Source organism: Dromiciops gliroides, chromosome 4 (genome assembly GCF_019393635.1).
Source record: "Dromiciops gliroides isolate mDroGli1 chromosome 4, mDroGli1.pri, whole genome shotgun sequence".
NCBI classification, from domain to species: Eukaryota; Metazoa; Chordata; class Mammalia; order Microbiotheria; family Microbiotheriidae; genus Dromiciops; species Dromiciops gliroides.
The window spans coordinates 139,914,476-140,202,833 of NC_057864.1; the positions used below are offsets into that span (position 1 = coordinate 139,914,476).

Here is a 288,358-nt window from a genome sequence, read left to right on the forward strand (position 1 = left end):
GGAGAAGAATCTATTGTACTTCAGCTTAAGTTAAAAAGGCAGGGGTATGGAGGCAGCTAGGTGGGAGGCAGCTAGGTGACAGAGTGGATATAGCACCAGCCCTGGATTCAGGAGGACCTGAGTTCAAATCCAGTCTCAGACCCTTGACACTTACTAGCTGTGTGACCCTGGGCAAGTCACTTAACCCCAAATGCCTCACAAAAAAAAAAGGCAGGGGCAACAAACCTGATTTCAGAATAAAGCAAAAGCAAAAATATACCTAATTAAAAGAGATAAGGAGGGAAACTGCATTTTGCTCAAAGGAACCATAGACATTGAAGTCATATCAATGCTAATCAAATGCCATAGCATTGAAATTTTTAAAGGAAAAATAAAATGAATTACAAAAGGAAATAGAGAGAAAATCTATAGTAAGGGACTTCGACTTTCCCATCTCAAGATTGATAAATCTAACAATAAAAGAAAGAATAAAAAAGTCAAGACTAAAAATGGAATCTCAGAAAAGTTAGATATGATAGACCTCTAGAAAAAATAGAATGGAAAATCAAAGAATTATACCTTCTCAGCTGCACATGGCACCTTCACAAAACTGAAACTATATTAAGGTATAAAAGACAACCAAATGCAAAAAAGCAGAAATATTAAATAAGTTCTTTTTACATACATAAGGGCCCATAGAAACATAGATTAAAAGTTAATTGGAAGGGGGCAGCTAGGTGGCACAGTGGATAAAGCACCGGCCCTGGATTCAGAGGACCTGAATTCAAATCTGGCCACTTGATACTTACTAGCTGTGTGACCTTGGGCAAGTCACTTAACCCTCATTGCCCTGCAAAAAAAAAGGAAAAAAAAATAATTGGAAACTAATCCTCATGAATGAATGAGTCAAAGAAAAAAAATCATAGAAATAATCAATTAAATCTATTAAAGAGAATAACAATATGACAATATTCCAAACTTTGTGGTATGTAGCCAAATCAGTACTTAAGAGAAACTTTATACTTCTTATAATGTATAAAAATAAAAGAGAAAGCAGACCAGTGAATTTGGTATGCAATTAAAAAAACATAGAAAAAGCAAAAAATCAAAAAAAAAAAATTCCAATTAAGCACCAAAATGGAAATTCTGATCTGTATCTTTTTGGGATATGTGGTATATGTTGTGGTATATGATTGTGATGGAATACTACTATGCTCTAAGAAATGAAGAAGAGGATGATTTCAAAGAAATGTTGGGAAATTTGTATGAACTCAAGCAAAGTGAAGTAAGCAGAACTAGGAGAACATTGTACATAGTAAAAGCAAAATTGAAAAGAAATAATCTGTGAAAAATTTAACTACCCTGATGAAGACAGTGATATGGCATTTCCAAAGGACCCATCATAAAAAAATGCTATCCATTTCCCTAGAGAAAAAGCTGGTAAACTCAGAATGAACACTGAAGCATTTTCCCTTTCTTTTTGTTTTTTTGTTGGGTTTTTTGTTTTTACTTGAAACATGGCTAACATGGAAATACATTTTATATGATGTTACATGTATCATCAAAATCAAAGTTCTTGAGTTTTCACTGAGTGTGGCAGGGTGGAATGAAGGGAGAGAATTTGGAACTTACATTTAAAAAAATATTGTTAAATTTTTTTCATATAAATTGGGAAATATTTAATGGAATACTTAAAATAGTTTTAAAAGAGATAGATACATTATTGAAAAAATGATGTGTCTGGATCATATAACAAAAGTCAGCAATTATATACTATATCACTAGTATCAGACATCATAGCAAAAGGCTTAGAGGAAGGTTCTAGCATATTGATTAGACTCTCTGTGTAAGATTTATAGGTGGAAATGACAAAAAAATCTCAAAAGATGAGATAATGTGGATGTGTTATGACCTTTATCACTGTAATGAGTATTTCTATCAATGAGATGACAGTTCTATTCAGCTATTTAAGTCATGAAATTGTACCAGTACTCACCATAATAATAATCTAAATTTCTAGGGTTCTAATATTATAAAAAATTCCCTCAAAACAGTTCTATTAGGTAAATAATGTTAAGTATTTTACAGATGATAAGTAATCTCAGAAGTTTTCAGTGACTTTCCCAGGTTGATTTAGAAGTAGAGGAGGTTACATTTGAATCTACTTCTCTGGTAACTCCATTTTCAGGGCTCCTTCTCCTACACCATGTTGCTTCTTTTCTGAAAAGTTTTTATAGTGTTGTATCTGGGAATAGGGTTTTATACTCCTTTAAAAAGTCATTTTGAAAAAAGTCTTTTCATTTTTAATATGATGCTCTCTATAACACTCTTTCATAGTTTAGTCTGCGATGGTCTATAGATTTCTGTTTCTTTTTCCTGAGTGCATTTGAAATACAACTGGATAAATAGTTGTATTTCAGTGGTGGTGGTAACAACAACAACAGTAATAACAGCTACGATTCATGTAATTCTGTAAGTTTTGATTATATATGCTTTATATATACCATTTGATTTGATCTTCATAAAAGGCCAGTGTGATAGGCACTATTCATCCTCATTTTATAGTTGAGGAACTGAATCTGACAGAAATTATGTGATTTCCTCAGTGTCAGATAGATAGGTAGATTTCCAATGTTTGTTAGAGTCCAACATTCTATTCACTATGCCACCTAGAAGTTTCTGTGAGGGAGGTGTACAACTGGATAGATAAAGTAACATATTGAGGTCGACATGGTCTTTGGAAAGGAAAGTGCTTCACTGAGTGTTGAAAGAGAGGATTTCTCTGTTTGGAGTCTTCCCTCAACAACACCACTCCCTCCACTCATGCCCTGCTTGTTTTAATCATACAATGTAAATCTGAATGACTTTCAAAATGATGTGATTCATCTTAGTTTCACTTAACTTGAAGAAAAATTATTGGGGGCAGCTAGGTGGTGCAGTGGATAAAGCACCAGCCCTGGATTCAGGAGGACGGAAGTTCAAATCCAGCCTTAGACACTTGACACTAGCTGTGTGACCCTGAGAAAGTCACTTAACCCTCATTGCCCTTCAAAAAAGTAAAAGAAAAAAAAAGAAAAATTACTAGCTGGTCTTCAATAAGCATATGTTAATTGAATTACTTTTTTTGGGGGGGGGGCAATGAGGGCAAAGTGACAGGGTCAAACAGCTAGTGTCAAGTGTCTGAGGTTGCTCCTGAACACAGGGCCAGTGCTTTATCCACTGCTCCACCTAGCTGCCCCTAAAAGAGGCAGTTTTTAAAGATGAGATGCCAACAAATATTCAGAGAGAAGTACAAAGTTATGTATTATGCATCATGAAATGCATTATTATTTTAATAAATAAGATCTGTCACAGATCTGCAAACCTCATGATTTAGAGGCCCAGATATTGAAAGAATGCTCTAATTAGCAATAATTATTATAATAGTTTCAATGTTACTGTGGCATAGTTTTGGTTTTTTTTAATATTTTTTTTTTACCAGAAATCATAGTGCTAATCAATGATGTCTATTCCTTGATTGGGAAAATTTTACACAGGAAACAAATGATGATTTTTATTCAGCTTGGTGGTGAGATTTATTATAAACACACCAAATACTTCTCAATTAATGCATAGAAGAAACACACATAGTCCTTGAATAAAGATTCACTCCTTTTCTTTTCCCAAGGGCCTACAAATGCCATATAAACGTTTCTACTTAGTGAATTGTTTATCTTCTAGAATGGAGAGGACTTAAAGACTATACCTTTAATATCTATCTTATTCAAGATTCATGTTTCACCTTTATTAGTATTTTATATCATAGTGTCATTTAGTAGCTAATTATTCATCCAGTAGAAATAATGTGATCTTTGGATATATGTTGGAGGAAGCCCTGAAAGAGGTGTGGGAATAGCTATTATATTTATTTGAATATAATTACAGCAAAATGTAGAAAGATATCTAAATGTAGGCTTAGTACACATCTTATCTTACTGAAATAAGGTGAAACAATCTAACAATACAAAAAGATTCCAGCAAAGTTGATATTCACCGCAATGTCTAAAATCCTGGTATTTGACAATATCATATGACCTATCCTTAGTTTCTATGAAGAAAAATAGAATATAATAGCAGTAGATGGTTACATTTAATAGTGCACTGTCTTGTAATTGAGTCAGTAAATATGTATTAAGTGCCTACTGTTTGCCAGGCACAATGCTAAAAGTTAGAATCCAAAGGAAGGCAAAAGGGTCCTTGGCCTTGAGGAGCTCATGGTCTAAGGAGGGAAACAACATGCAAAGAACTATATACAGTGAAAGAAGACATAGGATCAATGTGAAATCATCAAGAAATGGAGGCATTATAAGTAAAGGTAGGGACAGAGGAAGAGAGTCCTGAAATGCTCCCTATAGAAGGTGTAATTTTAGCTGAGGCTTTTAGGAATGCAAGAAGCAGAGATGAGGATGGAGAACATTTCAAGCATGGGAAACAGACCAAGAAAATGCTTGGTGTTGGGAGGTGGTTTTTCTTGTAAGAAAAGCAAAGGAGATCAGTGTCACTGAATCAGAGAGTATGAGATTGAGTAAATTGTAAGACTGGAAATAAAGTTTATGAAGAGCTTTGAATGGCAAACAAATATTTTGCTATTTTCACATTATCCCATTTGATAATATAGACATATACATACCAACAATGCATAGTATAAATCACATATTAGAAATCATCAAGGATGTTTATCTCGAAGAGAAAGGAGGTCTTTCATGTAGGAAGACTAGAAGACAACAGATCAACAGTCTCTGTGCCAAATTGATAAAAGTAAGAGAGTAAAAGAATGAAAAAAGGGCCTTTCAGCACATTGGATTTCTTTTTCTAAAAAAGTTTTTTATTACTGTATTTTACTTATTCATCACCTAGATTTCCCCAGTATCTTCTGCCTCTCTCCCCCTGGGAGAACCAACCCTCATCTCAAAGAACTTGAAAAGAGAAAAAATGAAGTATATTGATCACCATATTAAAAAAATATATGACATATAAAATACTGCATTCCAATAACTGCAAAGGAGAAGGGGGAGGTATCTGGATATATCTTCTTTGGGAAAAAAACTTGTTCTTAATATTTTTATAACATTTGCTTTTAGATATTTTGTGGCTATTTTTTTTAAATTTGCATTGCTAAAATCATTGTGTATATTTTTTCCTGGGTTAGGATCAGTTCATGAATTTTTTTCTATGTTTCTCTATATTCATCATGTTTGTTTGGTATAGCGTATATAACATTTCATTTTGTTCCTATAGAACATTTTGTTTAGCCATTCCTAAATCGATGGCCATCTGTTTTGCTTCCAGTTCTCAACAAGTGCTGCTATAGATATTTTTATGCATAGAGTGCCTTTCTAGGGACCTATAGGCTTAGAAATGGAATCTCTGGGTAAAACAAAATGGATATGGTAGTCACTTTATTTGTAGAATTTCAAATTGGTATTTTGAATAAATCCCCTAAGGAAGATTTCTTAGTATACAAAAATCAAACAGGATAAGAGTGTCTGGAAAGATTTCCATCTGCATTAGTGGAGGGATTACTTCCACTACCATCATCATAGAGCTGCCTAGGTAACATTTTATCTTGAATTTTCCTGGACCTATAACCATAATAAATAGATTATTTTACTTAATTCCTCAGTGAAAAAAAGACATAGGCTTTTACTATGCCATCTTACTCTGTTCCTACTTATGACCTGACTACCCTTCCATCATCCTTTTTTTCTTTTAATTTCATTTTATTTTGAGTGAGGCAATTGGGGTTAAGTGACTTGCCCAGGGTCACACAGCTAGTAAGTGTTAAGTGTCTGAGGCCGCATTTGAACTCAGGTACTCCTGATTCCAGGGCCAGTGCTCTATCCACTGTGCCACCTAGCTGCCCCTCCACCATCATTCTTAATTTTTTGACATCTGTTCCAAAATGTTTAGGGCATAGAGCAGAAAGTCTTCATATTCAGACTTCTTTATTTATGGTATATACATTTATACTGTATATTGTATATATTTAGCCTATTTTACTTCTACTTTTTCAGTATATACTATATATTATGTATATTTAGCTTACTTTATAGTATATCAATATATACAGTATAAGTAGTATGTCATGTTTAGTATCTTTTTATACTAACTCCTTTGATAGTGATGATCTTTTGAAACATGAAGGCTTGATCTAACTTGTTTTGCCTTAAACAAAGAAAAGAAAAAGGAATTTGCTCAAATATAGAAGTTAACTTGGAAAAAAACAAAACAAAAACAGAGAAACAAGGTAAAATTGCCTGATCAGGAAGAGTTGGCCTGGATCCAAGAATATACCTTTGTACTTTTAGAACTTAAGTTTGTGTAGTTGATCTTACCTTAAGGGCTATCTTACCTTATTAATCTTGTGAGCATTTCACACCAAGAACAGGTATAGAAATAAAATAAAATTCCTTGGGGTCAAAATATAGAGAAAACTGGCAGGATATCAGTAGGACTAGAGCTACCTTCCCTTGGCCCATATAAGACCACAAAAATGTCGATCTTGTTCTACCAGAAATCCATGCCAAACTGAGGCTAGTGCACTTTAACCATTGCAAAGACAACAGAAGATTGTGGTTATTAAAATAGGACTATACTAACCTATGCAAATAATAATATAATGAAGATAAGCAACACAAATGGGGAAACATTAATACCTATTTGAGGTTTTTGAGACACATTAAAAATAATTTATGTCTTTGAGTGTCTTGATGATAGGAAAAAGTAGGGTTATGCCATAGAGAATATGAAATTCTGAATTTCTGGGAGACTTTGAAATTGTGAAATATTTTAAACACTGAGCCTGCTTTCCCTAGCTGCTAGCTGGGGCCATATGGAACAATAAAGTATTTAAATCAGATCTGAGTTTACTATATTATTCCCAGTTCTGATTGTGGAGAAAGATTGACTCAGGGGACCATTAGCAATGGAATGGCACTTGATGTGCAGTTGCTATAATTTAATTAACCTACATCTTGATATCTTCTCCATGACACATTTTTTTAATAAAAGAATTTTATTATATTCCAGTTACATATATAGATAGTTTTCAACATTTGTCTATATAAGATTACAAATTTCAAATTTTTCTCCCTCCTTCCCCTCCCTATTCCCATCCCCTAGAAAGCAGGTAATCTGATATAGGTTATATATATAAAATAACATTAAACATATTTCTGCATTAGTCAAGCTATAAGAGAAGAATCAGAGAAAAAAGGCAAAACCTCAAAAAGAGAAAAAAAAGCACCAAAAACAAAAGAAATAGTATGGTGCAATCAGCATACATATTCCACAGTTCTTTTTTTTCTGGATTTGGAGAGCCTTTTCCATCATGAGTCCTTTGGAACTTTCTTGTACCATTGGTTTGGTGAGAAGAGTCTAGTCTATCACAGCTAATCAACACATAATGTTTATGATATTGTGTATAATGTTCTTCTGGTTCTGCTCATCTCACACATCATCAGTTCATGCAAGTCCTTCCAGTTTTCCTGAACTCCTCCTGTTCATCATTTCTTACAGCACAATAAAATTCCATTACATTCATATACCACAATTTGTTCAGCCATTCCCCAACTGATGGGCAACCCCTCAATTTCCATTTCCTTGCCACCACAAAAAAAGCAGCTATAAATATTTTTGTACATGTGGGTCCTTTTCCCTTTTTTATGATCTCTTTGAAAAAAAAGATCAAAAAGTTGTATTGCTGGGTCAAAGGGTATGCACAGCTTTATATCCCATTGGGCATAATTCCAAATTGCTCTCCAGAATGGTTGGATCAGTTCACAGCTCCACCAACAATGCTTTAGTGTTCCAATTTTTCCACAGCTTCTCCAACATTTATTATTTTCCTTTTTTTGTCATATTAGACAATCTGATAGGTGTCAGATGGTACCTGAGAGTTGTTTTAATTTGGATCTCTCTAATCAATAGTGATTTAGAGCATTTTCTCATATGGGAATACATAGTTTTGATTTCTTCAACAGAAAATTGCCTGTTTATATCCTTTGACCATTTCTCAATTGGGGAAGGATTTGAATTCTTAGAAATTTGATTTAGTTCCCTATATATTTTAGAAATGAGGCCTTTATCAGAAGTACTTGCCATAAAAATTGTTTCCCAGCTTTCTTCCTCCATTCAAATTTTGGATGCATTGCTTCTGTTTGTACAAAAACTTTTTTACTTTAATGTAATCAAAATCATCCATTTTGCATTTCATAATATTCTCTATCTCTTGTTTGGTCATAAACTGTTCTCCTTCCCAAAGATATGAAAGGTAGACTATTCCTTCCCCTCCTAATTCACCTAGGGTATCACCTCTTATGTCTAAATTATGTACCCATTTTGACCTTATCTTTCGTATAAGGTGTAAGATGTTGCTCTATGCCTAATTTTTGCCACACTATCTTCCAGTTTTCCCAGCAGTTTTTGTCAAATACTGAATTCCTATCCCAGAAGCTGGAATCTTTGGGTTTATCAAACAGTACATTACTAATGTCATTTACTACTGTTTCTCCTGTGCCTAGCCTATTCCAGTGATCCTCCACTCTATTTCTTAGCAAGTACCAGATAGTTTTGATGACTGCTGCTTTATAGTAGAGCTTCAGATTTAGTACAGCTAGCCCACCTTCCTCTGCATTTTTTCATTATTTCCCTTGATATTCTTGACTTTTTGTTTTTCCAGATGAATGTTGTTATTATTTTTTCTATCTCTATAAATTAATTTTCTGGTAGCCTGATTGGTATGGCACTGAATAAGTACATTAATTTAGGTAGAATTGTCATTTATATTATATTACCTTGGCCTGTCCATGAGCAATTGATATCTTTCCAATTATTTAGTTCTGATTTGATTTGTGTGAAAAGTGTTTTGTAATTGTTTTCATAGAGTTCCTGAGTTTGTCTTCCCAAGTATTTTATATTATCTACCGTTACTTTAAATGGAATTTCTCTTTCTATCTCTTGCTGCTGGACTTTGTTGGTCATGTATAGAAATGCTAATGATTTATGTGGATTTATTTTATATCCTGCTACTTTGCTAAAGTTGTTAATTGTTTCAAGTAATTTTTTAGTTTATTCTCTAGGATTCTCTACATATACCATCATATCATCTGCAAAGAGTGATAGCTTTGTTTCCTCCTTGCCTATACTCATTCTTTAATTCCTTTTTCTTCACTGATTGCTAAAGCTAACATGTCTAGTACCATATTAAATAATAGAAGTGATAATGGAATCCCTGTTTCAACCTGATCTTATTGGGAAGGCCTCTAACTTATTTACAATATATATAATGCTTGCTGATGGTTTTAGGTAGATACTGCTTAATATTTTAAGGAAAGCTCCACCTATTCCTATGCTCTCTAGTGTTTTTATTAGGAATGGGTGCTGTATTTTGCAAAAGCTTTCTCTGCATCTATTCAGATAACCATGTGATTTTGGTTAGTTTTCTTATTGACGTGGTTGATTATATTAAGTTTTCCTAATGTTGAATCAGCCCTGCATTCCTGGTATAAATCCCACCTGGTCTTAGTGTATTATCCTGGTGATCACTTGCTGTAATCCCCTTGCTAATATCTTATTTAAGATTTTTGCATCAATATTCATTAGGGAAATTCATCTGTAATATTCTTTCTCTGTTTTTTCTCTTCCTGGTTTTGGTATCACCACCATATTTGTGTCATAAAATGAATTTGGTAGAACTCCTTCACCTATTTTCCCAAATAATTTGTATAATATTGAAATTAATTGTTCTTTAAATGTTTGGTAGAATTCACCTATAAACCCATCTGGCCCTGGGGATTTTTTCTTAGGGAGTTCATTAATGGCTTTTTCAATTTATTTTTCTAATATGGGCTTATTTAAGGATTTTATTTCCTCTTCAGTTAAGCTAGGCAGTTTGTATTTTTATAAATATTTATCCATTTCATTTAGATTGTCAAATTTATTGGCATACAGTTGGGCAAAAGAGTTCCTACTTATTTCTTTAATTTCCATTTAATTGGTGATAGAATCAACTTTCATTTTTGATACAGGCAATTTGGTTTTCTTCTTTCTTTTTTCTAATCAAATTAACCAGTAGTTTGTCTATTTTATTGCTTTGTTTATAAAACCAGCTCTTAGCTTTATTGATTAATTCTATAGTTTTCTTGCTTTCAATTTTATTAATTTCTCTTTATTTTTCAGGATTTCTAACTTAGTATTTAATTGGGGATTTCTAATTTATTCTTTTTCTAGCTTTTTAAGTTGGATGCCCAATTCCCTCTTTTAACCAATCTACTGAAAGTAGGGATGAAACAATGTTCATCCCTCCCTTCTTTCCCTCTATTGTAATAGGGTTTTTGCACCTCTTCATATGATGTGATTCACCCCATTCCACTTCGCCTTTCCTCTTCTCCCCCAAAACTTCCTTTTTAACCCCTTAATTTTCTTTATATCATCACATCAAAGACAATGTATATTTATACCCTCTGTGTATAGTCCTGTCTGCCCAAATACATATACTATTCTCGAGAGTTATAAGTACTATGTTCCTCTTTGAGGATGTAATCAGTTTAATGTTATTGAGTAAATTTTTCCCCCATTTACCTTTTTTTAAACTTCTCTTGAGTCTTATATATTAAGATCAAATTTTCTATTCCGTTCTGGTCCTTTCATCAGGAAACCTTGAAAGTCCCCAATGTCATTGAATGTTCATCTTTTCCCCTGAAAGAGAATGCCCAGTTTTGCTGGGCAATAGATTCTTGGCTGCAATCCAAGCTCCTTTGCCTTCCAGAATATCATATTCCAAGCCTTGCGATCCTTTAATGTTGAAGCTGCCAGGTCCTAAGGAATCCTGACTGTGGCTCCATGATACTTAAGTTGCTTCTTTCTGGCTATGTGGAGTATTTTCTCCTTCACCTGATAATTCTGGAATTTGGCTACAATATTCCATGGAGTTTTCCTTTTGGGGTCTCTTTCAGGATTTGATCGGTGGATTCTTTCAATGATGATTTTATCCTCTGATTTGATGATATCAGGGCAGTTCTCCTTAATAATTTCCTGGAATATGGTGTCTAGACTCTCTTTCTGATCATGGCTTTCAGGCAGTCCAATGATTCTCAAATTGTCTCTCCTAGATCTGTTTTCCAGATCAGTTGTCTTTCCAATGAGGTATTTCACATTTTCTTCTATTTTTTCATTCTTTTCATTCTGCTTGACTGATTCCCAGTGTCTCATGGATTCATTACCTTCCAACTCTCCAATTTTAATTTTAAAGCATTGTTTTCTTCAGTGAGATTATGCACTTTTTTTTTCCATTTGGCCAAATAAATTTTTTAAGGAATCATTTTCTTCAGTCAATTTTTTTGCTTCCTTTTCCAAGCTGCTGATTCTTTTTTCATAATTTTCTTGTGTTGCTTTCATTTCTTTCCCCAATTTCTTTCAATTGACTTTTAAAATCCTTTTTGAGCTCTTCCAAGGAGGCTTTTTGTTCTTGAGACCAATTCATCTTCCTTCTTGAGGCTTCACATGTAGGCAGTTTGGGAGTATTGTCCTCATCTGAGTTTGTGTTTGCCTCTTGCATGCATATTGATACAGAAGCTCTCAATGGTGAGAGCTCTTTTTTGTTTCTTACTCATACTGCAGCTTTTTTTTTTTAAGTTGAGGTCTACTCTGGGGGCACCAGGATCCCTGTTTCAAGCTTCTTGTGCTGGGGTATAGGGGCTGTGTCACTGGCTTTCTACACTCAGGCCTCTATGGCTTGTGGTTTTCTCACTACCCTGGGCTTCCTGGCCATGCACTGGTATAAGGAGGCCTGGTTGTGCCTGTCCTGTGGGTGGCCCTCCAGCTGGCAACCTGCCCTCTCTCCTGGTACAGGTGGGTTTCACCACTGTCCTGCTGCGCCACCAGGTTGTTGATCCAGGATTCAAGGACCTCAGTTGCTTGGCTGTGGCCCACCACTTCCTGCTGACTTGCCCCAACCCCCTCCGCACTGCATTGCTTTGCACTGCACCTCCCTTTTGCCCCAGTGAGACCTGCCTTTCTTCAAGTCTTCTAACTTATCTCTGGTTGGAAGACTGTGTCTCTCTGTCTCTTTACAGGTTCTGTAGTTTCAGAATCTGTGCAGAGGCTTGATTGAATGTTCTTTTTGAGGGATCAGAAGGAGACCTCAAACAACTTGCTGGCTTCTCTCTGCCATCTTGGCTCTGCCCCCTCCATGACACATTCTTAAAACAATATCAGAAGGAAGAAAAAGTCAATGAAAGATGAACTAACCATATTCAATCAATATTAAAAATACCAAAGGTAAGGGCAGCTAGGTGGCACAGTGGATAAAGTACCGGCCCTGGATTCAGGAGGATCTGAGTTCAAATCTGGCCTTAGACACTTGACACTTACTAGCTATGTGACCTTGGACAAGTCACTTAACCCTCATTGCCCTGAAAAAAAAACCTAAGTTTTTTGTTGTTGTTGTTGTTGTTTGTTATTTTTAAAGAACAATTTAGCAAAAAAATGAAAATATACAGTACCAGAACTGATTTAATTCATTCTTCTCTATGCTTTAAGTTCTTCCGTTTCCTGAATCTGTTAATGTTCACCACTGAACCCTGGAAATTACCTTTTAATGCTGATTGTTGCCATTTGTATCCCAACAATAAGATCATTTACTTATCTTGCAAATACTTGAGCCTCTCTTTAGTTGTTTGTGGCCTACTGGTATATAGCACAATTTAGATGGTACCAATATTGTCTCTCTTCTATGCTACATGTTCTGCCAAGTGTATTTTTGAATAATAAACTATTTCTTGTCTGATAATATGTGCATTTTCATGGAAATCAATGAATGGAACTGGCAGCATGGGGAGCTCTCCAGTTAAAGGAGAATTGAGTGAGGCTGGAAGATTGGGAACAATATACAAATTTTAAAATTCTGCTTATACCAATGAGACCTTAAAATATAAATAAATGAACTTACTTTCTTTACCTGGTTTGTCTCTTTGTCTATTACCTAGGATTTCATGTCTTTATTATTTGAAAAACAAATTTTACTTTCTTCTATGCTATCTCTTGGACATTGTAGATTTATAGCTGCCATGCTTTCTCTGAATTTGATTTTGCTTCCTTCCTCTGTCCCTTTTTTTCTTATTTATTGGTTTGACCTTTTGGTCTCAATCTTGACTTGAGGCCCCATCTTCTTTACAATCCTATAGGTAGGACTTCCCCATTGGTTTCTTTCTCACTCTCTAAGAAGACAAAGAGTTGGTACAATAGAGCTCCACATTGCCCAAATAAAGAACAGTAAAGAATAGTAAATATTCCATATATTTACCACATTGACCTCTTGTGTAGTTCTTTATTTTCCATCTGATAGTAATAGTATTTTATACTTTTATAACACTTTAATGTTTTCATTGCATTTGATTTTATTATATATAATTTGATCCTCAGAAAAAACCTGTAAATCTATATAATTACTTCAATTTTACAACAGCTAGGTGGCACATTGCATGTAGCACTGGGCCTAGAGTCAGGAAGACCTGAGATCAAATCCAGCCTCACACACCAGCTTGTGCATATCACTTAACCTCTATTTGCTCCAGCTTCCTCAATTATATAAAGGGTAAAATAGCAGCACTTGCCTTTCTCGGTTATTATGAGGTACAAATGAAATATTTGTAAAGCCCCTAGCACCACTCTTGGAACATAGCAGATGCTGTATAGAAATACTTATTCTCTTGCCCTCCTCTTTTTACTTAACAAATGAGAAAACTGAGGCACTTAAGAAGTTAAGTGTCTCACTCATGGTCCTTCAGTAAGTACATGAGGTGAGGTTTGAATCCAAGTCTTACTGAATTTCAAACCTAGCACTATACCCTTATTTTTACTCAGTAAACAAGTATATATTAAGGGCTTAATTTGTGGCAGGTACAATGCTAGGTGCTAGGGATGAAAAGTAAGTCAAAGTTGGTCATGAGGGGGCAACTAGGTGGCACAGTGGATAAAGCATGGCCCTGGATTCAGGAGTACCTGAGTTCAAATCCGGCCTCAGACACTTGATACTTACTAGCTGTGTGACCCTGGGCAAGTCACTTAACTCTCATTGCCCTGCAAAAAACAAACAAACAAACAAACGAAGTTGGTCATGGACCTTGAGGAGCATACATTTTTATGGGTTAATATGCAAATAAGTGAATGCAAAATATGTTTATACTCACACATAAACACATATGTGTATATATAAAGAGACATATAAAATGCGCATCTATATGGATATATGCATCTGTATAGAAATATGTATTTCATATGGAGTCGACAGAAAGTAATCTGGGAGGGCAAGACAATAGAGGGAAAAGGAAAAGATTTTTAATAAAAGATGGGATTTGAGCTGAGTATTGAAGGAATTCAGGAAAACCAAGAGGCTGAGGTCAGGAGACAGACTAATTCAGCCATGGGGAAGTCTCTACAAAGACAGAGTTGGGGATGAAGTACTGTGTATGATGAACATCAAATAGACTGAGGTAGAGGGACTGAAAATATATACAGGAGAATAATGTATAAAAAGACTGAAAAGGTAAGAAGGGAGAAGGTTATACAGATTTTTCAATGCGAACAGTTTAAATTTAATCCTAGAACTAATTGGGAGCCACTAGACTTCATGGGGGGAAGATGTATGGTGTGTTGTGGTGACATGGTGAGAGCTTTGCTTTAATAAAATCACATTGGCATATAAGCACATAATGGATTGGAACAGGGGCAGTCATGAGGCAAGGAGGGTAGTTAAGAAACTATAGCAATAGCCACATGAGACATCATGAGGACCTGAAGTAGTGTTATGGTCATGTGAGTAGAGAGAAGGGGACATAAACAAGAAATATTGGGAATATAATAATGACAAGATTTTACATTAGTGCTTTTCATTTGCAAGATGTGGCACACTAGTATTTTAGAATAAGTACCCAAAAGCTTCTGCCTTTTATTCTTCTTTATAGATCAATAGATCAAAATATAGATCAACTTAAAATGCAAAAAATAGAAAAGCCATCATATAGTGAAAAAACATACGTTAAGCACCTACTCTGTGTCAGACATTGAACTATGTGCAATCCTCAGGTATACAAAGACAAATATGAAGAGTATTTTCAAAGGCCTAATTCTATTGGGGAGAGGAAACATGTCAGTACGGTAGAGTGGAAGGAGTGATGTTTTTGGAATCAGAAGACATGAATTAGAAACATGGCTCAGCCACATACAAACGCTGTGACCCTGGGCAAGTTCATTAATCTCCCTGGAACCTTGTTACTCATATTGTCATTGGCGCTTCCCACAGAGTGTTGCTTTGGCCGGGATTCATCCCATCTGCCTGCAGCCTTTGCCTTTACTCCTGAATTAACCCCAGATCTAGGTCATCTGCCTGTGTAGCCACATGATATCTGTGTCTTCCCAGAGTACCCTGCTTCAACCCAGGAGCCAGGCCTCTAGATTCTGCCTTCACCCCACAGTTTTTTTTTTCTAGTGTTCCTGTAGTAGTTGCTTCCTTCCTTCTTGCCTAGGCCTCAGATTAATTGGCATCACCATTAGACAAAAGGTTCATCATGGAGAGAGGGCCTGCAGCAGTCTAATCATCTTTCTACCTCAGTGGGCTATAATCTGCCTAAATTTAGTCTTAAGTGACTAACATAATCCCACTTTGTCATACCCTCCCCAATCCCAGTAATTTAATTTACTGTCCTTACCAACTGCCTGCTCCCTCATTCCCATTCCCCTTGGCATCCCATTCCAGATCTACCCCTGATCTCTCTGGAATGCCAGCTCTATAATAAACTTCCTATCTTAAGCCTTTTCCTTTCTTCTTTAATCTTCTGCCACTCACTGAGACTTATTTTCTCCTGAAGACACAGTTTCTTTTGCCATCCTTTTGACTATTTGACTCTTATTCCCTCCTCTCATTCATTGGTTATAATGGGGGAATCAGAATACTCTTTGCTCCTCATTATCACTTCCAAAATTGTCATCACTGAATAGCCTCCCTGCCTTTAGGGTCTATTCAATCTATTTATTGTGGATCATGTGGCTACCACAATCCAAAAAGCCGTTGGTCTACAACTCTCTCCTTATTAGTGAAGATAAATCTGCTGCATTAATGGCAGTGTAGGGGTGGGGCAGAGCTAGTGAAAGAGAAAGGAAGAGGGAGGAGGAGAGGGAGGAGAGAGAGGGAGGGGGAGAGAGAGAGAGATTGAGAGGAGGCGGAGAGAAAGGGGAAGGGAGAAGAGAGTTAGGGAGAGAGGAGAAGAGGGAGGAAGGATGGAAACGGGAAAGATAGATGAGGGAGAAAAAGAAGAAGAGAAAAAAGGATGGGAGGGAGAGAATAGCCTTTTCATCTTTGGACCTGCTGCAAGTTGCTTGAGTCTGTAGTTGCTGCAGGTACTTTATGCTTCTGGCTCCCAGCTTCAAGAAAGAGATTATAGATGTCAATGTTATTTTTCATTGCTTAAGGAAAAGACTCTGGGAAGAAGCTTTTATGAGAGGAGCTGGCAGTTTCCATCATATTCCTATCCCTAGCTTGATACTGTAACCCGTCCCCTGACCTCCAGTCTCTATTCTCCAACAGCCAACAGTAGAATAGATATTTTAAATTCAACATGTCCAAAACTGAACTCTATTTCTTTTTTCCCAAACCTTCCCTTCTTCTAAACTTTATTTCTGTTGAGGGTATCACCATTCTCCCAGTCACCCAGATTCATAACTCAGGCATAATTTTTGATTCTCCAATGTCTTATACCCTGTATTTATTTTGTTGACATATCCTGTCAATTTTACTTTCATCTCTCATGTAAGCACCCCTCTCACTACTGACATTACCATCACCATAGTCCAGGTCCTCACCTGCCCATACCTGGATTATTGCAAACACCTTTTCATTGATCTTCCTATCTCAGATTTCTCCATTACTTGAGTCTACCTTAATATCATCTTCTTAAATTTCAGAGCTTGCCTAGTCAGCCTCCTCCCACCTGGATAAACACTGGTGACTGTTTCATCCACGATCAAATATGAAAGCCTCTGTTTGGCTTTTAAAGCTCTTTATAACCTGGTCCCTTCCTACCTTTCAAGTCTTCTTGGACTTAACTCTCTTCTACATAATCTAGGATCTAGTAATACTTTTATCTTTTCTGATCTTCATACATCTTCAAACTCAGTGCTTTAATTTACTGTCCAACATTCCTAGAATGTTCTCTCCTCATCCTTACTTCCTGCTTCTTTAGCTTCTTTCAAGTCTCAGTGCAACATCCTACCTTCTGCAAAAAGCCTTTCTGGATACTTTTTTTGTACTAGTGTCTTCCCTCCGACACTGCATCCAATTGACCCTTTTTATACCTAGTACATACAGAGATGTTTGAATATTGTTACAACCCATTTGAATGTAGGGGGATGAGATACATTTTGCTTTTTCTTGTATCCTCAGCACTTAGCACAGTGTAAAGAACATAGCAAGCACTTAATAAAAAGTTCTTGATTTGATCTGTAAAATGAAAGGGTTGAACTAGATAGTCTTTAAAATGCTTTCTCATTCTAAATAAGTTATCTTTGATACATACATCTATATATGCATATGTAAGTATAGTGTCCCAAAAGGCTTAATATAGTATTTAAGTTTTAATAGGTGAAATTGTATTTTAATACATTCATACACACAATGAAAAATGAATGTATTGTAATCATTATTTGAATTACAAACAACTGAAATCTGGAAAGACCTTGTATTTAAAGTGGTCCTAATGATTCTAAGAGACAGGAGTGAGAAAAGTGTATTCCATTAATTGGAAATAGCCTGTACAAATGGGCAGAGACAAGAGATGGAATAATTTGTGTGAAGAACAGCACACATCCTAGTTTGCTACATATTGTGTGTGAGGGGAATTAATATATCATAAGGCTACAAAGCTCGCATTTATATAGTTAAAATTTGTATAGATAGAAAATAGCTTTAAAATATTATCTGATTTTCTCCTCACAACAACTCTGAGATCTTGATCTTATCTAATTTTACAGATGAAAGAACTGAGGTAAACAATAATTAAGTGACTTGTTCAGTGACACATAGCTAGTGTCTGAAGCAGGATTTGAACTTGGGTCTTCCTGACTCCAGGTCTGGTACTCTTCTCTACTGTTCCACAACTGCAAAGTAGATTGGAGCTGTATTGTAAAGTATTTCACATACCAAACAGAAGAATATTTGTATAATTCTAGGGACATTAAGGAGTTACTTCAGTTTCTCAAGTATGAGAGTGATATTGTCAGACATACTTTAGGACTGTCAATTTGGTAGCAGAATGGACTACAAAGTATAGACACAAGACAAATTAAAGTACTTTTCATTTAAGGATATTTTAGTCAAAAACAAAAATGAGTAAGAAAATGTCTTATTTTTTTATTCTTTACACATTGGCTTTCATTCAGAATTAAAGGTATTATTTTTTCCTCTCAAAGACTTTATGATATTGATTATAGTACTTTAAATGGAGTAGAAAGTTCTATTTTGTTCTCACAACATCTTGAAAATCATACTTTTCACACACAGTGCTTAGAAGATATTAAGCAGGGCGGCTAGGTGGCGCAGTGGATAAAGCACCGGCCCTGGATTCAGAAGTACCTGAGTTCAAATCTGACCTCAGACACTTGACACTTACTAGCTGTGTGACCCTGGGCAAGTCACTTAACCCCCATTGCCCCGCGCAAAAAAAAAAAAAAGATATTAAGCAACATAAAAATGCACATAGCATCCAATTGTTGCCATGTTACACATGGTAAGAGATTTTAGTATTATATTGTCAGTCATCAAGATTTATTAACAGCCTGTTATATGCCAGGAATTGGAGATATGAAGAAAACATTCCCTCCCTTCAAGAAATTTCAACTAAAAATAAATTATATGCAAAATAATATCAATTCTATGGCTTTAGTAGATGAGAGAAACAAGAAAGACTTCATCTATGAGGTGAAATTTGAATTTTGCATTGATTGAAGATGTATATCCTATGAGATCTTTGGTAGACAGGACCACATTGCTGGCAAAAAAGATAAAACATTATGTACAAGGAAAGGCTGACATCCTGGAAAGGTGGTTTGGAGTCAGACTTGAAGGACATTAAATGCAAAACAGAAACATTTATATTTTACCTTATAAGCAATAGGGAACTCTGGGACTTATGAAACAAGGGGAAAAATTTACCTATATACTAAATAAGGTACTGATGGCCAAATTTAAGCTTTAGAAATTTATATTTGCAACTTTGTGAAAAATAGATTGGAAAGTGTAGATACTGAGAGGAGAGAGTTCAAGTATAAGGGAATTGTAATACTCCAGGTAGGAGATGATGAGGGATGGTTACTGTGTTGGTAGTGAGATGTAGGGGTAAAATAAATAAGACATGCTAAATTATTAGGTCAGTGAGTCAATGGATAGTGAATAGCTGAAGATAACTGAGCTAGAAAACCTGAATGCCTTGACGTATATAATATCTTTTACAGAAGGATTGGGAAGTTAGGAAGAGGAGTGAGTCAAAAGATGGCGTTGGGGAGGGAGATTATGAGTTCTGTCTTGGACAAATTGAGCTTTTGGTAAATCTATTCATAATGACCCAACAGGCAGTAGTATTTGGTAATGTCTTAGGAGAATGAATAGAGTTCAATAAAGAGATCTCAAGCCATTTTAATACAGCTGAAAATTAAACTAGTGAGAGCTGATGGAATTGCTAAGTAGGGTATAGACTCCTTAGAAAAAAGAGAAGAAAGGTTTTCACAGGGCCTTGAGGCATACTCCTAATCAGACACAAAGATGATCCAGTAAAGGAGACTGAGAAGGTTTGGCCAGACAATAAGAGAGAATAACCAAGATGTCACTGTTATAAAAATCCAGAAAGCAACATATCAAGTAGGACGGGACTGGTCAACAGTGTAAAATGCTTCAGATTTGAGGGAGAAAAGGACAATGGAAGATCCTTAGTAAATTTGGAGAGAGCTGTTTAAGTTGAGTCAAGAGGTCAGATTAGAAATCACAAAGATAAAATACTTTTATTTATTAAAAAAAAGAAATCACAAAGATCCAGGAAAAGAAATTTAATATATCAACCTAAATAGCATTTTTTATACGTTGCCATTAATTATTGGAAGTGTCTGTTAACATTTTGACAAATTATATATTACAATTTTTGTTTGCACCTGCAGATGTTCAATTGATTTAACACTTCAGGTGAGTATGTCAAAAAGGAAGTGAAGCATCCCTATTTTTATTTTTAAAGCATAGACTTTGAATTGGAAGAGAGACCTAAATGATGAATTTTGAAATCAAGTGAAATGAGGTATAACTGTTTAGGCAATGACCCAGGATTCTGCATTTTATTTAAGTCAGCATATGGCATACCAATGAAGAACTGATGGATAGAGACAAGTCTGAGAAAAGTTGAACATCTCTTTGTGAACTACATGTTGCAGCTGTGAATGTCAAATTATTTTTCAACAAGTTTAGACACATAGACTTTGCCTTCCTAACAATTTTGTTTAGGACTATCCATATGTAGGCCAGTCAACTAGTCAGTCTCTGTTCTTTCATACTTTATAGTCTATCATAGAAAAGCACTTGGTATGAAAATGGGGCATTTTTTCTTAGTACTATGGTAGTGGGATAAAATGGATTTTAAGGGACAGGGAAGACTTTTGATCAATGGGAAAAGAGAAAGCTTCAGAAAATTATAACCAACAGATTACAGAACCATCAAATGATTCATATTCTTGATGACTTTGATTGCCTTAGCTGTAAGGGAACTAAATGCCATACGATTTTCTCACCTTACTATTCCCTTATATGTTACAGGGTTGTTGAAATACAACAAATGGGGCAATATAAAGAAAATTGAGGGATTAGGAAAAACCTTAGATATGAAAAAATTGAAACTTAGCAATGTGACCTCTTTACCTAAAATCAAGAGTCAAACATCTATCTATACCAATTATGAGTTTGGTTAAAAAAAAAGAAACCTTAAAAAAAATATCAATCAGTTGCCATAATTAGGAAATCAGAACAACCTAGAATCCATGTCAGAGCAAACATTTAGTATCCTTGTCAATAGCAGAGAGAAAAATGAAAATGGGCAATACAAGTTAGCAAATCAGTTTATGTGCAAAACATTAAGGAAAAGGATTGTAGAAGAATACCTAAAATATCCAGTAAACATAGAAGCAGTACATATAAGAAAGAGAAACAATAGAGCTTAAAAGGAGATTATTATAATCTTAGATTTGAAACTAAAGTCATGCCTAAGAAAATGTAAGACTGAAAATTGTAGGAAGGAAATAAACAGAAGAAAAATGAATGTGTGTGTGTGTGTATTCAAAGACATTTTACTGGAAACTTTGTTCTCCCATTGATAATAGTTGTCACTATACTTGGACTATGACATCAGTCTTCTATATGCTTATACAAGAATACTTATGTGGAAAGCAGCTAAATTAGTCTAAGTGTATGTACATTGTGAATTAATAAAAAAAAGAAATTTAAAGAAAGTTTGCTGAATATACTGATTAAACAAAGCATATCAAAAGATTTTAAGGCTAAAAATGAAAGAACAATAAACATGAAAGCACAAGATCTGTAAATCTATAAAAACTTTTATAATAATCTAGCCTCCATATTTGCTCTACTCTACCCTCCTTTCCCAACAATTTTTTACCTTTTCCCTTATCTTTCCATATATGAAAAGGCAAAAGAAAAGTGGCAGGATGCCCAGCATGTTGATGAATATTCTATAGGAAGATGGCAGAGTGAAACCAGGAAGCTAACTGAAGTCTCCCAAATTTCCCTCAGAAATAACATTAAATTAAGCCTCTCAACTGATTCTGGAGCTGCAAAAGCTGCAAACAACAAGAACAACAAAAGCAACAGAGCAAATGAATATTCCAACTTAAGATAACCTAAGATCTTCAGGACAAGTTTGTTTCACCTGGGTAAAAAGGGGAGCACATATCAGCAAAGAGGGGTGTCTGGGCAAGCTAGCAAAAGGCTCTTAGTCACCGCATAGATCTGTAGATGAGGACACATGGTCTTAGCTCAGCAAGCTAGTGGCACAGCAGGCCAGTTCTGATGCCTCCAGCCCCAATGCAGAAGGCAATTTGCCAGCTGGGGTATCGGCTACCATGCAGATCCAACTAGGCTGGCCACTCCAGTGTAGTGAGCAAGCAGCAAGCTGCAACCTGCAAGCTGCTGATGCCTCAGAGCAGAAAGCTGGTGACCTGGCCCCTACAACCCAGCAAAAGAAGCTTGGGACAGTGAACACTGTATACCAGGAGCAGAATTCAACCTTAAGAGGCATAAAAGAGGCTAAATGAATTAAAAAAAAAAAAAAGAAAAAAACCCTTCAGATTAAGGAATTGTCAAAGAGGAAAAAAAATTTAAAAATGTGTTCCCATCTGTTTTCAGATACTATCAGTTCTTTCTCTGTAGATAGGTTGCAATTTTCATAAGTCCTTCAGGGTTATATTGGATCATTGCCTTGCTGAAAATAACCACATGCTTCCCAGCAGATAATCTTACACTATGGCTGTTATTTTGTATACAGTACATTTCACTCTGTTTCAGTTCATGTAGGTCTTTCCAGGTTTTTCTGATAGTATCCTGTTCATCATAACCTGTATATAGTACCTTAAGCCTGACAGAGAATGTTCTTCATAATAGCCCAGCAAAGTAGGTACCATATGTTTTGCCATTATAATCAATCATCATAACTATTTCCCTCCATCCTATTCCCTTCCCATGATATTTATTTATTTTCTATCTTCTTTATGCCTATTCCTCCTCAAAAGTGTTTTACTTCTGACTTTCCTCTTCCCCACTCTGCATTCCCTTTTTCACCATTCCTTCCTTATCATCTTGCCCTCCTACTTTCCTGTAGGGTTAAATAGATTACTCCTCCCTATTGGGTATGAATTTTATTCCCTCCATGAATTCCCTCCACTCTGATGAAATTAAGGTTTTTGAGCTAATTCTGTGTTCTAAATTTTTCTTCTTCCCTCCCTCCTCAACCTATGAGATCAAGCAATTCAATATGTCATACTTGTGCAGTAATGGAGAACATCTTCATCTTCCTCAAAAGTTTTTTGCTTTTTACTGCTCTCTCCCCCAATCTGCCCTTCCCTCCTTCCCTTCTCCCCCCCCCCCCCTGGCTCTGATCTCCCTCCCCTCCCTCAGGGCGAAAATATATTACTATACCTACTTGAGTATGTATGTTAAGGTTCACTCACTCCCCAACTCCTTCTCCCTCTTCTCCTCCCTTCCATAAGCCTTGCAGATTTTTTTGACTATTTTCTCTCACAACCTAGCCAATATGGGAATATTTCCCATGACTACTCATGTATAATTTATTTTGAATTGCTTGAGTTCTTGTGGGTGGTGGTGGGGGGAATGAAGGGAGGAAGAGAAGTTGGAACAGAAAGTTTTAAAAACTTGATGTTAAAATTTGTTTTTACATATATTTTGGAAAATAAAATTCTATTTAAATAAATAAAAAAATAACCACCTTCTGGGAAGGAGGGATAGAATTTGAAACTCAAAAAAATTAAAAAAGAAAAAAAGAAACGAAAAAGAATCCCGACCATTGACAACTGCTATGGTGACAGAGAGGATCAAATCATAAACTCAGAGGAAGACAACAATGATAAAATGCCTATATGTGAAGCCATAAAGGAGAAGAACTGGGCTTGAGAACAGAAAACCTTTTTGGAAGAGTTCAAAAAGGATTTAGTAAACCAAATAAGAGAGGTAGAAGAAAAATTGGGAAAAGAAGTAAGAGTTATGGAAGAGACAGATAATAGCTTGGAAAAAGGAGGACAGAAACTGACTGAGGAAAACAACTCATTAAAAAATGCAATTTGGCCAAATGGAAAAGGAGGTGCAAAAACTGAATGGGGAAAATAATTCTTTAAGAATCAGAATTAGGCAGATGGAAGCTAATGACTCAATGAGACAATAAGAAGAAGTAAAGCAGAATCAAAATAATATAAAAGTAGAAGAAAATGAAAAATACCTCTTCAGAAAAACAACAGACCTGGAAAATAGATCCAGGAGGGACAACCTATGTTTAATTGGACTACCTGAGAACCATGAACAAAAAAGGACTCTATACAGCATACTTCATGGCATTATCATAGAGAACTGCCCCAATGTCTTACAACCAGAGGAAAAAGTAGTCTTTGAAAGAATTCACCAATCACCTCCTAAAAGAGAGCCCAAAAGGAAAACTCCAAAGAATATTGTAGTTAAATTCCAAAATCACCAAGTAAAGAAAAAAATAATGCAAGGAGCCATAAAGAAACAATTTAAATATCAAGGAGCAACTATCAGAATTACACAGGACCTGACAGCTTCAACATTAAAGGATAAGAGTACTTGAAATATGATATTTCAGAGGGCAAAGGAACTGGGATTACAACCAAGAATGTACTACCCAGCAAAATTAATCAAAACCTTTCAGAGGAAAGGATGGGCAATTCAATAAAATAGGGTACTTTACAACGTTCCTAATAAAAAGCCCAGAACCAAACAGAAAATGCAATTTCATGAATACAAGACCCAAGATATGCATGAAAAGCTAAAAAGGGGGGAAAAACATGTTACTCAATAAGGTTAAAATGTGTGTATCCCTACATGGGAGGAAGATATTTGTAAGTCTTGAGAACTGTATCTTTATTAAGGCAGATAGGAAGAATACACACAGACAGAAGATGTGAGTATAATTGGATTCTAATGTGATGGTATTACAAAAGAACCCATACAAAACAAACAAACAACAACAACAAAAAAAAAAACAGCTTAAGGGGTAACAAAAAGGATTATACTGTGAGAAATAGGAAAGGGAAAGCGCATACACACACACACAGAGGAAGAAGCACAAAAGAGGGAAAGAAGAGAGGGGTGAACATTGTTTTGACCTTACTCTCATCTGCTTTGGCTCAGAGGGAATAATATACACACTCAATTGGATACAAAATTTTATCTTACCCTATAGGGAAGTAAAAGGGGAAATGGGAAAGGGTAGGGTGCTGATAGAAGGAAGGTTAAAACTAGGAATTGAAAGGGGAAAGCACAAAAGGAGGTGGGGCTGATAGAAGGGAGCAGAGACTTAGGGGGCCAGAAACAAAACACTAGTGAGAAGGGACAGGGGACAAGGAAAGAGAAAAATACAAACAAGGGAAAAATAAGATGAGTAATCATATTTGTTAATGTGAATGTGATGAACTCTGCTATAAAATGGAAGCAGAGAGCAGAATGGATTAAAAAAACAGAATCATTCAATATGTTGTTTACAAGAAACATAAGCATAGAGATACACACAGAGTAAAGGTAAAAGGTTAGAGCAAAATATATTACATTTCAGCTGAAGTAAAAAAAGCAGGGGTAGCAATCCTTATCTCAAATAAAGCAAAAGATATCATAGACAATGAAGTAATATCAATACTAAACATGTATGCAACATGTGGTACAACATCCATAATCTTAGAGAAGTTAAGTGAGTTACAGGAAGAAATAGATAGCAAAACTATTAGTGGGGGACTCAACTTCCCCTCTCATAATTAGATCAATCTAAGCACAAAATTAATTAGAAAGAAATTAAGGAGGTGAATAGAATTTTAGAAAAAATAAATATGATAGACTCCTGGAGAAAACTGAATGACAGAAAAGATTACACATTTTTCTCAACAGTACATGGCATGGACACAAAAACTGACTGTTATTAGGACATAAAAATCTCACAGTCAAATGCCGAAAGGATGAAGTAGTAAATGTATCCTTTTCAGATCATGATGCAAAAAAAAAAAAATGTGTAATAAAAAGCCAATGAAAAATAGACCAAAATTAATTGGAAACTAAATAATCACATACTAAAGAATGAGTGGGTCAAACAACAAACATTAGAGACAATCAACAACTTCATTCAAGAGAATGACTATAATCAGACAACATACCAAAACTCACAGAATACAGCCAAAGGAGTTATTAGGGAAATTTATATCCCTAAATGCCTACATGAATAAAATAAAGAGGAAATCAATGAATTGAACATACAAATAAAAAAGGTAGAAAAAGAACAAATTAAAAATCCCCAATTAAACACCAAATTAGAAATTCTGAAATTTAAAGGAGACATTAGAAGATGGCAGAGGAAAGGCAGTGAGCTCCTGAACTTATGACATGATTGCTCAAAAAAACATCCAAATAATGCCATAGGAAAATGCCCAGAGGAGCAAAACCCACAGAAGAATTTGCTGAAATCATCTTCTAACCAAGAATGGCTTGGAAGGTCAGAAGGAGGGAGCTGCTGAGCTGATATAGGAGTTGAGCCCAACCCCACAGTCACCCTGACACAGATCCAGTCATAGGAAGGCCTCACCAGAAAAACAGACCCCCAGAACCTCTGAATCAGCTGAAGCACCAGTGTTGTCTGGAACTAAACTCACAGTCTGCTGAGAGGGCTGAGCCCTGGGCAGGGGGGAGACTACAGGGGTCTATGCTGGTGCTAAGGCAGAACTTGGATTTTACACCCCTGCTGAGAACCAGGAGGTAGGCTTGAGTAGCAGTGGCCCAGGTGGGGGAGGGGAACAGGCTCTTCTGAGCTAACAACCACAACACACAAAGCTGGTTGATCAGCAAGTCGGTCTGGGGTCATCTAAGGAACAGGCTGGGTGAGTGAAGAACCTGATTCTCTTTAAATCATACCACCTGAGACTTCTTAAGCTTGGGATACTGCAGATGGAAACAGTACCCCACTTTAAGGAGCTAAAAGTCTAGTAAAAAGAAAGACAAGATGAGCCAACAGAGAAAGGTGAGGACCATAGAAAGTTTCTTCAGTAACAAGGAAGACCAATGGGCACCCTCAGAGGAAGATGTCAACATCAGGGCCCCTATATCTAAAGCTTCCAAGAAAAATACAAATTGGTCTCAGGCCATAGAGGTGCGCAAAAAGGACTTTGAAGATAAGGTTAGAGAGGTAGAGGAAAAAATAGAAAGAGAAATGAGGGTGATGCAAGAAAGACATGAGAAAAAAGTCAACAGCTTGAAAAGTCAAATTGGCCAAATGGAAAAGGAGGTACAAAAACTCTCTGATGAAAATAATTGCCCAAGAATTAGGAGTGAACAAATAGAAGCCGGTGACTTTAAGAGAAACCAAGACACAATAAAGCAAATCCAAATGAATAAAAAAAATAGAGGGCAATGTGAAATATCTTATGGGAAAAACTGCTGACCTGGAAAATAGGTCCAGGAGAGATAATTTGAAAATTATTGGTCTACTTGAAAACCATGATCAAGGAAAGAGTTTAGACACCAACTTCCAAGATATTCTTAGGGAAAATTTCCCTGAAATTCTGGAAGAAGATAAAATAGAAATTGAAAGAATCCACTGATCACTTCCAGAAAGAGATCCCAAAAGGAAAACTCCTCGGAATATTATAGCCAAATTCCAGAGTTCTCAGGTCAAGGAGAAAATATAGCAAGCTGCCAAAAAGAAAGAATTCAAGTACTGTGGAGCCCCAGTCAGGATAGCACAAGATCTAGCAGCTTCTACATTAAAGGACCAGAGGGCAGGGAATATGATATTCCAAAGGGCAAAGGAAATGGGATTACAACCAAGCATCACCTACCCAGCAAAACTCATTTTTATCTTTCAGCAGAAAAAATGAGAATTTAATGAAAAAGAAGACTTTCAGATATCTGTGATGAGAAGATCTGAACTGAATGGCAAATTTGACTTTCAAATACAAGAACCTAGAAAACCATAAAAAATTGGAGCTGGGGGACATACCTGGGGTCGTACAGTGGGCGACTGTCTTGTGTCTGAAGCTTGGTTTTAGCTGGGATCTCCCTGGGTCCAGGGGTGATGATTTGTCCACTGTGTCACTTAGCTACGTGATGACATCTTTAGGGTTAAATTGAAGGGTGAAGGGAATTCACTGGGGGGGAGGGAAGGGCAGAAGTGAAATCCTACATGAAAGTAACAGGAAAAGGCTTATGGAGTTGGGGAAGAGATGAGAGAGGAGCAGGGCAGTAAATGAATTTTACACTCATCAGAAAAGGCTCAAAGACCATAAACTCATCAGAGCTGCCTCAAGGAGGGACTAACACACACACACACACACACACACACACACACACACACACAACTGGGTGGAGTAATTTATTTAATCTGGGCAGTAAATGAGCCTAACACTCATCAGAATTGGCTCAAAGACCTCAATCTCATTAGAACTGGCTCAAGGAGGGAATAATGTACACACTCAATTCATTGGAGTAATCTCTCTAACCCTGCAGGAAAATAGGAGGGGAAGGGGATAAAGAGAGAGGGGCAAAAGAAGGAAGGGCAGAGTGGGAGAGGGGACAGACAGAAGCAAATCCCTTTTGAAGAGTGATAGGATGAAAGAAAATGGATAATAGGATAAATATCATGGGGAAGGGAATAGGATGGAAGGGAAACAGTTAACAATAGTAATCATGAAAAAGAGAAATGGGGGAAGAATTGTACTAAAAATAGATATAGTAACTCTTGGTAGAGGCTAAGAATTGAAAATCAAGGGAATACCCATCAATTGAGGAATGATGGAAAAAGCTGTGATATATGATTGTAGTGGAATGGTCTTGTGCTATAAGAAATGACAAACAGGATGATCCCTGAAAAACCTGGAAAGACTAATGAACATCAATGTATAGTGAAGTGAGCAGAGCTGGGAGGACATTGTGGGTAGTGACAGCAGTATTGTTCAATGAGCAATTGTGAATGACTTAACTATTCTCAGCAGTGCAATGATCCAAGACAATCCCAAGGAACTAATGAGGAAGATTACTATGCACCCCTATTGAAAGAACTGATAAAAAGGACATTGAGGATTGTACATATATAACTTGATTGTGATCTTGTGGAGGGGGGAGGAAAGGGAGGGAGGGAGGGAGAAAAATTTGCAACTCTAAATCTTATGAAAATGAATGTTGAAAACTACCCTTATATGTAACTAGAAAACAAAAATATTTGTTGCAAAATGGAAAAAAGGAGACATTAATAAAGTTGAAAGTAAGAAAACTATAGAATTAATTAATAAAAGAGTGAGTTCTATTACACAAACAACAAAATTGATAAACCTTTGGTTAATTTGATTTAAAAAAAGAAGAAAACCAAATTACCTGTATCAAAAATGAAAAGGGTGAACTCACCATCAATGAAGAGGAAATTGAAGCAGTAAATAGGAGCTATTTTGCCCAATAAAATTGACAATCTAAATGAAATGGATTAATATCTACAAAAATATTAACTGAAATAAACCCATTTTAGAAAAAGAAATTGAACAAACCATCAATGAACTCCCTACTACCAAACATTTAAAAGCGATTAATTCCAATACTGTAAAAACTATTTGGAAAGAACAGGTGGAGGAATCCTACCAAATTCCTTCTGTGAGAGAAACATGGTGCTGATACCCAAATCAGGAAGAACTAAAACAGAGAAAGAAAATCATAGACCAATTTCACTAATGAATATTGATCCAAAAATATTAAATAAAATATTTGCAATGAAATTATAGCAATTTGTCACCAGGATAAAACACTTACCAGGTAGGATTTATACCAGGTGTGTTGTTTAAAAATCTAAGTGTGGGTTCTAATCTGCTCCACCCCACCCCCCCAGTTTTAGGGGGGGGGAACTGGCTAAAATCACTGATAAATTCACCAAGAGTTTAGGCTTTTAAGGGTTTATTAAAAGATATAAGATATTAAAGAGAAAGAAAGATTAAGAACAGATGTCTTATATCATGGAAATCCTAGCCTTCCTAACCTCTCACTTGAAGGTCTCTCACTAAGCCACTATCTTGAATCCAAAGAGGAAGTCAACCCTCAGCCAGTATCTGCTTCCTACTTCTTGTTCTCCTCCCAGAAATGGGAGGCTCCTCAAGTTGATTGGGTGGTAGCTTTGATAGACAGTACCCACAAGCAAACATCACTTCCTGATGCCAAGGAACGTTACCATATGGCTTGCCCTTAGATGCCTTCTCCTACTGTAATTCTCCAGCAGGTGTTGTCACTCCAATCATTACACAGGAATGCAGGGCTGGTTCAATATTAGGAAAACTATCAACATAATCAAACTCATCAATAGCAAAACCAACCAAAATCATATAATTATCTCAATATATGCAGAGAAAGCTTTTGACAAAATACAGCACCCATTTCTATTAAAAACACTAGAGAGCATAGGAATAAATGAAGCTTTCCTTAAGATGATAGTGTCTATCTTAAACCATCAGCAAGTATTATAAGTAAAGGGGATAAGTTAGAGGCATTTCCAATAAGATCAGGGGTGAAACAAGGATGTCCATTATCACCACTATTATTCAGTATTGTACTAGAAATGTTAGCTTTAGCAATAAGAGAAGAAAAAAGAAATTAAAGGAATTAGAATTGGCAAGGAAGAAACAAATCTTTCACTTTTTGCAGATGATATGATGGTATACTTAAAGAATCCTAGAGAGTAAACTAAAAAACCACTTGAAACAATTAACAACTTCAGAAAAGTGGCATGATATAAAATAAGCCCACATAAATCATCAGCATTTCTACATATGACCAATAAAGTCCAGCAGCAAGAGATAGAAAGAGAAATTCTATTTAAAATAAATGTAAATAATATAAAATACTTGAGAATTGACCTGCTGAGGCAAACCCAGGAACTATATGAACACAATCTCAAAACACTTTTCACACAAATAAAATCACATCCAAACAAATGTAAAAATATAAATTATTCACAGGAAAGTCATGTTAATAAAATAAAAATGATAATTCTACCTAAATTAATTAACTTATTCAGTGACATACCAATCAAACTACCAAAAATTATTGCATTGAACTAGAAAAATTAATAACAAAATTCATATTGAATAATCAAAGTTCAAGAATATCAAGGGAAATAATGAAAAAATGCAAAGGAAGGTAGCTTAGCTGTACCAGATCTAAAATTATATTATAAAACAGCAATCATCAAAAGCATTTGGTACTGGCTAAGAAATGGAGAGGTGGATCAGTGGAATAGGTTGGGCAGACAAAACACAACAGTAAATGAATATAGCAATATCCCTTTTGATAAACCCAGACTCTAGCCTCCATGAGAACTCACTATTTGACAAAACCTGCTGGGAAAACTGGAAAATAGTATGGCAGAAACTAGGCATAGACCAACATCTTATATCATATACTAAAGGAAAGTCAAAATGAGTACACTATCTAGATATAAAGGGTGATACCATGGGCAAATTAGAAAATGAAAGAATAGTTTACTTGTCAGATCTATGGAGAGGGCAACAATTTATGACCAAATATTAGATCGAGAACATTATGAAATGCAGAGTGGATCAGTTTGAATACACTAAATTTAAAAGTTTCTACACAAAAAAGTTTCTACACAATGCAAGATTGGAAAGAAAGCAGAAAGCTGGGTAACAATTTTACAGTTTTTTGTTTTTTTTTTATAAAGGTCCCATATCTAAAATGTTGTGTAATTTAAAATTCTAAATGTGGGTTCTAATCTGTCCCCCCAGTTTTGGGGGAAACTGACTAAAATCACTGATAAAATGAGTTTAGATTTTTAAGGGTTTATTGAAATATAGAAAGAGAAAGATTGAGAACAGAATTCTTACAACCTCCCAATCTTATCTTTCCTCAGCTCCTCTCTGTCTTTCCCTGCCATCACCACCAAGTCAGGAACCAAAAAGACAGCGCTCTTCGCACAGGCTCCCCTTTCCTCCTTCCTGTCCCCTCCCAGAATGGGGAGGTTCTTCAAGCTGGTTGGTTGATTGGGCCAGAAGTTCAAAGCTTTTTTTTAAGATTCTGAGAACCGTGCTTTCTTAAGTACTCTCAAGTACCAGCCAGATGTGCTTAGAATCTAGTCAACTACTAATCCAGTCAAATCAGCAGTAATCCCCTCAGGTGGGCTCCTGAGTATCTGCCAAATCTCATCTATCACATTCCATTATCTTGACAATGTATAGCAGAAACTAGGCATAGGCCATCATCTTATATCATACACTTTGTGAATTTAAACCCAGCCTCAAACACCTACTGACTGTATGTGACCGTGGGCAAGTAATTTAAATCTGTTTGCCTCAGTTTCCTCGTCTGTAAAATGAGATGGAGAAGGACATTCAAACCACCACAGTATCTTTGCAAAGAAAACCCCAAATGGGATCACAAAGAGTCAGACACTACTGGAAAATTATTGAACAACAGTAGTAGTTATAAAGTTGGAAATTGAGGCATAAGTAATATGGTACAGGGTATATTACTTCCTGATACTTTTTAAGTACTTCAAGAGATAGAGCAACTCTTTTAATCCACTAGGGAACCATTTACTGTTGAATTAGAATATTATTTGAAAGTGGTGGTTGGGCAATGCCATCAATATTTTCTAGTCCTTGGGATAACAAAATTATGCATTCTGCTTCTCCAATCCTAGTGATTCAGAAATCCCAAATACTTAGGGGAAAATCACATTTCCTTACTAATTCTATCCATATACTTATCCCCATCCATTTTAAGACTTGTTCCCTGTCCCTCGCCTTTTCTACCTTCCTCTTCATTGTGCCTTTTGGAACCATTGATCTATCATTAAAACAATCATAGATTATATCTTTTCATACTTTTCCCATTTTTTATTCTAATTCCATGTATCTTCCTTTCTGTAGCTGACTCTAAATTCCTGGCTAGAAGAATTATTGGTGTACTCTTGATTTTTTTTAATTACCACTTCCAAATTCTCTCTTTGCTAACACTACTCAACATATTCTCTTCCTTTGAGATTGACTCAGTCCAGAACATTATTTTTTCTAATCTATCAACCTACCTCCTTTCTCCAAGAGTTTGGTCCCTGGCTCATTGCCTTCCTCCTTAACCCAGCCTCTGGATTCCTATTTCATACCTTAAATATCTCATGTTGACTTTACCTCAAATATCCTTAATTTTCATGTCTTACAACTTCACTCAATTTTAGTCACCCACAAGGATGACCATACCTTAGATTGTCCGCCTCTCTGACTATGTGGCATAGTGGTAAGGGAGGAAGGCTTATAATTAATTATGAAAACTAGATTCAAATACTGCCTTTGTCAGTTACCAAATGTTGTGTAACCACAGGTAAAATATTTATCTTTTCTAAGCCTCAGTTTCCTCCTCTGTAAACTAAGGCTAATAATAATGATAGTCCCTACTAGTTTTTAGGTTCAATGCACATAGAACAATCCAAGAATATTTAAAATCTTATGTAAATGTAATTTACTATCCCTGCTATCTGCTGTGATTCATCCCTCATATCCAATCAGTTACCTAGCTTTGTGTTTCTGATTTCATAGTATTTCTCATCTCAGTTACATTCTTTCCACATGTACTTCTATCACTCTTGTTCAGACCCTAATTACTTCTAATCTAGACTATTAAAATAAGTTCCTAAATAGTAGCCCTGTCTCAAGTCTCTCTCCTAAGCAATCTATCATTCATAGTCACCTAGATAAATTACCTAAGGCATGAATCTGGCTCCCATTGCCCTGCTTAAAAACCTTTAGTTGCTCCCTATTTCATTATAGAGAAAATGGAAATTCTTCAGCCTGGTATTTAAGAATTTTACTATCTGCTAACTTTTTAGTCTTTTTTTCATATGCCCATAGGCCATTCCCCTATGGCTCTGTAAGGAACAAGTATTCATTATGTCCTTATTATATGCCAGGTACTGTACTAAGTGCTTTATGATCCTGGAATATATTTTACCTCTGTCTCTCAGAATCTTTGTCTCCCATTAAGTCTTCCCTACAGAAAATTACCTTGCAGCATAGTATATAAATTTACATTATACACATGAGTATACATATGCATGCACATGCACACATATACTTACATATAAATATACACATATCTCTTTCCCTTAATACCCCTCCACAACTCCTCCCAGGAAAATGAAAACTCTTTTCTGGGACATTTGTTTATTTTGTCTTGGTCTTTGCTTTGTCAGTCTCTATCACAATGCTGTTTACTTTGTTCATAATAGTTTTAAATTGAATTCTGTGATAATGAAACTGAGATGCAGGGAGGTCAATTTCTTTTCTCAAGGTTACACAGAGAAGTGGCTAAAAGTAACCTTCCAATTCTCAAATTTCATTGTTACTGAGATTGATCAGTTATGTCCTTCAGGTAAACTGCATAAATAATCAAATCTTGCAATTCAGTTCAATTTTTAAAATGAGTATGAAGTTCCCACTATGTACAACTTTCTATATTAGATGTGAGAGATGCAAACATTGATATTTCACAAGCTATGAAAGAAACATACAATGAAATTGGGGGATGGAAGGCAAAACATGTAGAAAATCTCTAACAACTATAATACAAATGAGAGAGTGATTATTAGAAAGCAAAATCCCTAGTAAAATGCTATGAGAAATCTGAAAATGGAAAAAATATCTTCTTCAGTTCAGAGGAATGAAGAGGAGATGGCAACTGAGCTGAGCCTTGATAGAAGAGAAATATTTCAACAGGTGGTGATATAGATGTAGTCTATCCCAGGCACAAAGAATACTGTGAGGAAAGGCATGACAATAGGAAATGGAAAAACAAGTGCAGATGATGCTATCAGATTATAGTTAAATTTGAATACCAAGGTCAAAAATTTTACTTCAGTTTTATTTTATTTAATAGACAATGTGGAATAGCTAAAGGGTCTTGTGCAAGAGAAATAAGGTAAGCAGAAAAGAGTATTGGTAATATTACTCAGTTAGGTATGTGAAAGTTTATTGAAAAAGAATGGATTGAAATAGAAATACTACCCCCAAGCAAGAAGCTGTGACAGTAGCCTAAGGCAGAAAGGAATGAGGATCTGAACTTGGATATTTGTAAAGGAAATGGAAAGAAGAGGATAGATACCAAAAAAAAAATATATGCTGAGCTAGACTCAAGAAAGATTGGTATCTGATGGGATATGTGGAATGATAAGGGAAAACAAAGATTACTTTGAGATTCTGTGGATGGGAGGATGGTGATGTCATTAATTAAAATAGAGGGGCAGGATTTTAGAAGGGCAAGGAAGGAGTTAAGGGATTTAATTTTACACACTTTACCCTTTCTCATAAAATGTGTATGGGAAGAAAATTATCTGTAGAGTTTTAGACATTTATAGGAATTCTTGGCTGGACAACTCTCCCCATGATTAGGTTAAAACAATCCATTATCTATAGCCAAAGGCTGTTAATATAGAGTAGGTGTTTATTTTATTTTATTCAATTAAAAAACATTATACTGAAAACTTATCCATAGGCTTCACCAGGATGAAGGTTAAGTATCACTGATATAGGATGCTCTTAGATGCTACCAGAGCTATTTAAGTCTCCCTAGTCCTGAAAGCCAGATAGAAGAAAGTTGGGTATTACTGAAGAAATGCTTTTAATAAATGAAAGACAAGCTCCAGAAACTTGCCAGACTTGGCTAAGTTACAGCTAAGTTGAGTGGAATATATTCATTATTATTTGAAATGTCAATATTCTTGGACCTTTTGGTTCTGAATATTATATTCACAAGTTTTTTTCTCAAATATAGTACATTCCTAGTTATAGAGAAACAAGACAGGGTTTTAAATTATACAGAATGATTTCATATTGAATCAAATTCTATGTATCTATCCTGTATTTCCTAGACAGCTTTTTAAGCTGTTTTAACTATTTCTGGCTTCTATTTGATAAGTGAACAAGGCACTAACCAGTTAGTTACTGTGAAATGAAGAAGACCTTCAAGGCTCCTAAATCTATTTAGAAAATTTTTCTTCTAAGAGTCTTTTTTTTTCTATTCAAGTAGGCATCACTAAAATGGTTCTTTCCATTTTTACCACACTCACCAGGAAAGTATATGCCATCCCTCTTAATCAGAAATAATTCAGAAATCTGAATCTTGCTGGATATGCTGCTTATTACAGGCAGTTAATAACAACATGAGGTCCAATTTCAACATATTTACTAAACTCATTTAGGTGAGTCATCTGGATACAGAGTATAGGTAAAGATAATGGCATGATGACTTCTTGCATTGTCTAAGAAGTGTTATAGTCTGCCTTTGGAGAATATGACTCTGGATAAAACAAGTTCTTCATTCTGGATATAGCTATGTGTTTGGATTGTTTAGACAACCTGAGCAGCTAGGTGAACAATGGAGAGAGTGGTGGACCTGGAGTCCAGAAGACTGGAGTTTAAATTCAGCCTCAGATACCAGCCATGTGACCCTGGGAAAGTCATTTAATCTGGCTGCCTCTGTTTCCTATCTATAAAATGATTATGATGATGGCACCTATCTCACAGGAATATTGTGAGGATCAACTGAGATAATTATTTAAGTACTTAGCATTGTGCCCAAAACATAATAAATACAACAGAAATATTAGCTATTAATATTATGTGTTTTTTAAAATGTGAAACTTTTAAACTACTATCAGAAAGTCTTTATGTAACATGAAAAAAATTTATTTAATCTAGAGGAGAATAATTCAGTCATCTAGGTGAACCACATAGAGGGAGTTAGGTGGTGCAATGGAGAGAATGCTGGAGCTGTAGTTGGGCTCATGTTCAAATCCAGCCACATATACTTACTAGCAACTACGAATCTTTGGGCAAGTCATTAAAATTCTACTTTTCTATTTCTCCAACTATAAAATGAAGATAATAGTAGCATTTACCTATCATGTTTGTAGTGGGAATAAATTAAGATCATGTTTGTAAAGTGCTTTGTGGACCTTAAAGTGTTATATAAATTTTAGCTTTATTGTTGTTGTTATTACTGTTATAGTTATTGTATATAATCACTTCTCCCAGATTTTAGGAATAGGAGTTAAAAAGTGATTCTCCCAAAGTTACTCAACTTAAATGGATTCATAATATCATGATCTCCCAGATGTGGTTATGCCTCCCAACAATGCAGGTCGGAATCTATCCAGGCCTGTCCACTCCTATATAACTTTGTTTTTCTTGTCCTACAAAAATTTACCTCAGGAGGTCCATCCTACATGTTGGGGTTCTTCTTTGCTTTCTCTTAATACTGTAAAGATAACAAAGGATCTGTTGTTCACTTGTATTCTTGGTGCATGACTAACCCCATCTTCTTTTCTCTCATGTGTCATGTGAAGAATGAAGAAAAAAGTTACCCAGATCTGCAATAATGGCAAAACAAACAAAAAATAAGAAAAACCTCTGTTTTAATTCAATTAAATAAGAGTTTTTTCAAAATATTTTAAAATATGTTTTCATGTGTAAGACCTTTGAGGTAAAATTTATATCTTAAGAAAGCAAATAATCTAATTAAAATGGTTTAATACCGTTATTTAATGTTATCAAAGAATATGAACAATTATAAAAAGCAAATCATTAGCATATGAAAAATGTTTCAAACCACAAACTATCTACATAGATAATCAGTGACTCCCCTAATAAAATATATTTTCCAACTAGTCTTCTCAATTTGTCTTATGGATCCCTTTAAATGGATTTAAGTTTACAGCTCCATGCTTTTGTCAAAAATTTTCCTGCACTATGAATTCCTTGCTATCCATACATACATTTGATTTCAAATGTAACTGAGTAAACTCATGGGTCAAACCACTGGAATTTTGTCATGGAAAAATGTAATTTTGTTATTTGTTTATGACTATCTGACTAATTTTTTAGCCTCAGAAAGTCATGGAACTTTTGTTTCATTATCACTAAAAATATAATGATCAAAATAATTTATCTCTTTACTTTAGTGAAGAATATAAAAAGTATACTTCGAACCTCACCCCCCCCAATAAAAATGACCCCTTGCATAATTAGACTATACATAAGTATAGATCCCCTTCCTCATTTTTTCCATATTTAACTATGAACAGTGGTTCCCTCTGCAAAAACAAAACAAAAATGAACCCCAAAATTGAAAGAGCAACAAAAATAAAAACAATAAATATTTATTTATTAAAATGTCATATTCTATTCAGTATCCTGTTGAATGAATATCTATAGGTTTAACAATATGCCTTCTCCATTATATGCTTCCTTGATTCAGTTATTAACTGAAATAGGATGCAGGGTTTTGGTTTGCCTTGGAAATCATTATGTTTAAACAGCTCTGAGTCTGGCTTTTTGCATGTCACTGTGCATAAAATACTTCATTATTTTGAGGCTAGTTGTTCAGGTAGCTAGCTGCTTTTTTTCCTCCCAGTGCTTAACTATCTCTTCATCATTTTACTCATAGATAGCAATTCCCACAAAGGATGGGCAAGATTTTGAGATCTTGAAGAAGGGGGAAAGGAAGGAAGGAAGGAAGGATGGAAGGAACAAAGGGAGGGAGAGGTGGAGGGAAGGAGGGAAGGAGTTGAGCTCTATTTTGGAAGATGGGATGAACAGTAAGATTTTCAAAGTCTACTGATAATCTCTAATGCTGATTTTAGCTATTAAGTTTTAGTTATGTTTCACAAATAAAATAAATGGATGATCATTGATACTAATATAATTGCCTCTATTCCTCACCTGCCTAGACAAGTCTTCTATCTCTCATGTGAGGAAAGTGGGAATATCTATTAGCGCTAAGGTGAAAATGAGAGGAAGCTGGGTGGTGCAGTGGACAGAGTACCAGAAGACTCATCTTTCTGAATTTTAAATCTGGTCTGATACACTTATTACCTGTGTGACCCTGGGCAAGTCACTTAACACTGTTTGCCTCAGTTTCGTCGTATATACAATGAGGTAGAAAAAGAAATGTCAAACCACTCCAGCATCATTGACAAGAATCTCCAAATGAGGTCACAAAGAGTCAGATATATCTGAACAACAAACAAAACTATGTAGAGTTGGCACAAGGTTTAGATAAATACTGTCACTTTCAGAAATACATCCTTTTTCTTTTATTCTTAACTGTAGGAAAATGTTACAGCCCTTTCCTGCACCTTCATTTATAACTTCGGAATGATATTTCCCCTCTTTTCCTTGGGAAGTCAGAAGCAATGAAATGCTTCTGCTCTCACTACAGCACATAGGACCCAGTGAAAATATCAATCGATGTCATAACTCCTGCTGTCAGAGCTCTTAGAGTCTGCAGTCAAGAGGAAGTCTGTGAGACTGTTGACATATCTTACTATAGTCTTCATGAAACTGTCTGTAGCCCATAGGGGCATCTGGAGCAGCCCCCAACACCCAAGGAAATCGCATTAAGCTGTCTGTGCCCTTCTCAGGAGATGGTGGCAGTCTGCCATAGCATCTGTGCTCAGTTTCCACTGAGTCACTCGGATCCTCCTCAACTCACCCACACTTCTCTGAATCTTATACTCTGCTTCAAAATAGGCATTAGACTTAGTAGCAGACCCTGAGTGAAATAAATAGGAATCTGCAAACTAAAAATAATAGATAATATGGTATGGTAATTGTCAGCCTACTTGATCTTCTCGGTCTCTTCTCCACTGTAATCCCCCCTCCCATTACCATCTGTTCTAGGCCAAACTTGATGTTTCCTGCTGGGCTTATCTTTCACCCTAAAATAATACCATGCCACCTCTCAAGGAAGTTTTTGGTTCCTTTGATGCTGCTCTTTCCTCATGCTTGGGACCCTAGTTTATCCTAAGCTTCCTACTTGACCCCTTTGCTGATGCATGCTTATCCCATATGCAGTTGCTAGTTGCTGCTGTTGCCACAGTCTCCTGATAAGTGTGTTGCTTCATCACAGGGAATAGGGATGTTTACGTAGGGGAGGTGTCTGAAGCAGTCCAGAGGCCACATGAAAATCAACAAAGAAAAAGGAAATATTGAAAAGTAAAATTCCTTCATTTCTTGATAGGCAGGTCTAGAAGCCAGCAATAAGAGAAACACCTGCAGCTATTCTCACTGTCATACATAGTAATTTGTCACTCTTCACTCTCTTGGCCCACATTTAATTTTGTTGTTGTGCTGGATTCTAAGAAGGAAAATTCATGTTTTCAAATTACCTTCTTCACACACTTAAGAATTTCATTATTGATAAGATGGAATTTTAATAATCTTTTCAAGTAAACATGATCCACTGTGTTTGCTGGTTCCATGCTGGGTGTTCATGCTAGGACAAAGCCACAGTTCTTCCACAAATTGTTCAGTGTTTTTTATTTTATGCTAAGCACTGGGATAGTCATAGAGACAATGACTTAAGATGCTTGAAAGAGCAGAATGGTTTAGTGAAAAGAACCCCACGTTTTGATTCATGAATTGGAAATTTGGAGCTAGAAGAGCCTTCAGAGATTAGCTGATCCAAACTCTTAATTTATGATAGGATCCTGAAGACCATGGAAGCTGTAGGGTTTGTCCAAGGACACATCTATAACTGAGATTGGAATATAGTTCCTCTGACTCTAAATCTAATATTCTTTCCATCATCTTTTGCTGCCTAGGAGGCCTGGATTAGAATTATAGCTCTTCTACTTGCTATCTATGTGGCCTTGGATAAATCATTTTCTTTTCAAGTGACCTGAGTCTTCTTATCTGTAAAATGAGGATATTCTTTCAACTCTAAATCCTATTTCTCTACTGTCTGTGTTAATATGAATGTATGTTGGGCAGCTAGATGACGCAGTGGATAGAGCACCGGCCCTGGAATCAGGAGTACCTGAGTTCAAATCCAGTCTCAGACACTTAACACTTACTAGCTGTGTGACCCTGGGCAAGTCACTTAACCCCAATTGCCTCACTAAAAAAAAAAATATGAATGTATGTGACTAATGCAGAAATATGTTTAATGTTATTATACATATATAACCTATATCAGATTACCTACTGTCTTGGGGAGGGAGGGAGAAGGAAAGGGAGGGAGAAAAATTTGAATTTGGAAATCTTATAAAAACAGATGTTGAAAACTATCCCTACATGTAACTGGAAAATAATAAAATACTTTTATTTAAAAAATATATGAATGTATGGTTACCTGGATTTGATGGAGGTGCCTTATTATCCAAAAGTATTTTTATGAAACCCTGGGTTAATAAGAGCAAAATGTCCTTCAAATGAACTCCAGACTGAACCCAGATAGCTAGCAGATAAAAGACCCTACCTGGTAACTTCTTTTCCCTAAGAATAGCAAGTCCCTATCTTATGGAGAAATCTGGTCATCCTCATCCTTGCCAAACCCTTTTTTGGAATCCTATAATCTTATCATGATGTTTCTGTATTTTCTTTATACTTGTTATAACTTAAATTGTTAAACTGCTTCTGCTTTGGGTTGATTTGTATAATGCCAATGAATTTATTCTGTAACCTGTGGACCAAAATACCTTACATACCCTCAGAAAGAGGGAGTCCCTGAGCCCTTTGGGAAGGGTCTCCACATGATCATGATTCTTTCTTCTTGGGACAAAAAAAATGTTTTTATGTTTTTCCTATCCATTCTTTGATCTGGTTTCTGTGAGGTACCTACTTCTGGTAGGAGAGGCAAAAATAACCTTCTCTGATCTAGGTGAATAAATTGTAGGTGATATCATTGATGTCTCTGACCTGTTCATTATCTTGTAGGAGGATGGGTACGAAAACTATATTTAATTTTCAACACTGACAATTGATCAAATAAGCATCTTTTCATTCTTGCCTGGCCTCACTTCCATGGTGCTTATACTTCTGCCACTTAAATTTCCCCCCTTTTTATCTATCCCTCTTTATAATCTGAATTAAAGGTAAAGGTTGGGGACTATGCTGGAAATATTTGTCTCAGTAAAGACTTGAAACAAATAAGAATATGCAATACTTTAAGTTATATGTAATAGCTTCATTATTTCTTATGAAATTCCCTATTTTCTTGGTTTTTTGTCTGGAAATATTTATTTTTGTTAATGATTTCTGGTTCATTTTGAACAATGAAAATAATTAGAAATAAAGTCTACTAGCTGTTTAAAATTAAGTGAACATATAGAAAAACCCCCTCTTGCTAATATGTGAGTTATATATATATATATATATATTTTTTTTTAATTGTACCTGGCAAGGAAGTTAGGCAAATGTGAAAATTTCATAAATTCATTGCACTGGTAAAGTCTGATTTCCTTGGTTTTGTATGTGTAATTTAACCCCCTTCTTCCCAGAAGGAAATGATACCACAGACTTAACTATGAGTCATAAATTTTTACTTTGAGAACTGAAAAAGATCTTAGAAATTATCTACTTTAATATTTTAATTTTATAGTGATCAACTAATCAATAAGCTTTTAATAAAGGTTTACTATGTGCCAGAGACTATATTATATACTGTGCATAAGTACAAAAAATGAAACAACTACTATTCATAAGGATCTTATCTTCTAATGGGAGAGAAAACTGGTGTACAGTATATACAATGTACATAAAGTGGAAAAATGAAAATACATAATAATAGTTAAATACAAGGTAGATTGAGAGAAAGTACACTGGCAATTGAGGGAAAAGGAAAGATTTAATTTAAAGGATGGGGTTTGAACTGCTAGACAGTTTGGTAGAAACTGGAGTCAGGAGAACCCAAGTTCAAATCTGGTCTCAGATATTTATTATTATTTTATCATTATTAATAATCCATATTGTTTATTTAAATTATATTAATAATGTCAATAACAAAATTGTGATAAGTCATATAATTGAATTATAATATTTATTGTTATTATTATGAATTCTGTCTCATTTCCTCATGGGTAAAATGAGCTGCATAAGGAAATGTCAAGTCACTTAGTACCTTTGCCAAGAATTCCCCAAATAGTGTTACAAAGTTGGACACAGCTAAAATGACTGAAGAACAAAACAACAAGCTAGAGCTGCTAAGCTTTAAAGTGCTAATATGTGACTTATCAGTTGACTTAGAAATTGTACAGATGATATGTATCAAAATGATACTTCCTCTAAGTTTTCTATGATGGACAAAGGCTCATTTATTGCTCCTGCAACATTCCAATCTGAGGCACATAGAATATTTAAATATTAAGTATTTTAGCTTTTAATTAATGTGTTTGTCTTCTCTTCCTTTTTCAATGCTGCCTTATGAGGTAGAGGTGACCATTTTTTTTTCTTTGTTTTTAATTTTTTTTTCAGCAACAAGCATTTATTTTCCAGTTACATGTAAGGGTAGTTTTCAACATTCATTTTCATAAGATTTAGAATTCCAAATTTTTCTCCCTCCCTCCCTTTCCTCCCCCCTCCGCAAGATCACAATCAAGTTATATATGTACAATCCTCAAGTGTTCTTTTTATCAGTTCTTTCAATAGGGGTGCATAGTAATCTTCCTCATTAGTTCCTTGGGATTGTCTTGGATCATTGCACTGCTGAGAGTAGTTAAGTCATTCACAATTGCTCATTGAACAATACTGCTGTCACTACCCACAATGTCCTCCCAGCTCTGCTCACTTCACTATACATTGATGTTCATTAGTCTTTCCAGGTTTTTCAGGGATCATCCTGTTTGTCATTTCTTATAGCACAAGACCATTCCACTACAATCATATATCACAGCTTTTTCCATCATTCCTCAATTGATGGGTATTCCCTTGATTTTCAATTCTTAGCCTCTGCCAAGAGTTACTATATCTATTTTTAGTACAATTCTTCCCCCATTTCTCTTTTTCATGATTACTATTGTTAACTGTTTCCCTTCCATCCTATTCCCTTCCCCATGATATTTATCCTATTATCCATTTTCTTTCATCCTATCACTCTTCAAAAGGGATTTGCTTCTGTCTGTCCCCTCTCCCACTCTGCCCTTCCTTCTTTTGCCCCTCTCTCTTTATCCCCTTCCCCTCCTATTTTCCTGCAGGGTTAGAGAGATTACTCCAATGAATTGAGTGTGTACATTATTCCCTCCTTGAGCCAGTTCTAATGAGATTGAGGTCTTTGAGCCAATTCTGATGAGTGTTAGGCTCATTTACTGCCCAGATTAAATAAATTACTCCACCCAGTTGTGTGTGTGTGTGTGTGTGTGTGTGTGTGTGTGTGTGTGTTAGTCCCTCCTTGAGGCAGCTCTGATGAGTTTATGGTCTTTGAGCCTTTTCTGATGAGTGTAAAATTCATTTACTGCCCTGCTCCTCTCTCATCTCTTCCCCAACTCCATAAGCCTTTTCCTGTTACTTTCATGTAGGATTTCACTTCTGCCCTTCCCTCCCCCCCAGTGAATTCCCTTCACCCTTCAATTTAACCCTAAAGATGTCATCACGTAGCTAAGTGACACAGTGGACAAATCATCACCCCTGGACCCAGGGAGATCCCAGCTAAAACCAAGCTTCAGACACAAGACAGTCGCCCACTGTACGACCCCAGGTATGTCCCCCAGCTCCAATTTTTTATGGTTTTCTAGGTTCTTGTATTTGAAAGTCAAATTTGCCATTCAGTTCAGATCTTCTCATCACAGATATCTGAAAGTCTTCTTTTTCATTAAATTCTCATTTTTTCTGCTGAAAGATAAAAATGAGTTTTGCTGGGTAGGTGATGCTTGGTTGTAATCCCATTTCCTTTGCCCTTTGGAATATCATATTCCCTGCCCTCTGGTCCTTTAATGTAGAAGCTGCTAGATCTTGTGCTATCCTGACTGGGGCTCCACAGTACTTGAATTCTTTCTTTTTGGCAGCTTGCTATATTTTCTCCTTGACCTGAGAACTCTGGAATTTGGCTATAATATTCCGAGGAGTTTTCCTTTTGGGATCTCTTTCTGGAAGTGATCAGTGGATTCTTTCAATTTCTATTTTATCTTCTTCCAGAATTTCAGGGAAATTTTCCCTAAGAATATCTTGGAAGTTGGTGTCTAAACTCTTTCCTTGATCATGGTTTTCAAGTAGACCAATAATTTTCAAATTATCTCTCCTGGACCTATTTTCCAGGTCAGCAGTTTTTCCCATAAGATATTTCACATTGCCCTCTATTTTTTTTATTCATTTGGATTTGCTTTATTGTGTCTTGGTTTCTCTTAAAGTCACCGGCTTCTATTTGTTCACTCCTAATTCTTGGGCAATTATTTTCATCAGAGAGTTTTTGTACCTCCTTTTCCATTTGGCCAATTTGACTTTTCAAGCTGTTGACTTTTTTCTCATGTCTTTCTTGCATCACCCTCATTTCTCTTTCTATTTTTTCCTCTACCTCTCTAACCTTATCTTCAAAGTCCTTTTTGCGCACCTCTATGGCCTGAGACCAATTTGTATTTTTCTTGGAAGCTTTAGATATAGGGGCCCTGATGTTGACATCTTCCTCTGAGGGTGCCCATTGGTCTTCCTTGTTACTGAAGAAACTTTCTATGGTCCTCACCTTTCTCTGTTGGCTCATCTTGTCTTTCTTTTTACTAGACTTTTAGCTCCTTAAAGTGGGGTACTGTTTCCATCTGCAGTATCCCAAGCTTAAGAAGTCTCAGGTGGTATGATTTAAAGAGAATCAGGTTCTTCACTCACCCAGCCTGTTCCCTGGTCCTTAGATGACCCCAGACCGACTTGCTGATCAACCAGCTTTGTGTGTTGTGGTTGTTAGCTCAGAAGAGCCTGTTCCCCTCCCCCACCTGGGCCACTGCTACTCAAGCCTACCTCCTGGTTCTCAGCAGGGGTGTAAAATCCAAGTTCTGCCTTAGCACCAGCATAGACCCCTGTAGTCTCCCCCCTGCCCAGGGCTCAGCCCTCTCAGCAGACTGTGAGCTTAGTTCCAGACAACACTGGTGCTTCAGCTGATTCAGAGGTTCTGGGGGTCTGTTTTTCTGGTGAGGCCTTCCTATGACTGGATCTGTGTCAGGGTGACTGTGGGGTTGGGCTGGACTCCTCTATCAGCACAGCAGCTCCCTCCTTCTGACCTTCCAAGCAGTTCTTGGTTAGAAGATAATTTCAACACATTCTTCTGTGAGTTTTGCTCTGGAGGTGACCATTACTGGTCAAAGGCAATGTAATTTAAACATTAGCTTTGATATTCAGTCAACAAGCATTTACATAACACTTAGCATAGTGTCTGAAATTTAGCAGGCACTTAGCAAATGTTTCTTGACTAACTGATTCTTTCTAGATGCCAAGCAATGTTTTGAGGGCCTGGGATAAAAAGCAAAAGCCAAAGTACTTCTGTAGGATCTTCCAAGGACAGCAAAGTTTCAGTAGTACTTCATTGTTTTGAGATCAATATAGCAATAACCAAGGAAATAAAAATGTTGCATTGGTAACTAAGTTAGTAACAGCATTTCCAAGACTGCTCTTGAGTTGTTTTCAGGCAGGCCTGAAATGTAGTTGTATCAGTAAGCATCAGTAGAGATCATCTTGAAGCTTCAGGCTTTGTAGAAAGGGCACTGGACTAATTCTTAGGAAGCCAGGATTCTAGTCCTGACCATCTTTCGTTAGTCACGTCATTTTGGCCAATTCGTTTAAATCTGTTATGTCTCGGTTTACTTTTTTTTCTTTAAAATCTAGCTCAAGCACAACTTTCCTTACTTGATTTTTCCAGTTTCTAGGGTATTTATCTCTAAATTATCTCATAGTTAACTATTTTTAAAATATTTGTATCCATCCACTTTATATACATGCTATATATTTTTAACTATGCACTAATTGTCTTCTCCATTAGAGAATTTGAAATTCTTGACTCGAAATCCAATGGTCTATCTACTTTACTACCTAACTATGCAGATGGCACAATGTAACTGCTAAAGTTATACCAGTGATTGGCGTTTTTATGGAAATTCTCATATGCATGTCAATATGATTATTCAGCCCTCTAGAAGCCATTATTTATTTATTTTTCTCAAAAGGTGTGGATGGCTAGGGGAAGCCACAGAGATGGTAGTAAGAAGTGAGACAAGAAGGTCACACATAAACAAACCAACCCCTCCCCACCGAATAATCCTTAATCAAAACAAGAGTATAGGCATAAGGAACCTGAAATGCTTCCATAGATTTAGAACATTAGCACACGGTTTGGTAATTAATATTAAAAAATAAAAATCCTCAGAAAAGCTTAAATAATAACACTTATAATCTACCTTGAGCAAGACAGACTGCAATACAGTTTAGAAAAAACTGATAATGTTCAAGCATAGGGGATAAAAAGAGACAAGACTGAAGCTTCAATTATAGAGGAAAATTCACTTTTGTAGACTAGTCCATTACTTGACAGTCAAATGAGTGAGGCATTACTGAATTATTACTTTGGATTCATCAATAGGAAATGTCAGGCTTCTGGTCCACTAATCTGTTCCTTCTTTGAAGTGAACATTTCATTTAGGTAAAAGCATGTTAGGTGTTATTCTTTTTCTTTTTCCTTAATGTGATTTTACGGTAAAATGAAATTGTTGGACATTAATAATGGCTTTTATATATTTTATGTTTGTTTCCAAAGCACTTTCACATCTGTTATCTCACTTTACCTTTCATACATCTCTGGGAAATAGGTAGGGGCAGTTACCAGTTCTCCTATTTCATATAATTTTGCACTAAGTGTTTAACAAATGTTACTGCCTCTGTGGCAGACAGATGAGGAAATTAAACGATGGAGAAAGTCAAGTGAGGTAACTAAGTTTACATAATAAGTGGCAGATCCTAGGGTTTGTTTCTACTAATGTGACTCTTCCACCAGATCACATTTTCCCAAACAATGCCCTTTTGTACCAAGATGAACATGAGAATATGAAGTATTTCTAATTCCCTTCACTCCTCTGTCTTGTTTTCTCTGGTTTTATTCAAGCTTCTGCTCATATATGACCTACTAAAAGGGACCTTTATCACTTTTCCAAGCTGCCAATGCCTACTCAAATTAACTTCTATATACTCTGTTTATATCTATGTATGTACTTAGTTGACTAATGGCTCTCACTTGTTTTGTTTTGTTTTATTTTAATAGAGCTCTATTATAATGTTGGTCTCATACTCTGATACTGCTTGTATTATATAGATGATTGAGCCAAAAGAGTGTGCTAGTATTTGGCATTTTCTGGCCAGTATGAGCCAACTGGGGAAATTTCATGATTAATCCTAGTGAAAGTTACTGTGCCTCTCTCATGGAGGACCCCATTACAAATAATTGCTACTAAATGTGAACCTTGCCACTTATGGTTATGCTAATGAAGAAAGGTGGCCAGCTTAGTTGGGGAGGTGGAGCAGAATGGCATAACATAAGACTTTTATTACAATCATACAAAATCACAGTGTTATTGGGTCCTCTGGACCCTTTTCCTAATCTAGTTATGTTCTGCCTCTGTTCTGACCTTCAAGGAAAGGAAAGTAAGGGACTAATTGAGTATGAAGTCTAGAGTCCTTTCCTGGAGGTCCTGTTTAGGTTTGTGTGAGTTTTTGTGCCTTCTCAGGGTTTGGGCAACAGTGTTACTGTGTTTGACAATTTTCTGCTCAAAAATTTGAAGAGCAGAATACTGTTCTGGGGGCAGAGCCAAGATGGCAGAGAGAAGGTAGGAACTTGCCTGAGCTTTCCTATATTTTCCTCAAAAACAACATTAAATCAAGCCTCTAAACAGATTTTGGAACTACAGAACCTACAAGAAGAGAGACACAACCCTGCTACTTGAGATAGTTTAGAAGACTTCAGGAAAGGTCTGTCTCACCTAGGTGAAAGGGGAGGGTGGCTCAGCACTACTTGTCTCATCTCAGCTGGCAGCTCACCTCAGCAAAGCTTGGTTCAGTGGGCCGCTCAACACTACTGCAACTTGACACAGCTGAGAGCATTAAGAAGCTTGCAACAGTGAACCCTGTGCCCCAGGAGCAGACTTCAACTTTATAAGTTTTAAAATAGCCTACAACATGAGCAAGAAACAAAAAAGTACTCTTACCATTGACAACTTCTATGGTGAAAGGGAAGACCAAAACTCAAACTCAGATGAGTTGGTCAAATGCCTACAAGTGAAGATTCAAGTGGGAAGACCAAAAAGCCTTCTTTGAAGAGCTCAAAAAGGCTTTTAAAAACCAAATGAGAAAAGTAGAAGAAAACTGAAAAAGAAACGAGAGAAATGAGAGGTATACTGCAAAAAGAAGCACAAAAATTGACTGAGGAAAACAATTCCTTAAAAAATGCAATTGGCCAAATGAGAGAAATAATTGGCCAAAAGGAAAAAGAAGTGCAAAAGCTTACTGTAGAAAATAAGGCCTTAAAAATGAAAATTGAACATATGGAAGCTGATAACTCCATGAGACACAAAGGATCTGCCAAGCAGAATCAAAAGACTGAAAAAAATAGAAGAAAATATGAAATACCTCATTGGAAAAACAACTGACCCGGAAAAGAGATCCAGGAGAGAGAATCTGAGAATTCTTGGACTACCTGAAAGCCATGATCAAGAAAACAGTCTAGACACCATATTCCAGGAAATTATCAAGGAGAATTGCCCTGAAAGTATAGAATCAGAGGATAACATCATCATTGAAAGAATCAACTGATCCCCTCCTGAAAGAGACCCCAAAATGAACCCTTCAAGGAATATTGTAGCCAAACTCCAGACTTATCAGGTGAAGGAGAAAATACTCCAAGAAGGCAGAAACATGGAGCCACAGTCAGGATTGCACAAGACCTGGCAGCTTCAACATTAAAGGATTTCAGGTTTTGGAATATGATATTCAGGAGGTCAAAGGAGCTTGGATTACAACCCATGATCAATTACCCAGCAAAACTGATCATTCTCTTTCAGAGGAAAAGATGGACATTCGAGGAACTAGGGGACTTCCAAGGCTTCCTGAGAAAAAGATCAGAACAGAACAGAATATTTGATCTCCAAATACAAGATTCTAGAGAAATATAAAGAGGTAAACAAGGCAGGGAAAAAGGTTGTTCAATGATGTTAAACTGCTTGAGTGCATATGAGGGAGGATAATACTTTTAACTCTTGAGATCTGTATCTCTGTAAAGGTATTGTTATTAAATCAACTTTGATGTGATGATATAAAGAAACTTAAGGGGCAGAAAAAAAGACGACTAGGGGGAGGAGAGGAAGGGGGAGGTGGAATGGGGTTAATTACATCATGTGAAGAGGCAAAAAAGAACACATTACAATAGAGGGAAAGAAGGGAGGGGTGGGCATTGTTGCAACCTTAGTCTCATCAGATTTGGTTCAGGGAGGGAATAAAATACACTCCCACTTGCATAAGGAAACTTAGCTTACTCTCTAAGGAAACAAAGGGGGAAGGGGGAAAGGGTGGTATTGATAGAAAGGAGGGCACAAGTGGGGGGAAAAGGCACAAGAAAAAGACAGGCAGCTGATAAAAGGGAGGGCAGATTGAGGGAGGCAGTGGTCAGAAGCAAAACACTGGTCAAGTGGAATAGAGTGAAAGAAGTGAAAAAAGAGTACAAACAAAGGGGAAAAGAAGATGGAGAGAAATAAACAGTTAATAATTTTAACTGTAAATGTGAATGGGATGAACTCTCCCATAAAACAGAAGCAAATAGCAGAGTGGATTAAAAATCTGCATCCTACAACGTGTTGTTTACAAGAAAAACATTTGAAACAGAGTAGGTAAAAGGTTGGAGCAAAATATATTATGCTTCAGCTGACATAAAAAAAGCAGGGGTAGCAATTCTTCCCTCAGACAAAGCAAAAGCAAAAATAAAGGAGATAAGGAAGTAAACTACATCTTGCTAAAAGGTACTATAGATAATGAAGTAATATCAGTACTAAACATTTATGCACTAAGTGGGATAGCATCCAAATTCTTAGGGGAGAAGTTAAATAAGTTACAAGAGGAAATAGACAGCAAAACTATACTAGTGGGGGATCTGAATCTTCCCCATTCAGAATTAGATAAATCTAACTGGAAAATAAATAAGAAAGAAGGTAAAGAGGTGAATAGAATATTAGAAAAGTGAGATAGACATCTGGAGAAAACTGAATGGGAATAGAAAGGAATATACCTTTTTCTCAGCAGTACATGGCACATATTCAAAAATTGACCATGTATTAGGGCACAAAAACCTAAAAAGGCAGAAATAGTAAATTCATCCTTCTCAGATCATGATGCAATAAAAATTACATGTTATAAAGAGCCATGGAAAGGTAGACTGAAAATTAATTGGAAACTGAAGAGCAGAATACTAGAGAATATTAATGATAATTCCCATAATTAGTGTGCCTAGTGGAGATTACTTTTGTTCTTATTTAGTCAATTAGTTGTTTCTGATTCTTCATGACCCCATTTAGGATTTTCTTAGCCATTTCCTTCTCCAGTTCATTTTGTAGATGAGGAAAATTAGGCAAACAGGTTTCCATAACTTGTCCTGGATCACACACCTAGTAAGAATCTGAGGCTGTATTCCAACTCTCATCCTCCTAACTCCAGGGCTAGCACTCTATCCACTGTGCCACCTTGGTGCCCAGAAATTAATAACATGAAGTATTAATTTAATCATAACCATGCAAAAAGCTAGTCTTGCCCTTTTTAGTGGCCAAAATTCTTTTGAATTTTCCCATATGAGTCTATTTTTCTCTTCCCTGGAAACTTGGACTTCTCTTGGGGACGTCTAGTGTATAGGATTACATAACTACAGGTGGTACAGGTGTCAGTGATCATCCTATATAATATAATAGATGAGGAAACAAAAACAGAAAAGCTAAGTGACTTTCTTATGGTCACACATGTAGTATCACAGGTAGAGTTTGAAACTACATGCTCAAACTTAAGAATCAGCTTTTCCCTCTACCACAATCCCTCCCAAATTTTTTGTGTATGGCTGGGAGGATCTAGAAATAATTTCAGAAGAGTTTCATCTTCCAAAAGTCAGCTTTGATGAAGATTAGAAGTAGTCTAAAAATCCTACAAGTTTGTGTTAATTATATCCTTCTGAGTTAACACTTTCATCCATGGGCAAAGACCAAACAGGTCACATAACTTATTCAACACAAGCCAGGTAACAACAAATACATTTCCATATAACAAATATTGTGGTCTTTGTAAGAAAATGTGTATGTAACAAATGCCTTAAGACATTTTTTTCCTTAAGTAAGTCTAACTGCATTCCATAATTTCAACAGAATGCAACCTCTATGAAAGCAAGGAATATCTCTGTCTCTCTCTCTGTCCCTTATCCCCAGTTCCTAAGACATACGACAAATTAATAATAAATGCTTAATTAATCCTAATTAATAATAAATACTTAATAAATGTTTGTTGATTGGTTACAGGGTAGCTTAAGAGTTGCCCCAGTATATAGAATATCATCAAAATATTACTGAAAGGTATCATATGTAATATATAGATAATCTGTAAATGATGTATGAATAGATAAGGACAAAAGTAGCACATGGTGCAAAGATCTGTTTAGGATGTAAATTGCACTAGTAGATCAGATATTTATAGCCCCTGATCTATAGAAGTATCTCTGACTTTTGTATGATGTCTTTGAGCCTTTACCTTATTCTATTCTTTCATTGTCACCTAGTTCCAGTTTTTCTAAGCCCAGAAAACAAAAGGGTAGAAATGGGTGCATTACCAAAAAAAAAAAAAAGTTTAGAAGGCAGGTAATCCAAGTTCAAATCCTGTAATCCTGTGTCACTTGCTAGGAGTATGATTCTAGGTACGTCATTTTACCACTTTTGGTATAAACTTTTTCTTGTATAAAATGAAGGGGAGGGAAAAGATGTCTTCTGAGATACTACAGAACACTAAATCTATGATCCATAGATCACACATAGATTTTCTTTGTTTTTTATTCCTTGTCCTTATTAGTTTTTACTTGCCGTACAAAAAGATGTATTATTTATTTATTTGTCTGAACAAAGCACCATGGTGAATGGAGTAGATATCTCTGGGGGTGTCAACAACCAAGGCCTAGGGATGAGGTCTATTTTTTTCTTTGCAGGGCAATAAAGGCTAATTGACTTTCCTGGAGCCAAATAGCTAGTAGGTGTCAGCTGTCTGAGGCCAGATTTGAACTCAGGTCCTTCTGAATCCAAGTCCAGTGCTTTATCTACTGGACACCTAGTTTGCCCCCAGGAGGTTTATTCTAACTAACAATGCCTTCTAGTGACATCAACCCTGAACTGCTAGGCACACCAAACATCAAAAATGATAGACGATTTTAAAAGTTACTTTTTTTTCAAATATGGTAGTTTTCTAGTTCTCAATATTGGCTCACCATGGTTTAGGGGAAATAGTGTATGCTTTCAAATATACTGATTTGAAAATTAAATGTTTTAATAGAACAAACTGGAAAAGTAGCTAGAAATACTATTGTCATATTGGAAATCAGTTCTTTCTTCCTTCTCTCTATCCTTCCCTCCCTCCCTTGTTCTTTCCTTCCTTCCTTCCTTCTTTCCTTCCTTCCTCCTCCCGCCCTCCTTTTTCCCTTTCTTCCTTTCCTTTTTTCCCATCTTCTCTCCCTTGCTACTTTTCCCCTTCCACCTTCAAACATTTATTTATTTATTTGTTTTTTTGTTTATTCATTCATTCATTTTTTGGTGGGGCAATGAGGGTTAAGTGACTTGCCCAGGGTCACACAGATAGTAAGTGTCAAGTGTCTGAGGCCAGATTTGAATTCAGGTCCTCTTGAATCCAGGGCTGGTGCTTTATTCACTGTGCCATCTAGCTGCCCCCACCTTCAAACATTTATTAAGCACTTATGGGGAAAAGTGTGCTTTTCCCTGGAAAAAGTACATAATTTAGATAAATTATGATTACCAAAGAGCTTATTGTATATGAAACACCACAAGTTTAGAGAAATATAGTATATAACATTGACACTAATATTATTATATAATAAGTTGTCAAATATTTTGCTACATATTTATCATTGTCATCATTGTTGTTTGTTGTTGTTGTAATAGTTAAAACATGATTTAACTTATGGGTGAAATCTCATAGTGAAGTCTTCTACCTGCTTTCAAATATTTATAATTTAATGTGATTCTTTTCATGTGGTTTTGTTCCAAGTGGCAGTATACTTTATACTCCACCTTATCTGTTTATATGTGTCTAGCAACACCAGAAAGAATGATGGAAGGTACAAAAATAAAATAACTAGGTTGAAGACATTCTAATTACCATGTTGATGTTGCTGCAGAGGAATGAATATGTAACTGGCCATTTAGGTTTCTCTTATTTGTTCAGCATGTGGGAGTTGCTGAATTCTATTGTGTTCACATCTGTTCATAAACCAACTATGGTAGACGTGATTAAGCATTCTAGAATGCTGTTGTTTCTATTCAGTTTTATTAATTGTTTCCTAGTTTCCAATGGAATAATTGCCATTCGTTCTCAAATGTTCTTCTTTTACATATAGGCTACTTTTAGCTCAGACATGACATACTCACAATTTATGTCACTTAGTTTTATTTATTGCTATTGCTGCTGTTTTTCTGACAATAAGTTACCATGTCTGTAGGTATGATAGCCAAACTATTATTTTATTCATGAGTGGCATTGCAACAAATATTTGCTGAACATGGATTTTGTTGATATTTACCACATATGGGTGAATTGTTCATAACATGCAGTTCATCAAAAGACTTTAGCCCCTTCTTTCAGTTCAAGATTCAATCCATGCTAACTAGATAGAATTTATGTATATATGTATATGCTTCTATATGTCCACATGCATAATAATATAGTATGTACATATTTAGACATTATACATTCTTATAAATTTATATGCTTTTACACATGTGTATATATAATATATGCATCAATGTGAGAATGTAGGATTTTTTTTCCTTATTGTTTTGAGTCTGGAATGAGATATAATAAGATAAAGTATATCTTAGGTTTTCAATCCTCTTACCTTATCACCCTCCTCAACATGAAACTTTATGATTAGCTCTGGACATAATCATATTATTGGTTAAAATGAATTGAATCTAACTTAATGATGCATTTTACAGGGCTTTTACTATGATGGTCTGCAAAGTCTTCAATGTCACTCTTTGCTGAAGATTCTAACCTTGCCTAATTAAAACAATATTTTTGTCCCAAGTGATAATGGTTTATCAGTTATCAGGAACATCTGAATCAAAGTCATGCCAATAAGAATATATTGAATACCCATGTATATATGTACCAGGCATTGTGTTAAGTGCTGGGCATACAAAGAAAATTCAAAACAAAACAAACCGAAAACCAATCTCTGCTCTCAGAATGCTCACAGTTCAATGGGAGAGACAAAAAACAAAAATTTACATGAGATAAACTGGAGGTAATATTTGAGGGAATCCACTAAGATTAAGAAAAATCAGGAAAGATTTCTTGCAAAAGTTAGGACTTTTGCTGAGATTCATTATCATGTCATGAGTGGTAAACCACAAATGGATCCATTTGCCCAGCATAATTTCTACAGACTGCTTATTTCCTTACTGGTTATCAAATTGTCTTTTGTGCATAAATAACAGTTTTCATTAGATTCAATGCTTTAATAAACCTGATTTTGGAGTCCTGCTGCTGGTTATCCCAAAGGATTATTTCTCTTTCTGTCTTTGAACTGCTAGTTGGGTTTCTTGTTTATCAGCAGATTAGGAGCACATTTATGTGTAAGCTTTAAATGAATTGGAGCCATTAAAATTTGTCTCCATAGCAACAATCCCTATGCCTATTTAGAATACTGAAGAGCCAGTTCATCACTGGAATGTGCACCTGTAATGTACAAGATGATGTTTTTTACACATCACATGCATTCCTGAGAACTTATATCAAGTAAGATGGTGTTTAGCAAACAATATTTTACTACTGATTTCAATCATCATTACAGATAGCAATTCTCTTGAATCTTTTTTTATTTCTAAGTTTCTATTCTGTACTTTGGACAATAACTATTGTATGTATTATACATACATACATTCATGTATGCACACACACATACTATGTGACTTCTGCAAAAAAAACCCTGCAATAATTAAACTTAGGGACAATCAATATATATTATCTCTCTGTTAGTAATTAAAAATTTGCATTAAAATTTAACAGTTAATTTCCATTTCATTGGAAATCTTCATTCCATTTGATACAAGTTTTTTTTTTTTTAAGTCATATCATCAAGTTATTGCCATGGCTATTAAGGAAAGCTTAATAAAAGTAATAACCACAAAGAGATGATTTAAACAAACAACAACAAGGGGGCATCTAGATGGCACAGTGGTTAAAGCGCTGGCCCTGGATTCAGGAGTACCTGAGTTCAAATCCAGCCTCAGACACTTAACACTTACTAGCTGTGTGACCCTGGGCAAGTCACTTAACCCCCATTGCCCCGCAAAAAAAACAACAACAACAACAACAACAACAACAACAAAAATAAGCAATGCTGGCTATAGCAATACTGTGAGGCAGTAGGGTACAGTGGGAAATGTCCCAGAGGAACCAGATATGAATATTTCCTCTACATTTAGTAATTCTGTGACCTCAGGTAAATCATTTAATTTTTCTGATGTTCTGTAAAATAAAGGACTAGACGACTTCTAAGGTCCCTTCCAGGTAAGTATTCTAGTGATCCAAATACCTACATGTTATGAATATGACAAAATTTCATTGATCATTGTTATTATGACAGTGAGATATAGTGGACCTAGCACTGGACTTGGCCTCAGGAAAACTTGGCTTTGAGTCATAGATTTGTGACTTATAAGTAGTGGTGTGAAGGAAGTCCCTTAACCTACATGTATTTCACGTTTATCTAAAAATAGGATAATTATAATTGCATTACCTACTTCTGGGGATTTTTGTAAGGAATTACTTAGTCAAGGAAGGCAAAGGTAAAGAGAGTGTGTAAAAAAATTATTAACTATATCTAATCTGAAAAAAATATATATAACTGGCCTTATATGAAAAATTATAACTTTAGAACAGTTATAATTGGGCCTTAATTCCCTTCATGGTCACCATTCAAATGAAAGAATATTTTTAACTGACTAGCTGGGCCCTAATCTAACTGGGAGCCTAATCTGGGGACTTTTGACTGGCTGGCTATCTGACTACTATTAATTTCCTAAGGCAGTCTGTCAGGGTCTTTTTAAAATTTCCCAAATTGATTAGCAAACAATTAAGAAGCCTCTTAATTAAAAAATCAAAGCAGAGTTTATTTATAAAAATCAATGTAAAAGATAAGGGTAAAGTAATGCAAATTATACAACCTGTCTGCTTTTAATATAGTAAAGGCCATTACCCCTGCCTCTTGCCTGAAGGTATGCTGCTTGGAATAGTTCACCTCCAGTCCTCTCCAACTTTTTTCACTCCAGCTCCCCTGCTTTGCTTTCACTGCTCAGCTCCTTTCTTCTAACTCCAAGCCCTTTGCTTCACTATTTAACTTCTCTCTCACTACCGTAGTGATGAACCTCTAAGCACTTACTCCATCCCATTCCTTCCTCTGTCTGTCTGCCCCTCTAAGTGTCTCTTCTCTCACAGACCTTCTTCTCCTTGCGTTCTCTTAGTCCTCCAGCCTCCTCTTTCTATCTGTTCTCTTTCTGTCTGTCTTCTCTCTGTCCGTCTTCTTTCTGTACATCCTTTTTCCTTGCTCTTAGCTTTTTCTCTGTACCCCCTTACTGTCTAACTCCCCTGTATATATCTTCCTTCTCTCCCCTCAAACTTTGGGCTCCCTGTACCCCCCCACACATGCCAAGCTAATCCACCAGCCACACTAGGGCTGCAGCCAGGGGGGCTTGAGGGTCTTTTGCGTACCACACCAAAGAAAAAAGGAGCCTGTGCCCCCTGCTGTGCACCCAGGGCCTGGCAGGACAAACCTGGGATCTCCAGGGTGGCTCCCCTCAGGGCAGAGGAAGCTGGGGCTTTTTCCCCAGCTGTCCAACCTGGTGTCTGCTAAGGCCCACAGGGCTTTTCAGCTCAGGTGAAGCAGAGGGGAATGGAGCACTAGCCCCTCTTACACAGAAAAAAACCCTGAGGGCCTAAGGCTTTTTAATCTCAGCCCAAAGGCAGGGTCACCAACTCACAATATTTTCCCACAAGAGGAAGCACAATGGATATAGATGCAGGTTTGGAGTTAGAAAGACCTGGGTTCAATTTTCTCCTCTGACACATCCTGACTCTGATCCTGGGAAAGCTGCTTAATTCATCATTGCTTCAGGGAATTCTCTAAGGATAGAGGTTCTTAAGTAGGATCGTATCTAAACTGGTGAAGGGAATTTCCTCACTGGGAGTTCTTTATGCTAATGAATTCATAAGTCTAGTCCACAATATGTAAATGCAGGTATTTATTACTTTCCTAAAAACAGAATCATAGCTTAAGGCAAATAATGATATAGCATAAAGAGAACTGGACTTGGAGTCAGAACATGGGCTCAAACCTCAATTCAAGACTTTACTATCTGTGTGATTTTGAAAAAAATCTTTTAATTCATCTGAGTATTAATTTCTCTTTCTAGGAGATAAGTTTTTTTCTAGTGCTGAATCTATGATCCCCTAAACCTAAACACCTATGCAGAATTTAATCTTCAAGAAAATTTTGCTAAGTACACATGAGGCAGGTGCCCATTAAACAACCATTTACAGGTTTTAATTTACTCCAAAGAAAGCATTTGAAGTTGACTTTGGGGACTCTTTCGTTGCTTCTACAGATTATTTGAAGTTTTCCTTTAGTTAAAGCAAGGACCTAGAAAATACATTTGTTCCACATCCAGATATGCAAATTAAGTCCCTCCAATTAGCTTCATAAAAGCAAATAGTCTGAGTAGGTACAAAGGGTTGATCACTGTCATAGGAAGCTTTGTCATAAACTTCATAATCAGCAACCATACAGTTGTTGAATCCTTATAATGTACAGGCCTTGAGGCCAAGAGATGTTTTACTTTTACCCTTCTGTGGATAGCACCTACCTAGGACAGTTCCTAATACATAAGTACTTAATAAATGTCTATTGATTGATTACTTTGTATAGATTACAAAGCTGGGAATGATACTAATATTATCATATATTGATTTAATTTGGCATGTATTTTTAAAAATAAAGTCAAGTCTGGTTTAAACTAGTTTTTAAGAATCAACAAATGAAAAAACTAGATCCTGAAATTCTCAAAATTTAGGCTAATTGTAATGTCCTGGGGAAAGGTAGATTATTCTAAATCAGTGGTGTCAAATTCAAATAAAAATGGACTACTAAACCATACTTATGGATCACAGCTGCTGCAAATTGACTTGCAAAAGCAGGTTTTGACATTATGTATGTTTTATTTTATTTATTTTGTTCAATATTTCCCAATTACACTTTAATCTGGCTAGATTTGCAGGTGGGAGTGTTGCCAAGTGTAATGAGCTCTGTGGGCTCAGTGTTCAGCAAATGTATTCTAAATATTAATGATATCAACTAAAGCAAATACAGAAACTCCTACCTTTTTTTCTTTTTCTTTTTTGTTTGTTTGGTTGGTTTTGGGTTTTTTGTTTTTGTTTTTGTTTTTTTTGGTGAGGCAGTTGGGGTTAAGTGACTTTCCCAGGGTTGCAAAGCTAGTAAGTGTCAAGTGTCTGAGGCTGGATTTGAACTCAGGTCCTCCTGAATCCAGGGCCAGTGCTTATCCACTGTAGCACCTAGCTGCCTCCCTAACTTTTTTTCCTAAAGGGATTATTTGACTGGAATTCATTTCCTTTGTTAATTTATCTCTTTAAAGGTTAATTGGTTGATTGTTTTGTGGACCTATTGGAATGTATATAACAAAGGACTGAGAATGAGGAAATTCTAATATAATTTTTAGAATAAATGCATCTTTAAATAGAGAAAATGTTTGCAGCCTATATGATATATTATAATGAAGAATGCCAATCAATTTAACTTTCATACATGCACGCACACGCGCGCGCACACACACACACACATATATATAGTGTGATAAAATAATGGAATTTGGCAGATGCCCAGGGGTCCCACCTGGTTGATCTAGTATTGTTTGAGAAACCCACTAAGTACCTACTTGAGATGATTAAATATAGGCCACACCTGGCCTGCCCTGAGTGACGTATACTACTGACATCACCAGGGGGACCAATTCCAGCCTTGCAACTTGAAGGACCTCCCTTTTGGGGCAGGGAGAGAAAAGGTAGAAAAGAAAATGCTGAGCTGGCTTTCTTACTGGTGAGCTTTCGAGAACAGACTGGAGAGGGGCTGCACAGCTGACTCCTATAGATACTATGGACCCCAGGTAGTGAGTTAATAGAAATGAAGCCAGCTCTTCCAATTAGCGATCTGGAAGCAAGTTTGGGGATTGTGTCAGTCTTTGCTAGAGCCAGGGAGTTTATCCATTTTTCTCTTCCCCTATTTCCTTGTCCTTGCTTTATTAATTTTACCTTTGTTATATATATTTATTCCCATTAACAAAATCTGATTTGTTTGTGGAAAAGAGGCTGTTAATCTCCTTTCTTATAAGCCTGGGAGAAATAACTAAAAAAGGCAGTTTGGAAAACAGGAAACTTTGGACCTAGAGGTCTCTCATTATTTTCTGAACCCGAATATTATGCCGAGCCACCAAATTAACTCTCCCCATATTAAATTTGGCCCTTACAATAGTGTTCAATATATATGTGTGTGTGTGTGTGTGTATAAAGAGGATTATGGGAAGGGGGTTAAAAAAAGTTATCCTTTCTGGATCAACCAAGTTTGTTCAAGCTTTTTACTAAAGAAAAGAACTAAAATGTTTTAATACGCCCTTGAAGTATGTTAATAAGATCCTGAGCAATGTATAATAATCCACTGAAGTATGGCCAATGGCATTATCATGAAAACCTGGTAACTCCTCCTTTGACACCTTAAGAAAACTATGGCATTTCAGATGGCAAATCTAGTGATGTCATATGCACCTTGGTGTATGAGCAGAGGGGAACAATTTCAAAGACAGCTACAGACTAGGTCAGAGCTTCACTGAAAAATGGTTGTGGAATCAGAGGGGAAAAGTTGAAGCAAGGGGAAATCCAGTATCACAAAACCGACTAGGAAATACAGAAGTGAGACCCACCGAGGCATAAACAGCAACCATGAGTTTGAGCTGTGAAAGATGATCCAGGTACAATACGATTCTTATTTACAGTAATGGGTTTCTAAAGAGTGTTCTGTTTTTCAGTGGGAGATTATTGCCTTTCATGTGTTGGTGGGATTGAGGTGTGAATGAGAATCCTGAGAATGATTCTGCTGCCTAATTTTATTTTATGACTCCATGCTAATCCTAATTGCATGGTTCCTCTCTAATTTTTAGAGAACTTTTTGGAAGGGGATTGTCATATTTATTATGATTATTACCTAAACACATCACATTGAGCCTGAGGAAAAAATGTGAAGACTATGCAATAAATGAGTACTTGAGAAAATATTAATTTTCTATGAGATATATTAATTTTCTTTCTTGGTGAGGCAATTGGGATTAAGTGACTTGCCTAGGGTCACACAGCTAGTAATTGTTAAGTGTCTGAGGCCAGATTTGAACTCAGGTCCTCCTGAATCCAGGGCTGGTGCTCTATCTACTGTGCCACCTAGTTGCTCCAGTGATATATTAATTTTTATTACATACACGACCCACATTCTGAATCATACTTAATAGAACAGATTAACACAGAGGTTATATTCTAGTTTGAATATATCAAACAAAGCTTTAAAAGTTGGAATGTTATAAAGTTCAACTACTTATTGTAATATTTTCTATTTTTCAATGTCATCTTTATTTTGCCTAAGGTGATACCAGTTTTATATTCTTAAAACAAAATAGAATGGCTTAAAATCTAGATCATCAGACCTCTCAAATACGGAAATGCTATGGGCAAAGAAATAAACCTCTTCATCTTAGCAAACACATAAGGAGATGGGGCAGCTAGGTGGCGCAGTGGATAAAGCACTGGCCCTGGATTCCGGAGTACCCGAGTTCAAATCCAGTCTTAGACACTTGACACTTACTAGTTGTGTGACCCTGGGAAAGTCACTTAACTCCCATCGCCACGCAAAAAACAAACAAATAAAGACTTAAACAAATATAAACTTTAGTGACCTTTTTGAGTAAATGTTGAGAGATTTACCACAATTTCCAATTGTCTTCAAGAAAGTCTTCAAGCTATTACTATCATTACAGTATTAGTTTCTAAAATGTGCCCCTTTTTCTAAAGATTCTCAGATACTAAAAAGAGAAAATATTAGTAAATAAACTGACAAAAAGAAAATGAGTATATGCCATGCGGATAACCCATGAGCTGGTAATTAAGTGCTAATTGCACTAAATAACTTAACCTTCATGCTTTATTACCAAGGACATCAAAAATTTGTATTACTTCCTAAAATGTAACCTTTGTCTGTGATGTATGGAAGGATTTGGAATTTTTTTTTCATTTTAAGTAAGATAATTTGAAACAACCAGAACCAGATTTTCTGTCCAGTAAAATAACACATGTTAAATGGCTTTTCTTTTAATGGCAAAACTGTTGAGTGGGAAAGCTAAAGACTTGTGAGTTTGACATTGACTCTGGGAAAATTTTATAGTGAATTAATAATGAGTCATGAACAATTGTAAAGGGGAAGTAGGAATGATTAAAAACTGGAATAGATTTAAAATCAATCTTGCCACACAAAGTTCATTTCCTTCTTAGGGTTACTAAATGAATAGTCCGAGGCCATATTATAGTTATACTATATCTTGATTTCAATAAAGTTCCAATGGCTCTGATAAAAAAAAAAATTACTCACAGTGTAATTATGGGTAAGAGGATGTGATATTAGCTAGATATTAGCACACTTGGGAAATGTCCTTCCTGACAGAAAAACTGAAATCTAGAGTATTTATCAAGCATAAATAGTATCTATTCTTATATGCCACTGTGCTCTGTAGTTAACTGTTATGTTGTTTTCCATTTTAAAATATTTTTTTAAAATCAGTGATTCATATAAAAGTATAATAAGCTTTTAAATCCAAAATTATTGATTACTTATATTTATATTAAAACACAAATTATCTGTTTATATCATGTTCATGTCTATCTTATACCTATCAGTTTGACAAAGATGATAAAAGAAAGAAATGAGAAACATTGGAGGGGATACTGGACCAAAAAAAAATACCTCTGCATTGTTTATGGAGATATTAATTGTTATAAGTCTTTCTGGAAAGCAATTTGGAACTATGCCCAGAATGTTGCACCAAACTGTTCAAATGTTTTTACCTAGCTTCTAGGCCTATACCCTAATGAAATAAAAAAAAAGGGCGGAAAGGATCTATAAATACAAAAAATATTTAACAAAGTTCTTTTTGTGGTAGCCCAAAATTGGAAACTAAAGTGGCATTCTTTTGGAAATGACTAAAGAAATCATGGGAAATGAATGTAACAGGATAGTGTTTGATATAAGAAATTATAATTAATTTCAGAGAAATGTGGGAAGAACTCCATGAACTGGTGCAGAGCAAAGTGAGATATACTCAAAGAACAATTTATAAATATCTTAACATTATAGAAAAAAGTAACTGAAGGCATTTAGAACCCTGATTAATACAATCATAAAGCCAGGGTCAAAAGCAATAAAAAATGAAGAATGACATTCAGTTCCCAACAGAGAAGTGATGAAAAAATGCAAAAATAAAGGTTCATTTTTAGGCATGGCAAACCAGTCATTTGTTTTCTTGCTCTTTGCAAATATATACTGAGGATTTTATTTTTAAATTTCTAAATGGTGCTTATTTTTAGAATTTTTAATTTAAAAAAATTTCCCCCAATTATATGTAAAAACAATTTTTAACATCCATTTTTAAAACTTTGAGTTCCAAATTCTCTTCCTTTCTCCTTCCCCTCTCCCCCTATAAGATTCAATATAAGTTATACATGTGTAGTCATGTAAAACATGTTCCCTCTTTGAGTCAGTTCTGATGAGAGTAAGGTTCACCCACTCTCCTGTATCTCCCCCATCTTTCCCTCCGCTGTATAAACTTTTTCTTGCTCCTTTTATGTGAGATAATATACCCCATTCCACCTGCCCCTTCCTCTTTCTCCCAGTGCATTGCTCTCTTGCCCCATATTTTTTTTAGATATCATACCTTCATATTCAACTCACAGCTGTGCCCTGTCTAAATATACTCCATCCAATTGTCAAAATAATGAGAAAGTTTATATGAGTTACAAGTACCATCTTCCCATATAGGAATGTAAACAGTTTAATCTTTTAATATCCCTTTTGATTTCATTTTCCTGTTTGCCTTGCTATGCTTCTCTTGAGTCTTGTATTTGAAAGTCAAATTTTCTATTCAGTTCAGGTCTTTTCATCAAGGATGCCTGCAAGTCTTCTTTTTCATTGAATGCCTATTTTTTCCCCAGATGGATTATACTAAGTTTTTCTGGGTAGGTCATTCTTGGTTGTAATCGCAGTTCCTTTGCCCTCCTAAATATCATATTCCAAGCCCTCTGATCCTTTATGTAGAAGCTGCTAGATCTTGTGTTATCCTGACTGTGATTCCAGAGTTCTTGAATTGTTTCTTGCTGGCTACTTGAAATATTTTCTCCTTGACTTGAGAGCTCTGGGGTTTGGCTATAATATTCATGAGGGTTTTGGGGCAGCTAGGTGGCTCAGTGGATAGAGCACCGGCCCTGGATTCAGGAGTACCTGAATTCAAATCCGGCCTCAGACACTTAACACTTACTAGCTGTGTGACCTTGGGCAAGTCACTTAACCCCAATTGCCTCACTAAAAAAAATATATATATATATACATGAGGGTTTTCATTTTGGGGTCTCTTTCAGGAGATGATTAGTGGATTTTTTCAATGTCTATTTTATCCGTTGTTTCTAGATTATCAGGGCAGTTTCCCCTGATGATTTCTTTAAAGATGATGCCTAGGCTCTGTTTTTTTTAATTATTATTATTTTTAATCATGGCTTTCAGGTAATCTAATAATTTTCATATTATCTCTCCTGGATCTATTTTGCAGGTCAGTTGTTTTTCCAGTGAGTTTGCATTCCATTTTTTCATTCTTTCGGTTTTGCTTTATTTATGGATTTCTCATAAAGTCATTAGCTTTCATTTGCTCAAGCCTAATTTCTAAAGAATTATTTTTTGTTAGTGAACTTTTTTTTTAACCTCCTTTTCCATTTTGCCAATTCAGCTTTTTGAGGCATTCTTTTCACCTTTGGCTTTTTATACCTCTTTTGCCATTTGGCCTAGTCCATTTTTTAAGGTGTTATTTTCTTCAGTATTTTTTTTTTGTTTCTCCTTTACCAATCTGACTTTTCCCCCATGATTTTCTTGTATCACTCTCATTCCTCTTCATATTTTTTCCTCTGCTTCTCTTACTTTATTTTCAAAGTCCTTTGTTGAGCCCTTCAATGGTCCGAGAACAATTAATATTTTTTGTGGAAGCTTTGGATATAGGACCTTTGACTTTGTCATCTTCTGTGGGTGAATTTTGATCTTCCTTGTCACCATGTATGTTTCCATGTTCAGAATTTTTTTCTGTATGCTCTTTGTGAAAGTGGAGTACTGCTTCTAGAGTTGAAGGTGAACTGTCCTAACCTTCAGCAGACTTGTGCAGCTGTTCTTAGAGATATTTCTAGGGATTTGTAAGTTTTCAATTCTTCCAAGGTGGTGTGATTTAAGGAAATGTATGTTTACTACTCTCCTGACCTGTGCTCTGGTCTGCAAGCAAACACAAGATTGCTTTTTCTGCCCTGGAACTGTGAGAAGGGTTCCTGTTCCACTATGGGCACAGGCTCTGCTGTGTTAGTGTTCCTCCCCAGTCTGGGATCACCACCCAAAATTGTGACCCAGATATGAGTATGGGCAAAACAACAGAGTCCTGTCTCAATGCAAGCAAAAAGACCCCTGTAAACTCCTTCTGGCCAATTGTTTGACCCCTTTCCCTCTGTGGGATGAGTTTCAAAAGCAGTTGCTGATGCTGCTGCTGATTCAGTAGCTCAAAAAGCCTATTCCTGGTCTGCTGAGGCTGTGTCTAAGCTGTTGTGGCCTGCACTGGACTGAGCTCCACTATTACTCTGGTGCAAGAGACTTTTCCTGCAGACCTTCTAAGTTGTCTTTGGCTGGAAACTTATTTCATTTTGTCCTTTTTTGGGTTCTGCTGCTCTAGGAATTGTTTGATTGTATTATTTGTAGTTATTTAGAAGGGTCTTTGGGACAGCTCAGGGGAGCCATTGCCTTTCCTCTGCCATCTTGGCTCCACCTAGACATGCTTTTTTTTAAAATCATAAAAGTATTTTATTATTTTCAAGTTACATGTAAAGATAGTTTTCAACATTTGTTTTCATAAGATTTTTAATTCCAAATTTTTCTCCCTCCATTCCCTCCCCCTTTCCCAAGACAGAAAACAATCTGATGTAGGTTATATATGTGAAATCACATTAAACATATTTCTGCATTAGTCATGTTATGAAAGAAGAATCAGAACACAAGGAAAAAAAACATCAAAAAAGAAAAAAAACACAACCAAAAAGTCGAAAAAGTATGATTCAATCTGCATTCAGAATCCACAGTTTTCTTTTTTGTTTTTGTTTTTCCTGGATGTGGAGAACATTTTCCATCATGAGTAGGCATGCTTTTAAAATACAATTAGTGGGATTGTTTATTTCTAAATATCCTTCTCCTATCCTTTTCAGGAAATAAACGCGCTTTGAAATGTTAAATGAAAAAGAAAGGGAAAAGAAAAAATAATTTTGCAAAACTAACCAACACATCATTTAAGTCTGACTTATGCAAATATGCTCATTCATAGTGGCTTTACAAAAAAGGGAGGAAAGGACATTTTCTCCTTTCATCTTCATGGCCAAACAAATTGAGTTTAATTTGTTGTTATCATTGTCATTTCTATTTCTATTGTATTCATTTGCTATCTTGTTTTCCAATTATTGTATATTTAAATTTGCATAATTTCATTTGACTATTCCCATGCTTCTATGGATTCTTTATATTGTTTTCTATAGCACAATAATATTCTATCACATTCATGTCCTACAACTTGTTTAGGAATTCTCTAATCAATGCACATCAACATTATTTCCAGTCCTATGCTATTAAAAAGCACTACTATAAATAGAGTATTGTGCATTGAAATGGGATTCCTGGGTCAAAGGATATGAACCAAAATAGTAACTTTCTTAACATTCATTTATTTGCTTTCCAGAATGATTCTAACTCAAAGTTCACTCAACTGTGTATTAGTGGTTTTTTTCTTTCCCAAATTTTTCCAACATGGCCTAGTCACATTTCTGTTGTTTTTACCAATTTTTGTGAGCATGAACTGAAGCCTTAGGCTAGTATAGATTTACTTTTCACTTATATTTAATGATTTGGGCAACTTTCATATTGTTGTTTATAGTTCTTTTGAAAAAGAACTGGGGGCAGCTAGGTGGCGCAGTGGATAGAGCACCAGCCCTGGATTCAGGAGGACCTGAGTTCAAATTTGGCCTCAGACACTTAACACTTAGAAGCTGTGTGACCCTGGACAAGTCACTTAACCTCAATTGCCTCACCAAAAAAAAAAAAAAGAAAAGAAAGAAAGAAAAAGAACTAGTTCTCCATTGGAGAACATCTCTTGGTTTAATATATTTCTGTAACTTCCCTATGTAACTTGGATATTAGGTTCTAATTAGAAATATTTTATGTAAAGATTTTTCCCAATTGATAAGTGCCATCACTACGTTGTTATAATTACATTTTAAAATTATACTAGGTGGAGGCATGAATAATATGATGAATTATATAATCCTAATTAAAAAAAACTGGTCACCTAGAATAATGGTTAAAATCAAACAGGGAATTTACTATGTCTAAGAGCAAAATCCTACATTTTTCATAAAGCTACTGACTACACAAGTAAAATATGAGGAATACTTAAACAGAGACCCATCTTTGTAAAAAACAAAACAAAACAAAACAAAAAACAAACAGAAAACCCTGGGAATTTTGGGACCCTGTATGCTCAGTATGAGTAGACAGCATTCTGTGGCTACCAAAAAAGCTAATGTAATTGTAGACTGAGTTGATGACATCACAGTATGACAATTAAGTGACAATTCCAGGGTTTCTCTTCACTACTCAGATTATACTTTGAATGTAGGAAACTATTCTGAATACTGCATTTTAAGAACATTTACTGAGAAATGTCAATGTCCATAGGACTGGTTGTGAGGGATTTAAATGGATAAATCAAAGAAATGAAAGATGTATTGTCTAGTGAAGATTTTAGGGTGATATGATTGATGGCTGTCCTCAGCTATTTGAAGGGGTGTCACATAGAAAAATAATATAGTTTATTTTTTCATAGATTTAATGGATAGATGCAAGGTGAGAGTTATGGGGTTACAGATTTTGCAAAAGTAAGAAATTGTTTTAGGAAGTTATCAAAAATTTTATAACTAAACCTATAATTTATTTTATTTTTATCTAAACCTATCCCTTCTCCCAACTTCTTTATGCTGCTGATGACCTTATCCTTTGAGTCCCTGATACTTAGTCAACTGTGACTCTTCAATATTTAATTCATATTGAATGAGAATGTAAATTCTAATGATTTTCCAAGTAATTTTTCTCTACTCATACTGGCAATATGGTCGTTCAAAAATGTATCATTTCTCATTCACTGAAAATATTATACTTGCCTATTTACAGCATTCTAGTCTCTCCTTTCTTTAATTTATGCTGGCACAATCACTTTCATATTTATAAAGATCTGACCATGTCACTTCCCTATTGAAAACTCATCATGTTCTCTACTATTGCCCCGGAAAAAAAGATAATGTTAGCCTTACATTTGAAAGCTCTCATATTGTAAATATATTATATGAAGAGTTGATCAGGAAAACCCTAGTTAATCGAATCACCTAATCTGATTGATAAAAAGTAGTGGTCTTAGGTTTTGAGGGGGGCCTACTTGTATTTGAAAGGTCCAGGAAATGTTGATGATATGTTCCCAGTAGGAGGAAAGGACTGTACTGGAGGAATGAGTTATTTGGACACATATTTCTCATTAACAGGGACTGCATGTAAAATTTATTGTTGATATATGGACTTCAGGGAGAGTAGACCTTAGATTTTGAATTTTTTTTTTACCTCAGTAAAATAGAAATGTTACATTTTAAAATACTGTTTTTATGAAGTGTGCACCACTGGTATAGAGGAAAGAGCACCAGACTTGGGAGTCCAGAGATCTGGGTTCAAATCCTGCCTATGACACTGTCAGAATGAAGGAATCCCTTGACCTCTCAGTGCTCCAGTTTCTTCAATAACAAAAGTAATAGAGATAAAAATAATAGCAGCTAGCACGTGCAATGTGCTTTAAGGCTTCCAAAGCCCTCTACATGGGTTATCTCCTTTGATCCTCACAACCACCCCGAGGGAGGGGCTGTTATTTTGTTTGTTTGGTTTGGTTTTTGGTGGGGCAATGAGGGTTAAGTGACTTGCCCTGGGTCATGCAGCTAGTAAGTGTCAAGTGTGAGGCCGGATTTGAACTCAGGTCCTCCTGAATCCAGGGCGGGTGCTTTATCCACTGCCACCCAGCAATGGAGGGGCTATTATTAACCCCATTTTACAGAAAAGAAAGACAGAGGCAGGCAGCAGTGAAATGAATTGTCCATGGCCCCAAACTGGTGTCTGAGAAGCCACATTTGAACTCCGGTCTTCCTGACTCCAGCATCTGAGCATGATGGCCATCACCTCCTTTCCAGGACTCCTACTCACACAGGCAAACCCCTGGGCCAGTGAAATCCCAGGTGTGGACCACCCTATCCTCTCCCCTCCTTTTCCTCCTCGCCCCCCCCCCCAGCTACCCATTCCACGCAGGGGCTCAGCTCTATTGCTCCAAGACACAAAAGCCACGCCCGACTCATATGAGGATTGAGCTGCCTGGTTAAGTCAGGGCCAAGTCGGCTTTGAAGATATCAGCCCCACCCCAGGTGGTTCCTTCGAAACCATTGAGTCCCACAATCTTCCTTTTTTAGAAAAGAAAACTGAGGCCTAGAGGGAGAAGGGGCTTGCCTAAGGCCAGGGTTCAAGCGCAAGTTCCAATGCTCCAGAGCCAGCCCGTTCCACCAGTGGCATGGTACGGTGTCCTTGAGCCAGCAAAGGAAGAAACAAAGATGGCGGGGCACAGAGTCATAAACCTTTTATTATATGCAGGTTGGGGAATTTCCGCTAAGGCCAAGGGCAGTAGCTCGTGAGGCGCTCTTCTGCATCCCGCTCTCCCAAGGGCAGAGGCCCCGCAAGGATGCCCAGTACGCCCCTGCGTCTAAACTCATTCTTCCTCCATAGTCGGAAAAGGGGTGGGGGGAAAGTGCCCGTCTCCACCAAGTCTTTCTTCTGTCCCAGAAGGCCCCACGCCCCTCCTTTGCCCCCCCCCCCCCCGCCCCCATCCCAGAAAGCTGAGCATGTGGTGCCCTCCACGAGCATTAGCAGGTGCAGAAGGAGCAGGAGACGAGGGAGCTTCCAGGAAGACCAACCCCTCCTGTGGCTGTAAATGCAAAGGTATTACCTCCTGTGCTCTCTTTTCATTTAAAAGTTACTATTTATAAACAAAGGGAGGGGGTTCTGAAGAACTACAAGGTTTCAAAGTTTCCTTTCTAACTACACAAGTGTCCTGGGTCGGTCAGACCTTGAGAAGGCCCTCCGGGGCTGCCTCCTGGCCACCCTGTACTCCAGTACTCCAGGCTGTACTTGACATTTCTTTAGAGTAAAACCTCTAATTATACCACTCCAATAAATGTCTTTTCTATAAGTTATTAAGTGTCAAACTATGATCCTTTCGGGGTAGTTTGAAACCTCTACTGTAATCAGATTCTTTGACTTTATATATAAACAACTTGGTAGGAGCTCAGGTGCTGATATTTTAGGAATGTGGGCTCCCCAGTACCTTCTACTTCAGGCATTCCCTGGGGTGAAAGCATGGACTATCTTGGGACTATGGCTTGTGCTCTCAGGGAAATTCACTGAGAAGACCTCCATTTTGAATCTCTTGGCTTTGCAGGAATCTACTGGAAAACAAAGTAGTTTCTTTTCTTTTTTTTAGTTCAGGATATAATTAGACTGTGTTATTTTCAGTATTAGACCACTTGCTTCCTAGTAACTTCTGCTTGAGTGAATATTTAAATATTCATATCCACTGTACTGCTGTATGGAAGGTCTATGAAGCAATCTGAATCTTTAGAATACAAGTCCCTAGAGAGGCATTTAAAATCACAAAAAGGACTACTGTCTGAAAGAGTTCCAGTCTTTCCGGGGAGAAATGCTTATTAAACACATGTAAAATAAAATAAAAATTAATATGAGAGAGTTTACGAATATAACTTCAGTCGAAGTTAAAGAACTCAGAAAAAGACTCATGTAGAAGAGGCAGTGCTTGAGTTGAGTATTAAATGAAGTCAAGTATTTTTCTTTTGTTTTGTTTTTAATAATGAACATTTTTATTTATACTTTTAGGTTCCAATTTTTAGCCCTCTTTCCCTTCCTTCCCTCCCCCCTCCCTGAGGCAGCAAAAAAATCAGATATAGGTTATATACATGTATGATTATGTAAGACGTTATCATATTTGTCATTTTGTACAAGAAAACTTGATTAAAAGAAAAAAAATGAAAGAAAGTGAAAAAGCATGCTTCAATCTGTTCCATCAATATCAGTTCTTTCTTTGGAGGTGGATAGTATTTTTCCTCAATAGTCCTTTGGGATTCTCTTGGATCATTGTATTGTTGAGAATAGTCAAGTCATTCACAGTTTTTCATCAAACAGTATTGCTGTCTCTGTGTACAATATTCTCTTGCTTCTGCTCACTTCACAATACATCATCTCATACATGTCTTTCCAGGCTTTTCTGAAGTCATCCTGCTTGTAATTTCTTATAGCACAATAATATTCCATCACTATCATATACCACAGTTTGTTTAGCCATTCTCCAATTGATGGGCATTCCTTTGATTTCCAGTTCTTAGCCACCACAAAAAGAGTTGCTATAAATATTTTTGTACAAATGGGTCTTTTCCTCTTTTTGGGGATGTCTTTGAGATATAAACCTAGTAGTGGTATTGCTGGATCAGTTCCAAATTGCTTTCCAGAATGGTTGGATATTTTCACAACTCCACCAACAGTGAATTAGCTTACTAGCTTTCCTGCATCCTCTCCAACATTTGATATTTTCCTTTTTTGTTATATTTGCCACTCTGATAGGTGTGAGGTAATACCTCAGAGTTGTTTTAATTTTCATTACTCTGATCAATAATGAATAGGAACTTTTTTCGTATGATTATAGATAGCTTTGATTTCTTTGTCTGAAAACTGCCTTTTCATATCCTTTGACCATTTATCAATTGACCAATGGAAGTCAGGTATTTTTAAGGTGAGTAGCTGGAGTTAATTGCAGGCATGGGTGACAATCATAGAGTTCAATAAGAGGAGTAGAGTTCATTATTGCAAGTTATGAATCCTGTGAAATGGTCACACTATTTCAATTTTTAATATTCAAAGTTATATACATGATTTTTAAAAAATAAGCTTAACACCTGTTTATTAACATAATCTAATTGCAAAGAATAAGAAAATGTGTTTATGGTTCAAATTTATTATAAAGTAGTAGAATATGCTAACATCATAATCTCAGCACTTTAAGGTTTGCAAAGAATTTTATTCATTTTATCTACATAACAACCCTCAGAACAAGATTCTATTTTTTCTCTATTATCTATATTATTACAGTTTAATAAATCGAGGCAAGTAGAGGTTAACTGACTTGCCTAGAGTCACACAGCTATAAGCATCTGATTATGAATTTGAACTCAGGTCTTCCTACTTTAAGTCCACTATTCTAGCCACTATGCTACTTAGCTGCCTCATTTTACTGAATATTGTAACTACAGATAAGACTACATTGATGATGGAATGAATACTTTGTTATTGTGTATCTTTAACTCTTTTTACACGTGATGATAGGTGCAGATAGATTTATCCACATTTTGGCAAATTTGCAAACTCACATTCTTACACAATGAACCAAGTATATGTAGTTGAATGACCTGGAGCACAATCTAAAATTAGCAGTGCTTTAAATGAGATATTATTAGCCAGATCTAGGCTAGAATAACTTGAAAATTAGTCTTTGGCAATAACTTTAGTCATCTGTGATTTCTTTGACTGAAGACTAGAAAAAATAAATGGTTGTAGCCTCTTACATCTTGAGAATTTTGAGGTCAATGTACAAGCATAGGTTTTAATTGTAATTTTCCTTTTGTATAGCTTCTCAGTAAAAGTATTAGGTGATCCTTAAATACTTGAAATCCAGTTTGAGATTTGTCTTAGAAATGTAAGTTCTGAAAGGCATCTTTTTCTAGGATAGGCCATTGCATTCAGATTTAACACCTGTTCATCAGTGTATCTACCTTTAACTATTATCTTCAAAACATCAGGAAATTTAGCTGCTGTATTCTCATCTACATTGGCTAGCCTTGCAGTCGCTTTAACATTTTGCTATTGAACTTGATTTTTAGAGGTTTCCAACAGACTAGTGGTTGCACTCACTTTTGTTTTTTTTTTCCCACTACCCAATTCAGTTCCATTATCTTGCATTGCCTTAAATAAACTTAAAGCTATTGTTGCTCTGCTAGAATGGTGTTTTTTTAAGCTATCTTTATTTAATACAGGTAAAAGACTCTCCTTTTCTATCATTATAACTCTTCTATTCTTTGCAGTTGTTTGAAAACCATAAAAAACACAAATTTGTTTTATTTTGTATGTTTCATAACATTCTGTACTATAAATTCAGGCATTCCAACATCTTCTTATTTAGAATTACTCTAACCAAATTCATGCCATTAAATTACATAATTTTTTGTTCAAATATAATAACAAGCCTCTTCTTTTTTTGTATTAGTAATGTTTGTTTCTGAAGTAATTTTCCTTTTTTTTTCTACTTGATGGGTCTTTAAAAAAATAATGTAACTCTTAGAATTATGGTACACAGTAGCCTATCACATTCACATTGAATGATAGAAAGGCAGACTGGTGCTAAATGGGGCAGGTTGAAATCTTTGTGTAGCTTACATACATTACATTAATCAAATTTTGGTTCCCATTTAATGAGACCTAGTGTCTCTTTATAATTCACATTAATTTAAATTTTATATTATTTTAACTCTTATTAATTGATTTGTATAATGCATAATAATGCTGAAAAGGTAGATTTAGGCCAGTTTGTAAAAATTTTGAGACCCAAAGGGTTATATTAGATCCTATAGGCAATTGGAAGTCACAGGAATTTCAACAGAGGGCATGATTAGAACTACTTTCAAGGAAAATCCTGTTGGCAGCTTTTCATGTGCTGAATTGTAGTGAGAAGAGACTTTAGTTAGAGATAGCTATTGGATAATTCACATAAGAAGTGTTGAGCACCTGCACTCAGTTGCATGTGTAGGGAGAAGGGGTATAGATTCAAGAGATGCTGTGGATGCAGAAATGTAAGATTTTGTAGTTGAGTAGATATGTCCAGTCAATGAATCTGAGGAAATGAGGAAAATGCCAAAGTTGAGAATCTGGGAGTCTAGAAGGATTGTATTACCATTGATAGAAATATAGAGATTTGAAATATGTGTTAATTGTGTGGTGAGGTCAAGTAGTTCTAATTTGAACATGTTAAGTTTGAGATACCTATGGGATATCCAGTTTGAAAGTTCCAAAAATCATATTGAAATACATATGCATGTATACAAACAGACATATATATTCTCAAATTCACTCCTGAGTTATAGATAGATATGTATATTTTTTATTGATATGGGTATCATCAACATAAAGATAGTAGTTAAACTCATGGAAGCTTATGAATATACCAAGCAAAAAACTGGGAGAAAAGAAAAGTGGGCACAGGACAGAAGGTATGCCTACAGTTAGGGATTATGGTATAGATAGTGAGCCTGCAAAGGAGACTAAGTAATTGTCAACCAGAGAGGATGAAATTCAGATGAGAGCAGCATCACAAAACCCTGGAGGAAAAGTATTATCTTGAAAGAAAGGGCAGTCAAGATTGTCAAATGCTATGGAAAGGTTTAAAGGATAAGAACTGAGAAAAGACCATCAGACATGGCATTTTAGAGATCACTGGTAGCTTTGGAAAGTTCTTGTAAAGGTCAGTGATGATGCTGAAAGTAAGATTTTGGAGGGTTAAGAAATGAACAAGTGGAGAAAATGTAGAGACAACTTTTACGAGGACTTTATCTTAAAAAAAGTGGGAGAGATAGAGTGATAGCTTCAGAATGATAGGGTATAGTGATGGATTTTAAGGCTGGGAGAGAGGTATGTTTGTAATCATTCAAGGAAGAAACCAATAGAGAGGGAAACAGAAAACTATGGAGAGAGGATGATTCCCGTAGACAGTCAGCTGAAAAATGCTAGAGGGGATGGGATCAAAGTCTCATGTGGACAGGGAGTTGTCTTCATATGTGAGCATATGAAATGGTAGCAAAGGAGGAGAAAATTTGTAATTATATAAAAGTTTGGAGTTTATTTTTGTTTTATTTTGTTATTTGTTATTTGTTTTTTGAGATGAAGAATAGGGAAATAGAGGGTGCTCATGATTAATAATCTATTTTAAGACAAGGTTCTAAGCTCTGGGTAAGTCACTTAACCTTTTATGCATCAAACAACACCCTAGTACTACTGACTAAGTTATAGATGGATTGTGCTATATTTATGGAGGGTATTCCCATTTTAGGAAGTCCCTAAGTTGATGAAATCACAAGATGTTTATGTATTTGTGTTTACCTTATTAAGTACTACAAAGAAATGGCCTTAATGTTGATAGTCATAATAGCAGCATTTTCAAAAAAAATAAATTACATAGAAAAACAACAAGAACAAGATTCTCAGGTAAGAGGGTGGAGAAAGGTAGAAAGATTTAAGAAGAGAAAATAGGATTTAGAAAGATCTCAAGTAGTAGGATAGAGATTTCATTAAATTAGGGAAGAATTAAAAAAAAACAACACACCACCTGCCTTCATATAGTTAGTCAGGCCCAGTTAGGTTAGTTTTATGACATCAGCTCTATTCAGAAGCATGTCCATAGGAGGAGAGGAAGCATGGTGGGAAAAAATCCAAGGTTGGAATTTGTCAAAGCATAACCAACAATAAGATGAGAGCCAAACATGCTAGATCAGAAGACAATGTAGAATTGAAATGCTTAAAATATAGATTTAAGGCCAGAAAGGAGGAATGCAAAATGATAGAAAGAGCAAAGGCCTAACAAAGTGGAAAGGATACAAGGATTGAAGGCTTTTTGTTTGTTTGTTTGTGTTTGCTGGGTAATGAGAGTTAAGTGATTTGCCCAGAGTCACACAGCTAGTAAGTGTCAATTTTCTGAGGCCAGATTTGAACTCAGATCCTCCTGAACCCAGGACCAGTGCTTTATCCACTGAACCACCTACTTGCCCCAGGATTGAAGGTTTTGATGAAGACAGACAATAGTGTTAGGAGGAGTAAGGTATAGGGAAAGATAGTAGATTATGAAAAGATAGTGAAATACAGAGATCCTTTATCTTTAAATAATGTGATCTAGGGTATAACTATTATTATGTGTGGCCTACTTATGCCCACCACATATCCTTTTCTGGTTTTCCTTAACATTAGTTCCCTTCAGGCACTCAGTGTTATCCAGGTTGGACTTGTAGATATACTCTGAGGTTAATTTGCCATCTCACAAGCCTGTACTTCTTTTTCAGTGGTTCTCTATGCATAAAATGCTCTATTTCATCAGCTCTATTCTTCCAATAAGGCCTAGTTTAGGTATAATACTTCTCTGTGGCTTTCGGGATTCTCACTCCACTACCTCCACCAGATGAAAATATTACTTTTCCTTCCTGAAATTTTCATGGAACTCTTCTTTCTACCTTACTCCTTTACCTGCATACATGCGGTAAGCACTTTGAAGACAGATTTATGGGATAATATGTGTGGATCTGGAAGAGATTTTTAGAAGCCATCTATTCCAATCTCTCATCTTAAAATTGAATAAACCAAGTCACAGAGAGGTATAGTGACTTTCCCTATGTCCACACAGGCACTGTCAAAACTGGAATTTCCTCGGACTCTAAATATGTTTTTCCCCCAATACATTATTTTTAAAAAATTTGCATATACCTAACAACTAGCACAATGCCTTCCTGGAGCCAGAAGTGGCATGATGAATGTTTTGTCCAATCTAAATTTGAATTAAAATTATCTAAATGCAACAAGCTACTTTGAGAGAAAGAATGTTCCTTATCTCTAGAAGTATTCAAATAGTGTACAACTGACCACTTATCTGGGAATCTGTAGGAGGACTTTATAGGACCCCCCAGGGCCCTAACATTTCTTACATTCTATAACAATGTGTATGGATTTATTCAAATACAAAGTATCCCAAAAGATAATTGTCAGAATACTCTTGTATTTTGTTAGGATGAAGTTTAGTTCTGATTTATAGGATCACTCCAGCCTTCCTTATTAACCTGTCACTGGGGGGGTTACAAGAGTGGAAAAGTCATTCCTGATTTAATTATATCTATGATGCTTTGTAGCCTAATAGTGACAGTAGCCAGCATGTCGACTAGCATAGATATTATCTGTATATTAATGCTAATTACATTTGACTTTGCCTTTCTTTGGTGATGGCAGAGGAGATGCAATACAGGACAGATTTCTTTGCAGAATATAGAGTGTAAATTGAGTGTACTCTCAACTTTTATACCTTGCTATGCAGCCTCATTAAATTGGTTTTAGTGTGTCGTAAGCACAAGAAAAAAAAGAATAGAAGCAAGGGAGATTTTAACATAAATTTGGAGGGAAAAGGGAGATTCCTAAAAGTACATGAGGGCAGCTAGGTGGCATATTAAAGCCCTGGTCCTGGAGTCAGGAGGACCTAAGTTCAAAATTGGCCTTAGATACTTACTAGCTCTTTGACTGGGCAAGTCAGTTAGCCCCAGTTTCCCCTTAAAAACAAAACAAAACAAAAGAAACACATGAATTTTTTTTTTTTTAGTGTTGGTATTTTTTTTTAATTTTTTTTTTTTAGTGAGGCAATTGGGGTTAAGTGACTTGCCCAGGGTCACACAGCTAGTAAGTGTTAAGTGTCTGAGGCCAGATTTGAACCCAGGTACTCCTGACTCCAGGGCTGGTGCTCTATCCACTGTGCCACCTAGCTGCCCCTAGTGTTGGTATTTTGAGAAAAAAAATTAAAAACAGGTATAGAGGATTTGAGCAGGAGAGGTCTAGGCAGTACTCAGAAGATCAGATCATGAGGTCTTTGCTCTGAATTTAGAAATATCCCAATTAACAATATATTGAGATAATCCTTTAGATCACTGGGGGAGTAACAGGCCCGGGGAACTGTTGACTCACTGACACTGCTGTTTGATTGAGGACAGTATGGATCTAAGGTTCACTGTTGGATTTGACCTGTAATAGGAGCTGACAAATATATTCTAAAGGCTATGTTACCCACATTACAGCTGCACTCTCATCTATGTGTTGTCTCCTCTAATTAAAATGTAAACTTCTTGGGAATAGAATTGCTACACATGTATGTTCGCATTTCCAATATTTAGATCAGTACATTGCATATTAAACTTTCAGCTTGGCCCAACACACAAGATCCTACAAGAGCAACCACAATCAAAGGGTCATAAAGTCACACTGGGAAATCCTCCCAGCAGCACTAAGCCCCAAAAGGTACATTGTACTTCCAGAAAAAGATAGCACCAGGCTATTTTGCTAACCCTCTTTGCAAAACACTTAGCCCTCCCACAGAAGTATAATGAGCCAACCTATAGCAAACACCACCCTAGAGATTTTGGCTCTCTCTGCCTTTCACTACTGTGTGTAGGCAGTGTCAGTGATTTTTTGCAATTCTGTGAGTGGGAGAAATGTAATTCGGTCCTCAAGGTTATGGTCCACAGCTGCTGCTTTTTGTCTCCATAGCCTAGCTGCCCTGAATTCCTTAATGTGGAAAAAAAAAAAACATTCTGAGATAGCCTTCTACAAAATAATTTTTACCTTCCTGTTTTGATTTTGGGTGTTTTAGGAAGACCCATGGCCAAAAGGTATCATCCCTTTGGTCTAGTATCTAGTAACTGATACCTCCAATGCCATTCTTGGAGCCCAGGTAAGTATGGACAATTGGAGAAATTCATTTCAACAATTACATACTGAGTCATCTTGATGCACTAATTAAAGTATACTTTTAAGTGGGAAGGTGGAAAATTCAAGAAAATTAAATATATTGGAGAACTCTGGTATTTCTTTTAAGGAATAAAAGCAGTGTCTTCTAGGCACTTGTGACTTATGAAGTTAGAAAAATAATTTGAAGGCAGAGTGACAGTTAATAAATTGACTGTGGGTTGGAGGGCAAATTACTTAGGCCTGTAAAGATTGAAAATGGGATCTGTGAAATTAAGCAAGACACAAATGGACAGAATTTTAGGGGGCACGAATTAAGTGGGAAAAGGACAAGCATTTAGAAAAGTAGGACAGTGGTACTCATTCTGTCATTCCTATTTCTGGGAAAGGGCATTTTGTAGCCTTAGCATTTGATTTTGCCAGAATGAAGGGGAACAAATATTTCCTACTATCCTCACAAAATAATAATGGTTATTTTGTCCAAATAGTTATTAAATATTGTCATAGAGATAGCACATTTTGCTAGATAAAATAGCTGGCTTCAGAGTCAAGTAGGAAATGGGATTAAATCTCACATGGACTACATATTGACTGTGTGACCATGGATGAATTACTTCTCAGTGCCTTGGAAGTACGTTAATCTTAGAAGTGAAGTTGTTTGTCTCCAATGGTAGAGAATATTATTTTCCAGTAGTTCTGTCCACTGATGAAATCACAAGTATTGTGGGAAAAAAGTTACTTCTATAACCTCAATGGATGCTACTGTAGAGGGTGGAGTTGGTTGCTGGTCAGTATTTCATTTTTTCTACTGTTTCCTTTTCCCCTGGAAAGGGGCAGAGCTGAAATATAGAGGCAGACCTAATATATCTTCTCCTTGCTTTCCTCTTCTCAAGAGATATAATCAGCCAGAACCTGTTATAAAAATTAGTTTGCTTTTAGCCTGTGGGCAGTATAATGACCCTCAGGCTCATGTCATCACTTTCATTGCTATTTTCTGAAGTTTATATCAGAGAAGTTGTTAATAAAATTATAATAGCTGAAGTCCCTTTGTAGGAAAATTCCTATCAGTTGGATAGATGCTTAACTCTACATACCAATTCAAATTTCATGTATTTCCAGGTAATATGTATTTTTCTGCACCCTCACCCCTGTTTACTCAGCATGGTCTAACTTTATAACAAAAAAAATTCATCACTGATCCCAGGTTTTTATATATATAAATCAAAATTGGGATACAACAAATGCTTAGGTAAAAGAAAGGAGAATACTATGTTATGAAAGTCATGGGGAGGACTTGGACAAGGTTTAGACCTTTTGAACCTTGTCTCAGTCATTAAAAATGCACTTATAAATGGCAGCTTCAGTCTACAAGATGCCTACAGGAACCCGAGATCACACCTCAGTCTCTTCCTTCTCTATCATAGCTCAGCTGTCATCATCTTCTCTTTTCTCATGCACTGCTTCTTTGCTGCTTTTTCCAGTTCATCTTCTTAAGTCCTAGGTAGGGCAAATGATAACTGTCTTCTCCAGTATGTAGTCCTGATTCTTCTTCTCAATGTGTTGTCTTGTAGAGAATATATGTATTTCCCCCACTAAACTCCTAGGTATTTCTCAAGTCCACATTCTAGTCCAAATAGCTCCATAGTGTAATTTACTCTCAGATGAGGGAATGCTTGTCTGACTGAAAAAAAAAAATCAGAATGCCAATTGGCTGTGAAAGCCCAATTACATTTATATAATTTGATACTTACTTTACAAATACAATATTTCATTGGTATCTACAGTCTCTTCACCAACATATATTGTAAGGCCTCAACACTTTAAGAAACAAATGGTCATTATGAGTTCTTGTAACTCCAAAAATTTCATCGCTTCTTTGTATCTTTCTGTTAAATCTTCCTCTGCTTTCAAGACCCAAAACATGTGCCCCATGAATTCTGAAACTTGAATTCATACCTCCCCTAACCCTCAGTAAAAATAAGTTTTTCTTCATCAGGAGTTATTTTGTCTGCTTATCTGCTTCTTTGCTCTTATAGTCTTTTATCATAATTATTTTGTGCATATTATATATCACCCCATCTCATTACACTTTAAGCTCTTTTAAAACAAGGACTATATAAATTTCTTAATTGGGGAAATCAAAGGCATAATTATAGGTAAAAATGAGATGAAAATTATCCTTACCTGCTTATGATATGATGGTATACTTAGAATACTAGGGAACTAGCAATACTAGGAAATCAGCAAAGATACTAATTAAGGCAATGAATAGGTACAGCAAAGTTGCAGGCTACTAAACAACCCCCCCCACACACCAAAATCAAAAGCATTTATATATAATAATTAAAACACACATAACCAAATAACAGGGAAAATCCATTCCAAGTACATACAATATATATAAAATATCTAGGGATTGACCTACTGAAACACAGAAAATCTTGAAAATATGCAATTACAAAGTGTTCTTTATAGAAATAAAATAAAAATAAATAAAATAAAAATTGCAACACTACCAAAATTAATTTAGCCTTTTAATGTTTTAAAAATCAATTTACCAAAGATATATTTTCTGGAATTTGATAAACTATTAAAATTCATTTGGAAAAACAAGATTTAGTATTTTAAGAGAAATTATGACATGAAATAGGGATTAAGGGGGAATTCCAAGCATCAAACTGAGTTACAGAGTATAAGTCCTCAAAGCCATGCAGTATTGGTTTAAAAATAGAGAGCAAGGGGCAGCTAGGTGGCACAATGGATAGAGCATCAGCCCTGGAGTCAGGAGGACCTGAGTTCAGATCTGGCCTCAGACACTTAACACTTACTAGCTGTGTGACCCTGGGCAAGTCACTTAACCCTCATTGCCCAACCAAAAAAAAAAAATAGCGAGAAAAAATACTTCAGGGGATATGGAAAAGAGACACACTAAAACACTACTGTTTGTGAAATTATGAACTGTTTTAACCATTCTGGAGAACAATTTAGAACTATATTAAAAGGGCTATAAAACTGTGCATACATTTCAACCCAACAATACTTATCCTAGCTCTGTATCCCAAAGAGATTAAAGGAAAAGGAGGGGGTAAAAGAGCTGTCTGTACAAAAATATTTATAGCAGCTCTTTTTGTGGTAGCAAAGAATCGGAAATTGAGGGGGCACCAATCAAATGGGGAATGACTGAACAAGTTGTGGTATGTAAATATTATTGTGCTAAAGGAAATAACAAGGGAGATGGTTTCAGAAAAACATGGGAAGACAAAAGAATTGATTAAAAAGTGAAGTGAGCACAACCAGGATAACATTGTATGGAGTAAATATATATAGCAACAGTGATCAACAATGAAAGATTATTTACTAAAGTCAGTACAATGATCTAAAACAGTTTCAAAGGACTCATAATGAAAAATGCTCTCCACCAAAAAGGAGACAGAGAAAATAGGAAGGGAGGGAGGGAGGGAGGGAGGGAGGGAGGGAGAGAGAGAGAGAGAGAGAGAGAGAGAGAGAGAGAGAGAGAGAGAGAGAGAGAGCTGATGAACTCTGAGTGCAAATTGAAGCATAATTTTTCCATTTTATTTTTCATTGTTTTTTTGCACCATAGCTAAATGGAAATATGTTTTTCATGATTTCATAAATGTAATTAATATAATTTTGCTTGCCTTCTCAATGTGTAGAGGGTGGAACTGGAAAAAGGGAAAGAATTTGGATCTCAATTTTAAAAAGTTGATGCAAAAAATGAATGAATAGGGGCAGCTAGGTGGCACAGTGGATAAAGCACTGGCCCTTGATTCAGGAGGACCTGCGTTCAATTCCGGCCTCAGACATTTGACACACTAGCTGTGTGACCCTGGGCAAGTCACTTAACCCCTATTACTCTGCTAAAATAAAATAAAATAAAATGAAATGAATAAATAAATAGCAAGTATTTTTAAAAGCACAAAAACAGAGAGAGAGATTAATGGAACAGATTAGACAAAAGACAATCAAAACAATGGAAATGACTAGCCCAGGGTTTGATAAAGTAGAAAACATAAATTACCTAGGGGAAAAATTAATTCTTTATAAAAACTTATGGGGAAAAAAAGCAGCATAACAGAAATTAGGCTTATACCGGCATCTTACATGGTATTTAACAATACATTCTGTGGTAAAATATGAAAGTTTTTAACAGTCGGTTAGGATAAGTGAAAGACGCCAGTTTTTCAAGGACCACCCTTTTGGGGAGGAGATGAACAGTCTGCCTGCTGCGCATGTCAGACTGCCTGCCGGGTACAGTCCGCCTGCTGCGCATGTCAGACTGCCTGCCAGGTACAGTGCGCCTGCTGCGCATGTCAGACTGCCTGCCGGGTTTTTTTTGACTTCCGGGGTGGAGAGAACGGGAGTAGCCTTTTTTTTGCCGGCTTGGCGGGACTCCGGGCGGCGCGGCACAGACGGTCTGACTCACTCCAAAGGTGGCCTAAATCGGTTTGGTGAGTTTTTATAAGGAATATAGACAGCCTAGATTTAAGACGATTTGTACTGTATTTCTGTTTTCCTATCCTTCTAATCAACAACACCTTATATACAATAAAGGCTCTATCTAGAAAACCAGAAGCTTCTTCCATTTACTAGTCTGGGAGATGAATTAAGGGAAGGGTTAAGTAGGGGAGATTTATGATCTAATATCCAATTTTAAATCTCACAGTTTGGCGACCCCGAAGGGACCTTAAGGACCCTCCCACCCTCCCTAGTTTGGCCATAAGCCGGCTAATTCGGTGGATTTTCCAAATACCCCCCCCACCCCCCCCCCCCCCCCCCGCGGACTTTCCCTTTGTCTAATCTCCCTTAAAGACTTTAAGCCTCTAAAAGTCTTGCTTTAAACAGAAAAGCCAGCCCAGTTTAAAGGGCAAGATGCTCGAATATTCTACCATCCCTTTGATTTTTCTCATCGGAATGTATTGGGACAGCATAACATCCCGACTTAGAGGAATAGTTTATTCAATGGTCCTTCATAACATTATTGGTTTTTTCCTCATTCAGGCAGCAAAAAGTTTTTTGTATAATAGTATACGTGAGAATCTTTGGGAAAATACGTTTAATATAAGTAGAAATTTTATGCCTGCAATTGAAATACCTTTTAATACCACATCCATAGTTCATACGACTAAGGATTTTATTTTTTTTTGTTGTTTTTTTTTTGTTTTTGTTATTATCATTGTTTTTGTTATTATCATTGTTATGATGTGGGGGAAACTCTCACATATGGAGAGAGACCTCAAAATGGCTGTTTCTACTAGAGATGATCCAAGTTCAGAATCAGATCAGCAGAAACTACTCCCTCTACAGGAAGCTATAGAACATAGTAAGAAGGGAGTGCCAATTCAAGTCAGAAAATATAGCCCCTTTAGACCAAGTGACTTGAGCGCATGGAAATCAATCATCCCTAGTTTTGAGAAAAATCCAAACACTGTAATTTCACAGTTAAGGACTATATTTAATGCATATCAACCCAGTTGGGCTGATGTTACTTGCCTTTTGGAAACTTTACTGTCCCCAACTGAGATTACAGATATTATCTCAGCAGGAAATGCCCTTGTTGCGAAAGGTAAGGCCGATGTGGAATGGCCTCTAAAGGATCCAGAGTGGAATTATAATGATGATAGGGATTTCCAAAGATTAAAAGATGCTAGAGAAACACTTCTGAAGGGAATGGAATCTTGCTCTAGAAAACCGGAAAACTGGCAGAAATTTTTAAGCCTACCTCAGGAGGCTAATGAAAGACCAAACAGATTTTATGATAGACTTTGTGAGGCCGCTAGACAGTACACCAGATTGGATCCAGTAGATTTAAGAGATTCCTGTATCATTCTCAACACATTTGTTTATAATTCACTGCCAGAAATACGCAGATACTTTCTGAAACAATGTCCAGACTGGAGAAATCTCTCAGTAGATAGAATTAAGGAACTTGCAAATTATGTCTTTGACTCACGTGAGGAAGATCCAGATCACCCTAAACAGAGTATTCTGGCACCAGCGATTCCTAGTCAGCCATGTGGACACCGGAACAAGGACACTAAGGTGTGTTGTTACTGTCGTAAGGAGGGGCATGAATTGAGAGAATGTAGGACTTGGAGAAGAAATTCTAATTCTAATTACAGGCGAAATCAAAATAGAAATAGATCTTTTTGGAGGAATACAGAAAGGCAGTACCAGAATAATGGTAACCAAGACCCCCCTCAGAAGAGGACACAGGAATGATGGTGTCTTGGGGAGGAATGGAACATAGATAATGAAAGCCATATATTCCCAGATCCAGATTTTTTGAATGCACTTGTGCCAGTCCATTCACCTCCCCAGAGTAATGAACCACATGTCACCTTAAAAGTGGGGGAGACTTATTATGATTGTCTGCTAGACACAGGAGCCTCTAAATCAGTATTAGTAAGCAAACCAGATGCTGGGTGTAGACCTGTAGGATTTTTGAATGTAGTGGGAGTCTCAGGAAAGAGCCAGAGAGTGGCAAAATTGAATCCTCGCATGGTATCTATGGGGCCCTTAACAGTGGAACATTCATTTTTACTCATGCCTGATGCCCCTGTAAATTTATTAGGTCGTGATCTCCTTTGCAAGCTTAGAGCAACCATATCTTGTGCTCCAGATGGGGCTGTCTCCTTACAATTGCCAGAGGATACTGTTCATTTATTACCAATTTTACTTACAGAAGCTCAAGGAACAGCAGGGGAGGTATCCAAAATCCCCTCTGACATTCCTGAGTCTTTATGGGCCTCATCCCCTAATGAGGTGGGGCTCCTTAAGTCTGCCATGCCTGTTACCTTTAAAGTTAAGGGGGGACCACCCCCCTCCATTCCACAGTATCCATTGTCTAGGGAAGCAATAGAAGGGATCACCCCTATAATTGAGGCTTTGAAAAGCCAGGGTATTATTATTCCATGTCATCACTCTCCATGCAATACTCCCATTTTGCCAGTTAAAAAACCCAAGCCTGGGCCAGATGGTAAACCTGTTTATCGCTTTGTGCAAGATCTTAGAGCGATTAATAATTATGTTATTCCTAGACATTCTATAGTCGCAAATCCGGCTATGATAATTTCCTCAATTCCCTATGAATCTACATGTTTCACAGTGGTAGACCTTTGCTCTGCCTTTTTCTCCATACCAGTACATGAGGACTTCCAATATTTATTTGCTTTTACCTGGAAAAATAGACAGTGGACCTGGACTAGACTCCCACAGGGATTTGTAGACAGTCCCACATTATTTTCCCAAATTTTACAGCAGGATCTGGCCTCTATTACCTTTAAGGGCTCCACACTAGTACAATATGTAGATGACTTACTTTTGGCCTCTCCTAATGCTGAAATTTGTCAGGAAGATAGCCGTCACTTACTGCTGGAGCTGCACAAGAGAGGACACAAGGTTTCCAAGACAAAGGTACAATGGTGTTTGCCCCAGGTAGAATATTTAGGATTTATTTTGGCTGCTGGAACTCGCTCTGTCTCTTCTAAGAGAGTCCAGGCCATTCAACAACTCTCTGCCCCCACTACTAAGAGGCAGTTGAGAGCCATTCTGGGAGCAGCTGGGTACTGTAGACAATGGATACCCTCTTTTGGTGAAATTACTAAACCCCTCATAGCTCTTACAAAAAGTTCTGTTCCAGACAGTTTACAGTTGGATCCCCAGCATCTCTCAGCCATAAAAGAATTAAAACGGGCCTTGTTATCAGCACCTGCCCTAGGACTGCCAGATTATAGTAAGCCTTTCACTCTCTTTGTGCATGAACAAAGGGGGGTGGCTTCTGGAGTCCTGACTCAGTCACTGGGGCCTAACCAACGTCCTATAGCCTACTATTCAATTCAGCTGGACCCTGTAGCGGCTGGAGCGCCACCTTGCCTTAGAGCAGTGGCGGCCACAGCGCTTTTGGTAGAAAAAGCCTCTGATTTGGTCCTAGGTAACCCTCTAACTGTGCAATGCCCTCACGAAGTGGAGGCTCTCTTACTACGTCACAGGACACAAGCCTTTTCAGATCAAAGGCTGGCTAAGTATGAAATAACCCTGTTAGGTAATGAGAATATCACTTTAAAACGCTGCACAGTTCTTAATCCAGCAACACTACTCCCTAACTTACCATTCTCGGGGGAACCGTTGCATGACTGTGCTTCTTTAGTTGATATGGCTGAAAAACCCCGTGATGATCTTTTTGATACACCTTTAGAAAATCCTGATCTTGTCCTCTATACAGATGGTTCCTCATTTATGAGAGAGGGAACCCGTTTTACTGGAGCTGCTGTAGTTTCTGATTATGACACCCTCTGGGCAGCTTCTCTGCCTTCCCATTTTAGTGCACAGGCTGCTGAACTTGTGGCTCTTACACAGGCCTGTAATATAGCTAAAGATAAGAGTGCCACCATTTTTACTGACTCGAAATATGGCTTTGGCATATGCCACTTTATTGGTATGATTTGGCGTCAACGAGGCTTTCTAACATCCTCGGGCAAGGCTATTGCCAATGGGGACCTTATCAAGGACCTCTTAGATGCCCTAAAACTGCCTTCTTCCCTAGCCGTTGTACATTGCCCTGCCCACACAGGGAATAGTGATCCTGTTTCAAAGGGAAATGCACGAGCCGATTCTGCAGCCAAGCTTGCTGCATTAGAAGCTCCTGAACATGTATTTAACCTTTCACCTTCTGAGGATATTCCTTCCAACCTAACCTATGACGATTCTGAAGTAGAAAAGTGGAAAAAGAAATTTAAGGCGAAACAGATCAATGGCATCTGGGTGTCTCCGGAAGGTAAGCCATTTCTTCCCCGGAAATTCTACCACCAGGTATGCCTCTCTGTTCACAGAAAAGGCCATTTTGGTACACAAGGCATTGTAGACTCTATTAAGAGAACCTGGATAGCACCAGGTGTGACTAATACAGCATCTCGAATCTGCTCGGGCTGCTCCACATGTCAGTCTTATAATCAGTATGCTTTTAAGGTCAAAGCTTATGGAGGGCGTCCTCTAGCATATACACCTTTTGAGCACTTACAAATTGATTATATTACTATGCCAAAAGCAGGACATTATAAATTTTGCCTTGTTATAGTTGATCAGCTCACTCGGTGGGTGGAGGCCTTTCCCAGCCCCCGAGCCACAGCTGCCTTTGTTGCCAAAATTCTTCTTAAAGAGATAGTACCTCGTTTTGGCCCACCAGCCCGCATCGATTCTGACAAAGGCACACATTTCACTGATTCGATTTTATCCCAAATCTACTCTTTCTTGGGAGTGACTCCAAAATTCCACACGCCCTACCATCCACAAAGTTCAGGCCAAGTCGAACGTATGAATAAAGAGCTTAAGAGTATGATTGGCAAATTATGTACTGAAACCCATTTGAAATGGCCTGATGTTCTACCATTGGCATTATTCTATCTACGAAGTAGACCAAGAGGAGAACTTCATATATCTCCTTATGAAATGCTTTTTGGTCACCCTCCTATCCAAGCTAAAACTTTTTCCCCAGTTTATACATCACTGGTGGGAGGTGATACTTCTGTTGCTTCCTATATACAGGAATTACAGACCAGGCTACGTGAACTCCATGAGGCAGGAGCTGTGGTCCAGGCAGGACCATTAGACTTTTCATTGCATAACTTCAACCCAGGAGATAAAATATATGTAAAGAATTTTCAGAGAACCAGTGGAACTCAACCTGCCTGGGAAGGACCTTTTCAGGTATTATTGACAACTCCTACCGCCATTAAAATTGGTGAAAAAGACTCATGGATTCATTGCTCTCATATAAAGCCTGCACCATTCATAGGTGAAGAGATTTCAGATAGACCTGAGGTAGACGCTAAAGAGGTAAAAACCCTAACGATAGCAACTGTTAAAGAGCAAAGAAAGTTCAGAGGAAACAGGAAGTTCCCATTTAAGAATCCCACTGATCAGTTAAATGCTTTGGGACTCAGTCTTCGTAAAGTATCAGGAGACGGAAATTGCCTTTTTAGGGCTTTAGCAGACCAGCTAGAAGGTCACTGTAGAAATCATCTCAGACACAGACAAGAAGCTGCTTCTTATATGATTAACCATAGACAAGAGTTTGAGTCTTTTATAGTAAATGACTCCCCTTTTGAAGAATATGTTGATGAATTAAAGAAATTTGGAAAGTGGGGAGGAAATGATACAATTGTAGCATTTGCTAAGCAGCATCAGCTGAATGTTGTGGTTCATCAATTAAATCAGCCTTTATTGAAAATCAGTGGCACAGACAAAACTGATGCTACAGAACTCCACATTTTCTACCATAAAGAACATTATGACAGCATTAGAAAGATCAATGACAATTCAGAAACCCCTGCCACTTTGGCATGCAGAGAATTGGGGAACCAGTTAAAACAATGTGGCATACCCCAAACTCTAGCAGCTTAAATACCTTATAATTTAACAAGCATTTCCTTCTACAGGCAAAAGCACTGAAGTACATGGCCTAGTTTTCTGGCCTACCTCAACTATTTTTTTTTTTTATTAATTTTTGGGTTTTTTTGTTTTTGTTTTGACTTTTGAAAGGCACTGAAAAGACCTGGAATTGACTGCACCTTTAAGTTCTTTAAGAGCACAAAAGGGTGCTTAGCGAATCTTTTGCTTTTTATTTTTTATTTTTGGTTTTGCTTTGGTTTTTTTTTTTTACTTTTGTTTCTTTTGCTTTTCTTTAAAACTAAATTTTGTAAACTAAGTGATTATTCAAAGACATTTTAAGTATATGCTGTGGGTGAGGCTATCGGGCCTCAGAAGCTACCAGAATTCTTCTTTTTTTTTTATTTACTCTTTCTTTTTGAGAGAACCATGAGTTCTAATGAGTTTTGTTTTATTTATTTATTTTTCTCCTTTCTCTTGTATGTTGTTCTGTTTAACTAAAAAGTACCAGAAATTGCTTGATACCTCACTGAAAACATTGAATATTGAATCTTGCTAATTGAAGTCTTATTTCTTTTTGATGAATTAATCACCACTTTAAGTATCTGCTACTGTTATACCAGAGAATTCATGTATAAGATGATGTGGTCTACTTGCTAAAAGAAGATTATGTAATAATGTCTAAAAGAAGATTATGTAACAATGTCTAATATAATCAGCTATTTACATTCGTTTATTATTTATATGTCATTATACTCTGGGTATGGTTTGGAATTATTGTATATATCACTAATATATTCTCAGTTATGCAGCATAGCACACATTTTTACCATCATATTGTCTTTGGTGAAATTAATGAGATTTCAGAAATATGGAAACTTATCATTTCAGAGACTAACTTGCTGTGAACTCTGACGCAGGCCCTGGAGAGAATATATGTGCAACAAAAGGAGAGACAGGTATACGTAAGTCCATGGTTTGCTTATGATGGTGACTATGTAGAGCACAATTACTAGGCACAGTCCAGTATTCATCCTCTCTCCCTCCTAATTTAACCTAATTTAACTGAACTTATTTATCTTTTTATCTCACTCAGTTGAATTCACCTGTGGCCTAGCACAATCACTGGCTGTCTCAGAACCATGAGATATGGTATGATAACCTTTCCATAACATTTTCAGGTGTCATGAACACATACTAAATTTGGCTTTGATCCAGACACATGGTGGTAAAAAGTGTTACACATTGCATAACTACCTCAACCCTCTATTACAAGTCTAACCATATAAAGGAGGGAATGTAATGGAATTTATTAATTTGATCATTGACAATGCTATGCTAAGGTTTTAAAAATACAGCAATTCAAACAGTTAAAGAAGATAATCCAGCTTTCCAGACCAGAGTCCAGAATCCAGTTTTCCAGACCAGAATCCAGTTTCCTCCTGATGACATCTTACCACTTCAAGAAGACAAGAGAACTCAGAGACTTTATATGAACTGTTTTGCTTTATTAGCTTTTACTATCTCCTTTCTGTTATATACTATCTGTAACATGTACTCTCTGCAGAGGCTCTCCCTTTGCAAGACTAATGTCAAAGCGTCGGTTCATGAGGAAAAAAAAAAATCGCCCCTCTGGACAAAACTTTCCTCTCTTCCTTTTCTGTATTGTTGTTCGCATATTATTAGTCAGCAAAAGTTATTATATTCTTTTTACTGTTCCATCAAGGAAACATTCCGTTTCTTGAGGAAGCAAAGGGGGGAAATGTGGTAAAATATGAAAGTTTTTAACAGTCGGTTAGGATAAGTGAAAGACGCCAGTTTTTCAAGGACCACCCTTTTGGGGAGGAGATGAACAGTCTGCCTGCTGCGCATGTCAGACTGCCTGCCGGGTACAGTCCGCCTGCTGCGCATGTCAGACTGCCTGCCAGGTACAGTGCGCCTGCTGCGCATGTCAGACTGCCTGCCGGGTTTTTTTTGACTTCCGGGGTGGAGAGAACGGGAGTAGCCTTTTTTTTGCCGGCTTGGCGGGACTCCGGGCGGCGCGGCACAGACGGTCTGACTCACTCCAAAGGTGGCCTAAATCGGTTTGGTGAGTTTTTATAAGGAATATAGACAGCCTAGATTTAAGACGATTTGTACTGTATTTCTGTTTTCCTATCCTTCTAATCAACAACACCTTATATACAATAAAGGCTCTATCTAGAAAACCAGAAGCTTCTTCCATTTACTAGTCTGGGAGATGAATTAAGGGAAGGGTTAAGTAGGGGAGATTTATGATCTAATATCCAATTTTAAATCTCACAATTCTAAATAGATACATGATTTTATTATTAAAATGCAGAGTATTAAAAATTACAAGAGAAATAGATCGTGTATCTCAGAGCAATGGGTAGAGAAATCTTAACTAAACTAGGGACAATGTTAATTCTATAATTTTTCTTACATATAACTGAAACATCTGAAAAAAATAATGCTCTTAGGATAAGAAGAGAAGTGGTAGAATTGAAAAATTCTATCAATTTTTTTCTTACAAGTGTTTGGTTGTTCAAGACAATAGTATATGGCTTATAACCATTCCTTGATAGAAAAAAAATATTAAAGGATATGGACAGTTCTCAAAAGAAGAATGGCAAGTATTCAAAATCACATGAAAGGAAAAAAATGCAAAGCAAAATGTCACCTCTTACACTGCAAATTGATAAAAATGGCAGAAGTCAATGTTGAATGAGTTAAATGATAGGCACAATAAGACATTGTTAGTAGAGCTGTAAAATTGTACAAACATTTTTTAAAGCAAACTGTTTAAAATGTCCTTACCCTTTGAACTCAAGGCTCTTATACTGGGCTTATACCCTAAGGGAACCACTGATAAGAAGAAAAGAAGAAAGTCCCTATATGCTCCAAAATATTTATAGCAATGCTTTCTGTGATAACAAAGAATTAAAAATAAAATAGATACCTTTCAAGTGGGTAATGCTAAAAAAAGTGATACATGAATGTAATAGAATATTACTGTGCTATAGGAAATGATATATTACATGAAAAGAAAAAAACATGGAAAGATCTATATGAACTGATACAGAGTAGAAAAAGTTGAGATGAGAGAAATATTAAGAACTACAAAAATGTAAGTGGAAAGAACAACCTCACTCACATACACAAAGGGACTATTGATGTGGTTTGGGACCTATTCTGCAACTTACAGATATAAAGAGTTACTTAAGTCACTCAGAAATTGTGACTTACCCAGGGTCACACAGCAGGTTTGCAGCAGAGGAGGGATATCCTGATTATAAGATTGATTCTTAATCCTTAATAACTTATTGTTATTGTTGTTGTTATCTAATATTTATATAGTACTTTACAGATATTACTGTGTTTTGTCCTGACAACTCAGGGAGGTAGGTTCCATTATTATTCACATTTTACCAATGATAAAACATATGTTAGATGAGTTTCCCAGGGATATGTAACCAGTAAGTATCTGAGGTTATATTTGAACTAAGGTCTTCTTGACTCTAAGTTCAACATTCTATCCACTGTGCCACCTACCTGCCAACTTCACTTTCTCTATTGTTATTGATTAATAAATGTTTGTTGAATAAATTTCTTATAATAAGAAAATAAACTTTATCAAATTTATCTAGAGTTTTCTTCAGAAGACAATTGAAGTTTATTGATATCCTGGTATTCAGAACCTTCTGCAGTTTATACGGCCTGCCAGAACATGGCTTCTCTGAAAGTGTGGTGATATCACCATACCATAAAGAGGAAAATTTTATGGAGTCACTCCTTATCTTTCTAACAGACCTCTGTAGCACTGAAGCCTTTTTGTCTCCTCTAACTTAAGGAAAATCAAGGGGATTTTTACAAATATTTTCTTAACAGTTCTTGACTATCACCTTCTGATGATGTTGAGGTATTATTTATTTGTTTGTTAACAAATAGATATTAAGAAAATTATTTACCGAATAAAAAGGAAATAATTAAGAGAAAGAGAGCCCGAGAATTAAGGCCCTAGAATTAATAATTAAGGAATTTTAAAGGAAGGCTTCTTGAGTAATGCTTCCAGGAAAATGTTGAACTTCAGTTGGGATTTAATTATTTATTTATGGTTTTAGAGGCACTGTAGTGCTGTTATCTTTAAAGAAATTAAAACACACATACACAAATAGATTGTTTGACAAATTTTCAGTGTTAAATTTATTCATTTTTTTGTTTTCCTGGTTTTATTGCTATTATTTGATGAATTATATCACATAGTTCATCAGTTACCAATCATCTGTAAAGTGGTCTGTTGTTATTAGGCCATTCATAATTTTAAAAATCAATTTTTCACCATTTTATAGTCATTGAAACAGCTAAAACAGTATGTAATATTGGATTGCCTCTTGCCATCGAAGCATGTTTGTTTTTCTTTCTTTTAGCTTATAAAAATAAGAGTGTAAAATGGGGTACTATGAAAACTCAGTAACATTTGAATGTTGTAGCCCTTAAGATATTTTCCTAATTAAGGGTTAAAATTATGAGAACATATTGAATTTATATTTGAGAGGCTGTGTGGCATGGTAGAAGGGAGAGAGCATTTCACTTAGAACCAGGAGACACAAACAATCTTGGTTTCTGACACATACTTATTTGCACAGTAATGTACAGCTCACATCCTTTCTGAGATTGAGTTTCTTCTTTAGATCTGATCTGAGGAAAGAGTTTCATAAACATTAATTTATAATATAATTTTGAATCATTGTGGCACAAAGAATAGATGGCTGACCTCCTGAGTCAGGCTGACCTGTGCCAAGTCTCACTTAGGGAATTTAGGTAATACAGCATATAAAGCACAGAGCCTAGATTGAGGAAAACCTATGCTCAATGCAAGCCTTAGATACTTATTAGGTGCATGACCTTGGGCAAGTCATTTAACCTCTGTCAGCATCAGTTTCCTGAGTTGTAAAATAGGGATAATGATAGCACCTATCTAATTAGGTTGTTGTGAAGAATAAATGAGATAATATATGTGAAGTGATTATCACAGTTCCTGGCACATAGTAGTTTCTTCTTCTCTTTTTGGACGCAGTTGGGGTTAAGTAACTTGCTCAGGGTCAATAGTAAGTATCAGGTGTCTGAAGCTGAATTTGAACTCAGGTCATCTTGACTAGAGGGTACCTAGCTGCCCCTTTTTTGTTTGTTTGTCAGTTTCTTAAGGTATTGTTGTGTCCCTCTGCCATATACTGTCTGTGTATTCTGAGCAAGTAAATAAAATTCTCAGTGATCCTAAAAATTCTTTAAGACTATAAGTTGTAGAGCTGATGGCCTGATATGCTTTGTTAGAAGTTTTCCTTACTGTAATCCCGAATACCAGTGTGTGGGCCCTATCGCAAATAACTATACTTTATATCAAGCTAATTGTTTAAACCCTGAGAGTCTTCCTCTCCCAGATCTTTTTTATTTGTTTCTTTATTTATTTTTGGCTAGATGAAAGAGGCCATTTTTTGCCTCATGTCTTACCTAGCTGCACATTGCCTCAGGCAAACTGAGACCTGCGAAAGACCTTAGCTTAAAAAGGCCAAGGTCTCCGACCGTGTGGGGGCCATCTCCAGTTGTCCTGATATATGTCTTGTCACTTCAGTGAACCAGCTCTGGAGGAGAGAGGGAGGCTGATGATTTTGCACAGCCCTGCCTCACTTAAATCCAATTCACTGCAAGCCATGACATCACCTCTGTGATGCCATGATGATGTGAAGATGTGATTCAATTGTTGACACTTATCTAATATGTTACATTAATAATCAACATAAAAATTCTAAATCTAACCATTCCTTAAGATCATAGAAGGAGACTCAGAGGACATTTAATCCACTGCTACCTGAATAATCAGGTAGGAAGCATGGTGAATAGAGTCCTGGATTCAGAATCAGGAAGATAAGAGTTCTGAGCAGCCCAGGGCAAGTCACATAATCTTTTAGCCTTAGTATTCTCATCAGTAAAATGAGGATAATAACTCATATTTTATAGAGTTTTGAGGATCAAGTGAGAATTTTGTATAGTATTTTACAAACCATAAACCCATTTAAATGTTAGCTATTATTATTTTATAAACCTCCTAAACAATATCCCCAAGAAGTGGTCATATTGCTATTTCTTAAAGATTTTTAATAAAGGAAAACAGATTAACTTCAGAGACAATTCATTCTACTTTGGAATATGTCCAATTGTGGGGGAATTTTTTTGTCCTCACCTCAAACTTAAATATGTCATTTATTGTTTTTAATAATAGCTTTCCAGATGATATTCCATTTGGAGTAATTACAATTATAATTTCCCAAAATAAGCATAGCCAGTTCTCTTCCTACTATTCATATCTGGTCTTATAAGGTTCACTGGTCACCTTCAGTATTTGTCCCAAGACACATATGCTGTGGGACACATTTTGGATCCCAGAATTTAATATCTAACATTTAATAAAGTGATAGCAATTATCCTTTGCCCTGCCCAGAAATGAAAAATCAATCAGAAATTCAAAATACTAATTTTGAAAATAAAAGGACATAAATATAATTCAAACTACTTTTTTATTTTAAGGAATACTCAAGAGAATGATGTTGAAAATTTTGTTATCTGGCATTGAGAGAATAAAGAGTATATGTTAATTAAAGAAAATATATGTTCATTTTGCCCTTTATGTTTTTTCTCTTTTTGTCACACCTTTTGTTGCTTCTAAAACCCTCCCTTTGAGTCACCATTTCATACCACCGATGTTTTTTAAAGCACCGGGGAACAAATCAGCAACAGAGCAAATTGTCCTCTTGCTTCTGTTCACAGACTGGCTAGCATCATTCCAGGTCTGGCATTCTTTCTTGTACCATGAGTAAAAGATAACCTGCCTAAAGCAAAGATAAGGATCTGGGTGAAAAAAAATCAATTTTGTCTGTGATGAGAGTTCTGGAGTGGGAGTCAAGAGCAAAGGTTTCCTTCAGATGTTTGCCTCTTTGGCATTTTTCACTTTTGCTGAAATATGGTTTTTAAAAAATCATTGAATTGGAATCCCTGTTTGCCTCACATTTTAAAAAATATGATTTTTGACTCAATAAAACCTGAGAGAGCCATGCTCAGAGTATTCATTGACTTCTTAAAACTATGTCATTTAAATGGAAATTTAATTCAGATGTTTGATTTTGCATATAATTCAGCAACATTACATGCTGTTAGCTATTTGATACACAGCAAGAATGTAAAACTGCCTTCATTCAAACACTTTTGCCCAGCCCCCTTAGGAGCTGTTTGCTATTTGCTAAAGGTTCATAAATGTGAATACCAAGAGGTTTGGGTTCAATTCAGAACACTCCAACCCTGCATTTTTGAATAGCATCTGAATTTGGGAAAACATGTTTTCCCAATCCGAATGATTACAGTCAGAGAGGAATACCAGATGGAGAATTTAGTGCTAACAATGCGCCTTTTACTTTTCATTGTTTTTGGGAAAAAAAAAAAGCTTGCACTTTGCAAAATTCACACAATCAGATTATGAAACAGACCTTTGTATTCCAAATGAAACATGCCTAATGTACACCATTTTTCTAAGGATTTCCTATTCTAGAACCTTTGAGGAGGTAATCAAATAAAGAAGGCATTCCTCACATTCAATCTGGCAATTTGAAATCCTGACTCACTTAAGGCATAAAATCGATGGGGGTAGGGAGGGAGTTCTCAGTTCTCCAAAGGATCATCTCTCGATAACTGGAAGGGACCTTAAAGACCCATCAAAATCCTCAGTTTTTACAGTTTAAGGAATCAAGGTAAATTGAGAGGTAAAGCAATTTTCCAAAGCCCAAGCAAGGATTTAGTAACAGAGCCAGCATTGGAACCCAGACTGACCTCAAAACTAACACATTTTCCCAGTTCCATGTGACTTGTGCTAAGGCAGCTTTGCTGAGTTCTCTTTCGCAGTGTTATTCTTTTCTTTGTATTCTTAAGCAGGTAGGCAAATTCATATCCCAATGCAACCCAATTTGGAATCATATACTAGTTTAGGGGCTTGGCCTATGAAAAGATCCCTCTCTCTTCCAGAGTTTTATTAAAGAACAAATTGAGCATTATCCTGTTCCTGAGAAATAGCTGAGTATTTATTCCTATGTAACATTCTTTTATCTATTTTGATGGCTTCTTGAAAAAGAAATTCTGCTGATGTCTTCAAATTGGGCTTTTGATGATACCAAAGGGAATATATTTTCCTAACTGTTAAACAGCCTGCATAGACTGCATAAATTCTCCAGTGTTTTGAAGTGTTCTTTCCATCTGCTATCTTGTCCTCTACTATTGAGTTGAGGGAACGTAGGGGAGTGGTGTATCTTCTAAGTAATATGGCATTCAAACAATCTAAACAGAAACTGTATGCTTATGACTAGGTTATCATGAGAGTATGAATACAACCATGGGACTGTGCTTTTTATATGTATGAAGGTTTGGGGCAGCTAGGTGGTGCAGTGAATAAAGCACCAGCCCTGGATTCAGGAGGACCTAAGTTCAAATCTGGCCTCAAACACTTGACACTTACTAGCTGTGTGACCCTGGGCAAGTCACTTAACCCCCATTGCCCTGCAAAAAAAACCCCAACAAACAAAAAAACCAACAACAACAAAAAAAGGAGAGGGTGGAGCTTAAAGTGAGTGAAAAGACCTGGGCAATGTCTCCAGATAGGAGACATTGTAAATTCTTTCTTTTGTCATTTGGACAATACTGAGAGATCCAGGCTATTTATGTCCCATCAGGAAAAACAACAACTACAACCACCACTTCCTTTTAACTGGAGTCAGTACTGAAGGGACATAAATACAAATTAATTGAAAACTTCAGAACTGAGAAGGAGAAGCCCAGGCATCCGGATGAGTGATAAGAGTCATAGCCAGGATGCCTTACACAGCCTGAATACATCTTCTCAAAAGGAAGACCTGTTCTTTTATCTGAAGATCTGAATTCATTTAAACTGATTAGATTCTGATCCTTTGGGGAAATTTTGCCATGATTGTGTGTGTGTGTGTGTGTGTGTGTGTGTGTGTGTGTGTGTGTGTGTGTGTGTATAAGACTCTCTTGTTAGAGACTCCAATGAAACAAAAGAGTCATAGAAGAATGATAGGAGACAATGATCCATTCTGTAATCACAAATAGTCAATTTAATTGAATAGACACTACTCCTAGTTTAAATCACTTGAGACTTGACAAGCTCCTTAACAATTATAACTCCCTCTCCAGATTCCTCCTCCTTAGGACCTGCTCCTCTTATTGTTGAGTGTGTTGCCCATTTCATAAATGGTACCATCCATATTCTCTTTTCTCCAACTTAAATTCAGACTTTTCTAGATGCTCACCTTCAGTCTTGCCCATTCTTCCTTCCCATTTTGCCTGATTTTTTTCCCAGCTCCCCTTTGTCTATTGTCCTTTCCTATGAGAATATAAGCTTTTTGAAGATAGAGACTGATGTGTTTGCTTTTATTTGTACCTCCAGCATTTATCACAGTGCCTAGAATGCAATAAGTATTAAATAATTTCTCTACATATATATTTCTGACTCCATCTCAACATAGTCTGCACTGTGTATAAATTATGGATATTACTTAAGATATAATAAATCAGTAAAGAGTACAAATGAATTGAATGTTCAAGGATTTTTTATATTGGGATTCCCCTGACTATTGCTTTTAAACAGAATCTGATACTCTTCATTACATAGCTGGTCTCTCTCTCTCTCTCTCTCTCTCACATACACACACACACACACACACACACACACACACACACACACACATACACACACACACGGTATGCAGTTGAGACAGGGAGACAATGAAAAGGTATCATTGGTGGTAGAATTCATGGGACTCCTCTACTTGTAAGTATATCCATATTCCATGTCAACCCTCTTCCTTTTCTTTGTATTCAGGATTATATCTCATTCATTTTAACAAACTTTCAGGAGTGGTTAAAATTTCCAAGTTGAATGATTGTTTTTGTTCTACTTGAGAATGGAATATAAGTGAATCAGTAGCATGTCTCTAAATCACACTTCACAAGGGATTCTTTGTAAACTTTACTAAATGTACCTATCCCCATCCATAATTTCTAGACTGTAATAAATGTAAATCAGAATGACATTTTCTGTCCTGAGCATCTTGGGCATCTTCTGATCTTTTACCTTAAGTTATCTTGCCATCTATATTACATTTCTGTATATAGCCCCTTTTCTCAGACTATTGTGGTTTTTTTTTTTTTGTATATTACAAGACATGAACAATGTTACCAATAGAGATATCTATAACCTAGCCTCCATCCCAGAAAAATATCAGTAATGATATGGCATTAACCTTCAATAAAAGCAAATGTTTTAAAGGTGTGGTTCCTAGTTACCCAGAATGATTTCCAGACTTATGGTAGAACCTTGTATATACTTATAGATATGTAATTATTTGCAAATAATTTCCCTTACAGCATACTGTGAAACAGATAATGTCAACAATGCAAATGTCATTGTCTTCATTTTATAGATGAGGAAATACATCCTAAAATGCTAACTTTTTCTTCATCACATAGCTAGGGCATATCAGCAGAAGGATTTAAATCTATAGATTCACTTATTTTAACACTCCTAATCCAAGGCTGAAATCCAATCTTAAAGGCTGAAAGTTAATAAATACATACATAAGTATTTTATTATGTTCTGGATACTGAGAATAAAAGAGAAAAAAACAAAATGGTTCTTGCCTTTCAGAAATTTACATTCTATCAATATTACATATAAATATATAAAAAAGTATAATAAAGGATATATAATCTCTTTTTAATGGGGCACTAATATCTGGAGGGATAAGAAAAGATCTTGTGCAAGGGATGGCCTTTCAGTTAACCTTTGAAGGGAACTGGAGATGCCAAGTTGAGAGGGAATGTATTACATGCATTAGGAATAGCCTTATAAAGGTAGCACTATGAGAGGTAAAAAACTATGTGCAAGGAACAAGAAGTAAATCATTTTGACTAGACCATAAAAAAACCCCACTAAAAAACAATGTCTGGAATTGTAGCTGGAGCCATATTGGAAAGAAATGGAGATGTCAAGCATCTTGAGACGAATAGGGAGCCCTTGAAGCTTTTTGAACAGGAGGGAACTAGAAATCAGATTTGTGCTTTAGGAGTATCAGTTTAAAGGGTCTTTGGAGAATTAATAGTAAAGGAAAGAGATTTGGGGAAGGAGACTGACCACTTATGAAGCTATTATAGCTCCTCTAGGCAAGAGATAATGAGGGCCTTATCTTTTGACAGAAAGAGAAACATTCACAAGATGTTATGAAGGTAGAGTTTTAAAAAATGCAATTGATTGAATATGGGTCTTTGGTACATAGTAAATGCTATCTAAATGTTAATGATAATTTTTTTTAGTGTTAAGGTTGTGTAAATTAGATTATTTCCTAAGACTCCTGCTTCATTATTTTATATAGATTGCCACAAAAGGATCTATGACTGCCTCTTCTACTGTAACGTTTTGAAAAATTTAGTTATCATTTCGAGGCAGCTAGGTGGCATAGTGGATAGAGCACCGGCCCTGGAGTCAGGAGGACCTGAGTTTAAATCGAGCCTCAGACACTTAATACTTACTAGCTGTGTGACCCTGGGCAAGTCACTTAACCCCAATTGCCTCACCAAAAATTTTTTTAAAAAAATTAGTTATCATGGGGCAGCTAGGTGGTGCAGTGGATCAAGCACTGGCCTTGGATTCAGGAGGACCTGAGTTCAAATCCAGCCTCAGACACTTGACACTTAACTAGCTGTGTGACCCTAGGCAAGTCACTTAACCTTCATTGTCCTGCCCCCCCCCAAAAAAAATTAGTTATCATTTCTTCCCTTAATTTCCAATTTTTGCCATCACAAAAAGAGCTGCTTTCACGTGTAGGTCCTTTCCTCCATTTTATGATCTCTTTGGGGTAAAGACCTAGTAGTGGTTTTGCTGGATCAAAGGGTATGCACAGTTTTATAGCCCTATGGGCACAGTTACAAATTGCTTTCCAGAATGGTTGGGTCAGTTGACAATTTCACCAGCAATGCATTAGTGTCCCAATATTCCCACATCTCTTCCATAATTTATCATTTTCCTTTTCGGTCACATTAGCCAATCTGATAGGTGTGAGGTGGTACCTCAGAGTTGTTTTAATTTGTGTTTCTTTAATCAATATTGAATTAGAGCATTTTTCATATGACTCAATGTAGCTTTGATTTCTTTTTTGTTTGTTTAGAATTTTACTATCCAAATTACATGTAAAAACAAAATTTGACATCACTTAAAAAAAAAAACTTTGCTTTTCAATTTCTCTTCTACCCTCCCTTACCACCCCTCCACCCCAAGAACTCAAGCAATTCAATATTAGTTATACATGAGTAGTCATGAAAACATCTCCACATTAGCTAGGTTGTGAGAGAAAACAGATTAAAACAAAACTTCAGATTAAGGAATTGTCAAAAAATGTGTTTCAATCTGTTTTCAGATACCATCAGTCCTTTCTCTATAGATGGATTGCAATTTTCATAAGTCCTTCAGAATTATATTGGATGATGTGCTTCCCAGAAGATCTTCTTACACTATTGTTGTTATTTTGTATACAGGACATTTCACTCTGCTTCAGTTCATGTAGGTCTTTCAAGGTTTTTCTGATAGCATCTTGTTCATCATAACTTTTATATAGTACCTTAAACTTGACAAAGAATTTTCTTCACAATAGCCCAGCAGAGTAGGTACCACAGATTTTGCCATTATAATCAATCATCATAACTATTTCCCTCCATCCTATTCCCTTGCCATGATATTTACTCTATTTTCTATCTTCTTTTACCCTATTGCTCCTCAACAGTGTTTTACTTCTGATTTCCCCCTTCCATACTCTGCCCTGACTTCTTTCACCCTTCCCTCATCCTCTTCCCCTCCTACTTTCCTGAAGGGTTAAACAGATTACTCCTCCCAATTGGGTATGTATGTTATTCCCTCCTTGTGCCTACTATGATGAGGTTAAGGTCTTTGGGCTAATTCTGTGTTCTAAATTTTTCTTCTTCCCTCCCTCCTCAACCTTCCCTAGGAAATCAAGCAATTCAATATAAGTCATACATGTGCAGTTATGCAGAACATCTTCACCTTCCTCAAAAGTGTTTTGCTTTTACTGCTCCTTCCCCCAATCTGCCCTTCCCTCCTTCCCCTCTCCCCCCTCTACTGCTTAACTCCTTCTCCTCACACTTTCCCTCAGGGCAAAAATATATTACTATAGGGGCAGCTAGGTGGCACAGTGGATAGAGCACCTGCCCTGAAGTCAGGAGTACCTGAGTTCAAATCCGGCCTCAGATACTTAACACTTACTAGCTGTGTGACTCTGGGGCAAGTCACTTAACCCCAATTGCCTCACTAAAAAAAAAAAAAAAACCTAAAAAAAATATATATATTACTATACCCAACAGAGTATGTATATTATTCTCTCTTTGAACCAATTCTGATGATAGTAAGTTTCACTCACTCCCCCACTCCTTCCCCCTCTTCCCCTCCCTTCTATGAGCTTTTTTCTTGTTTCCTTAATGTGAACTACCTCTCCCTAGTCTACCTCTCCCCTTCCCCCTCCCCCAGTACATTCCTCCTACCCCTTAACCCTATTTTAAAGATGCCATCATGGGTTAGCTAGGTGGCACAGTGGACAAAGCACCAGCCCTGGACCCAGGAGGTACTCAGCCCAAATCCAGCCCCAGATATAAGACACCCCACCCTCATTGCCCCACAAAGAAGAAGGATAAACAAAAAATACATGCTTTACGGATATCATCCCTTCATATTCAATTCAGATCTGTGTCTTCTGTCTAAGTGTATTCCTTTCAGCTACCCAAATACTGAGTAAGTTCTTACAAATTCAAAATATTATCTTCCCAAGTAGGAATGTAAACAGTTTAATCTTTTAATATCCCTTGTGATTTCTTTTTAATATTTACCTTTTTATGCTTCTCTAAGGTCTTGTATTTGAAAATCAGATGTTCTTTTCAGGTCATCACAAATTCCTGAAAGTCCTCTTTTTCATTGAAGTCTCTTTTTTTCCTCTGAAAGCTTATTATCAGTTTTACTGGGTAGGTGATTCTTGGTTGTAGTCCCAATTCATTGGCCCCCTGGAATATCATATTCCATGCCCTCCCATCCTTTAAAGCAGATGCTGCTAGATCTTGTTTTATCCTTATTGTAGCTCCACAGTATTTGAATTCCTTTTTTCTAGTTGCTTGCAATATTTTCTCCTTGACCTAGGAGCACTATAATTTGGCTATAATATTCCTGGAGGTTTTCCTTTTATGATTGTTTTCAGGAGGTATTCTGTGGATTCTTTAAATTTCTATTTTACCTTCTGCTTCTAGAATATCAGGACAATTTTCCCTGACAATCTCTTGGAAGATTCTGTCTAAACTCTTATTTTGGTCATAGTTTTCAGATAATCCAGTGATTTTCAAATTATCTCTCCTGGATCTATTTTCCAGGTCAGCTGTTTTTCCAAAGAGATATTTCATATTGCCCTCTGTTGTTTTTTTTTTTTTATTCATTTGGATTTGCTTTACTGTATTTTGGTTTCTTATAATGTCACTAGCTTCCATTTCTTCAATCCTAATTCTTAGGCAATTATTTTCTTCAGATAACTTTTTTATCTCTCTTTCCTTTTGGCTTTTCAAACTGTTGATTTTTTCTCATGATGTTCTTGCATCATTCTCATTTCTCTTCCCATTCTTTCCTCCACCTGTCTAAATCTTCCTTATATCTCTCCGACTTTCTCTTCAAAGTCCCTTTTGAGTGCTTCCATGGCCTGAGAGCAATTCATATTTTCCTTGGAAGCTTTGGATATAAGGGCCCTGAGGTTCTTATCCTCTTCTGAAGGTGCATCTCAATCTTCCTTGTTGCTAAAGAAACTTTCAACAATTATCAACTTTCTTTGCTTGTTCATCTTGCTTTCTTTTACTTGACTTTTAACTCATCTTACATTGGGATCCTACTTCCAAGCTATACTGCCCCAAGCTTTAGAGGATCCCAGATGTTTTGGGTTAAGCGAGGGTAGGTTTTTTTTTTTTTTCTCACCTGGCCTGTTCTCTGGTCCAAAGATAATCTCAAGCCAACTTGCTAATTAACCGGGAAGCAGAGGACGGTAGTGGTTCTTAGCTCCTGCCACTCAAGATTTCTTCCTACTTCCCTGCTGGGGTCAGATAGCCAAATTACTCCTTAGGTCCCACAGACACCCCTGTATTCCCCACCCAGCACCCCTCCCCCTGCCAGCCAATCAGCCCTCTCACCCAGCTGTAAGCTTAGTTCAACAAGATGCTGGTGCTGCAGATGATTTGGAGGCTCCAGGGTAAGTTTCTCTGGCACAGCATGCCTGGAGACTGTATTGGCTGAATATGGGGGTGTTGAACTCTTCTCACAGCCCAGCATTGCCCCCTTTAATCTGTCTTTGGATGGAAAATAATTTCAACCTGTCTTTTTGTGCGGTTTGCTGCTCCAAGAGTTCTTTTATTGCTTTTTTTAGGTTAATTGTATTAGGAGCTTTGTGCATTTAATGGCTTTCCTCCATCATCTTGTCTCTACCTATCATTTCTTTTGTGTCTTTCTTTTTTTTTTTTTTTAGTGAGGCAATTGGGTTTAAGTGACTTGCCCAGGGCCACACAGCTAGTAAGTGTTAAGTGTCTGAGGCCAGATTTGAATTCAGGTACTCCTGACTCCAGGGCCAGTGCTCTATCCTCTGCACCATCTAGCTGCCCCTTTTGTGTCTTTCTTACGGAACCCATGAGTCACATCTTGCAGGTTCAAAAGCTATCTGTATCATACATTTGTGGCTTCTCACAATATATGAAACAGAACTTCTGTTATTTCTCCTCAACTTTCCAAAAAGTTTTCCATCCCCCACTACCCCTTTTTTGAGTTGATCTTTCTCATTCACCTAAGTTGGAAGTGTAGCAACTACTCAGAATCTCATTCTCATAATTGATAAACACAGAATCTTTGACTCCAGTTTCTTACCTGCACTAGTTTTCCCTTTCCTGGGCAGCCTGATTGCCTCTGCTCCCCAGTTCTTATCATGATGGTGCTACACAGTACAGAAACCTGATTGACTTACCCCACTACAATGCAGAACTGCCCATCTCTAGTGTTCACCAGCCTCCCTGTAGCAAAGAATACAGGTCTATATCACCAGGTCTAGTTAAATTTCATATCTTTTACAAATGTAAGAAATGCATAACTATCAACATAGTGTTTATATATAGTACCCTCTGTGTCAGATACCTGTGATACACCTCTTATTGTTTTATCTTAAAAGTATTTTATTATTTTCTAGTTATATGTAATGATAGTTTTCAACATTTGTTTTTATAAAATTTTGAGTTCCAATTTTTCTACCTCCTTCCCTTCCTGTCCCCCACAAGAAAGAAAAAAAAATCTAAGTTATAGATGTACAAATGGGCTATACCTCTAATTTCTCCAGCTCTCACCCCGAAACCTCTCTATTGAATATCTCAAGTTCATTGACATCATCTCCCTCCTTTGGAGATACACTGTTTACAAGGTACCAAAGAGAATTTTTCTTAAGGGAAAATAAAGCATTAAACATAAGTTGACAGTCAAATGATCAGCAAGATGGAGAAGTCATTGTCATCAGCATGCCATTGACATAACAATGCCCCCCAAATCTGTCAAATCTAGTGTTGTTAAAGCTATAAACTTAACAAAAAAATATAGGAATGCCCTTATTCAAGGAAAAAAAAATTCTGTAGTAACAACAAAGAGCTAAATTACATAAAACAACCTTTGACTCAGTTTATCCCCAACTTATATTGATTTTTTGTGGTGGCAAAGAACTAGAAATTGTGGGGATGTCCATCATTTGGGGAATGGCTGAACAAGTTGTAGTATATTATTATAATTGTATACTACTATGCTATAAGAAGTGATGAGCTTGATGACCTTAAAAAATATAGTTAGACTTGCACAGAATAATGAAAAGTGAAATGAACAGAACCAAGGGAATATTGTGTATAGTAATGGCAATATTGTTTTAAGAATACCTTTGAGTGGCGCAGCTAGGTGGCACAGTTGATAAAGCACCAGCCCTGGATTTAGGAGTTCAAATCCCGCCTCAGACACTTGACACTTACTAGTTGTGTGACCCTGGGCAACCCTCATTGCCCTGCCCCCACCAGAAAAAGAATAATTTTGAGTGACCAATAGATTTTGATTATTACAAATAACCAAATTAATTACAAAGGACATATGAAGAAAGACACTATCTGCATCCAGGGAAAGAATTGATGAATAAAAGTATGTATAGGATGATTTTACTTATGTGTTATACACACATATTTTGATCTATTGGTAGCCATTGTGGCCAGGGCAAAATAAAGAGAAAAATTAAGAAAAAAAATTAACATGATAGCCTTATTATGTATTTAAAAGGAATAACAATGGGGCAGCTAGGTGGTGTAGTAGATAAAGCACCAGCCCTGGATTCAGGAGGATCTGAGTTCAAATTTGACCTTAGACACTTGAAACTTACTAGCTGAGTGACCCTGGGTAAATCACTTAACCCTCATTGTCCTGCAAAAAAAAATTAAAATTAAATTAAAAAAATAAAAGGAATGACAAGTTGTACATAACAGATTTGCTATTTCATATGCAAGTATTGTTTTTACACTATTTTGTGGAAGTGTTTTATTCCATAATATTAAAAGTGAAATTTTTTAAAAAAAATTCAGTGCATAAACCTTGTCAAGATTATAATTTAAGTTCTATTTATGGGACAATTTACCACATTACATCAATATAGTGTCACCATATGAACCTTCCAAAAATTATCTTGCCATTTACATATAGGCAAGTAGGTGCAATTGTGTGTATATATGGGGTCAGGAGATGATGCTTTTGGTTAAAGGAAAAGGCATCTAAAATTTAGGTGTTTTTTTCTTTCCTAGTGGAATTAGCCAAGCGTCTATATTATACAACTCAAGTACATAAAAAATGCACAGCCTTAAAAGAGAGGCAGTTGGTAGAGAGAAGAAATTATGTGAGCTAGTTAAGGGAGGAAACAAGAAAGAGGTAATTCAGATATGGATTACCTAGGTATAGAATAAAAGAAAATTAAAAGACAAAATTAAATGAAAGTAAATTAAATTAAAATTAAATAAAAGGGGCCGCTTGGTGGTGCAGTGGATACAGCACCAGCCTTGGAGTCAGGAGGACCTGAGTTCATATCTGGCCTCAGACACTTGACACTTACTAGCTCTATGACCCTGAGCAAGTCACTTAACCCCAGTTGCCTCACAAAAGAAGAAAAAAAAAGAAAGAAAAAATTAAATTAAATACAAAAAAGCTAGATTTAAGCATAGGTCTAAATCAGTAAAAGAAACCCACCACTAAGAATCCTAAAAAGAATAAAGAAAATTGGTTAATAAATAAATAAATAAAATATATTACAAAACAAGAAAAAAGTATTAGGCTTTAAAGAAAAAAGCCAACCTCAAACTCTTACTAAGAAAGAACAATTAGATGGCCTAGATATTATGGATGAAAAGTAGGGAAGTCAAGAACACTTTAAAGAATAATTAAAAAAAAAACTTTTAAAAGCAAACAAAAAGATGGAACTTTTATCAAAAATGTTATCAAAACATAAATAAAAAAGACAAACCACAGAGTAGTCCACTTAGAACACCCAATGGAAAAATCTCCCCAGAGGTATATAGAATGAGAAATGTAATGGCAGATTTGTATCTTAAAATAACAGAGGTTGAAGAAAATTTGGCAGAACGGAACAAAAGATAACTTTTTAAAGAAAATATGGGTTCTATTAAGTCGAAGCAATTAACCTTATTGACAAGAAGTATGAATATATTAAGAACTGCATGTGTATCGCTTGAAACATGATAAATTTAAAATCTTGAACAGCACACTGCAGTAATGATATTAAAAAAAAAACAAACCTGTCCCAAAGTTGTGAATACAGGTGATAAAGAACTAAATAATGCAATATGTAGATTTCTAGTAGAGAAAGAGACTATTCCTATTATTCTATGTAGTGCTTCACTTTCAGAGTTTCAGTACACAGACACAGACATGCACACACACACACACTTTGCAATTATCTAGAATAAACTTAGCTATGAAGAAAGAAAAAAAAAATCATACAATGGAAAGAATGCTGAATTATATAGCAGGAAACCTGATTTAGAATTGTAGCTCTTCCATTTCCTACCTCTGTTACTTGAAACAAGTCACTTACCCTCTGTGGGCTTCATATTAGAAAATGGCTGAACAAATTGTGGCATAAGAATATAATGGAATATCATTATAACATAAGAAATGCAAAAAATGAGTAATTTAGAAAAACATGAAAAGACTTATGAAGAGACATAGACTAAGATAAACGAAACAAGGCCAACAATGTAAATGAAAAGAACAGTAGAATCAGGGATAGGATGGCAAATGTTTAACAACCAGTTAGGTTGGACATGGGGAAATGGTTGCTTGATACGTTTATAAGTTTAATTTACATAATTAACATTTTCTCTATAACTTTCATAGGTCTAGAAAATTAACAAAATAAAAAATTAAGGTAGGGTAGGTAGCATTTGTGGATTTCTGAGATTTATATACTCACATTGAAAATTTAATAATGGAGACTTCTGGGGCAGAGCCAAGATGGCAGAGGAAAGGCAGTGAGCTCTCAAACTCATGACACAATTGCTTCAAAAAAAAAATACAAATAATTCCATAGGATAATTCTTGGAGCAGCAAAACCCACAGAAGAATGTGCTGAAATCATCTTCCAACCAAGGACAGCTTGGCAGGTAGGTAGGAGGGAGCTTCTGTGCTGAGACAGGAGAGGAGCTCAACCCCACAGTCACCCTGACACATATCCAGTCCCAGGAAGGCCTCACCAGAGAAACAGACCCCCCAGAGCCTCTGAATCAGCTGCACCACCTTTGTTATCTGGAACAAAGTTCACAGTCTGGTGAGAGGGCTGAGCCCTTGACAGGGGGGAGCTTATAGGGGTCTATGCTGGTGCTGAGGCAGAATTTAGGTTTTTCACCCCTTCTGGGAACAAAGAGGTAGGCTTCAGTAGCAGTGGCCCAGGTGGGGGAGAGGCACAGGCTCGTCAGAGCTGACAACCTGTGGTAAAAAGTTTTAACAGTCAGTTAGATAATGGAGAGACGCCAGTTTTTGGGTATGTTTAGGACCACCCTTTTCGGGAGGAGACCAACAGCATTGCCTGCTGAGCACTCGACTTCTGACTTCCAGGGTATGAGCTTAAAAGGCAAGGAGAGAATGGAAGTGGGAGCTTTTTCCTGCTCCGCTGGTCTCCTGGCTGCGCTGCACAGACAGACGCAGACTGGAGTTTGACTCGGCCTGGCTCTCGGTTAACTGCATGCGCTTGACTCGGTCTCTCTCCCCAAAAGTGGCCTTGGGTTTTGGTGAGTTTTATACAGAATATAGACTAAGCCTAGACTTAAGACGATTTGTATTGTATTTCTACTTTCCTATCCTTCTAATCAACATCACCTTGTGACTACCATACAATAAAGGCTCTATCTAGAAAACCAGAAGCTTCTTCCATTTACTAGTCTGGGAGATAAATTAAGGGAAAGGTTAAGTAGGGGAGATTTACGATCTAATATCCAATTTTAATCTCACAAACCACAACACACAAAACTGGTTGATTAGCAATATGGTCTGGGGTCATATACAGACCAGGGAACAGGCCAGGTGAGTGAAGAACCTGCTCCTCCTTAAATCATACCACCTGGGACCTTCTGAAGCTTGGGATAGTGCAGCCTGAGCACAGTGCCCCACTTTTAGCAGCTAAAAGTCAAGTAAAAGAAAGGCAAAATGAGCAGACAGAGAAAGGTGAGGACCATAGAAAGTTTCTTTAGTGAGAAGAAAGATCGAGGTGCACCCTCAAAGGAGGATGGCAATGTCAGAGCCCCTATATCTAAAGCTTCCAAGAAAAAATATGAATTGGTCTCAGTCCATAAAGACTCTCAACAAGGACTTTGAAGATAAAGTTACAGAGGTAGAGGAAAAAATGGAAATAGAAATGAGGGTGATTCAGGAAAGACATGAGAAAAAAGTCCGCAGCCTGAAAAGCAAAATTGGCCAAATGGAAAAGAAGGTACAAAAGCTCTCTGATGAAAATAATTGTCTAAGAATTATGATTGAACAAGTGGAAGCTAGTGACTTTATGAAAAATGTAGACACAATAAAGCAAATCAAAATGACTAAAAATTAGATGGCAATGTGAAATATCTCCTTGGAAAAACTGCTGACCTGGAAAATAGGTCCAGGAGTGAAAGTTTGAAAATTATTGTTCTAGCTGAAAACCATGATCAAGGAAAGAGCTTAGACATCATCTTCCAAGAAATTGTCAGGGAAAATTGCCCTGATGTTTTAGAAACATAAGGTAAAACAGGTATTGAAAGAATCATCTGATCACCTCCTGAAAGAGATCCCAAAAGGAAAACCCATAGGAATATTATAGCCAAATTCCAGAGCTCTCAGGTCAAGGAGAAAATATTGTAAGCTGCCAAAAAGAAAGAATTCAAGTAATATGGAGCCCCAGTCAGGATAACACAATATTTAGCAGCTTCTACATTAAAGGACTGAAGGGCATGGAATATGATATTCCAGAGGGCAAAGGAATTGGGATTACAAACAAGAATCACCTACCAAGCAAAACTCCGCATTATCTTTCAGAGGAAAAAATGGGACTTCAATGAAAAAGAGGACTTTCAGTATCTGTGATGAAAAGACATGAACGGAATAGCAAATTTTACTTTCAAATACAAGACCCTAGAGAACCATAAAAATTGGACTTGAGGGACTTACCTGGGGTCATGCCGTGGTTGACTGTCTTGTGTCTGAGGCTGGGTTTTGGCTGGGTTCATGGTGGATACTTTGTCCACTGTGTTATATAGCTGCCCCATCATGACATCTTTAGGGTTAAATTGAGGGGTGAGGGGAATGTATTGGGGAGGGGGAAGGGCAAAGGAAGCATGGGGTGAAATCCCACATGAAAGAAACAGGAAAGAGCTTATGGAGTAGGGGAAGAGATGGGGTAGGAGCAGGGCAGTAAATTAATTTTACACTCATCAGAATAGGCTCAAAGACCTTAATCTCATCAGAGTTGCCTCAAGGAGCGATTAACACACACACACACACACACACACACACACACACACACACACACTTGGGTGGAGTAATCTATTTAATCTGGGCAGTAAATGAGCCTAACACTCATCAGAATTGGCTCAAAGACCTAAATCTCATCCGAATTAGCTAAAGGAGGGAATAACATACTCATTTGGTTGGAGTAATTTATCTAACCCTGCAGGAAAATAGGAAGTGGAGGGGATAAAGAGAGAGGGGCAAAAGAAGGGAGAGCAGATTGAAGGAGGGGACAGACAGAAGCAAATACCTTTTGAAGAGGGATAGGGTGAAAGAAGATAGATAATAGAGTAAATATAATGGGGAAGAGAATAGGATGGAGGGAAACAGTTAACAATAGTAATCATGAAAAAGAGAAAAGGGGGAAAATCGTACAAAAAATATTTATAGCAACTCTTTGTGGTGGCTAAGAATTGGGAATCAAGGGAATGTGCATCAATTAAGGAATGACTGAAGAAGCTGTGGTATAGGATTGTAGTGGAAAGGAAGGGAGGGAGAAATATTTGGAACTCTAAATCTTATGAAAATGAATGTTGAAAACTATCCTTACATGTAACTGGAAAAAATAAAATAAATTTTGCAAAGAAAAACAAAAAAAAGGAAACTTTAACAATTGGTTCTTAAGAGATTCAAACTGACTCCATAATGCTTCCCAGAAATGAAGTCAAATGCTTTATAATGATAATAACCATTCTTGATTTTGAAGAAGTGAGAAATTTAAGAGGAATAGGGAACTATAGTTGTACAATATTGTATTCACACTAAGATGTGTGGTTTTGGTTAATTTTGTTTGACACTCTTAGCTAAAATAGAAGGTTCATTATTGTGTAGCAGGTTGGGTGGGGTGAGTCATTTCCAGAAATGACTGTTATTTACCTATTCTTCCTTTCACAAGCAAAACTCCTATTAAGGGTGGCTCTGTCTATGTTCATTGCTTTCAATTCTTCTTTCTCTCACTTTTCAACCCATTTTAATCTGGCTTCCAAATAAACTATAGAGTCAAACTCCTTTCTCATCTATCAATGAACTCTCCTTTTTTTTTTTTTTTTTTTTTTTTTTTTTTTGCTGGGCAATGAGGGTTAAGGGACGTGCCCAAGGTCACACAGCTAGTAAGGTCATGTGTCTGGGGTCATATTTTAACTCAGGCCCTCCTGAATCCAGGGCCAGTGCTTTATCTACTGTGCCACCTACCTGTCACCAGCTAGTTCTTTTTTTTCATCAATGGACTCTTAAACACCAAGTATCAAAGCAAGCAAAACACCTTCAGTTATTTATTTTTTTAATCACATGGTAGACATATTATTTAACATCATGTTCTGAGTTCCCACAAGGAGCTCTATGCAGAGTTTTAGTCCTTTGGGGATATTTCAGTTCAAATTGAAGCTGACCACAAACTTCTCTGGCCCAGCTTGGAATACTCTCTGTTTAAATCTAACATACTGTCTCATGCTATATTCTTTGACAGAGAAAGTGTAGTGTAGAGGTAGATCTGTACAGTATGATAAATATGATTCTAACAGTATAAAATACAGTATTACTGTCATCTTTCTTGTCCTAGAAATTCTGCTCCTATTAATTGACTATAAAATTATTTGAGGCAATGTGGAAAGATGGATAGAATGCTGAACTGTACCCAAGCTGGACTTCATTTTCACCTTATGTCATCAGTACTTAGGATAAACATGCCACCTATATCTCATTCTAAGTCACTGATAATAACTTTGGATGAAAAAAATAACAGGCTATAACTCTCTTTGAATCTATTTCTTCATCTGTCATATGTGATTAATAATTCTTGCCCTACCTACTATATTAGAATACTGTGAGGATCAAATTAAATAATGATTATAAAATAATATAATACTCATAAAATATAAAGGGTAATGATGAACATGGTTTACTTTTTCAAAATATCATAGGGGCAGCTAGGTGGTGCAATGGATAGAGCACCAGCCCTGGAGTCAGTAGTACCTGAGTCCAAATCTGGCCTCAGACACTTAACACTTACTAGTTGCATGACCCTGGGCAAGTCACTTAACCCCAATTGCCTCACTAAGAAAAAATATCATAAAAGGTAGTTGTAATATACATATATTTTAGTGATAGTCATAGTGACAACAGTAGAGTCATTTAGATTCTTTGCGTCTATGACAGGGACCTTGAGGCCAAAAATGCTTGAAAACCATTGGCCAAGAAGACATCATTATGAATCAATCATCACACGATGTTTCAGATATAGTTGAGAAACTTTTTCTGTGTTACCAAAGTACAACTGTGTAGGTGGGGATACATTGCTAAGATTCTTCCTTTAAATAAAAAGAACACAGTTGCTTTCTGTCCATGTTGCTGAAATTCTAAAAATCCTAAAAGCAACACAGTAAGAGAATTATGTAATTTTAGAAGTTGTCTTATATGATTAGCATTGCAATTGTTCTCATTTCAATAGCAGCTGACAACACCTTGCTGTTTACAACTGAAAGGTGAAAACAATTCTTGACATTTTGAACCCAATTAATAATTTACTACATCCACTAACTACATGATAAATTAGGACAAAGTTTGAAATACTATCTAATATTTGGGAGTGTCTTGGAGTTCATTTAATTTAATTTCTTTTTTTTTTTTTTTTTTGGCGGGGCAATGGGGGTTAAGTGACTTGCCCAGGGTCACACAGCTAGTAAGTGTCAAGTGTCTGAGGCTGGATTTTAACTCAGGTACTCCTGAATTCAGAGCCGGTGCTTTATCCACTGCACCACCTAGCTGCCTCCAGAGTTCATTTAATTTCAAATGGGTAGCTGAAGAAAGTATATTTTTTGTAACCTTGAAAAGCAGATTCAGGTAGCTAAAAGTTTTTGTCTTTCTGTGCATTTATTACACCAGAGCCAGCCTTAGGAAACATTGTGAAATGAATGAATATTTTTGTTTTTTAACAACAAAAAAATTATGCTTCAATCTGTATTCAGATACCATCAGTTCTTTCTCAGTAGATGGATTGCATTTTTCATAAATCCTTCTGATAGCATCCTGCTCATCATTTCTTTCACAGTTACTTTTTTTTTTTTAGTTAGAATAAGGTGGTAGTTTATTTAGGAACAAGGGAAGTGAAGGGTAGGGGGAGGGAAACCATGAAAGAAATCCTTAGACTTTTCATGGGGAGATTGGAATAAAGCACATGGCTCAGAGGTACCAAATCTCCCACAGTTACTTTTGCTATCTGTATTGCCCTCCATCCTATTCCATCTCCTTGATATTTACTCTATTTCCTATCTTCTTTCACCCTATAACACCTCAAATGTGTTTTGCCTTTTACTGCCCCCTCCCCCAGTCTGCCCTCCCTTCTTTCACCACTCCCACCTTATCCCCTTCCACTCCCACTTTCCCGCAGGGCAAAATATATTACTATAACTACTTGAGTATGTAGCTTATTCCCTTTTTAAGCAAATTCTGATGAGAGTAAGGCTTACTATCTCCCTCACTCATTCCCCATCTTCCCCTCCACTCCATAAGCTTTTTCTTGTTTCTTTTATGTGAGCTATTTTACCCAATTTCACCTTTCCGTTTTCGTAAGAAAGTTCTTAAGAAATAGAAGTATGATTTTCCCATGTAGGAATGTAAACAGTTTAACCTTTTAACATCCCTCATGTTTTCTTTTTCTTGTTTCCCTTTTTATGCTTCTCTAAAATCTTATACCTGCAAGTCAAATTTTCTACTCAGTTCAGGACTTTTCATCACAAATACCTGAAAGTCCTCTTTTTCATTGAAGTCCCATTTTCTCCCCTGAAAGTTTACACTCAGTTTTGCTGGATAGGTGATTCTTAGCTTTAATCCTAATTCTTTTGCCCTCTGGAATATCATATTCCAAGCCCTCTGATCCTTTAAGGTAGAAGCTACTATATCTTGTGTTATCCTGACTGAGGCTCCACCATACTTGAATTGTTTCTTTCTGGCTGCTTGCAATATTTTTGCCTTGACCTGGGAGTTCTGGAATTTGGTTATAATATTCCTGGAAGTTTTCCTTTTGTGATCTTTTTTAGGAGGTGATCAGTAGATTCTTTCAATTTCTATTTTACCTTCTGCTTCTAGAATATCAGGGCAATTTCCCCTGACTGTTTCTTGGAAGATGATGTCTAAGCTCTTTTTTTGTTGTTCATGGTTTTCAGGTAGTCCAAAGATTTTCAAATTATTTCTCCTGGATCTATTTTCCAGGTCAGCTGTTTTCCAAGGAAATATTTCACATTGCCCTCTATTTTTTTATTCATTTGGATTTGCTTTGTTGTGTCTTGATTTCTAATAAAGTCATTACCTGGGGCAGCTAGGTGGTGCAGTGGATAGAGCACCGGCCCTGGAGTCAGGAGTACCCGAGTTCAAAGCCGGCCTCAGACACTTAACACTTACTAGCTGTGTGACCCTGGGCAAGTAACTTAACCCCAATTGCCTCACCAAAAATTAAAAAAAAAAGTCATTAGCTTCAGTTTGCTCTATCCTAATCCTTAAGCAATGATTTTCTTCAGAGAGCTTTTGTACCTCCTTTTCCATTTGGCCAATTTGGCTTTTCAAGCTGTTGACTTTTTTTCTTGACCCTCCTGCATCACTCTCATTTCTTTTTCCATTTTTTTCCTTCTACCTCTCTTACTTTTCCCTCTCCCTCTCTTACTTCATCTTCAAAGTCCTTTTTGAGCACTTCCATGGTCTGAGACAAATTAATATTTTTCTTAGAAGCTTTGGATGTAGGAGCTTTTACTTGGTTATTATCTTCTTATGAGGGTATACATTGATCTACCTTGTCACCAAAGAAACTTGACGGTCCACTGCTTTTTCTGCCTCTCATCTTGCCCGCCTATTTCTTGGCTTTTAACTCTTTCTTAATGTGGAGCACTGTTTCCTGGATTCACTGTACCAAGCTTCAGGGGGTCCCAGGTGGTACTATTTAAGGAGTGGCTTGTTCTCAGCCTGCTTGGCCTATAATTCAGCATGGCCTGCTTGCTCTTTAACCTGGAAGTAGAAATTTGATTGAAATCTGATTCTCTGTGGTCCACAAGCTTAGAGTACCTGTGTCCCTCACCCACTGGATGGCTGCCACTCAAATCTGCTTCCTAGGCAACATGCTCATCCTCTTCTCCCTTAGAGATCCCCACTATTTCCCTCTGGCTATTTTTATCATCATAGACCCTCTCACTGGTCTGTGAACTGAGTTTCAAAAGAAGCTGCTAACACTGAAGATTCTGAGGCTCTGGAGGTATGGCCTGCCTTGGGTTAGATCTGCATTATGTGTTGAGTAAAACTACATGTGTTCACCCTATTACTGTCCCAAGTGTATGGAAATTATCTGGGGTTTATCATATATATGTTACTTAGAAATTAGAGGCTACCGCACCAGTTTGCGGACATGAAGCATTTGTTAAAGCATATTAAATATTACTAAAGAGAGCACACATGGCTCTGAAAGATAGGAAAGCCTAGTTAGGATCTATAGGAGAGAGAAGAGAAAGAGTTGCTTTCACCTACGAGTCTCAGGCCAAAAAAAGAAAGTTTTTCCACCTGCCCGAGAAGAAGCTACCTGCAGGTCCAGAAGAGAGGTGATGCCTACACACCTCTCCAAGATAATTGGACAGCATCCCTCGAATATATTGGTTCACTGAATTTGAGAGCAGTCCATGAGTAGAACGTTCTGATGTCAGAGACAGAGAACACACCCCTTGGCAGGAACAAGACTTTCAGATAGGTATGGTTTTGAGTGAAGTCACTTCCTGACTCTGCGCTGACCTTAAGAGAGGTCAGGTCAGGCTCAACAGGAACTTTGGGGAGTCCCCAAACCCCATTGTTTTCTCACAATCATGTGCTGGGGTTCTCATTCAGCTTGGTATAGCAGACCCCTCCTGCCAAACTTCTAAGCCATCTTTGACTGGAAAAATAATTTCACTCTGTTCTTTTGTGGATTCTGCTGTTCCAGGAGTTGTTTTATGACAATTTTTGAAGGTATGTGGATGGATCTGTTGGGAGCTCCAAGAATCACAGCCTTTCCTTTCTCACCTTGGCTTCACTCCCAAATAATGTTTTTTGTTTTTTTTAAAGAAGCACCAGCTCTCTTTTTGTCATTCTTTTCATATTTATACATGTCATCCATACTTGTGATACTGAGCACCAACTGGCCAGAAAAACACCCTTTTTATCACAGAATAAAGTGTCAGCTTTTCATTAATTAAAGGATTTAAGTTTTGTGCATTGGAATTTCAAATGGAGGCATATGCCGTTGTTCTGTTGTGTTGTATTCAACTCTTAGTGACCCCATGGATCATGTCACACCAATACTGTCCAGTTCTTGTCAAAGATATTGGAGTGGTGTGCCATATCTCTCTCCAATGACTTAAGGCAAACAGAGGTTTAATGTCTTACACAAGATCATACAGCTAGTAAGTGTCTGAGGTTGGATTTGAATTCAGGTGTTCCTGACTTCAGGCCCAGCACTCTACCCATTGAGCCACTTAGCTGCCCCCAAAGTGGGGGTATAGGTAGACGCAAATAGATAAATAAGGAGTTATTAACCTGCAAACCTCCATGGACAACGTACAAGGAGAACATGATCTTGGACTGTAAAAATAAAATTTACCTGTTTATTTTCACCTTAAAATCCTATGGGTTTTTTTTTCTTTGTTGACTGTCTTTATTTCAAACCTTTTAGGAGAAAAAAAAAATCTTTGTATAATTGAAGAGAACAGCAAATACCACTTGCAACACACTCCTTTTGGGGCATCTGCCCAAGCTGCAAGGATTTTGAAGATATATACAATATATGGAGCAAAGGCAATATACCTTATACCATGCCTAAGTAGTGACAAGCTCTGACTGATCATAGACTGACCAAGGAAGAAAGATATCTACAGAAGGGAATGTAGCAAGTCTGAATCAGATCCATGGTAGCCAGTCAAAGCAGATCTTCTGGTGGTCATGTCATGGTCATAGCTGCAGGTTGGAGAGCTTCCAAGAAACTGCATTCAGATCATGAAAGGCAGTATTAGAAATGAAGTCAGTAGTTACATCAGCTGTGTTACAGTCCTGGCTGGGGTGCCATCAAGTCAATGTCCCTTAGGTTCCTAGCCAGCCAAACACCAGCAGCAAAGAGTCCCAAATTAACAATCAAATTCCTCCGGAAGTCGTTCCTGTCAGTAGGAAAGGGGTAGGCACCCCGCAGCCATTCCCCGATGCCCTCTGGAGCTCCAGTCCCTCAGCCAGAGGCCACCGCAGGCGTCACTGCCTGAGGCGGCACCGAAGATCCGCCAGCAGCCATGGCAGGTAGCCGCAAGTCCTCAGCTCCATGTGGGCTCAAATCACCAGCATGGCTGGTCGGCACTCCTTGTTAGCATCACTCTAATCCTATGTTTTTAATTTTGTGTGTTTAAAAAAAAAAACACAACATTATTCTGAGGTGTCCATAAGCTTCACCAGATTGACAAAGGGTGCAATTACTTCAGTGAAAAAAAAAAAAATTAAAAATCCCTGACCTAGAGCTGAGATTCTTAACTATTCATGGCCCGTTTCAAGTGTGTTTCTTTTAAACCACATTTTGTTGAATTCTGGTTTCTGATCCATTCTAGTATCTACTTCCATTTTATGTGTGGCTTCATCCCAGTCACATTTGGTTAGGATTACTAACTGTGCATTTCCCTTTATTCTATAATTCTGCTTCTGTCTGTCTGCATGTATGTGTCTCTCTCTGCCCATTTCTCTGTCTCTGTGTCTCCATTTTTTTCTATTGTAAAAGTGATTCCTTTTAAACCTCTTTCATACGAAATAATTTTCACTATTCCTCCTCTCCCTTCCCCCATGTTGTCTTTCTCATCTATTCATATTTTTTTAGACATCAGTCCAAAATAATTGATTTATTCCTACAACTTCTTTCTATGTGAAATACTGCCTGCCAGCTAATAGGTGTGTTTGAATAAAGTAGAAAATATCTGAAGGTGAATAATATAAAATAAATCTGAAAAGTTAGGTTTAATCTAGTTGATGAAAGGATTTTAATACCTGGGTGAGGAGTTTGTATTTTATCCTAGAAATTAAATATAGTTTAGTAGGAGAGTAATGCATCAGATCCATACTTTAGAAAGATTGTTTATGAAGTTGTTTAGAATAAAATAATGAAAGCAAGAAACAGTATTAGCAAGACAAGAGGTGATGAGACATTCAATTAGAGTGGTTTCTGTGTGAATAGAGAGAAAAGGATAAATATAAGAGATATGGTAAAGCTAGAATAAAATAAGTTAGAAAACCATTCAATATAGAATGGAAAGAACACTGCAGACTTAATGAAGAATGTGAATGTGAGTGACTGGAAAAATGGTATTGACTTGAAATAGGGGAGTTTGGAGAAAGAAAGTTAATGAGTACCATTTTCTGGAATTTCAGTACTAATTTGGAGATATTTATAGGGTAAGAATCTCAGTATGTTCAGTTTATTACCTTAAAATGCCATATCAGTTTTAAATCTGTCTATATGAATGAGGTAGACAGTAAAAAAAACAAACAAAAAACCCATTTATTTTGCCAGACTTGCCAAGGATAAACTATGCTAGTTGTGCTAAAATGTTGCTTGCTACCAGCAAAAAATAATATGGACATGAAAACCAAAAACAAATGGATATTTTTATTTATGTTAATGAGTTTCAAATAGTTTTTCATAACTTGGCAGGCATCATAATCTTAAATTTCACATTCCCTTTGTGAACTGATGAGATCAAAGAAATATTGTTACTTGAAATACAAGGAATATCAAGTAACCCCGAGGTTGAATTCATTTTTCACCAATTTCCAATGTAATTTTCTCATTGAACTTTCTTTATTGCTATTTGTCCCTTTGTAATAGGCTTAATGGTACCTAATAGATCTATAATATAAATCTCACAAATGGAAATAAAGGGAGCTAGAGAACAGGGAGAGGAATATAGAGTAACAAAAATGGAACAGAGATCTTTTTTAAAATGTTACACTTATGTAGGACTTTATGATTATAAAACATTTCATTTAGCTCACCACAGTGCTTAGGATCATAAGATCCTTGATTTAGCATTAGAAGATAAAATAGATATAACCAAGTCCACCCTGCTATTTTTAAGATGAGGAAACTGAGGTACAGAAAGGTTACATGATTTGCCCAGGGACATAAAGTGATTAAATGTCTCATGTAGAACTTGAAGCCAAGTAGTTCTGATTCCAAGTCCAGTGCTCTATTCACTTTAAACAATCAATGTGGGCAAGGCAAATATTATGATCTCCATTTTACAGATGCAGCAATAAAAATGAAGAGACTTTCCAATTGTCACTCAGTTTCTAAGTAACAGAGACAAGGCTTGAGCATAGGTCTTTAAGTATTAGTTTATTGTTCTTTTTTAAGCAATAAAAATCATTTCATTGTGCATTCTATACATAAATAATTTAGAATACAAATATCAGAAAAGACAATTGTATACAATGAAATTTCTACATACTGTATTTTTGCAAGTGTTTATTTGATAACACAGCTATAGCACAACTGCCTTACTTGTTGGCATTCCCTTCTGAAATGTGCAGAAATGAGTAATCAAGTATACATTTCACAAGTCAATTTGATCATCTTAATGGGATCCTAGGGGACATAAAAATCATTTTCTCTTAGGTACATTTTGGGGCTGAAATTTACCTGTTATTCAGTAGGAGGAGGATTTTAGGTACATGAGGAATGTGAAAGCATGATGCCCAGAGGTGAGAAAAGTGAATAAATCCTTGGAAACAATGTATTTTTGATCCTTTGCAAGGAGTTTATAAAGCACATGTGATTGTTTAGAACAGTGGTGTCAAACTCAAATGGAAACAGGGCCACTAAAACCATACCTAAGTATCCCTTTGGGGTGCATATTATCTCAGAAAACCATATATTGACATTATCATTTGATATCTTTGATTTAGGGAATCATTAGAATATAGTTGATGATGATTTTTCCTTGTTAAAGTTGTGTGTAAGCAAGAAATGTGTGGCGTCCTTATGCCTATTTTTACTTATTGTAATATTTTTATTACATAAAATACAAAATGTATAACTTCCATCTCTTTTGTATTCATCATTCTTGCCAAATATTTAGGCCCCTTCCTTTTTAAGTTATACATTTTGTATCTTATGTATATTTTTATTTTCCCAAATTACATGTAAAAACAAATTTTGATGTCAATTTAAAAAAATTTCTTGTTCCAAATTCTAATCCTCCCTCCCTCTCTCCACACAGCCCCCAAGAACTCAAGAAATTCAGTATAAGTTTTACATGAGTAGACATGCAAAACATTTCCACATTAGCCAGGTGGTGAAAGAAAACAGACAAAAACAAAACTTCAGATAAAGAAATTAACAAAAAATGATGCTTTAATCTCTACTCAGATACTATCAGTTCTTTCTCTATAGATGATTTGTATTTTTCATAAGTTCTTCTGGGTTGTCTTGGATCATTGCATTGCTTGAAAATAATCAAGCCATTCACAAAAGATCATCTTACAATATTGCTGTTATTTTGTATACGGTACATTTCACTCTGCATCAGCTCATGTAAGTCTTTCCAAGTTTTTTCTGATAGCATACTGCTCATCATTTTTTATAGTAAACTACATTTATGTAGTACTTTAAAGAAATATTTCCTTACAATAAACCCATGCAGTTGATTATTGCAACAGATGTAGTAGATAATATTTATATAATACCTTATACCTGACAAAGAATTTTTTTCAAAATAGCCCAGGTGTTTTATAATCATCATCAATGATCCTCCTCATCATCATGAATCAATCATTCAATCAATCATTTAATCAATCAATCCATCATCATCATCTTAACATTACTTTTTCCTGTTGTAATTTTTTTTACTATTACTGTTTCCCTCCATCCCATTCCCTTCCCCATGATATTTATTTTATTTTCTATCTTTTTTCACCCTGTCTCTCATCAAAAGTGTTTTGCTTCTGATTGCCTCCTCCCCAATCTTCCCTTCCTTCTTTCACCCTTCCCTCCTTATCCTATTCTCCTCCTGCATTCTTGCAGGGTTAGATAGATTACTCTACCCAATTGGGTGTGTATGTTATACCCTTCTTTGAGCCAATTCTGATGAGAGTAAGGATCACTCACTCCCCCACACCTTCCCTATCTTCCCTTCCACTCCATAAGCTTTTTCTTGCTTCTTTTATGTGAGATGCTTTACCCCCATTCCACCTATCCCTTTCCCTTCTTCCCAGTGAATTTCTCTCTCACCCCTTAGTTTTATTTTTTTAAATATATCATTCCTTTATATTCAATTCACACCTGTACCCTCTGTTTAAATATATTCTGTCCACGTGCCCTAATAATGATTAAGTTCTTATTACTTACAAGTATCATCTTCTCATGTAGGAATATAAACAGTTTAACCATTTAATATCCCTTATGATTTCTTTTCTCTGTTTCCCTTTTTATGCTTCTCTAGGGTCTTATATTTGAAAGTCACGTTTTCTATTGAGGTGAGGTCTTTTCATCATGAATGCCTGAAATTCATCTCTTTCATTGAATTCCCATTTTCCCCTGAAAGATTATATTCAGTTTTGCTAGGCAGTTGGTTCTTGGTTTTAATCCCAATTCTTTTGCCCTCTGGAATATAATATTCCAAGCCCTCTGATCCTTTAAGGTAGAAGCTACTATATCTTGTTTTATCTTGACTGAATTGTTTCTTTCTGGCTGCTTGCAATATTTTTGCTTGACCTGGGAGTTCTGGAATTTGGTTATAATATTTCTGGAGGTTTTCATTTTGAGATCTCTTTCAGGAGGTGATCAGTGGATTCTTTCAATTTCTATTTTACTTTCTGCTTCTAGAATATCTGGGAAATTTTCCTCGACAAATTTCTTGGAAGATGATGGCTAAGCTCTTTTTTTGATCATAGCTTTCAAGTAGTCCAATGACTTCACATTTCCCTTTCTTTTTGTTATTTTTGTTTTGCTTTATTGAGTCTTCATTTCTCATAAAGTCATTAGCTTCCATTTGCTCAATCCTAATTCTTAAGCAATTATTTTCTTCAGAGAACTTTTATACCTCCTTTTCCATTTGGCTTTTCAAGCTGTTGACTTTTTTCATGATCTTCCTGTATCACTCTCCTTTCTCTTTCCATTTTTCCTCTACCTCTCTTACTTTATCTTCAAAGTCCTTTTTGAGCACTTCCATGGCCTGAAACCAATTCATATTTTTCTTGGAAGCTTTAGATGTCGGAGCTTTGAATTTGTCATCTTCTAAGGGTGCATTTTGATCTTCCTTGTCACCAAAGAAACTTTCTATGGTCCACATTTTTTCTATCTGTTCATTTTCCTAGCTTATTTCTTGACTTTTAACTCCTTAAAATGGGGCACACTGGCCCAAGAGTCAGGGGGTACCAAGTGGTACTATTTAAGGAGAAGCATGTTCTACAGTCCCCTGGCTTGTGCTCTAGTCTGTAAGTAACTACAAGCCTGCTTACTCTTTAACCTGGGAACAGAATTCTATTTCACTGTGGTTGTAAGCTTTGATGTGACTTCACCCCTCCCCTACCTGGGCTGCCACTCAAGGCTGCTTCCTGGTTCTGAGCATGGGCAACACAACAGAGTTCTGCCCCAGCACCAGCAAAGACCTCTGCAATCTCACTCCAGCTAACCACTGGACCCCCTCACCATTCTGTGACCTGAGTTTCAGAAGTAGCTGCTACCTCAGGTGATTCCAAGGTTTCTGGAAGCCTGATTCTCTGGGGCTGGAGCTGGGGCTGGGGCTGGGGCTGCACAGTGGCGCCTGGATCTGTACTCCACTCCCACACTAGTATTACAGACCTTTCCTGCCAACCTTCTCAGCCATCTTTGCCTGGAAAATGATCTCACCCCTTCCATATGTGGGTTCTGCTGCTCCAGGAATTGTCTTATGGCATTATCTGAAGGCATTTGGAGATATTTGGGGTAGAGTTCTGAGGAGTCACTGCCTGTTTTCTGCTCCAAACTCGTGACTGTTATTGTCCCTTTTAACTCTAAAAGATTTTGGCTTAATAATTATAGTGATAAAATTCCCTAATGGCAGTGTATGTCATTTTATCTCCTCACCCCCAGGTAAAAACATACAGCCTTCCTTTCACATAATTTAAGGAGTATTTATTAATTAATAGGTTATTTTTCTCCTATGCAGGAAGCAGCCCATCATGGAATCATTTATAAAGGCTTCCCAAGTCCAGAGTTGCTGAAAAGTGCCACTCACATTAAACTGTAATCTTCTCAATAAAGATTTCCCCCTCCATCAATATAGATCATAACACATCTTCTGTGACACTTGTACTCATTATTTAATCAAAAGAAACCCATCTATCCTTCATGGGGTCTCCTTCCTTCCTTCCTATTGCTCATAATAGTTCCTGAGTTATGACTATATATATATAATCCATAATGATTTTTCATTCATTAATTCATAATTCATAAGTCAACATCTGACAATTGGCATGAAAAAGCTTTAAAGAGGGATGTAAAAGATCTCCAAGTGAGGGAGGGATCTCTTCCACTTTGTTGGTCACTAAGTACAATATGGATGATGTGTCATTTTACTTTAGTCTTGAGTCTATCCTTTTAAAAATGTATAGCGACTGGAAAGGAGTCAGCTCAAATGCTACCTGGAAGATTTTCGTGATTCTTACCCCATCCCAGATGCTAGCACTTTCTTCCTCTAAATAATTTTGCACTTATTTATATGTATGTATGTATGTGTGTGTGTGTGTGTGTGTATATATATATATATATATATATATATGTTGTATTATTCCTCATCTCCAGGTGTAATGTAAGTTATTTTGTTTTGTAATGTAAGACTTTGTTTTGGCTTTTCATCTTCAAATCCTTATACAGTGCTTGGTTCATAGGAAATACCAAGTCTTTGTTGAGTTGAATTGATCATGAAGGAGTCAGGAAAGAAAAATGTGATGGAGAATAAGGGGCTTGATGTAAGGAACTAACTACAGGTGGTTGTTGTTGTTTTTGTTGTTGTTGTAATTGTTCAGTCCTTCAATCATGTCCTATTCTTCATGATCCCATGGACCATAGTATGCCAGACTCTTGTTTTCCAGTGTTTCTCAAAGTCTGTCTAAGTTCATGTTCATTGTTTCCATAACATTATCTATTCATGTAATCCTTAGCCATCCTCCTTTCCTTTTGCATTCACAACATAGATGTCTTTTCCAATGAGTCCTATCTTCTTTTGTGGCTGAAGTATTTAAACTTCAGTTTTCAATATTTGACCTTTGTGAGAATTGGAATGACACCCCCTTCTTGGAGGAACATTGTGAGCTCTGACCTGAAAAGAAACCATGTGACTTTGGCGTCCAGAAGTGACCTTTCTGGGGTTTAGAAGGTCAGATCAATGTCAGGAAGTGATGTCTGCTACCTGTGGGTCCTGTCAATCAATGTTACCAGCCAATTAGCTTGGAGCTGTGTGTGTGGACAGCCCTGTGTCCTGTTTCCCAGGAAGCTTCTGGGAGAAACCACAGGGGAGTAAGGCTTTTTTGTGTCCGGACAGTGGCTTGGCAGCAGGGACAGGCAGAATAGGGAGAACTTCACATGGGCTGTTAGGGAAAGGCAAGTTTTTCTCTCCGGTTATACTGAACAGATCTAAACTAGGATTCTCCATGCTATACGGCATCTATTCTCAATCTCTCTCTCTCTCTTCACTAACTTCCAATACACTTTAATAAATACTTGAAAGTTTAAACTCTTGTTAAAGCTTCTAATTTAAGTCAACCACTCATTAGATTTTAGACATCGCAGCTAGAATTTCAGGCCCTTACACCTTCCAGTGAATAGCCTGAATTAATTTCTTTAAGTATTGGCTGATTTGATCTCCTTTCTGTCCAAGGGATTCTCAAAAGTCTTTTTTAGCCTCATAATTTGAAAGCATTGATTCTGTCAGCATTCCTTGTAGTCTAACTCTCAAAGCCATACATTGATGCTGCAACAGGTGCTACCAGGCAATTTTTTTTTACATTTGCATGACATTTAATTAGTATTGTTGGCAATATGCTCAGAGACTATATGAAGGAGAAAACTGAAGGTCCAGTATATAATCCAATCCAGTAAACATTTCTTAAGCACATATGAGTTCACTTCGGTAAGCACTGAGGATCCAATTAATAAAAATAAAAATAGTCCCTGACCTCAACAAGTTTATAATCCAAAGATAGAAGCAACATATACAAGAAAGTCTGAAAGGGGCAGGGGAAGCACCAGGGGCACCAAGGAGAACCTGGTGACAGGACATCTTATTCCATAGAGCTAAAACAAGGCAGGGCAGCATATGCAAAGTGTAGTGATTCAGAAAGTTCAGCTTTGGTCCTCTGTATAGAAATGCATTGGGAGGAGTTTGGTCCTTTGCCCTCCAGTCTTCCAGTCAAAGGGGAAAGGATTCAAAAGGAGGTGGTATCCATCAAGGATTGAGTTAGCAATTGTGAGAAAATAATGGGTTTTGGGATGCCCAGAGGCCCAGCTCCAGGGGATAATAATAAGATTGATTGGATTTACTTTGCTGATTAACTCACTTAAAGTTAACTTAATTAAAACCACACCTACCTGAAAGCCTGGCCCTCTAAGTGTGTTTTCTCTGCTTTGAAATCTGATCAATCCAGTGAGTCCAGAAGAACAAAAATGAAACATGACACTTTTTACCTGCAAGAGAGGTAACAAACTTAAAGTACAGAGGGAGCAGGGTTAGGTAAATGTAGATAGATATAGATTTAGGGGAATTTCCAATATGGGGTTTTGTTTTGTTAAAGTATGCATATTTTTACTGAAGGATTTTTTTTCATTAAAAATTACTGCAGGGTTGTTGGAGGGAAAGATAATAAATGTATAAATGCTTTTAAAAATAAAAATATTTTAAAATTAGTAAAATAGAAAAATAATAGAAAAAGGTTGAAATACCTTGCCTGTAGTCTTATGTAGTATTAATATGATTGACACTTAGAACAAATGTCATTACTTAGAAATCATGAACACTCGATTTTAGAGTGTTTTATTTAGTCTTTATATATATATATAAAATACACATATACATGCACTCATAGATACATAGTATGTATATGTATATTTTAGGAACTGATCAATTAAAACTTTAATGCTACTCCCAATTTGTAGTGCTTAGTCTTCAATAAAGAAGAGCTAGAAATGAATTAATGTGAAGATGCATATAGTTTTGCTCCCTAAACAGTATAGCATATGAGAATGTAAAGGAGTCTGATCTTTTCCCAATGGTATACATTAAGGCCATACCTTATATCTACAGTTTGTTGGTGACTAAAATGTAAATCATTCATAATTTTTTTCCAGAACAGAATGGGGGGCTGTTTTGATAATTCATTTCTCTCGTTTTTTATTATGCAATAAAAATGCAAAGGTAGATAACTGTAATTCACCTGCATAGCTAGAAATTTTGCTCTGATACATCATATTGATTTATCCAGACAGAGATAAGCAACTACATATGAAAGCATTCAATAGGGAACCCATGTGTAAAATCTATTCTATACTACTGTTTTATAATTCTATCCTATTTTCTCCCTATAAAAATATTCTTTTTATCTTCATGTCAGAAATCATATTTAGGATATCTGCTCTATATCACTTTTGTTAAAAATAAATAGTGATAACTAAAGCAAAATATCAGTAAGGCCATAACACAAGGAACAAAACAAAGAATGCTCCCCCCCCACCTCCAGGTGCTAAATTACTTTCTCATGACAAGAATGTATCTATTCATACTAAGCTCATGTGCTTTTTGTCCTAATAGAAGAAGGCCATGTATACATCGCAGTATAAGAAAGTGTCATGTGAGCAATAAGATTGTAAAGCACTACAAATAGTCTTAGTAATTTCATTTTTGTAAACGATTTATAAAACACACTGACAACTTGTCAACTATAGGAGAGTGAGGTTATAAACTCCCTCTCTTCTTGTGGAAGAATGAGCAAAGTAATTTCTTTACATATTTGATTTTTCTTAAGTTATTTCATTAAAGTCATATGATTTCATTTTTATGGGAACTCCATCCACCCCATGCCTATTGTAACCCATCTTTAACTTAGTCACTACCTCAGGCTCAGATGTTATGCGATTTACCCATACTCAAAAAGTTAGTAAATGTTAGACTCAGAATTCAAACTTAGATCTTCTTGCCTCCAAACACAGCCCTCTATTGGCTATGCAAACCTGTTCCTCTAGCTTTGTCTTAATTTAGTTTAGTGAGGGTAAGGATTCCAAAATTCAAGATGAGAAAGGATGAAGTATCACAAGACAAGAGTTCACAAAACTGGAATGAGCAAAGAATAGCAACAAAAAAGTCAGCTTTATTAAAGACAAATACAAGCAGAAGTGACCATTCAGGAAGAAAAATAACATTTCAGATTCAGAGGGATCCCAAGTTGAATAGAAACACAAACCATTAAAATTAGTGGGGATTTTCTTATGGAAATAGATAGGGAATAAATTTTAAAAGAAGCAGCAATGGTATTGTGGATACAGAGATGGCACTGAAGAAAGGCAAATTTCTATTCACATTGTGATAGTTATATGTACTGGCTATGTGGCCCAGGGCAAATCACTTAACCTCTGAATGTTCTAGGTACCTCAGGGGAAAAAAAGTTTTAGAGAAAGTGGTAGCTCACAATGAGAGAGGGAGTTTCCTCATCCCAGACTTCATTATTTCAAGAAACAAATGCAGTACTTATTCTTCTGAATTTATAACTAAAAGAAAAAAAGCACATTTAAAGACTTGTAAAGAAGTAAAAATGAATTTCAAAGCTTTATGTTATTTAAAATCATAGTCCCAAATAAGTTTGTTGATGGCAAAATCCTAGTAATGGTTCTGTATTACAGTCTCTGGGACATGATTACAAATTTTCTCTTCTCTGAATTTCTCATGGTCGAAAAGAAAGTGCCTTCTTTTGAAACCCAGGTGTACTCTTGGACCTCCAGCACCTCCTCTAAATTTAATATATAGCATTAATTATACCACAAACCAGTTGTAGTTTTAATCTTTCTGCTGTAACAACACTCTCAAAATTCAATGTGGAGTTGCCAACTCTTTAAGACTGTAGGGACCTGAGATTTCATTGGCATGCATATAGCCTTTCTTAGAATAGACATAATACTCTCCACATACTTTTAGGCACTGTCATGAATTGTTGTGGCCTCAAAAATTTATAGACTGATTTTTAGTATTCTGCTAATGAACAGATTCATCCTAGAACAACAGTGTATTTGTAGACTAGTACAAGACGCATATCGAGTTTAGTAGGATAGGCCAGAGCCTGAGACCTGCAGTATAGCCTTCAAATATCTAGTCACCTCCATGCAGTGGCAGTACATATGAATAGAACTTGTCAACATTTATGAATATTGATAACATTCCACATAACAGTATGAGGTATATTCCTATAACCTGAAGGTAGGAAGGAGATGTGGTACAACAAAATAATGCTTTAGTCATTATAAGTAAAAACAACAAATTGTAAATTTCCATGAATTCCTTTTTTCTTCCAGTTTTCCCTCCATGCATTGTGGATTACCCACCTTACTAGATTCTTCATTCAGTCCCCTCACCACACCCACCTACTGTTATATCATGGGAGTCATATCAGAGAGCATAATTGAGCGATGCTGGTTAAAGTGAAAACATGTCAAAAAAGAGTCTTATATCTTTTCTAATTTGCTATTTAATTATATGCCCAATTAAAGATAAAATGAAACACAAGCACAATTGCAAGATGAATATGATTACAACTCAAATCTTTCAAGTCACATTAAGTTTGAAATTTTTTCAAAATGACTTAAAATATTAATAGTGTCTCTAGCTTTCAAATCGATTCCATCAGCTCATGGCATAATCCCTGATTATTCACTCCACTCCATTTCCAGTGTATGTTATTATTCTTTATGACAATGACCCTGTCTATTACTAGACTTAAGGAAATTTAGAGGTCATGTCCAGTTTAGAACTAACTCTATCTTGGTAAGCTTAGAACTAAGAATTAATTATAAACTGTTTCTTGGAATCTGGTTTTCAGAGAAAAAGACTTGATATTGGCAACAAAGTCTTTAGGGAGTTTTTATATTAGTTACAATATAGATGAATGAAGTTAAATTATATTTATGGCATAGAACCTTTGGATAGATCCTGTGGTGTGCTGGTATATGTTTTTTTTTTTTTTTTAAGCAGGGCAATGAAAGTTAAGTGACTTGCCCAGAGTCACATAGCTAGTAAGTGTCAAGTGTCTGAGGCTGGATTTGAATTCAGGTTCTCCTGAATCCAGGGCCAGTGCTTTATCTATTGCACCACCTAGCTGCCCCCTGTTATATGTTTAATAACCTGTACTCTGCATAAAAACACACACACACAAACATATGTACATATAATACACCTTAAAGTTTAATCTGAATTATTGATCTTTTCTCCATCACTTTCTTCATTTAGATAATTAACATAAAAGTAAAATCAAGCTCTGATTTGTAGCATTTGCTGATTTCTGTTGTATGAATACTTATATTGAGAATTTTTAAATTGGCAATCATGAGGTGATTTGAGCACCTCTAAGTAGAACCTATATCAAATTAATTCATTTTATACCTGCTCATGGGGAATTGGAAATAATATTGGACTTATAGTTGAAAAAACCTGTACCTTTATTCCATTCATTTCTGAGCTTCATTTCCTCATCTGTCAAATAAGACAGTTGAATTGATATTTATCAGCTCTAATATTACATGATGCTATAAAATTAAGACTTTGATATGAAATGAATTAACTAAATATCAGAACATTAATAGTACTATGATATAATTTCAAAAACGAATGAATGATATCTGTTCAAATCCAAGGCAAACCATTCAGCACGACAGTGATGGAAGTCAGTGTTCCAACTGCTTATGTCAGAGGCCAAAGTTGATCAGTTCTATGAAGACCTACAACATCTAAAAAGAAAACAAGACCCAAAACACTGTCACATTCATCACAGAAGATTGGAATGCTAAAGTAGGAAATCAAAAGATAATAGGAATAACAGACAAGTTTGGCCTTTAAAGTACAAAATGAGGCAGGGCACAGATGAATAGAACTTTTTCAAAATAACTCATTGGACATAACATGCTTTTTTTCAGCAACCCAAAAGATAACAGTATAAAAGATCATCACTAGATAGTAAATATAGAAATCAGATTGATTATAAAATTTACAACTGAAGGGGGAGAAACACTATATAATCAGTTAAAACACAACCTGAATTTGACTGTGGCTCAAATCATGAGCTTCTTATTGCAAAAATCAGAATTGTATTGAAGAAAATGGGGGAAATTGGACCTAAATAACATTCCTTATGAATATAAAGTGGAGGTGATGAATAGATTTTATAGTATTAAAACTGGTAGATAGAATGCCTGAAGAACTATGGATAAAGTGTCACAATATTGTACAGGTGACAGCAACAAAAATCATTCCAAATTATAAGAAAACAGAAAAGCCTTTATAAGTATCTGAGGAGGGAAGGGAAGGGAAAGGAGAAAGGGAAAGGTACACATAACTGAATGCAGAGTTCCACAAAACAGCAAGGAGAAATAAGAAGGTTTTCTTAAATGATTAATGCAAAGATATAGGAAAAAGCAATGGAAAGGGGAAGATAAGGGATCTCTTCAAGAAAATTTGGGATATTAAGGGAAAATTTCATGCAAGAGTGGTCAAGATGAAAGACTGAAAAAAAGACTTAGAAGCCGAGGAGATTAAGAAGAGGTTGCAAGAATATGTGAAAGATTTATGGACTGTTGGAGAAGCTGTGGAAAAATTGGAACACTAATGCATTGTTGGTGGAGCTGTGAACTGATTCAACCTTCTGGAGAGCTATTTGGAACTATGCCCAAAGAGCTATAAAGCTGTGCAAACCCTTTGACCCAGCAATACCACTATTAGGTCTTTTTCCCAAAGAGATCATAAAAAAGGGAAAAGGGCCCACATGTACAAAAATATTTATAGCTGGTCTTTTTGTGGTGGCAAGGAATTAGAAATTGAGGGATGCTCATCAATTGGGGAATCGCTGAACAAGTTGTGGTAGATGAATGTAATGGAATTCTATTGTGCTGTAAGAAATGATGAGCAGGGGGCAGCTAGGTGGCACAGTGGATAAAGCACTGGCCCTGGATTCATGAGTACCTGAGTTCAAATCCAGCCTCAGACACTTGATACTTACTAGCTGTATGACCTTGAGCAAGTCACTTAACCTCCATTGCCCTACCAAAAAAAAAAAAAAAAAAAAAAAAAGGTGAGAAGGCAGATTTCAGAGAAACCTGGAAGGACTTACATGAACTGATGCTGAGTGAGATGAGCAGAACCAGGGGAACATTATACACAGTATGAACAACATTGTGTGTTGATCAATTATGATGGACTTGACTCTTCTCAGCAAGACAATGATCGAAGATATTTCCAAAGCACTCATTATGGCAAATGCCCTTCAAATACAGAAAAAAAGAACTATGGAATCTAGATGTAGATTGAACCATACTATTTCTATTTTTTTGTTTTTCTTTTTTGAGGTTTTTTCTTTTTGCTCTGATTCTTCTTTCACAGCATGACTAATTCAGAAATATCTTTAATGTGATTATACATATATAACCTATATCAGATTGCTTCCTGTCTTTGGGAGTGGGGAGGGAGGGAGAAAAATTTGAAACTAGAAATCTTTTAAAAACAAATGTTGAAACTACATGTAACTGGAAAATAATAAAATACTTTTATAGAAAAAAAGAGCTATGCAAAAAACAGAAACAAAAACAACAACAACAATAAGAACAACAACAAAAAAAACCCTTGACATCACAGATAACTGTGTTGGTATAGTTACTGATCTAGAGACAGATATTCTAGAGAAGGAAGTCAGGTGGGCCTTAGGAAGCATTGTTACCAATAAGGCTCATGGAGGTGATAGCATTACAGCTGCGTTAAAAACCTCATAAGTTTTTGTGACCAAAAAAATTAATCACCTGATGGCCAACTTCCCCAACCCTTTCCCCCTCCCATCATAATGAACCTATTTACACATTACTAAAGTGCTCTGTTGACAGGCCCATTACAAATCTGACAGAATGTATGCTCTACTTCCTTAGTCTGGAGTTAACTTTATTCCACGACTAAGTACTATATATTTACTGCTCTAGATAAAAAAAAAAAAAAGATACTTGAAGATCGTGGCATTTGAGAGACTTCATAAAATCTCTCACTTAATACCTTTGCTATCTATATTATTCCAGCAAGTGACGCAAGATTCACTCACTTGGATCCATCAAACAATTTACAAGGATTTATTAAGCATTTACTTTGTGCAAGACACTTTGCTAAGTGCTTGCAACACAGAGAAAGTAAAAAAAAAATATGGTCTAAGTCCTCAAAGAGCTCATAGCTAATGGAGAAAACCACACAAAAACAAATGCATTTAGGTAAGTTATATACAATGAGAGTTAATTTCAGAGAGAAAGTACTTGTAACATGTGGGATCATAAAAGGTCTCTTACAGAAATATGGATTTGAGGTAGTTTTTGAAAAAAGCTTTCAAAGTCATGAGGCAGAGGTGAGGTGGTAGAAAATTCAGACATGAGGGACAGGGTTGTGGCAATGTCAGGACAAAGAAGGATCTGTACAAAAGATGTTGTGAAAGTAGAAATGATAAGTTTTTGAAACAGATTGAATATATGTAGTGAATGACAATTAAGTTGTGTAGTTGGATAACTAGGATAATTGTAGTACCCTCAGCAGTAATAGGATAGTCATGTTACTGATTTTCTAGGAATAAATGCTCCCACTAAACATTTAACAATCTTTTGTCCAAAGCTGGTATGGACTGGCCCTAGCAGACTCTTTCAAGAACAACCTAGTTTGAAATGTCCAAGAGACAATAAGTGATAAGAGACTGAAACTCAAAAGAGAAATTAACCCCAATCCACCCCTTCTCCTGGATTCTCCATTCTTTTGAGTTTTGCATAACATTAATTTCTTCTGTTCTCCTATTACCTGTCAAATTACTTCTCAGTCTCTTTCATTACTTATTTATGAAGACATTTCCCAAAGGTCTGCAGAGGGTTTAAGAAGGATGAAAATTGAGAAAAGATCATTTTATATGACAGAGAAGAAAAATCTGGAGAGAGAGAGAGGAGTTTCAGTTGAATGAAAACGTCATTAGCCAAATTACTGATAAATTAGAATTGAGTAAGAGGAAAGGAATTGCAGACATGGATTGTAGATAGTTTTTGCAAGGAATTTACCTAAGGAGAAGAGGAAAGCTGCAAGATGATCACTAGTAGAGAAGGTTGGACCAAACTAGGATATTTTTAAGCATTTAAGGATTGTGGAGTCATAGATATTTAAATAAGTGTTAGAGAAGGTCCCCATGCATAGGAAGAGAGGCTTGATGTTAAGAAATTCTTGCTGACCTGAAGGTGGAATGGGTTGTCTCAAAGAGTGGTAGTTTTCCCCTCTTTAGAGTTCTTCAAGCAGAGGCTGAATGACCACCTATTGGGTGTTTACAATAGTTATTTTCTTATGGGAGGAGATAGGTAGCACAATGTATAGAGTACATGGCTGGAGTCAGGAATACCTGAGTTCAAATCTGGCCTCAGACACTTACTAGCTGTGTGACTTTGGGCAACTCATTAAATCTGACTGCCTCAATTTCCTTATTTGTAAAATGAGCTGGGGAAAGAAATGGCAAACCATTCTAGTATTTTTGCCAAGAAAATCCTAAATGGGGTCATGAAGGGTTGGACAGAATTGAAATGACTGAAAATAAATAACAACACATTATTTTCTTTTATTGGTAGTTGTATGTAGCCAATAAAATCCCTTCTAACATGCTAATTTTATTATTCAGTGAAACAAACATTTCTCTCTTCCACACCTTCTATGGTCAAACCCAACTGAACTCTAGGTTGTTCTACATGCAGTGCCTTCGCATTATATAAAGTCTAAATGTAGTCACAGTGAGTTAAGAGCACACACTTTTTTTGTCAAGGCAATTGTCTGCTTACACTTAAAGCTAATATTTTAAATAAACCTCAAGAATCATCTCTAGGTAGTCCTAAGTTGCCCATTGCTTTGAGAAAGACACTGAACTTAAAATTAACCCTGCTGAAAGCAGCAGGCAGAAATTCAGGAGAGATTTGGAATAATACAATTTCATTTTTGCTTAATTAGATAGAAATATATAATTATGAAGTACTTAGCACATAACAGGGCACTGTGCTCAGGACTGATAAAAATGTAAGCAAGAAAGACATCTCCTGTCCTCAGAAGCTTATACTTTTGTTGGAGAAGTTTTAAAGGGGTGAGGGATGCATAGGCTTCTAATATGGTGTGAAGATGGCTAGGAAGTAGAATGGAGCTCTGGTTTCAGACAACATGAGGGGCAACCTCACACACCAGAAACTGCAGTCCTTGTGACTGTGTTTTAAATTTTGGTGGTAGGTGATAAAGATGATGTCTTACAGTGTAGGGACAAAGTATAGAGATGGAACTAATGTTCATCTGCATGATTCTAAGTACTCTCATAATCTAAAATTCATTTCTTCCTCAATTCTAACTCTTAGAATCCACAGCTTTCCTCAAAAGTTTGGTTAAGTGCCACTTTGTTTATCAAACCTTTCCCAATCCCTCAGGCTGCTTATGCAATCCCTCTTCCTATTCCCTAAAATTACTGTCTGTGTGTATGTGTATACATATACACATATATGTATGTATATGTTTATCTGTATATACATACACATATACACATATATGTATATATGTATATATATATATATACACACATAAACAGAGTGACGATTGATTGATTTTGTATTTATTTTTAAGTTACCCCCCCTCTGGTTGAGCATAATCTTGAGGTCAGATTCTGTTTCATTTTGTACTTCATATCCCCAATGCCTAATACAGTGCCTAACACATAGTAGACATTTAAGAAATAGTTGATTTTTCTAAAAGACATACTAAATTTTAGATTTTGTAGAATGAAATCTTAAGTATTATATTGGCCCATTTAAGTACATTATGCTTGAAACTTATGATGAACATATTTATGATTAGGAAGACAGATTTTAGGGTGTTTAAACATGATTGACAGTACTTATATATATATATATATGGAAGATAGTGGGGTGCAGTGAGGAGAGAATGTGTTCCACATCTGGGCTTGCCTTTTAAGCAAAATTGTTATTTGTTAATTATTGCTCAGGCAGTACTTGGGGGGGAAATTCTTGGAGTCTCAAGGCTGGCCAAGATCGTATAGATTCACCTCAAGAGCAGCTTTTCAAGGGAGACACATTCTTCTTTCTCTTGCTTCCTTTTAGTTATAGTTACTTTTATCTTTGTAATACTGCCTAGAAGCATAAGCAAAGCACTTTATTTCTGGGCAGCCACTTGTCAGAAGTTAGTCCATGTTATTTTTATGAACCTTTCTAGTGCCTGAAGAAATCTAAGCCATTTTCTGCCAGCAGGTACATTTTCTAGTCTCTGAGCTACATCCTTAATGGTGTCTAAAAGGCAGTGGTGATGAAGGTGGGAGATTTGCAATTAACATTTGAGGGGATGGCAAGAGAAGGAAAAGATCAAAATATTTTAGTAAGAGAAATCTATTCTCTTTTATTGTACTGTGCTAAAATGAGATGCTTGTCAAATGTCTAGTTACTAAATACATACATTAAAATCTCATGTTTTCATTGTCGTTAGCAGGAGACATGGATTTGTTGCCTTTCAAAAAGTAGGATATATCTTTATAACATTTAATTATCAAGTGAAGCTCTCATTGAACTGAGCAAAATACAAAAGATAGAAAGCTGGCTTTATGTAACTCTTTAATATTTATCCCCTTGTTCCCATAAGATATATGCAGGGCCATATGATGTAATGGATAAAGGGTCAGCTTTAAATATATTCTGCCTCTGGCACATACTAGTTGTGTCAATGTTGGCTAGACCCTTTATTTCTCTGTGCTTCCAGGAAGCTTGTTGAGTTACAGATTAAACCTGAATTCAATCTTCTTCCATACAAGGAGATCTCTATACTGAGGAAAACATTATTTCATCCCCCCACCAGAAAAAGATTCATGGCATTAGACAGGTGGTAGAAATGGAAAGGATTGTTCAGGAACCAAATAAATAATGATTTCCTTAGAGCAACGAAAAGCCCATTGAATTTGTGATCAGAAGATGTCATTTCATATCCTGGCTCTTCCACTTATTACCTCTTTGACCCTGAGCAAATCACTGAAGGTTTCTAAGATCTAGAAAATGAGAGGGTATGACTATACAACTTCTAAAGTTTTTTTCTTCCTCTAACTACATGATCCTATGATTTTGTTTCCCATTATTTATTTATAAACTGATGATATACCTTCCAATTAAGCTCTACTCAACTTCATAGTCTTCCCCCTTTCCTTCTTGCTCTGTTTCCTGCTCTTAGCTGAAGTTTATTTCAACATAGTCCAGTTTTTAACTATCCTAAAAACAAAACCAAAACGCCCCTAAAACTGCAACATTTTTTAAAACTAGTATCTACCTAGTCTTTGTTCTTTGAGTGAGGAAGGCTTGGTTTCATGTCTTGCTTTGCGTGCCCTATTTGAAACTTGGCAGGTAACTTAATCTCTCCTTGTTCTGGTCAACTACCTGTCTTTATAACTTGCAAAAAATGTTTTACCTCTCATTGATAGAAGGCATATGTTTATCCTGAAGTTTCCAATATCTACAAATTCACAGGTTTATGCCTGTTTACACTGTTGTAGTCATTGAATCCATTGTTTTCCTTCTTGGATTTCAAGTGGAACATAGTAGAAATTTCATTTGAAATATTTATAGATTACCTACAGAAAAAAACACAAGGCTACAAACAAGACACATTCACTAAATCTAACAGTTGACCTAAAAAACAAGAAATTCTGCAAGCCATTAGGAGAAAGACTCAAATCTAAATAAAAAACATTTGAATAATGTAAGACTATACTTTCCATACCTGAAAAAAAGGAGGGAAGATAATAATGTGTTTTGAAGAGCACTGAAACTCAAGATTTCCTGTACAGGAAATCTGAGCTCACCTGTATAAGATAAATGATGGATATTCACTAAAAATAAGAGTTTGAAACATTTTTAGAAAGAAAACCAGAACTGAAGAAGTTATTTGCTTACCAAGCATCCCAAACTACAAAAATACAAGAGTGAATAAATGCAGTTAGAAACAGATTGATGAAAGACTTGTGAGAGGCTTCATTCTATATGCATAGAAAGAAACAGCAGAAATATGGAAATCTCATAAAGGTAACAGTGAAGAAGCAGATAGAGGGCATTGTGCACAGAACCAGGTGACACCCTTCCACAGGTGATGCATCTTTTGAATGACTACAATACAAAATGAGAGAGTACAAGAAAAGATATAAAGGGAGCAGGAGGATAGAGAGGAGTAAATGATGTACTAGGGTCAAATCAGTAAGTGGAAGGTGACTGCTCTGGTTTCAGAAAAAGAAGAACCTGAAGAAGGAGGAAAGAACGAAGGAAAAAGTTGAAAAGGGAGAGGAAGAAGGAGGCCTTATTTGGAGGTGGGAGGGGGTTCCATTGATGAATGCTTCCTTGAGTGAAGGGAGAAAAAAACTTTAAACTGGATGAAGTCTGAAGAATGTGATGCCTCAAAAATCTCCTTGTCCTAGGAGGAAAGAGTTGGAACCTCTAGGGATAACTAGAACCTGGAGGGGTAGGAGAGCATGGACATAAAAAGAAGATTTTCAGGCAAATGTAGAAAACAAAGGGCAACAAAAGGGGGCATAGATCAGTGTGGGTGGATATTCCTTATTATGGAGCAGTATCCTTTTTGATGTTGGCATTGTTCTGAAAGTGCGGCACAATGGAAAAGGAGAATCCATGGCATAAGCCCAGCAAGACAGTGCTACAAAAACCCCAGAGGGCAGAGCCTATAATGGATACTTTTGAAGCTTTGACTCTATGAAGAATTCAGAAAAAAGAGACTAGATAATTATATAGTCATGAGTCAGAAAGTGAGGGCCTAGAGTTAACTGAAAGAGAATATACATAACAAAAAGAGTAAGAAAACTAATTTTTGGCAAGGAATAAAAAATGAAAAAAAAAACTAATGGATAGGACTAGTTGAAGGGAAGGAGATGAAGGAGGAATCTATTATATTGAGAGGGTAAAAAAGATGGAAGAAAAATTATAAATTTAAAGGGAAAGGAGTAACGGTTAAGAAAAGAGGATCTGGTATGAGGAGAAGAGAGTCAGTGGGAACAGGACCACTTTTTAAAAAATATTGAATAAATTAATTGAAGGAACATACTTTAGCATTTACTTCAGATGAGGGGGAAAAGCATAATTTAAAAATTAGAGATAGATGGAAGATCATATATACCCAACTCCTAAAACTTTAAATGCAAATGGATTAAACAATCCAATAAAATGAAAAAGAATGTCACACTGAATGAGAAAACAAAACCTATTCTATATTCAAAATTTTGACAACCTCTATGCAAAATCATGTATCATGTTTTTGTGACTATGGCTTATTTACAGCCATTCTCTGATGTAACTTGAAAATTTTCAGAGATAAAATGTCATCTACTGTCATTAAAAAATAAAAATAATACGTTGTTATTGTTAGGTCATTACAGTCATGTCTGACTCCTTGTCACCCCATTTGAGTTTTCTTGGCAAAGATACTGGAGTGGTTTGCCATTTTTTCCGGGCCATTTTACTGATGAGAAACATTCTCTGAGCTTCAAAAAGACATAGACAATATTGTGAACAGTAGTGACAGGACACTTCTATATCCCTTTGTCAGTTGCACATAAGTCTAAAAGAAAGAGAAACAAAAGAGAAATATTGAACTGAATCCATTTCTGGAGCAACTAAAGTGAAATGATGTATGGCATCTTCCAAAAGGGAAAACAGTAGAATATGCATATTTTTCTGCACTATGTGGGACTTTTACCAAAAAAAATATGACCATGTACTATCATATAGAGATATTGCAAAAAACATGTAAAAAGACAATAATTGTCATGGCAGCTAGGTGGTGCAGTGGATAGAGCACCAGCCCTGGATTCAGAAGGACCTGAGTTCAAATCTAGCCTCAGACACTTAACACTTACTAGCTGTGTGACCCTGAGCAAGTTACTTAACCCCAATTGCCTCAAAAAAAGACCATAATTGTCAATATATCCTTTATAGAACACAAATCAATAAAAAATAGCAATTGTTTCAATGTCTACAAAGTTTACAGTCTCAAATGGAGACTTAATAATGGAATCTTAAATAATGAGAGGCCAAAGAAGAAATCATAGGCAAAATTAAAATGCTATAAAAGAAAATGACAATAATGAAACAACATACCAAAATTTCTGAGCTGTAGCTAAAGCAGTCCTCAGGGGGAAGTCATATACTTACAATCATACATTTACAAAATAGGAAAAAGAAATATTAATGAACTATGCATATTTGCAAAAATTAGGAATTCAGCAAATAAACCTAAAGTAAGTGGTGAAAGGGAGATATTAAAATTAGAATGGAAATAGATAAATTGGAAAGAAAATATGATAAATAGAAATGATACAAATATGGGTGGGCAAGAGATGTATTTTTAACTAAAGAAGTAATGATATAATTACAAAAGATATAGTAGATAGATTTCAGTACTTGAAATGAAAAATCTTATGTACAGATAACATTCATCTAGAATGAGAAAAGAAGAGGTTCAATGGGAAAAAATACTTCGTATCCTTTGATAAGCATTGGGTATAAGTCTCACACACACACACACACACACACACATACATACACACACACACACACACACACACACATACACATACATACACACACACCATTCCCCAATATATAAATTGTCAAAGGCTATGAAAAACTATCAAAAAACTACAGAGTATATATAAGAACATAAAAAACCCCTCCAAGTACTAATAAGGGAAATGTAAAACCAAAACAGCCTTGAGATTTACCTCATGTTATGCAAATCAGCAAAAATGACCCAAAAAATGGCAGTAGTAAATGTTGGCAGGGTTGTCGTGAGATGGGCACATTAATATATTGTTGGTAGAGCTGACAAGTTGTACCCCAATTTTGTGAAGGAATTTGAAGTTGTGAAAATAAAATTACTAAGATATCTATAATCTAAGGTTGCCATCAATAAGCAAAAGATCCCCATATGCTCAAGAATATTTATAGCAGCACTTTTTTGTTATAGCCAAGACTTGGAAATAAAATAGATGCCCATAAACTAGGAAATGGCTAAAAGAATATGGTACATGACTATAATTGAATATAACTGTGCTGCAAGATATGATGTGTAGGATGAATACAGAGAAGCATGGATATATCTGTATGTCATAATGTAAGCTGATATAAGCAGAGCCAAGAAAACAATATGTATAATAACTACAACAATATAAATGGAAAGATAGTATACCAAAAAAATCAAAAGTGAATGAATGAGAATTAAAAAGATTGAGTGGGACTCAAAGAGATTTGAGACAGCTTCCTCAAACTACTCCTTTTGGGAAGTGGAAGATCCACAGTTGTGAGATATTGCATGTTTTCAGATTTGTTCAATGTAGTGCTGACTATTTTCCTTTCTTAAAAAAATACTATTTGTCAGATGGGATGGCTTTTGGGGAAGGGGAGAAGGAGGGATACTCTGGAGATGTAAGAAACCAAAAATATCAATAAAACTCATGAAAAAAATTGAGAAGCATACATTTTGGATTAAACAACTGACATCAAATTTTTAAATAGTACAAGTTTGTTTTTATTTTTGTTTTTGTTTTTTGTTTTGTTTTGTTTTTTGGTGAGGCAGTTGGGATTAAGTGACTTGCCCAGAGTCACATAGCTAGTAAGTGTCATGTGTCCGAGGTCAGATTTTAACATAGGTCCTCCTGACTCCTGGGCTGGTGCTCTATCCACTGCGCCACCTAGCTGCCCCAGAAACAGGTTACTTTGTTTTGTTTTGTTTTTATGTGGGGCAATTAGGGTTAAGTCACTTGCCCAGGGTCACACAGCTAGTAAATTGTCAAGTGTCTGAGGTTGGATTTGAACTCAGGTCCTTCTGAATCCAGGGCCAGTGCTTTATCCACTGCTCCACCTAGCTGCCCCTGAAACAGGTTACTTTTAAAGGTTGTTTTCCATCATAGGAGAAACCAAACCCTTAGGGTTATAATTCAACCCTGGTTAAATTTTTTACAAGTCCCTGGGGTAGCAAGTAGGACTTAACAGAAAATAATGGGTTAATTTGAGCAACCCAGAATTTGTTCCTCTTCTGATGAGAATCAAAATCTTTTAGGTAGAGCTATAAACCAAGAGATGTATATGAGTTGATGAAGTAAAAGGTACGTCTTATCAGAGGGAAACCTAGTTGTTGGTTATTATGGTTCCTGTAATTCCTTTGTGTTTTTGTATATTGGCTTTGAGCTTCAGTATGTTCCTTGTTTTCTACATTCATTTTGTGGTGTAAAATAAATGTTTCCTTTATTGTTTGTATTGTTACCATGACAACAAATGTGGAAGATGGTATTAGTTAACTAGCATCTGTAGAAAGCCAGATATAAATTTTATTAGGATGTTGCCAGAGGAAATTTTCTGCGTGGCAAAACATGCCCAAAAGATAAGTCTTTGGGAGACGTCCCAAGGTAGAACCCAGTCCATATAAAACCATAACCAGAGTTCTTTGTCATGGGTTATTGAGACACTGAAAAAAAGATCTCCCAAGTAACAGAGTCCCTAAAGTTACATTCTTGGACCAAAATAATTTCCCACAGCTCTTTTTTTCTCTTTTGTTCCTATACAATCAGTTATATACCTAAGAACATAAAGATTTTTTTCAGGAGCAACAGCTGAGAATATTATACTCTCCTTTCTTCTATATACATTCTACAGGCAGCCTCAGGGTGAGAACAAAGGTTTATGGTCTTGTTAGGATAATTGGCAGCAATTTGTGCCTTCTTGGTTCCACAAATCAACTCTCATGTCTCCTTAAGATTTTTTTAAATATATAATGCAAGATTTAGTAATTATATAATGGGTATCATATTGCTTGCCTTCTTGATAGGTCAGCTAGGGGATAGGGGGAGAAAGAGACTTTGGAACTGAAAATATTTTAATTAAAAGTAAGATAAAATTAAAATAAAATTGAGGCAATATTTACAGTCGTTTGAAATTAGATGCTTATTGACAAAGATTTTGTCATGAGGCCCATTTGGAACATTGAGAATTATCTGTGTATCTCAACTTACAAAACTAGTATGATCAACCTTCTAGGTATTTATGGTTTTATGAGTAAGTATCCATAAGAAACAGTTAGATATCATATGAACAGATTGAAATGTACTTGGAAAAACCAAGACTGAATCTCTTGAATACAGAGCTGATTCTCTTCTCTGGTACTAGAGACCATGCTCTAAGGTAGCGTATACTTATTATCTCTTTTCTCTCTCTTTAATTTCATCTGGACCTTGATAAGTGTTCTTTTTCTTAACTCTACTGCTAGTTACCAGGTTGCTTGGGGGTGGTGGGAGAAAAAGGAATAGATGGATAGGAGATAGAAATACCCTCCTCAATTTCTGGCCTCTGGTAGGGATATGTCATAAATAAGTAAAACATGTTCTTTGTTCACATCTGGCTCTCCTTTGGACAGACAGGGATCACCTTCCACAATACTTCCATGTCTACTGTAGTTAGTACTTATAGATTGTCTTTTTAAAGTTGCATTGCTTATCTTTGGCCATGTAATAGGAAAGTGACCCTATTACAGAAAAAAGGACATATTTAAAGTAAAATTTATTGAACAAATTAGTCCCTTATTATCTTTGTTAACGTGTCTTTTCTTTAAAATTTCATCATCTGGGTAGAATTTATTATAGATTTCCAGATCAGGTACCACTGACTAAATTAATTTTTAATGCTCACTGAAATAAGAAACAACTTTATATCTAGACTGGTATGATGAGGCTAATGTGATATACTTATAGGTCAATTCAAAGGCAACCAATACTCTTAAGAATATACAAATAGATTTTCCCCTGATTCAACCTTCCTAACCTGCTATAACAGGGAATACTGTAATTAATAAGTATGTGTATCATTTTTTTCTAGCTTTCATGTGAGATCTGAGATCTTGGAGTTTTATGTTAAAGAAAAACCAACATTTAGGGAGCATATTTTTAGGGTATTGTCAAGGTATAAGATATTCAGTTTGAGGGGCAGCTAGGTGGCACAGTGGATAGAGCACCGGCCCTGGAGTCAGGAGTACCTGAGTTCAAATCCAGCCTCAGACACTTAACACTTACTAGCTATGTGACCCTGGGCAAGTCACTTAACCCCAATTGCCTCACTAAAAAAAAAAAAAAAAAACCAACAACAAAAAACAACAAAAAAAAGATATTCAGTTTGATGAATCAATATTGTTGGCATTAAGATGTGCTTTAGAAAAAAAGCATTGAAGAAAGTGAAGAAAAGAGAATCTGTTGTTATCATAGGAAGAAATTAAAACAATTTCATTTCATTCCAGTGGCAAAACCCATTAGTACTGGAATCTTTCCTTATTGTTGAAAATAAAGTCTTATGCCTTTGTGAAGGGTGAGGTGGAATTGATGAAAACAGTAGTTAATTCTTCAGTCTTCCCAGAGGCCTCCTGGAGTCACTGCATCTTTTCAGGCCAGGTACTTTTGTCTTCCAGATTCAACAGAGCAGATGGAAGATACCAACCCCACTTCAAGTTGCTAAAGGAAAAGACTCTGGAAAGAAGATGGCATGAGAGGAGGTAAAGGTTTTCATCACATCCCCATCCATAGTTTGGTACAGTAGAGACTTCAGAAAACTTCCCTTTGGATGAAATCTAGGACTCTCTCTTTCTCTCTCTTGATTGAGTTGAATTACCTTAGTACCAATGGAAGAGTTCTTTCACTCCGTATTGTCTAGTAATTATTTTCCTATACCTTTTCTGATTTTCCTTTTGCTACCAATTTGGATAAATGGATTTCCTTTGATAATTACTATATGTATTCATTTTGGAACTGGTATTTGTAGAGGAAGGAGTCAAGCTTCAATTATAGATCTTAGTGTTCTCCTTCCCATCCAATACTGAATTTGCAATCAGATGTTGGTTTGAAACTTGAAACTCATATTTCTGAGACTAATAATATTCAAGGTAGAAGATAGATTTGTATTTTAGGCCAGAAATACCTTTTTTTTCCAGAGCCATGAGGGTTAAGTGACTTGCCCAGGGTCACACAGCTAGTAAGGGTCAAGTGTTTGAAGCAGCATTTGGATTCAGGTCCTCCTGAATCCAGGTCCAGTGCTTTATCCACTGTACCATCTAGCTACCCCCCAGAATTTACCTCTTTCTGAAGAAAGCACAGTAGCTGGCCTCTAACCTCTGCTTCTTCTGGAGATTGATCAGGGAAGAAAAGGCTAGAGATGTCTATTCTGCCTCCCTTTGAACCACTCAAATATACTCAATTGCCACATGTGTCATTTGCAACACATTTCTATTTTCAACACATGGGCCTTGCTACATTCAGTTTCATGCTTAGTTACATTGAATCATGCCCTCTGGTAAAGTAGAAAGCAAGCCTTATTCCCACCTCTGACACGTACTGATTGTGTGATCCTGAGCTATTCTAGGAAACTCTTTAAGATGCTAAGTTCAAACAAACAAACAAACAAAATAAACTGTACTGATAGAGGTACTTTCTTCACATGGGAGTTCCCGATACCCAGGTATCTCTACATTGAATCATCAACAATGAATCTTATGTTTGAATTTCCCAGTTGTCTACAAGTTAGAGATGATTGGCACAGATTTTGAAATATATGCTATAAGTATTTATACAGCATATGGGGAATATCTCTTCCTATTTATTATAATCATAGTTTGAAATGACAAGCTGAAGTGTGATTTTGCAAAGCCAGTAAGAATTTCTATCATAGAACATCATATTACTTGTTTGCATTACAATAGCAAATGTTGATAAAAGTGAGTATCTTACAAGAGGAACTGGGGGGCAGCTAGGTGGCGCAGTGGATAGAGTACTGGCCCTGGATTCAGGAGTACCTGGGTTCAAATCCGGCCTCAGACACTTGACACTTAGTGGCTGTGTTATCCTGGGAAAGTCACTTAACCCCAATTGCCTCACTAAAAAAAAAAAAAAAAAAAAAAAAAAAGGAACTGCCTGGGGGCCTAGAGTGGAGGAAGGTGTTTGTGTCTATGTGGGGTGAAACTAAACATTGCATTGCGCTATATCATAAGTTCACTAGCAAAGGAAATTATTATTCTTATTATCTCCATCTCTTTTGTTTTCTAAGATAGTTGTCAATGCTGCTTTCAGGTTTTATAGGAGCCGCCATTAAAAATTGAAAGCACATTTATCATTTTAAAAGAAAATTATATGTAGAAAATACTTGGCTCATAATGTCTAGGGCTGTACAATATAAAATATCTGTCTTATTTTAGCATGTAGTTATGGCAAAACTTCCTTAATATATACTCCCTAATATGGGACACAAAATATTTAACATATTTTCTTGCTGAAAAATGTGTGTAAATATGCTTTATATGAACAAATTGACCCATCTGAGAATAAGTAGTTTTAAGTTGGTTGTTACTGGTAATTAAAATTTGTCCGTGACATTATGGACACCTAGATGAAAATCTACTTCTAGTGACAAATATGTTGCAAGTAGGTTATCATAGAGTTTTAACCTTACTTTTTATGAAAACAACTGCCAGCAGACAAATATTTTTACTTTTTTCATCACTTACAAGGTCTGATCCTATGGAGAAGTAGTTGTATTAGTATGATGGTATTTGAGGACCTTTAAAATGAGTTAAATTCTGTAAGAATTCTACTTGGAAGGAGGCAATTAAATATAGCCTTATTGCAACCAAAGCATGGTCCTGTAGTCTAACAGTAACTGAAGTAATATTAACAGAATATTAGTGGTCTAATTTTATGTTATATTAAATGCACTTAAATGTAGGGCTATATAGCTTACACATAATTTTTAAGTCCTGGCTGACTAGGGAAATTGTAAATGATTAGTCTCTCTTCCTCTGTATAAATAAAGTACTTGTATGAATTAAGTATTTGTCTGGAAATAAGGATGACCAAGATGACCAAGGTTAGACATCTTTCTCTGATACTAGCTGTGTGACTTTGAACATCATTTCACATCTCTTTGCCTTAGTTTTTTCATTTGTGAAATGGGTATAATAATTACTTTAGTATTTACCTCATAAGTAAGTTGTGAGACATAAATGATGTATTGAAAATAAATCTTTTTTTTTACATTTTAAGGTAGGATAAAACTATTGTTTTTTATTGTCACATTTCTTATCTTTTGGTTAGCAAATTTCTGACAGAAATGGTCTCAGGACAACTTGTCAACTTCTTGTTTTACTATAATGTTGAATGTTTGGAGTACTTTGTACAAGAAGACAAAACAATTGATTTTTGTAATCTGATAAAAGTGTTGGGATCATCCGTAGACTCAACAAAAACATCTTTGAGATAACTCCAGTAGCAGACGGGATGATAAGATGAATATATCATTTCCTTTTCCTACATAGTTTTTATTTCTTCCATTAGATCTCTGTATTTTAAGAGCTCCCCCCCCATATAGTTCAGGGGTTATAAATATTTGCTGTGGTGATATCTATTAAAAATATTCTTAACTTTGTATGGATCAGTGTTATAATGTCATGTCTAGACAATTGTAGGTAACAGTTTTGTCTCTTTCCAATATAAATTATTTGTTGAATCCTCTATAATATTCAGGGCTTGTATTTGTAGTACAGGATTTTTCATTTATTAGCTTAGAAAGACTTTTTTAAGAAAGACTTTTCAAATTCTAGCTATTTGTGTATCTTTTCTTGGAATTTATTTGTTGTTAAATTTATGTAACCCACAGGAATATATTGCACTGTTTTTGCAATTTCTTTGCAAGTTCTACATTGATTTTCAAGTCTAGGTTCTCCAAGAGGTAACTTTTTGTATAGTTTTGGGTGGTAATGGATAACCTGAATGTTTGCTATTACCATGAACCCACATTTCTATAAACTAAACCAGGAGGAGAAACTGATTAATAATTTTAATGGCTGAAAATAGTGTGAGAACTGAGAAAAGGCCATTGCATTTGTCAATTAAGAGATCATCAGTAACTTTGCAGAATTATTACGTATTATATATTATACTTAAATATCAGTATAATAATTATAGCCAGCATTTATATAGTACTTTGATGATTACACCTTATAAATATCACATTTTATCTTCACAACAACCCTGGGAGTTAAATCTCATTTTATCTTCACAACAACTCTGGGAGTTAGGTGCTTCCTAGCATTGTATCATCTTTAAATTTGAGGAGCTTGACATTGATAAAGGTGTAAACCAGCATAAGGCTAAGTACAGATTCCTGGATCATTCTACTTTAAAGCTACTCTGAGTTGATATTGAATGATCCCAGATTCTTGAACTTTGGTTTCAGACATTCCAGTAGTTACAAACACATCTAATGATACTATTATCTAGGTCACAGCTTTTCACCACTTTCACAAGGAAGGTGTGAGACTTTGACCCATTTTTTTCACTCTAAAATATATGTAAGCTATGATTATAATATTGTTATAATGCACCAATCAACTTACAATTTTTAAAAAGCAGAGGGTATTTCTGACATGAGATCTTGTGGATGTAACCACTCTGGCTCTTTGTAATTGTGATGTCCTTTTCTACATATTCATATGCATTTAATATTGCATTCTAAAATTTTATCAGAAATTGAAGGAGTGTATTCTGTATGATTGTAAAATAATATTCTATTTTTACCCAATTACATATAAAACAGTTTTAATATATTTTTTTAAGTTTTGAGTTCCAAATTCTATCCCTCCATCCTCTCACCATTCCCTGAGATGGTAAGCAATTTGATATAGGTTATACATATGCAATCATGTAAATATTTATGTATTAGTTATTTTGTGGGAGAAAACTTGAATTAAAAAAAGAGAGAAAGTGAAAAGTAGTATGCTTTGGTCTATATTAAATGCAATTAGTTCTTTCTCTGAAGACAGTATTTTTCATCATAAGTCCTTCAGAATTCTCTTGCATCATTGTATTACTGAGAATAGCTGTCATTCACAATTGTTCATCAAACAATATTGCTGTTACTATGTACATTATTCTCCTGATTCTGCTTACTTCACTCAGTATAAGGTCAGGAAAATCATTCTAGGTTCTTTCTGAAATTATCCTGCTTACCATTTCTTATAGCACAACAGTATTCCATTTATAATCATATATTACAACTTGTTCAGCCACTCCCCAGTTGGTGGACATCTCCCCAATTTCCAATTCTTAGCCACCACAAAAAGAGCTGCTAGAAATATTTTCGTACAAATATGTTCTTTTCCTTTTATAAAAATTTCTTTGAAATACAGACCTAGTAGTGGTATTCCTGGATCAAAGGGTATGTACAGTTTTATAGCAATTTGGGCATAGTTCCAAATTGTTCTCAGAATGTTTGGATCAGTTCACAATTCCACCAACAGCACACATGTCCCAAATTTTACACAACCCCTCCAACATTTATCATTTTTGTCAATAAGAATTGGGTGAAGAGAAAGAGGCCTAGAGGCCTACAGCTATCTATATCAGGAAGCCAACATTTCTAGCTCCTCTGTCCTGACAAGAGAGGGTGAAGCACACCTTCGTCGTCCCACAAGCCTCCTGTCTAACCTGGAAACATCAAACGTGACTTCCTGACACCAAGGAACTGACCTCCCAAGCCACATGGCTTGCTGTCAGACACCTTCTCCTCATGGCAGAGCTCTCCTACATAACTCTCCAGCAGGTGGTCGTCACTCCAATTGTTACACCTTCCTTACTTATGCTTTCTCTTTTTGGTGTTACATATCCTTATTTTCCTCAAAGAATCTTTGTAAGGTGGAACCTAACCTCCTTCAACATTCTGGTTGCCCTAATTTATATAATCTCCAATCTTTCTATATTTTTCCTAAAATGTTTTATGCCATGTCAAAAATAACACTCTACAAGGGATTTCACCAACACAGAGTTTACCAGGACTGCTATCTTCCTGAGCACTTTGTGTCATACTAAAGACAATTTCCAGAATTTTTTCTCAAGTTTTCTATTCTTCTTATTAGTGGTTGCCTCCACTGGTTCACTCTTTCAGGGAAGCCCTCATCAAAGCTTAGCTGATGCTAAGTCCTCCACCACCTCAGCATTGTTATATACTTGCTACTCTTTGGTTTTCACAATTTCCAATTATAGAACCATGATTACATCAACTCTGCCATTTATTGTGGATATCAAACTATTCCTCTATGGTCTAAGTGTCCCTCCTTGGCCACCACTTGATTATATTTATTGTCACCATTTTTTAGAATGTGAGTTCCTTGATAACAGGGACTGCCTTTCTTTTTTGTGTTTGGACATCCAGTTCTTAGAGTAATGGGCAAATAGTGTTCAAGAAATACTTTTTTTTATTCATTAGCATCTAAACATATCAGATTTCATAGGAGAAAATAATTTGGTTTTAAAATAGCCATGAAATACAAGAAAAACCTTTCAATCCATATAATGTATACAACCCTCTAGTGACAAAATTTATCTGTGTGGAGAGCTGATTTTTCCTTATATAATACTCGTATAAGCATATTACTGGTGTCTGCTTCTGAACGCAAGTTGAAAATCATTGTGCTAGTTATATTTTTTATTTATTTCCATCAAGTTGCCAATGCTGTAACTGATTGATATTTTGGTAGGGTTTTAGAACTTCAAAAAATACTTTCAAAGACAACTGGATTGTGGAAAGGTCATTTAACATTTCTTATCCAGTTCCAAGTTTACCTTGTGTTTCCTAAAAACAAAAGTACACTTTATTTTGCATCTTTTGAGATCAAGGGTTAACATAAATATTTTCTCAAATTATAACCTTTCAAGGAAATTGTATAGGTTCTATATTTTTTCCCAGTTGGTACTCAAATTATCTAATAGTTAAATGTAATGATGTATTCGTATTAGCTGAAGCATTTGTTTTTAAATGGAAAAAATACATTTTTGCAACATCAATTTTGCATCAGTTTTAAATTTTAAAATGGAATATTATGGTATTTTTCTATTCTAGAAACATACCAGTATTCTAAATCTCTCTTTTTTCATTACAAAGTGGTTTTAGTATCTTGTCTTAATATCTTTCATTATCTTAAATAAGTCCATTTGTCTAAAAATTCACATTTATCAGAAGTGATTTTATTATAGTGTAAACTGTAACCAAATGTTGAATTACATGAGAACATAATGCATTTCATGATCAAAAAAGACTAATCCATAAAAACAAAATAGGCAAGAAAATAGGGGGTTATTAATTCTTTATCTGTTATGATTGGAATAATCTTTTTGTAGATGGTTTATAGGGACTAAATGTTGGCATTTGTTCAAAAAATCTGATTCTAAAGCTATGTCTAGATTTCATTATTAAAAAATACAATCCTAAGAAAACAAAACATAAAATAAAAATTAAAAATACAATTGTCATGTTACTTTTAAAGTACTGGAGTTCCTTAGAATTTCCATTCATAGAGAGTAATAACTGCTGTTTTTCTATAGTCTTAGCATGGCATTTTTTTTTAATCCCTGAACTTAGAAAGCAAAAACTAATGTGAGGGGCAGCTAGGTGGCACAGTGGATAGAGCACCGGCCCTGGAGTCAGGAGTACCTGAGTTCAAATCCGGCCTCAGACACTTAACACTTACTAGCTGTGTGACCCTGGGCATGTCACTTAACCCCAATTGCCTCACTAAAAAAACAAAACAAAACAAAACAAAACAAAAAACTAATGTGAGCACTTCTGTATATGCAATAGAACATAAAGAGAGGGCTGTATATAAGACATGACTATATATATATATATATATATATATGCATATAGAAATATATATTACTTTCTTTTTTGCATTATGCAATAAATTCAGGATGTTATTTTGAAGTTGTCCTGCTTATCTAATTCTTTCTGGTCATCTTTCTCCTCTTTTATAATTATCTAAAAGTATATTTCATTGATCCTCTTTTCCTTATATTTTTTGGAGGGGGAGAAAACACAATTGCTAGTTCCATTTCCTCTCCAGCCCCAAGCACCCAATTTTGTGATTTTTTCATTATACTAAAATATCATCAATTTAAAAAGACATGGTCAGACTGAAATGAAAATCCGAGCATGCCATTATCTTTGCCTTTTTGTATTTTTGTATTTTTCTATTGGTGTGATAAATTTCTGCTGATAGATCAACATGGTCAGGACATAGAGTATATGAAATATTTTGTAAATGATTAATCCTTGATCTATAAATGCTATTATCTTTGTTATTATTTATTCCTGTTTCTAATAACAACAGGTCAGATTTAGAAATGTAATTCAAAGATATGATATTGTAATTTCTCTGCAGAGAAAAAAAATATCTTCACTGGTCTGAACCAATGGCGTTAATTATGTTATAACTATACTTTATCCAACTTAACCAAGTGATACAGGTTGGAAGAAACTTAGAAGAGAAGGCTTTCAGTAATTTCTAAACTAGATTAATTTAAATAAATATCCCTATGTCTTCTGAAATTTTTAGAAGTTCGGTACCCATAATTTATATTCCAGCTGTTCTCTAAGAAAGAGATGATTCCTCCAGGTAGAGAGTTTTACCCACTTCCCAAATTTCCTATTTTGATCAGTTTTGTTTTAATTTCTTCTGTCATATCTAGTGAAACGAATGAAGATAGATCAAAATTTAGGAATTGGCATAGAAGATAAATGATTCTGTCTTGAGATGTTTCTCTCAAAAAACAGATTAGGGAGAAAATTCTGAAGTAAATGGATATTCCTTATTGAAAGTTTGAGTGCTCAGAACTGTTTAAGTGGAGGAATATTAAATACTGAAATTCTCATCACAGAAAGGATGTGTTCCTCTTTTCCAGTATAAGTGTGCATGCCCTACTTTGAGAACCCTGGTTTGTGGTATGAGGTATGTTAGAATTATTTATGCTTACTGTGAAAGCCATACTTCATATAAATAGATGTGGATGTAAATCAGGGTATCTAAATATCTCAAAATCCTGATTTAGGTTTATCCCCAAAGCACCAAAATTTAGGGGGCATTCAAAGCACTTATATCCGTTCACCAGTAGGCCAGTTAGTGCGCAGTAAAGAGAACAATTAGATAAATTAGGAAATTTTCCAAATAGTTCTTCTCTCCTTCCCAGGGTAGTGATAGAATAAGCTCATACCAATTCTCAAGAGCCAATTAATTTGTAAATTGTAAATTTGAATTTACACTCCAGAAATTGACAAATTTATTGTTGATTGTCTAGATTTAAGAACATAATAGAGAAATTGTTATTATTTTAGACAAAATATAAGTATGTCGTCTCTTTCCCGACTCTCAAGATGGCGGACCAAAACCCCCCAAAGGAGCTAAAGGAAAAAAAGGTCAAAAAAGAAAAAAAGGAAAAGAAGCCCAAAAAGGAAGATGCTGCTGAGACGGTGGTGAAAAAGCCTCGAAAGCATTGCAGCCACAACCCGGTCCTGGCCAGAGGGATTGGCAGATACTCAAGGTCTGCCATGTATTCCAGGCGGGCCATGTACAAACGCAAGTACACTGCACCCAAAACCCGGATTGAAAGGAAAAAGAAAGAGAAGGTACCTACTACCATCTCAAAGCCAGTTGGTGGGGATAAGAATGGAGGAAACCGAGTGGTGAAGATCCGCAAAATGCCTAGGTATTACCCTACCGAGGATGTGCCTAGAAAGCTGCTCAGTCATGGCAAAAAGCCCTTCAGCCAGCATGTGAGGAGACTCCGATCTAGCATCACCCCAGGCACAGTTCTGATCATGCTCACTGTCCGCCACAGGGGCAAGCGAGTGGTTTTCCTGAAGCAGCTGGCTAGTGGCTTACTACTGGTAACTGGACCTCTGACCATCAACCGTGTTCCTCTGCGAAGAACCCATCAGAAATTTGTCATTGCCACTTCTACCAAGGTTAACCTTTCAGGTGTGAAAATTCCAAATCATCTTACTGATGCTTACTTCAAGAAGAAGAGGCTCCGTAAACCTAGACACCAAGAAGGAGAGATTTTTGACACAGAAAAAGAGAAATATGAGGTTACAGAGCAGCGCAAGGCTGACCAGAAAGCAGTGGACTCTCAGATCCTGCCCCAAATCAAGAAGATTCCTCAGCTCCGTGGCTACCTGCGTTCTGTATTCTCTCTCTCCAATGGAGTCTATCCTCACAAACTGGTGTTTTAAATGCCTGGCAGAGAACTCTTATTAAAATATTTGAAATAACAAAATATAAGTATGTCATGAATACATTTTTTGGGGTAGATCTGATTATTAAATATTTAATAGCACATTCTTCTCCCCATCCCACCACATATGTATTCTTAGTGAGCTCTTCCCTAAACTGTCCTACTATTTTACTTTTCTCTGTGATATGTTTGACAGTGATGACCTCTCAGACTTTCTGCACAAGTCATTTGTCTTTTGGGATCCATATTTCTCTTCCTATGAGAACTTTTATTAAAAGGTCAGAGGTTTCCCCCTGCTGCTCCACTCACCCCCTCAAGTAAATTTCCTCTTAGTTTGCTTTGTGGCCCTTGTCCTGTTTGACAGCTCTGCTAGTCAGAGTATATTCCTCTAAACATTTCTTGCTGGGATCTGATCAAATATAGGGCCTCACCTTCAATAGTGGATATTACTTATAATATGCTAGTTTATTAATTTATTTACTGTGTTTTTAGAAGGATGGCAGATCCACAAAGTGACACTCAAAAATGCTTACCACTCGTGGTAAAAAAATGTCTAATATAAAACTCCACAGATGGAAGCTCCATATAATTCAGAGGGGTTAGGGATCAGTTAGGACCTAACAGAGGCAGGATACAGTCCAAACCTCACTCTTCAACTTTGATATTTTTAACAGGAATTCTTATAGCAAAACACCATAATCAAGTGTTGTAGTATCATGAAATTAGAGAGACCTAAGTGCCTGGTCTCCAGCTGGGGTAAGTAGGTGGCTCAGAGGCTAGCGTGCTGAGCCTAGAGTCAGAATGACCTGAGTTCAAATTTGGCCTTAGACACATACTAGTGTCGTGGCTGTGAGAAAGTCACTTAACCCTATTTGCCTCAGTTTCCTCATCTGTAAGATGAGCTGGAGAAGGAAATGGCAAGCCACTCCAGTACCTCTTCCAAGAAAACCCCAAATAAGGTCACAAAGGGTCAAACAGGACTGAAATGACTCAACAACTCTTTGCTTTTGCTCCCACCCCTTTTTCTGCTTTTTGATGGTGTGCTACCAAAACACAAACTTTCAGAGGAAATTTGGAAGAGTGCATATGCATAAAAGGAGAGACAAAGAAAATAATTTTTCATCATTATACCCGTAATGAATTATAAGTATGATTAGCAGGTCAGTATATCCCAAACTAATTACATGAGGTTTGTTTTTTTTTCTTTCTTCGTCAAATGAATGTAGAAATACCAACAATGAGAGGGGGGAGTGTGTTTTAAAGCATTCTTTATTTTTCTAGACTGAAAAACATTGTGCTCACCATGATAGTCATACTATCTATAAACAGATATGTATGGAAATCATGGTATTTGGGGTTTATTCCCAAGGCACCAAAATTTAGGGGACACTCAAAGCACTTAAATCCATTCACCAGGGCAAAGCAATTAGCATCGGTGTATGTGTATATATACATATATATATACATATACATATACAAACACACACATATATATGTGTGTATATTATATATATGCATATATACTTACATACACATACATATGTGTATATATATGTATGTGTGTGTATGTATATATATATATATATATATATATATATAAAATTACCATTGGTATATATATATATATATATATTTTTTTTAAGTGAGGCAATTGGGGTTAAGTGACTTGCCCAGGGTCACACAGCTAGTAAGTGTTAAGTGTCTGAGGCCGGATTTGAACTCAGGTACTCCTGACTCCAGAGCCAGTGCTCTATCCACTGTGCCACCTAGCTGCCCCCATTGGTATATTTTTTAAAAGTCAGATTTAATTCATACTTGTGTAAATGTATGAAACTTATACTTACTAAGTTCTAATTAAAATCTAAAAGTCATCTGGAGGAGCTTGATATCTACACATTAGTTTCCTTAACTATAAAATACTAGAGGGTGAGGTCATACTAGGTTATGTTTCCTTCTATTTCTGAAATTCTGACTGTCCATATTCATGTCTAATGGCTCCATAATGAACTATGGAAAGCATATCAGGGATATTCTAGGTGTATCCCAAACATGTGAGGATGATATCACAGAGGACAATTCACTTGCTATGTCTTGGTGTTATTTTCAAAACTGAATACTGCTCTGATCTTCCCAAACAGAACTGATTTTGTGTTTAATGTGAAAGTAAATTTTTGTGGTCTTTTGTATAATGAGGATGATATTTAGAGTAATTGTACTTTAAGTGTAACAATGCTTCATTGCAGACTTCAGAGTTACTTTTATGCTCTGACTCCTCTCCCGAAGCCAAGTTCTGTACATAGGACTCTTGGGTTGCCAGGAAACATGAATGATTGAGGGATTACATTTCAATATTGCCTTTGTGTGTGTTATCCCCACCTTTATCCCCCATCTCCCCAAAAACCAAAAACTAAAATAGGCTTCCATTAACTAGCCTACTTCATTTAGTACTAATTAACTTTTTCAAAGATGTTTACTTCGAAGATATGACAATAACAAAGTACTAATATCTTCTCAGTACTTCCACAGCATACTCTCCCTCCCCTACCCCGAGGTCCCCAACCCCCATATACTACCTCAGTCTCCAAGGGAATAGGCTTGAAACTTATCTCAGTTCCTTCATGTCATTGATCCTACCAAGTTCACATCCAAAGTAGTTATTAATGCTGAATGGGGGACACCTAGGTGGTGCAGTGGATAAAGCACTGGTCCTGGATTCAGGAAGTCCTGAATTCAAACGTGGTCTCACACACTTGACACTTACTAGCTGTGTGACTCTGGGCAAGTCATTTAACTCTTATTGACCTGCAAAAAAATTTTTTTTTAAATTCTGAATGGATCCTTCTACCCGGTTACTTTCCTAAAGGCTCCTGGAATATTGATGCTGTACAATTTCAAAACCTTGCCTGGAATCAGACTCCTCCAGTTCACTTTTCTAATGTTTTGTACCTTCCAGGGTCAGAGACTTGAGTCCTTTCATCTACAATGGAACAGAACAATAAGTCATGTCTGACTCTTTGTGACCCCATTTAGGGTTTTTTGGTAAAGATAGTGAAATGGTTTGCTACTTCTTTCTCCCGTTCATTTGATAGATGAAGAAACTGAGGTAAACGGGGTCAATTGATTTGTCCAGGATCACACAGTTATTAAGGGTCTAAGACCAGATTTGATCTTACAAATATGAGTCTTCCTGATTTCTAGTGTTGTGCCCTATCCACTGTGACATCTAGCCACCACCTTGTAAAGAACAATAACAACAACAACAACAAATGTCATAGACTAAAGCTCATTTCTTGGAATCCATGTAGTATAAAACAGAAAGAAGATACTAAAGACCTTCCCCTTACTACGAAGTTTGTCACTGGATGCTATAAGGGAAAGAGTTACCAAGATCTACATGTGAACGAAACAAAGAGATTCTGATGTAGGTCTTATTGAATAAGTCTAACAGTTTCAACTATTCAATCAATCAAAAAAACAAAAACAAAAAACAAACTATTCCTTCCAAACACAAGGTTAACCAACTGAAACAGTTGTTTATAGGTTGAGCAGTTCATATATGCTCCAGTCTCTCCAAAACAATACTTTTTATCATGTCTTCTAAAAGCTCTCTCTCCAGCTTCTTCCATATTAAGTTGTATCAGCTAAGCAAGTTGATGGGATTATTGCAGTGCTTATAAAAGCTATTTAAAAATCAAGATTCAGTGAAACATACTATTAAATGAAAATCTTTAAGGTGTAAGGTAGAATATAACTTTTTTGTTAATTTGATGTTGTTCTTTTGAAGAATACCTGTGATTTTATCAATGTCTTGAACACCAAGTTTGGGTACTACTACTATCTATGTTGTCAGCAACATTATGTGTGTGTGTGTGTGTGTGTGTGTGTATGTGTATAGGTATAGGTATAAATATAAATATATATTATTTTCTTTTTTTCTCTTTTTTTTGTAGGGCAATGATGGTTAAGTGACTTGCCCAGAGTTATACAGCTAGTAAGTGTCAAGTGTCTGAGGCAGGTTTTGAACTCAGGTCCTCCAAAATCCAGGGCCAGTGCTTTATCCACTGTGCCATCTAGCTTCCCCTGGTATAAATATATTGTAAATGTAAAACATTTACAGTACTGATTCAACCCTTTTACCTAAAGGAAGGAGCCTTCTACTAAATTAAAAGAAAAATTTGTTGTTCCTATCGATTGAAAGTAGGCAATAGGCTACCACTAGAATATGTAATTGAGCTGTAGCAAAGGTCCTCAAATTGCACATAAAAATGGAGATTTTCTTCCCTAAGGTGACTGCAGAGTCAGCCCATTTGGTTATTGATCACCCAGGATCAATAGTATAGTTTGTCTTGCTAGCCAGCCACTTAATTTTTCCTGCATTATTTCAAAAAGAAGGGGATGGGGAAGCAGCTTGACACTTGGCAAAGTGCAAGGCATAGTAATATAGCAAGCTAAGTGGAATGTACAGTTGATCAAGCTTTTGGAGACATGCAATTTTACCAGGAGGTTAATGATAGGGAAAAAGGAGAAAGAAAAGGGAAGGAGGGGAGAGGGAGAGAGAGAGAGAGAGAGATGAGGAGGGAAGGAGGGAGAAAGAAGAGGGGGGAAAGGGAGAGAGAAGGAGAGAAAATAGAAAAAAATCAATGGCAAAGGTGAAAATGAGGCATGGAATTAAAGTAGAGAAGAAAGTGAGAATATGAATGTGAATTCTATAATATGTTCTATTCTATAACAGTGGGAAATTGTGATCCTCTGAATGGTAACTAGAATTATTGAAAATCAAAATTATTGTATGGCTTTTAAAAAATTTTGATCTGATTCTAGTTAAAATCCTTTCTTTAATATGCCTCTCCTCCAAGTCAACATCATTCTAATTAAGCTTTCCCACTAGCTACTTCAATTGCCACCCTCTAATGTTTTTTTCTTAGCAGTTGTCAACTGGAGATTGTTTTCCAGTTCTGTCTCTCCTTATCCTTGTTTATTCTCTCTTTTTTAAAAAATAAAAGTATTTTATTATTTTCCAGTTACATGTAGAAATAGTTTTCAACTTTTTTTATATAACATTTCCAATTGAAAATTTTTCTACCTGCCTCCCCTCCCTTTCCCTCTCCCATAGACAGCAGGTAATCTGATATAGGTTCTATATACATAATAACATTAAACATATTTCTGTATTTGTCATGTTATAAGAGAATAATCAGAGCAAAAAAGGAAAAACCTCAAAACAGAAAACCAACAGCACCAAAAACAAAAGAAATAGAATGGTCCAATCAGCATCCATATTCCACAGTTCCTTTTTTTTCTGGATTTGGAGAGCCTTTTCCATCATGAGTCCTCTGGAACTTTCTTCTCACCAATCCAATGGTCCAAGAATCTAGTCTATCACAGTTGATCAACACATAATGTTGATGATACTGTGTACAATGTTCTTCTTGCTCTGCTCATCTCACTCATCCTCAGTTCATGCAAGTCCTTCCAGGTTTCTCTGAACTCCTCCTGCTCATCGTTTCTTACATCACAATAGAATTCCATTACATTAATATACCACAACTTGTCCAGCCATTCCCCAATTGATGGGCATCCCCTCAATTTCCAATTCCTTGCCACCACAAAAAGAGCAGCTATAAGTATTTTTATACTTTTCCCTCTTTTATGATCTCTTTGGGAAAAAGACCTCAAAGTGATATTTTTTCCTAGGGAGTTCATTAATGGCTTGTTCAGTTTCTTTTTCTAATATGGCCTCATTCAAGGATTTTATTTCTTCTTCAGTTAACCTGGGCAATTTGTATTTTTGTAAATATTTATCCATTTCATTTAGATTGTCAATTTATTGGCATACAGTTGGTCAAAATAGTTCCTAATTATTGCTTTAATTTCCACTTCATTGGTGGTAAAATCACCCCTTTCATTATTGATACTGGTAATTTGGTTTTCTTCTTTATTTTTTTTAATCAAATTAACCAGTGGTATGTCTATTTTATTGGTTTTGTCATTTGATTCATTCTATACTTTTCTTGCTTTCAATTTTACTAATTTCTCCTTTAATTTTCAGGATTTCTAATTTAGTATTTAATTGGGAATTTCTAATTTGTACTTTTTCTAGCTTTTTAAGTTATATGCCTAATTTATTGATCTCCTCTTTCTCTTTTTTATTCATGTAAGCAGTTAGAGCTAAAAAATTCCCCTAAGCATTACTTTTGCTACATCCCATAGATTTTGGTAGGTTGTCTCATTATTGTCATTCCCTTGGATAAAGTTATTGATTGTTTCTATGGTTTGTTGTTTGACCCACTCATTCTTTAGAATGAAATTATTTAGTTTCCAATTGATTTTCAGTCTACCTTTCCATGGTTCCTTATTACATGTAATTTTTATTGCATCATGATCTGAGAAGGATGCATTTACTATTTCTGCCTTTCTACATTTGACTATGATGTTTTTGTGTCCTAATACATGGTCAATTTCTGAAAATGTGCCATGTACTGCTGAGAAAATGGTATAATCCTTTAGATCCCCATTCAGTTTTCTCCAGACATCTATCATGTATAACTTTTCTAGTATTCTATTCACCTCTTTCACTTCTTTCTTATTTATTTTGTGGGGAGATTTATCTAACTCTGAGGGGAAGATTCGGATCCCCCACTAGTATAGTATTACTGTCTATTTCCTCTTGTAACTCATTTAACTTCTCCTCTAAGAATTTGGATGCTATACCACTTGGTGCATACATGTTTAATATTGATATTACTTCATTATCTATAGTACCTTTTAGCAAGATGTAGTTTCCTTCCTTTTCTCTTGTAATTAGATCTATTTTTGCCTTTGCTTTGTCTGAGATAAGGATTGCTACCCCTGCTTTTTTTTTTTTTTACTTTAGCTGAAGCATAATATATTCTGCTCTAGCCTTTTACCTTTACTCTTTGTTTATCTCTCTGCTTCAAATATGTTTCTTGTAAACAGCATATTGTAGGATTCTGGTTTTTAATCCACTCTGCTGTATGCTTCCATTTTCTGGGAGAGTTCATCCTATTCACATTCACAGTTAAAACTACTAATTGTTTATTTCCCTACATCTTCCTTTCCCCTTTGTACTCTTTTTTCCCCTTCTTTCCCCCTATTCCACTTGACCAGTGTTTTGCTTCTGACCACTGCCTCTCTCAATCTACCCTCCCTTTTGTCACCTGCCCTTCTTTTTCTTTCCCCCTTTTCCCCTATTATTGACCTCCCTTCTATCAGTACCACCCTTTTCCCCCTTCCCTTTTTGTTTCCTTAAAGAGTAAGCTAAGTTTCTTTATACAAATGGGAGTGTATTTTATTCCCTCTCTGAACCAAATTTGATGGGAGTAAGGTTGCAACAATGCCCACCCCTCCCTTCTTTCCCTCTGTTGTTATGGGTTCTTTTTGTGCCTCTTCATATGATATAATTAACCCCATTCAACCCTGCTTTGGTCTCCTCCCCCTAATCTCCTTTTATTCCACCCCCTTAAGTTTCTTTATATCATCATGTCAAAATTGATTTAATAACAATACCTTTACAGAGATACAGATCTCAAGAGTTAAAAGTATTATCCTCCCTCATATGGACTCAAGCAGTTTAACATCACTGAATAACCCTTTTCTTCCCCTTGTTTATCTCTTTATATTTCTCTAGAGACTTGTATTTGGAGATCAAATTTTCTGTTCAGTTCTGGTCTTTTTCTCATGAAGCCTTGGAAGTCCCCTAGTTCATTGAATGTCCATCTTTTCCTCTGATAGAGAATGATCAGTTTTGCTGGGTAGTTGATCATGGGTTGTAATCCGAGCTCCTTTGCCTTCTTGTATATCATATTCCAAGCCCTTCAATCCTTTAATGTTGAAGCTGCCAGTTCCTGTGCAATCCTTACTGTGGCTCCATTGTATTTAAATGGCTTCTTTCTGGATGGTTGGAGTACTTTTCTCCTTTACCTGATAATTCTGGAGTTTGGCTACAATAATCCTTGAAGTGTTCCTTTTGGGGTCTCTTTCAGGAGGTGATCAGTGCATTCTTTCAATGATGATTTTATACTCTAATTCTACAATATCAGGGCAATTCTCCTTGATAATTTCCTGGAATGTGGTGTCTAGACTCTTTTCTTTTTTTGTTTTTTGTTTTTGTTTTTTTAATGTATGAGGTATTTTATTTTTTCCATTACATGTAAAGATAGTTCTCAACTTTTGTTTATACATGCTTTACAATTTCAGATTTTTCTCCCTCCCACCCCTCCCTCCCCCCTCCGCTAGACAGCAGGTAATCTGATATAGGTTATATCTATATATCTCTATACATATACATATATATATATACACACACACATATATATACACATAATAACATTAATCCTATTTCTGCATTAATCCTGTTACAAGAGAAAGAATCAGAGCAGTGATGCAAAACCTCAAAATAGAAAGAAAAAAAAAACCAACAGCACCCAAAACAAAAAAAATAATATGGTTCAATCAGCATCTATACTCCACAGTTCTTTCTTTCTTTTTTTTTTCTTGGATTTGGAGATCCTCTTCTATCATGAGTTCCCTGGAACTCTTCTGTACCATTGCATTGGTGAGAAGAATATAGTCCGTCACAGTAGGTCAACACTCAATGTTGATGATACTGTGTACAATGTTCTTCTGGTTCTGCTCATCTCACTCATCATCAGCTCACATAAGACCCTCCAGGTTTCTCTGAACTCTTCCTGCTCATCATTTCTTACAGCACAATAGTATTCCATTGTATTCATATACCACAACTTGTCCAGCCATTCCCCAATTGATGGGCACCCCCTCAACTTCCAATTACTTGCTACCCCGTAAAGAGCAGCTATAAATATTTTTGTACATGTGGGTCCCTTTCCCCCTTCCATGATTTCTTTGGGCATAAGACCTAAAAGTGGGATTGCTGGGTCAAAGGGTATGCACAGCTTTATCGCCCTTTGGGCATAATTCCAAATTGCTCTCCAGAATGGTTGGATCAGCTCACAGCTCCACCAACAATGCATTAGTGTTCCAATTTTCCCACAGCCTCTCCAACATTTATTATCTTCCTTTTTTGTCATTTTAGCCAATCTGATAGGTGTCAGGTGGTACCTCAGAGTTGTTTTAATTTGCATCTCTCTAATCATTAGAGATTTAGAGCATTTTTTCATATGGGAATAGATAGCTTTGGTTTCTTCATCAGAAAACTGCATGTTCATATCCTTTGACCATTTCTCAATTGGGGAATGACTTGGATTCTTATAAATTTGATTTAATTCCCTATATATTTTAGAGATGAGGCCTTTATCAGAAGCACTGGCCTCAAAAATTGTTTCCCAGCTTTCTGCCACCCTTCCAATTTTGGATGCATTGCTTCTGTTTGTACAAAAATTTTTTAATTTAATATAATCAAAATCATCCATTTTGCATTTTATAATATACTCTATCTCTTGTTTGGTCAAAAACTGTTTTCCTTTCCAAAGATCTGATAGGTAGACTATTCCTTTCTCTCCTAATTTACCTATGGTATCACCTCTTATGTCTAAATCATGTATCCATTTTGACCTTATTTTATTATAAGGTGTAAGATGTTGGTCTAAGCCTAATTTCTGCCATACTATCTTCCAGTTTTCCCAGCAGTTTTTGTCAAATACTGAGTTCCTATCCCAGAAGCTGGAGTCTTTGGGTTTATCAAACACTACATTACTAGTGTCATTTACTACTGCATTTCCTGAGCCTAGCCTATTCCATTGATCTACCACTCTATTTTTTAGCCAGTACCAGATAGTTTTGATGACTGCCGCTTTATAGTAAAGCTCCAGGTTTGGTACCGCTAACCCACCTTCCTGTGAATTTTTTTTCATTATTTCCCTGGATATTCTTGATTTTTTGTTTTTCCAGATGAATTTTGTTATTATTTTTTCTAGCTGTATAAAATAATTTTTAGGTAGCCTGATTGGTATGGCACTGAATAAGTAAATTAATTTAGGCAGTATTGTCATTTTTACTATATTAGCTCTGCCTATCCATGAGCAATTGATATCTTTCCAATTATTTAGATCTGATTTGATTTGTGTGAAGAGTGTTTGGTAGTTGTGTTCATAGTGTTCCTGGGTTTGTCTTGGCAAGTAGACTCCCAAGTATTTTATATTATCTACCGTTACTTTAAATGGAATTTCTCTTTCTATCTCTTGCTGCTGGACTTTGTTGGTCATGTATAGAAATGCTGATGATTTATGTGGATTTATTTTATATCCTGCTACTTTGCTAAAGTTGTTAATTGTTTCAAGTAATTTTTGAGTTGATTCTCTAGGATTCCTTAAGTATACCATCATATCATCTGCAAAGAGTGATAGTTTTGTTTCCTCCTTGCCTATTCTAATTCCTTTAATTCCCTTCTCTTCTCTGATTGCTAAAGCTAACATTTCTAGAACAATATTAAATAATAGGGGTGATAATGGACATCCCTGTTTCACCCCTGATCTTATTGGGAAGGCCTCTAATTTATCTCCATTGCATATAATACTTGCTGATGGTTTGAGGTAGATACTATTTACTATTCTAAGGAAAGCTCCCCCTATTCCTAAACTCTCTAGTGTTTTTATTAGGAATGGGTGCTGTACTTTGTCAAAAGCTTTCTCTGCATCTATTGAGATAATCATATGATTTTGGTTGGTTTTCTTATTGATGTGGTTGATTATGTTAATAGTTTTCCTAATGTTGAACCAGCCCTGCATTCCTGGTATAAATCCCACCTGGTCATAGTGTATTATCCTGGTGATCACTTGCTGTAATCTCCTTGCTAATATCTTATTTAAGATTTTAGCATCAATATTCATTAGGGAGATTGGCCTATAATTTTCTTTCTCTGTTTTTGCTTTGCCTGGTTTTGGTATCACCACCATATTTGTGTCATAAAACGAATTTGGTAGAACTCCTTCTTCACCTATTTTTCCAAATAATTTGTATAATATTGGAATTAATTGTTCTTTAAATGTTTGGTAAAATTCACCCGTAAACCCATCTGGCCCTGGGGATTTTTTCTTAGGGAGCTCATTAATAGCTTGTTCAATTTCTTTTTCTAATATGGGTTTATTTAAGGATTTTATTTCCTCTTCAGTTAACCTGGGCAGTTTGTATCTTTGTAAATATTCATCCATTTCATTTAGATTGTCAAATTTATTGGCATACAGTTGGGCAAAATATTTCCTAATTATTGCTTTAATTTCCACTTCATTGGGGGTAACATCACCCTTTTCATTTTTGATACTGGTAATTTGGTTTTCTTCTTTCTTTTTTTTAATCAAATTAACCAATATTTTATCTATTTTATTGGTTTTTTCATAAAACCAGCTCTTAGTTTTATTGATTAATTCTATAGTTTTTTTGCTTTCAATCTTATTAACTTCTCCTTTAATTTTCAGGATCTCTAATTTAATGTATAATTGGGGATTTCTAATTTGTTCTTTTTCTAGCTTTTTTAAGTTGCATGCCCAATTCATTAATCTCCTCTTTCTCTTTTTTATTCATGTAAGCATTTAGAGCTATAAATTTTCCCCTAAGCACTGCTTTGGCTACATCTCATAGGTTTTGGTATGTTGTCTCATTATTGTCATTCTCTTGGATAAAGTTATTGATTGTTTCTATGATTTCTTGTTTGGCCCATTCATTCTTTTTTGTTTGTTTGTTTTTGCGGGGCAATGGGGGTTAAGTGACTTGCCCAGGGCCATACAGCTAGTAAGTGTTAAGTGTCTGAGGCTGGATTTGAACTCAGGTACTCCTGAATCCAGGGCCAGCGCTTTAACCACTGCGCCATCTAGCTGCCCCCCCATTCATTCTTTAGAATGAAATTATTTAGTTTCCAATTGATTTTCATTCTACTTTTCCCTGGCTCTTTCTTACATGTAATTTTTATTGCATCATGATCTGAGAAGGATGCATTTACTATTTCTGCCTTTCTACATTTGACTATGATGTTTTTGTGCCCTAATCCATGGTCAATTTTTGAAAATGTGCCATGTACTGCTGAGAAAAATGTATATTCCTTTCTATCCCCATTCAATTTTCTCCAGACATCTATCATGTCTAACTTTCCTAGTAATCTATTCACCTCTTTCACTTCTTTCTTATTTATTTTTTGGCTAGATTTATCTAATTCTGAGAGGGGGAGATTCAGATCCCCCACTAGTATAGTATTACTATCTAATTCCTCTTGTAACTCATTTAACTTCTCCTCTAAGAACTTGGATGCTTTACCACTTGGCACATACATGTTTAATATTGATATTACTTCATTATCTATAGTACCTTTAAGTAAGATGTAATTTCCTTCCTTATCTCTTTTAATGAGATCTATTTTTGCCTGCACTTTGTCTGAGATAAGGATTGCTACCCCTGCCTTTTTTACTTTAGCTGAGGCATAATATATTCTGCTCCAGCCTTTTACCTTTACTCTGTGTGTATCTCTCTGCTTCAAATGTGTTTCTTGTAAACAGCATATTGTAGGGTTCTGGTTTTTAATCCACTCTGCAATTCGCTTCCATTTTATAGCAGAGTTCATCCCATTCACATTCACAGTTATTATTACTGACTGTCTATTCCCCTCCATTCTATTTACCCCCTTTGTACTTTTCCCCCCTTCTTTCACCCTATTCCTCCTCACCTACGTTTTACTTCTTACCCCTGCTTCCCCCGATCTGCCCTCCCTTTTTATCATCCCCCTCTCTTTTCTTTACCCTTTTCTCCCTTGCTTTTGTCCTCCCTTCTATCAGTCCCCCCCTTTCCCTTCCCCTTTTGTTTCCCTAAAGAATGAGTTAAGTTCCTTTATCCCAATGAACGTATATGTTATTCCCTCTTTGAGTCAAATCTAATGAGAATAGGGTTGAAACCATGTTCCCCCCTCCTTTCTTTCCCTCTATTGTAATAGGTTTTTTTCCACCTCTTCATATGATATAATTCATCCCATTCCACCTCCCCTTTCCTCTCCTCCCCATAGACTCCCTTTTTATCCCCTTAATTCTTTTGTATCATCACATCAAAGACAATTTATATTTATACCCTCTATATAAAGTCCTTCTCTCTGCCCAAATACATTTACAGTTCTTAAGAGTTATGAGTATTATCTTCCTGTGTAGAGATATAAACAGTTTAACCTAATAGGGTAACTTTTTTTCCCCCTCTCTTTACCTTTTTAAACTTCTCTTGAGTCTTGTATGTTGAGATCAAATTTTCTATTCAATTCTGGTCTTTTCACCAGGAAAGATTGAAAGTCCCCAATGTCATTAAATGTCCATCTTTTCCCCTGAAAGAAAATGCACATTTTTGCTGGGTAATAGATTCTCGGCTGCAATCCAATCTCCTTTGCCTTCCGGAATATCATATTCCAAGCCTTGCGGTCCTTTAATGTTGAAGCTGCCAGGTCCTGAGCAATCCTGACTGTGGCTCCATGATATTTAAATTGCTTCTTTCTGGCTGCTTGGAGTATTTTCTCCTTCACCTGATAATTCTGGAATTTGGCTACAATATTCCTTGGAATTTTCCTTTTGGGGTCTCTTTCAGGAGGTGATCGGTGGATTCTTTCAATGATGATTTTATCCTCTGATTCTATGATATCAGGGCAGTTCTCCTTAATAATTTCCTGGAATATGGTATCTAGATTCTTTTTCTGGTCATGGCTTTCAGGCAGTCCAATGATTCTCAAATTGTCTCTCCTCGATCTGTTTTCCAGATCAGTTGTCTTTCCAATGAGGTATTTCACATTTTCTTCTATTTTTTCATTTTTTTTTTATTCTGCTTGACTGATTCTTGGTGTCTCATGGATTTCTTTTCTTCCAACTGTCCCACTTTAATTTTTAAGGCATTGTTTTCTTCAGTGAGATTATGCAGCTTTTTTTCCATTTGGCCAAATGAATTTTTTAAGGCTTTGTTTTCTTCAGCTTCCTTTTCGAAGCTGCTGATTCTTTTTTCATAATTTTTTTGTTTTGCTTTCATTTCTCTCCCCATTTTTTCTTCTACCTCTTGCAATTGATTTTTAAAATCCTTTTTGAGCTCTTCCAGGAAGGCCTTTTGTTCTTGCGACCAATTCACCTTCCCTTGTGAGGCTTCAGATGTAGACAATTTGAGGCTATTGTCCTCATCTGAGTTTGTGTTGGCTTCTTCCCTATTGATACAGAAGCTCTCAATGGAGAGGGCTCTTTTTTGCTTCTTACTCATTATTGCAGCCTATTTATTTATTCTTTAAGTTGAGGTCTGCTCTGGGGGCACCAGCGTCCCTGTTTTGGGCTTCTTGTGCAGGTGTATAGGTGCTGTGTGACTGGGCTTTTACTCTGAGGCTTTTATGGTGTGTGGAGATGCCCCGCCCTGCACTTCCTGTCTGATTGTGCTCGGCCAGCCAGGCGCCAGACCCCGGCGTCTGATCCCGCCGTTCGTGGCCCTCTCCGCCGGTGCAGGTAGGTTTTTCCACTGTCCTTCTTGGCCACCAGATTTTTGAACCAGGTTCCGGGAGCCTCAGTTGTTCGGCTGTGGCCCGCAGCTCCTGCTGACTTGCCCCGACCCCCTCGGCACTGGGTTGCTGCCCTGCGCTGGGCCTCCCTTTTGCCCGAGTCAGACCGACCTTTTCCTGAAGTCTTCTAAATTATCTCTGGTTGGAGGACTGTGTCTCTCTGTCTCTTTGCAGGTTCTGTAGTTTCAGAATCCGTCCAGAGGCTTGATTTAATGTTCGTTTTGAGGGAACAGAAGGAGAGCTCAGGCAGCTTGCTGCTTCCTCTCCGCCATCTTGGCTCCGCCCCCTCCTAGACTCTTTTCTTGATCATGGCTTTCAGGTAGTCCAATAATTCTCAGATTCTCTCTCCTGGACCTATTTCCCAGATCAGTTGTTTTTCCAATGAGGTATTTCACATTTTCTTCTATTTTTTCAGTCTTTTGATTCTGCTCATCAGATTCTTGTTGTCTCATGGAATTATCAGCTTCCATCTGCTCAATTTTAATTTTTAAGGCCTTATTTTCCACAGAAAGCTTTTGCACTTCTTTTTCTGTTTGGCCAATTTTTCTCTCATTTGGCCGATTATATTTTTTAAGGAATTGTTTTCCTCAGTCATTTTTTGTGTTTCTTTTTGCATTGTAACTCTCATTTCTCTTATTTCTTCTTCCATTTTTTCTTCAACCTCTCTTATTTAATTTTTAAAAGTCTTTTTGAGCCCTTCAAAGAAGGATTTATGGTCTTGAGACAAGATCATTTTCCCTCTCAAGTCTTCACTTGTGGGTGTTTTGACCAACTCATCTATGTTTGAATATTGGTTCTTCCCTTTCACCATAGAAGTTGTCAGTGGTAAGGGTCCTTTTTTTGTTTCTTGCTCATGTTGTAGGCTCTATTTAAACTTATCAAGTTGATGTTTACTCCTGGGGCACAGGGTTCATGGTTGCAAGCTTCTTACTGCTCTCAGCTGCCCCACTCTCAGCTGCTCCACTCTTGGCTGTGTTGAGTTGCAACAGTGTTGAGCTGTCCTCACCTTTCCCCCAGGTGAGACAGACCTTTTCTGAAGTCTGATAAATTATCTCACGTAGCAGGATTTTGTCTCTCTTTTTGTAAGTTCTGTAGTTGCAGAATCTGTTTAGAGGCTTGATTTAATGTTGGTTTTGAGGGGAATATTGGAAAGCTCAGGAAAGTTCCTAGCTTCTCTCCATCATCTTGGCTTTGCCCCTGGAATTCCCGTTTATTCTCTTTTTAAGAGGAGACTCTGCAGACTCTTTGACTTCATGAACTATATAGTATAGCAGAGGACTGACTCCCCCCCCCTGCCCCAAATAATAATTGTTATCTACAATATTACATGATAGCTGCATTAAAAAGTTAGAAGGGACGTGTGTGTTTTATAAACTCAGGGAGAAAGTTGTTACTGACATGAGACCATATAAGGAAAGTTGATAGAGGATGAAGAGATGTTTCACTTGACTCTACTGCTTCAAAACCATTCTGGCAAAATCCCTAGAGCATTTAACTACAAGAATTCAAGAGAACAAAATACGTGAATTCTAATAGATTATGAAGCCCTTTGGTGCAAGGATGTGTAATATTGATCTTAGCATATATTACATATGATATATACCCTCCACGACAGAATAGAGAATAAAAATACTGTTGTTGCTCTCTGTCTCTAGAATATGGAAGCTCTACCTATGAATTTCCTTAGCTAACAATCTTTTAAACAATAAGGTTTGGAGACCCCTTTCCCAGGCTTTTTTCTGTCTTCTGCTGGTACATGTGGAAATATTGGACTCCACTTAATCCTTTATAGTGGTCAGATGTAATGGCATCTCTAGAGTGTGGAAGAATGGTATGAACTCATATAAACTTCTGATATTTGGAATTCTTCATTCATCTCCTAGTGGGAAGTGAGGGGGAAGAAAATAAACATTTATATAGCTCATATTATTTGTACTAATTGCTTTACAAATATTTCATTTGAACCTCACAGCAACCCTATAATGTAGGTGCCATTATTATTCTCATTTTACCATTGAGGAAACTGAGGGAGACAGAGATTAAAAGATTTACCCAGAATTATAAAACTAGTGTCTCAGTCCCAATTTGAACTCAAATACTCCTAACTCCAAGCCTATTTCTCTATCCAATGAGCCATCTAGTTGCCTCTTCTCTTCATGAAAGGAAAAAAATCGCAGGGTTGTGTACTAGGGTGAAATTAGATGAAAATACCTACAAAAAGAAAAGGCACAATAGACTTGAGGGAAAAGGGTGTGGTGGTTCCCTGGGCAACCCAATGGCAGGAGCTGTAAGGGCCATGGATAGGTAGAAAATGGAACTCGGGGTGATCTTCTGAGTTGTCAGCACTGTGGTAACTTACATGGCAATTTGAAAAGCAGTCAGAGATTTGGGCTTTCTCCTCCTCAACCACAGGGAAATAAAGGTAAGAAGAATGATTTGGCCAAAGCAACATAAAATTACCTACCAGATAATGGCCAAGCTCACAATAAATTATTTCTAATCTCTGCCCCTTTTGTTGGGTGCAACTAACACTTGTTTCTAAGCATTTCCCATTATTCTTTTTTTTTTTTTTTTGGTGAGGCGATTAGGTTTAAGTGACTTGCCCAGGGTGACACAGCTATTAAGTTTCATATGTCTAAACCGGATTTTAACTCAGGTCCTTCTGAATCCAGGGCCAGTGCTTTATCCACTGTGACACCTAGCTGCCCCCATTATTCTTTTAATTACTATATTTTAATGAACCAATTTTATTTTTATAAACTCCTATAATTTACACAGGCTCATATATTGCCTTATGTCCTTATAAGGGTTTGTAGCTTGAAGATTTATGGACAGGTCTAGGAAACACACAGAAGATGGTGAACTTTCCAACCAGAGTGTATCTAAACCTTAGTCTGTGGGTAGAGAGTTTCTTTTTTCTCTTACGGAGGCATAATCATGAACCATTCCTACATTTCATAACTAACACTCCCAAAAGCAGCATTAATATGAACCTGAGCCTTTCAGTTGGTCCCATTAGAGCTGGAGTCAAATTTATTGTTCTGCTATGTAACTCAGTTGTCTGACTCACTAAGAACAACAGGGCCCCTAGGCTTGATACTTATATCTACTGTTACATAGAAAACAATGATTGCTTTAAAACAAAACAAAGCAAACCCCCAAACCAAGAAAAAACAACATCTTTATGGTTCTAGAGAATCCTTACTGTGCATAAGCAAAAGAATAAAGCCAGATTATTGATGCAAAGGTGCTTCAAATCATTCTGTTTTTGCTAGTCATGGAACAAGGAAAACTTCTATGACTTGTAAATGTACCATTATCCTGTAAAAATCACCTGGATTTTGCACCTTGAAAAAATCATAATGTCAAATATAGTATTAGAATTCCATTTAGTTAAGTACCTTTGTTTCTAGAAAAGATTAATAATTTAAAAAATAAAAGAAGAATAGGAACAGGTAGAACACCATGTACCCCAGTTCATGTTATAAGAACCTAGAAAAATCTGGATGGATATGGTTATAGAGAATATGGAAATATTTCTCCATCTCATAAGACTGACTCATGATATTAAACATAAGGTGACATGAAAAATAATGATACATTTTACAAATGTATCTCATTGACCAGTCTTCTCAATAAATCTGCATGAAGCTATCCTTTGAGCCTAATTTTGGTTTGGGATCAATGATGTACAATTGTAATAGCTTTTATGATGTGGTTCACAAATTTCTTGGATTCAAATTAAGTAAATGAAGAGTAATTATGTCAGATTCTAATAGCTGACATTCCATAGGCTTATAGAGTTAGAGCAGGAAGAAACCTTGGAAGTCCCAAAGTCTAATGGTTTATTTTATTTTATTTTTTACAAACACAGAAACTGAGACCCTAAGATGTTAAGTGAATTTTCCAGTATTATATAGATAATAATGACATAGTTAAGGTTTGAATCCAATTCTTCTGATTTCAAATTCTACAGTGTTCCCGTAGCACTTCATGACTTTCATTTATATCTAATAATAAAAAAAGTGTTATGATTGGAACAGAAATAATTTAATATGAACCAGTTAATCAAGAACAAAAGTGTGACAGTTAAGAAGTTCTTTCCCTAGAATGTTCCTGAAAAATCAATGTGAAATCTTGACCAAGATTTCTTGCCTGCTTAACATGGAAAAGTATGTGTTTTCTGGAGGAATTTGCTGGGTTGTTGGCATGAGCCTTTCTGTAGAGACTTTTTATTTCTTTCACTTTTGTCTTTGCTCAACACTATGATAGTGTAGATCTAATAAATATTGTTCCTTTCTACTTCTGTAAGGACATTTGGACCATTGTCTTTTCCCATTAAATGTTCAGCCTTTTGTCTGATATTTGTGTTTCTGTAGACTCAATCTGGTTGGTAGAGTAGATAGGGTGCTAAACTGGCATCAAGATGTCCTCTGTTCATATCTTGCCTCTGAAAGCTATGTGGCTTTAGTCCGGTCACTTAATTTCTCAGAGCCCCAGTTTCCTTATATGTAAAGTGGAATAATAGCAACAGCAACAATAGCAACAAGATTAGGGGTAGCTAGGTTGCACAGCAGATAGTGCACTGGCCCTGAAGTTGGGAGGACCTGAATTCAATTGTCACCTCAGACACTTACTAGCTGTGTGACCCTGGGCAAGTCACTTAACCCCTATTGCCTTAAACATCAGGGGCCTTCTCCAGTCACACTGATATATATCTCGCTATTGGACCCAGATGACTATGGAGGAGGGAATGAGGTTCATGATCTTGCACAGCCCTCCCTCACTTAAATCCAGTTCAGTGCAAGTCATAATATCACATGATGTCATGGTCCTCTTTGGGAATGAAGGAGAAACAATAACAAGTAACAAGAAAAACAACATTCATTATGGATTGCAAAATGCTTTATGTCTTTTAAATAGCTTATTAAAAATGAGTAAAAGCAAAGATGGCAGTTGTATCTGATTCAAAGGGTATTGGTATGGTCCAAGTGAGATATTTTATGTAAAATACTTTGTACACATTACAATGATAAATCAATATCAGCTATGATAAGGATCTCACTCTTCTTTCATGTTTCTCAACTAGAATGTAATCTCCTCAAACTGTGAGCTCCTTGGGAGATGAAGATACCTTTACCATAATAAGCTTTTTATGGTGGAAAACAATTCTGGGCTCAAAATGACTATAACATACAGTTTGAGGAACTCAAAAATAATATAAAAATGATAAATGTACCCACATTGTACCACACCTTCCCCATTTATATTAGTTATTATTTAAGGGCACTTGTTATATTGCCTTTAAATGATCTATTACAAAACTAAATATAAAAATAAAATATATGAAAAATAAATGTATTCTACTCTCCTAAGAAAAGATTAAGATAATTTTCAAAGGCTCCTTACTTTCAAACTATAGAATAAATTTTTAGGGAAGTATTTTAGACAGTGTTCCACCAGGCTCCTTTCAGTAAAAACTGTCTCTAGTCTGTCAGTCCAAACAAATATGGGACATTTTTATCCTTTGAATGTGAGGAATATTGGAAAACTATGAGGTCTCATAGAGAAGGAAGTGACCAGAAAGGAGAATAAATGAGGTGCCAAAAGAGAACTAATAGCAGTTATGGAAGGTTAGGTCCTTAAAGAGTGTACAGAAGGGTCGGCTAGGTTGCACAGAGCACCGGCCCTGGAGTCAGGAGTACCTGAGTTCAAATCCGGCCTCAGACACTTAACACTTACTAGCTGTGTGACCCTGGGCAAGTCACTTAACCCCAATTGCCTCACTAAAAAAAAAAAAAAAAAGAGTGTACAGAAAGGCAAGTGATGGGGGATTAAAGTGATATGTGAACAAACCAACTTTTTATGAGTGGCCTCATTCCAGATACAACTTTAGTATTTTCTCACTTTTCCTATTACTACAACATACATTTAAATATGCATGTGTAGATATGGAAAGGAATCAGTTCATCCACATAGTTATACCTAGGTATCAAGAAACCACTTCTAAACAAAGATATAGAATGACAGTAGGGGAGCAATGTAGAAGAACAAATTGTGGGAATAGGTTCTGTATATTATGGAATTGTGTGTTATGGAGTGACAAGATGCAGGATCATAATGGAAAAGAGTATTCTCATGTGTCTTCCATCTGCAAATTCTGGAGAGATCAGAGCACTAGAGAACCAAGTGAACTGAGGAACAACCCATACCTATCCCTTATCTGTTACTATTCCAGGTAGCTTGTATGGATCTAGAAAATAGGTTAACTATGCTGGAGGAAAAGTTATTTGCCATCCTCTAGAAAGAAGAGTAAAGTTTTCCTGTTGCACTAGTGACTTGGATATTAGCCCAGTCTCCATTCTTTACGAAGTTAATGGAATCATATACTGTATTTGATGTTTTGTTGGGCTAAGTCCTTTTCAGGGAGCTGAGGACTCTTTTTGATAAAGCAAATTCTCAGGTTTTCTGTGGGAAAAAATATAAGCCAGATAGATTTAAGAAGACCCTTCTTCACAGACACACATACACACACACACACACACACACACACATACACATACATACACACACATACACACACACACAGAAAAGAAAGAAAAATTGTACATAGTGTGAGTGACCAGCTCCCACCTATGTATGTGCATGTTTATATAGGTATTCATTGAATCATGAGATCATTGATTTAGAACTATAGAGAACCTTAGAGACCATTGTGTCTCACATACAAAAGGATATCCCAGGGCAGCTAGGTGACACAATGGATAAAGCACGGGCCCTGGATTCAGGAGGACCTGAGTTCAAATCCGGGCTCAGACACTTGACACTTACTAGCTGTATGACCCTGGGCAACTAAGTCACAACCCCAATCGCCTCACCAAAAAAAAAAAAAATTAAAAATTAAAAAAAAAGATATCCCAGGTTTTCAAAAAGATAACAAAAAATATGGGAAATTACAACTGGTAAAAGTATGAACTTTAAGAATATTTGCAAGGAACTACAAGTAACTTGCATATAAAATATGGCCAAATATTAGAATATTTGTTTGTTTCATTTTGTAACATGATTGCTCTGGCCCTGCTGAGGGCAAGACCAGTTACATTTTATCCCAACAGGGCAATCCAGTGAGCCGGAGGGATATTGCAGTTTCATTTGTGTGTGTGTGTGTGTGTGTGTGTGTGTGTGTGTGTATGTGTGTGTGTGTTTCTACAAGTGGCATGAGTCTGCACTGATTGTATTCCACTCATTCTTAGGGGCACATTTGACTGGCATCATAGTTCCATTTAACCACTTAAAATCAGGTTAGATGTTTTTATATATGTGTGTGTGTGTGTGTGTGTTTGTACATATACATGTGTGTATGTGTATTTGAATGTTTATGTGTGCATATACACATATACATATATAAACATAGACATATATATATATATATATATATATATATATATATATATATATAAAATTTACAACTAGAGGCAGAATCAAGATGATGGAGGAAAGCAGTGACACTTATGAGTTCTCCCCAAGACCCTCTAAATAACTTCAAATAATGCCATATGACAATTCCTGTAGCTGCCAAACCCATAAAAGGAGAGGGTGAAATAATTTTCCGGCCAAAGACAACTTAGAAGGTCATAGGAAAGGTCTGTCTCAGCCAGGTGAGAGTGCAATACAGTCCAGTGCAGTCCCCACCAGCTCAGTCACAGCCAGCACAGACCCAGCCCCAGCAAACCAGGAGCAGGCCTTGAGAGCCAATGAATCATCAGCAGCAACAACTGGTTCTAGAACTCTTATCCCACATATGGTAAAGGGATCAAACAACTGGCCATAAGGAAATTAAAGGCATCTCTTTGTTAGCACTGAGGCAGGACTTTTTTGCTTTGCCATACTTAATCCAGGTCCAAGTCTTGGGTGGCAGTCCCAGGGCAAGGAGGATCACTAGTACACCAGAGCTTGTGACCACAGTGGAGCATGGACTAGCTTCACAGTTCCAGGGCACAAAAACAGGTTTGTGGTCACTCATCCACCAGAGCACAGGCCAGGAGAGAAGTCAACACATCCCTCCATACCTTATACCACCTAGAAGGTACCTAGAAGTATGTCTAAAAACAGCTACACAAATCCACTGAAGCTTGGGACAGTGCCACCTCCATCCTGGAAGCAGAGCTTCACTTTAACAAAGAGTTAAAAATCAAGGCTGGGAAAATGAGTTAACGACAGGAAAAAAAAAGTCTGACCTTAGAAAGTTACTATGGTGAAAAGGAAGAGCAAAACATACCCTCAGAAGAAGATAACAAAGTGAAAGTCTTCAAGAAAAATATGAATTGGTCTTAGGCTATGAAAGGGCTCAAAAAGGACTTTGAAAATAAAGCAAGAGGAGGCAGCTGGGTGGCACAGTGGATAAAGCACCAGCCTTGGATTCAGGATGACCTGAGTTCAAATCTGTCCTCAGACACTGGACACTTACTAGCTGTGTAACTCTAGGCAAGTCTCTTAACCCTCATTGCCCCACAAAATAATAATAATAATAATAATAATAATAATAATAATAATAATAATAATAATAATAATAATAATAAATGAAAATAAGAGTGCAAGAGGAAAGAATTAGAAGAGAAGTGTGAGTGATCCAAGAAAATTATGAAAAAAGTCAATTGCTTGGGGTTAGGGTTAGAGTTAGGGTTAGCATTAGCATTAGGATTAGGGTTAGCGTTAGGGTGAGGGTTAGGTTATGGAGCCTCAAAATTTAGCAGTTTCTACTTTAAGGAATCAGAGGGCTTGGAATATGATATGCTAGAGGGCAAAAGAACTGGGACAACAACAAAGAGTCACCTACCTAGCAAGAATCTGATCCTTCAGGGTATGAGGGCCAAAATTTTATATATGAAGCATTAATCTCCCTCTTTGAGCTTTCCCTTTTATATATACCTCCCACTCCAATAAGAAGAGGAGCCTCTGAGCTTTAGTTCATAAAGATCAGATTTTATTGCTTTGGAATTAATTAGACAACAAAGGTGAAGCCAATTAGGGAAATAAGGAAGTAGAAATACAGATGGATAGTCTTAGCTCTAAGTTTAGTCAATGCAATTCCAGAGATTAAACTAGTTCAAAGGAATTTAGGATTTTCCTTTATAAAACTCACCAAATCCCAAACTGCCTGCCAGGCCAAGAACTAGCACGCCCAAGACCAAGCATGAAACACGTGCTTCTGAACTGCCACCATCCCGAGCACTGCCAGAGACTGTTCTCTTGGCCAAAAAAGTGTGACCTTTTGAACGCCGCGCCTACTGGAAGTTGCCTTGCCTGCCAGTGGAGTTTTCCTTCCCCAAAAGGTGTGGTCTGGTGTTTTTCCTCCCCAAAAGGGGAGGTCCTTCAAAAGCTGCTTAGTAGCATGCACAGTCTCAGGGTGGGCCAGGTATGGCTCCTCCCAAATGATTCACCTAAAATTTTAGACATTTATCTTTACCACAAATAATCTTTACCGCAAGGGGGACAAATGGGCATTCAATGAAAGAGAGGACTGAATAGAGGACTGAGCTGAATAGAAAATTTGACTTTCAAATACAAGACCCTGAAGAAGCTTAAAAAGGTAAGCAGAAAAAATAAATCATAAGTGTTTATAAAAGGTTAAGTTGTTTACACTCCTACATGGGAAGATACTTGTAACTCATAAGAACTTTTTCATTATTAGGGTAGTTGGATGGAGCATATAGAGACAGAGGTCATAAGTGTCATTGAATAGGAAGGGATGAGACCTAAAAACTATAAAATTAAGGGGTGAGAGAGGAAGGAATTGGGATAAGGGGAAAGGGAGAAATGGAATGGGTTAAATTGTCTTACATAAGAGAAGCAAGAGATAGTTAACATAGTGCAGAGGAAGATGGAGGAGGTACAGGGGAGTGAGTGAACCTAACCCTCATCAGAATTGGCTCAAAAAGGGAATAACTCAGTTGGGTATAGAAATCTAACTTACCCTGCATGAAAGTAGATGGAGAAGGTTATAAAGCAGGCTGGTGATAGAAAGGAGGGCAGATTGAGGAAGGGGATAGTCAGAAGCAAAACCCTTTTAAGGAAAGGCAGGGTGAAAAGAGATATAGAATAGAATATACAGTGTAGGGTGGGGAAAGTATGGAGAGTAATATAACAATAGTAACTGAAACAAAATTAGAACAAGTTTGTCTGATAAAGGCCTCATTTCTCAAACATCTAGAGAACTGAGTCAAATGTATTAAAATAAGAGCCATTCCCCAATTGACAAATGGTCAAAAGATATGAAGAGCTTTCAGATGAAATAATCAAAACTAATTATAGTCATAGGAAAAAATGCTCTAACTCACTATTAATTGGAAAGATATGAGTCAAAACAATTCCAGGGTACTACTTCATTTCTATTGGATTGGATAATAGAATAGCAGAGGAAAAATGACAAATGTAGGGAATATGGGGAAAAAATGAGACATTAATGCATTATTTCTGGAGTTGTAAATAGATTCAAACATTCTGTAGAGAAATTGGCCAAAGTGCTACAAAACCATGCACACTCTTTGACCTAGCAATACTGCTACTAGGTCCATATCCAAAAAGAGAAAAAAAAAAAGGAAAAGACCTATATGTGCAAAAATATTTATAGCAGCTCTTTTCTGCTGGCAAAGAATTTGAAATTGAGGGGATGTCCATCAATTGGAGAAGGGCTGAACAAATTGTGGCATGTGATTATGAGGGAACACTATTGTGCTATAAGAAATGATGGTCAGTTTGAAAAACCTGCACAGACTTGTATGAGCTTATGCAAAGTGAAATGTACTGTGCAAAATAACAGCAATATTGTAAAACGATTAGCTGTGAATGATTTTGCTATCTTCAGCAATAAAATGATCCAAGACAACTCTGAAGGACTTATGATGAAAAAAGCTATCCATCCCCAGAGAAAGAATTGATGGTATCTGATACAGATTGAAACATATTTTTTCACTTTATTTTTTCTTGAGGTTATTTTTTTGGTCTGTTTTCTTTTCTTTTCTTTTTTTTTTTTGTGAGGCCATTGAGGTTAAGTGACTTGCCCAGGGTCACACAGCTAGTAAGTGTCAAGTGTCTGAGACTGGATTTGAACTCAGGTCCTCCTGAATCCCATGCTGGTGCTCTATCGACTGCACCACCTAGCTGTCCCCGTCTGTTTTCTTTCACAACATGACTAATATGGGCACGTTTTGTATGACTACATATGTATAACCAATATTGAATTGCTTGCCTTCTCAAAATGGCAAGGGGTGGACAGAGGAAAGGAGAGAATTTAGAACACAATTTTTTAAAAACATGGATGTTAAAATTGTTTTTACATCTAATTGGGGAAAATAAAATACTAAAAAAGAATTTTAAGTTTTAAAAAAGTGTACAACCATTTCCTCCAAACTTTAGGAATATAATACCACTCTCCACCCCTTCCCCCTGCTTCATACTACTTTGGTCTCTGGAATGGGGAGGATGATTATACTCATAGTTTAGTTCCACTTCTACAAAGCATTAGTCCCATCAAGTTCAAGAACAAAGCACATCAGGGATAGTTTTTCTTAAACCCTTGCTACTCAAAGATCTGCTGCTGGACAGGGTTTAATACCCAACTCAAGTTTCTGGAATCCTGAACTTTTGGATTCCCTTGACTTGAACTCGCAGGCTGGAGTAGATATTATACTTCCTATGTCTAGAGTGGGAAAGAACAATGGAAAAGCCCAGAAGTGTAAGCATGTTACTTAGAGGTCACATGGCTTAAGGGGGAGGAGAAAAGAAGACCCTAAGACTGTCCCTCCCTTACCATAAGGTATGCGTGAAGGAGTCCTTTGCTCTCAGATGATAATGCCACAAAAATCCCAGAAGTTGTTCAGTTACATAGGCTTAAAGACAGACATTTATAACTATATAACCAATGGAAAAAGGCCAATCTCAATGATATGGTAGGATAATGAAGAATTTCTCTAACTATACCAATTTTCCAGTATTCTAGAAAGAGATCCCTCACTGTCTTCCACATAGATAATATCATCTAAGGTTGTCTAAGACTAAAACAAACCTCCTATTACATTTTACATTGGTTTGTTATTTTCATTTGTAACTGATCAAGTTGAATTTCACAATTAAATATGGCTCTTTAGCCCATATAGCTTTAACTCCTTAAATACATAAATACTTTAAAAATACCTTCTGAAAACTGTGGTAACAACACTGAGTCATAAATCTCAACATTCCAAGGTGGCTCAGTGAATAGAATGTTGAGTCTGGAGTCAAGAAGACCTGATTTCAAATATGGCCTTTAACAGCTACCAGTTCTGTGTTTCTGGGCAAGTCACTTAATATTGTTTGCCTCAGTTTCTTCTCTTCTCAAATGAGCTGGAGAAGGAAATACAAAACTACTGTAGTATCTTTGCTGAGAAAAACCTAAAAAGGATCACAAAGAATTGGGTATGACTAAACACACACACACATATATGTCATATATATATATATATATATATATATATATGTGTGTGTGTGTGTGTGTGTGTATGTATATACATACATGCATATGTATATAAGTATGCATGTGTGTATATATATGATAAATAGTTTGATATTTGTTATGTATATATATTTTGTCCAAGTATGGTAAAAAATAATGGAGTTCTGTCTCAGTGCTAGCAAAAAGATCCTGTAATCTTCTTCTGGATAGTTGTTTGACCCCCTTTACTGTCTGTGGGCTAAGAGTTTTAGAAGAAGTTGCTGCTGATTCAGAGGCTTCAGAGGCCTATTCCTGGTTTTCTGGGGCTGAGTCTAAGCTGTAACAGCCTGTGCTGGGCTTCACTCTACTCTCACCCCAATACAACAGACCTTTTCCTGCTGACCTTCTATGTTGTCTTTGGCTGAAAAATTATTTCACCCTGTCCTTTTGTGGGTTCTGCTGCTTCAGCAATTGTCATATGGCATTATTTGAAGGTATTTGGTGGGGTCTTAGTGTGAAAATATTTTTTTTCTTACTGGGGCCTAATTTGAGGGGACTAATCTAACTGGAGGACTAATATGGGGACTTTAGACTAACTGGCTATCTGATTGCTATTAATTTCCTAAGCCAATCTGTTAGGGCTTTTAAAAAATTTCTCCACTCTGCTCGGCTCCCAAATTAATAAGCAAACGATTAAGAAGCCTCTTTTTTTTTTTTTTTAAAGTGAGGCAATTGGGGTTAAGTGACTTGCCCAGGGTCACACAGCTAGTAAGTGTTAAGTGTCTGAGGCCGGATTTGAACTCAGGTACTCTTGACTCCAGGGCTGGTGGTCTATCCACTGCTCCAAGAAGCCTCTTAATTAAATAACCAAAGCAGAATTTATTTATAAAAATCAATGTAAATGATAACGGTTAAGAAATGCAAAGTATACAACCTGTCTGCTTTTAATATAATGAGGGCCCTTGCTGCCTCTTGCCTTAGGGTATGCTCCAGCTTTCTCCAACTTTCACTCTTTTTCTCCTTCACTCTAGCTTCCCTGTGCTTTCACTGCTCAGCTGCTTTCTTCTAACTACAAGCCCCTTTTACTTTTTCAACCCCCCCCCCCGTTACCGTCTAACTTTCCTCTTTGTATTGTCGTGCTGAACCCCTGAATCTCTCGCTCACAGACCTCCTTGTGTTCTTAGTCCTCTGGCATCCTCTAGCCTCCTTCACTGTCTTTCTAGCTCCTACCCAGTCTCTGTCAGCCCCCTTTTTATTAACCTGCTCTCCCAGGTGAAACCCGGGCTCACTGCCTCTAGGGCTGGCTGAGCCCTGTGCTTTGCAAGCCCACAGCTGGGGCTAGGCAAAGCAAACCCCTGTGTCCTTCAGGGTTTTTGTGGCCCTTTCTGCTGTTTGAATGAAGTGAATGGGGCCCGCTATGCCACACCCGTAGCTTGGGGTTTTCGTCTGAGCAGTTTAGCCCAGCTCAGAAGCCTCCTAGCAACCAAAATGGAGGGGAGGGGCCCAGCCCTTCTTACACAGAAAAAAACCATGACGGCCTAAGGCTTTTTAATCTCAGCCCAAAGGCAGGGTCCCCAGACAAAAATAAATTTCCACATTAGGGAGAACTCAGGCAAGTCACTGCCTTTTCTCTGCCATCTTGATTCCACCCCCTGGTCCAATAATTCTTAAATTATCTTTTCCTGGTTCTATTTTCAGTCAGTTATTTTTCCAATTAGATATTTCACATTGTCTTCTATTTTTTATTCTTTTCATTTTGTTTTACTGATTCTTTTTATTTGGGTGGGGCAATGAGAGTTAAGAGACTTGCCCAGGGTCACATAGCTAGTAAATGTCAAGTGTCTAAGGCCTAATTTGAAATCAGTTCCTCCTGAATCCAGGGCCAGTGCTTTATCCACAGCACCACCTAGCTTCCCCCTGTTTTATTGATTCTTGATGTCTCATAGAGTCATTACCTTCCACTTATTCAATTTTATTTTAAAGAGTTTTTTTTCAGTTAGCATTTGTACTCCCCCCCATTTTTTCAATTATACTTTCTTAAATGACATTTTGTCCATCTTTTCCCATTTTTGCTCTTTCTTTACCAAGCTATTGACTTGTTTCATGATTCTCTTGTATCACTCTCCTTGCCCTGTGATTGTACATAATTTAACCCATATAGGATTGCTTTCTGTCTTGGGGAGGTGGGGGGAAGGAAGGAATGGAGGAAGAAACATTCAAAATTCAAAATCTTATAAAAACAACTGTTGAAAACTATCTTTATATGTAACTGGAAAAAATACTATTGATATCACTCTCCTTTCTTTTCCCAATTTTTCTTCTTTATCTCTTATTTGATTAAAAAAAAAATTGATCTCTTCCAGGGGGTCTTTTTGTGCCTTAGATCTATTCACATATTTATTTCAGGCTTTGCTTCTACCATTTTGACATCATTGTCCTCTTCTGTGTTGGTGTTTGGATCTTTCCTTTTTTATTGGTTATTGTATTTTTGCTCATTTTTCCAGACTATTTAATGTATTTTAAAGTTGAGCTATGTCACTGGGGTGGAGGGAGCACTGTTCTGGGTGGAGAGGTTCTTGCTATTGGCCTGTCCCTGGACTATGGCTACAGGAGTCATGGTCATTAGCCTGGTGCTGCTGCAGGCATACAGGGGGGACTGGTTGCTTGCCTACTGCTCTACTGGGACCTCAGAACTGTGGGGCCTCAGTTATTGAACTGCACTGGGGCTCACAGCCACCCACTGGCTTACTGGGATGTGACCTGCTGCTGCTTTCCCTGGGAACTGCCTGCCCTGTATTGTATTCCCCTTTTATACATGCTTTACAATTTCAGATTTTTCTCCCTCCCTCCCCTCCCTCCCCCCTCCCCTAGACAGCAGGTAATCTGATATAGGTTATATCTATATATCTCTATACATATAAATATAGATATATATATATATATACACACACATATATATACACATAATAACATTAATCCTATTTCTGCATTAATCCTGTTACAAGAGAATCAGAGCAGTGATGCAAGACCTCAAAATAGAAAAAAAAAAACAACGGCACCCAAAACAAAAGAAATAATATGGTTCAATCAGCATCTATACTCCACAGTTCTTTCTTTCTTTTTTTTTCTTGGATTTGGAGATCCTCTTCTATCATGAGTTCCCTGGAACTCTTCTGTACCATTGCATTGGTGAGAAGAATATAGTCCATCACAGTAGGTCAACACTCAATGTTGATGATACTGTGTACAATGTTCTTCTGGTTCTGCTCATCTCACTCATCATCAGCTCACATAAGACCCTCCAGGTTTCTCTGAACTCTTCCTGCTCATCATTTCTTACAGCACAATAGTATTCCATTGTATTCATATACCACAACTTGTCCAGCCATTCCCCAATTGATGGGCACCCCCTCAACTTCCAATTACTTGCTACCCCGTAAAGAGCAGCTATAAATATTTTTGTACATGTGGGTCCCTTTCCCCCTTCCATGATTTCTTTGGGCATAAGACCTAAAAGTGGGATTGCTGGGTCAAAGGGTATGCACAGCTTTATCGCCCTTTGGGCATAATTCCAAATTGCTCTCCAGAATGGTTGGATCAGCTCACAGCTCCACCAACAATGCATTAGTGTTCCAATTTTCCCACAGCCTCTCCAACATTTATTATCTTCCTTTTTTGTCATTTTAGCCAATCTGATAGGTGTCAGGTGGTACCTCAGAGTTGTTTTAATTTGCATCTCTCTAATCATTAGAGATTTAGAGCATTTTTTCATATGGGAATAGATAGCTTTGGTTTCCTCATCAGAAAACTGCCTGTTCATATCCTTTGACCATTTCTCAATTGGGGAATGACTTGGATTCTTATAAATTTGATTTAATTCCCTATATATTTTAGAGATGAGGCCTTTATCAGAAGCACTGGCCTCAAAAATTGTTTCCCAGCTTTCTGCCTCCCTTCTAATTTTGGATGCATTGCTTCTGTTTGTACAAAAATTTTTTAATTTAATATAATCAAAATCATCCACTTTGTATTTTATAATATACTCTATCTCATGTTTGGTCAAAAACTGTTCTCCTTTCCAAAGATCTGATAGGTACAGTATTCCTTTCTCTCCTAATTTACCTATGGTATCACCTCTTATGTCTAAATCATGTATCCATTTTGACCTTATTTTAGTATAAGGTGTAAGATGTTGGTCTAAGCCTAATTTCTGCCATACTATCTTCCAGTTTTCCCAGCAGTTTTTGTCAAATACTGAGTTCCTATCCCAGAAGCTGGAGTCTTTGGGTTTATCAAACACTACATTACTAGTGTCATTTACTACTGCATTTCCTGAGCCTAGCCTATTCCATTGATCTACCACTCTATTTTTTAGCCAGTACCAGATAGTTTTGATGACTGCCGCTTTATAGTAAAGCTCCAGGTTTGGTACCGCTAACCCACCTTCCTGTGAATTTTTTTTCATTATTTCCCTGGATATTCTTGATTTTTTGTTTTTCCAGATGAATTTTGTTATTATTTTTTCTAGCTGTATAAAATAATTTTTAGGTAGCCTGATTGGTATGGCACTGAATAAGTAAATTAATTTAGGCAGTATTGTCATTTTTACTATATTAGCTCTGCCTATCCATGAGCAATTGATATCTTTCCAATTATTTAGATCTGATTTGATTTGTGTGAAGAGTGTTTGGTAGTTGTGTTCATAGAGTTCCTGGGTTTGTCTTGGCAAGTAGACTCCCAAGTATTTTATATTACCTACCGTTACTTTAAATGGAATTTCTCTTTCTATCTCTTGCTGCTGGACTTTGTTGGTCATGTATAGAAATGCTGATGATTTATGTGGATTTATTTTATATCCTGCTACTTTGCTAAAGTTGTTAATTGTTTCAAGTAATTTTTGACTTGATTTTCGAGGATTCCTTAAGTATACCATCATATCATCTGCAAAGAGTGATAGTTTTGTTTCCTCCTTGCCTATTCTAATTCCTTTAATTCCTTTCTCTTCTCTGATTGCTAAAGCTAACATTTCTAGGACAATATTAAATAATAGGGGTGATAATGGACATCCCTGTTTCACCCCTGATCTTATTGGGAAGGCCTCTAATTTATCTCCATTGCATATAATACTTGCTGATGGCTTTAGGTAGATACTGTTTATTATTCTAAGGAAAGCTTCCCCTATTCCTAAACTCTCTAGTGTTTTTATTAGGAATGGGTGCTGTACTTTGTCAAAAGCTTTCTCTGCATCTATTGAGATAATCATATGATTTTGGTTGGTTTTCTTATTGATGTAGTTGATTATGTTAATAGTTTTCCTAATGTTGAACCAGCCCTGCATTCCTGGTATAAATCCCACCTGGTCATAGTGTATTATCCTGGTGATCACTTGCTGTAATCTCCTTGCTAATATCTTATTTAAGATTTTAGCATCAATATTCATTAGGGAAATTGGTCTATAATTTTCTTTCTCTGTTTTTGCTTTGCCTGGTTTTGGTATCACCACCATATTTGTGTCATAAAACGAATTTGGTAGAACCCTCCTTCACCTATTTTTCCAAATAATTTGTATAATATTGGAATTAATTGTTCTTTAAATGTTTGGTAAAATTCACCCGTAAACCCATCTGGCCCTGGGGATTTTTTCTTAGGGAGTTCATTAATAGCTTGTTCAATTTCTTTTTCTAATATGGGTTTATTTAAGGATTTTATTTCCTCTTCAGTTAACCTGGGCAGTTTGTATTTTTGTAAATATTCATCCATTTCATTTAGATTGTCAAATTTATTGGCATACAGTTGGGCAAAATATTTCCTAATTATTGCTTTAATTTCCACTTCATTGGTGGTAACATCACCCTTTTCATTTTTGATACTGGTAATTTGGTTTTCTTCTTTCTTTTTTTTTAATCAAATTAACCAGTATTTTATCTATTTTATTGGTTTTTTCATAAAACCAGCTCTTAGTTTTATTGATTAATTCTATAGTTTTTTTGCTTTCAATCTTATGGATTTCTCCTTTAATTTTCAGGATCTCTAATTTAGTGTCTAATTGGGGATTTCTAATTTGTTCTTTTTCTAGCTTTTTAAGTTGCATGCCCAATTCATTAATCTCCTCTTTCTCTTTCTTATTCATGTAAGCATTTAGAGCTATAAATTTTCGCCTAAGCACTACTTTGGCTGCATCCCATAGATTTTGGTATGTTGTCTCATTATTGTCATTCTCTTGGATAAAGTTATTGATTGTTTCTATGATTTCTTGTTTGGCCCATTCATTCTTTAGAATAAAATTATTTAGTTTCCAATTGATTTTCATTCTACTTTTCCCTGGCTCTTTCTTACATGTAATTTTTATTGCATCATGATCTGAGAAGGATGCATTTACTATTTCTGCCTTTCTACATTTGACTATGATGTTTTTGTGCCCTAATCCATGGTCAATTTTTGAAAATGTGCCATGTACTGCTGAAAAAGTTATATTCCTTTCTATCCCCATTCAATTTTCTCCAGACATCTATCATGTCTAACTTTCCTAGTAATCTATTCACCTCTTTCACTTCTTTCTTATTTATTTTTTGGCTAGATTTATCTAATTCTGAGAGGGGGAGATTCAGATCCCCCACTAGTATAGTATTACTATCTAATTCCTCTTGTAACTCATTTAACTTCTCCTCTAAGAACTTGGATGCTATACCACTGGGCGCATACATATTCAATATTGATATTACTTCATTATCTATAGTACCTTTAAGTAAGATGTAATTTCCTTCCTTATCTCTTTTAATGAGATCTATTTTTGCCTGCACTTTGTCTGAGATAAGGATTGCTACCCCTGCCTTTTTTACTTTAGCTGAGGCATAATATATTCTGCTCCAGCCTTTTACCTTTACTCTGTGTGTATCTCTCTGCTTCAAATGTGTTTCTTGTAAACAGCATATTGTAGGGTTCTGGTTTTTAATCCACTCTGCAATTCGCTTCCATTTTATAGCAGAGTTCATCCCATTCACATTCACAGTTATTATTACTGACTGTCTATTCCCCTCCATTCTATTTACCCCCTTTGTACTTTCCCCCCCCTTCTTTCACCCTATTCCTCCTCAGCTACGTTTTACTTCTTACCCCTGCTTCCCCCGATCTGCCCTCCCTTTTTATCACCCCCCTCTCTTTTCTTTACCCTTTTCTCCCTTGCTTTTGTCCTCCCTTCTATCAGTCCCCCCCTTTCCCTTCCCCTTTTGTTTCCCTAAAGAATGAGTTAAGTTTCTTTATCCCAATGAACGTATATGTTATTCCCTCTTTGAGTCAAATCTAATGAGAATAGGGTTGAAACCATGTTCCCCCCTCCTTTCTTTCCCTCTATTATAATAGGTTTTTTTCCACCTCTTCATATGATATAATTCATCCCATTCTACCTCCCCTTTCCTCTCCTCCCCATAGACTCCCTTTTTATCCCCTTAATTCTTTTGTATCATCACATCAAAGACAATTTATATTTATACCCTCTATATAAAGTCCTTCTCTCTGCCCAAATACATTTACAGTTCTTAAGAGTTATGAGTATTATCTTCCTGTGTAGAGATATAAACAGTTTAACCTAATAGGGTAACTTTTTTTTTCCCCTCTGTTTACCTTTTTAAACTTCTCTTGAGTCTTGTATGTTGAGATCAAATTTTCTATTCAGTTCTGGTCTTTTCACCAGGAAAGATTGAAAGTCCCCAATGTCATTAAATGTCCATCTTTTCCCCTGAAAGAAAATGCACATTTTTGCTGGGTAATAGATTCTCGGCTGCAATCCAATCTCCTTTGCCTTCCGGAATATCATATTCCAAGCCTTGTGGTCCTTTAATGTTGAAGCTGCCAGGTCCTGAGCAATCCTGACTGTGGCTCCATGATATTTAAATTGCTTCTTTCTGGCTGCTTGGAGTATTTTCTCCTTCACCTGATAATTCTGGAATTTGGCTACAATATTCCTTCGAGTTTTCCTTTTGGGGTCTCTTTCAGGAGGTGATCGATGGATTCTTTCAATGATGATTTTATCCTCTGATTCTATGATATCAGGGCAGTTCTCCTTAATAATTTCCTGGAATATGGTATCTAGATTCTTTTTCTGGTCATGGCTTTCAGGCAGTCCAATGATTCTCAAATTGTCTCTCCTCGATCTGTTTTCCAGATCAGTTGTTTTTCCAATGAGGTATTTCACATTTTCTTCTATTTTTTCATTTTTTTTTATTCTGCTTGACTGATTCTTGGTGTCTCATGGATTCCTTTTCTTCCAACTGTCCCACTTTAATTTTTAAGGCATTGTTTTCTTCAGTGAGATTATGCACCTTTTTTTCCGTTTGGCTAAGTGAATTTTTTAAGGTATTGTTTTCTTCAGTGAGATTATGCAGCTTTTTTTCCATTTGGCCAAATGAATTTTTTAAGGCTTTGTTTTCTTCAGCTTCCTTTTCCAAGCTGCTGATTCTTTTTTCATAGTTTTTTTGTTTTGCTTTCATTTCTCTCCCCATTTTTTCTTCTACCTCTTGCAATTGATTTTTAAAATCCTTTTTGAGCTCTTCCAGGAAGGCTTTTTGTTCTTGCGACCAATTCACCTTCCCTTGTGAGGCTTCAGATGTAGACAATTTGAGGCTATTGTCCTCATCTGAGTTTGTGTTGGCTTCTTCCCTTTTGATACAGAAGCTCTCAATGGAGAGGGCTCTTTTTTGCTTCTTACTCATTATTGCAGCTTATTTATTTATTCTTTAAGTTGAGGTCTGCTCTGGGGGCACCAGGGTCCCTGTTTTGGGCTTCTTGTGCAGATGTATAGGTGCTGTGTGACCGGGCTTTTACTCTGAGGCTTTTATGGTGTGTGGAGATGCCCCGCCCTACACTTCCTGTCTGATTGTGCTCGGCCAGCCAGGCGCCAGACCCCGGCGTCTGATCCCGCCGTTCGTGGCCCTCTCCGCCGGTGCAGGTAGGTTTTTCCACTGTCCTTCTTGGCCACCAGATTTTTGAACCAGGTTCCGGGAGCCTCAGTTGTTCGGCTGTGGCCCGCAGCTCCTGCTGACTTGCCCCGACCCCCTCGGCACTGGGTTGCTGCCCTGCGCTGGGCCTCCCTTTTGCCCGAGTCAGACCGACCTTTTCCTGAAGTCTTCTAAATTATCTCTGGTTGGAGGACTGTGTCTCTCTGTCTCTTTGCAGGTTCTGTAGTTTCAGAATCCGTCCAGAGGCTTGATTTAATGTTCGTTTTGAGGGAACAGAAGGAGAGCTCAGGCAGCTTGCTGCTTCCTCTCCGCCATCTTGGCTCCGCCCCCTGTATTCCCCTTTTACCCAAGGGAGACACACGTTTCCTGCTGACCTAAGTTGCCAGGCTGGAAAATTGTTTCATCCCATCTTTTTGTTGGTTCCTCTATTCCAGAAATCACTTAAGGCAGTGTTTTATAGTAGTTTGGAGGTGAATATAGGAGAGTTCAGGTGATTTCCTGCCTTAGTCTACCATCTTGTTTCCTGGAAATCCATGTCTGTCTCTTCATGACTTCATTTGGCATTTTCTTGGCATAGATACTGGAGTGGTTGTAGATCTGATTGCTCCTCTTCTAAAAACCTTTCAAATAAATTCTCTGTAGCCTACTAACTAAAGCGTCTATCCTCATCATCTAAAATTTGTCATGTTCTAGACTTATCTCATATTACTGCTCTTAATATCCTCACACAGCTGCAAAAAAATAATCTTTCTGAAGACTAAATCTGACTGTCCCACTCCACTGTAAAATAATTCCAGTTTTTTTTTTTAATTTTTACTTGAGTGTAAAATACAAACTCCTTAGTTTGACAATAAAAGTCCTTCCTACTATAATTTACCTTTCCAGGTTTTATTAAACACCTGCCTTTCCTCCACCTCTTTAAATAGGTATAATTGCTTCCACTTGTAGAATTGTATTAGAGTATAAACTACCTAAATTTTCTCAGTGTTGAGCTCAGAACTGTGCCTCTAAACTGAACTTGCCAAGTGTCTATTGACTAACTAAACCCAGCCAAAAGTGATTTACTACTTTCTCAAGCTCCTCCTCTCTCTCGTCATTCCTCCACTCAACTATCAAAATGATCTTCCTAAATTACAGGTCTCACTGTTATTCACCTTTTCAAAAAAACACCAGTGGTTCCATATTACTTCCAGGATCAAGCATAAAATCATCTGTTTGCCATTTAAAGCCCTTCATAACTTGACAACTTCCTAACTCACCAGACTTTGTATAACTTATTCCTCTCCATGATCCAATGACATTAGTCTTTTTGCTGTGTTTTGCACAAGATACTTCTTCTCCCAGCTCAGTGTATTTTCAGTGGCTGTACACCATGCCTAGAGTTCTGTCCTCCCTCCTCTGTGTCTTCTGGCTTCCCTGGCTTGCTTTCAGTCTCAGGTAAAGTACCACCTTCCATATGTATCACTGTGATATTTAAAATCTAAATGTGTGGTCACCTTAAATTAGAAGCTTTTGCACCAGTCTTTGGGCATTAAGCATTTATTAAAGCATACCAAATATTCACGTTGAGTTCAGAAAGTTAAGAAAAGGCCTATCTAGACTAGAGTTCCAGCCTAGTCTGGTTCTTCGTCAAGTCCTCCACCATGAGCCTACTTCAACCATAAACTTCAACTGTGAAAGCAATTGCCCAGTCTTTCTTAACCTTTAGTGCCTTCCCTCTGAAATTATCTCCAGTTTAACCTGACTATATCTTGTTTGTATATAGTTGTTTATGTATCATATTCCCTATTAGTCTGTGAGCATCTGAGAGGAGAGGCTGCCTTTTGTCTTTCTTTGTATCTTTAGCATTTAGCACAGTGTCTGACACAAAGCAGGAACTTAATATATGCTAGTTGATTTGTTGTTCACTTTATATGTATATTATAAATTTAGTTTCAGAAGGAAATTTAAAAGTCATTGAATCAGTATACTTCATTTTACACATAAGAAAACTGAGGGTGAGAGAGATTATGTGACTTTCCCAGTTCCACACAGTTAGCAATTGTCAACGCAGTATTCATCCTCAATTTTTGATGCCAAATATTTTAGCCACTGTACCCATACTCATAAGGAAACCACACTGGAGCCATTTATTCCTATTGTCTTCAAAGGAAGCTCATTTAAACTTTAGCCTGCTATAAATGTTTAGTTTTTCCTGATGTTAATCTGAAAACTGTTTCTCTGCAACTCTCACTTGTTTCTGGTTTTTCTCTCTGACCTGAAGCTAAACAAGTTTAAAACCTTGTACATATGCCAGCGCTTTAAATATGAGGAAAATTATTTTGTCACAGAAACACAGGAGATACCTCAAAGGCCATCTCAGCCAACTGGTACATAAATAAGAAACTTTATATTAATACACACAAATGACAAGTGACTCTGCAGACCCTGAATAATGGAGTGGGACATTGGGCTGCAGGAGTGTGTGGGGGGATACTACTTATTCTGCAAGCAGCTCACTTTTCTTTTGAAATAATTTGAACTATTTGAGAAAAAAATAAAGGACTCAAACTTCTCCACTTTTCATTCTTACGTCTCTTATTGTGGTGACCTAAGTTATATCCAACTAAGAAATCCCTGACAATATTTCCATATATGCATTACAGGAACTTCACTGAATATTTTAATCAATCATTTCCTGTAAAAAGTCCATCTCTAGATACTAAACAGCCAGGTGTGTTTTGTTGACAGGTGTCATTTTATACAGAATAATTTGCTTTCAGATGGTCCTTTGTAATAGAAGGAAAATATAAAACTTTGCTCAAGTTGACAGAAGGTCTCAAAGGTACAGTTTGAGGGCTTCAAGGAGTCTCAGGTAAAGTTGAATAAAATGTTTTTAAAGCAATTGGAAAGGTCACAATTTTCTACTAAAGTAGAAATAGAGCATGTGATATTGTGCAGCAACAAGAACTAGCTTTGTTTCTCAAGTAAGGCTGCAGGCAATTCATTTCATGTGCCTTTTGAGAAGGAAACATTGAGATTCATCCAGCAGCTCAAATCAGTACTTTATAACAGGGAGCTTTGTGGTTGGAAATGAATTTTTTAAAAAGGATTTCTTGTTTGCATAATGGGGTAATAGAAAGCCATCCAAGACTCTAAAGTTCCGCATTCTAATCTTGGGTCTGCCACAATTTAACTCTGCCACTTTGAACTATTAACAATCTAAGAGAATGTGTATGCATATTTATATTTATACACATCTGTACAAATATGTCTATACATATATACACATATGGTATACACATACAAAAATTTTTCATATGTGTTCAAATACATAATAAATAATATGCCATAATATAACAGACATATATACAGATACAGAAAACATACGCGTATATGCATATACACATGCATACACAAACATGTGTACATAGATACACAATAGACATACATACCAAGTACTATGCTAAGCATTTTTTATACTTATCATCTTGTTTCATCTTCACATAATTATTACCCTCATTTTACAGATGAGAAAACTAAGGCAAACAAAGGTTGAATATCTTGCTCAGGATCACCCAGCAAGTATCTTAAGTCAGATTTTAACTCTGTTCTTCCTGACTCCAGGCCCAAATTATATCCATTGTGCTATGTAGCTGCCCCTTCTCTCTGATTTTCTTTCCTTGGATCTAAAATGAAGTTGAACTAGATAATCTTTTAATATTTCTTCAAATTCTAGGATTCTGTGATTAAATGCTACATGAAATAGAGGTTAATTGGGGGTCAATTGTATTTACTGAAACATTTTACAAAGTTTTGCAGACAAAATATAGGAGAGGTAAATCAAGAGTTAGTTGCTGTCTTTTTTTAAACCACAGGGGAAAAATTGATAAATTTAAGAAAATATAGGTGAGCATTTAATGAATATTGATGATTTGATTTCATTTCCAGACAGGTGTTTTCTCAAAATATTCAATCAATAAGCATTTATTAAACTCTGACTAAGCACTGGGGGTGTGAAAAGGCAAATAAAAACCCTGCCCTCAGGAAGCTTACATTTTAATGAGTGAGACAATGTATAAATACATAAGTAAATACAAGGCGCAGGAGCAGATTGAAAGAAATCTTAGAAGGGAAGGCCCATAGTAGAAGGTGGGGTTTTCAACTGAATCTCAAAGGAAGCTATGGATTCTGAAAAGCAGACGTGAGTAAGTTGAGCATTCCAGGTCTGGAAGTCAGCCAGTACACAAAGAAACAGATAGGAAATGATATATCACATATAAGGAAGAGCAAGCAGGCCAGTATGGCTGGAACATATAGGGGGTAAATAACAGTAAAATATAAAAACATTGTAAGGGTATGAGGAGGCTAGATTTGGAAGGGTTTTAAATGTCAAATAAAAGACTTTGTATTATATTCTGGAGGTAAGAGGAAGCCACTGGAATTTGAGTAGGAAGATGACATAGTCAAATTAAAGGATTAAGACCTTTGAGAGATATGCAGAGTTTAAAATGGATTATAGTAGGGAAAGATGAGGCAGAGAAACCAACCAGTAGACTCTTGAAATATTCTAGGCATGAGGTGATAAGAACTTGAATTAGGGAAGTGGCTGATCTGTAGCAGGAAGGGAACATACATAGTAAATGTTGTGAAGGCAGAAAGATTTTGCAAAATATTTTGCAAAAGGGTGAGTGAATGTAAAGAATTGATACCACACTTATGAATATAAATGATTGGGAGAAGAATGGTACTGGACAGGAATAGGGAAGTTTGGAAGAAGGATGGATTTGGGGAAAAATATATTAAGTTCTATTTTGGACATGTTGAGCTTGAGACCCATATAGCACCATCATTCAAAATGTCCAATGAGCAGTTGGTAATGTGAGCAGGATTAGAGTCAAAAAAGAGTTTAGGGTTATAAACATAAACCTGAGAATTATCTTCATGTTTATAATGATTAAGCCCTATGGAAACTGATAAAATCATTAAGTAATATAAGAGAAACAACAACAAAAAAAGATGTGGTCAAGACAGCTTTGTGGAAAATTGCTGCTAGTAGGAGTGAGATGAATAGAGATACAACAAAAGAAGCAGTCAAAGAGGGGTTAGATGAAACAAGATAGAGCAGTTTCATGAAAATCAAGAAAAGAGAGTTTCTAAGAGGAGAAACTGATTAAGGTTCAAATGCTATAGACAGATCTAGAAGGATGAGGATTAAGAAAAGCTATTAGAACTGAAAATTAATCAATATATTAGTAATATACATTGTATAACATAATATTTCATCATATGATGTTATTTATTATATTATGAAAAAATTATGTAAATATTATGATTATAATCTTAATAGTGATAATTTGCATAGCACTTTAAGATTTACAAAGTGCTTCAATAATATTTTATTTTGTGCTTACAATAACAATAACTCAACAAGATAGGTGCTATTGTTATCCTCATTTTATAGTTGAACAAACTGAAGAAGCAAAGTTCAGTTACTTTCCTTAGGTCAAATAACTGGTAATTGTCAGGGATAGAATTTAAATTCAAGTTGCCTTGACTCCAGTTCCAGCAGTCTATTGTATCACCTTGATGCCTATATTATTAGTAACATATTAGAGAACAGATTTACTCAATTATTTTATCAGATAGATGTCTATACATACATAAACACAGACATATATATATATATAATTTTTAATTAGGAAGAGTCACTGAGACAATCTAGCCAGCCTTTTCATTTAAAAAAAAAACAAACAAAAAAGAGGCCTAAAGAGTTAAATGAATTTCTGAAGGCAATGCAACTAGCTAGTGCCACAGTTAGGACTAGAATTCATGTCTTTTGATTACAGATATGACCTTTTTCTTTATCAAAATGTATTTCCCTTAAATTACCCATTTGTTATAATTTCATAATCTCATCTTATTACTGATTGTTATATTTTCTAAGTAAATATGTAAATATATTTTATTTACTCTGAATGGTTTCAAATCTAATTATAGTCTTTTGATTTTAAGAAGTTTGATTATGACTTGTGCCCAATAACTAAAGACTTTATCTTTGGACAATGAAAGAAACTATCTCTTCTAGATTTTATGAGTTAATGAAAAGATTTACTAATATATCAATGTGTATCCTGAGTCACAGGACTAATTATGTTATTCTTTATTGCCTTGAGGAGGAAAGATAATTTCTTTAACCTGGCATTTAAAACCAGTTACAATATGGCAAGAGACATTGAAGTGGCATAGTAGATAGAGCATTGAACCTGGAGTCAGAGACCTGTGTTCAAATCCTGCCTCAGAAACATTAACTGTGTGACCCTGGGCAAGTCACTTAAACCTCTCTTTGCCTAAATTACCTCATCTGTAAAATGGGGGTAACAATATCACCGGTTTTCCAGGGTGGTTGTGAGGGTCAAATGAGATATTTCTGAAGAGCCTGGCAAATCTTAAAAAATTATCTAAATATTGTTATTGTTATTATTATTATCTTTCAACTACCTTTTCAACTTTATACTGTTCCCCTTCATGAACCCTCTATTTTAGCCAAACTTGATTATGTCATTCCTGAACCTTATATTCCATTTCCTACCTCTCTGTATTTGTACAAACCATTCCTTTGTTTCAGTTCATGTTCCAGTTTCTCCATGAAGCCTTTCTTAGCAATTCTTGTTCCTTCTTCACACCCCTCATTATTTTTTGCTCCCTTCCTCCTCATATTTGTATGTTATAGCCCCACAATGGGATGCAAATTTTCTGAAAGCAGAGAAAATTTCTTTTTTGTCAGATTGTGTCCATCATCTAACACAGTACCTTGAATAAATAAGGCACTTATTACTTGTTATGTTAATTGAATTAAATATCTTTGAATTGAAAATTTAGTATATTTCCATATTATTGAATATTGAGTAATTTCCATATAAAAAGTACAATGCCAGTACTTTGGCTCTAAAGGGTGGTATAAAAAACATGATACATAATTCTTACCCTCAAGGAACTTAAAGTTGAGATTGGAAGATAAAATATATGTATATGTGTGAATATGTATTCTATATAATGATAGAAAGCAGTTGATGTAATGGTGTTATGCGTCAGATGATTGACTTACCCTGGAAACAAACCTCAGATGTAATCAATGAATAAGGTGCTGAGTTGGCAGAACAGAGCCCACAGTTGACTTTTGAAATAATGATAATCAATAAATTTGTTCATGCCACATAGATCCTTACCATAGGAATCAAGAGGAGGAAAATAACACTTCCTCTTGGGATAATTAAAGTAAATTGCTATATAATAAATAATTTTGTATTATGTATTATATTAGAACACTGCTTGCCACATAGCTAAGCATTTAATAAATGCTTTTCATTCACTATAGTTATCTGTATCTATATCATATTCTCCAACTCGATTAAATGCCATAAGACCAATGAACATTAGTTAAATTGAATAGGGCCATTCTGTGAAGAAATAGAACATGTTCCGAGTTCCATAGATAGGAATCATCAGGAGAGGCCAAAGGCAATACAGAACGAAGTGGGTAACTTTAAGCAGTGCACAGAGTCAGGGAACAGAAGGATAAATCTTACTGTTGTGGAAAGTTGTAGAAGAGTAATGGAATTAATTTTAAGAAGACTCAAGGCAAATCAGAGAGGACTTAAGCTGCCAAGCTGAGGGTGAATATTATGTTCTGAAATTTAGAGTCTAAATAATAGGCAGCTTATGGAAGAGGGGCATAATATTCTCAAAGTGGCATTTTAGAAGGTTTATCCGATTTCATCAAATAGGGTGAATTAGAGAGAAGGGAGGCACAGCTAAGTGGCACAGGTCAGTCATATCTTCATTTCTCTTAGAGCTCTATGCTTGACTCTCAGACATTCTTTACCATGCTCCATTGTAGGTACTTTCTCTTCCTGTTTTCTGCTCCCTTGTACATTTTATCTTCTCCCATAGAAATGTAAGAACAGCTACATGGAACAGTGGGTAAAGTGCTAGGACTGATGGCAGGAAGACTCATCTTTCTGAGTTCAAATGTGGCCTTAGACACTTACTACTGTGTGACCCTGGGCAAGTCATTTAACCCTTTTTGCCTCAGTTTTCTCATCTATAAAATAAGCTGGAGAAGGAAATGGCAAACCACTCCAGTATCTCTGTCAAGGAAGCCCCACATGGGGTCACAAAGAGTCAGACACAACTGGACAACAATAAAGAGGAGGGGAGGTTGGAACCCTGGGGAAAACCTAATAAAATATTACAATTGTCTTTATTACTGATCTCTTTACATAAGCAGTGTCTTCTTCTTCTAACCCTTTGGTGATCTAAAAAAAACAAAAGTGACCTTTATTCTTTAAATGCATAGTCATATCTCTGACTTTTGGTATCTGTTTATGAGAACCCTAGGCAACTTTCTCAATATTATACATTGTAGAAGAGGAGGATACTTGAATTGTTAAAACATTGTCCCTTACTGGACAGTTCCCCATAAGGCCTACAGATATTAGTCAACAAAACTCCAGTTTAGCCACATTCAGATTAAAATGTAACTGGGTGGGGGGGCAGCTAGGTGGCACAGTGGATAAGGCACTGGCCCTGGATTCAGGAGGAACTGAGTTCAAACCTGGCCTCAGACGCTTGACACTTAACTAGCTGTGTGACTCTGGGCAAGTTACTTAACCGCAATTGCCTCACCAAAAAAAAATGTAACTGGAAAATGTTTAACAAAATTAATAAAAATACAATATGGGGGCAGCTAAGTGGCACAATGGGTAAAGCACTGGCCCTGGATTCGGGAGGACCTGAGTTCAAATCCGGCCTCATTGTCCCACAAAATATAATATAAGACAATGTTAATTTGTGGTTTTCTTATTCTATATGTCACCTGTATTTCTCTTTGAGTTTAATATAATGAAATCATAGGTCAACTCCCTATCCCTACCTTGAATGAATAAATGAATATGTAGGCTCATTACAGTTCCTTGCTCTCCATACTCTTAGTTTTAAATGTCAGAATACAAGAGTGCCAGGAGAGATCATGTCTCTGTGGTCTCAAAATTATACTTGGTCCAGGAAGAACTTAATTACTGCTTTTTTTTTTTTTGGCATGGCAATGAGTGTTAAGTGACTTGCCCAGGTTCACAAAGTTAGTAAATGTCAAGTGTCTGAGGTGAGACTTTAACTTAGGTCCTCCTAAATCCAAGGCCAGTGTTTTATATTCACTGTGCCACCTAGCTGCCCCCAATAACTGCTTTCTAATAATGCATTCCACAATCTTCAAAAATAGTCTTATATCATAAGTTCATAATGAAATTATCTCTAATATTTGTGTAGCTGAAAAATTTCAAATCACCTTATAAGGAATGACTCCATATGTCTAACATCCTAAAGAGTTGGATTATGGTTGGAAATTAGCAGTGCTTTTGAGGTTAAAGAACTTGAAATTAATTTGAAAATGAACCTGAAGAGATGATATAATAAATCTTCAAATGTAATGTACCCTTATATCTTAATGATTGTTTTAAAGTCACAAATACATTTTGAAGAAATAATACCTGGTATTTGTTTCTTAAAAGATGTAGAGGATTTTCTACCATATTATTTCTTCCTTATAAAATAATGATGAGGGAGAACCAATTTGATTTGCCTCTCAATCTCACCATCTCAAAGCAATCATATTTCCTCTGTTAGAATATAAGGCATTAAAAGGGCAAGAACTATGTCTAGTATATAAAAAATGTATAGATGTCTGAATACTTCTGTCTAACATAAATATGGCTTGAATAGAAATCTGATCTGGGATATAACCTGTAAGAGACTGTATTTTCTACTCTTGTAGAGGGTAGAAGGGTTGTGCAATTATAGCCAGAGCCTGCTTAAGATATGACAGGTACCAAGACTTTTGGGATACTCCATATAATCCTCTGAGGCTCCTCCCAGTCTTGAGGCTGTGTTTTAGTATACCTTCTGTCATGGTGACTTGATTTGTCCTTTATTTATCCTGGCCAAAAGATATATCAGGAGATTTCTCCATTTGGTAATTGATTTACTTTTCTTTTAATCTAACATTGACTATTCTGGCCATCCTTGGTGATCTGGGCATGCTCCAAATCTTTATCATCATGTGTTTATACCCATTTAATTGCTACATTTTTAATCAACAAAACTGTAAGTGATTTTTGTTAAGTTAATTCTCTTTTATAAGCCAGATATTTTGTAATAAAACAAAGCCCAACTGATGCAGAAAGTATTTTTAAAAGTTTTCTGCAACATAGAGTGTTAATGACATGAAAATATTTGTGATTCCTTCTCTGGCACAATTTTAGGATAGATAAATTGTACCCATTTGATTTTCAAAGTTCACAGAGAATGAAGAAACAAAATCTTGGGAAAGAAAACTACACTGAAATAATTTTTTTCAAAAGAGTATTTATGAAATCTCTTTATGTTTTTTAAAGTGTATTAAAATGATTATGAAGTTCAGAGAACATCCTTCATATAGTTCATCTCTCATGCAGAATCTAAAAGGAGGCATGTATCTGTCTTCAATAATGAATAACCTAGTCATTTACTCTGTTATTAAATCCATTCTCTGCCCTCTTTATAACATCAACCCCCACATGTTCACTGTATTTTAAGGAGGTATTTTTATAACAAGGATGAATAGATGAGTTTAATCTATAATGTCTAGAATTCAAGTAGAATAGAAAATCATCTAACATTCAGAAGTAGACTGGTCCATTTTAATTCAGCTAGGTTACCTCTACTCTTCTTCATTGTTCAGAGGAGAATAAAAAGTAATTAACTTAGCCACTAGTACAATTTACATGAAATTTGGAATGTCAAAGTAAATTGAGAAGGTTGAACTGTATAATCTCTAAAGCTTCTCAAAGCATTAATATAATTTTATTCTGTGATCTTACTTAAAATTTTCATTTTCAGTAATTGTATTAACTGTGCTTAGAACTTGATTCACGAGGAATACCCTCATTCATTTCCCCCATATTATAATTTCAATTTATATAACATCTCACAGTTTTACATGTATGTGTAAAATATATGCATATATGTATAAGATAAATACCTATGCATAGATATGTTTGTGTGTGAGTATACATAATATATATATACACACAAACATATATACAATATACATAGAATGTATTGTATATACATACACACATACATAAAATCACATATGTATGTGTGTATATGTGGTAGCAGGAGTGTGCTGTTAAATGTTTGCCAACTGGCTCTTTAGAGGAACAAATGTTTGCCCAATACACTTGTAAGTTTATTTTGCATAAATGACATTTTGCCCATCAATTTCTTAAAGCTACACTATTCACCAAACAATAAATCAAGGCCCGGTTTGTATGGTTTGCTAATTTCCAAGTTGTAAATGCTCACACTGAAAATTTAACAGTTGGCCAACCAGAATGGTTCAGGCTGACTCCAGCACACTTCTGGAAGATCAGGAAAGGTCAGATTTTGGTAGGAATGCTTTTGGGATATTCTTCTGAAGTTCTGTTGCAACATGAATTAACTTACTTGTGGTAGAACTCCTTAAAGCTTGCCTCAATAAACTTAATTCCTACTGTGAAAGTGCTTGTCTTAACATCCTTCCTTGGGAATTGGAAAAGAATTTTCTAAAGTTGAATAGTAGCAACAGTGTGACTCTACTTTCAAAACCTCAGTGAAAAAAAAAATAACAATATAATTTTCGTCCAGAAACTTCGAAATGGTAACATTTAAAATGACTATCTGGGACACATTGAAGATATTTCATAAGATAAAAAGGGGAAAAAAAAACAGGAAAGGGGGATATAAAACATATTTACTAATTTGGATATCTGTCTTCCAACATGCAGAGTAGTGATTTTTAAAAAAGAACAGGGGCAGCTAGATGGCACAGTGGATAGAGCACTGGCCCTGGATTCAGGAGGACCTGAGTTCAAATCTGGCCTCAGACACTTAAAACTTACTAGCTGTATGACCCTGGGCAAGTCACTTAACCCCAATTGCCTCACACCCCCTCCCAAGCCCCCATCCCCAAAACCCCAAAAAACCAAAAAAACAAACTGAACTTCATATAAAAAAGCAAAGCCAAGTGGTATTGTTCCTGATGAGTTTCTGAAAGGTCAAAAAATGAGTAAGAAAGCAGAATGTAGTTCTGATGGGAGATTTTTACTGGCCAAATAACATTTAGATGATTCATTTTACTAAAAATCGAACATATGAAAAATGTTACATACTTTTCTAAGAACTTCATCTTTTGCAGTTGTAGGAAATAATAGTAAAGCAATTATTTTGGGCTTGATTGTGGCCTACAAAGAAGTAGATAGCTAAAGATAAGCAAAGGATATTTTGGGAGAAAATTGCCATAGTATCCCAAAGGGTGTGTTTTATTTTTGATTGTGTATCACAAAGACATCCCCCCAAAAGAGAAAAAGACCTATTTGTACAAAAAATTATTTCTAGCATTTCTTTTTGTAGTGGCTAAGAATTGGAAATCAAAGGAACGCTTATCAATTGGGGAATGGCTAAACAAACTGGTATATGGTGGTAATGTAATATTATTGTGCTTTAAGAAATGACTAGCAGGATGACTTCAGAAAGGCCTGGAAAGTCATGTATGAAACGATATCTTGTGAAGTGAGCAGAGCCAAGAAAACATTGTGTACAGAGACAACACTATTGTTTGATGAAGAACTGTGAATGACGACTATTCTCAACAATACAATGATCCAAAATTTTTGATATCCAAGGAGGAAAAGTATAATCAAATTTTAGGAATGATTTCGAAAAATAGATTTTAAGGAATTTAGAGGATAGGCGTGCTTCCATGCCTGTAATGTTGAGGGTTACTCAAAAAAACATTCTAAAGATGCTGTCCTAAGGAGGAAGAAAAGGTAGAATTATAAAATGAGATTATTGTGGCTGCATGTTGAATTATATTGAGTTATGAATGTTAAAGCATATGCACTAAAGATAGAAGTAGGAGGATTTAGAAAAGGAAAAATAGAAAAGAAAAACACAAACTTGGAAGAATGTTGAAAAGTTTGAAGTCTGAATGGCAGAAGTTCTTGAAAAAAATTACTATGGTCAGGAAAAATGAATTGTTTAATATTACATGAGAAGGGTATGTGAGAAAATCAGACCTATTGTATGGGATAGATGGGATAATAGCTGATAGCTGAGGGTAAGTGGAATTATTTAATTCTTTTTTGCCTTCTGGTTGTTTTGGTTTATTTCTTTTTTGTTTGTTTTCATTTTTTGTTTGTTTTTATATTGAGAAAAATAATCCTGAGTTAAGAATGTTTGGGACAAAAATGGTTAGAAGAACATTAAATTTATGACCAGAGAGAATGCACACTAGTATTAAGACCAGTTTAAGTCAACTGATCTCTAAGAATTACATGCCAAAGTGAATGTTCTGTCTTATATCATGATTTTTTGAGACTGAGAATTCTAGGATTTTTAGTCATTGTAGTCCTAGAATTTATCACAGTACTTTAAAATTATAGAAAATAAGTATTTATTGAAATGAATTTATTATCCTGTTAAATTTCTTGAATTCAGAGTAGTTGACTAATAAATATTAGCTATCTTTTTTATTTAAAAATGGAATAAAGTCAATTCTATAAACAATGTGCCAGTGAGCTTGATGTTTATTCTAAGGAATTTTTCTCTTTGGTGATTTTTTGGTATATTTTTTCCATTTAACCAATTCTACTTTTCAAGGCATTCTTCCCTTCATTTTGTTCCTCTTTTATTATTTGACCTATTCTGTTTTTTGTTTTGTTTTGTTTTTAAAATTCAGTATTTTATTATTTTTCAGTTCCATATAAGGATAGTTTTCAACATTTGTTTTCATAGTGTTTTTAGTTCCAAATTTTTCTCCCACCTTCCCTTCCCTCCATCCTCCCCAAGACAGAAAGCAATTTAATATAGGTTATATATGTGCAATCACATTAAACATATTTCTGCATTAATCATATTGTTAAAGAAGAGTCAGAGCACAAGTGAAAAACCTCAAAAAAGAAGGGGGAAAAGCCAGCCCAAAAGTAGAAACAGTATGATTCAATCTGCATTCAAAAACCACAATTCTTTTTTCTGGATGTTGAGAACATTTTCTGTCATGAAATTCTTTGAAATTGTTTTGGACCATTGCATTGCTAAAAAGAGCCAAGTGTATCACCATTGTTCATCACACAATGTTGCTGTTACTGTGTACAATGGTCTCCTGGTTTTGCTTCTCTCAGTCAGTATCAGTTCATGTAAGTCCTTCCAGGTTTCTCTGAACTCCTCCTACTTATCATTACTTTTCACATTGATTTTTTAAAACTTTGTTCTAAATTTTCTTCCTCCCTCCCTACTCGACCTTCCCTATGAAATTCAGCTATTCAATATATCATACAAGTGCAGTTATGCAAAACATCTTCTCATTAGTCAGACAACAATCACCTACCCAGCAAAACTAAGTATATAATCTTTCAGGCGAAAAATGAGACTTCAATGAAAAAGAGGACTTTCAGGCATTCATTATGAAAAGACCTGAACTGAATAGAAAATTTGACTTTCAAATACAAGACACCAGAGAAGCATAAAAAAGGTAAATAGGAAAAAGAAATGATGAGGGGTATTTAAAGATTAAACTTTTTATATTCCTACATGGGAAGATAATACTTCTAACTAATATAATCTTTCTCAGTATTAGGGCAGTTGAAAGGAATATACTTAGAGGGCACAAGTGTGAATTGAATATGAAGGGATGACATCTGTAAAGCATTTTTTTTGTTTATCCTTGTTTTTTGTGGGGTAGGCAGGGTGGCATGGCTTATGTCTGGGGCCAGATATGGGCTCGGGGCCTCCTGGGTCCAGGGCTGGTGCTTTTTCCACATTGTCCCCTAGCTGACCTATGATGACATCTTCAAAATAAAGTTAAGGGGGTAAGCGGAATGCACTGGAAGAAAAGGAAAGGGAGAGGTGGGCTGGGGGAAAGTAGCTCACATAAAAGAAACAAGAAAAAGCTTATGGAGTGGAGGGAAAGATAGGGAAGGAACAGGGGAGTGAATGAAACTTTCATCAGAATTGGCTCAAATAGGCAATAACATACACACTTAAGTGAGTATAGTATTTTTCACTGAGGGAAAGTGGGAGGGGAAGGAAATGTGGAGGGGGAGGAGAAGGAAGGAAGGGCAGATTGGGGCAGGGGGCATTAAAAAGCAAAACACTTTTGAGGAGGGATGGAGTGAAGGAAGATAGAAAATAGAGTAAATATCAAGGGGAGGGAATAAGATGGAGGTTAATACAGTTAACAATAATAACTCTGAAAGGAATGAACAGCATGATATCAGAAGGACGTATGAAGAATGCGACCATTGACAGAGAAAGAACTGATGATATCTGAATAGAGATTGAAGTATAATTTTATTTGTTAGCTCCTCTGCCTATTCTGATTTTTAAAGTATTTTTCTTCAATTTGTGTATTTGTGTGTGTATATGTATGTATCTCCTTTACCAGGTTATTGACTCTTTTTTATGATTTTCTTTCAACACTCTAATTTCTCTTCCCAATGTTTGCTCTATTTCTCTTACTTGATTTTTAAAAAATCTGTTTTGATCTCTTCCATGGCCTGAGACCAATTTATATCTTTCTTTGAGGATTTGGATATAAGAGTTTTCACTTTGTTGTCTTCTGAGTGTGTGTTTCGATCTTCTTTGTCACCAGAGTAACTTATTGTTTGCTCACTTTATCAGCCTATTTCTTGATTTTTAACTCCACTAAAGTGGGGCTCTGCTTTCAGGAAGAAAGGTGTACTATCCCAAGCTCCAGGGCTTTTGTAAAGCTATTTTCAGAGATACTTCTAGGGATCTGTAAGCTTTCTGTTGTTCCAAGGTGGTATGATCTAAGGGGAGGTATGTTTCCTACTCTCCTGGCCTGTGCTCTAATCTTTGAGTGACCATCAGAACTATTTTCTGTCCTGGAACTGTAACAACGGTGGCCAGTCCACTGAGGCCACAGGCTGTGGTGTGCTACTTCTCCTCCTTTCTCTGGGACTGCCCCCAGGACTGTAACCAGGATCTTGAGTATGGGCAAAGCAATGTAGTTTTGCCCCCAATGCCAGCAAAGGGACCACTGTAATCTCCCTTTTTTGTTTGTTTATTTTTTTTGTTTTTTGTTTTGTTTTTGTGGTTTTTGTGGTTTTTGTGCTGGGCAATTGGAGTTATGTGACTTGCCCAGGGTCACACAGTTAGTAAGTGTCAAATGTCTGAGGCCAGATTGTAATCTCCTTTTGACCAGTTTTTTTTACCCCTTTACCATCTGTAGGCTAAGAGCTCCAAAATCAGTCACTGTTGCTACTGATTCAGTATCTTCCAAGACCTGGTCCTGATTTGCTGGGATTCCTTCTGTAGTGGCTCATTTTGTGCTAGTATAGACCATACTAGGACAGACTGCACTCTGCTTTCACCCTAGTCTGACAGACCTTTCTTACTGACCATCTAAGTTGTCTTGTTCCTGACCTATGGTAGAGCTTTCTGAGCTCATATTGGTTTGATCAGCCACAATCCAGTACACTCTACATTGACCCCAATATGGTGATATTATTTTGGTCCTCTTTGATTTTGAAGAACAGTTATGCAGGAAGGGTCCCTAGTTCCTTGCGATTATAAGCAGTGGCATCTACTCATCCTCAGGGCATCTACTCCCTTTCAGGTCAAAAGTGATACTGTCATTCAGGGTTCCTGGCCCCTCTATATGGAAAATGCTTTTCTCTGCACTTGAACTATCACACAGAAATGGGTATAGACAACGGATTTGCCAAACACTGTCTGGTCCTACGTCCAATGCCAGAATAGGCATCCCTTGAAATCTCTTTCTGACCAGTAGTCAGGTCCCCTTATCATCTCTGACCTGAGAGCTGCTAAAGATGCTGCTGCTTCTGTCACAAGTGCTTGCCTTGTATAATCTGTCTGTAAAATAGTCTTTTAGGCAAACATACTTTTGGCATTCAAACAATGTGGCCAGCCCATTATATTTGTACTGTCTACAGTAGGGTTTGAAAGCTTAAGAGTTCAACTTGAGAAATAATTGTAGTGTCCAGTGCCTTATTTTTCCAGGTGATCTTTAGAATCTTCAATTCAGTTTCTTGGGCATGGTGCTGGTATACTGTTTAGGTTTCACAGGCATACAACAATGAGGTTATCACAATGGCTCTGTAGATCTTCAATTTGGTTAACAATGTAATAAAGCTTCTCTTCCACACTTTCCTTTGGAGCCTTCCAAATACTGAGCTAGCTCTGGCAATGAATGTGTTAACCTCATCATGTATGTATACATCCCTGGAAAATATACTTGCTAAGGCAAGTGTCCTTATTCACATTGTTGACAATTTCTCAATTTGCTCTGATAGTTCCATGTATGGATGGTATGGTTCTGGCTTTTGGAGAAACTCTGTTTTCTTAGTGTTAATTGTTTGCTCAAAAATAGCACAAACAGCAGAGAATCAATCCATACTTTGTTACATCTTAGCCTCAGAGGCTGCATTGAGTATACAATCTTTTGTGAACAAACAAACAAAAAAATCATGCACCAACTCTCCCTCCACTTTTGTCTTGACTTGTAGCATTTTCAAGTTAAATAATTTACTGTCAGTGCAATAGCTGACCTTAATGCAGTTTTCATCCTTCTTGAAGACATTGAACAACATTATAGAAAACATCATGCTAAAGAGCATGGGAGCAAGCACACAGTGCTTTTCTCATCTCACCCATACTACTTCCCTTAGTGCAAGCACACAACCCTGCATTATTTCCTTGATTACTGGGAAAACATGAGATCATTGCCCTTTATCCAGAACCCATACAACCATGAAATCATGAAACTGGAGTACAATATTGAGAAACATTTCTGGGGAACCAAATTTTGCCATGATCTTCCATAGGCCCTTAAGACTGACATTATCAAAGGCCTTGGTCAGATCAACAAATGTTGCTTACAGACCTTTGTTCTGCTCATGGCATTTCATCTGAAGTCACACTGGCTTTTATGTAGATGATTATCTTCTAGGTGAAGGATCAAACTATAAAGGAAGACTCTGGCAAGAATCTTGCTGTATACCAGTTTTGCAGCAGCAGTCATCAAAACTATTTGGTACTGGCTAAGAAACAGAGTGGTAGATCAATGGAATAGGTTAGGCACAGGAGACACAGTAGTAAATGACTATAGCAAAAGAATCTTGCTGGCAATGACTAAGATAGCAAAACTATCACCACCACCTTGTTTGTAATAGGACAACCTATTTCCTTTATATAGATAGACAAGAGAGACAACCCTGATCTCCTGGGGGATAACTTCCTCTTGCCATATAATCCAGAAAATATCCAACAGCTTTTGAATATACAGGGTGTAGGGTGTTCAGGGAAGACTAGTGGCTCTGGTGTAAGGGTTTGCCAAGCCCTCTTCAGGGCTGCTTATCCACCTTTGTTGTCCACCTGATTCACCCATCTCTCATGTGTGGCTCTAAGAAGCTGTTGCATACACAGTGGCCATACTCTGTAAACTGTTTGGGTAGATGGACTAAAATAAGTTGAGTGTAACTGAGGGGTGTCAAACCCATTAGTGAGTTGAGTGTGTCTGCCCCAAGCATAGGAAGACTTTCCTTGGGGAATGGGCAGGTGAAAACAATTTGTTCCAACAGCCATGAAGGTGGCTGAAGGAGGCACTGTGGAACACTTAGAAATGGGTCATATATCTAAAACATGAAGGTCATCCACTGAATCCCAAGTCATCACCATTTTCCTGACTTTTGTCTTGCCATTGGACTCTGATGACTCTGGAAAAGAGAGTGACACCTAGAATTTTTCACAGCTGTGTCTCACTAAAATCCACTTTATGCATGAGTCAAAAGACATGATTTGATTTTTGTTTTTCATTCTTAAAGAGGACCAAAATGGCATCACTATTTATACTACTTAATTTCCAATTGAATATGTAGGTGATTACTGAGGGAATCATATTTCAACACTGGAAAGATCTATTATTTTAAGTTTATTTATCGCATAAATTGCAAGCATACCCTGGCAGATAGTCTGATAATTGTTCTGCCCAGAAGAGTATATCCTCTGGTGACTCCTTTCCTGTTGAGGAGCCCCTCCAAACATTTTTACTCTGGTCTTTAGCCCATCTCCAAGCCAAGACCTGAAGCCTTACAGCTTGTTATGATGTGCCAGGGCTGATATTTTATTGGCAGAGCATTTTAGAACTGAGTTACTTCCATATCCCATTGAGGCATGAGATGAAGTCCTAAATGTAAGAAAACAATGGTTTGACATTATATTTTGATTCATAATCAGTGAGGATTTATTGCCATTTCTCTAGAATAAATAGAAATATTTACTTTGTGGGAATTGGATAGATTCAATATCCATTCTAATTATAACTTATAAATCCATGGGTTTGTTGTAAAGTTCACATAAAAGGTTGGGAGCTATGGTTATGCTTAATAAATGCCAAGCCCAAATTAATTGATGAGCCATTGTTCCCTATGCCAATAATGCCAGAGTCTTTGTTCCCAATACATAATTTTGCTTTGCTGAGCATTATCATACAACCTTGCTTATCACCAAATTCTACAAGCTCCTTATATTTAAACTATTTAAATAGGCTGGTTTTCCATTATGACTACATATTATAAATGTTTTGCTTTACATATGCATGTATTTTTGTATAAATATGTGTGCATATATGCACACATATATATATGTGTGTGTGTATATATATATATGTGTGTGTATATATATATATATGTATATATATATATATATATATGGTGGCAGGTAGAAAATAGATTTTTGTTAACTTTTTAAAATTCATTTTTTAAAAAATAGTTTTTTATGAGCCATATATCATTAAAATATTACTCTCAATATCTTATGAAAGTAAATTTTACCATAGTAGAAAACCTTTGTGTTCTTTACTGCTACCTAACAGCAATTTCATTATATAAACACAGGGTATTCTAGAAGGAAGCCATCTATTAACTCTAGGGAAATAAAGCTTATAACAATGAAGTATTCATTGTAGTCAAAGAAAGAGAATAAGCCATTGGTCTCTATTCTGGCTTTCCCACTTGACTTGAGTAACTAAGATCAAATGTTCATTTAACTTTCAAAAATATATAAAAAATGGACTATCACTTTGTAAACTTTTCTAGATTTCTCAAAATAATATAGCATGAAGTTTATGGGGTTACATATAGAGTTGGAAGGGATCCCTAAGCACATCTAGTCCAACTCTCCCCCCGCCAACCAGGCCCCAATATCATAGATGAAAAAGATTTAGAATTGGAGAGGAACTAAAAAATATCTAATCCATTTTTTGTCATTTACATTTAGGCGACAGAGGTTCAGAAAGGTTATATGACTTTTCCAAGTTCATACAGCTAATAAGTATGAGAGCTAGGCCTTAAATCCAGTCAAATATTGTTATTTGGCCTCAACGTTCAGTTCTCTTTTTAACTATACTATAATGTCTCTGTGTGTTGTACTGAGGAGGAAGCTGGAGTACAAATATTTAAATAACTTGTTATATATTGTCCCTTGTCTACATAGAAATAGCAAAAATGAAGTTCTTGATTTTTTTTTCTGCTTAACCAATATTGCCTTCCTACATTGCTTAGCTTACAGCTTATATATTTGAATCTGGGCTCCCTGGAGACCTTGTCATCTGCATTTCTGAATTTCATTCACAAGATATATAATAGCTTTCAAATAAATGCTATTTTAACAGATTATTTTCTTATAGAAAAAAAACAGAATTACTGTCTGCAGGCAACAGTTGGGCATATGTGTTCATTTCTCTTTGCCTTTCCAATAATTCATAATGTGTCAAAACAATTCTTTGAGGGGAAAAATGTTGTAGTGTCAATGGAAATGTAATATTTCTATTTAATATTCTTTGCTATACTATATCTTTCTTAAAATCATAACCTATAACCTTCTTATTTTGGATGCTGCCTTAAATTGTTCTATTTTCTTCTCCCAACCATATGTCAATTCTGAGAAGCTGTTTGAGTCTTCAATACATTTTGGGGAGATTTGGGGGGTTATATGAAGGAGGAGCTGAACAACAGCAAGGTATTCCTTGCAGTATACTGTGCTGCAGATATAATCCAGTCCAACCAGATATTTATTTCAAAGGAAGCTGGTGGAAGTCAAGTGTTGAGGAACAAAACACAGAAATAAAGTCTTGTTTTTCTCATTTCATCTCCACGGTTCCATTAAATATATGGATACATACATATGAATATCTATAGATTGGCTAATTGTCTTCTATGCTATATTAGATTGCAGTCTCCTGGAGGGCATGAATGGTTTTTAATTTAATTTATATTTCCAAATGCCTAATATGTTAAATCTATAAAGGTGCATCTCTGAACAAAGGAGTTAGATGGCTACAGTGGATAGAGAATAAGAACTGGAGTCAGGAATTCCTGAGTCCAAATACAGCCTCAGACACTAGCTATGTGGTCCTCTTATCAGGACACGTTTTGTAGGAGGGCACACTATCCTGCCAGCTGTGCCAGTTGTAAGGAGGCTGCTCTAATACTCCAATTGTTGAGGCTTATACCCTCTGAGGCCACACTAACATACCAAATAAAGAGGGGTCCATGCCAGCTTGGTAGTAAAATTTGTAGATTTATTAGGGTTAATTGGGTTATTTAAGGGAGTTTACCACAAGACCAAGTCTGTGGTAGCAGGTGGACGGAATGGTGTAGTAGATCCCTGAATGAACCCCAGGGAAGGTGAGATATATAGAAACAGAACAAAGAAGGCACATTACCAGGGGTGGCCCAAGGTCACATGCAAATGTTTCCATGAGATAGTCAGAGCTTCCTTTGCTTTTATTCATTTACTCAAAGTAGTTTGCATTCTCTGTGATACTTGGGGTCACATTCCCAGATACTGACTATCACTGTGCTTCTGAGCAAATTGCTTAACCTTTTTGCCTCAATTTACTCATCTATAAAATGGGGATAATAATATCATCTACTTCACAGAATTGTTGTGAGGTTCAAATGAAATAATAATTGTAAAGTGCTTAGCACATTCAGTCCCTCACACATAGTAATTACTATATAAAGGTTAACTAATATTATTATTATGACTATTGTTGTTATAATATATCCAAACACTTTTTACTTAATTTATACTTCTGAGCACTAATACACACACACACAGTGTGTGCATGTGCATATACATATATGTGTGTGGTAAATATATATTTCAAATAGTTTTCTATAGTTCCTTCCTACTTCAGTGATATTAATTACATCTGGAAATTTTGTTTTGGGTTACTCATAAGAATACCCTTTAAGAGATAGCAGGAAAGTGGTTTTCATTATGAACTCTTAGAAGTATATCCCATGACTATAAATATTTCAGGTGTGACTGATAGATATGTCTACCCTAATATTCTTCTTGGAGATAGGAGGAATAGCCCAACCTCGGTAGTGCTGGGTCTTCCCTGCTTCTCTCTTCCCAGCTAGATTGCTGGTGGTGCTAGCATGGCCCTCAACCTACGTTTTACAAAGGTGGTGACAGATTCTAAATGTCTATTTATCTTTGCAAGGTTTTAGTCTATGTCAAGGAATAGAGGCTCCACTTGGCTTCTTTCTTCTGATGCTTTAAAATATGAATTATCTATAAGTTTGTAAAAGCTCTCAAACCCCAGTCCCCAGCAAATGTGTGGTCCAATTGAGCCAAATTTTAACATATTTAATATTAATGGCATATCACTTTGCTATATTAGGGGCATTTGGTCAGTAAAGACTATGATAATTATAGACTTTTTTCCAGCCCAGGAAAAAAATAGAACTATTGCCTTGTTTAGTAAACCTAAAAATACCCAAATTATTTACATTTCCAAATAGTATCCAGCATAAGGGAAGTGATAGTTCTCTGATAACTTTACCATAATTGAATCACAGGATATTTTTGACGGTGGGGACTTTTTCAATTTTTTCTCTGTATTCACAAATGCTAGAATAGCAATTGGTGTATTGTATGTACTTAATAAATGTTTTTTGATTAATTGGTATAATGTATTCATTACTGGGCACAATATTTTTGGAAGGATTTCTTCACGATCAAGTAATCACATAGGATTACTTACTCAATAAACATTAATTAAGTGCCTACTATATATTTGGCACTATGCTAAGCTCTGGGGATACAAAAAGAGGTAAAAGACAGCCCCTTCCCTTAAGGAGCTTACAATCTAATTACTCACAGACTTAGAACTACAAGTTACTTTAGAGGTTATCTAATTCAACTCCTTCCTTTAAAGAAAAGTAATGTGAGGCCATGAGGTATGAAATGGCTTGTCCAAGGTAATATATCTTATAAGAGGGAGAGCCAAAATTTAAAATGCACATTCTGTGACTCCAAATTCAACACTCTTTCCATTATACCATGGTGCATAGAAAGTATATGAGGATGATGAGGTGACTAAAAATTGTGCCATCTGGGGTTCAGGTCAAATAATAATAATAGTATAGGTTTAACATGGGGAAAGATGGATTATATAAATGAGTAACATATTAACAGGATTTCTAAAAATTATTTGAAGGTTTGTCATATGGGGATGGGTTTAAATTTGTTGTGATTCCACTTGATGTTTAGGACAGTTTCTCAAATAAAGGTACCCATAAATGGAATAGGTTGTCTCAGAAAGATAATGTGCTCCCCCTCAGAGAAAATTTTCAAATAGAATCTGGTAACTATTGTCCATGGAAGTTGCTAAGGGCCTTAGGGTATAGGTTAGATTAGAAAAGCTCTGTAGTTTCTTCCAAGACCAAAACTGAATTTTTGTCTTGTACTATGTGTCTAATAAGCCTCCTATGGTAATATATGTGTGTATGTATGTATATATGTATATACACACATAAATATGTGTATGTATATTCATGCACATATATGTATATATGTGTGTATGCACATACATATATATATACATATATATATATATATATATATATATATATATATATATATATATATATATATATATATATCTGCATATCACTTCATTAAAGGAAGGACATTGAAAGCATACTGTTTTAGCCCATAAAAGTCTAAACCATAGAAATAAGAAAGAAATCTTCAAAAACCCACACATAGAATGTTTCTGAATGTCTTTGGAAATGTTGCCTTTTGGTATTAACCATCTGGAAGCATTATATCAACTGTAGGACATGAAAATGTTCTCTTTGGCCAAGGTTAAAAAAAATTGAAAGAGATTCAGGTCATGCTTGGGAAAGCTTAAAATGCCTTACTCATCAAATTTAAAATAATTTGCAATGTTAAAAAGGAAGTTGCTTCAGACAAGTCAATGTCAAGAAAGACTTCAATGGGGAAAAAACAATCCTGCATTCACATATTTTAAATACTGGTCAAATAATAATTTTATAATATAGTCATTCATTGTGCCTCACAAAATTCAAGTCCTTTTTTCAGGATTTGAGATGGGATTACTTGTCTAACTGTAACTAGCTTGGCCCCCTACTCACTAAAGGCCAGATGTGTTACATTAGATCCTGTGTAATTTAAGATTCTAAATGTGGGTTCTAATCTGTTTGCCCAGTTTTGGGGGAAACTGACTAAAATCACTGATAAAACTAGTTTAGGTTTTTAAGGGTTTATTGAAAGATAGAAAGAGAAAGATTGAGAACAGAATTCCAACAGCCTGGCATTCCTATCTTTCCTCAAGTTTCCTGTGAAGTCCTCTGCCGCCACCACCACCATAAAGTCAGGAACCAAAAAAAGACAGACCACTCCACGCAGGCCCTCCTTCCTCCTTCCTGTCCCCTCCCAGAAAATGGGAGGCTAATCAAGTTGATTGGCTGGTAGCCTTGCTGTACAGTACCCATGTGCAAATGTTACTTCCTGATGCCAAGGAAAAGCAGCATGGCCTTGCCCTCTGAGGCATTCTCCTCATGGTGGAGCTTTCCTATAATAAATCTCCAGTAGGTGGTGTCATTCCAATCATTACAGTCCCTTAGATTTGATTAGATTATTTGGTTTTCCTCAGGGGATTTGTGAGTATCTACTATCTCTATCATTGGCTGAAGATAACACTTATTTTATTTGCCAATTTTAGGGTGTCCTCAAGCATCCTAGTTTCATATAAATACTTAAAAGTGAGATTAGCTTATATAAAAGGATATTTACTCTAAAGGTATAATAAGAACCTCATCAGTTAGCTTTTGTATTTCCTTTTCCAATTCACCAATTCTACTTTTAAAGAATTCTTTTTTCATCTGTGGGTTTTTGTACCTGTTTTTCCATTTTGGTTGATTTTATTTTTTAAGCTATTATTTTTTTCACTATTCTTGTGCCTCTTTTTTATTGTCTTTTCACAATTTTCTTCATTTGATTTCATTTATTTTGTAACTTTTCCTCTGCCACTCTTACTTGGAAACATTTTTTAAGATCTTTCAGGCATTCTGTTGGACTTCTAATTCACTTTTTTTTTTAATCTTTAAGACTGTTTGTATTGTTTTTACTTTGTTAAGTGCTGATTTTATTATCTTCTCTGTCACTATAGTAGATTTTCAGGTTCAGGTTATATTTCTGCTTTTGTTTTCGCATTTCCCTAACCTATTTCTGCATTTTTAACTTGATGTTAATGTTGTCAGGTGGGTCATGGAGCACTGTCTCAAGCCTCAGATTTTTCTTTGTACTGCTATTTTCAGAGCTAGTTCTAGGGATTTAGAGGTTTTCACTGCTTCCACAGTTCTCTGACATGAAGAGAGATTTGACCATTGCTCTCGTGATCTAAATTTTTTGTGCTTTACTGTGATATATTAAAAGTTCAAGAGGCATAATTTCTGGGTAATCATTTTATTAATTATGGCTAGGGAATAATTAATAAAAGGATGGTCATTTGGCTTTCCCTCATAAACCAAAGATCCATTCTGGAGGCCTCAATGCTTTTATACCCTTGGAAGCAATCAACTCCGATTGGTTAGCAATTAATGGAAGAGTAAATACTATAATAAGAGGTGGACCTATACTAATGAGGGGCTAGGAAACCTGATTGTGTCACTTTTACTCTGAGACATTCCCCCTTCCCCAGCCTCAGGCAATCTAGACAAAGTATCTACCTCCCTTCCCCAACATGAGTAGAGCACAATGGGCCAGAATTCACCTAGATTAGGTTCTCTTTGTGAAGTTTTTCTAGTTGGGAGGGAGCTGTTATTAGTTATTATCTTCTTATACCAGCACTGAGTGTTAATAGTTTTTTTAAAAAAGTGATTCAAAGGTACCTATAGAAGTTAAATTGCCTATCTTGTTTTGTTCAATGAAATTAGTTTTTGTATGAGCTAAAGTGAATCTTACTTTCATGATATTTTAAAGTCTAAAAAAAAGTCAAACATACTTAGATATTCCAGTGTGAAAGGTGTTTTGTATTTTAGCTATTCTTTCTTTATTGGCACTGGTGAAACAAGGATAAAATCATACCACAGTCATTGAGGAAAGTGGAAAAGGGAAATGAAATGAAAACAACAAAAAAAAATTAGATTTCCTAACTATGCTGAGAACAGTCGTTCTAGTTCCCCATAAGTAAAATAAATGGACTGTAACATGTGCTATTTTCAAAGTTGAGGCACTTTTTTCTTTAATAAGTTTTTTTTTTTTTAGAATATTGCCTAAAGGAAGATGTGCTGCTTCTCTTGTGCTCTATGTTTATGTTTTCATACATTCCTTCAATGGTTATGTTCTCAGAGGGACTTCAGGGCTATTTCTAAAAGAAGCTATTGTCACTTGTCCCAACCTAGCACACACCCCTGTCATAGCAAATAGGTCACCTTGTCTCTGGTTGAAATGTATACTAAAGAAGTTGTGCTTGTGGAGTATTAGTTAAGCTAGGGCAATAAATATCTCTGGTTTGTACTATTGTGACTTGAGACAAGGGACATAGTAACAAGCAAAGATCAGTTCTAATAAATAAATGTTTAACTAGATGTTACCTGCCAATATTAACTTCTAGACATGGAATCTTTTTTGTATTTATATTTAGTACAGCACTGTGAATCATTTCATCAGTTCCACTGAAAGAAGGACTCAGGGAGATGCAAGAGTTTCATTTAAAGATGGCAAAGCTGAAAAGGATGAGAGAGAGAGAGAGAGAGAGAGAGAGAGATGAAAAAGAATGATCAACAGTATCCCCTTAGCAGTGATGTCATATCTGTGGAGAAAATTCAATCAATTTGCTAGAGTTCAGTATAAGTTCATTATAAAATCATAGGATGATAGATTTAGAGCCAGAAGAGGCTTAGAGTGCAACTAATCGAACCCCCTCATTTTAGAAATGAATTACCTGTGGCCCCAAGAGGCTGAGTGATGCACAGAAGGTCACATAGGTTGTTAATTTTGTTGGTTTAGGAATAATTTATCTAGCAATTCAACAAATGGTTAGAGATTATTAGAATATTTTTCCATATTTAATGCATTTACCTTGAATGTTCTCATTTGTGCTCATGTGTACACACAAAGCCACAGGAAGGTATTGATATCTGTGACTTTGTTTTGATTGATAAAGCAAGTTTCTTTAAATAATTTTCACTGTTTTTAACTTTAAACTAGAAAAAACATCTCAACTAGTGAGAGGGAATAGTTTTTAAGCCTCATATGTATTTATCTGTTAACTAAATATTTGTTAAGAAATTACTATATGTAGGCCACTATGTTAGGCACCAGTGTTCCAAAATAAAAACGAAACTGAGAATGACCTCAAGGAGCTCACATTCTGCTGAAGATATTATTAAAACAGGCAATTTGATGCTCATTTTCCAGGAATGGAAAAGTTATTTTCAATTGATTTATTTTTCCATAGAAGCTTAATTTCTATCTGTGCTTATTAAGCAATTTTAAATTGTGGAAGGAACTTTTCCAGTATGCTTTAAAATTCTATAATTGTTCAGGTTTCACAATGAAGGAAAGACATATTATTTGGAGCATTTGGAGCAATAGCTTATAATTCACAGGCATGACCCTGGGTTTTGTTCCATACTTTCTTAAATCTCATATTGATCCATGTCTTGGAAATCAATATTATCAGGGAAGAGGTAAGTTTAGTGTATTCTACATTAATTGCAGCTTACCTAAAATATGATTTTTTAAAAAAGATAATTACAAAATCATAGCTTGTTCTTCTTCAGTATATCTCATCTCTAGTAATTCTTGACATAGGATAATTTTTTGATCCTTCATTATAGTGATATAACCTTTAAGATGTGGCCCACTAGTACCTTTGCCTAATTGGTAAAACAGTAGCACATTTTTGCACACACACACACACACAATCACACAACTAGAATAAGGAGGGAAACACAAGACTAGGGAAAAAATGTATTTCTGTTAAAACTCTCTAATAAATGACTATAGGGGTATGAACTGACCCTGTGATTTTGTTACTGTGAGGAACTCTAATAAGAATAAACTCCCTATTACAAAGTAGGTCAATGCATGCTCTAATTTATATTATTAAAGAAATACCTAGAGCAGTGAAATGTTAAGTGACTTTCCTAGGGTGACACAGCCAGTATGTCAGAGGTAACCTTGAATTTGGGTCGTCTTGCATTCAAGATAGGCATTCTATCCACTATAACATGCTGTGAGCCTCAATTATGAGACTAAAAGCCATTCCCCAGTAAATAAATATTCAAAGGTATAAACAAACAGTTCTCAAAGTGGTTATACATCATTAATAGTCATATCAAATAATGCTTCAAATCACTGGTAATAAGAAAAATGCAAATCATAAGAACTATAATTTTTTTATATCACCCATCAAATTGGCAAAGATAGAAAAAGTTGAAAGAGTGAGTGTTGGAAAAGATGTTTAAAAAACAACAACAAAAGCACATTAATGCATTTTTGGTAGTGCTATGAATTCAATCATTCTGGAAAGTGTTTTGGAAGGCAAAAATTTCTTGCTTAACCTATTGAACAAGAAATTATAGGCATATGCATGAAGCATATCAGTGATTTAAACTACATATACTAAAATATTTACAGTACCTCTTTTTTATTGCAGCAAGGAATCAGAAATAAAATTAAATGCCAATCCACTGGACAATGGCTAACTATGAACGTAATGAGAATTTATTATGTTGTAAAAATTATGAATATGATGAATTTTTCAAAACATGAGAAGATAAGAACTGATGCAAGGTTAAGTAAATGTAATAAGGAAATCAATAGACACAGTGACAACAGTATTAATGAAACAAATAATACCACAATCAGAACTGAATTCTGTGAAAGTATAATGATCAAGGAAAAGATATGAGAAGGTACTTCCATTTCCCTCTTTGCAAAAATAGGTGATTATTAATACATGAGTATGACAGTTTTTTAGATGCATTAATGTATTTAAGCAAACTATTTTTCCATTTCTCATTCGTTTTATAATAAATGGCTTTTTGGAGTTAGTGAGAGGGAAGGGCTATATTTGGAAATGTAGGTAATAGACAAAAGTAAAGGTATCCGGGGAAGCTAGGTGGTTCAGTAGATAGAGCACTGGCCCTGGAGTCAGGAGGACCTGAGTTCAAATCCAGCCTCAGACACTTGACACTTACTAGCTGTGTGACCCTGGGCAAGTCACTTAACCCCAATTGCCTCACTAAAAAAATAAAATAAAATAAAATAAAATAAAGGTATCATTACAAAAATTGTGGCCACCATCATGAAGCAGAAGAATTAGACCAAAAATTGTTTGAATAATATTATAATATTTTGATTGGGTTTCATTTTTGCTATCAAATAAGTTCAATTTAAAGTCATTTAATAAAAGCCTACCACATGAAATACACTATAACAATGTCATAGGGATGCAAAGGCATTTCAATAGTCCCTGCTCTCACTTAGCTTTCTTTCCATGGTGAGGATCATGGGGATATTACAGCATATACATAAATAAGTAAATCCCAAATAATTTAAGGAAAGAGAAAGCTCTAAAAAATGGGGTTAATTAAGGAACGCTTCATGAAACAAATGACATCTGGGGGTGTTCCATGAGGAGACAGATAAGAAGGAAGTGAATTCCAGGAGTGGTGGAAAGATTTAGCAAATGCACAGAGGTAGAAGAAGAAATGATAAGGTCAGGAAACTACTAACTAGTCCAGATTGACTAAAACCTAGAGCAGCGATTCTTAATCATTTTGGAAGTCTAATGAAACCTATACATACCAGATAATGTTTTCTTACCAACATTCATTGAAGGAAATGCTAAATTTCATTTAGAGGTCAACAAAAATAAACATGTATTTAATCATCTATAGCATATTTGTTTACATTCTTTTGCATTATTATCATGCTTTATTTTGCATTCTAATCAAGTGTGTGTGTGTGTGTGTGTGTGTTTTCTAGTTCTGTGATACTATAAGTTCTTTCAGGGTATAAAATGCATCATATTTATCTTTATATATTTCCCAGTGTTCTCTGCAGAATTCTATACTTAGGTGCTTAAGGAGTTCTGAGAAAATAATTTTTAATAATGGATCTCGTGGGGAGACTCAGTTATAGTCTTTCCACCCCACTCTACCCCCCTACTTTGAAAGGCTCAGTTCAGGAGATTTTAGCTAAACTCAAGTTCTAATTCTGTGCAAGGCAGTAAAATAGAAATGGAGAATAGACTCTTTGACTAGCTCAGTTAACTAAGGAGAGAGATTAAGCTGTACCTACCTGGACTTTGACTTTGCCCTCAGGGCCTCAGTATCCCATTAGACCCCGATGTCATCAAGGTGTAGCTCATTTTAATATGGACCACCTTCCAGTCATGTCAACCAATGGAATTGAATGGTGCTAGAAAATTATCTTTGATTAGTGTATAAGAACTACCTCTATCAAAAGAGGAAAAAGACTCTGACAATGAAGCTGGCACATTTCTTGGCTTGCACTCTAGGATTAGAAGGCTGTCCATTTGGTGAGTACTCTCCATTTAGGACAGTATAGTTAATGTAGAGACAAAATAGCTGGGGTCTTTTTGGCTTGTGTTAACTGCCATGTGGTCAATATTCTTCTAATATTTAATATACTTTAATAATAAATGCTTACTGCATAAATGGGTTCAATAGCCATTATTATGTAGTCACTAATTTATGAGTAGCAGTATTTTTAAAAACCCAGTCTGCCCCCCCCAATAACTTAGCTAGAAACAGTCCCCCTGTAATTTTAATAACACAGAATATTTTCTCCTTTGAATACATTTTAATTGGTATCCAAGTCATTTTCAGTAACCATCAGGATAAAGAAAAGGTATACCATGAAGTGAATATCACATAGTAAATTCATTGTTTTCCTTGTAGAACTGAGATTTAATAAGATCTTCATTTCTTCAACCATCCAGGTTTTTCCTAATAATACACAATATAAATTATATTATAATGTTAGGTTTTGTCATTTTCCCTCAACATCATTTTGCAAAAATTTGTCCACAGCTCTTTTTTGTCTTAACTTTTTTTGAGGGTATCTGCCCACTTATATTTTCTGTAATCATATTCTGTTAAAATAATCTCAGTTAAGAGTATTATTTATTTATTTGAAAATATAATATAAATATATTACATATATTATTATATGTTGGATACAATAGTTTTATATTTTGCAAATAAGGGACTTGAAACCCAAAGAGATTAAATGACTTCCCTGTGGTTATTAACCTGCTAATGGTCTGAAGAGCAGTTTGAAATTAAGTCTCTTGACTCTTGGGGGAACTAGGTGGTTCAATTTGGGACAGCTCAGTGGTTCAGTGGTTATAGTGCTGGGCTTGGAGTTAGAAAAAACTCTTCCTCTTAAGTTCAAATGCAGCCTCATACACTTATTAGCTGTGTCATCCAAGGCAAGTCATTTAACTGTATTTGCCTTGGTTTCCTCATGTATAAAATGAGCTGGAGAAGGTAATGGCAAACCATTCCAGTATCTCTGTCAAGAAAACCCTAAATAAGGTCACAGAGTCAGACATGATTGTAAAATGACTAACTCTTTATTCTAGGTCTAGCACTCTTCTGTACTACAAAACTTTGAAATCTCTCTAGTCTTTCAAATTAAGTGACACTTAACTTCCAAGTTCATTCTTTAACAATCAGAGTAAAAATGCTATGTAGTCTCTCAAGTGTACCTTCTTCTCAAATCTGCCATTTAATATTGTCCTAGAAATGTTAGCTTTAGCAATCAGAGAAGAGAAAGGAATTAAAGGAATTAGAATAGGCAAGGAGGAAACAAAACTATCACTCTTTGCAGATGATATGATGGTATACTTAAAGAATCCTAGAGAATCAACTCAAAAATTACTTGAAACAATTAACAACTTTAGCAAAGTAGCAGGATATAAAATAAATCCACATAAATCATCAGCATTTCTATACATGACCAACAAAGTCCAGCAGCAAGAGATAGAAAGAGAAATTCCATTTAAAGTAACGGTAGATAATATAAAATACTTGGGAGTCTACTTGCCAAGACAAACCCAGGAACTCTATGAACACAACTACCAAACACTCTTCAAACAAATCAAATCAGATCTAAATAATTGGAAAGATATCAATTGCTCATGGATAGGAAGAGCTAATATAGTAAAAATGACAATACTGCCTAAATTAATTTACTTATTCAGTGCCATACCAATTAGACTACCTAAAAATTATTTTATACAGCTAGAAAAAATAATAACAAAATTCATCTGGAAAAACAAAAAATCAAGAATATCCAGGGAAATAATGAAAAAAAATTCACAGGAAGGTGGGTTAGCGGTACCAAACCTGGAGCTTTACTATAAAGCGGCAGTCATCAAAACTATCTGGTACTGGCTAAAAAATAGAGTGGTAGATCTAGGCTCAGGAAATGCAGTAGTAAATGACACTAGTAATGTAGTGTTTGACAAACCCAAAGACTCCAGCTTCTGGGATAGGAACTCAGTATTTGACAAAAACTGCTGGGAAAACTGGAAGATAGTATGACAGAAATTAGGCATAGACCAACATCTTACACCTTATACTAAAATAAGGTCAAAATGGATACACGATTTAGACATAAGAGGTGATACCATAGGTAAATTAGGAGAGAAAGGAATAGTCTACCTATCAGATCTTTGGAAAGGAAAACAGTTTTTGACCAAACAAGAGAGAGAGTATATTATAAAATGCAAAATGGATGATTTTGATTACATTAAATTAAAAAATTTCTGTACAAACAGAAGCAATGCATTCAAAATTAGAAGGGAGGCAGAAAGCTGGGAAATAATTTTTGAGGCCAGTACTTCTGATAAAGGCCTCATCTCTAAAATATATAGGGAACTAAATCAAATTTATAAGACTCCAAGTCATTTCCCCAATTGATAAATGGTCAAAGGATATGAACATGCAGTTTTCTGATGAAGAAACCAAAGCTATCTATTCCCATATGAAAAAATGCTCTAAATCTCTAATGATTAGAGAGATGCAAATTAAAACAACTCTGAGGTACCACCTAACACCTATCAGATTGGCTAAAATGACAAAAAAAGAAGATAATAAATGTTGGAGAAGCTGTGGGAAAATTGGAACACTAATTCATTGGTGGTGGAGCTGTGAACTGATCCAACCATTCTGGAGAGCAATTTGGAATTATGCCCAAAGGGCGATAAAGCTGTGCATACCCTTTGACCCAGCAATTCCACTTTTAGGTCTTTTTCCCAAAGAAATCATGGAAGGGGAAAAGGGACCCACATGTACAAAAATATTTATAGCTGCTCTTTACGTGGTAGCAAGGAATTGGAAGTTGAGGGGGTGCCCATCAATTGGGGAATGGCTGGACAAGTTGGGGTATATGAATACAATGGAATACTATTGTGCTGTAAGAAATGATGAGCAGGAGGAGTTCAGAGAAACCTGGAGGATCTTGCGTGAGCTGATGATGAATGAGATGAGCAGAACCAGAAGAACATTGTACACAGTATCATCAACATTGAGTGTTGACCTACTGTGATGGACTATATTCTTCTCACCAATGCAATGGTACAGAAGAGTTCCAGGGAACTCATGATAGAAGAGGATCTCCAAATCCAAGAAAAAAAAAAAAGAACTGTGGAGTATAGATGCTGATTGAACCATACTATTTCTTTTGTTTTGGGTGCTGTTGTTTTGTTTTGTTTTTTCTATTTTGAGGTTTTGCATTACTGCCGTGATTTTTTCTCTTATAATAGGATTAATGCAAAATAGGATTAATGTTATTATGCATATATATATATATGTGTGTGTATATATATATATACATATATATATGTATATGTATATAGATATATAGATATAACCTATATCAGATTACCAGTTGTCTAGGGGAAGGGGGAGGGAGGGGAGGGAGGGAGAAAAATCTGAAATTGTAAAGCTTGTATAAACAAAAGTTGAGAACTATCTTTACATGTAATGGAAAAAATAAAATACCTTATATGTAAAAAAAAAAAAAACACTATCTCCTAGTACTGCTCAAGGTCTTTCAGGTCTTATCCCTGACTGACCGACTTTATTGTGAGATGGGTATCCTCTCTCAATAAACCTATTTTCTATGGCTTAGAGACTTCATTGTTTCTATTCCTTTGTTGGACTTAGAAATTTTTGCAACACTTTGCTATTTCCTTTTCCAGCTTACTTTACAGATGGAAAAAATGAGAAAAACAGGGTTAAATCACTTGTCCAGGGTCACACAGTCTATAAGTGTTTCAGACTGGATTTTAACTCAGGGCCTCCTGACTCCAAGCTTAGCACAGTATCAATTATGCTACCCAACTGACCATGAAATTATCTGTAGTTTATCCTTGTATGTGTCTTGTTTGTACATTGCTGTTTCCATGTCATCTCTGTGTTATCCCTTCCTCCCAACCCATGTTAAACTGGAAGCTCCTTATGTTCAGAGTTTGTTTTTACTTTTCTATTTATCCTCAACTCTTGGAACAGTGTTTGGAACATGATCTAGTAATTTCTTATTTATTCAACTTAATCTACAATAATTGCTAACACATAGGGCTTTAAGGTTCACAAAGGGTTTTACGTAAATATGTTATCTCATTTGATCCTCACAAAAATCCTTGAGGGTGGATGCTATTATTATTCTTATTTTACAGATGATGACACTGAGGTTTAACAAGTTTAAGGGAATACTACCCAGAATAATTGTGCTAATTAAGTGACTGAGACCTTTTCAATTGACAAGCTAGAATTTATTTAGAAGTCTGTTATTATGGAACTGGAATGGAGTGGGAATAAAATCACAACAGAAGAAAGGAAGGGAAAGGAACAAGTACTTTTTAATAAATATTATCCCATTTTATCATCCCAAAAATCCTGGGAAGTAGATATTATTATTATCCCCATTTTGTAGATGAGGTATTTGACGCATACAAAAATTAAGTGATTTGCCCAGAGTTACACAGTAAGTATCTGAGTCTGGATTTTAACTTAGGCCCCTTCACTTTATCCACTACACCACCTAACTGTCTTAAGATTCTTTAAAATAATACAAGCTATTTAACCTAGAGAAGACTTGTGACAAATGAATTTTCTTCACATATTTGAATTTATGTTAAGTGAGTATAAGGTACTTGTCTTATGTCACTTTTCATTTTTGTATCCATAGGGCCCATACAGAGTAGGCACTTAATATTTGAATTGAATTGAAATTGATATGGAAGATGGGCTGATCTTATTCTATTTGGATTCAAAATGCAGAACAAAAACTAATGAGTTATAAGATGCAGGGAGGCATAGTTCAGGTCAGTATATAGAAGAAATCCATGACAGTTAAAATGGAAAATATATGATGAATTGCTTTATGAAGTCACAAATGGCATGTTACACTGAATGTGTTTGAGCAGAGGCTTTTTGTGAGTATTCTACAAGGTAATTTATTATTCAATAGACACTATCCTAGATGACCTCGAATGTACCTTCCCAGTGTTGAGATTCGATGTATTTGCAAAATGTTTAACTTTGAGCATAGAGGAAGTTTTCCTTTTATGCCTATCACATGCCTTCATCTCTCTCCTGAAACTTATTCATAAATTCTGTGTTTCCGTAGGTATGTTTTGTAAAATTGGAGGAGTATTTTTTAGAAATGAATTAGAAACGGCAAGGTGGCAGAAATCAGGCCACTTCTCAACTCAGTTACTACAGCAACATTACTTGGATGCTTGGCCTGGCCTTATAGCTATAAATCCTGTGAATCATCACTGCAGATATTGTTCCTTGACTATATCACCCTCGTTAACATGACTCCAAAGTAAAGTGCTGCCCTCATCAATAGTGATTTGACAAAAAGGAGGGAAGTGTTTGACCCTGGACTGCTGTGTGCATAACTTGATGACTCATCTAGTTCATGATATCTATTAATAATGAAACTTTCTTTTTCCCCTTTGAATATTATCACAGGGAAAAGGAAAAGAATGGTTCAAAGGAGAATTTCACAGCATTCAAACTAGTCCTCTTCATTAAAAAGAAAAAAATTCTCTAAACTACAATTAAAGGGGGAAAATTGAAACAAATGTATGAAGTATTTGCTCTCTGTAGCAGCAAGAATGATTGTGATCATGAATGTGATGGGATAATCAGGTCTGGTGAACTCATTGATGGAAACCTTAAAAAGTGTGATTTTTGCCTACATGGTTTAAATCACATTGACCTTAAATAGTGATGATCAGGGCTTCTGTGGTCTTATTTGGGCACAATTAAATTTCTGATTTCAAGGCTTCCCCTTAGTAAACATTTTATGCCTAAACCTTGAGAGCTGTCTTACTTGTTTCTGAACCTCCATAGTTCTGTTGAAGTGTTATACTCCTTTATATTACCTACTCTTCTCTTTGGTATTTACAGCCTCTTTCAACCTGGCTATAGCTAATCTTTCCATGCTCATTATATATTTTGTGATACAGCCATACTGGTCTTCTTGCTATCTCTCATATATAATTTTTCATTTATTATGTCCACTATTTTGCCCAGGCTATCTCAAATTCCTGGAATTTAGTCTTTCCTCATCTATACCTCTTAGAATCCTCAGTACCCTTGAATTAAGTTCAGTTTAAGTGGAAATTTAACAGTCGGTGAGGGAGCTGGCTCCAGCACATCCTTGGTTAAGGATCTTCTTTTATTTAACTTGAAGATTCCTTGGGGATTAAAAGAAAGATTCTGTAGCCATAGAGCTTGTCCTTAGGAAGGGTCCAAAAGCATCTAAATGGTTATACAGTTTTGTGGCAGGACCTTGGCACAAATCCCAACTCTACTACCTACTTCCTTCATAATCTTGGGTATCTCATTTTGCCCTTCCAAGTCCTAATAGCCTCCTATGTAAAATAAGGATGTTAAAATATATAAGTTCAACATTCATGTCAAACTCTAAATCTCTGATCCTCTGAAAAAACTTATATACTTAAAGAAAATTATCAAAATGATCATACCCTTGATCTAATAGTTTAAAAATGTTAGTGACAGAAATAATGGTTCAATTTTTTAATGGTTCCATTTTTATGAAAGTATTCATAGCAATATTTGTCCCCAAAATTTGGAAATATAAATTTTATACCAATAAATGGAGAATGGCTCCAATGAACTAATAAACTAATAATCCTTCTAACCCAAGTAACTATCATTCCACTCTTTGAAAATGTGGTTTGCGGTAAATAGCTCCACTTTTTCTCTTCTCACTCTTTTTAAAAAAAAAAAAATGTCTTAGCTTCTGACTTTATTGTACCAGCAAAACTCTTCTCTCTGAAGTTATAAATGATTTCTTCATTGCCAAACTCAGTTGCCTTTTCTCAATCCTCATTTTCTTTGACCTCTCTGTGACCATTAAAAACATTTTCTCCTTGCAAATTAAAACAACTCTGAGGTACCACCTGACACCTATCAGATTGGCTAATATGACAAAAAAGGAAAATAATGAATGTTGGAGAAGCTGTGGGAAAATTGGAACACTAATGCATTGTTGGCGGAGCTGTGACCTGATCTGACCATTCTGGAGAGCAATCTGGAATTATGCCCAAAGGGCTATAAAGCTGTGCAAACCCTTTGACCCAGCAATACCACTTTTGGGTCTTTTTCCCAAAGAAATCATAGAAAAGGGAAAAGGACCCACACATTCAAAAATATTTATAGCTGCTCTTCTTGTGGTAGCAAGGAATTGGAAATTGAGGGGTTGCCCATTAGTTGGAGAATGGCTGGACAAGTTGTGATATATGAATGTAATGGAATTCTATTGTGCTGTAAGAAACAATGACCAGGAGGAGTTCAGAGGAACCTGGAAGGAGTTACATGAACTGATGATGAGTGAGATGAGCAGAACCAAAAGAACATTGTACACAGTATCATCAAAATTGTGTGTTGATCTACTGTGATGGACTGGATTCTTCTCACCAATGCAGTGGTACAGAAGAGTTCCAGGGGACTCGTGATGGAAGGGGATCTCCAAATCCAGAAAAATAAAAAGAACTGTGGAATATAGATGCTGAATGAACCATACTATTTCTTTTGCTTTTGGTGCTGTTGTTTTTCTGTTTTGAGGTTTTTCCTCATTGCTCTGATTCTTCTCTTATAACATGACTGATGCAGAAATATGTTTAATGTTATTATGTATATATATATATATATATATATAACCTATGTCAGATTACCTGCTGTCTGGGGGAGGAGGGAGGGAGGGAGGGGAGGGAGGGAGAAAAATCTGAAATTGGAAAGCTTATATAAGCAAATGTTGAGAACTGTTTTTGCATGTAACTGGAAAAAATAAAATACTTTTATCAGAAAAAAATAGACATGAAAAAAAAGTTTTCTCTTTCTTCTATTCTCTTCTCTGTACATTTTCAGGACATTATTTTCTCCTGGTTTTCCTCTTGCCTATCTGAGCACTCCTTTTCAGTCTCCTCTGCTGTATGTTCATTCAGGTCATGCCCTCTAACTTTAGGCATTCCAAGAGTCTCTGTCCTAGACCACCTTTTCTTTTCCCTCATACTACTTAACTTGGTGACTAATCAACTACCCTGTATTTAATTACTATCTCTATGTTGATGATTTTCAAATCTATCTATCTTGCTTCAAACTCTTTGCTGACCTCTAATCTCACATCTCCAACTGCCTTTCAAATATCTTGAACTGTATATCCAGCAGAAATCTTAAACTCAATATGTCTAAACCAGAATTTATTACCTTTTCCCCAAATCCTTCCTATCTCCATCCCTTCTCTATTATTGTAAGGGGCAAGTGCATCTTCCAAGTACCTAAGGCTAACAACCTGGGAATCATCCTGGACTCCCCACTATCTCTCACCCCCTATATCTAATCTAAAGCCTATTGATTTTACCTCATCTGACTCTGCCACCACTGCAATGCAGGCCCTTATCACTTCACACCTGGATTATTGCAGTAGACTGCTAGTGGGTCTGCCTGCTTCAACCCTCTATTCCCTTCAATTCATCCTCCATTGGGCCTGTAATGAGATATTCCAAAAATGCAGGTCCAGTCATGGCACCATTCTCTTCAATAAACTCCAGTGGCTCCCTATGTCCTTCAGGCTCAATTTAAAAATGTTCTGTAATAATCTATACCCCAGTTCACATGAGGTCTTTTTGCTTGCTATGATATTGCCAACTCATTTTGAGAAAGCAGTTCATTAAATACCCTCTGACTTTTTTAGATAAAAGTGCTAGATTTTTGGACTGAAACCATTTAAAACTTGGTTTAAGCAATCTGTTTGAAATACTCCATTATTTTTTTAAGTAATATAGTCCCTTTAGCTTTGTATTTTAATCATTCTTATTTAAATATATGACATTGAAAATAATTACTATAGGGGTAGCTAGGTGGCACAGTGGATAGAGCACCGGCCCTGGAGTCAGGAGGACCTGAGTTCAAATCTGCCCTCAGACACTTAACTAGCTGTGTGACCCTGGGCAAGTCACTTAACCCCAATTTCCCCACCAAAAAAAAAAAAAGAAAAAGAAAGAAAAGAATTACTAATTACTATAGACACAAGTTTAGGGTAAGCATATTAATTTATCAACATTATCCCAATAAAAGATTGACCACATGTCTCTCTAACTTCTCATGGTCCCATGCTATGTGATAAGGGAGGCAGAGAGAGAGCTTCAGCATGCAGTTAGCACAAGCAAGAAAACAAAACAAACAAACAAACAAAAAAAAACAGAAGTCAGGAGACCCCAAAGACCCAGGAAACTACTCAGAAGACACTGCATGACATCTGCCAAAAATTTTTATCCTTTTTTGATGTGTGTGTGTGTGGGGGAGGGGTCATTATACATCGATCAAATCTAATTAGTTAGAAATTATTCAAATCTATTGGTTGACATGACTTGAAAGTGTGTTATATTATAATGAACTCTAGGAATGACATTCAAGGAAAGGAATGCAAAACCTCTCACTTAATTTAGTCAAGGAAAATTCTATTAATGTAGGCGTGGTTTAATTCCATCAGTCCTTCAGCAGTCTAGAGAAAAGACTCTAATTCCATTTCTTTTGTTCCCTTGGGTTTGTCCCAGATGAGATTTGATGAAATCTCTCAAGGACAATTGACTTTCTGGAGGGGTGGGGAAGGGAAGAGAAGGACTGATCCCTGGGTCCCCCAAGAAATCGATTATTAGTAATTATTTTTCTCACAAATGCATTGCAAAAAGCAACAATTTACCACATTGCAAAGTTGATCTTTATTTATATAGTACTTTAAGATTTGTGTAGCATTTTTCACCTTACTTGATTTTATCCTTGCAACAACTGTGTGACATAGGTGAGTTTTATAGATATTTTTTTAAATGCAGAACGAATGTCATATATGTTAATATTCTTAATATAGCATTGTATGGACAAAGACACAAAGACTCGAAGAGGTGGCAACATTCCCATGGCCTAACAATTAGGAAGTAGCAGAGACAGGATTCAAATAAAGGTCTCTAGTTCAGGGCTTTATCTCTTACATAAAAGTTACTGCATATGAATTAAATTATCAGTTGAATGATGGAAGAAAAAGAGAAAAGAGAAGAGAAAAAAACATCCCCAAATCATTGCCTTCTCAAATGTAGACAAAAGAAAAAATCATAAGACCAAAATCTCACTTTTTCAAAGTTTTCTCTTATTTCTGCCTAATAGGGAAAAAGATGCCAAGCATTCTTAGAGTAGGGAAGTCAGAAGGACTACTATTCTCCTTTAAAGCTGATCTGGAATCCTAGGAAAGCACACTAGGACCTCCTCTTTAATTAACTGTAATAATCTTGGCAGGATGAATGGATGTTGTATGTTTGAGAGGAGTTATAGCAAGAACTAAAAGAAATGGGCTACTCATCAATGCCAATTTATTCTGAAACTTAGGTCTTACGATTCTAATTTAAGGTAAATAGCTATGTATTAATTATAAGAAAGAAACATTCATATGCCCATGCCTCAGATTAGGGTTAGAATTAATATTAGGATTGATGAAAATTAAGAATGTGTTAAATACAGGAACTTGCAGAGATTTTGGAAACTTTTAAACAGTATCTAAGGTATGACCTTTAAATATATTTTCTGTTGAATTAAGACTTAGGCATAATGCATATGGTATATATCTAGCACAAAGGACTACAGATGCTGGCAATATATGCTGTTCCTTTTCCTTTGCCTGCCTTCCCAATTCTCTCCCCTACCAACACCCATCCCTGGTTCATTGACCTGAAGTTGCTTGTTTCCTTAGTAGGGGAAGTAGGATCTCAGTGTTTTTAGTCCACAACCATTTCAAATTTTTGCAGGAAAAAACAAACAAACAAAACCTATTTGTGGTATTAGTCTAATAGTCATATTGTACAGGGGAGGAATAAACAGGGCCATTGTTTTTTCTCTTCATCATGTTTGAATCTCCATGACCCTATTTGGGTATTTCCTGGCAGAAATATTACAGTGGTTTGCATTTTCTTATCCAGCTCATTTTACAGATGAGGAACTGAATTAAATGGGGTGAGGTGAATTGGCCAGAGTCACACTACTAGAACATATCTGAGGCCAGATTTGAAATCAGGTAGATGAGGCTTTCTGAGTCCAGGCCTATCTACTACACTACCTAGCTGCCCCATAAATAATGTACAAAAGTAAAAATATGAATCCGTATGGCATAAGTGGTATTGTCCCTACACTGGAAAGGAAATAGTAAGAAATCATAGAATGATTTCATTTGGTTGAGAGGCTTGTATTCAAGCCTTTTGGGGACAGTTCAACAAAACTGCTCATTAGCTATTTTACATATCAGCTCCATTGAGTACAGCCTGTCCCACATGATGTGGACTCTTTCTTCCTCTCTGTTCTACTTCCCTCTAGATAATTGTTTCTCTCTCAGCTGCTCTGCCTCTATTGCTGTTTCCACAACAGCTATACTACTGCCCTATTCCTTGCTACTTTTGCCTCCACCCCAGAAAGGGAATATACCATTTTTCCTTTTAAGATTTCACAAAGCTTTTTTCCAAAGGAAAGAAGACACAAACAGGAAGCAGCTCTGTCTCAGACACAGATTTGCCTAGGAGGCAATGAGCTTACGATCTGGGGTGAGTGGGGGAAGGACATCCTTGAACTGAAGCTCCAGATCTGAATCACCCTACAAACCTTGAACCCAACAAGAAGGAGAGGTCTGAGGGATTGAGATCACCTCTTACATATATCCATACATTTGGCCCACAGTTGGGCCCATATTGGCCCAATATCCAATGAACAGAGGCATCATGGCCAGAAAGTAGTCAGAAGTTATTTGAACCTGCCCTGAAGTTGGAAGAAGTTCCCCTCCATTACATCCCCAAATTGGGTACTACATACTCATATTATATAAGCGAATAACCCAGAGTTGTGATTGATTTATTTGTTATAGGGAAATCTACATAAGGAAATTCCCTCTATAAATACTTACTGGCAACTGTTCTGAAACTACTCTTAGACTTGCTTTTGGCCCCAAGTGTTTGAGTGACTTGCCTAAGGTCATAAACCAGTTTATGTCAGAAACAGGAATTTAAACCAGGTGTTCCTGACTCCAAAAGCCATCTCTTCACTAGGTCAGGCTGCCTTTCTGTATATTATAGAATAACATACTGTCGCAGATATGTATATAAACTCATAGCCACGCCTTTTATTCAGTGTTGTTTATGCCTTCTGGATGCACAATACCATCTCCAGACAAGTCTAAATTACAGGAATGATATTTTTGAATTGTAAATAATTACTTGAATATATAATGGAAAGTTTACTGCTAAATTAATTAACTTAGAATAAATTTCACAAAGCAGTTCATTCCAAATTCTGCCATTTACTTCAATTTTTAGCCAAAAAAAGTAGAAATACTTTATCAGTGCTTACTGTGTATAAGACACTGTCCCAATTATATAGACAATCCAAAATCTATGATAAGTAATGATAAATTTAGTTACTTTTTGAGGTCATGATGAAGCCGACAGGACTCATTGTGAACTTCTGTCTTCTTCAGATAAAAATTAGAGTCTTGTAGAACCTAAAGTTTCCTTCAAAGTATTACATGGCTGTCATGGCATACATAGGACCTTTCTTCATCTCCTATAGTTGCTAGCATTCTGTCCCCCTAGGAAGGACTTTATATAATTCATATTCATCTGTGTACATTTTACATTGCTTCTTGTCAAATATAAGCTACTTCAGAGCAGGGACTATTTTAAAAATTTTCTTTTTTATATTGAAATTAATAACACTACAATTTCATTATTCAAAGATCCTGAGAAACCATGAATTTCTGTTGTATACAGTTCAAATAGTAGGCATATGAGAAGTATCATGTGATATTAATAGATGGCTGGCCTACAAGAGTCAGAAAGCCCTGAGTTCTAAGCCCTACTTAGGCTATGTAATGGAAGTGTGACCCTGAGAAAGAGAATTATAGTCTCAGTGCCCCAAGTAATTCTGTAAAGCCTACTTGAAGTTTAGAACTAAGACTAAAATTTTAGTCCAGTAGATAAAATCCTGTATTGATAGTGAGAGTTCTTGGGAAATAGAAAAGAGACCTATTACAGTTAAGCAATGTTCTAGGGATAAAAAATAAACTAAAAAACTAAAGCTGACCACAAAGAGCTTATATTGTCTTGGAGGTATGTACCACATAGAGATGGATCAAGTACACTCATAAGAAGTTGTCTGGATTTTGTCATTGATGAAAATGAACCCAAAAATCTGAAATAGTTTTACAAAGAAATTTATTAGAATGAGAGAGAGAGAGAGAGAGAGAGAGAGAGAGAGAGAGAGAGAGAGAGAGAGAGAGAGAGAGAGAGATTGAGAGAGAGAGAGAGATTGAGAGATTGAGATTGAGAAGGAGTGGCTCCTTCCTCAAGTCCTTGTGAGGTTACATTATGTAGAGTTCAGACAAGGCCATAATGGTGTTTGTCTAACTGGCTGCACTTAGACAATAGGTAGTCTCCAAGAAAGGGGAAATTTGAGATGTTTATCAGCAATAAGTCAATCTAATTTTGGGAACTCAAAACATAACTTTTGGGCAGACCCAAAACAAGAGTTTAGGGGACCCAAAATAAGCACAGGGTGGGACCTAAGCATTCCTTTCAATAGTCCCATTTCCCTGGAGAACCTCTGAGGTTAGCCTGACATGTACAATAAGCTTTTTGGCTTTGTCAATTTTCTGGCTACAGAAAACTAAGTTTAAATAATATTAGTAAATGATAATCCGTAGTTTTTCCTAGAATCTGTAAATTAAAAGATATATTCATTTGCCCATCAATCAACTGATTCAAGTATGACTCTTGGTCAGTGAGATAGCTTTGATTAAACTCATACTATAAATTAAGCACTGTGCTAACTTCTGGGAAATTTAAAAAAAAGGTGAAAGACAGCCCTGCTCTCAAAGAGTTCACAGATTAATGTGTGAATCAACATGCAAACAGCTTTGTATAGTTAAAGTAAATTGGAGATAATTACCAAGGGAAGGCATTCAGCTTAAGGAGGATTGAGATAGTTTTTTTGGAGAAGGTGGGGCATTAATTGAGATTTGAAAAGAAACCAGGGAAGCTAGAAAGCATAGATGAGAAGGGAGAAAGTTGTTATGGGGAACAGCCAATGAAAATACTCAAGTAGATATGAAGGTTCCTGTATGGCCCAGTTATGGAGGACTTTAAAAGGCAAACAGAGGGTAGTGGCAGTGTCAGAGGAGGAAAGGGGGCACATGCAAGAGATGTTACAAAGGTGGCAATGATAGGACTTGTTGAATACTGATTGAATATGGAGGGAGTGGTGATGGTGAGAGAGAGTAAGGAACAAAGGATGACAACTAAGCTGAGAGCCCAAATGACTTGTAAGTTGTTGGTATTCCTGACAATAATAGAAAAGTTAGTAAAATGGGAGAATTGGAGGGGCAGAGTTCAATTTTAGACATGTCGAGTTTAAAATGTCCATCAGACATCTAGTTTGATTCATCCAACAGGCATTTAGAGAGCAAGCCTGGAGGTCATGAGAGATGATAGGACTGGACAAATAAATCTGAGAATCATCTGCATAGAGATGGTAGTTAACTCCATGGAATCTGAAAAAAACAAACAAAGCTTTTTTAAGCAAAATATTATAGAGGGAGAGTAGAAGAGAGTTTATATTTTGTGCCTTAAGTCTGGAAATTTCTCTACTGTGAGTCAAAGTCAGAAGCCTGTGTACCTAGTAAGAAGTGTTGTTTTTCCAAAGTTGGAAAGAACTACAAAAACGGGAAGGGCTTGGAGGAAACTTAATTCATGAGTACCAAATATATATCAAGGGGATCTAACTGAAGATTAGTTGGCAAAAAGTATAATAGCCTGCAAGTAATCTTGCAGCAGCCTGTAAATATTAGAATCAATGGAGAAATGTCACTGATTGTCTTTGCCAGCTGTGAATTGTGCCCAAGCCAAAACATCTAGGTGAATATGAATCTTTGTATTTCATGAGATAACTTTTCCATCTCCAAATCTCTTTTTAATTAGGACTCTTAGTAAGCTCCTTTGTTTCAAAATTGGAGTTAAAACATTTCTCCTTGTCCCCAGGATGCATGCATGCATACATGCATACATACATACAAACACAAATACTGCAGTGATTATTATGCACACATGTGTATATTATACATTGTTTAAAAGCTGTGAAATTTAAACAGAAGAAAACCCAGGCTAAAAAGGGGGACCTAAAATAAACCAGAATCTGATCACAGTTTATACAGATTATAAAAATACTTTTTAAAAATTGCCTGAGAAGGAAAATCTTGCAAGCTGGAACAATGTCTATTCTGATATGTTCAAAACACAGTTGGAAAGAGTGAGATATTTATATGTTTCAAATGAAAATGGGAAGGGAATTTGGGGAGAAAGGCAAGAATAGTTAGTCCCCATTCCCAGGACAGGCGAGTTGCAGGAGGGAAAGTAAGGAATTCCAGGTATCAGATAGCTGGTCCTTTGATAAACAAATCAGCCTCATAGTTCAAGGCTTGAGCACAAACAATAAGATAAGGGGACTTAAAACAGGATGTACCTTAGAACTCTATAACCAACAATTAGTGGAGTCTCTGGAAATAAGGATGTCCCTTGAAGGTCCATAAACCAATGATTGGCTCAGCGTCTACCTCAAAGCTGGAATGAGCTTAATTAGCTTCAGGGTTGCTTATTTTCTCCAAGTGCATGCCGCTAGGTTTCTTTTTCTGTCACTTCAAAGGATTGTTGGTGTTATGGGGCTGGGAATTTGGGACTATTAAAATTTAAACTGGCCAGCTAAATTAAAGGGCACTGGTCTGGGATAACTCTCCTTAAGAAGCTAAATTGAAGGATGAACACACCTTGAGAAGCAAGAGAGATAAGCCTATTAGGCATGGTGACTGCCTTAGTGCCAAGGGGACAGAGATAACTCCAGAAGTCCTCTAATTTCAAAGCTTTCCCCACCCCCAAAGGGAACTTTCCAATGTCAGATAGTAACCCCATCCGGGTCACCCCATCTGCCATCTATAAAAGCCATGGCCTTTCTCCTGTTCAAGGAGATAGGTATCTCAGAGAACCTCTCTGAACCATCTCCCCTTGGTCCTTTTCTCTTGTGTCTATATAAAAGATTATTTTATTCTAATTGGATTTGTGTGCAAGAGGGTGTAATTCTTTAAAGAGGAATACCTAAGGACCCCCACACCACCCATTTCCCCATGATATCGGTTTGTTGAGCCAAATCCTCATACAGTTTTTCTGTTTGCCTGAATAATTGTTGGGGGGGGGGGGGTACGTTGTCAAGGAAATCAACATATCCATTTTCACAACATATAATCTATATTGTTACATACATTGCTGTAACTTAAGAACATTACCAGAGTCCATATTAAAGGGGAATTAGGAGAAATATATGTATATAAACACAAATATGTAAAATCACATGTAAATATACTTATATTTACATATCTGTATATATAGCAGGGTGCCTATCAAGCTATCAGTCTAGCCTCTATCTTTCAATTCAAAGCATTTTCATTGAATGCCATTCTCCCACCCACTCTAACCCTGACCCTGCCTCTAAATCTGGAATTATTTCCCTCCTAATCTCTGTCTCCTGGCATCCCTGGCTTCCTTCGAATCCCAACTAAAATCCTATTTCCTTCAAGAAGGCTTTCCTGATTCCCCCTTAATGGTATTACACACACACCCAGGATAAAGTGGAACTAATCAATAGAAGGCAATTGAAAGTTCTGCCATGAGGAGACGGCACCTGAAGGCAAGACATGTGGCTTTTCTTTGGCATCAGGAAGTGACAATGGCTTGTGGGGGAAAGAGGGGGCGAGGCTGGTGCTCTCATTCTCTTTCGTGAGGACTCTGGTGGAGAGCGGAGCAAAAGATGTGCTCTCCCTTTGACAAATAGATGAATCTAGGCCTTTCTCTCTCTCTTCACCAAATTCTTATTCTCCTTCATAAATGCTTAAAAGTCTAACTCTTGCTAAAGCTTATAATTTATTGGTGATCACTCATTGGATATTTTAGACAGTATAGCTAGAATTTTAGCCCCATAATATATATGTATATTTATGTATTTATGTGTATATATGTATAAATATGTATACATATATATATATATTTGTATATATGTTTCATGCTGTCTACCCCATAAATCTGTGATTTTCTTGAGAGCAGAAACTATCTTTTGCCTTTCTTTGTGTCCCCAGAGCTCAACATACCATCTAGTTATAGTAGGTATTTGATAAGTGATTATTGACTAACTGAATGATATAAAGATGAGGAAGCTAGGTTACACAGTATACAGAGAGTGGAGCCTAGCGTCAAGAAGGCTTGAATTCAAATGCAGCCTTTAGATACTTACTAGCTATGTGGCCATGAGGAAGTAATTAAACCAATGTGTCAGTTTCCTCATCTGTAAAAAAAATGGTAATTTTCTCCAAGGGTTGTTATGAGTATAAAATAACATAATATTTTAAAGTGATTTGCATATCTTAAATTGATTTACAAATGCTAGTTATTATAATTATTTTCATTATTGACTGAAATAGGGAATAAAAGAAATAAATGTCAGTAATTTTCTTCAAAGTATTAGGGGAATGCAGATATAAATATGTATTAGCCATTTCAAGATACATTTATAAGTATGTATTATGGACAATTGGAAGAAGAAAGATACTGGTATTCATTTTCCTTATTCCCTCTTTTAGTGATCATTGATGTATATATGTGTGCATGCATGCATGAATGCATATACCTGTGTGTATATAGTTATACATGTAAGATATATAATCCCTCTTTAATTAGGATTTTAGTAATACTGTTTCTTTGATTCTGGGATGGGATTTTAATAAAGTTGGAGTTGAAGTATTTCCTGTTAGCCTCTGAATGTATGCACACATTTACCTGTGCATAATTTTCTAAAAAGAGGAAGAAATATACATATTATACATAGGCTTCACATGACAATATATTTATATGTGTATACTTTAGAGAGAGACTGAGAGAGAGATAAACAGATTATGTGTATCTAAAAATCTTTTCTTGATTAGGGATTTTAGTAATGTTCTTATCTTTGATTTCAAATTAAAACTATAATATGTCTCAGTTTATTGAAGTATTTGTATATACGCAAGTACATGTATTCTGAAGTCAAAGGGAAATGCTTTAATTTTAACTTTGAATCAAAGGGAAAAAACAGGTAAAAGCCCTAACTAAAGAAAAATTTGGTGATGATGATGATGATGATGATAATGATGTGTGTGTGTGTGTATGTGTGTGTGCGTTTATGCACATACATTCATGGGTGTGATTTGCTTTCTAAAACAAACTTCATAGGCGATTGGCTGTCATTTTCTGAGTTATACCTGAGCTAAATGTGCCATACTATATTATACTAGTTTTATTGGCTACATGTTTACACATAAGAGGTAATACCATAGGTAAAGTAGGAGAGGAAGGAATAATCTACCTTTCAGATCTTTGGAAAGGAGAACAGTTTATGACCAAACAAGAGATAGAGAATATTATGAAATGCAAAATGGATGATTTTGATTACATTAAATTTAAAAGTTTTTGTACAAACAGAAGCAATGCATCCAAAATTAGAAGGGAGGCAGAAAGCTGGGAAACAATTTTTATGGCCAGTACTTCTGATAAAGCCCTCATTTCTAAAATATATAGGGAACTAAATCAAATTTCTAAGAATCCAAATCCTTCCCAAATTGAGAAATGGTCAAAGGATATGAACAGGCAGTTTTCTGATGAAGAAATCAAAGCTATCTATTCCCTTATGACAAAATGCTCTAAATCACTATTGATTAGAGAGATCCAAATTAAAACAACTCTCAGGTACCACTTGACACTTGTCAGATTAGCTAATATGACAAAAAAGGAAAATAGTAAATGTTGGAGAAGCTGTGGAAAAATTGGAACACTAATGCATTGTTGGCAGAGCTGTGACCTGATCTGACCATTCTGGAGAGCAATTTGGAATTATGCCCAAAGGGATATAAAACTGTGCATACCCTTTGACCCAGTAATACTGCTGTTGGGTCTATTTCCCAAGGAGATCATAGAAAAGGGAAAAGGACACACATGTTCATAAATATTTATAGTAGCTCTTTTTGTGGTGGCAAGGAATTGGAAATTGAGGGGTTGCCCATCAGTTGGGGAATGGCTGAACAAGTTGTGGTATATGAATGTAATGGAATTCTACAGTGCTGTAAGAAACGATAAGCAGGACAAGTTCAGAGAAACCTTGAAGGACTTGCATGAACTGATGATGAGTTAGATGAGCAGAATCAGAAAAACATCATACACAGTATCATCAAAATTGTGTGTTCATCAACTGTGATGGACTGGATTCTTCTCACCAATACAATAGTACAAGAGAGTTTCAGGGGACTCATGATGGAAAAGGCTCTCCAAATCCAGAAGAAAAAAAAAGAACTATGGAATATGGATGTCAATTGAACCCATAATATTTCTTTTGTTTTTGGTGCTATTGTTTTTTCTATTTTGAGGTTTTTCCTTATTCTTCTGATTTGTCTCTTATAGCATGACTGATGCAGAAATATGTTTAATGTTATGTATGTGTGCATATATATGTATGTATATATGTATTTATATGCATATATGTGTGTATATGTGTGTGTGTTTGTGTGTATAACCTATATTGGATTGCCTGCTGTCTGGGGGAAGGGGGGAGGGAGGGGAAGGAGGGAGAAAAATTTTAAATTGGGAATCTTATGTAAACAAATGCTGAAAGCTATCTCTACATGAAACTGGAAAATAATAAAAATACTTTTATTTAAAAAATAGTTTTATTAATCTTCCTGCTTGTTTAAGAGTTATAAAGTCTGAGAAAGGAGAGGATCCTTTGGGATCTACAATTCAACATTTTACTTTGGTAAAGGAGAAAAAAATCAAACTAGAATGGGCATTGTTGCCTGAAATAGGGAAGAATGGAAGTGAATGGCAGTATCATCTTTCTTCCTCCCAATGGAATACTGCAGATATAACTATGTGTTGGCCATTTTTATAAGATAACAGAGGTAAGACTATTTTCAGGGGCATATTAGTGAGCTGGATGATGGGGCCCAATATGGCTTTTCTTAAATTATTTTAACAAGTGCTTGTGAAATTGGAAGTGATCATACAACGACATCATTGTACAAAATTTCAACAGCATATAAATCATTTACTATTATGCCAAGAGATTTCAGGTAAATGATTTCTATACACTATAAGTCTCATGTGTAACATCTACTACAATATTTTTTTGAAAATTATCTCTAAATGTAACTGGAAAATAATCAAAAATATTTATATGAAAAAAGAGAGTGGCTTAGGGTGTTTGCCTGGGTTCCTAAGCCATCTACCTCCCTCCCTGAAGCTTCTGGCCATGAAAGAACACATGACCAATACCAGCAAGCTTCACTTATTTGAACCAGTGTAGTGTCCTCTCTGAACGTCCTTGTCAAATATCCTTCTACTATAATTTCTAAGTAGTCCTCCCTTTATTAACTGTTGGATGACTTAAATGTCTTTAATTTCAGTCTAATAGTGGACCTAAACTACCAGAGGACTAGCCTGAATCAGGCCCAGGAAAAAGAATTAAAATTCTAATGATTAATTGGGGTAACATTTTGAAACTAATTCATGGTGAATTAGAATCAGTTCATCAGCAAGAATAAATGAGCATTAGGGGAAGCTAGGTAGTGCAGTGGATAAAGCACTGGCCCTGGATTAAGGAATAAATTAAAGAATAAATGGGCATCAATTAGATTATGAGTATATATATATATATATATATGTGTGTGTGTGTGTGTGTGTGTGTGTGTATGAATACACATACATTCATACATATATACATATGTTTCTGGTTTAATAGTGAAAAGAGGAAAAGAAATTTAGGGGAGAGTGGTTCCCCAAATAAGGAGAGAAGATACAAGACAAACCAGATGAGTTCAAAACTTTGCCTGGGAATAGTCTTGTATATTTTTAAATGGACAGGCACAGCATAGAGTGCGCACACACACACACACACACATACACACACACACACACACACATACACACACACACACACACACACACACACACAGACTATTTTTGTAATGCCTATTTGTTGATGCCTGTAGCTCTGCTTCTCATCATTTGTGAAGAAAAAAAATTAAACAAATAAGACTCATCTTTCTTATCTTTTTTTTCTATGCCAGTATCTCAAATAGTTCTTTACACACCTAGTAGTCATTTCAGTAAATATTAAATGATGACTTATTCTTAGAAGATTTGTTAAAGTATTGCTCTGCAGTTTCTTTGTGAAGGCAGTAGATGGGGTTAAGACAATTTTACCTCCAATTAGATAAACAGGCCTTTTCAATTTCTTTTGGATTAGACATTATGATTCATGAGTAATATTTCTTATATAATTGTGGAGCAGGGAACCCAGGGTTTATCTATTAGTGATTTCCAAGATTAAATTTTTCTTTGTATTTGTAAACTCAGGATGCAGGATAAAAGTACCTGTGAGAGCCAGATGAGATTTACAATCACAAAATTTTAGGTCAGAAAGAAAGTTGTTTTTGGTCCCAGACTGGAATTTCATGGCTGTGGAGAAACCCCCAGTGGAGAAAAATCCTCTGTTGATGAAGATCATCCAACTTGATTGTTAATAATATTCTTAGGAAGTTGACTAGGTAACTGAAAGGTGACTTACTCATGTTCACAAAGCCAGTATCAGATAGAGGCACGATGTGAACCAAAATCATCCTGCACCCTAGAACTGCCTTTCATGTGTATATCAAACTCCCTCTCAGGAAGGACCATTGGTTCATTCCTTTCTTTATTACAAGACTGTTTGGTGTAATGCACTCTTTTAGAAGTTTGGGAGACAAAGAATTATAAGAAGTTGTCCCTGACCATAAGCTTAAAATCTACCTCAGTGGTAAGATATGGGCACAAATAAGTGCAGACCAAATTAGAATGTTGCCAAATAAATTCTATAATAATATTACTAGGAAGATGTATTAGAAGGAGATTTTTGGCAATTAAAAGGATTAGGAAATATTTCATGGTAAGCCTATTGAATGATAGGATGATAAGTTTTTTGATTGGAAGGAAATGATCTAATCTGACCTGGTCACACATCTGGAAAATACAACCACCAGATATGAGGCAGTGCGCATCAGCATGGCTCTCTTCAAGCCCAGTATTGGGCTGGAAAGGCAAATAGATAGAGTAATGAAAAAGCACTAGCCATGGCAGAAGGAAAAAAAAAAGTATGAATTTGGTGTATAAATCTAGGCCTTTAAACCATATGAAAACACTTGAAGAATTCCATTTAGAGTTCACTTTTATATATGCTTATCACACTGATATTCTTGGGCGAAGAAAGGTAGCTGATGTTCACCTTCATTTTCTCTTTTGAATGGTAGCTCTTTTCCTTTTGAGATCAAGAGAAATGACCAAAACAGATTTGTGTTAAAGACACTGTTAGTAGGCCTGCCTCATGGGACCAATGCCTTCTTATCTTCAGAGTGACACTTTGGAAGCATATACAAAATATTTTTTTTTGCTATTATGGCATGATGTATGTTAGTTGTTTAATAAATATTTGTTAATTGATTGATTAGTTCTTTGTTACAATTATGAGGAACATTGGCTTCTCTTTTATTTTATTCTTTGTACAAAAAGAAATTAATGAATGAAGCACTTATTAATATTTACTTTGTGCCAAGCATGGTACTAAATGTTGGAGGGACAAATATAAGAGCAAAGGCAGTCTCCCAAATCGAGGAGCTTACAGTCTAATAAAAGTATAGAACATACATAATGGAAGGATGAGAGAGGGGCACATAAATCCTGTAAATTAAATATTGAGAGGGGACCCATAGAGGAATAAATGATATATCCCAACTAGAGAAAATGACAGAATCAATCTCATCATGGTTCCAGAGCTGGGTGGGGAAGAGTAAAAGGTTTATGGCAACAAACTTGACTAGTAAAGTTGTGGAAGGGATGGCAGCAAGGTTGGAAATGAAGTAAAGGGTGGCAGGAGCTTTCTTGAAATTGTAGGCATGCAAGAATCATAACGGTGGGACTCTTAGGCAAATTAGAATAGTATTACACACTGGATATCTCTCTAGCATTTGACAGTATTAACCACCCCCCTTCTTAATATACTCTGCTTTTTTGATTTGTAATGCTGTACTTTCTTGTTTCTTTCTTTCTTGTACTTTAGGTTATAGCTATCACATCTATAAATATCATTCACTAATCAATATCCCCAACCCAACTTCTCTCCAAAGTTTGTGCCACATTTCAAATTACTTTCTAGCTACCTCAGATTTTTTATCCTGCAAGCATTTTAAACTTATAAGGTCTAAAAACTGATTTTGCCTTCTTTTAAAGAAACTTTCCCCCTCCAACAATGGTAAAACCTGCTCTCCACCAAAAATTATTTTTTCCTATTTTTAGCATTATTATTTTAGTAACTTAAATTTGAAATTTTGGTGCTGTTTTTCAAGTCTTCTTTACCTTCACTGTATACATAGAATTACACATCAAATACTATTGATTCTACTTCTACAGTATCTCTCATATTTTCTCCATCCCCATATTATGCTAAAATAATGTCAGTGTTCCTCCCCCCGTTAAAACTCTTTTTTTTTTTTAGTTAACTGGGTGTCTTCCTGTAATACAGCATTTGTCAGTGGTATCTATTAAGGATACAAAGTATGCAGATTATTCTTATGTTAATTTTTATTATGCAGCATACTGTGACATTATTAGTGCACAAAGACAGCAAAACTTCTACTACATTAATCAGCCTATTTCAGCCCCTAGTCATTTCTTTCATGGATTTTTTTAGGTATTTTCCTAAATTATCTTTCTGCCTTCAGTCTAATCCCTTTCACAGTAATCTTTCATAAATCATAATCTTCCTAAAGCACTATTCTGGTCACATGTCATATCTATCAGAAAACCTTCAGTTTCAGCTTATTGCTTACTTAACAAAATAAATCTTCTAATCATGACATTCAAGGTCTTCTAAGATTTGACTCCAACCTACATTTATGAACTGTATGTAATTTCTTTTTTTTTTTTTTTGGTTTGTTTTTGCAGGCAATGGGGGTTAAGTGACTTGCCCAGAGTCACACAGCTAGTAAGTGTCAAGTGTCTGAGGCCGGATTTGAACTCAGGTACTCCTGAATCCAGGCCGGTGCTTTAACCACTGCGCCATCTAGCTGCCCTGACTGTATGTAATTTCTACTAGCAAAATTGTACAACTCAATATCTTTTGCATTCATCCTAATCTCTCCTGTAAGTATCATTTTGTTTATCTTTTCCTACATGCCTGTAAAGGAACCATCTCTCTGCTAACTCCTGCCATTTCTGCCTATTTATAAAAATATGCTCCTTCATTTAATGACTGATTTAGGTATCCCATTCATCATTAAACTTTACCACATCCACCAGCTTCAAGTGATCTATCCTGCTTCAGATTTTTCACTATACTTTTAGACTCATCTTTGTACTTATTGTATTCTGCCTTTTATCTTAATTTTTTTCTTTATCCGTTATATATGCATATATTATTTAATATAAATAGCATAGTTAATATAATAAATGTAATCTCATAGCATAAATATATTTATTAAGTTGCTACTATGAGTAAGGAACTGAATACATATGGAAGAAAAAAACAAAGGGCTTAATAGGATTTTCAAGGGATTAAAATTTTTTTATATAGATGTGTATGTGTATAAATATATATGTATGTATATGTACACAATGCATATATGTACATGAATAAAAATCTATACACATATACATATATGCATGTGTATGTGTATAGATGTGTGTATATATATATATATATATATCTTCCTCAAAACTTGTTTTTTAAGTTATTTGTAATTTTTCTTCCTAAGTCAGCATCTTACACATAGTAGTCACTTAATAAATATGTTGAATGTTAGCATACCAAGCACAGCACCTAACTTAATGAGTATTTAATAAATTCTTCTTTGGTTGATTAAATGGAATGGAAAAGTTAATTGATTATTGGAATGGGTTAGTGTAGTTGATTCCATTTATTCCATCCAAATTATCCCAACCCCAGTATCTAAAATTAATTAAGGAAGATGTGAAGGTATTCAAATTTTGGGAAAGTTCAGTTACTAATAGCAGAGAAAATATGAATAAGTGCAATGGTAATTGCAAATGTTTCAAATTATTAAAGTTTCTTATTTTCAAATGTACTTTGATAACAACTGCTGCATAGAAGAGCTAGTGAAAATCTTGCAGACTATGAATATGGCCCACCCTCTCCCCTCAAGTATTTATGTGATCCACTTGGACATCTGATACTGGATATCATAACTGATACTGGATATAATTACCTTCCTCTGCCCCTCACTCTTTTAAAATTCTATTTCTGACTCAGACTGTGTACTTGCTGTGACCTTCACCAAGTCAGTTTTCCTCTTTGCACCTCATGTTCTCTATAAAAAATGAGGACCAAATAAGCACTGTCCTCTCTGTACCTCACCTCTAATTAGATGTTTGATGTGAGACTTTGAAATCATCATAGATGAGGTCATGTACAAATAATGAATAAATCAGACTGTGGACAAAGACAGCAAAAAATGTGAATAAAAATAGAAAATTTGATTCTAGACCATGGCATGGTACTTAAGGTTACTGATACTGAGTGCTATCCCAAGTATGATATTGAAATATTTTAGTTAACTGTGTAGTGATTGGAATGACGCCACCTACTGGAGACTTGCTGTGGGAAAGCTCCACCATGAGGAATCATTACAGTCCCCCCTGGTAGCCTTGATAGACAGCACCCATGAGCAAACGTCATTTCCTGTGTGTAATTTAAGATTCTAAATGTGGATTCTAATCTGTTCCCCCAGTTTGGGGGGAAACTGACTAAAAATCACTGATAAAATGAGTTTAAGTTTTTAAGGGTTTATTGGAAAATAGAAAGAAAAAGATTGAGAACAGAATTCTAACAGCCTGGCATTCCTATCTTTCCTCAAATTTCCTGCGAAGTCCTCTGCCGCCACCACCATCAAGTCAGGAAGCCAAAAAGCCCCAGCGCTCTCTGCGCAGGCTCCCTTTCCTCCTTCCTGTCTCCTCCCAGACCATAGGAGGCTCCTCAAGTTGATTGGCTGGTAGCCTTGATAGACAGCACCCATGAGCAAACGTCATTTCCTGACGCCAAGGAAAAGCCACAATGCCTCTGAGGCATTTTCCTCATGGTGGAGCTTTCCCACAGCAAGTCTCCAGTAGGTGGCGTCATTCCAATCATTACAACTGCATACCTGCCTGTATAATACAGTATTTGTCAAGTGGTATCTATTGAGCATACAAAGTATGCAGATTATTCTTATGTTAATTTTTTATTATGCAGCATACTGAGACATTTTTAGTGTTTGTATCCCCAGTCTAGTCTTTGGGAAGAGAGGGTTGGATGCAGTGGCAAATAGGGGGGAAAGAAATAGAAGCAATGCCTGATTTTATATTTTAGGGCTCAAAGATCATTGCAGACAGTGACTGCTGCCATGAAATTAAAAGATGCTTGCTCCTTGGAAAGCAAGCTATGGCAAATCTGGACAGCATACTAAAAAGCAGAGACATCACCTTGCTGACAAAGGTCCATATATAGTCAAAAGTATAAATTTTCTAGTAGTGCTGTATGGCTGTGAGAGTTGGACTATAAGGAAAACTGAGCACCACAGAATCAATGGTTTCAAATTGTGGTGTCACAGAAGACTTTTGAAAAGTCTCTTGGACAGAAAAGAGATCAAATTGGTCAACACTTAAATTAATTCAGGCTATTCACTAGAAGGTCAAATATAGAAGCTGAAGCTTAAACTTTTTGGCCATTTAATGAGAAGACAAAACTTATTGAAAAAAGACCCTGATGTTGGAAAAGATTGAAGGCAAAAGGAAAAAGGGACAGCAGAGCATAACATGGAGAGTGTCATGGAAACAATGAGCATGTACTTGGATGGACTTAGACATAATGGAGAATAGTCTTCATGGCCTGGTGTGCCATGGTCCATGGGGTCACAAAGAGTCTGACAGTGCTGAATGACTCAATGACAACAACAACAACAACAATAGCAGCAGCAACAAAGTGCCATGGAACGAACACTGAAAACACTGAGAACATCTTCTTTGTTATTTGCTGCCTTTGTTTACCTTTTAGGAAAGTCACTTCCTCTTGGCGGTCTCAATATTTTCATCTATGAAATTAAGAATTTAGGTTATATTGATTCTAAGGTCTCTTCCAGTTGTTAATTCTGTGAAGTCCATCATAGGAGAAAAGTTGGTCAATCATTCAATCTTTATTTATTAATGGTCTACTATGTGCCAAACATTGTAGTACCTGTTAAGGATTAAAAGATAATAAAACAACAATCTATTATCAAGGAGTATATATTTAAGGGAAGAGGACAGCATAGGGGAGAGATGGGATAAGAATGAATGCATTTATATAATTCTTTAAAGTTTTCAGAGTACTTTACAAATCACTCATTTAATCCTCACAACAATCCTGGGCGGTAGGTACTATAATTATCCTCATTGTAGATGAGGAAACTGAGGCAAACAGTATTTAATAACTTCTTCATGTTTACACAGCTAGCAAATAGCTATGACTGACTTCAAATCTAGTGCTCTCTCCACCACACCACCTAATTGTAAATATTTCTGAATGTACAAAGGATTTACAAAATGCATACATGATAACTACAAGGTGATCTTTTTTTTTTTTTTTGCAAGAGGACGACCTTCAGCTGCACTCTGAAGGAAATTAGAGATTCTAAGAGGCAGAGGTGAAAAACTGATTTCATTCCAGTATAGGAAATTGACTGTGTTAAGAAAGAGAACATGTGTGCATGTATGTATATGTGTGCATCCATGTGTGCATGTGGGTGTGTGTTTAGAGGTCATGGATAATTGCTTAAAAATTTTTTGAGGGGCAGCTAGGTGGCGCAGTGGATAGAGCACCAGCCCTGGATTCAGGAGGACCTGAGTTCAAATCCAGCCTCAGACACTTAACACTTACTAGCTGTGTGACCCTGGGCACACAGCTATAAAATGATCCATTGGCGTGCGTTTCAAATAGCCTCTGACAACCGAAGCCCAACTCCTGGCCTTCTCATGGTGGTTTCCACTAACAGGAGAAGTGGTGAAGGCGAGTCACTGGTGCCTTAAAACCAGTCGCTTCAGGAAGGTGGGGCTCATCAGCCTTGGCAGGCATCTTGCCTAGGGAAAGGAAACCCTGATTTTAAACCTCCACTGCTTTGCGGCTATCCCCATATATGGGAAAGGCTTTGGGAGTTAACCCTGAGGAAAAATCAGGAGTCGGAGTCCCTTAGGCAGTTGGATGTTGGACATCACATCCCTCTGGCAACTCCTGCAGTGGCACTGGTGCCAAACTGTACTGGCTCTGCCTCTCCTTTGGATCCATCAATATCTCTGAGAGAGAAAACCTACTGCATGGGCCACAGCTTGTTTTCCATATTGATCCGCCCAGGCCAGCGCACTGTTCAAGGTGCTGATCCATGGTCCTCAATGACTGGCAGAGGCCTACTACTATGACCCTGGGCAAGTCACTTAACCACAATTGCCTCACTAAAAAAAAAAAAATTAAAATTAAAATGTTTTGAGAATGGGAATAAGAGTGGTCAGTTTTTATCATTCACTATAAGTATAGACTAGTTGGTCCCCTTGATCATAGGTAAAGATGTTTCTGTGTTTTGAATACACAGAATGACTGTTTAACCAACATCTTCCATCTCCAAAGAAATGCTGACAGAGCAACACTTGAAGAGAGCAGGTAGTGAGTGTGCAAAATTAGCAGTCCATCAGGAAACTCTTGTGGCTCCATTGCGCTATAAAACTGCCTTATCTGTTAATTGCTGCATTGGTAGTCCTAAAATGTAATTTATTAGGTCAAAGGATAATAGCTAAAGGAGGCTTTTTGTTTTAAATATATTTGTCTTAAGATAAAGTTGAGAAGTTTGTGAATTACAAAAAGGAAAATTCAAATAATGTCAGGATGATTTTCACCAATTCAATTCAGCTTATTAAACTGATCTTCTTAAAGCATGTCTGACCATTTTACTGCTTCCCCTCACCCCCCACCAAACCATACTCAGTAACCTCCAGTGACTCCCTATCACCTCCAGTATCAAATATAAAATCATTCTTCCGGTGTTCAAATCTCCTTTTAACCTGCGCTCTTCAACCTTTCCAGCCTTCTTATATCTATTTATACCATCTTCTCCTAACCATTCCCCCCACCATGTACTCTGGGATCCAGTGACAATAGCCTCAAATATGCCATTGCTTCTGACTTTAAGAATTTTCAGTCTGTCTTCCTTGAATGGAGTTTCTCTCCCATAGCTTCTCTAGCTTCCTTCACTCATCAGCTAAAATCCCACATTCTTCAGGACATCTTTCCACATTTCCCTTTAATTTTAGTATCCCCTTTCTTTTGATTTTTTCCAGTTCATCTTCTCAATAGCTTGTGTATCCATAGTTGTCTGTCCCATGTAGATTGTGAGTTCCTCATGAACATGGATAGTCTTTATCTTTCTTTCTTTATATCCCTAAATGTCTATGTATGAAAATTTCTGAGACCTGAGTATGAAGAAATAAATAATTTTAAGCTAGATAATAGATCTAGACCTGAAAACTTAAACGTCATCTGGTATAAGCCAAATTTTATAGAAAAGGCATCTTAGGCCCAGAGTAACAACAAGACATTATCTCATAGATTTAGAGGCAAAGCAACTTAAAAGTCATTTTACAGCTAAGGATACTGAGGCTGATAAAATTTAATAGATTTCCTAAATGCCACATCTGTAGTAAATGAAAGAACTGTGCTTTGAACCCAAATCTAGGATTTGTTCCACTTATACAGCGCTACATACCTAAACACTAGTGCTTCTTCTATATATAATTAATTGAGACTTATACTGATCGTTTAATATTACAGATTTAGGCAAGGTAGACTGTGATGTAGACTATAAAGCATGGTTTAAAGGGAAGAGGACTAGATGTTGCCAAGACATCTGGCTTTGAATCTTGACTTTGACATGTTCAAACTACTTGCTACTATAAAAAAGTAATCTAATCACTCTATGCTTTGGCATTGTAATTTATAAAATATGAATGACAAAACATGTACAACCAGATTCACAATTGTTCCTTCAGAGAATGCAGTTTTATATGAAGGGGAGTTATTATTACAATGGAAAGTTATTATCTAGTTCAATGTTAACAGAGAATAGTGCAAACTATCTCAGACTTCATTGTGGCTCATGGCCATTTTGGCATTAGCTGAATGTTAAAGGTGTTAGTATGTATTAAAATGAATATGTATACATATAAGTATCTATGTATGTATAATGGCATACCAGTTAAGAGATACATCAATCACCTGAAACTGAAAGGAATCTATCTAAATGAAAACAGGCTGAATGTAAGAATTTTAATTAAAATGAGAAATATAAAATATGACATTATAGACTACCATCTATTCCTAAAATTTTCATCACTACTAGAACACTGTTCGAATTAAAGGTAGAAAACCCAGTAAAAACTTTGGGGGTTGATGTAATTTCTTCAAAATTTATTTAATGCCAATATATGATCTTTCTATCTCACAAAGAATTACTACCTGAGTTCCAATAGAATGTAAACCCTTTGAGGTCAGAGAATTTCTTTGTATTTGTCCCTAAAATAACTAACACAGTTTTTTGCACAATGTATAAATACTTGTTGATTTTTAATCATCACTAATATCACTAGGTTCTCATACATTAGGAATAGCCATGGAACTTATATATACCTGTGAAAGGACTTTCCTTTAGAATAACAACCATATACAAATATTTATAATCCCAGTTTAAATAATCCCTTTCACAAAAATTTTGAATACTGATACTATGCCTAGCTACCTAGGTGGTATAGTGAACAGAGTATAACAGTGGATAGACCCCTAATGGAGTCACAGAGAATGAGACTTGACTGAAATGATTGAATAGCAAGAACAACAACTGTGCCTTTAAGAAAACATGGAGGGGCAGCTAGGTGGTTTAGTGGATAAAGCACTGGCTCTGGATTCAGGAGGAGCTGAGTTCAAATCAGGCCTCAGACACTTGACACTTACTAGCTGTGTGACCCTGGGTAAATCACTTAACCCTTATTGCCCCACAAAAAACAAAACCAAACATGCAAACAAAAAAAGAAAACATGGAGAATCTTGATTTGTTGTTGTCATTTCAGTTTCATCCAATTCTTTGTGACTCTATTTGGGATTTTCTTGGCAAAAAAAAAAACAAAAACAAACCCTCGAGTGGTTTGCCATTTCTGTCTCCAACTAATTTTATAGATGAGGAAAATGAGGCAATCAGTATTAAGTGACTTGCTGAGGGTCACATGTCTAGTAAAAGTCTAAGGTCATATTTGAACTCAGGAAGATAAAGAAGACATCTTCAAGAGTCTGATGGAATACTATTTTGCTTTAAGAAATGACAACCAGGAGATAGCTAGGTGGCACAGTGGATAGAGCACTGGTCCTGGATTCAGGTGGACCTGAGTTCAAATCTGGCCTCAGACACTTAGACACTTAACATTTACTAGCTGTGTGACCCTGGGCAACTCACTTAACCCCAATTGTCTCACTAAAAAAGAAAGGAAGGAAGGAAGGAAGGAAGGAAGGAAGGAAGGAAGGAAGGAAGGAAGGAAGGAAGGAAGGAAGGAAGGAAGGAAGGAAAGAAGGAAGGAAAGAAGGAAGGAAGGAAGGACGGACAAGCAGGATGGGTTTCCAAAAACACCTGGCAAGACTTATATGAATTCATGCAAAGTGAAGTGAACAGAACAAGGAGAACATTGTATACAGTAATATCAATATTGCCAGGATGATCAGTTGTAGAAGAGGTAGCTATTCTGATTAAGACAACAATTCAAGCCATTTGCAAATGACCAATAATGAAAAATACTACCCACCTTCACAGACAGAACCAATATGCTCTGAATACAGATTGAAGCATAAAACAAACAAACTAAACTAAAAATGAACAAAAAAACAGCAAAAAAACTTCCCCCCCCCCTTGGGTTATTTTGTCTGTATTTTCTTTTGCAGCATGGCAAATATGGAAATGTCTCACGTGACATCACAGTATAATAAAAATCAAATTGCCTTCTTCCTTTATAGGTGGTTGGGACATATCAAGGAATTTGGGACTTTTAAAGTTTAAACTGGCCTACTAGCTAAAGGATGAACACAGCTTGAGAAGTAAGTGAGGTAAGTCCCTTAGGCATGCCTGCTGCCTCTTTGATGCTAAGGGACAAAGGTAACTCCAGATATCAGGACCATCACCCCTCACTCAAGCTTTCCCCATCCCCAAAGGGAACTTTCCATTGTCAGGTGGTCATGCTATCCATCCACCCCATCTACCATCCATTTAAAAAAATTATTTATTTTGTCAATCATTTCTCCCATTAAGTTTTATTTTCCCAAATTACATGTAAAGACAAACTTTGACATAATTTTTTTAAAACTTTGTGTTCCAAATTCTCTCCTCCCTCCCTCCCCCCATAAGAACTCAAGCAATTGAATATAAGCTATACATAAGCAGTCATGCAAAACATTTCCACATTAGCCAGGTTGTGAAAGAAAACAGATGAAAACAAAACCAGATAAAGGAACTAACAAAAAAATTATGTTTCAATCTATATTTAGGCACCATCAGTTCTCTCTCTATAGATGGACTGCATTTTTCATAGGACCTTCAAAGTTGTCTTAGATCATTGCAATGCTGAAAATAAGCAAGTCATTCACAGAAGATCATCTTACAGTATTGCTGTTATTTTGTGTACAGTACATTTCCCATTGCATTAGCTCATGTAGGTCTTTCCAGGTTTTTCTTATAGCATCCTGCTCGTATTTTTTAATAGTAAATCACATTTATATAATACTTTAAAGAGAGATTTCCTTACAATAAACCCATGAAGTTGATTCTTGCAACAATAGTAATAGATAACATTTATATATTACCTCATATCTGACAAAGAATTTTCTTCACAATAGCCCAGCAAAGTACCATGCATTTTATCATGATCATTTGATCCTCTTCATCATTGTCAATCCATCCTCATTGTCATCAGTCAATCCCCATCTTCATCCCATCATCATCAATCCATCAATCAATCAATCATCGTCATCATCATCTTACATTTCTCTTCCCTCTGCTTCAAAATTTTTTCACAATTATTATTGTTAACTGTTTCCCTCCATCCTATTCCTTCCCCATGATATTTACTCTATTTTCTATCTTCTTTTGCCCTATCCCATCTGAAACATGATTTGCTTCTGACTGCCCCCTTCTGCAATCTGCCCTCCCTTCTTTCACCCCTCCCTCCTTATCTCCTTTTCCTCCTACTTTCCTGTAGGATTTTATAGATTACTCCATCAAATTGAGTGTGTATATTATTCCCTCCTTGAGCCAACTCTGATGAGATTTAAGTCTTTGAGCCAATTCTGATGAGTGTAAGACTCATTCACTTCCCCACTCCTCCTACATCTCTCCCCCTACTCTATAAACCCTTTCCTTTTTCTTTCATGTCAGATTTCACCCCATTCTACCTCTCCCCTTCCCCATCCCCAAGTGCATTCCTTTCACCCCTTAATTTTAATCTAAAGATGTCATCATGGAACACCTAGATGACACAGTGGACAAAACACCCACCCTGGACCTAGGAGGACTTGAGCCAAAACCTGGCCTCAGACGAAAGACACTCACCCACTGTGTGAACCCAGGCATGCCACCCAACTCCAACCACCCCACAAAAAAAAGATAAAAAAATAAATCCTTTAAAAATATTATTCCTTGAGGGCAGCTAGGTGGCTCAGTGGATAAAGCACTGGCCTTGGATTCAGGAGGACCTGTGTTCAAATTCAGCCTTAGACACTTGACACTTAGCTAGCTATGTGACCCTGGGAAAGTCACTTAACCTTCATTGCCCTGCAAAAAAAAAAAATATATATATATATATATATATATATATATATATATATATATATCATTCCTCCATAATCAATTTTCACCTGAGACCTCTATCTAAATTTATTTCTCTCATCTTCCCTAATACTGAGAAAGTTCTTAAGAGTTAGACATATCATCTTCCCATGTAGGAATTTAAACAGTTTAACCTTTTAACATCCATCTTAATTTCTTTTTCCTGTTTACCTTTTTATGCTTCACTAGGTTCTTGTATTTGAAAGGCAAATTTTCTATTCAGTTCAGGTCTATTCATCACAAATGCCTGAAAATCCTCTTTTTCATTGAAGTCCCACTTTTTTCCCCTGAAAGATTATAGACAGTTTTGCTAGGTAGGTGATTTTTTGTTGTACTCCCTCCACAATATCATATTCCACAACCTCTGGTCTTTTAATATAGAAGCTGCTAGATCTTGTGCTATCCTGATTGTGGCTGCACAGCACTTGAATTGTTTATTTTTCTTTCTTTTTCTTTTTTTTTTTTTTTTTTTTTGCGGGGCACTGGGGGTTAAATGACTTACCCAGGATCACACAGTTATTAAGTGTCAAGTATCTGAGGCCAGATTTGAACTCAGGTACTCCTGAATCCAGAGCCAGTGCTTTATCCATAGTGACAACTAGCCACCCCCTCTTTCTTTCTTTCTTTCTTTCTTTTTTTTGTGGGGCAATGATGGTTAAGTGACTTGCCCAGGGTGACACAGCTAATAAGTGTCAAGTGTCTGTAGCCGAATTTGAACTCAGGTCCTCCTGAACCTAGGACTGTTGCTTTATCCACTGTGCCACCTAGCTGCCACTCTTGAATTGTTTCTTTTTGTCTGCTTGCAATATTTTCTCCTTGAACTAGGTATTCTGGAATTTGGCTATAATATTCCTGGGAGTTTTCCTTTTGGGATCTCTTTCAGGAGGTGATCAATGGATTCTTTCAATTTCTATTTTACCTTCTGCTTCTAGAATATCAGAGCAATTTTCCTTGACAGTTTCCTGGAAGATGATGTCTAAGCTCTTTCCTTGATCATGGTTTTCAGGTAGTCCAATAAATTTTAAATCATCTCTCCTGTGCCTATTTTCCAGGTCAGTTGCTTTTCCAAGCAGATATTTCATATGGTCCTCCTTTTTTTTAAAAAACAAATTTGGATTTGCTTTATTGTGTCTTGATTTCTCATGAAGTCATTAGCTTCTATTTGCTCAATACTAATTTTTAAGCAATGATTTTCTTAAGAGAGCTTTTGGACCTCCTTTTACATTTGGCCAATTTGGCTTTTCAAGCTGTTGACTTTTTTTTTTTCATGACCCTCCTGCATCACTCTCATTTCTCTTTCCATTTTTTCTTCTACCTCTCTAACTTTATCTTCAAAGTCCTTTTTTAGTGCCTCTATGCCCTGAGACCAATTCTTATTTTTCCTGGAAGCTTTGGGTGTAGGAGCCTTGATGCTGCTATCATCTTCTGAGGCTGGACTTCTATCTTCCTTGTCACTAAACAAACTTTTTATGGTCTACATTTTTCACTGTTTGCTCTTCTTGTCTGTCTTTTACTTGACTTTTAACTCCTTCTTAAAGTGGGACACTTTTTCCAGGCTGCACTGTCCCAAGCTTCAGGGACTCTAAGGTGGTACAATTTAAGGAGGGGCAGGTTCTTCACTAGCCTGAGCTCTTCTCTGGTCTGTAAATAACCCTAGGCAAATTTGCTTATTAACCAGGCAGCAAAACTTTATGTGATATGGTTGTTAGCTCCAACAAGCCTGCGTCCCTCTCACACCTAGCCACCACCACTCAAGCCAACTTCCTGGTTCCCAGTGGGGTTAAAAACCCAATTTCCACCTCAGCACCATCAGAGACCCCTGTAATCTTCCCCTGGGCAACCCCTCAGCCCTCTCAGCAGACTGTGAGCTAACTTCCAGAAGACAATGGCACTGCAACTGATTCAGAGGTTCAGGGGATCTCCTTCTCTGGTGATGCCTGACTGGGGCTGGATCTATATTAGCATGACTACAGGGTTCATCTCCACTCCTTCCCTGGCACAGTGGCCCCTTCCTACTGACATTCTAAGCCAATTTTGGCTGGAAAATGATCTCAGCCCATTCTTTTGTGGGTTCTGCTGGTCCAGGAATTGTCCCATGCCTTATTTGGAGTTTTTTTGGAGCAGTTGTGTCATGAATTCTGAGAGCTTCCTCTACCATCTTCCCCATCTACCATTTATAAAAGCTTTTGCCTTTCTTCTGTTTGGGGAGAAATGTGCCTCAGACAATCATGTGATCTCTAATCAATTTTGTCCCCTGACGAGAAGTCCTTGACTTCTCTATTGGTCTCTTTTACTAGAGCCTAAATAAAAGACTATTTTATTCTAATTGAACTGTGTGTGAGAGTGTATAATTCTTTAAAGAGGAATACCCAAGGACACCCACCACCCATTTCCCTAATGACACTCCTCAATGTGCAGGGAAGAGCTGGGAGGAAAGGAGAATATTGGGAACTCAATTTTTTTTTTAAATGTTCAAGTTTTATTGGTAATTGTTAAATATTCAATGAAATAAAAATTATATATATATATATATATGTATATATATATATTTCTATTTATTTTTATTATTTATGACTGTTAATTAACCATGTCGCCAGTTATAGTGATGTTTCTGTAAGCCCATGACTTTGGAGTTTGAGACTGAGAAATGAGAAAACACTTATGGGAAAAGATGATATTTTCATGGATTTCCTGGGGTAAGCACTCAGAGTTAATTAATTAATGGAAGATTTTACTTTTAAATAATTTACAAAGAAACATCAGAGCATAACCTTTGATTACCTTGGAACTGCTGAGGGAAATAATAAGTCAAGTGGCAGACTGACTTTCGTCTGGTATATTTGTATCTGGATGGTCCTGAGAGTTATTACTCACCTCTGACCACATATCTAACACTCATTCATATAATTCCTGCAGGAAGGTTAGCAAAAAGCTGGCCTCACATTGATAGGAAGAAAGACTGCCTTCTATATATTTGTAGCTTTCTTCCTTCTTACCCTGTAATTTATTCTTTGCTCTGTTTCTACCCATTTCTCTATCTTTCACTACCTTTCCAATACTGATTATAGTCATTTATATTAAACAGTTTTAAGTTGGAGTTGACTAAATGATTTTGTAGGGCCCTTCAGCTCTAAAATTTTGTTGCTTTTTATTTCAGGGCTTTCTTTGTGTAAATATTTGCATTTTCAACAATATGTTATTATTACTATATTGGGGTAATGGAAGTGGTAAGACAGGAGCTAAATGGAATGTTATATTTTTATGTAGTTTAAACTGTACAAAATCAATATTAATAAAGAAACAAATGTTAATGTTTAATGTTTAAGTGATTAAATTCTCATAAAGTCAGGTCTACATAAACTAAGTTTAATGTATGTTTGTAATTATGTGGTTTTTGCTGTATGAATGCAGTAGGACTCCAAGAAACCTAAAGATCTCAACCCCCAAATACAAGGGAAAAGTAGTTCTGTCTCCTAATTCAGGAATAAGGTGTGGCCATGTATGAATCTGATAAGCTGATAAGCAATATCTAGGTCTACAAGATGATATGCAGTATATGGATGGATGCTGCATATCTTACTGATATGCCATTATTAAAAGATCTCCTCACAGTTATCTTCCCCTTCCCTCCCCTTTGTTTTGCAAAGATACAAAGTACCAGGTCTTCTCTTACTCCAGTAGGAATGATATGTTCCCAGGCCATTATTCCTCTCTCCAAATAAATCTCTTTTTACTTTAAAATATTTGCAGTGAACCTCCACTTCTTTGTATGAGCTAGCCCTCTGATCCCCCCAAGAGTTGTTTTTTTTAACATTGTTCTTAAAAATGAAAATAAATAATTAAAAATAATCCATGGGCCTTTAAACTGGGAGGAATTTGTTTTATTTTGCTACTTCTATGAATATTTTCTATTTATTTTTATTCATTGTGGAGTACAATATATAATTTTATAGATATTTCTTCATTACTAATTATGTTATAAAAGCTGAAGTGAATCTTATTTTTCAAAAAAGTCAAACATTTATTTTTTCTTGTATATCTCATCTTTGTAGCTATAGTAAAGTTATTATCAAGTGTCATAAATTTCAAATGCATTTCATCAACAGGTAAAGTTACATTCACCTGCTCTTTAGATAGATTTACTTCATGATAAAGAGATAAATATGTGAATATGTGGATAGAAACTAGATGTTTTAAAAGGTAGGTCTACTTCTTTATTGAGATCTAATTTAGCAAAGCTTTATTAAGTGCCTTCTCCTTTCAGAGTCAGTGTGAGGAAATCAGGATTGGTCTCCTCTCAATCCAGACCTGTTTGAGGAAAAAGGTCTTCTTCTTCTCCCCCCTCCTTACCCCAGGAAAAAAAAATCACATGATTCAAGGAAACCCTGGGCTAGTCTCAATTAGGTCTGGTCCTGAGCTGTGTTCATATAAGGGAAAAGTTGAAGAATTGTCCTTGTATCACCTACCCCATTGGCTAAGAAATACTGTGTTTAGATTAGGTAGTTTTTGTGCATAGATTGTAACCCTTGTGTAATCTAAATAATGGTGAAAAAGGGGAGGGGCCATTTGCTTTAGGGACTAGGAGATAAAATGGCCTTTGAGCCTCCATTTTGTGATCATGCAACAGCTGGACAAGGGGTGACTCATTATCATGAGAATGACAATAAATGAGCCTTTGACACATTCCCAACGCTGAGTTCCAGAAGATATTGGAGGGTGATACTCTTCACAATCAGCTGGCATTTTTTAGGTGTTTACTCTATACTGGGCACTATAATAAGTTTTGGACCTTTTGCTGTTCCCTATAGAGAAAAAAATGTAAGGGGATAGGAACTTCTCTCTCAGCGAATGTTAAATATAGTGAATGGAAGGGTATTAACCTGAAAATTTTAAACAAAACAAATGTTTCAAAATTAAGTTCTTTAATTGGGGCAGAGGAATGATAACTCAGATTGTTTTGGCAGATGATAGGAATACCCAGGTAACCAAGAAGAGTTATATGAGGACTAATTTTATTGACTAACTAATAAATCTAACACACTAATAATCCTTTTCTGACTGAGAGTAAACCTAGCTGGACAAGAATAGGGCATCTAGGTGGCATAGTAGATAGACTACTAGCCCTGAAGTCAGGAGGACCTGAGTTCAAATCTCACCTTAGTCACTGAAAATCTGTGACCCTGGACTTAGCTCAATTGCCTCCAACATCTGGGGCCATCTCTAGTCATCCTGATATATCTATATCTATATCTATATCTATATCTATATCTATATCTATATCTATATCTATATCTATATCTATATCTATATCTATATCTATATCTTTTATCTACATATGTACAGATCTATCTATATCTATCTATATCTTTACACTGGATCCAGATAGCTCTGGAGGAGAGAGTGAGGTTAGTGACTGTTATGGGGGAAAATGGTTGGTATGGGGTGTTAGGGTCCATATGTATTCCTCTTTAAAGAATTATACCCTCTCACACAAAAATACAATTAAAATAAAATATTTAATTGGGCAGTAGAGAAAGGAAAACAAGAGAGAAATCCTTGGACTTCTTCTTGTGGGGGGATGGGTCAGAGACCTGGTTCTCCGAGATACCAATCTCCTGGAGAAGGAGAAAGCCAAATACTTTTATAGAGGATGAATGGTTGAGAGACCAATGGCGTGATCATCTGACTGTGGTAAGTTCCCTTATTGGAGGTGATCACCCGAGGTGGGACATCCCCCACTAGTGGTGGCCAGGGAAAGTTGTGTGAGAGGCAACTCTAATCTCTCAAGCCATCTCAGTTCCCCTGGCAGTGGCTTCTCTCTCTTGCTTCAAGGTGTGTTTCAAGGAGAAGACCCTTGTTAGCTGGCCAGGTTAAACTTTAATAGTCCTGGGGCAGCTAGATGGTGCAGTGGATAGAGCACTCCTGGAATCAGGAGGACCTGAGTTCAAATCCTTGACACTTACTAGCTGTATGACCCTGGGCAAGTCACTTAACCCCAATTGCCTCACCAAAACAAAATAAAACAAAACAAAACAAAAAAACTTTAACAGTCCTAACCCCATAACAGTGACCTTACAGGGCCCTCCCTCACTTAAATATAATTTAGTGCAAGGCATGACATCACCTGATGTCATGCTCAAACAAGAATAACTGGACATGCCCCTGCATGTCTATAACCCTAAAGCCAATCAAAGGCTCATTTAACTACTGGATATAAGACTGTGGATATTTACCTTATCTTCAGCTATTCTCTAACTTTGGAATATGTTTTTCTTATTGAAGAGATCTGCATAATCAAGGCTTGAATTGAACTTCCTATCACTAAGAATGCCTTCTAATTGGTGTACTAAGGGCCACAATCCTCCATCCCTGGAAATCCTCACAAACCTTCTGCCTTTGGGAGAGCACCTTCCTAAGCCCGCCTTTTCTCCAAATACCTTATCTACCTTATCTGCCCTTGTTTAAACTGTACAAAAACACTTTCAATCTATTGCATGGAGCCTATTTGACAATAGATTGAATAGTGCCCGTGATCACATGTGATTTTCTTCCCTGATTAATAAAACCTTTCTTTTAATTTTTACAGGTATTGTCTTTCTCTGGTTTCCTTCCCTTTTTTGGAAGATGGGGATTTAAGTCTTAAGAACTGGCCTTTTTGTTCTCTGGAGAACAGGCCTTCGGGATCTTTTGGGGGAAGAGAGATATAAATTCCATTAAGAGAGGACAGTAATGTCACTGGAATTGAATAAATAATGTAACAGTGACCAAATTGTTGCATCCTTAATTTACCTTTTAGGGCCCCTCTACAATAATTTAAAAGTGTAATTTATCCTACTCTGATTCAACTAGAGATTTCTTCATCCCAAGCAGCCATGGTAAATTTACTAAAACCCTTCTTAGATTATTTAGTCATTTGTTATTGAGCTGAGAGAATAAGAAGAAATGACAGAAGGAGAGAGAATAGAGAGGTTGGCTAATAGCTATTTCTTCACCTAAACAAATAAAATGAATATAAATTCTCAGTGACAGGCTTCTGGCAAATGGAAAGCTCATTTGTACACAGCATAAACATTTGTGATTCAGCCTACATGTTCAACACAAAATGATACTCAGCTTTAATGATAATAATTCCTATGAATAGAATATTTTAAAGTGATAGATCATAATATTATGAATTTTAGCCCATATTAGTGTATTCTTCAAGCAGTCATCTTTCCATGGAGCTCTCATGTATAGCATCTGACTTGCTTTTATGATATCCTTTTCAGATATTACTCCTAAGATGGTTTATGGCAGTTTCCCTAGAAGTAATGTCTTTTGTTTGTTTTGTTTTGTTTTGTTTTGAAGAGGCTACCTCAGTGGCTACTGGAACTTGGATTTGGGAGACTACCAGTAGAAGTAAAGATATTGAATCTACTAGTTATTGAAAGACTAACTTGATTAGGGTCAAATAGATGTATTTAGCCCATAAATTTTCTTTGAATCACCCAGGGTAGAAGTGCGTACTCTCATCCCCCCCCCCCTTTCTCTCTCTTTCTCTCTCTCTCCCCTTTTATCTATTTCTCTCATTCCTTTCAAATTTCTTTTTTTTTTAGTATTACTATTATTATATAAATAGCTTTACTCATTCAGTTCATTTCACTCTGTATCAGTTCATACTAAAAAGAAGACTCTTAAATGACCTCTTTATTAATGCCTAATAATATTCACTTAGATTCATATACCAAAATTAGTTCAGTCATAATTCAGGTAAGAGCCAATCTAAGGCATCATTTTTCATTTTAGTTCTTTGTTGTCATCACCCCCATCATCCCCTTGTAATACTTCCCTCAAGATAAAAATGTGTTTTGTTTGCAACTTTCCCCTTTCTAAAATTATTAATAATGACAAAGTAGACATATATACAAATAATTGCTGATGTTTTATCCATCACTTTTAAAAAAGTGTCCTTTTTATTCGTTGGAGAATCAACCTGGCAAAACAGGTTTAACTTGAATTCAGAGAACTAGGGTTTCAAATACTGTTTCAGACACAAAGTTTTGTGTCCCTCAGCAATTCATTTAACCTCTTTCTGCCTCAGTTTCCTCATTTGCAAATTGAAAGAGCTAACATTTAATAGCCTCTATTGTCCTTTCTAGTTCTCAATATGTGATCCTAAAATCTGTAAAATATCTTGAAAAATAATGTTTTCATGGCTTTTTCTAATATTGCCTTCTTTTGATTGGTATTTGATCAGATGCAAATAATCTTTATGACTTGAGCTTCTTATGACCATTTCTACTTCCTGTATATTATAATGGCATTTAGCTGATGAGTCCAAATGCAGTAGTTCCTGTTTGAGGGGACTTGCAATCTGGATCACGGGGCTAGCTCACCCAAAGAATTGGAGACTCATCATGATTCTTGTAAAATAAAAAGACATTTATTAGGGGAGAGGATATATGGCTGGGCTACAGATCACAATACTGACTGTCCCACTGGATTAAGAGAAAACCTGGTCTTTTGTATCTTTACAAAGCAAAGGGAGGGAATTACAAAGCATGGGGAAATGCAAAAACTGGGGCCAGATAACTAAGAGGGGCACTTTGATAATGGGGTATCAGTAGGATATGCAGCATCCATACATAGCCTGCATATCCTCTTACAGACCTTAATATTGCTTGTCAGACTACTAGGGTCATGTCCTGCCACCCCTCATACTTGAGGTGGGATAGAGAGTTGTTTTCTCCTTGGCATAGGGGGTTGAATCTTTTGGATTTCTTGATGTCCCACTACATTCCCACAACAGTTCTTATGAAAACAGATCACTGAAATTACTGATAAACCTGTGACAGTGTATGTTTCTTTTCCTTTCAGTTTTGTCTACTAAAGTTCTCTTAATGATTGATTGGATGGACCTTATGCCAACCACTCTGCAGAACTGTTTCTCTCCAACCACATTTCTCAATTGCTTTTGTGTTCTCTGGAGAGAGAGAAACAATACTGTTTTCAGTGTTCTGTAACCATCCTCTGGATTTGTTTTGGAAATAAATGTACTGGATTCCAATTAAGTCAGTGCCTATCATGTTTCTTTGCTTGGAAAACCTATTAACTTTGTTTTAGGCTTTTCTGGCCTCTCATTATGGTGCCTTTTTCATTGACTCTATTTTTTTAATAATGGTGATAGAGTCAATACTGTTGTCCGTGTCCATTTCTTATTTTTCAAATTAGATAGCTTGTTTATATGGGTCACATTATGTCAGATATATTTGCACAGAATTCAATCACAGTATTGATATATCTTTTTAGTTTAATATTTATTTTGACCTTTGCTTCAATCTATTGATCTGATTACACATAAACAGATGATTCTGAAATTATTACTCTAATAACTAATAATTTTCCATCTTTATCTACTTTGGCACTTGTCCTGCTTTCAGACATCAGACATCATACATAACTCCTAATGGTTTTGAATGACTAGCCTTTTCACATTCTTTCTAGAACCATTTTTAACAGGTGTACTTTTACCTATAAATAAAAGTGCTTTCTGTGTAAGAGACATGACATATAACTTTTTCATTGTTTTATATCTCAACTTATGAATCCTTTTCATTGATATCTGACACTTTTATACAAAAAATTATTTGGAAAAATAAAAATAGAACTATTCCTTGAGGAAATCAAGGAGAATTTTTTTAATTATGAAAGTATTTTATTATCCAGTTACATGCAGAGATAGTTTTTAACATTTGTCTATATAAAATTTCCAATTTCAAATTTTTCTCCCTCCATCCTCTTCCTCCCCCACTCCCCAAGACAGCAGGTAATCTGATATAGGTTATATATGTACAATAACATTAAACATATTTCTGTATTAGTCATGTTAGAAGAATCAGAGCAAAAAGGAAAAACCTCAAAAAAGAAAAACAACAGCATCAAAAACAAAAGAAATAGTATAGTTCAATCAGCATCCATATTCCACAGTTCTTCTTTTTTTCTAGATTTGGAGAGGCTTTTCCATCATAAGTCCTTTGGAACTTTCTTGTATTGTTGTATTGGTGAGAAGAATCAAGTCTATCACAGTTGTGAAGTTGCTATCTGTAATGGGCTAAAATTCTAGCTAGACTGTATAAAAATCTAATGAGTGGTCGCCATAAATTATAACCTTTAGCCAGAGTTTAGACTTTTTTTTTTTAATTTTTGGTGGGGCAATGGGGGTTAAGTGACTTGCCCAGGGTCACACAGCTAGTAAGTGTCAACTGTCTGAGGCTGGATTTGAACCCAGGTACTCCTGAATCCAGGGCTGGTGCTTTATTCACTGCGCCACCGAGCCGCCCCCTAGAGTTTAGACTTTTAAGTATTTATTAAGGAGCATAAGAATTTGGTGAGGAGAGAGAAAGAGGCAAAGGTTCCTTCATCTATCTAAGGGAGCCAGCATCTCTGCTCCTGCCAAGCCGAGGTCCCTGGGTGAAAGAGAGCTCACTTTCTCCTTCCCCCTCCCAGGAGCCTCTTGTGAAACAGGAAAAAGGGCCGTTCACACACACACACACACACACACACAGCTCCAAGATAATTGGCTGGTAGATTTGATTGACAGTACCCACGAGCAAACATCACTTCCCGAATGCTAAGGCCACATGGCTCTGTCTTCAGGCCAGAGCTCACAAAATGTTCCTCTCAGCAGGGGACATTATTCCAACTCTCACACAGTTGATCAACACTCAATGTTGATGATACTGTGTACAATGTTCTTCTTGCTCTGCTCATCTCACTCATCCTCAGTTCATGCAAGTCCTTCCAGGTTTCTCTGAACTCATCCTGCTCATCATTTCTTACAGCACAATAGAATTCCATTACATTCATATACCACAACTTATTCAGCCATTCCCCAATTGATGGGCATCCCCTCAATTTCCAATTCCTTGCCACCACAAAAAGAGAAGCTAAAAATATTTTTCACATGTGGGTCCTTTTCCCTTTTTTATGATGTCTTTAGGAACAAGACCCAAAAGTGGCATTGCTGGGTCAAAGGGCATGCACAGCTTTATAGCCCTTTGGGCATAAAGGAATTATTTTTAATAGTATTTCATTTTTCATAATTAAATATCAAGACACTTTTTATCATTCATTTTTACATGATTTTGAGTTGCGAATTTTTCTCTCCTCCCCTCTATTTTTCTGAAAATGGAAGACAATTTGATATAGGTTACATGTGTGCTAGCATGTAAAACATTCCCATATTAGTCAAAGCTGTGAAAGAAGAAATAGCTCTGAAGAAAAAAAAAACATAAAAAAGACTAAAGAAAGTGAGAAAAAAAAAAGCACTGATCTGCATTCAGAGTCCAGAGTTTTTTACCTGTATGTGGATGGCATTTTCTTTCATGAGTCCTTAATGCTTGTCTTGTATCATTGTGCTGCTGAGAAGAGCTGAGTCATGCATAGTTGTTTGTCACACAGTGTTACTGATACTGTGTGAAATGTTTTTCTGGTTCTGCTTATTTCGGTTTGCATCAGTTTATACAATCCTTTGTATGTTTTTCTGAAATCTGCCTGTTCATCATTTCTTATTGCACAATAGTGTTCCATTACATTCATATACTAGAACTTGTTCAGGCATTCTCCAATTGATGGGTATCACCTCAATTTTCAATATTTTGTCAAAAAGGGTTGCTATAAATATTTTTGGACCTTAAGGTCCTTTTCCCTTTTTTATCATCTCTTTGGGCTACATACCTAGTAATAATATTGTTGAATCAATGCCCTTTGGGCATAGTTTTAAATTTCTCTCTAGAGTGGTTGGGATCAAGTCACAACTTCACCAACAGTGCACTAGTGCCCCATATTCTCCACAAAATTGATAATTTTCCTTTTTTGTCATATTAGCCAATTTGATAGGTATAACTCAGTACCTGATAGTTATATTAATTTGCATTTCTCTAATCAAGGGTTACTTAGAGCACTTCTTCATATGCCTATAGATTGTTTTAACTTCTTCATCTGAAAAATTTCTGTTCATATCTTTTGACCATTTATCAGTTAGGGAATGGTTTGTATTCTTTTGACTCAGTTCTCTATATATTTGAGAAATGAAGCCTTCATCAGAGACACCTGCAGTAAAGATTGTTTTAACTTTCTATTTCCTTATAATCTTAGTTGCATTGGTTTTATTTCCACATTTTTTTAAATTTAATATAATGAAAATAATCTCTTTTATATTTCCCAATGCCCTCTATTTCTTTTTGGGTCATGGATTCTTCCCTTCCCCATAGATCTAACAGGTAGATTATTCCTTGTTCTTCTAATTTGCTTATGGTGTCACTCTTTATAGCTAAATCATGTACCCATTTTGACTTTATCTTGGTTTATACCTAGTGTGTTCCCTATTGCTTTCCAGTTTTCCTAGCAGTTTGTCAAATATTGAGTTCTTATCCAAAAGACTGGTGTCTTTGGGTTTATCAAACACTAGTTTATTATGGTCATTGACTACTGTGTCTTGTGTATCTAATTTATTCCACTTGAGGGGCATCTAGGTGGTGTTCAGTGGATAAAGCACTGGCCTTGGATTCAGGAGGACCTCAGTTCAAATCCAGCCTCAGACACTTGACACTTAACTAGCTGTGTGACCCTGGGCAAGTCACTTAACCCTCATTGCCCTACAAAAAACAAAAAAAGAAATATGATTGGGGGGGCAGGCAGCTAGGTGGCACAGTGTCTAAAACACTGGCCCTGGAGTCAGGAGGACCTGAGTTCAAATCTGGCCTCAGACACTTAACACTTACTAGCTGTGTGACCCTGGGCAAGTCACTTAACCCCAATTGCCTCACATATATATAATTTATTCCACTGATACACCACTTTATTTCTTAGTTAGTACCAGATAGTTTTGATAATTATTGCTTTATACTTTGAGATCTGGTATTTTTAGGCCACATTCCATAGGATTTTCCCCTGATATTCTTGACCTTTTGTTCTTTCTGATGAATTTTTTTACTATTTTTTCTAGCTCTATCAAATAATTTTTTGGTAGTTAGATTGATAGGGAACTAAATAAGTAAATTAGTTTGTGCAGAACTATCATTTTTTTACATTGACTCAGCCTATCCATTAGTACTTGACATTTTTCCAGTTGTTTAGATCTGACTTTATTTGTTTGAAAAGTGTGTAAAAATATGTTAAATAACTGGGCCTAATCTGTGGACTTTTGGCTGGCTATCTGACTGCTTTTAATATAATATGAGCCGTTTAAAAATTCCCCCACTGCTTCTCCCAAATTGATAAGCAAACACCTCTTTTTTAAATAATCAAAGCAGGGTTTATTTATAAAAATAAATGTAAGAGATAAGGGTAAAGAAATGAAAAGTTATATGACCTGACTTTTAAACTTTCTCTCCTGCTGTTGCTGCCACTTGAGCTTATTACCCCGAGCTGTGTCTCTCACCCGTGAGTCTGCTGGCTGCTGCTGCTGTGGCCTTCAGGCACACCTCGCTCAGACTGGTTCACCTTCAGTTCTCTCCAACTTTCTCAGTCCTCTCTCTTTCAGTCTTTCACTTCTCTCTCACTATGTCTTCTATCCGCAAGCTCTCTTCTTCTAGCATCCTCTTTCCTGTGGCATCTTCCTGTAGCGTTCTCCTTTCTAACTCAAAAGCTCTCTGCTTCACTGCTCTGCTCCTTTCTTCCGACTCAAAGCCCCCTTCATTTTGTTGACCCCCCCTTGTGTCTCCTTAGCATCCTTACATTACACCTCCTAGTGTCTCTTTACTGACCAACCTTATTCTAGCGTCCCTACTGCTGACTAAAAAAACCTTTCCCCGTACCGTTGTGAACCCACAGTGTCTCTAGTCTCTGTACCAACCGACCTTCTTCTACTATACCCCCTCTCTGAAAAAGTCCCCTTCTTGTCTCCCTGAATGTCTTTTTATTAACCTCCTCTCTCAGGGGAAACATGGACTATCCCCCCGGGCAGTGGCAGTGACCCTGTGCTGTGTGCACCGGGAGCTGGGGGCTGGGAGAAGCAAGCTCTGGCATCCCTCCGGTTTTTCATGCGTATCTCTGCTGTGCGCATGGCCATGCCATGCCACGCCTGGGGCCTGGAGTCCGGGGTTTTTCATCTGTGCAGCTTAGCCTGGCTCAGAGGCCCACCCTAGCTGAAATGGAGGGGGAGGAGCAGCTCTACTTGGGGAGCCTGAGGCTACTTTTAACACCTACAAGTGTTTTGTAATTGTGTTCATATTTCCTCCTTTTGTCTTGGCAGGTAGAGTCCCAAGCATTCTATATTTCAAATCATGACATCATCCTGATGTTATGGTCCCTTTTGAGAATGAAGAACAAATAACAGCAACATTGTTTACAGTTATTTTAAGTGGAATTTACTCTTTCTATCTATTACTGCTGGTTTTGTTGGTCATATATGGAAATGCTGATGATTTATGGGTTTATTATATATCATGCATCTTTACTAAAGTTGTTAATTATCTCAAGTAGGTTTTTAGTTGATTCTTTAGGGTTCTCTAAGTATACCATCATATCATCAGCAAAGAATGATAATTTTGTTTCCTTGTTGCCTATTCTAACTCTTTCAATTTCTTTTTCTTCACTAACTGCTATAGCTAACATTTCTAGTACTATACTAAATAGTAGTGGTGGTGGTGGTGGTAGTAGTAGTAGTAGTAGAGACATTAGCCATCCTTTCTTCACCCCTGATCTTATTTGGAAGGCTTCTATCTTATCTTTATTATAGATAATACTGGATGATGCTCTTAGATATATACTGCTTATCATATTAAGAAATTCTCCCTTTATTCCTATGCTCTATATTGTTTTTAATAAGAATGGGTGATATATTTTTTCAAAAGCTTTTTCATCAGCTATTGAGATAATCATATGATTTCTCTTGGTTTGGTTTTTGCTATGGTCAATTATGTTGATAGGTTTCCTAATATTGAACTCAACATGGATTCCTGGTACAAATCCCACCTGGTCCTCATTTGTAATTCTTGTTATATATTGCTGTAATTGCTTTGGTAATACTTTGTTCAAAATTTTTGCATTGGTATTCATTAGAGAAATTGTTCTACAATTTCCTTTCTCTGTTTTAGGTTTTCTTATCATATTTGTCATAAAAGGAGTTTGGTAGGACTTCTTTGCCTATTTTTCTAAATAGTTTACATAGTGTTGAAATAAATTGTTCTTTCAGTGTTTGTTAGAATTCACTTGTAAATCCATCTAGCCTTAGGGATTTTTTCTTAGGGAGTTCATTGATGGCTTTTTTTTTTAATAAAATGAGGTTAATTAGGCATACTATTTCCTGATATACGTAATTTTTATTTTCATAAATATTAATCAGTTTCACTCAGGTTGCCAGATTTATTGGCATATAATTAGGAAAATATTTTCTAATGTTTGCTTTAGTTTTTTCTTGGTGGTAATTTTACCCTTTTTATTTTTTATATTGATATCTGATTTTCTTTTTTTAAATCAAATTAACCAATGGCTTATCTGTCTTACTGCATTTGCCCCCATAGAACCAGCTCCTAGATTTATTTGTTCACTCAATAGATATTTTTTTAAACTTTCAATCTTGTTAATATTGCCATTGATTTTCATGATTTTCAATTTGGTATTTTTAATTTGTTCCTTTTCTGATTTTTCTTTTAGTTGCATGGCAAATTCATTGATTTGTTCTTTTTCTATTTTGTTCATGTAAGAATTTAGGGAAGCAAAATTTCCCCTAAGTACTGTTTTGGCTTTATCACATAAATTTTGGTATGTAACAATTGGAATGATGCTACCTGCTGGAGACTTACTGTAGGAAAGCTCCACCATGAGGAGAAGGCCTCTGAGGACAAGGCCATGCAGCTTTTCTTTGGTGGCAGGAAGTGACGTTTGCTTGAGGGAGGAAGAGGAGGCAAGGCTGGCTCTCTCGCTCTCTTTCCTCAGGACTTGGGTGGATAAGGGAGCTAGGAATGCTTTCTCCCTTTAATAGATACAGGAATGTAGGCCTTTCTCTCTATCTTGACCAAATTCTTATTCTCCTTAATAAATGCTTAAAAGTCTAACTCTTGCTAAAGCTTATAATTTATTGGTGACCACTCATGAGATATTTTAAACAGAGTAGCTAGAATTTTAGCCCCTAACAGGTATATTACTTCACTGTTGTCATTCTCTTTAATGAAACTTTTGACTGTATGATTTGTTCTTTCACCAATTTATTCTTTAGAATTAGATTATTTAGTTTCAAAATAATTTTTAATCTATCTTTCTACTACCTTTTGTTGAGTGTATTTTTTGGCATTATGATCTGAAAAGAACACATTTAATATTTCTGCCTTTCTATATTTGATTTTGAGGTTTTATGCCCTAATACAGCCATTTTGTGTGTGTAGGTACCATGTACTACAGAGAAAATGGTATATTCCTTTCTGTTCCCATTCAGTTTTCTCCAAAGGCTGCCATATCTAATTTTTCTATTATTCTGTTTGCCTCTTTAGTTTCTTTCCTGCTTATTTTTTTTTTGTTGGATTTACTGAGTTCTGAGATGGGACAGTTGAGGTCCATCAGTAGTACAGTTTTGTTCTCTATTTCTTCCTGTAACTCACTTAAGTTCTCCTTTAAAAATATGGAGGCTATATCACTTGGTGCATATATGGTTAGTGTTGATATTGCTTCACTATCTATGTTACCTTTTAGCAAGATGTAGTTTCATTCCTTATCTTTTTTTAATTAAGTCTATTTTTGCTTTTACTTTGAGATCAGGATTGCTGCCCCTAGTTTTTGGTTGTTGTTTTGTTTTGTTTTTTACTTCAACTTGAACAGAATAGAATATGCTCCAGCCCCTTACTTTTACTCTGTGTGCATCTCCCTGCTTCAAATGTGTTTTTTGTAAATAACATATAATAGGATTCTGGTTTTTTATATACTCTGCTCTCTACTTCTGTTTTATGGGATAATTCATTCCATTCACATTCATAGTTATGATTACTTACTGCATATTTCCCTCCATCCTATTTTTCCTCCTGTTTCTCATTTCTCTCTTTCACCTTATCCCTCCTCACCAGTGGTTTGCTTCTATCACCTCCCTTGATCTGCCCTCCCTTCTCCCGGCCCTTTCCCCCCCCCCCCCCACCACACACACACTTATTTCATGTCCTCCCCTCCTCCTTCCCTATTAGGTATGATAGATTTCTAAATTCAATTGATTCTGTATATTTTTCCATGTTAGAGCCAATACTGGTGAGATTAAGGTTCAAGTCATGTCCATTTTTCATCCTCTCATCTTCTCCTCCACTGGAATAGGTCTTTTGAGCCTCTTTATTTGAAATAATTTACCCTATTCTACCTCTCACTTCCTTCTGTACCTAGTATATTCCTCTTTCTTATTTCTTCTTCTTCTTATTATTATTTCTTAATTAATTATTATCTTAATTATTATTCTTATTTCTTATTTATGTCATTCCCTCATATTGCCCTTATACCTATTCCCCCTGTCTATGTATATTCCTTATAGTTACACTATTAGTGATACATTTTAAAATAATTACATGTACTGTCTTCCCATGGAGGAATATAAACAGTTTAGTTATATTGAATCTCTTATCTATTCTTTTCTCTTTTTACCTGTTTATTCTTCTCTTAGCGATCAGATTTTTGGTTTTGATACATTTTCTCCTTATGAAAGTTTTAAACCCTTCCATTTCATTGAATAAATGTTTCCCCTAGATGTATTAAGATTAGTTTCACTGGGTAAGTGATTCTTGGTAGTAGTCCTATCTCCTTTTTCTTTCACAATATAATGTTCCATGGCCTCCAGTCTTATAATATTGCAGCTGCTAAGTCCTGTGTAATCTTTTTTTTTGGGGGGGGGCGGGGCAAAAAGGGTTAAGTGACTTGCCCAGGGTCACACAGCTAGTAAGTGTTAAGTGTCTGAGGCTGGATTTAAACTCCGTTTCTTCTGAATCCAAGGCCAGTGCTTTATCCACTACACCACCTAGCTGCCCCCGTGTCCTGTGTAATCTTGATTGTGGCTCCCCAATATTCGAACTATTTCTTTCTGGGCATTTATCATATATATATAAATATATATATATTTCCCCTTGACCTGATATTTCTGAATTTTGACTATAGTATTCCTTAGGATTTTTATTATGGAATCTGTTTCCTGAGGTGATCAGTGGATTCAGTCAATGCTTATTTTGCCCTCTCATTCCAGGATATCCAGGCAGTTTTCCTTGATAATTTCTCAAAAGATGTCCAGATGCTCCTACCTTTCAGGAAGTCTTAATGATTCTGACATTTTCTTTCCTGGATCTATTTTCCAGGTCGGTTGTTTTTCCCGTAAGGTGTTTTACATTTTTATTTCTATTTTTTCATGCTTTTTGAAGATGTTCAATTGATCCTTAATATCTTATAGAGTCATTAGCTTGACTTGCCCAATTCTAACTTTTAAGGAATTGTTTCCCTTAGTTAGCTTTTGTACTGTCTTTTCTATTTTGCCAATTCTACTTTTTAAGGTGTTTTTTTCTTTTCAACTTCTTGACTCTTTTTTAAAATTTCTTTTTGCAATTTATCTTCCACCTCTCTTATATGATTTTTTTTGCAGGCAATGGGGGTTAAGTGACTTGCCTACGGTCACACAGATAGTAAGTGTCAAGTGTCTGAGGATGGATTTGAACTCGGGTACTCCTGAATCCAGGGCCGGTGCTTTAACCACTGTGCAATCTAGCTGCCCCCTTCATATATGATTTTTAAGCTCCTTTTTGAGTTCTTCCATGAGTTCTTTCTGGGTTTAAGACCACTTTCTGTTTTTCTTTGGGGATTTGCCCACAAGTCTTTTGACATTGGTGTTCTCTTCTAAGTTTGTGTCTTGATTTTCCCTCTTACCACAATAATTTTCTATGGTCAGATTATTATTTCTAGTTGTTGGTTTTTGCTCATCTTTTTTGGCCTTTTCCCTTTTTCTTCTTTCTTTTTTTAAAGGAAATTAACCAAAGGTTTATCTATTTTATTAGTTTTTTCATAAAACCAACTCTTAGCTTTATTGATTAATTCTATAATTTTCTTGCTTTCAATTTTATTAATTTCGCCTTTCATTTTCAGGATTTCTGCTTTAGTATTTAGTTGGGGATTTTTAATTTGTTCTTTTTCTAGCTTTTTTGTTACATGCCAAATTCATTAATCTCCTCTTTCTAAATGTAATCATTTAGAGATATAAAATTTCCCCTAAGCACTGCTTTGGCTGCATCCCATAGGTTTTGGTATGTTGTCTCATTATTGTCATTCTCTTGGATGAAATTACTGACTGTTTCTATGATACACTGTTTGACCCACTCATTCTTTAGGATGAGATTGTTTAGTTTCCAATAAATTTTCAGACCACCTTTCCATGGCTCTTTATGACATATAATTTTTATTGCATCATGTTCTGAGAAGGATGTATTTACTATTTCTCCCTTTCTACATTTGACTGTGAAGTTTTTGTGCCCTAATACATGGTCAGTTTTTGAGTATATGCCATGTACCACTGAGAAAAAGGTATTTTCCTTTCTTTCCCCATTCAGTTTTCTCCAGATATCTATGATATCTAACTTTTCTAATATTCTATTCACCTCTTTCACTTCTTTATTATTTATTTTGTGGTTCCTCTTGGAACTCATTTAACTTCTCCCCTAAGATTTTGTGTGCTATCATACCTTTATCAAGATGAAGTTTCCTTCCTTATCTCTCTCTTTTTTTTTTTTTTTTTTTAGTGAGGCAATTGGGGTTAAGTGACTTGCCCAGGGCCACACAGCTAATAAGTGTTAAATGTCTGAGGCCAGATTTGAACCCAGGTAATCCTGACTCCAGGGCCGGTGCTCTATCCACTGCACCACCTAGCTGCCCCCTCCTTATCTCTTTTAATTAGATCTCTTTTAGCTTTTGCTTTGTCTGAGATAAGAATTGCTACACCTGCTTTTTTGACATCAGCTGAAGCATGATATATTTTGCTCCAACCTTTTACCTTTACTCTGTGTGTATTTCTCTGCTTTAAATGTGTTTCTTGTAAACAACATATTGTAGGATTGTAGTTTTTAATCCACTCTGCTATTTGCTTCCATTTTATGGGAGAGTTCATCCCATTCAAATTCACAGTTAAGATAATTAACTGTTTATTTCTCTCCATCTTCTTTTCCCTTTTGTTCGTACTCTTTTTTCCCTCTTTCACCTTATTCATCTTGACCAGTGTTTTGCTTCTGACCACTGCCTCCCTCAGTCTGCTCTGCCTTTTTTCAGCTGCCCTTCTTTTTCTTGCCCCTTTTCTCCCCAGCTTCTGCCCTCCCTTTTATCAATACCACATTTTCCCCTTCCTCCTTTTGTTTCCTTAAAGAGTAAGATAAGTTCCTTTATACAAATGGAAGCATATCTTATTCCCTCCCTGAACCAAATCTGATGAGAATAAGGTTGAAAAAATGCTCATCCCTCCCTTCTTTCCCTCTGTTGTAATGGGTTCTTTTTTGTGCCTCTTCATATGATGTAATTAACCCCATTCCAACTCTCCCTTCCTTGCCTCCCCCTAATCTTTTTTTATGCTGCCCCTTAAGTTTCTTTATATCATCACATCAAAGTCAATTTAATAATAATAATACCTTAACAGAGATACAGATCCCAAGAGTTAAAAGTATTATCCTCCCTCATAGGGATGCAAGCAGTTTAACATCACTGAACAACCTTAAACCCCCTCCCCCCTTTTACATTTTTATATTTCTCCTGAGTCTTGTATTTGGAGATCAAATTTTCTGTTCAGTTCCAGTCTATTTCTCAGGGAGCCCTGGAAGTCCCTTATTTCATTGAATGTCCAACTTTTCCTCTGAAAATGAATAATCAGTTTTGCTGGGTAGTTGATTATGGGTTGTAATCCAAGCTCCTTTGCCTTCTTGAATATCATATTCTAAGCTCTGTGATCCTTTAATATTAAATCTGCCAGGTACTGTGCAATTCTGACTGTGGCTCTATGATATTTAAATGCTTTCTTTCTGGCTGCTTGGAGTATTTTCTCCTTCACCTGAGAATTCTGGAGTTTGGCTACAATATTCCTTGAAGTTTTCCTTTTGGGGTCTCTTTCAGGAGGTAATAGGTAGATTCTTTCAATGATGATTTTTTCCCTCTGATTCTACAATTTCTGGGCAGTTCTCCTTGACAATTTCCTGTAATATGGTATCTAGATTCTTTTCATGATCATGGCTTTCAGGTAGTCTAATAATGCTCAGATTATCTCTCCTGGATGTTTTTCCAGGTCAGTTGTTTTTCCAATGATGTATTTCACATTTTCTTCTATTTTTTCAGTCTTTTGATTCTGCTTGACAGATTCTTGGTGTCTCATGGAGTTATCATCTTCCTTCTGTTCAATTTTAATTTTTAAGGCCTTATTTTCCTCAGTAAGCTTTTGCAACTCTTTTTCCGTTTGGCCAATTTTTCTCCCATTTGGCCATTTTTCTCTCTCATTTGGCCAATTGTATTTTTTAAGGAATTGTTTTCCTCAGTCAATTTTTGTGCTTCTTTTTGCAGTTTAACTCTCATTTCTCTCATTGCTTTTTCCATTTTTTTCTTCCAGCTCTCTTATTTGGTTTTCAAAGTCTTTTTGAGCTCTTTGAAGAAGGTTTTTTGGTCTTGAGACAAGATCATCCTCCCACTTGAGTTTTCACTTGTAGGCATTTTGACAAACTCATGAGTTTGAGTTTTGGTCTTCTCTTTTACCATAGAAGCTGTTAATGGTAAGGATCTTTTCTGTTTCTTGCTCATGTTATAGCCTATTTTTAAACTTATGAAGTTTGAAGTCTGCTTCTGGAGCACAGGGTTCACTGTTGCAAGCTTCTTACTGCTCTCAGCTGCCCCCCCTCTCAGCTATGTCAAGTTGCAGCAGTGTCGAGTTGCCCACTGAGCTGAGCTTTGCTGAGGTGAGCTGCCAGCTGAGCCAGCAGTGCTGAGCCACTCTCCCCTTTCACCCAAGTGAGACAGACCTTTCCTGAAGTCTTCTAAATTATTTCAAGTAGGAGGATTGTGTCTCTCTTTTTGTAAGTTCTGTAGTTCCAGAATCTGTTTACATGCTTGATTTAATGTTGTTTTTGAGGGAAACATGAGAAACCTCAGGCAACTTCCTGGCTTTTCTCTTCATATTGGGCCTTTTCCCTTTTTAAAAAAAAAAATTGAGCTATTCTCATTGTAGTGTAAGGGACACTGTCTTAGGCTTCATGACTGGGCCCTGGTTATTTACCTGTTGCTGCACTTATGTTACCCTAAGTCCTGGAAAGAATGCTAGTGTCTAGTGCTCTGCTGAGGGGGTGGTGTCGGGATAATGATATGGCTGATAATGATGGATATTGTAAGTGTCTGGCAACTTACTTGGTGCTGAGCTTATGTACTAGTGTTGGTTTCTGGCTTGTGTTGAGGCCATTGGGTAGTTTCTGCATTTCCCTTGGGGCTTCACAGAAGCTAGTGGAAGTCTGACAGCTGGGGACTGCCTGTTTGCCCAAGTCTATTGCTGAAGCATGAAGTGGTTCTCAGACCTGGAGTCTGCCCATTCTTCTGGCTATGCTGAGGCACATGGAAGAGGGTGGGTGGGGTCCTACTGTTGGTGTTTGTCACTCCACCATACTGGGACTCAGGATCACCTGCTAGTTTGCTTAGGTGGGGCCTGCTGCTGGCTTGTTGGCATACTTCTTGTTCTGGACTATGCTTCTGTTTTACCAGAGTTAGAAAAATCTTCCCTGCTGATCTTCCAAGTTTGGGCTCACCGCAAATTGTTTTCCCCATCTTTTTGCTGGTTCTGTTGTTCCAGAATTTCTTTTGGGACACTATTTTATGATTCTTTAGAGGTTAATATGGAAGGTTGTGGTGATTTACTACTTACTTTGCCATTTTAGCTCCTGGAAGTTTGCTTCCTCAAGAAGAAATTATTAGGGAAAAAAAATATTGGTCTTTAAGTCAATACTTGGTTTCAAGTCCTGGCTTGGCCACTCCCCAGCTATGTGACCTAATTGCTTCTCTAAGCCTCAGTTTCCTTATCTATAAAATGGGAATAATATTCTGTCCACATTTCATGTCAAAGAGTTTTATGATGTTCACAGTAGAAAGTTTATGTAAAGTGCTTTAAACAAGTAGGGTATTACTAATAGAAATATATTCCTAAGGTTGAATTTGAGGAATGGGTAAAGTCTAAATTAAAAAAAAATAATTGAAATGAAAACTTATTCCCATACAATTTTCTAAATATAAGCTGCAAAATAGTCCATTCATCTGTATGAAGACTATCATGCACATCAATAATGGCAGTAGGCAAATCAAAGTAAATTATCTGTAAGCAAGTGAAGTTCTCATACATTTTAGGTTTCAAATTGTCAATATGATGTTTGGAATCTTTTTCTTCTTATCACTGTAGAAACCATTCACCAACCACCTTTTGAGAACTACTGTTGATGAGAGCAAATATCCTGGGTGGACTGAGTTAAAATAAAATTGCCAAGCATCCTCTCTCTGTGGTATCCTCTGAAATAAACCTTTGTCCTGCTTTATCCTTGAGAACTGCCAAGTAAGGCAGGGATTTTTGCCATATCATTACTCATTAGAACAAAGTCAGTTTCACTGAGCCTGCCTTTAGTATATGCCCACTATTTCAGATGCTATTAACAGGTCCTTTCATAAAGAATAAAATCTTAAAAGTTAAAGGGGAGGAATTGTCAAAATATCCTTCCTGGGCTTTTTTTTTTCTTTCTGAAAACAGTTGAATTGGAATGATGAGCTTTCTGTGAAGTGGAAAAGTCTTATGTGAATGACAGCAACTTAAATATCTGGCACCCATTGCAGCCAGTGAAATGATACATTCTATTGGGTCTCATCTGAGATAATCAAATAGGATTTTCTGCATTTGGCTCCAGAACTAGAGTATCATTAAAGGGATGGAAATGAAAGTATGGTTTGAGGTACAAGAAATTTCATCTACTCTACATAGGCAGTGAACAACTGAATACTAGCAATCTAACTTAGGAATTTATTAAATGCTCTACAAAGGGGAAAGGGTGTTGCTGAGTTAATAACATATTCATCAAAAAAGCAGAACCTTTACCATAAGCAGGTTTAGAAAGGTGGGATCTTTCCTAATGGAACTAGTCAAATAAGCCATAGGTGTTTCATCGTCAAAGACACTTTGAAGGGTTGAGAGGCACACAAGAATATAGCTTGCCCTTTCAATTTGTGACAAAAGAAATAAATGCTGACTGCTTTTGGAAACTTCTTCTGCACATCACTTTGAAAATATTCAAATTCCATTTTCTACCTTTGGATTTTTGGTTTCAAATGAAAAACATTAACTAGAAAATAATAAATACCATATATAAATAAATACCATATATATGTATATGTATGTATGTATGTATGTATGTGTGTGTGTCTATATATGTGTGTGTGTAAATATATACATATATATGTATATATAATATATACACAAAAAATGACAACTGTATTTGGGACTGGAGAGAATAGTGAGAATTCTGTATAATGATGCAAAGGGGGCCTTTTGCAAAGCCTTGTTTTTGTTTTTGTATTCATTTCCTATTTATTCATCATTTTACCTCAATTTTAATGAGAAAGATGAAAGGAGAAAAGAATGTCAAATATAGAAACCTGCTCCAAGGTAGCATAAATTTAACTAAGCTGCTGGGTCTGACTTTCTCTCAAAATAACAAACAAAATACTCTGTCTCTGTCACTCTTTGTATCTTTCTCCCTAACCCCCTCCTTTTCCCTCTTCCTCTCCTTCCCTTCTCTCCTACTCTCCCCTTTTCTCCCTCCCTTCTCCTTCCTCTTCCCTCCACTCTTTCTTCCTCCCTCTTTCTCCCTTCCATTTTCTTCTCCCCTTCTCTCTCCCTCTCCGCATCTCAATTCATAAATTTAGAACATGATAAGAGTAAATTGATCTGGGGGCAGCTAAGTGGCACAGTGGATAAAGCACCAGCTCTGGATTCAGGAGGACCTGAGTTCAAGTCTGGCCTCAGACACTTGACAGTTACTAGCTGTGTGACCCTGGGCAAGTCACTTAACCCTCATTGCCCCTCCCCCCCAAAAAAGTATCTGTGTTCACACACATACACTTCATCACAGAATATACATTGCAGTATGAAGAAAGGTGAAAGAAAGGAGGATGTGTAAGCTCTATAAGATTAGAGCCTATTTTGTTGTTTGTTTGTTTTTGTTTTTTTGTCTTAATATCCCTGGAGCCTAACCAGCAGATAATAGGCACTTAACAAATGTTCACTGAATGAATGAATTATATGTATTTTACAGTAAAGAATGTGTTCATACTAAGGAACTTTCAGAAGCAACAACAGTACTGCCAGCCATATTAGAATAACTCTTAAGCCAGTTGTCAGTTAACAAAGAGTTAGTTTGCCAGTAGCTACACCAGTAACCCAGAATTCACTTCATTTACTTTGACCTTACTTATGCTTCCTGCCTGTTTCCCCTTTCAATTCAATGCTAGACGTTGAAAATAGTGTTTTGTATACTCTTAGCTACATAACCACTAGGAATAGTGTCTTTAACATTCAGTAATAGGAAGTCAAATCTTTACATATAATTCAGGTAATGATCACCAAATTATGTGCCCCTTTACTTTTTCTCCCCTCTTTGACCTTTATAGCTTTAAACCTTACCATCTGTTTCATTATGTTCTCTCTTTTAGATTTACCTTTCTTGGTTTCAACAATTACTTCTTTCTGGAAAACTATTTTAGCCCTAATTTTTCTCTTCTTAACTCTAGTCCTATGATCTGTTGGGCATTTCCACTTCCATATCTTGTAAGCATTTTAGAATCAGCATGCCTGCCAGTCAGTACATAATTCAACTCTTTATCTTCCTTCCTACACAGCTCCTCTTTGACTTTCCTATTTCATTCAATTTAATTTCAACTCAAGTCCTCAAAACTTTGTCAAATATCCATTGTATACAATGAATACAATTTGCCTAGAAGCTGGAAATATAAAGACAAAAAAGATTAATCATGGGAGAAAAGACACGAATGTAAATAACAATGATGTGAATTGGAATTTGATAAATGCCACACAGATGCCCAAAGTATCATGACACATTTGAAGTTTAGAGATGATCAAATGAATGAAGAGCATGTACTTGAAACTTACAACTTGCCAGATATTATGCAAAGTGCTAAAGACACAATACAAAAGCAAGAAATTTCCTCTTCTTACTGAGCTTACATTCTAATAGAGGAGACAATGAATGACCAGGGAGAGGTGGTTTGGTCTGGGAAGTCACAGGAAGGGAATGGAGGAAAGTAGATTAACATGTCTGGTAGAAAGGGTTAGAATGAGCTGGACAGTGGGGTAAAATATTTCAGAATTAAATGAAAATGCAGGGTGCCAAGTATGAATTTACAGCTGAGTGATTTAGATCCTCCTGAACATGACATTTGGGGGTCTTTTGTGGAGGGTAAAGAGCTGATTTCAGCCTAGTGGGGAAGAATCAGGGCAGGCTTCATGGGGGAAGTGAAACATGAAATGATACTTCAGGGCAGCTAGGTGGTGCAGTGGATAAAGCCTCAGCCCCAGAGTTCAAATCTGGACTCAGATACTTGACACTTACTAGCTCTGTGACTGTAGGCAAGTCACTTAACCCTCATTGTCCTGCAAAAAAAAAAAAAGACTTGAGGGGAGAAAAAAAATCTGTTAACTGCTAGGGGTGAGAATAGGACATTCTATGCAAGGTACCTGGAATATCAAGCAAAAAGCAGAATACCACAACTACAAGTACAATGAAAAGAAATATCAGGTCATCTGTCCTAAAATCCTTCAAATCCCCACTTCCATATTTAGTTAAAAATGATCCTTGTTTGAACTGAAACTTAGAACTGTTCCATTAATCCTATTTCTCCCCCTTCTTGTGGTAATTTATGCCATCCATCATTTCCCTTTCCCTTGCAACTTTATTCTCTCCTTCTCTATTTATACTTTACCATCTTCCTACATACATTCTCAGGTCTTATCAGGTCTAAAAGAACTGTGCAACCACATCAGACTTCTCAAAAACATCAAACCACTATCCCATCTCTCTCTTCCCATTCAACTCCCACATTTGAAAAGTAGTCTATTTCCCCTACCTCTGCATCTTTATGATCTGGTCATATCCTAATCCGTTGTAATTTGGCTTCCAACTTGAGCACTCTACAGAAACTTTCAAAGGTCAACAAGGACATCTTCATTGAAAAATCAGATTTTTTTTCCCTCAACCCTCATTTTTTTTAAATGCTTTTTCATGGCATTTGACACTGTTGATCTTCTTTTCCTTTGGGAAATTATTTTCTCCCTTGTTTTTTCTGGATATCAAAATATCAAATAGTGACATGGGAGTTGGGGCTATTAAAGTTTAAACTAAGAAGTAAGGTAAGTAAGCCCATTAGGTGTGGCTTCTGCTTGATTGATGCCAGGGGACAGAGATTACTCCAAAAGTCTGGAATACTACACTTCATTCAAGTTCTCTTCACTCCAAAAGAGAACTTTCCATAGTCAGGTGGTCACCCCATCATCCCCACTCCATCCCTCCTCCATAAAAGCTTTTGCCTTTCTTCTGTGGGAGGAGCAAGATGTGTCTAAGAAATCTCCTCCCCTGGAAGAAAGTTTATACTTCCCTCTTAGTCACTTTCTCTAAATGCCTAAATAAAAGATTTTTATTCTAATTGGAATGTGTACATTAGGGTATAATTCTTTAAAGAGGAATCCCTAAGTACCCTCACCACCTATTTCCCCTATGACAATAGTGAATTAGTAAATGAATAACTTAGTTAATTCTAAAACTGAAACCCACCCACCCTTGCCTGAGAAAAAGAAATGTGAATCTTCCACGGTCAGTACTTATGCAGGAGGGGAAAATAGTAAAGTGTTAAAAATATAATTAAGAACTATTCTTTCTATATAACAATCAATAATAATAGCTTTGGGGATCTGTGGATTTCTTTTCAGAGCCTAACTTTTCTGAGAGACTAATATGACAGATATGAGTAGGGAGGAGATGGATTTATTAAATAGAAATTTTTATAGTGAATTAGACACTATCGCATAGAATCATAGAATCTTAAATATGAAATGAACCCCCTAGTTTCCTGAGTCTAGTTCATACCTCAGTGAGGATCTCCTCTTCAATATTCATCACAAATAGAAGATCATTCTCTGCTTTAAAAAATCCAATGAAGGGAACTCATTCATCTTGCTTGGGCCCATTCTACATTTGTTCAATTGTGTTAAGAAGTGTTTTTCTCCTATGGCACCAATGTTATCTTCCTTCTAATTTCCCACTTAGTGCTCCTATTTCCAACCTCTACACCCCAAATTGAACAAACATAATACCTCTTATTCATGACATCAGTGGAACAAAGTACAAAATAAAAGATATAATGAAGTATCATCAAAAGACTTATGTGGAGTAAACAAAAGTTTTAATTAAAAAGCAGAGTCCTTTTGTTTCCTCTATTTCCTTCTCCTAAAACAATTTTTGAGACATTTATTCTAAATTCAATAACTTCAACAAAAACAAATATTTAAATTCATGAACAAAAATAAATTTATGAACAAAATTAACAAAGTATCCTTGGCAGCTCACCTTAATTTATCTATTATTCATTCATTCATTTACTCATTCATTCATTTGTTTATTTATTTGGCATTTATTTATTTTAATTTTTCTCAATTATATGTAGAGAAATTTTTTGAGTTCCAAATTCTTCTCCTACTCTCACTTCCCTCTGTCTTTCTACATTTGACTATGAGGTTTTTGTGCCCTAATACATTGTCAATTTTTGAATATGTGCCATGTACTGCTGAGAAAAATTCCTTTCTATCCCCATTCAATTTTCTGCAAACTTCTATCGTTTGTAACTTTTCTAACATTTTGTTCACATCTTTAACTTCTTTATTTTTTTTTTTGGCTAGATTTATCTAATTCTGAGCGGGAAAGATTCAGATCCCCCTACTACTATAGTTTTGCTTTCTATTTCCTGTTGTAATGCGTTTAACTTCTCCTCTAAGAATTTGGATGCTATACCACTTGGTGCATACATGTTTAGTATTGTTATTACCTCATTATCTATAGTACCTTTTGGCAAGATGTAGTTTCCTTCCTTATCTCTTTTAATTAATTTTTTGCCTTTGCTTTCTCTGAGATAAGGATTGCTACCCCTGCTATTTTTACTTTAGCTGAAGCATAATATATTCTACTCCAACCTTTTACCTTTATTCTGTGTGTATCTCTCTGCTTCACATGTGTTTCTTGTAAACAACAAATTGTAGGATTCTAGTTTTTAATCCACTCTGCTATTCACTTCTGTTTTATGGCAGAGTTTATCCCATTTACATTCATTATTATTATTACTAGCTATCTATTTCCCTCCATTCTATTTACCCCCTTTGTACTTTCCCCCCTTCTTTCACTGTATTCCTCCTCACCAATATTTTGTTTCTTACCCCTGCCTCCCCCAATGTGCCCTCTCTTTTATCAGCCACCTCCCTTTTCTTTACCCTTTTTCTTCCCTGTTTCTGCCCTCCTTTTCTCAGTCCTCCCCTTTTCACCTTACCCTTTTACTTCAATAAAGAATATGCTGTTTCTCTATCCAAATGAACGTATATGTTATTCCCTCTTTGATTCAAATCTAGTGAGAGTAAGGTTGAAACAATGTTCACCCCTCCCTTATTTCCCTCTTTTTTAATAGGTTTTTCTCACCTCTTAATATGATATAATTCACGCTATTCCACCTCCCCTTTCCTCTTCTCCCCATAAAGCACTTTTTAACCCCTTAAATTTCTTTACATCATCACATCAGACAATTTATATTTATACCCTCTGTGTATAATCCTTCTTTTACCCAAATATATATATATATATGTGTGTGTGTGTGTGTATGTATGTATATATATGTATGTATTGAGATCTAGATCTATCTATCTATCTATCTATCTATCTATCTATCTATCTATCTATCAACAGTCCTCAAGAGTTATAGGTATTATTTTTCCGTGTAGAAATGTAAGCAGTTTAACCTTATTGAAGAACTTTTTTCCCCTGTTTACCTTTTTAAACTTCTCTTGAGTCTTCTATGTTATGATTGAATTTCTTATTCAGTTCTGGTCTTTTCATCAGGAAACCTTGAAAGTCCCCTATTTCATCGAATGTTCAACTTTTCCCCTGAAGGAGAATGTTCAGTTTTGCTGGGTAATAGATTCTTGGCTATAATCCAAGCTCCTTTGCCTTTCAGAATATCATATTCCAAGCCTTGTGATCCTTTAATGTTGAAGCTGCCAGGTCCTGAGCAATCCTGACTGGCTCCATGATATTTAAATTGCTTCTTTCTGGCTGCTTGGAGTATTTTCTCCTTCACCTGATAATTCAGGAACTTGGATACTATATTCCTTGGAGTTTTCTTTTTGGGGTCTCTTTCAGGAGGTAATAGGTAGATTCTTTCAATGATGATTTTATCCTCAGATTCTATAATATCAGGGCAGTTCTCCTTGATAATTTCCTTGAATATGGTATCTAGACTCTTTTTTTTTGATCATGGCTTTCAGGTAGTTCATTAATTCTTAGGTTGTCTCTCCTGGATCTATTTTCCAGGTCAGTTGTCTTTATAATGAGTTCTTTCACTTTTTTTTCTATTTTTTCAGTCTTTTGATTCTGCTTGACTGATTTTGGTGTTTCCATCTGCCCAATTATAATTTTTAAGACTTTTTTTTCTTTAGTAAGCTTTTGCACCAGGGCAACTAGGTGACTCAAAGGATAAAGCACCAGCCCTGGATTCAGGAGAACCTGAATTCAAATCCAGCCTTAAACACTTGACACTTACTAGTTGTGTGACACTGCTCAAGTCACTTAACCCTCATTGCCCTGCCAAAACCAAAACCAAATAAAACAAAAAGCAAGCTTTTGCACCTCTTTTTCCATTTGATCAATTTTTCCCCCATGTAGCCAATTGTAATTTTTAGGGAATTGTTTTCTTCAGTTAACTTTTGTGCTTCCTTCTCCAAGCTGTTGACTCTTTTTTCATAGTTTTCTTGCATAACTTTCATTTCTCTCATTTCTTTTCCCATTTTTTCTTCTTCTTCCCCCATTTGATTTTTAAAATCCTGTTCGAGCTCTTACAGTAGGCTTTTTAGTCTTGAGACCAATTCGTCTTCCCCACTGAGGCTTCACATATAGGCATTTTGACAATATTGTCTTCATCTGAATTTGTGTTTTGGTCTTCCCTGTTGACATGGAAACTCTCAATGGGAATTGCCCTTTTCAGTTTCTTACTCATGTTGTGGCTTATTTTTTTACTTTTTAAGTTGAGGTCTGCTCTTGGGGCACAGGGGCCACTGCTGTAAGGTTCTTGGGCTGGTGGATAGGGGCCTACTCACTGTTTTTTTGCTCTGAGGCCTTTGTGGCCTCATGATTTCTCACGACCCTAGACCTGCTCCCTGTGCTGGGATGGCTTGGCCTAGTTGTGCCTGTTCTATCAGTGGTTCTCTGTCTGGCTGTTTGCTCTCTCAGCCAGGACTGGTTGGTCTCCCTACTGGCCTGCTGTGCAACCAGCCTGCTGAGCCAGGACCAAAGGGCCTCTGTTGCTGGCCTTTGCTTTAGCCAAGTCTCCGGCTGACTTGCCAGGCTCCCTCTGTGCTGCACTGTACTCCTTTTATGCCCAATTGAGATTAGCCTTTCCTGAAGTCTTCTAAATTATCTCAGGTTGGAAGATTGTGTCTCTCTGTGTTTTAGTAGGTTCTTTAGTTTCAGAATCCATTTAGAGGCTTGATTTAATGTCATTTTGAGGGAAGCTCAGGAGAACTCAGGCAATTTCTTGGCTTCTCTCAGTCATTTTTATTCTACCCCCTGGTGCTTCTCATTTATTTTCTAAATTATAGCTTTTTGATATTACAAACAGGGCTTCTTTATTTATTGATTTATTTGTTTGTTTGTTTAATATATTTTATTTTTTTCCAAGATACATTTTAAAACAACTTTTTAACATTTTTTTTGTTTTGAGATCTTATTGGCTTCTTTAAATATATAATAACATATATGCATGTATATATGTATACATACATAAATATACCTATACAAATATTTATTCCCATATAGATATAGATATATATCATCAAGTAATGGAATTCCTGAGTAATATGATCATAGATTTAGAGCAATAAGGACCT

The 288,358-nt window shown here is 36.2% G+C and overlaps 1 protein-coding gene and 1 pseudogene across 1 annotated transcript; one reads left to right on the top strand and one right to left on the bottom strand.

Moving 5' to 3' along the window:
* Nucleotides 1–118,605: 118,605 nt before the first annotated feature.
* On the bottom strand, nucleotides 118,606–118,992 carry LOC122726632 (annotated as a pseudogene).
* A 35,274-nt stretch (nucleotides 118,993–154,266) lies between these two features.
* On the top strand, nucleotides 154,267–155,183 carry LOC122752742 (60S ribosomal protein L6-like). Its single transcript, XM_043999632.1, has one exon. The coding sequence runs from the start codon at nucleotides 154,282–154,284 to the stop codon at nucleotides 155,137–155,139; it is 858 nt and encodes a 285-aa protein (XP_043855567.1). The 5' UTR covers nucleotides 154,267–154,281; the 3' UTR covers nucleotides 155,140–155,183.
* The last annotated feature ends 133,175 nt before the right edge of the window (nucleotides 155,184–288,358 follow it).

Bases quoted from the DNA above. Each gene is read 5' to 3' on its own strand.
- LOC122752742 (XM_043999632.1), top strand. From the start codon at position 154,282: ATGGCGGACCAAAACCCCCCAAAGGAGCTAAAGGAAAAAAAGGTCAAA.